The sequence below is a fragment of the Candoia aspera genome, chromosome 2, assembly GCF_035149785.1.
Source record: "Candoia aspera isolate rCanAsp1 chromosome 2, rCanAsp1.hap2, whole genome shotgun sequence".
Lineage (NCBI taxonomy): Eukaryota > Metazoa > Chordata > Lepidosauria > Squamata > Boidae > Candoia > Candoia aspera.
In genome coordinates, this window is record NC_086154.1 from 161,991,417 (window position 1) to 162,279,774 (window position 288,358).

At 40.6% G+C, this 288,358-nt stretch overlaps 3 protein-coding genes across 6 annotated transcripts; 1 reads left to right on the forward strand and 2 right to left on the reverse strand.

The window, feature by feature from the left end:
- Positions 1 to 10,568: 10,568 nt before the first annotated feature.
- Positions 10,569 to 34,288, reverse strand: GDAP2 (ganglioside induced differentiation associated protein 2). Of its 2 annotated transcripts, XM_063294641.1 has the most exons (14): positions 34,140 to 34,288; positions 33,755 to 33,996; positions 31,809 to 31,948; positions 30,462 to 30,615; positions 26,865 to 26,953; positions 24,008 to 24,084; positions 21,551 to 21,710; positions 19,135 to 19,285; positions 18,685 to 18,761; positions 16,402 to 16,478; positions 14,550 to 14,689; positions 13,853 to 13,907; positions 13,222 to 13,365; positions 10,569 to 11,377 (listed from the first exon to the last, which is right to left on the reverse strand). In XM_063294641.1, exons 2-14 carry the CDS (start codon positions 33,928 to 33,930, stop codon positions 11,333 to 11,335), a joined length of 1,485 nt encoding a protein of 494 aa, XP_063150711.1. In that variant the 5' UTR covers positions 33,931 to 33,996; positions 34,140 to 34,288; the 3' UTR covers positions 10,569 to 11,332. The 2 variants fall into 2 exon arrangements, with proteins under 2 accessions (XP_063150711.1, XP_063150712.1); XM_063294642.1 differs by lacking the exons at positions 33,755 to 33,996; positions 34,140 to 34,288 and adding an exon at positions 32,243 to 32,326.
- Positions 34,289 to 36,125: 1,837 nt separating this feature from the next.
- On the forward strand, positions 36,126 to 77,750 carry WDR3 (WD repeat domain 3). 3 transcript variants are annotated; one of them, XM_063294637.1, is made up of 27 exons: positions 36,126 to 36,449; positions 37,647 to 37,882; positions 39,658 to 39,867; positions 41,814 to 41,932; positions 42,557 to 42,635; positions 43,071 to 43,166; positions 43,849 to 43,959; positions 51,273 to 51,374; positions 51,484 to 51,581; positions 51,774 to 51,878; positions 55,743 to 55,973; positions 57,609 to 57,702; positions 58,514 to 58,615; positions 59,514 to 59,599; positions 60,917 to 61,052; positions 62,691 to 62,747; positions 63,186 to 63,286; positions 65,060 to 65,171; positions 65,788 to 65,922; positions 66,900 to 66,950; positions 68,067 to 68,132; positions 68,622 to 68,714; positions 70,296 to 70,343; positions 71,678 to 71,721; positions 74,165 to 74,293; positions 76,099 to 76,192; positions 76,737 to 77,750. In XM_063294637.1, the coding sequence occupies exons 2-27, from the start codon at positions 37,712 to 37,714 to the stop codon at positions 76,890 to 76,892; spliced, it is 2,826 nt and encodes a 941-aa protein (XP_063150707.1). In that variant the 5' UTR covers positions 36,126 to 36,449; positions 37,647 to 37,711; the 3' UTR covers positions 76,893 to 77,750. The 3 variants fall into 3 exon arrangements, with proteins under 3 accessions (XP_063150707.1, XP_063150710.1, XP_063150708.1); XM_063294640.1 differs by having other exon boundaries at positions 36,126 to 36,261; XM_063294638.1 differs by lacking the exon at positions 36,126 to 36,449 and having other exon boundaries at positions 37,296 to 37,882.
- Positions 77,751 to 78,059: 309 nt separating this feature from the next.
- Positions 78,060 to 210,663, reverse strand: SPAG17 (sperm associated antigen 17). Its single transcript, XM_063293042.1, has 49 exons — positions 210,559 to 210,663; positions 205,501 to 205,641; positions 202,910 to 202,975; positions 200,597 to 200,728; positions 197,619 to 197,862; positions 195,031 to 195,225; positions 194,346 to 194,527; positions 192,936 to 193,076; positions 187,906 to 187,987; positions 186,593 to 186,684; positions 181,039 to 181,176; positions 180,845 to 180,955; positions 179,593 to 179,743; positions 178,429 to 178,659; positions 165,532 to 165,581; positions 161,900 to 162,001; positions 160,198 to 160,352; positions 155,153 to 155,340; positions 153,512 to 153,597; positions 152,850 to 153,122; positions 149,827 to 149,938; positions 148,700 to 148,840; positions 147,795 to 147,797; positions 146,172 to 146,285; positions 144,965 to 145,191; positions 143,445 to 143,562; positions 141,225 to 141,652; positions 140,633 to 140,759; positions 138,007 to 138,221; positions 137,690 to 137,834; positions 127,779 to 127,933; positions 126,119 to 126,310; positions 123,660 to 123,772; positions 123,423 to 123,547; positions 114,152 to 114,279; positions 113,363 to 113,545; positions 110,862 to 110,975; positions 107,140 to 107,182; positions 104,681 to 104,777; positions 98,212 to 98,217; positions 93,667 to 93,720; positions 91,782 to 91,884; positions 90,492 to 90,612; positions 87,285 to 87,436; positions 84,795 to 84,964; positions 81,955 to 82,015; positions 79,854 to 79,998; positions 78,718 to 78,855; positions 78,060 to 78,283 (listed from the first exon to the last, which is right to left on the reverse strand). The coding sequence occupies exons 1-48, from the start codon at positions 210,661 to 210,663 to the stop codon at positions 78,719 to 78,721; spliced, it is 6,594 nt and encodes a 2,197-aa protein (XP_063149112.1). The 3' UTR covers positions 78,060 to 78,283; position 78,718.
- Between the last annotated feature and the right edge of the window lie 77,695 nt (positions 210,664 to 288,358).

Genomic DNA, 288,358 nt, shown 5'->3' on the forward strand with positions numbered 1-288,358 from the left:
AATCAATGTTTAAGAACTAGTATGAAGGAAATACTTCTCAAAGCTGTATGATCATAATACTGTTGCCTCTGACAGACTAGCTTCTTGTTCCAGCTGGAAATAGTCCAGAACAATCTGTTCATGGGAGCTGCTAAGGCTGGATATAGAATCTCTGTGGATATCTGATACTGAAGTGACGCCTTCATGGATGATGGAATCAAAGGTGTCTCACTGAGTGTAAAGACGCTTCTGCTCATGCAAGACAAGCCTCCCTTTCTCATTTTGCTTTTTTCTGTCGCTTTTCTTTTGTACTTTCCCATGCCTCATCCCATTTCAGAGGATAAAAACATATTGCAGAAGTTCACTTCTGTTTGAGCTTCTAAGGATCCCTCCAGCAGTATCCACAGGGTGGGGTGGGGGGTGTCACAGAAAGGGCAGAGTTTCAATCACATGACCGAAACTGCCATCTTGAGTTCTATGGCATGCGCCCCCCAAATGTTTCTGGATCCACCCCATAATCTACTTTTCTAAACAAAGCAAATGTTGTCCAAAATGCTGCAGAAGTATTCTTATCCTAGAAGAGGATACTGTTTTTAAAAAAGAATTAAAAAACGAATCTCTAGTAGATATACTATTGAGAAAGGAATGTACAATTGTTATGTTTAATATTTTCTTGCCTCATAGTGCTGAACGAGAGAGTTAATTCTGTCGTAGAAGTGAAATCTGGCAAAAAAATCTGCCTACTCATAATAATGGGTCTTAGGTTTCATTCTATGCAATTTTGTTACTCTTAAGAATAAGAGGAGGTATTGTTGCTTGAAGGACTTAAGAATATAAGAGCTTAATGCTATATCAGTCTCTCTTTACCTCAGGATGGCCAATCTTAAGGAAAATTAATATAACAGGAGTGCAATAAGATCCTGGCATTGGTATTTCCCAGCAACACATACTTTTAAAGATTCTGCCTCTATTATTGTATATATCAATTAATAAAATGTTATTACTATCTGAAACCAGGTGTGAACATGTATTACATAGCTTTAGTTTATAATAACAAAATAAGGGGCGTACAAGTTAATAAATTCAATGTAAAACGCAATAATAAAAGGGAAGACCTCTGAATTATATCTTTCTACATTTTCTACTTCTAATGGTCTTCTCAGAGCCTGAGAAAGAAGATAGTGGTTTGCAAAATATTAAATGTGTAGAATACATGCATGTAGTTCCTTTAACAGGAAGATGAGAACTAATCTAACTAACCAACTGCCTGGACTAATCTCTCTGCAGTTTTCTTGGCAAGATTTTCAGAAGTAGTTTGCCATTGCCTTCTTCCAAGGCCTGTGAGAGTGTGACTGGCCCAAGGCCACCCAGATGGCTTTGTGCCTAAGATGGGACTAGAACTCACAGTCACCTAGTTTCTAGTCTGGTGCTTTAACCGCTGCACCTAACTGGCTCTTCATCTTTCAATAAATCTGGTTAAAGTTGACTTTTTTTATTGTAAGTAGCTGCTAAAGGCTACCCTTCCATGCAGCGGCACCATACCCAGGCAGGCTGCCTAACAGTATTTTGCTACTTGTCACATGATTTTGGAGTCTTTGCCTGCAAAACTAAATAGTATACACCATCTGGACCACCTGGTCATGTTTGTATAAAGAGGGCTAACATGGCATTATGGAAGCTGGGACGGAAAGATGTGGTTCAGTATTTCTATCACATCTGTCATCGTGAGCTGTCTTTCTCTAAGTGGAATGAATTGCTGAAGGTAGGATATTAAAATGTGTAAGGATGAACACACTGATACTTTGTGAGATAATCTTGTTTAATTACATAATCCTAATCTAGTATAGTGCTTAAATTCCTGCTACTATCTTTGCAGAGATTCTAGCTGAATTTTCCTGCATATCCGTATTGGTAATTTTCTATTTCATTGTCTCTCTTACCTGAGCATAGCCCATTTTCACTAGCACATGGGGAGAAAGTCCACTCTGCAGCTCTTCTCCCTCCACCTTTATTTTCCAAGACACATGGAAAGGATCTACCAATGATGAAAAATTCAACTTCAGACATTTTCTCATTCCCGTAGATCCAATCTCTGTCAGGCTCACCAAATACCCTAGTATATAGTTTAGGATGATAGCCACTGTTAGCACTCCAAACCCCTCCAAATTTCTGTTTAAATCCCTTTTAAAGCCATCTAAATCAAGAGCTGCCATTAATTTTGTGTTTCCTTCCTTCCTTCCTTCCTCTATGCTATTCCATTCCCAAAGGCTCTGAATAGCTTATATTCAGCAATAACTTGAGATTAAAAATATACATCATAATATATCAGCAAATATCTACTAGTTCTGCTACTCAGTGGGGGTAAATTAATCCTCCTTGTCCCAAATGCTTTCCTGAAGAGCCATGTCTTCACAGATCTTTGGAAGACCAATCCAGGTATGTCTGTGTGTCCTTCCAGATATCTGTTAGAAACTTCCTTTAATCTCTTCTTAGTATTACTCTCCCTCCACTTCTGGAATGATCTTAAACTATTGTTATGAGAAAAAAGGTTGCCAGTCTACTTTCTGTACACTTTACTGTATATACATTTCTACAGTATAAGATTGCACCCCTCCACCTTCCCTATGTTTTTTCTAAGCTAACAAGCTGCAAAGATTGTAAACTTTCTTCACATGAAGCTGTTCTTGATCCTTTTCATTTCCCTTTCTTGTACCTTTTTTAGTTCCATAATATTCTTTGACATTGGTGACTGGAACATTATTCCTAATGTAATCACATGATAGGCTTGTAAGAGGTTATTGCCATATTGGTAGTCTTATTTTTGATTATTTTCAATGTGGCATTATTGTCTTTTCATCTGTGGCTCAATGAATGAGTTGTTGACAGGATAATATCAAGGATACCAAGATTCCTTCCCTGAGAAGTCAATGCCTGGTAAGACTCCATCAGTATGTGAAAGTGGGTTCTATTTATTTCTTCTGGTAAGCATCACTTTACAGTTTTTACATGAAACTGTAAATGCCAATCCAATGCACATTCCCTTAGTTTGGAAATATCTTTTCACTGTCTCTCTTTATTTTAATCACTTATTTGAAGTGGAGAGTCCAATTCTATTTTCAGAGTAAAATGTGAACCTGTGCTTTATATTATAATAAAAATAGTCTTTGCTTGCAGCAAGGTGAGACAGATTTGCAAAGGAATCCTGGTGGACCCACTGATACCTGGAGCACTAATAGCTGTGCAATCCTGAAAAATCCTGAAAACAGCCAATTGACCTGAGATGTAACCCCACCATTCATCAAGACAGCACTGCAAGCTACCTGGCATATGTCAGCAGGTTAATTGTACATAAAAGGAACAATTCTTGAATGGCAGTGCTAGAAGCTGTCTGTGTTGACAGCAGCCAAGATGACAACAGTCAAGTTACTGGATAAAAAGAGCCCAAGACACAATTTTTCCCCTCTCCTAGTTTATTTGTACTCTGCCTTTGCTTGGAGGGAAGATGAGAATGACATTATACAAAAATGAACAGAGATCAGCACAGGAGCATTCACTCTGATACAGCACGCTCCAGGGATCTTCATTTCCAGTGTTGAAGTAAGATTTATGGTCCAATTTGGTCATTGGATAGACATGGAATGGGAGAGGGCATCATTTTGTCCTTATGCCTCTCAGGCTGCACAGTGACTTGAACTAGCCCAGTACAGCTGAGTGAGTGCAATAAAAAAGCCATTCAGCTAATTGCCTGGATGTCACAAAACCTGCTCATGCTTTTTTAAACTTGATTTGCTGTGTCTACTGATGTTCACCCTAGCAGATGCATACTTTAATCTCATTAGCTGTAACCCGGGCAGTTGTGAGTTATGAACTATTTATCCTCTGCAGGAAGCTAGCCCCTGTGTGCTATAGAAGAGCCCCTGTAAAGAGCGCTGAATATAATTGCAACACTGAGATGCTACCCTAAAGTGAAATCTTTTCTCAGATTTGTCAGTAAAGGGATGGATTCTGAAAATAAGATGCTTTAAGAGTTGCCAGATTCCTTATTCTAGCAGAACAACTCTGTCTCAAAAGCTGAATAATACTGTAGGGATAGAAAACTTCTCCTTGCATCCCTTTGCAGAAGATTCAGAAGCAGGTTGCAGAGGTCCTGTTTCCTAGAAAAGGGATCCAGAAACAGCTGAAGGAATACTAACTGCAGCAACTGCACATATTTTATTTAATTTTTTTAATCCCGCCTTTATTATTTTTATAAATAACTCAAGGCAGAAAACATACCTAATACTTCCTCCTCCTCCTCTTTTCCCCACAACCACCACCCTGTGAGGTGAGTTGGGCTGAGAGAGAGGGACTGGCCCAAGGTCATCCAGCTGGCTTTCAGGCCTGAGGCGGGACTAGAACTCACAGACTCCTGGTTTCTAGCCCAGCACCTTAACCACGGGACCAAACTGGCTTTAGGTAAGTCTTAAATCTAGCTGTTAAACTGGATCAAAGGGTCATTTTTGTCAGAGAGGAGTGCTATCTGAACTGTAATCAGTGATGATCCACAATTGTTGTACCTTTCTGCAAGTTATTAAATCATCACCTTGGATTTTCTCCTCCCCACTGCAGTCCCTTACTGTATGACGCAGTTCTTAAAGTCACAGGGGAGAGGAATTTGCTCCCCATTCTGATCTTAGAATCATCTCCAACAATAGAATGTGGGTTCTAGACTAGGTAGGTGATTGAGAATAGGAAATATGATTAAATGGGTGTTACAGAAATTTGGAATGGCTGGAATATAGTAATTAAAGAATCAAAAGGAACAGAAGAAAGAGTGAAATTGCACTGTATGTTAAAGGCACCTGTTCCTGCCCAGAAATCCAAAGTAATGAACTTGGCAATGCTGTAGAGAGCAGCTGGGTTAAAGTAAGTGGAAGAACAAGTAAAAACAATATTGCCGTTGGTGTCTACTATCACCTTTCCAGCCAAGGAGAAGATGTGAGTCATGCAAATTACACTCTTTCAAAGAGGCATGAAGTCAGTTGATGAGAGACATAATTAACCTGACATCAGTTGGGAGACAAACTCTGCCAAGCGTAGTACTTCCAGCAAATTCCTGACTTGTCTTGCTGACAGCTTTATCCTTCAGAGGGTGAGAAAAGGCATGAGAAGTTCTCAACTTGATTCTAATCAATAGGGAAGGCTTAGCTGAGGAAGTGGAAAGAGCAGGGACTATATAATGCTGGAGGTGATTTTAAGGGGAACTAAAACTGAGTGTAATCAACCAGGTATCTTGGACTTCAAAAATGGATTTAGAACAATGGTAAGGAGAATTCTGTAGGCAGAAGAAGCTAATGGAAAAAGGAGCTCAAAAACAGTGGGAGTTTCTAAAAAAAAAAGTACTCACTGGGCAACTGCATACAATTCCAGTAAGGAGAAAAAAATGGAGACAGCAGAGATGTGACTACATAAAAAGCTTAGTGAAAATCTGAAAACAGCAACAGAAAAGGGTGTATGTGTGAAATGTAAAGAGTCAGGTCACAAAGGATAGTTCAGAGTGGTAGTCCTGAACAAGTATCAAGAAAACAAAAGCTCAGAATAAGTTAGAGAAAGGTGAAAAAACAACCAAAAAAGCTGCTTTGCATATGCTCCAAATAAGAGAATCAAAATACAGTCTGCTTAACCCATCTGCGCACTCCTTGCCTTCTCAGCAGCTTTTGATACTGTTGACCATCCTTCTGAGCCAGCTCCATAGATTGGGGACACTGTTTTACGATGGTTCTCTTCCTTTCTTTGGGACCAGTTTCAGCCAGGGTAGGTGGGAAGAGATCATTCCCCAGACCACTCCTTGGGATGCTGCAGGGCTCTACTCTCTCCCCTCCTTTTCAACATCTACAGGAAACTGCAGGGTGAGGTCATCCACCAGTTTGGGGTTCGGTATCAGTATGCTGATGACACCCTTTTACATCTTTTCACCCCAGGCCAGCCAAGTGATGCTGTCAAGTTTCTGTCCCAGGGTTTGGAGAGGGAGGAACTGTCTCTAACTCAATCCTACCAAGACTGAGTCAGTGTGGGTGTGTGGGCCTCCCAGATCTGGGGATATTCCATCTTTGACCATGGGTGGGGTGGCACTTCCCTATTCAAGGGTGGTACACAATTCATAGCTCCTGCTTGATGAGCAGGTGTCAGCTGTGGCTAGGAAGGCCTTTGCACAGCTTCATCTATGGTGCCAGCTGCCCTCTTTCCTAGATTGGGGTGGGGGGCCTTCAGACAGGCACGTATGCTGTGGTCATCTCACAGCTTGACTACTGCAACATGCTGTATATAGAACTGCCCTTGAAGACCACCTGGAAGCTTCAACTGGTCCAGAATGCAGCGGCGTGGGCAGCGATGGGAATGCCTCAGTATGACCATGTGACATCCCTGCTTTGCGAGCTGAACTGGTTGCTAGTTTGCTTCCAGGTGCGATTCAAGGTGCTGGTCATGCCTTTTCCATAGCAGCCCCTGCTTTCTGGAATGAGGTTTCCCCTGAGATTTGAGCGGCCCCCACCCCACTGGTGTTTTGAAGGGCCCTGAGAACCTGGCTCTTCACCCGGGCCTTTGGCAAGTGTGGTTGAAGCCCCCTTTTGTTCTTTTTCTTTGCTCCCATCTGGGTTTGTTATTTCTGCCATCTTTGCTCTTTTTTACTTTGTGTTGTTTTCTTGTTTTAAATGTTTTTAACAATTTGTAAACCACCCAGAGTCGCTGGGAGTCAGGCAGCATATATATTTAATAAATTGTTATTTTTACAATTATATTATTATATACAACAACATGAAATCACAGCAGCCAATTCTTTAGCTCGTGTTGGCCTTCATTCGCATCGAGTTTTTCCCAAGAACCTCGGATGTCGTAATGTATCAGCATAGTATACAGTATGTGTGGATCCAAACAACGTGGCCTTTTGTAACAGATGGAAATGTTGTCAATGCGCAGATTTTCTAAGTGCCATCCAATGCTTTTTGGAATGGCACCCAGTGTGCCAATAACCACTGGGACCACCACTGCTGATTTATGCCATAATCTTTCAGCTTTGATTTTCAGATCTTGATACTTTGTGATCTTCTCCAATTCTTTGTCTTCTAGTCTACTATTCTCTGGTATCGCCACATCAATTATCCACACTTTCTTCTTTTCAACTACAGTTAAATAAGGTGTGTTGCGTGCCATGCTTTTATCAGTTTGTATTCAGAAATCCCACAATATTTTTACCTGCTCATTTTCAACTACTTTTTCAACTATATGTTCCCACCAATTTTTCATTACTGGCACATGATAATTTTTACAGAGGTTCCAGTGAATCATTTTGGTGACGGTGTTAAAAGGTAAAGGTAAAGGTTTCCCTTGACGTAAAGTCCAGTCGAGTCCGACTCTAGGGGGCGGTGCTCATCTCCGTTTCTAAGCCTTGGAGCCGGCGTTGTCATAGACACTTCCGGGTCATGTGGCCAGCATGACGACTCGGAATGCCGTTACCTTCCCGCCGAAGCGGTACCTATTGATCTACTCACATTTGCATGTTTTCGAACTGCTAGGTGAGCAGGAGCTGGGACTAGCAACGGGAGCTCACCCCGCCGCGCGGTTTCGAACCGCCGACCTTCCGATCGACAGCTCAGCGGTTTAACCCGCAGCGCCACCGCGTCCCTTACATCATTGTTTATAATCAGTTTGTGCGATCTTCTTGCATGAGCTGAGTATATGATCTGTTTCTTCTGCTTCTTTGCATAAGCTGCACTTTGAATCATTAATCATCATTATTAATAATAAAGGCACCAAAATACAAACATAATTAAAGACAGAGCTACTCAAATCCTATTCTGGTTCAATCTTCTCCAGCAAAAAAGTATGAGTTCCACCTGGGAATTGTAAGGAACAGGATGAAAGGGCAAGATTAAATTTTAAGATTGATAGAAACAGTCGGGGAATATCTATTGACCTGGAATGGCAGGTTAAAGTCTTCAGGACCAGATGAGATACATCCCCAGATACCGATACAAGGAGTTTGACAGTGGAACCAATTACCCAGATAAATGGTTCAGCTCTCCTTCATTTGGTATATTCAGTCAGAGACTGGGTCACCATCTGTCTGGAATGCTCAAAGCTGGATTCCTGAACTGAGCACAGGTTTGGAATCAGTTGCCTCAATGGACCTCTCCAACTCTGATTCTAGGTTCTGACTTAACACTTTTCTTCAGTATGCAGGCCTCTACCTTCCCCCTCCATTGTTGTGACCTTGCCGGCAACTTTTCTGTATGCACTTTTTTCCTATCCTAGCAAAAGTATATTGTACTTGGAAACAATTTACAATAGGAATTTCCAGTAAGTATCGAGGAGGAGGAGGAGGGCAGAATAGTGATTGCCAGGGTAGGTTTAGCAGAAACATTCTAAATTGGAGAAGAAACTCTGCAAGCACTGTTGGAAGCAGGAGGTAACCAGAAAACCACGAAGTTCTGACTCATGATTAAAACAATGCTTTCCATGTGGTGTTTCAAAGAAGTGCACTATAGTTTTTTGCCAACTTAGCAAAGAGGTGAACCACAACTTGGTGGCAGAGCATATATTCCACATGCAGAAAGGACACAAGAGTTTTCAAGTCTGGCATCTCAAGTGAAAAGGATTTGAGTGGCAGAGCTGGCAAATGGATTGAAGAGATGCTCAGGTCTCTTTGGAGGCACATCTGGATTTTGAGAAAATGACATGGTCATTTATCACAAAGCCCCTATCATGGATACAGTGCCCATTCACAAGATGGCTGTTGCCATGCTGGTAGTTGTGGTCACTCATTAAGTGCTTATTTCACATCTGACAGAAGTGGTGAGATTGCGTGACAACTTATCCCATGATACTAAATACGCAAATCTATTCCTTTTGTTCCAAGGTGGTTTTTTTTCCATTCATGATCAACTCTACAAACTAGTTTATTAGAAAAGTAGCTTCTTTTAGCCCAAAGAGGGTGTTTGAATTCTCAGAGCATCAAAACTTGTTTTGGATCAGGTTTTCTAGATTTCACAGAAGCAGACTGATAAGTTTCAGGATCGAACAACTTGGTAGTGCAACTTGTGGCAAGGCCTGCTGGGAGCTTGAGCCAAGCCACACATTTGCCTACCCAGCACATGAAGCTGTATCATAGAAGGCAAACTAGTCATGCGCAGAGACATATGATCTAAACCAGGCACACACACGCATATCCTCACAACATACAAGTAGGCATAATGCCAAAATAAGTATCTCCTGAGTCTTACACACAAAATAGGCTGCTTATAGCCATACTTTTCCAGTCTGTGCACTGTACTTGCCTCAACCTAGCTCTCACATTACCTGGGATTAGTTCTAAACAAACTTGGCTGCAGGCAACTCAGCTGTTTGGTTTTTAAAGAATGCTTCTGAAGCCCATGTTAGCACCAAAGCATTTGGGAAAATAAGACGGAGTGTTCTTGGAGACTCTTTGCATTGCAGCATACCACCTTCCAGTTGTTTCAAAATGGATTTTTTAAAAAATGAGAAGGATGTGGGATCTGGTGGACACAACTGTTTAATTTCTTAATTCAGATACTATGCTGTTGGTTTAGTACTGCTCTTGACGCTGGAATGATGCACCAGCAGCCCTTTTCCCGATCCAGAAGATTCCTTAACCCTGTGCAAACACCCAGGGCACTCTTTGACTATCCCCCAACCGCTGTACTGAGTTTGCAGAAGAAAAGTTTCTACAGGCACAGCGGTGAGCTGGTTCCCATGTGAGGTCTCTGCATTATCATTCATGAACATGACAGCCACTCCAGTGCCACATTGCCCAACAGACACTGCCTCTCATAGAATACAAAAGAAAACCTTCCAGCTCTAGGGATGAATAGGGATGATAGCACTGCACAATTCTTCTTGGCCATTGTGCACTTCCACTATTTATCTTCAAATTCTAATAAAGTGGTTTCAAACACAATTACTACATATACTCAGTGTTTCCCATAATTAGAGACTTTTAGAGCTGTTTTTTAAACACTATTTGAATTGCATACATTTAACGGTAATAGCGTGCATCACTTTTTGTTTCTTCATCCAGTAGCATGGATCAGAATTGCAATTACTCTGAGCGAATCAACTCCATTTCCCTCTCCCAAATTCTGCCCCAATCTATGACATTCAACCATTATTATAAGAGGAGGTAGGGAAAATGTGGTTCTTCAGTAATACTGAACCACAGCTCTCAGCAACATGGCCAGTGATGAGCAGCTGGAATTGGATTTCAACATCTGGGGGGCCTGAAGTTCACCAATCCCATCATAATAATTGTAGACAACTTCCTCTGTATCTCAGTCAACTTGCAGAATAACTGCTCATGGTGACACTGAAGTCACACTTTCAGCTATTGGCCTCTGCTGAGAAGTGAATTTTACATCTATATAAAATAATCAATGGTCAACCATTCTACTCTATACTGACCCCATTATCTTGTTCCTGTAAGAATAGGTATGTGGTGAAAATGTTCTATTACCATCCTTGGATTTGCAGTCTGGAAAACGAGCAACGCAACTGTGAAAGCTAATCTGCATGAGACGTTATAGACTTATTTTCAAAGATGCATACAAATAAATTTATTTTCAAAACAAAAAAAATGAATTGCTGAATTTCTTCAGTGATACAATAGTCCAGCTTGCAATCAACACACTGTATTATTCCCAAAACGACTGCAAAAACACAACTACACCAGGCAGTACTGATATGCCCTTGAGTTTTACTGGAGGAGGGATGTGGCAGCAGCAGCACTTCCCTTACATCTCTCATCATTTGGCAAGAGAGAAACAGATGACAGATCCTTTAGCTAAATAGCATTTCTGATTATGTACTTCATGGTAGCTTTATGATTTACAGTAGTGCTTCTGCCCAATCAGATACTTCTAAAGGCAATTCTGTAAATATATCTGTCCTAATGGTAGATTCAGTAATATAAAGGCCATAGAACACTATTAAATAGATACTGCATCTTTTCTCCCCAAAACAGAATATCTGCAGATTATGCCAAAATGTGGCCACTTATATCTCAGGAAAATACAATGGAAGTAACAACAAAACATCTTGACATCTTGCAAAAAAAAAAAAAGAATGTTCCCACATGGAAAATCCATTTTCTCCTGGATACTTAGATCTGAAATACAGTTCATTACACTGTAGTTTTCTGATTGCTTATGTCCTTGCAACTATCTCATTGTAAAAAAATAACAGAGGTGGGGAAGAAAGCCCGATCTCTGAACTCTGTAAATAACTTAGATTGACTTGATATGGTATTGGCAAGTGGCGTGTGATAGATTGTTGAACAATCAGAAACTATGGCAGAGCTGGAGAGTCAAAGGTCTGGAGAAGAAGGGTAAGAATAGTATGATCCATTTTCCTGCAGAAGGGAAAAAAAGCATTAACACCAAGAATATATGTATAAAAAAAATAAACTCACATTCAAACCTTGTTAAATGAACAGCTGTGAAACCTCTACATGCTTAATTCCAACAATAGCAGTCTGGGTCAAGTCACTGACCATTTATTGTCGGGGGAAGAAACCCTATCATTTGAATTGCAGAGTTTTACTCCTAAACAGGCTGGAGAATTAAGAGCGCTTGAGTATTATGGATCAGACTGGATTCTCTTGCTTAACCCGCCACATGACAAATGGCATACTGTAAAAATATCACTTTGACTGCCATTTCTCTTCATCTGCATTCAGGTTTCCATCTTCAACTGCAGGGAGCCTCCTACTTTTTTCAGGTATTACCCTGGCTAGCCACAGGAGAATCAATGAGGAAAATGGATCAGGTAATGGTGTGTCCATGCTGGTTCATGAAAAGAACAGCTGCAAGGCCTTTCCAACAAAAATAAAGTGCCAAGGTGGAAACACGAAACGAAGCCACAATACACTGGAACGCATCAAGGGAAGGTGTGTCACAGGCAACAATTCCTCTCCTTTTGCTTTTTTTTAAAAGGGAAAACTAGTGAAGTGATCTCACTTGCATCTTGCCACACCACTAAGAAACTCTGTGCTTTTCAGAGTAACCTGTATCAAAAAACATGTGCTACAATGTACATAGTAAGATTACAAAAAATGATGAGACACCCAATAACGATGCTGTAATGAAGTCCAGGAACTTAACTTAGAAATGACTAAATAATAATAAAACACCAGATGATGTAGGAAGAAAAGGAGGCAAACTGTCCTTTAGGCATAAAGTACAGCTTGTAGAGATGCACTTTTTATTAGACAATAGAGTTATCTTCTCCATACCCATTGTACTGTATGCCTTCCTTTTCTCCCATGTACTTATTAGCTTCTGAAATAAAGTTCATTCAGGATGACAAGTGCTATGCACTTCACAATTTTCCAGGCTATAATACCAGCATCCTATGAAGTATAGCTTTGTGCTCTCTAAACACTAGTGATCATCTGTTCTCTAAGATAATGTGCTCTTGGAGCAATACAATGAGTATTTGTGGCGAAGTACAAACGTGTTCTGCAGCATATTCCTTTAGAGGCACAACCAGTCCAACATGGCTTTAAAGTCTTGGCTGTTTCTAAAACAAGACACCTGATACCTTTTTAAAACCAGGGAAAGAAACATTTTTCCCTCCCTGCTGCTTCATGAAATCTAACAGATGTGGAATAGAGTGTGAAGCTAATGCACATTTATTTACTTATTTTCTATCCTGCCTTTATTGTTTTTATAGTGGGCCGCGGTGGCTCAGTGGTTAAGATGCTGAGTCAGAGGACCATTAAGGTTGGCAACTCGGTAGTTCGAAACCCAAGAGCGCGAGCCACCTGATGGAGTGAGCCCCCGTCAACTTGTCCCAGCTCCTGCTAACCTAGCAGTTCGAAAGCATGCAAATGCAAGTAGATAAATAGGTACCACTTCGGTGGGGAAATAACAGGGACATGAAAGGAGCCCCCTCAGGCGTCCCCCGGGCAACGGTGACATCACCGGCAAATCTTTTCAATGCAGAAGTGCCTTGGTAGGTGCTTCTGACACACACACAAAAATTGTTTTTATAAATAACTCAAGGTGGCGAACATACAGAACCTAATACTCCTTCCTCCTCCTATTTTCCCCACAACCACCACCCTGTGAGGTGAGTTGGGCTGAGGGAGTGACTAGCCCAAGGTCACCCAACCAGCTTTCATGCCTGAGGCGGGACTAGAACTCTCCGTCTCGTTTCTAGCCCATTGCCTTATCCACTAGAAGAGTCACCTACCCTGATGTCATATTCAAGAACAAATGGAGGAAAGTCAATTTGTTCAGGGGGTATTGATGTAAACAACTGCTGAAGGCTTTCCACATGGTGAACTTTGTCCTTTAGACCTGAGACAGTAAAGGTTGTGAAGAACCAGGTTGAAACCTAATGGGAAGAAAAGGGAAATTAAGGCTGCTTCCATGGATTCTCTGACTGCAAATGATTCATATCATCCCAGAGCTTGAAGTTATGAGACATGCAACAGAAACATATTTAATAAAGTACACCCTGTACACCCTGCAACTTTAAAGTTTTTAAAGCAAAAATAGACAAGTTTTCCTCCCAAAGCAACTGCTGTCTAAGGCAGCCAATACAGAAAATATATGAAGGAAAAGGAGAGAAGAGTAGCATGGTATAAATATAAATAAATAGGTTTGAATGGGTAATTTGTTTTACAAAACCCTTTCAGCCAACTGATTATTTGCTGGGTAGACTTATATCCTGCATCTCCTCCAAGCGTTTGAGGTAGTGTACACAGTCCTCTATACCATGATGTATAACCTCAGCAATATTGTCCAATACTTCAGGTGCACACTTATTCATGATGGCATGCAAAAATGTATATTTTCCACCTGGAGATGACACACTTCACCTTCAAGCGAAATGTTGGATGGACGAAATACAAGGCCTTCAGATTTCTTTTGTACCTGGTTAATACAAAAGCAGTAAGTTTCTTATATCTTAAAACATTTACATAACAACAAAGGTTTCCTGCTATCCCCCAACCAGTTCACAGAACGAGGTGGCTTCTTCTTAGCAACCAAGATGAGATTAATATATTTGGATATCAGGGTATGAATGAAGCAAGACCTCCAATATTGCAAAGAAATCTACCTCAGTTTTCACAGTAAAGTACCACACTAGCCCTCATCCTGCTTTGGTATTTTATTTATTAAGCCTTATGTCTCCACCCCTTCCCCTTTACTGTATATACTCACGTCCATCCGTCCATCTGCGGATAAGCAGACCTTTGCATTTTTAACCAAAACACCTGCAGTTAAGTTGACCTACATTTTCCATGGTATTTTGGTTAAAAATGCAAGGGTCGACGTATCGGCTTATACGTACATATAGACAGGAAATATGGGTACTTTTAAAAAGTATTACTGTATCTACTCATGGATAAGCCCATCCCTGGATAAGCCAAACCTAATTTTTTGGGGTGCATTTTGGCACCTAAAATTCTCAGCTTATCCACGAGCATATATGGTACATTCTTTAAAGTAAATTTTCTTTGCAGTGCTTCTGAATCACAGATGAAAATAAGGAGAGATGGCTTTAAAACTTACTTCACATCAACAATGTCAGAGAGCTTCTTCAAGAAATCTGAGTCCAAGTGATTGTAGACATTAGTGAGTGTATGGAAATACACAATGATATATTCCTTCACTACAATATGGTCCATCACGTGTATAAAATACAAGAGAGCCTGAAATAAGAACATATTTATTTTATCAGAGAAAACTGTGGTATCTTTTTTTTTAAATAATTCTACAAAAAAAGTACTGGGGAGATTTCCTCAATAGGAAAAAAACAGTACATTTTTGTTCAGCTAAATGGCTTTGCTTCGTCACCAAGAGCAGCGATGAGTAAAGCACAGTACATTTAAAGCAAAAGATGTCAAATCCTCTTCTCAGCTATGAAACTGATCTGATAGCCTCAGATATGCTTCAGCCTGTTTTGCAGATTATTATTATTAGAATTAGAATTTTATCCCACCTTTTTTATATACAACTCAAGGTGGCAAACATACCTAATTCTCCTCCTCCTATTTTCCCCACAGCAACAACCCTGCAGGGTGGGTTGGGCTGAGAGAGAGTGACTGGCCCAAAGTCCCCCAGCTGGCTTTTGTGCCCAAGTCGGGCTTGGAACTCAGTCTCCTAGTTTTTGGACCAGCACTTTCACCACTGCACCAAACTGGCTCTCTTCTATGCTGATAAAATAACACCATATATGAATAGATCAACCAACATTCCAAAACTGCATTAGAAACTGCATTAGTATGTAATCAGGTTTTGTTGTTTATTCGTTCAGTTGCTTCCGACTCTTCGTGACTTCATGGACCAGCCCACGCCAGAGCTTCCTGTCGGTCGTCAACACCCCCAGCTCCCCCAGGGACGAGTCCGTAATCAGGTAATAATTTTAAATCAGTTATTACAATGATGCCACTTAAGACCATTGTCAGAATCATATCATTTCTTATAGCTTGGTTACTCCAGGATATTTATTAAAGTATCTGGTAGATTTATTCCACGTAGGAGCTCAAGGCAGCATATACAAGGGTTCCCGCCTCCCATTTTTCCCCACAATGGCAACCATATGAGATACGTTTGGCTGAGAAAGACAAACAGTAACTGGTCCAAAATCAGCCAGTAAGCTTTCAGGACTGAGGATGGACTTGAACCTGGGTCACCTTGTATCCCCATCTCAAACCCACTTGGGATGTCCAGATGATAGTTGTGTCATCTGCATGTTATATTACATGTTATAACTGCACTCCTCCTTACAGATTATTAAAGCACTGTTAATACATACAACAGCTATGATATGGAATACATGAAGTTCACACTAACTGCAATTTGTCCAGGGCAGAGACAAAGTGGTCACAGGCCCATATTCCTAACAAAATCTTGTATGATTGTTGTAATGGGTTACTTGCCCATTACAACAATCATTCAAGATTATTATTATTATACAAATTATTTCGAAAATTATTATTTTTGAAATAATTTGAAAAAACTGTTTTCACCTTCAATAGTCTGTGTGGCTAAGGATCAAAAGACCTCAAAGTACAATCAGCTCTGAGACAAAACTGCTTGTACCTTAAAATTGTCTTCTGAGGCTGTTCTGTAGGCACTCCAAACCTTGGAATGTTTACTTTCAGGTCTGTCCAGAGTGGGTTTATATTTTTGGTCTCAAATGAAAACCTTTAAAAATGTTCTTGATATGCATATTTAATATTCCAATGGAATTAAGTTTCTCTGCTGTAGTAGGTTGATCATAGTTTAAATTGACAATTTTAACTATTCTCCTCTGGAAGTTCTTTTAGTGGGGGAAGAACAAATCTGTACAGATGTAATTTTTTTTAGAATTCTAAAATAATAACTGTTATCACTGTTAAAATGTTTCTCAAGATCTTACCTTCTCCATGTCTATAAGCGTTACAGGAATATTCCTTCCAACAACTGCCATCACTGTACGACCATAGTTATCAATTCCTATGAATAGAATGAGCATCAGCACCTCATTTTAGACTCCAGAATTTAGACTAAGAATGAATTTCCAGCTATATATACACTGAATCAAATCCAGCTTAAAATTAATTGTTTTTAAATTGTAAGCATTGTCTGGGGTTGCACAAGAATCCAAGACTACCCACTATTTCTCATGTGTAATCACAGCATCCTATTATACCCCCTTTCAGGAGAATGGCTACCTTTTATCTATACCTATGAAATACGAATATAATGGTATTTCTTAACTGTTGAAATTCTTGAACTACATTATCAGCTTTCTTTCAATAAATAAGTTAACTTAATGTTCACATTCTCCCCTGAATATGTAAACAGTTAAAACTATTACAGTTTTGATTACTTAGCTACTGCAACTCTCAAGGAAAATCAACCATAAGAATACTCTTATAGGCTGAATTTCTTATTAGGTTAGCATTAAGATGTGAGATTCACTGCTGCTTCTTTGCTAAAACACAATCATCAACAAGGAAGAGTCACGGAACAGACTTCTAGGGAAGCAGCGGTGGACTGAACACAGTGGAGCTGATGATCGCAGTGGAACAAGGAGCCGGCAAATGGATTGGGTCCTCAGAATTCTTCTCTGGAGCAAGGACAGGACCAGGATTGCCCACAAATCCATACAGTGGCTCCCTGTGATCCACACAGCGATCTCCAGTGGGTTTTAGACCTCTGGGAGCTGAGGGAAAGTCATCTCTGCCCAAGCTGCGGTTCAGAGCCTTCAAAAGGACACTGGGTTCACATACTTCCTCTCTTAATCACTTTTGGGAATTGCTTGGTAATGATTTTTTGGATATTAAGAACCTTCAGAAAGGCAAGTTTCCTTCTATCCCTGATGAAATAAGTTTCATGCAAGTTTAAGGACTTTAAAAAATTATTATTTTTCAATAACAGGAAAAGGGTGATTAGAACACTGATTTTGGAAAGTTATAAATGGATTAAGGGGTCAGAGGAACTTGAAATAAGATTTTGAAATTAATTACAAGAATCCTTGTGTGTTGTTAAAATTTTATATATATAAACTAACTGTAAGAAACCTTTTTGTGGGAAAGTATTGTTGATTAGGAAAAAAAAATATGACAAGAGGGACTTTGAAGGTTGGACACTAGAGGGAACCAGAGAGAACTAAAGATTATAATTAAAGGTGAAGAGACCCATTAATACAGAATGGAGCAAAAATATCTGACTTTGAAAGAATTCAAGGATATTTGGGAACAATGCACTTAGAAATTACTCTTAAGATTGTCTGGTATTGTAAAAGTGGATTCAAAAGAGGTTTTAGAAGTTCTTTTATACAACAGAAACTGAGGCTGATTCAAATGTGGATCTGAAAGTGGATTTAAAAATGTCAGGCTACAAGAATGATACGGAAAAAGATGTTACACTGGATTTACACATGAAACTGGCTGATGTTTTAATAATTAAAGGGGACATACAAATCAGAAGAATGATGGATAACTTTCTTATCTTGGGTTTACAAAGAGACGTATTAAACTTATGAAGGAGTTTCTAAGAACAGACAAAGAGAAAATGATAAGAAATCAACTTTTGGGACACCATTTAAAGGGATTAAAGATCAAGATTCTTAAAAGTATACAAAGTTGGTTTGTTTGATCAAAGTTAAAATATATATATTGTTGTGTCTGGTAGCTCTTAATGGACTTTTCTTGACTAGGACCAAATGACAAGGCTTTAAAATTTGTTTAGAGATAAGAGATGGGAAGAAGAGATCTTTAGCTGTATTTTTAAAGAAAGTGATAAGTTACAGTGTTAAAAGTAAAGGAATATAAAACTGGTTTATTTGATTAAGGTTAAAATATACATGTTGTAATTCCTGGTAATTCCTAATGGACTTTTGCTGATTAGGACTGAATGACAAGGCTTTATAATTTGTTTACAGATAAGAGAGTTATGGGAAGAAGAGATCTTTTGTTGACATATCAGACAAAGTGATAAGTTACTGAAATTGTTTGTACTTTTCTTCATGAAGGGGGAAATCATTTCTTTATATATCTTTTTATTTTTTATTTTTTTCTACATTTTTTCTTTTTTTCAATATTTTTCTTAGTTTCTATTAGTTTTTTATCTTTGTATCTGTAAACTTCAATAAAAATTATTATTAAAAAAAAAGGAACAGTCATGGAACAACCAGGATTTGAGACTTTAAGCATACCTGTTTGGTACAATGCTTTAAGTGAAGCAATATCTGACAGGTCTTCAGCTCTTGCTCGACAAAGCCAGCGGTTGTAACTAGAAGGCAACCACAGAGAGTTGCAAAAAATTTAGTGTTTTCAAGTATCACAGAGTAAACATCAAACCTGATATTAAGTATACCCTGCCAAATACCATAATGCATTTCTTAGTTAACCTAAAAAGGAAACTAATTATGAAAGAATTGTACTGGAAGTAACCAAACAAAAATCAGAACCAAGCCGTCTTCTCCAGGCCAACCTTAAAAAGTCTGTCCCAGATCCCACTAGCAGCTCACTATTTCCCCTTTGAAAGAAAGAAAAAAACTGCTACAACAAAACACTGTCCTGTGCTCAGAATGTATAAGTACACTACTCTCTAGCATATGCAGTACCAGAGACCAAAAATAGATACTTTGATAAAAGTGCCTTACTTCCTCTGATGCTGTTTCTGTAGTGCTGCCTCAGACAGTTGTCCTTGAAGGATGAGACGCCTCTGTTTATCAACATCTCCCTCCATTCGAGCAAAAGCATGAGAACCAATAAATGAGAAGTCGGCTTCTAGCCCCTCTTCATCAGAATTATCTGCAGAAGATATTCCAGCATAATGAAGAAGCTGCCCCTGAGAGGGTATTACAGGAAAATGAGGGGTCTTACACATTGGAGTGGAAGAGAACTGCAGTTAGAAGAGATTCTGTGGCAAAACATCAGAGGTTAGTAGCACTTCCTTCTTTGATGCAATCTGAACTGATGAAATTTTACCACTTAAAGTTTACAATAATGCAAGCTTCAAATAGGTCAAGCAGATAACTGTGTAGAGCAATGAACAACAGCCATGCTGAACATTGGGATAGGAAGACAGCCTGTGAGGGGTGACTCCTCCCATCAAACCTCAGAAGTAGAGCTTGTCTAAGTTTCTCTTTTAGTCTGGTTGAAGTGAGAGATATCATCACTCTTTTATCTGAGATACGCTACAGGAAATCAGTCCAGGTGAAAACATGAAGATATGTATGCTATCCAGAAAAATGCACGAAGCTCACCATTCTAAGGACTTTGTCTGTTATGGTGATATTCTGAATTACAACTTCGGATCACTCCTGAGCTACTTGGTAATCTCATCTTTGACTAATTTATAGCTTGACTGATAAACAGAAAACTCTTCCTTTCTAAAGCATTGCTCAGCAGCCTCTCGCTTGATTTATTATGGGTTCTAAAATCAAAGAGAGAGAGAAAACAAAGGTCTCCCCACTGCCTGAAGGACAGCAGCTTGCTGAGCTGGCAGCAGATCAACTGAGGGCTTCAGCAGAATTTAGATTGACCCTCGCCAAAGAAGGCAAAGAAATCCAAGTGAAGTACAAGGCACAAGTTCTTGGACAGAAAACACTGAATAAAGACCATGACCGATCAATCAGTGCTTTCGGTGTAACGACCTCCTTCCACTAATTGCATTTCACAGAAGCCTCCCAGAGCATTTCGTATCTAACTGCAAAGCATCTAAAAGCATTCTTCAGTCTCTCTATGGCACACTACCCTGGAAAAGGATAGAGACCAAAGATAAGGCACCTGTGATCTAAAGAGACCACATTAATAGATCCTTAACTTTGAAAAATCAACAGATGGCAATGTCACACAGATCTATTTTAGCTGTTTCTGTCTGAGTTTAGACATTGATCTACATTTTGGGTTGGGAATTACATTAGGAGCCCTTTGCATTGGAGTGTTAGTTGCTTCCACAACTTTTACTTACTATTACTACTACTTATTGATATCTAGTAAAGGTAAAGGTTTCCCTTGACGTAAAGTCCAGTCGAGTCCGACTCTAGGGGGCGGTGCTCATCTCCGTTTCTAAGCCTTGGAGCCGGCGTTGTCATAGACACTTCCGGGTCATGTGGCCAGCATGACGACTCGGAACGCCGTTACCTTCCCGCCGAAGCGGTACCTATTAATCTACTCACATTTGCATGTTTTCGAACTGCTAGGTGAGCAGGAGCTGGGACGAGCAACGGGAGCTCACCCCGCTGCGCGGTTTCGAACCGCCGACCTTCCGATCAACAGCTCAGCGGTTTAACCCGCAGCACCACCGCGTCCCTGTTTATTAGTATCTAATTGAGTCTATATAACAACTATCAACAAAAATGCTCTGGCAGTCCAACAAAAATTAAAACTCTTTACCAGAATTACATATTTGGTTTTATGGACAAATAGGAAAAAATATGGGAAATTAATAGTGTACATGGTAACTGTGGCAAGATTATTCTATGCAAAAAGTTGGAAAAGCAATGAAATACCTACAGTGGAAGACAGGATTATGAATTTAACTGAATTTGCAGAAATGGCGAAGCTGACCAGATTGGTCAGAGAAAAAATAACAAAGACCTTTTTGAAAGACTGGAAACCTTATATGGACTTTTTGTTGAAAGAAGGAAAGATCAAATTGATTATTTCAGGATTTGGGGATTAAAAAGCAATGAAGAGGATGGGGAAAAGATTAAGATGATAATTACTCAATAGAAAAAAGGGCAGAAAGCATAATTGTATGTTTTCTTTTTTTTATTTCCTTTTTTCTCTTTTTTTTACTTTCTATCTTTTTTGTTTTGCATACTTTTATTATATTGAAAAATGCATATGCATTTTTCAGTGTGTATACAGTGTGTGTGTGTGTGTGCATAAAACTTTTAAGTATAAAAATCCAACAGACATAAACTAACTTTGGAAAATGTGTCAGAATTAAATTCATGTGGAAATACAATTTATATTAAAAATGTTTGGTTTTGAAAGCTTTCAGCACAGTAGAATTGGTTGCCTGTCTTAAGTCTTCTACAAGCTACTTTGGCACGAATGCAGACTTACCCTCCGAAGCACCTGGCTTCTTACTAATCCTAATCTGACGTTCTGGCACGACTGGCTCCCCTTCTGCATTGCCAATATCTTCAGGAAGTAAAGGCAGGGACTGTCTTTCCTCTGCTAGTGATCTTGGAAAATACAGAGGCAGCATCTTCTCATAAGTAGCCTATAGAAAAGAGAATCTGAAAAATGTCTTGCCTTGTATTTCACTTTTCAGGGCAAGACTGAAGTCAGGAAGACTATTAAATGGTGTTAAAATGAAATTACTGGTCATGCCAATATCATCCCAACTGATCAGCTAATAATTAGCTTTCCAGTATGGAGAGCAGCCCCTGGCATTTCTCTTTCAAACTCTGGTAGAAACAGAATGAGTAGCGCTCTTATGCTTTCAACTTACAAAATTAACTTCTGTAACTATCAGCTGACATATGGTAGGAGCCGCAGCGTGTTCACTGTGGCAAGACTTCTGTATTCTGACAAGTATAATAAAAGCAGTCAAGAGCTTGACATTTACTCTGGTGATGAACTTTTGAGGTGCGCCAATATAACACCAAGATGACAAGCTCCCATTTTTCAGTTTCAAGCTAGAAAGGAAGTGCACTGTGTTTGCCTAACACTTTCCAAATCACTTGGTGTGCCTCTGAAGACAACTAACCAAACCCCAAATTGTCATTTCGGTATTCACTACCTTTGAACTAAAGAGAGACAAGTGTCAGTATCAGCTGGTTTAGCCCTTCTGAAGTTATCAGCATGCCTTGAAATGTAGAACCAAAGCCAATACCAGCTGTCTTTTACAGCTCCAACTGGAGTTATGATGGGAATACAGGGACTGTACCAACTTTATAAAGCACAGTAGAAAGTTGGGGCCAACTTAATACTTTTTAGGGAGGGTACAGTGTGCTGACCTTGTTTTTTAAAAGCCAAGAATGATTTCATTTGTAGTTGAGGCTTTAAAGAAAGAGAAACAGCTTTACACAACAGCTTATCATAAGCCACTTCCATATTGTGCGCTAAATCTGCATGGTTATGCCTCCATTAACAGAGATGACTCAATGGGTAGCACTAGTTTGCGCTCCTCTTCCTGCAGAGAAGGTATGACCTGGCCCAGAAAACTACTAAATTTCCAAGCACCATCTACCTACAGGACCTAAATTGGATTAGGATTCAGCTTCAGCCTATTTGCTGAATCACAACTGCATCAAGGCACTGGTCTTGATTGTGTACAGTAACACTCGTCACTCTTTGAAATCAACCGTACAGAGCTAAGAAAGGAACCACTGCAAAACAATACCTCCAGCTCTGCTTAGAGGAGGACGCTATAGTTAATGGCACAAAAAACACTGAGAGATCAAGACAATCTCTCAAAGATACAGGCAAAAATTTGAAAAACAAAGTATATCTTAGGAATAGTACTGTCTCCCAAAACATGCACATATTGGCAATGACAATTTCCCAACTTTTCATATTACGGAAAGTTGCAACCAATAACATGTTGGGATTTGCAAACTTCTTCTTAAATCACAGAACATTTGATAGAATTGGCAACATGTAAAAGCTGCAACAGTGACATAAGCTTAATATTGACAACATTCATTTTATATCCACTTTTGAATTACAGGTAGTCCTCAAGTTACTACCATTCATTCAGCAACCGTTCGAAGTTATGACGGTGCTGAACAAAGGGACTTAGAACTGTACCTGAAGTTCCGGCCATTGCAGCACCCCCATGGTCACATGAATAAAATTTGGATGCCTGGCAACCAGCTTGCACTTACAACCAGTTGCAGCATCCCACAGTCATGTGATCGCCATTTGCGACCTTCCCTGCTGGCTTCCCCAAAACGAAGTCAATGGGAAGCCACCAAGGAAGGCTGCAAGTCGTTGGGGTAAGTTTCCCCCAACAGCCTCCCTGTGCTTGCACACACATACGCATCCCGCACCCTTTTCCCTTGGCCTTCCTGCAATTGCACCCATGCACCGCCATGCCCTCCTTCTCTGGCCTCCCTGCAATTGCATGCACACCGCATCCTCATTCCCCGGCCTTTCTGAGCTTGCACTGCATCAAGCCACCCCTCCCCTGACTCCCACATGGCCTACGCCGGGCCTCCCCCACCCCCATCCTCCTTACCTGGGACTCCCTCCCCTTCCTAGTTAATGACCACATGTTTGGGGTTGTAACCACTGGGACTGCCTGGATTGCTGTCGCTAAGCGATGCAGTTGTAAAGTGCAATGTCACATGACCGCATTGCTTAGCGACAGCAATCCTGGTCTCAATTGTAACTCAAAGATTACCTGCAGAATAAACCAGGTCTGAAGCAATAGGAGTATATGAATTTTAAAAAATGAGAGCTCTTAAAACTAAGCTTATTACATTTTTCAAAAGAAAGCTATAGGATCAAGATAGAGAAGTATCACAACTGCACAGCTAATGCTTGTAAACATGAACAAGATACTTTACATACCTCCTCAAGATCAGTAACGGCAAACACTACTTTTTCAAGGTTTTCCCCATGAATCTCTAAAAATCGTCGGACTGTACCTGTGGGTGGATGAAAAGTCAAGAAAAGCCAGTCAACAAAATGAGAGAGCACCAACATTTAAATGTATCATATAGGAGGAATAATTTAATTATTAAAGGCCTTCAGTCATCCACATAACAAATGAGGTAATATGGAATAGCTGAAATGTCCAAAGTGTTTGCAGGAATTACTGTCTAACTTTTCCACGTGATCCATGTAGCACTACAGGGTGAATGCAACTCCTTTCTTGCTGCATGGAGTTGGTAGTTCTCTAATAATCCTACTGATGCTGATGTCAACAGTGGACAGGATCAACATTCCCCCCTTTTCATGTTACCTTTTTGCATTTGGGGCTGATTTTCACAGATGAAATTGATTTTTGTGGTCTGATTTACAGAAGAGTCAGCATTTTAATGCATTTACAGTATATTCTACTTATCCTCCAAGAGCTCAAAGCAGCATACAGAGGCTGCCTAGTATGAATCCTACAGAACGCTTATTAAATAAGATGGGCTCAGAAAGAGACTGACCCAAAGTCATTCAGAGCACTCCATAGTTGAGGGCTGGGTCCCCCCTCCTCCAAGTTTAATACCTCAACTATACACTACACTGGCTCTCATCCACTTAGCACCTTAATTCCCCCAAATGAAACAACACCCACTCCTGGAACTATGAATGGGATGATAGGAGGACCACCTGTGGCCGAGTTTACCCATACCTCTATTATTTTATTGATGGATGAAAGGCAGCATAAATTTCAGGGATGGTTGTAATCTTATTCTCCTTTTAAGATAACTACTTCATATATTCTTTTTACTGAAACAGAAACCATGCAAAAGATATCTGTAGATAGCAGAACTATGGAACAAATAGGGAAACCAGTAATTATGGACAGAAGCATCTGCAGAATCCAGTTGTTTTCTCAGAATGCTGAAACAAGCATTGCAGAGCAAGCCCTGCCCCTTACATTCATACATGTAACATTGCAACATGTGTACAAAAGGGGTGGAACTCCTACTGTAATGCCCATTCATCATTTGACTCTCCTGCAGATACTCATTTTTATGGACCAACACCAAGAACAGCAGAAAAATGTCTGCCACTCTTAAAGCAATACCAATACCAATGGTATCACCAATACCTGCAATACCAAAGTTTTACCAATACCAAAACAACTTATTGGCTTAATTCAGACATCGCACAGGAAAATAAGAAAGACTGCAGTTTCCTGAACTGATAAACTAGTTTCATGTTCTGCCTCCATAAATTACTGCATTAAAGGATTTGTCTGCTGAGCACATGGAAGCAAGAGCCAGACAAATAACTCTAAATCATAGCTTGCCTGTATATTTGGAAGCTCATATTGTAGTTTGATAATATGTTAGTCTAGATCTTTGGAGTGATTTTCCCATCACCGCAGGCCTTTAGAAAAGTGGTTAATACCTGGTTCTTCCCCTGGGCGTTGGGGTCAGGATGAGAAGAGTTCCCAATCTGATGGGCTACAGAAAATTTCAGTTCGGATTCTCACTGTGTTGTTTTCATATGTTGTCAGGCTCTGCCTGCTACCCAGTAAAAACACAGACGCTAGTGTAGGCTTAGGTTCTGGTTTTATTTGAGTAACAGTATGCGTGCCCTTTAAGAAAGCTGAGAGTGAGTGGAGCATGCTGGAACGGGATTTAAATAGCCCGCGCCGGTCAGCGCTCCACCCCTTCTTACTCTGGGTGCGCCCCAAGCCCCATCGGTTCCGTTGCTGGTAGGTGAGGGGTTGTGGAGCCCCTCCTGTGCTCCGGGCGTTTCCTTAATTGCTTCCCTGGCTGGTGATGGTTCATTGCCGGGCGATCAGGTTCGTAATCTCATTGACAGCTCAGGCGCGCCTCGTGGTCTGGTCTTGTCAATTACCTTTGCAACATTGTATCTCTCTCGCCTCCAGCTAGAGTCAATACTTTGTTGCCAGCACCTGTTGCTCTCTTTTGTTAGCTAGTTGCCTTTTCCCTTAATCCGCCCGGTACCCATTTCCCTGCATTGTCATGCGAGCCATTGCGATGTCACAAGCATCGCAAGGGTGATCATGACATATGTTTTGTATTGGTTGATTATAGTTTTCCAGCCTCACTCACCAATTCCACAACAAAGCAATTGTTACTTGTGTATTTTGGTATTGTCTATACCGTTACAACCAAAATACAATATACAAAATTCTGCAAAACTTTGGCATATACCTCTAAACCGGATGCGCTAACTCATAACCTAAATATTCCCCTTGCCTATCATTTTGTGGGATCTGGGAAGGTTAAATGGGAAACATGGGAATTTTAAGGAGCAAAATCAATGCAAGGTTTAAGAATTTGGGAACTTTTAAAGAGGTAGAAAGATGCAAGCCTCAACAAAATCATTGACTCTTTACCTCCGTTAATCCCCCGGAGTGTGGTGATTATATGTGGGATAGAATATTAAATAAATGGCACAAAATAAGTAAAAATTCAGCCTCATTTATTCCAGTGACATAATTCAATCACTTGCTCCTGTGACCAGCCCCCAGGATAAAAGCCAAAATTCACCCCCTCTGGCCGTAAAAGATTGCCACCTGCCCTTAATCCACTGTTCTACAAGAGCTATTCTCTGATGCTATCATCAGTTCTTTCCGTGTCCACTCCTGTCTCCATTACTTTTCTCTCCTTCTGTGGTTTCTTTTCACTCTACTAATAGATTGTAAGGCCCTTCAGGCAGAGAGAGCTGTTCTCTGAAGTACTAGATATATAAATCAGATTGTGTCAACAACTACCCCTTCAAGGATACTTACGCAATGCTATGTGAGTAGCATCTGCTAAAGGATAACCTCGCTTCACAGTGTTTATCACGCAGAATCCCACTGAGGACATTGCTTGCTCCCTAAAATTACATTTGTAAAGAATGATTTCAGCAAGGCATAAGAACATTGATTCTACTAAGTCAAAGCATATTCATGCAAATTTTCCTGTATGTATTTATTTGGGATAGCACAACTATGGTGATTAAGATCAGCTGTCAAAGTTAACCATTTATTTCTAATTTTGGGGAGGAGACAGGTCCTCTGGTCTACTTGAAAGTGAAAGGTCCCCTGTGCAAGCACCGAGTCACGTCTGGCCCTTTGGGGGGATGCTGCTTTCATGATGTTTTCTTGGCAGACTATAGAGTGGGGTGGTTTGCCATTCCCTTCCCTAGGCGCCACCTTCCCCAGCAAGCTGGGTCCTCATTTTACCGACCTCGGAAGGATGGAAAGCTGAGTTGACCTGAGCCGGCTACCCGAGAGAGAATCCAGCTTCCGCTGGGATCGAACTCAGGTCGTGGGGAGAGTTTCGGTTGCAATGCTGCCGCCTACCGCTCTGCACCACACGAGGCTGAGTTAAAAATGGAACAAGATTCAGAGATGATTTAATAGACATGTATTGAAAATGACTGTTTTGAAAATTGTAGAGGAGTACAGAAATAATTTTGAGGAAGGAATGATGTTATATAAACACTTTAGCCCTTAAAGAGTAGAGTGAGAAAGAAATATAAGATTACCCCTTGATTCTCTTTGATATAACAGAGAGGAAGCAAAAACTCTGTCAAGCTTTCCAGATTCTATTATACCCTGCAACAATAGAGTTCCAGTAACCCTTGTGGAGTCTTTTTCCTGATCTGGCCTACCTTAAAGGGCTGACAAAAAGGGTCATTTGGAGTTCTACCTCCTTCATGTTGTTCTTAGATATGGGGAAAGGGAGAGATAGTATTACAATATGAAGGGGAAACCCATCCAAGTATGCATTATAACCATCCTCAGTTTATAAATAGGTTTAAGTATTACTAATATAGCAAAAGGTAGAATTTGGATCAAAGCCTAAAAAATGTGGCAAAACTGGAACAGATAAAAATAAGTTTATATGCAAATTCCTCATTATATGAAGAAACTGCAAGCAAAAACATTAAACATTACAGGATTAAAAAAAAGAAAGTAAAGTAAATGTTCAACTATTTTGGATGGATAAAATGGCTGTGATAAACATGATTATCTGGACTTGATTACTGATTTCATGGAGTAAACTAAATTCAAATAAACCTATAACAGATTAATTTCTGCTTAACATGAATTCTGTGAAGCTTTCTGTTTTAGACCCTTGGGCAATCTCACCCTGCCCCCTTCAAGTCAAGTTGAATGAATCAGTACCGGCCCCAAGGAATAGAATACTGTAAAACCAAACCAACTCTTTGAAAGGAATTAGACAAAATCATACATTAATAATATTCAGATGAGTCTAGTTAGTTTAGCAGTAGTCAGCATGGTGAGTGACTGTCATGACCCCGTTGCAAGGCACAAAGAGCCTCACAACGTGGATCATGATCATTAAGGAAAAGAGGAAGGAGATAATTAAATCGGAGCTGAAAGCAAGCACCCAAAGTAACCACACCCGTGGAAGCATATGCAGCTGAATAGAAGGACTTCGGATAAGCCGAGATAAACTGCACCTGGTGCCCGGAGGGCGCACCTGAACCCAGAGGACAGGAACAGCACCGGGAAAACACCCACACAGCCATCAAGGGACCCATCAAGGGAACTGGGGACAATGGTGGGGGAGCACGGGACCCCGCAAGAGGGTATAAACAGGGCACCTCACCAAGCAACCCCCGTTCCCGTTTTTTGTTCTGTCAGCCACCATTCCAATAAACCGGAAATCCTTAATACCTATTGAGTCCGTGCCTTATTGCGAAGCGAGACTGACCCTGACAGTGACTCATTAAACCTATTATTATTATTCATTCCTAGATCTAAGATTAGGAATATTACTGAAGTGTCTTATATTTAAAAAATGTGGAAGATCTTGTAAATCAGGAAGTTTCACAGTCCTAGTAGTGAAAATGTAACCTATCAAGACAAGAAAAACAGGCTTCACGCATCATGCTAAGCCACAATGTGGTTGTTTGATTTTGGCTTAAGATAATGTTTGAATCAAGCTGTGATTTATAAACCATGATTCATGGCTTAACATATACAAATAACTAAGAATAAGGAATGTGATCAATAACCTAGCAGTGAAGAAAATGTTATCAGCAGGGAGCAGAGAAGTTGACTGGAACCAGAATTCAATTCTCATCAGTCATCAGCCCTAAATTAAAACCTGATGGGCCCCAGGCTCCACACCAGTGGGGACATTTCTGGTGATTTCTCTTTATATCAGGAAATGAAGAAAGTATGCTGTTAACTAGGTGAAGTACCGAATACTCCAGTTATATGAACAGCCCCTGCTTTTCCTGTCCTCCACATCACACTTAATAAATACTTTTGTTTTATTCCTATCTTCGATTATATGCTGTTGCTCAGAGGAATACGCATACTTTTTAGTAGTCTACTCCTAATACTGGACAACTAATATTTGGAGCGCGGAGGAGAATCAAACTTATGAAAGTACATAAGAAGAGGAAGGTGGTGGCACGTGTCTGTAGGAGTAATTTTACAAGCCACTCTGCAGATACAGGATGTTACAGTTGTGGTTTCTGTGCTATTTGCAGGTGTTTATTAACCCATCTAGCTCACTCTGTTTTTTTCAAGAAACAACCATTTAACTGGCAGCTGGACCAAAAGTACAAATTAAAGTTAGCCAGATTCATGCAACTACCCCAGAGGCATTCTTCCCAGACATGGAAGGCAGCTATATCCTGATCAAGTAAAGTCAGGGGAAAAAATGACCTTGTTGTTGCCATCTTTCTTTTTCTTTCTTTCTTTCTTTCTTTTACTTTCTTTCTTTAATTTTCTATCCCACCTTTATTATTTTTATAAATAACTCAAGGTAGGGAACATACCTTCCTCCTCCTGTTTTCCCCACAACCACCACCCTGTGAGGTGACTTGGGCTGAGAGCGCACGATTGGCCCAAAGTCACCCAGCTGGCTTTCGTGCCTAAGGTAGGACTAGATCTCTCAGTACCCTGGTTTCTAGCCTGGTGCCTAAACCACTACAACAAACTGGCTCTCCACTAGATTAGTGGATCTCTCTCAGGAACCATTGTGTGGGAAAATGATTTAAGATTAATTTTGAATTAATGTGGAGTAAAAAATAACGGCATTTTGGGGCTTACATCCCTTTTCTTGAGTCCTCAGGTAATTTCTTTGTCCTTTATCCTCACCAATGCATCTTCCTCAATGTTTTGTTGCTTGCTGTATCCATCACCATTCTCTAAATGGGCAGATCCTTCATAGCAGCCATTTTGACAACACCCATGATGCTTTTCCAACATTTTAGATAGGCTGCCCTATTTTAAGGCACATTTCAAAACCTCTGTTTTCACACTCTATGGACTTCATAGTTTGCACTAGTTTACATGCAGTGTGTATATCTGGGTGCACACAGAGAAGGTACTTGCCTGTCAAAGAGACATGCTTACTTTGCAACTTGAAGGATGTTGCGATAGCAGCTGTACAAGGAGCTCTCTGCTGCTGTTCGGTATCGGCTTTTATATTTGGGTCCCACAGTGTGAATGATGAAGCGGGCAGCAAGGTTAAACCCCTTGGTCAGCTTTGCTTCCCCTGTCCGACAACCTAATAAGAAACCAGAACAAGACAAGCAATATCAAACCAATGGCCACCCAAGTATTTTATTTTCTATTTAGAACCCCCATTATAGTCCTGGATGGTCTTGGACACAGGGACTTTATATACTGTAGCCAGTTTTTTGTTAACCTCACTGTCAGCTGGATAGCTGGGTGGGGAAGAGCCCAACTGTTCAGTAAAGATAATGGTTTCATTCACCTTTATATTAAACTATGATTTAGCAGACCAACTGCATGCCTGCTAGTTATACAAATTCCATGCTGACTGGAATTTATGGAAATTACAGAGCAACACTGATAGAAGGCAGCTGTCTGGAAAATGCCAGTCCACCTTCTGATAAAATATCTTGGGTGAAAACACTGACCTGGCATTTTATTACAAGACCTGCCTGAGAAAAGAGAGAGTTATTCCTAGCACTGCCTGTCAGATACACCAAGATGCAGTCACCAAGGGTGGGGAGATGGCGTGGCTGTAGTTAGTCCGTAAGTCCATCTCAGTGACCAAAAGCTCCATCAAGTAGCCTGCTAAGTCTGAGTGCTTGCTGTTGCATTTGGATGGCTGAAAAGTATAGGGATACTGTTTGTCTACTTTCTACCGGCTGCACAAGAGTCTCTTTTCCTGACCTAGCAGGGTGATCGCTGGCCTTGCAGTGAACTACCCTAGACCTTTTGTTCCAAGAGACTTAAATGACCACTATGAGGTCACTCATTAGTGGTTCAGGGTTTTCTGTCCACCCAACAATCATGGACCTTTTCCAGTTGCAAATTTCACTTCTTGCTTCAGCGCCCATTCTTTTCTTTAAAACTTGAAACATTTCCCTGCAACCAGTTTCTGTTCTAGAAAATGAAGGAAACTAAACACCTCTTCCAATACTTAGTAATTTCATTCTCATCTCTTTCATATGTCACTGAGATGATTATATCTTTATTGCATAAAGCTGGCCAAATGGTAGTTTTTAAAAATGCAATTGTAGCTAAGTAATTTGTGAAGAATTTTGTGGCTCTTGGCATCCTGTGTAGCCGCTTCTGCTGAAGTATCTACAAGAGCAAAATAGAATCACTGAAGCGAAGCTCTGTGGCCTGGAGGGCCTAAACCTTTGGCTGTGCTGGCGTGTTTCTTTAAACAACATTGCCATTTTTTGATCCAGTCAAATATTTGGAAATTGACCGTGTTATTCTGACCTTTAAGTTTCTGTAGTTCAACCCTTAGGTCAGGTCCCGCATGCATGGAGATACTTTCGGACACTGGATTCTTATCTGTGAGGGACTCATTGCTGGTGTTTACTATGGCTGTGCAGTTCAGCAATGCTACGTCGCCTCTCCTTTGAAAAGAGTACAGTTCATTAACAATGCAGAAGAAATAAAAGCACAACCAAAGCTATTTGCACATGAAAAGGAAGTTCTTATCTAATTATATACTTCCCATAGCAGTATTGATTAACCAGGTAGAGTGATGGAACACAGCCAAGATCTGCACATTTAAACTTCTGAGTATTCTCAGAAAATATCACCAGTTTTAATTTCTTTCTCTTTCCAAACTTTTTATAGGACACAACACAACATGTTATGATTTTTAAAAAGCATGCATCATATCCTAAAGATGTACTTTCACTGACCTAAAATGTATTAAGACTGTGGATGACCTCAAGAGAGAGTACACTTCCAGAATGAAAACTGGATTAAAAGAGGCTAATCAGTATCTGCATGTTTATAAATAAGAAGGGTTAGGAAGGTACGCACAGCATGACTCCTGGAATTCTTTCCAACACCTTTACCTGCAGGGGCTACAGGAAGCTCTGTGTTTTCTTCTGGGTAACAAAGTCACTTGTTGCAACTCTGCACGTGGGTGCACACATCTTTGCTTCTCCCATATTTTGCATCTGCATTTGTGTGTGTGTCCTGGGAAGCCCACAGTGGGCTCCATATGCCCTGCTCTAGGTCATATGACCAGGAGGGAGAGTTCCAGAAGAGCAGTCAGTAGCATTCAGAACCAAGGTACAAGTGTTTCTCATGGGGATGCAGTGGGAGGTTTTTTGGGGGGTGGGGGGTTAATATTTTTCTCCACAGCCTCTGGCCTGATCTAGCTCACTTCCAAACCTGATCTTTATTTTTCTGGCTTCTCCCATCATACCAAATTTGGTCCTGTTTTGTTCAGTTTTTGAAGAGTTATCTTCATTGACCCAATGGTCAATCAGCCCTAAGCAATTTACCTTCGTTCTTTCCAATGTTCCCTTAGGTTGGAAAAAAAAAAAAAGGCTTTCCAGGATGTAACAGAGCTATCATGTTTATCGTTTCTCTATTGTTATCTGCTATGTCATTTTTTAAAAACTGAAATGGTGGTGGGCTGGTGATTTGTTTTGAAGACTTTTCACTATCCAGAAATAAATAAGGGAGGGAAAGCACACAAAGCATGGCTTCTGGCATTCTTTCCAACTCCTTAATACAGGTAGTCCTTGTTTAACATCTACTCGTTCAGCAACCATTCAAAGTTACGACGGTGCTGAACAAGGGTTACTTACACCAGGTCCTTGAGTTGTGGCTGTTGCAGCATCCCCGCATGATTGCGATTTGGGGCTTGGCAACTGGCTTGCAATTACAACATCGCAGAGTCCCACGTCACGTGACCACCATTTGTGACCTCCACTGCCAGTTTCCAAGAAGCAAAGTCAATGGGGAAGCCACGGGTGGTTGCAAATGGTGATCACATGACATGATGTGGCAACTGTGTGAGATTTGCCTAACCATGGTAACTGCGACTGCCGGAACTGCTGTTGTAAGTTGGCACGGTCATGTGATGTTATGCCTCATGACTGCATCACTTAAAGACAGAGTTCCTGGTCCCAATTACTGCTGGTAAGTGAGGACTACCTGTAGCTGTTTTACCCAGGATCACATGGTCAGGAGCGAGGAGAGAGGGGGGAAGTGAACAGCTTTCTAAGCAGCTGCCCAAATGCCTCTCCCATATTTTTTTCTGGATTTTTTTTCTCTACAACCCCCTGACTGGTCCAGCCCATTTTCAAACTTTATTTTTCTTTTTCCAGCTTCTCCTGTCATACCAAATTTGGTCCCATTCTGGACTATTTTGGAATCCTGGAAAACAGCAATGGGGTAATGAGATGCAAACTTACCATAATATTATCTTTGTATTGATGTCTTCCCTATATGGGAAGGGTGATTGAACATCAACTTTCCCCCCTTCAATTGGTAATGAAGAGCTGACTGATTGGTCTTCATCATGATGATCAGACCATCCTGGCAAAGTATTAACATCCACAAAATGGGAAGGAGCTCCCAAAGGATCCATGGAACGAAGAAGTCAATACTTATTTCAGTTCACTTGATAAGCACTTCACTGCTTATTGAGATATTGCTGTTATTTCACATTAAAATATATAAAATAAAAAATTCAATGTGTTTAATACAGCTGAACACTCTCATTAAAACATTCATCTTTAAATCAATAACTCCATTCATACACCATCTTAAATACAGTAATAATTTAGTACATCATACCTAAAATAAATTTATACAAGTTTTGAACTCATGTGCTTCTACTTTTTTAGGTAGACATTTTGGGTTAGCTGCATATTGTCATATCACCTGGAATATCAATCTGTGATTTTCATTACCTATAGTTTTAAAGAAGCCAACTTCAAATCATGGTTTCTATGACCTGGTTGAAATAAAACAAAATCTTGGTGAAAAACAACTCTAGGCCCTGATTATGTCAAAAGGGGGGGAAGACACACAAAAACTTCCATTTTTCCCCCCTATTATATGACAGGAAAGAAGCATGTGACTCCAAGGCTCATCTAGGCCTAGTCGAGCTTCTATCTGTTGTTTCATTAGATGGGCAGAAATTTGCCTTCAGGGTGGTCTGTATTTTTTTTAAATGACTGGAATTCTATCTATCAGCGTAACTGGTAAAAAATATTAACTCAGATAGGAGGTCACAGGATAAGAATTAATGAAGAAAGTGCTTATGAGTACACATTCAGCTCAAAAATTTGTTAACTGTATCAAAGTTAAGATCACCAGTCCTTTCACAGAACACATACTCCCTGTCTTTTTGGTTCTACCATAACAGAAATGCAGATCAGAGGTATGGATCGTCATGAGTTTTATCTGCCTGAAGTAATAAAAAATGTGACAATTTTTTGTACTCTTATGATGCCACAATGGAAATACTGAACAACATGTGGTCAGGGTTATTGTTTAAATACTAGTTGTTATGCATTTGGTCTCTTTTGTAATTTTTAAACAAATAAATCACAGTTCAATCTGCATTAATGTGAACAAAAGCAATTATGGATCTGGTGATTTTAAGTGCCACAACAAAGGCACTAAAACTCCTTCAGATCTGTAATTACTATGATTCATTCTGTGCAGGTGGAAGCAACCTATGATTTAACTGCGGCTTCAGGTGGATCACATGGTAAAAACCATGTCAATCCATGAAGATCTGTGCTATGGCTGCACCAAGTTTCGTATGGTTAATATGGCTCACTCCATGCAGGTGGATGTGACCTGTGATTTGACAGTGGTTTCAACGGTATCACATTTGAAGGACATGATCTGTCCCTCAAATCCATGTTTTGGCATCAAGGCAGGGCTAGAATTCGTTGGAGCTGTGAGAGTTATGGTTGAATATGCACATCCAGACTGGATTGAGCTTCAGATTCCACACCAAAATCATGAGGATTTTTTAAAAATTTCATGGGTCCAACTTTTATAGTTTATATGTATGTATTATATTTACATAATTGTATTTATATTATATTTATAAGCATATTGGTTATAATAAATGTTTATATTTATTTAAATTGATTAGCCGTCCAACACCAATGGACTCTTTTTCTTCAAATGCTGTCAGAGGAAGCCATCCCTGAGAACTTTAGCTTAGACCTGAGATTCGTCCAGGCAGTACTCATGATTCTAACCTCTTAACTACTAGCAAAACCCATGCATCCGAAATAATGGGTGCACGGAAACTAAATCCCCCGGACTGCAGAGGTAAGGACCCAGAGGCAAGGAAATTAGCCCGGCGAACGCGCCCTGCCTCTTCTTCTTCCCCTGGAGAGTTTCAGTTCCTCCCTTCTTCTACCTGAGAATAATTCTCTCCCATTACTGAACGAGCGAACGACTGTCGAGAATTCCGCAGCCCCCGCGACGAGAGGCCGCGAGCCAAAGGCAAGCCCGGGGATGGGCAGGCACGGGCCGCCCGAACTCCGCGCGCCAAGGCAGGCGCACGAGCCCCGGGGACGCCGAAGACACCCACCTCGGCGCAGGGCCCCGCGGCACTCACGGCTCCATGGCTGCTACCCCTGGCGGTCAGGGCTTGCTGTCTTGCAGGGGCTCCGCGAAACCATACCCCGGCGGGCTCGCCAAGCGCGGAGAAGCGACCGCTAACTCCCCGCGTCCCGCTCGCTGGTCCCTCTTCCGGTGAACGCCCCGATCCGCCAAGCACCGCCTTCTGCTTTCCGCCCCGCAGCAGCCGAGTCCCCAAACCGGGGTTACGCCGGAGATGTGAGAAAAGATCAAGAGAGGAAGAGGAACCTACCGAAGTGGCCGCGATCGATCAGCTCCAATCGCTGCCCAGCCTGGCAGATGCCCCCAAAGATGCCAGGGGAGCCGGGTTGGTTTTGCACGACCTGGGCGGCGGGTCACACTCTCTCCAGAGGAACACGTGGCTTTGCGACCTGCGCGTCTTGTGGGGTTTGAGGATGTGGCACATAGGAGGCTTAACAATTGCCTAGGCCGTTCCGGTCCCTATTGCAAACTGGGAAGGAGACTGGAAGTTGGAGCGCCCTACAAAGTTAGACGGTAGATCGCTTTCGGGTTTGATAATTGCAAAAGTGTCTATTTCACTGCGGCTATTTATCACGATGCGGCTGGCTGGGGAATTCTGGGAATTGAAGTCCACACATCTTAAAGTTGTCAAGTTTAAGAAACACTGATATGGATTACGTTAACTGCTGTTTAGTTTTTGGTTAATTTTTTTATTGTGGTTGGACTCGGTGGGAGGAGTGTGTTATAAATAACCACCTTATTTTTTGAGTGTTTGCTTACAGCAGTCTTGTCTACCAGTCATTTAAGTTTTGTAACTCGTTGGAATAGGAAAGGGGTGGGGGAGCGAAAGGCAACGTTGATATCGCTCTTGGCCCTAGGGGGACAGACTTGGCCGAATCTCAACTTCAGTCTTCTTAAAACTCCCCGCCCCAGCCCAATCCCAACGCCCAGCTTGCGTGCAACATCCTTGTTTGACCGAGGCGTTATGTTCGTTATGCTTAAAACTGGAAGTGGGCAGAGTTGTTCATGCATACTGCGTTAAAGCGAGTTACGACTGTTAATTGATACTCGAGAGTTCAATTCCGGTAGTCAGACGAGTCTCTCCCATTTTTCTATAGCTCTGTGTTCTGTTTGCCCTCGTCCCGCCTCTTCCGGTTCCGCTCCTAAGTCTGCTGGGACGGCAGGTTCCTAGTTCAGTGCCACTCACATGGGCAGCACATGCAAGCTTCTTGAGGGAGATGCTCCGCTGGGCGGCGGATGTTCGCTGCAGGAGGGGGGGCTGAGAAGCGGCTGCGTCTTAGGGGAAAACAGGAGAAATCTGTGGAACAGTACGTATCATTTTTCTGGCGCGATTGGGGATCCCTTTCTTCTATCGGGAACGAGAAAGAAAGGCGCCTTTTATTCCTCCCCTTTCTTAAGCAGAGGTATCGGTCGTCAGCCTTCCCATACAGTACATTTTATCTTCCGAGTTGGCTGACAGAGCAACTGAGCTGTGCTGCCCAGCCAAACTCAATGGCTGAGCCCAGTCTGGAATTCGGTCCTTCCTGATAAAAATCCAACAACTTGCAGAGTCATAAAGGCGGGATTAAAAACATTGAACCGTAGCAGAAGCGTACTCTGCAAAATACCAGAAATTGCAGTTTCTGAGTTAGGTTTTAGGGGTGGAAGAGCTGTAATGTCTGGCTAATGTAGTGGTTGTTTTTTGTTTTTGTTTTTGTTTTGCATGTCTAGCGTTGCTCCAGAAATAATGTTCTACTAGCCTAGGCTGGATTTTGCAAAAATCTGGAAGCCTTCCCATGGGTCTCACCAAGCAGTACTTGCGATACACGGGCACAGCCCTCTTTGGAGTGATTGCCAGCCAGAAAGGCAATATTGCCTATGTGACTCTGCGTGGTGAAAAAGGTCGCTTTGTTGCAGTGCCAGCCTGTGAACATGTTTTTCTCTGGGATACAAGGAAAGGAGAAAAGGTAAGCAATTCTTAGCACAAAGTCATGCTTGTTATGTATATAGTGGGGTTTTGTTCTTGATCTTTTTGTGTTTCTTGTTTTCATTGTCAGAAGAGATTAAATGAAGATGCTGTGATCTTAAGGAAGGTTTATTTAAAATTATTGCTGTGATCACACCGATTTGTGAGGGAGTCTCAGAAAAGCATTACAGGTAGTCCTCTTTTGACTGCCTTCTTTAGTAATGGTTCACAGTTAACGACAGAGGTGATGAAAAAGTAACTTTACGACCAATCTTGCATTTTACAACCTTCACAGGTCTGTAAAGCAAAGGAAAACTGAGGTAGGATCATACGCAAAGTCACAGTTTCACTTAGCAGCCACTTTGCTTCATGACCAAGTAGCCAGTCCCAATTGTGGTCGCTAAATGAGGACTACCTGTATTATTATTATTACTATTATTAGATTTGTATCCCACCTTTTTTATATCTATAACTCAAGGTGGCGAACATACCTAATACTCCTGCCTCCTATTTTCCCCACAACAACCACCCTGTGATGCGTTGGACTGAGAGGGACTGGCCCAAGGTCACCCAGCTGGCTTTCGTGCCTAAGGCGGACTAGAACTCACAGACTCCTGGTTTCTAGGCCAGCACTTTAATCATATTAACCATTAATAATATCCATTAATATAAAACCTAACCATTCCATATCTGTTGCTAAAACTGTTAGCATTTACTTCTGCTATCTTTATGTATAGTTGTTCTCCAAATATGCAACTATACTGTATAGCCAAAACTAGTCTGTTTATAAGAGGAAAATATTATCAGCTTAAGGGAACTTAAGATTTGCATAACTATAAAAATCTTTAGAAAAAACATTCCTTTTATTTTATTTTTTATTATATAAAAAAAGAAAAAAAAACAATCCATGCCTTCCCCCCTTCCCCACCCCAAACGTCAAACAATACATGTCTAATTGAATGTTCACTATTGTTGGCACATGATGGAAAAAATAAAAGGGAGAATGAAAAAGTGGAATTCTGGGAAACTCTGGCTGCTATAATCCAGGATCAGTCTGTACATGTCCTTTTCAAAATTCAAAATAGTTGTCCCTTGTTTTTCTATTAAAAGTGTCCAAAGTTTCAACTTTGGAATAATAGAGTAGTGAGTCTTGGTTCCATGTTCATTTGTCATTACTCTATGTTTTTTAAGTGGCTTGGTTATAGTGAATGGTAGGAGACAATAGAAATGTATCAAATAACTCATTTCCTGAGAACAACCATTTACCTGAAACGTTAACACCTAGAATACACGGTTACATAGAGGTACTGATGGTAAGTATTTTTTTTCTGTCCTCAGTATAGCCTTGACCACAGACAAACCATTGGAGCTTGGCTATCTCAGAGATATTCCACAATTTATATTAAGCATATATATGAGTTTTAACTTTGTGCCATCTTATAGAATTACATGAAATGGAAGCCAGATCTTCCTATAAAAAGTTAATTTCTATGTATTTTAAATGTTTTGTGGATGGGAATGCAATCTAATAAAGCATCTCTTAAGTATGATTAATAATTGCTTATTGTAAAATGTGAACTATTCTGTTTGGTTTATATGCTCTATATTATATATTTATTCTGTCTGGCTTTAAATTAGTGTGAGTGTAAGACTGATTGCAATATACTTAAAGTTGGTAAATCTGTGCTGCATTCTGAGGCATTATTGTACTAATTGCTGCTTTCTTCTGAACCTTCACCATCCCAAAGTACAAAGATCTCCTATTTTGCTTTGCAGATTCTCATTCTTCAGGGCCCCAAGCAGGAAGTTACTGCTCTCTGCCCATCCCCAGATGGCTTGCATTTGGTCATTGGATATGAGGATGGTTCAATCTGTTTGTTCAGTCTCTTAAATGGTGAAAGAAATGTCACATTCAATGGCCATAAAGCTGCTGTTACTGTCCTGAAATTTGATGAGCTGGGAGGACATTTGGCATCAGGATCAAAGGTAAGAATTTATTTTTTTGAGAGCTGATTGATAATAGATGTAAATGAAATATGTTATATGATTGAGGCTTAGAGCAAAATAATTGGAGATATATGGAATTAATTCCTGTGATTTTAGTTACACATTGCAGGGGGTTGTGGGAAAGAGGGAGAGAAATAAGGGGGATGGCGAAAACAGGTGGGTGTAACAGGAGGATGAAATATACCATCCTGGTTCCATCACTGACCAACTAAATGCTTTTTGGTAGTTCCCAAATAGGATATGGAGGCCAATGAACCTTTTTTCCCCCCTTCAAATTAATGTAGAGATTGAAGTTCTGTGAATGCAGTTCTACTTCACTGTACCTATTAGTTTTTAAAATATTTAGTATTTATATTGAGATCAGTATCATGCTAACACATGCCAAGGTGCCTGCCAATGTCCTCTGCTTGTCACCCATCTTTTTCTGTTTCATTCTGTTCATTTTGGGACCCATCACTTTCTGGATCTAGGCTATATATCTGCCAGGAGCATGCAGTAGAGGAAAGGAGAAGGGAAGCTAGATGTCTTTGCTTGCTTGCCAACTGATACTGAAATTAAACAAATATGCTTGGGATTGGAGAGGATAACAATTAAGGAGAAACGGCTGGATATTTGGGGAAAGTCAGTGAGGAATAGGGAAAAATGCAGAGAATGAAAGTGAATTGATACACATCACAAGACACAAAGAGAAAAATGGAGATACCATCCATATTTATTGATGAAGCATTCGTCTCAGGATAACAAATTGATAATGTGCAGGACACTTTCAGAATTCCAAATGTTCCCTCAAGTTTTGAGACCTGATTTAGGTATTTATATTCCACTTTATAAAGGAAAAAAAAAGCTTTCATAAGTTTTTTCACCATGCAGTTAAATAGCACCAAATGCAGTGGAAAATCATAAGAACTTGCATATCTTCCAGTCTTATAACTAGGTTTCCAGTGCATAAATTAGTCAGAGATTCTTATGAAATCATTGATGCATGTAGGTTAATCTACATTATGCAGTTAAACTTTATTTGATTTGGTAACAAGATTATTTTGTATGCCATCTTCAGATAAATCAGTCAGGATAAAGGTTTTTGGTTTTGTCTGGTTTTGTTTTTTGGGCTTTCAAGTCAGTGTTGACTCCTTGGACTAGTCCCTGCAGTTTTCTTGAAGGATTTTTGGAAGTGGTTTGCTACTGCCTTCTTCTAGGGCTGAGAGAGATTGACTGGCTTAAAGTCACCCAGCTGGCTCCATGCCTAAGATGGGATTAGAACTCACCGTCTCCCAGTTTCTACCCTGGGCCTTTAAGCATTACACCAAACTGCATATAAATGTTCTTAAACAATCAGGAAGGCAAAGCTTAGAGCAAATGCAGCCCTAAGGAAGTAGTAGCAAATCATGGGTACGAAGAAATATCAGTATACTGACTATCCTATGAATAACTTGGGTGACAGAAAGAAATGAATACGGAAACATTTTTTCTCTCTCTAAAACAGGTTTGGAAAACCTGTAACAGTCCAGGCTCTCTGTAAATGGAGCTTTCACACATCTCTCAATACTGGACACGCTGGCTGGGGCTGCTGAAAGTTGTAGTTCAGTGACAACTGGGAAACCACTGCTCTTAAGTCTTGTGAAGGAGATTTTGCTGTCAAAGTTTGTTATTTTTTATTGTTTTATAATTAAGTAGTTTAAGAAGGTGTTTCTAAAGGATAGGCAGGACATGTAGTGAAGTAAATAAACTACAGCAGTATTGAGCACATTGCCTTTTGCTGTTTTGATCTTTAAAAAAATGAGGAATGCCATTTTTAATTTTATATTTTTGAGGTCATATGGAAGCAGGAAACATATTGGACACTTGGGTAAAGGTGAATTTACAGTGTTCATGGCTATGAAAATAGCATACATTGAGCCACTGAATTTCCTTTCGTTTTTTTCTAGGACACAGATATCATCATTTGGGATGTGATCAGTGAGAGTGGTTTGTACCGGTTGAAAGGCCACAAGGATGCAATTACAGAGCTGCTGTTCTTGAAAGCAAAGAATATATTGATTTCTAGGTAATTGTTTTCTATATATTCTTGCACCTATAACTACCCCCCCATCTCATTCTAAGCACGCAATTTTACTTTAGTTTGAAAAAAATCCCAGGAATTAAGGAAAAAAGTTAACCCAGAAAATTAATGACAGTTATTTGCTGGGTCAGTTGTATTACTTGCATTGGGAACAGCTTAATGCTAATACCACAAATTACATGTTCTTATATTATTTCACCAAATCTGAATAAATTGAAGGAGACCTAAATTTTTTCCTCTTGTTCCATTGAGAAGATTAACCTGTAGTTTATCCTGCATGAAATATGCATAGGTATTTACTTTTTGAAAAATAAGGACATTATGAAAGAACAGTCTACAAATTCAAAAAGGTTGTGTTTGTTAGAGTTAGAATGAGAATTGGCTTCATGTGTTTCATGGATAAGCTAATTATGACTAATTTTTTAGCTTTGTCATTTCCCATTGACATGACGCAGGGTCTGCAGAATGTACAATCTATATGTTTTAATTCATTCTGTGCCTGATATTATATATATATATTACACTTGCTACACGATAATGAGGTCAACCCTCTGATAATTACGATGAAATTGTTTTCAGTACCATTTACGATGCAACCTTTTCTTGCAGTGGAAAAGATACTCTAGTAAAATGGTGGGACCTCGATACTCAGCACTGTTTTAAAACCTTGGTTGGGCATCGCTCTGAAGTAAGTAGAACACAGATTTGCAGGGGGGGATAATGGGAAGAAAAAGTAATGAATGCTAAAGGTCTCCTTTTTTTCTGAGTACAGGTAGTCTTCGCTTACTGATGCTCGTTCAGTGAGATTATCATGGGGATTTTCTTCCATTTTATGTGCACTGTTTGTAAAAGTACTATTTTTACAAACTAGGGAGAATTTGTAGAATGTCACTCTGAATTGCCTATTAGAATGGGTAAGAAGAGTATCCTATAAAAGAATAACTTTCATTGATAAAAAAGAAATAGCATATCATGGGAAGCCCAAATCTTCTCTTGGTATTGCCGGGCAGCAAAATGAGAAAATTAATCTTACAGAAATGAGGGAAGCGCATTAGTTTTCGGTATTACTCTGAAGAATGAACTACAGTATTAGAACAAATGCCTTTGGCATGCTTTTCCTTAGGTGTGGGGGTTAGCTTTGGTTTCTGAAGAAAGACTTCTTATCACTGGGTCTGCTGACAGTGAACTGAGAGCATGGAGCATCACATATTCACAGGAGGTAAATGCTACTGCTTAACCTGATTTGTATGATTATTCGCTTTAAAGCTATCATACGTTATTATTGGTATCTTCAATATTGAATGTGTAAGTTCAGAATATAAATGCAGATGGAAACAAGTAATACTCTTTTGCACTGGTATTGTGTCCTGTGTTTGGGGCAATTTATGTTATACTTTTGGCTAGTTTGGGCCCAGGGAAGGCTAATGTTGGTCCAGTGAGGAAAAAAGTCATTCACTTATCCTTGGTTAGCTACTGCTTTTGCAGTGTTAAAGAACTGAACTCACTTCTTTGAATCTGACTGTGTGCATTGCAAGGAATCAGTTGAGTTATGAAGCCATTTAGATTTCCAGGAAATACCTTAGCTGTTTTTTGCATATTATGTGGTTCCCTTAATTTAAAATAAATCTTCTGGTAGAAGCAGTGTATTAGTAGAAACCCACTTGCTGTTTTCACTGGATGTCACCTAATTTGCCTATTTTGTCCCTGGCTCCAATATAAAGCTTTAATGGATATGTTATTTTACTTAAAAAACAGTTGCTTTTACTTTGGCTTTATGTCTAAACACGTTATGTACTTGAGATAGTTAATAAATAAATGATTTGTCTACAGAAAGAAAAAGCGTAAAAAGTGAGCCTCTTCCTTTAGCCTAAGTCTCTTCCTGGTTTTGGTATACTACATAGGACCAAGACTCTAGTGAGCCTGAATACAAGAGAAGCAAAGGGCATGTACAGAGCTTGGAAGAATCTTCTGAAGATGGTAAAGTGGATGGTCAGGATGAGAGCCAAAATGAGGTATTTTTTAATGTGTAGTCACAGTAATATATGATTTAACATACTGTGTAGGTAAAGGTAAAGGTTTCCCTCGACGTAAAGTCCAGTCGTGTCCGACTCTAGGGAGCGGTGCTCATCTCCGTTTCTAAGCCTTGGAGCCGGCGTTGTCATAGACACTTCCGGGTCATGTGGCCAGCATGACGACTCGGAACACCGTTACCTTCCCGCCGAAGCGGTATCTATTGATCTACTCACATTTGCATGTTTTTGAACTGCTAGGTGAGCAGGAGCTGGGACGAGCAACGGGAGCTCACCCCGCCGCGCGGTTTCGAACCGCCAACCTTCCGATCGGCAGCTCAGCGGTTTAACCCGCAGCGCCACCTTAACATACTGTGTAGAAAGTTGTAAAATACTTCCATCTGAAGCAAATAGAGAGGATAGATACTTCCAATTTAAGTAGGTTTTCCATGTTAATGCTTTCCTAGTTTCATATATAATAAATAATATTTTCAAGGGCACGCAGTCAAGGTATCTTTTACAATCTTATTGGATGCATATAATCCATACATAATGCTGAGCCATAATGTGGCTTGGTGGTGGTGAAGAAATCACTCTGTGCCACTCATCTCTTGGTGGAAGGCTGGGGAACTGAATCTAGTGGAGCGGGGCCATTGAATATCCAACGTCTCTGGCCCACATATTTGGTCTTTGGGATATTCTGCCTGCATTCCCCATTAGATCTTTCCAGCATTGTGATTCTGCAGGATGGTTCACTGAATAGGAGGAGGAACTGTGTAATGATTGCCTATTCTGACATACTCAGTCTCACAAGGGGGTTCTTTATGAAAACTGATTTATTGAAAGAATAGTATGCAAATACGAAGAAAGCTGAGAATGAGCAAAAGCGCGCCAAATACAAACTAAAAACCCTCGCTTCAAAACCAGCCCCGCCCTTCCTCCCTCCTAGCAACCACCCCCTCCCAGGTGTTAGCAACATCGGCCTGAGAAAGTAACCTTGAACAGAGTCACTAACCCAAACATACATTCCACAGTTGCAGTAAGAAGATTACAGCCTGGCATGGCTGGAAATTTCCACCCCGCAAACACGGGGTAGAAAAGTGACATGCGAAACGTTACGATGTATACAGAACATTGAAACGATGAACATGACATATTGCCCCCCCTAAAAATGCAAAATTAAGGAGCAGGCTTATCAGGATAGGCAGTATGAAAATGGGTAACTAAAACAGGTGAGCGAACATGGTGGGCAGCAACCCACTCAGGATATGGGAAATGCTTCCACCGAACCAGGTATTGTAAGGTAGAACGAAGACGTCGAGAATCTAAAATTTCTTGCACTTCGAAATGTTGCTGTCCATCAATCATGATAGGAGCAGGCGGGGAGGGGTGTGGATGCCAGCGGTCCGACTGGTGGCAGGGTTTGAGCAAGCTGCAATGAAAAACAGGGTGCAAACGTTTCAGATTGTGAGGCAAATCCAACTTAAAAGTAACAGGATTGATTTGGGCAACAATAGGAAAAGGGCCCACGAACTTTGGTGCGAGTTTCTTAGAAGGTTGGGGTGACTTAATAAATTTTGTGGAGAGATAGACTTTATCTCCAAGTTGGAAAGGTGGTTGAGGTGCCCGTTTGGTGTCAGCATAGCGTTTATAAGTGGCTTGGGCATCAGCAAGAGCTTGCTTTATTTTTGGCCAGGAGTCTCCCAGGTGTGCTGCCCAGTCTGCAGGGGATGAAGGAGGAGAGGTTGGTTGAGGCAGCTCAGAAATGGGTACAAAGTCACGGCCAAAGACAGTGCGAAATGGCACCTGACCAGTACTCTGGTGCACTGCATTGTTATAAGCGACTTCAGCAAAGGGGAGAAGATCGACCCAATTATCCTGCTGATAATTAACAAAAGCACGTAAATATTGCTCCAATGTAGAATTAAGAGCCTCCGTGGCTCTGTCAGTCTCAGGATGCGACGCAGTGGCTAGGGCTTGTTTAGTGCCCACCAATTTCATAAAAGCCCGCCAAAAATGTGAAGTAAATTGTGTGCCTCTGTCGGTCACCAAACGGGAGGGGCATCCGTGGAGCCTGTACACGTGTACAAAGAAAAGCCGGGCAAGCTGCTGTGCTGAGGGAATGGAAGCACATGGAATGAAATGAGCTTGCTTTGAGAAAAAGCCCTTGACAACCCAAATCACAGTTTTCCTCTGACTTGGAGGCAGATCTACGATAAAATCCATAGAGATGTCCTCCCAGGGTTGAGAGGGACTGGCCACTGGTTGGAGCAAACCTTGAGGCTTACCCACCTTCCGTTTGGAAGCAGCGCAAACAGGGCAGGAGGCAACATAGTCCTTAACATCCCGCCTTATTGTGGGCCACCAAAATTGGCGTCTAACCAAATGAAGTGTTTTAACAAACCCAAAATGCCCCGCTAGTTTGTCATCATGGCAACGGAGCAAAATGTCTTTGCGCAAAATTTCAGGCACATAGAGGCGATCATTCTTCCAAGCAAAATCCTTGTCAAAAGTAACATTGTGTACATTTGCTTGTAACCAAATGTCAGATTTCAGCTGGGAAAGAAACTGTTGTTGTAAATCTGAGGGGACTGGCAACAGTCCCAGACGGGGTGCACCTGAAGCGTCTGGGCGCTGTGCATGAGTCTGGCTGCGAGTGACCGCTGCCAGACTCAATTGCGGTTCTGTCCAGAGAGTTCCTATTACATCTGGCACAGTGCTGGAGTCCTGGGGTCTGCGGGACAGCGCATCAGCCAGAAAGTTTTTCTTCCCTGGAATAAATTTCAACTTGAAATTAAAACGGCTGAAGAATTGCGCCCATCTGATTTGCTTTGGGTTGAGCTTGCGAGGAGCACTGAGTGCTTCGAGGTTTTTGTGATCAGTCCAAACCTCGAACGGATGGGTAGCTCCCTCCAACAGATGGCGCCAAGTGTCTAAAGCAGCCTTAACAGCAAAAGCTTCTTTTTCCCAAACGTGCCAGCGCCTTTCAGTCTCAGTGAATTTACGAGAGAGATAAGCACAAGGCTTCAGGCACCCGGATTCATCTGCTTGCAGCAGGAGAGCTCCAATGGAGAAATCAGAGGCATCCACTTGCACCACAAATGGTTTGTTTGGATCTGGATGCTGCAAAATGGGTTCTGCTGTGAACAGTTTTTTTAGCTTGTCAAAAGCCAGCTGGCATGCAGGCGTCCATTTCAATAACGCCCCCAGATTCTTTGATCTCCGGGTGTCCCCCTGCCCCTTAGTTTTAAGCAACTCAGTGAGGGGGAGGGCGGTGTCCGCGAACCCCTCAATGAAGGACCTATAGAAATTCGCGAAACCCAGAAAACTTTGGAGTTGTCTCCGTGTACGTGGTGCCTCCCATGCCAAAATGGCCTCAATCTTAGCTGGATCCATTTCAATACCTTTGTCTGAAATTCTATACCCCAAATAGTCAATTTGAGATTTATGAAAAGCACATTTAGGCAATTTTGCGTATAATTCAGCTTTTCTCAGTTTGCTGAGCACCTGTCTGACCAGCTTTACATGCTCTTCCATTGTTTCAGTATAGATTAATACTTCATCCAAATATACTAATACACCTTTGAACAAATGGTCATGCAAGACCTCATTAATCGCATAAAAACCCCTGGCGCTCCCGCCAACCCAAAAGGTAACACCTTATATTGAAAAGAGCCTAGGGGGCAATTGAAAGCAGTTTTCCATTCATCCCCCTCCCTAATGCGAATGCGGAAATATGCCTCCCTCAGATCCAACTTAGAGAATATTTTCCCCTTTGACAGGTGTGATAACATATCTTTGATTAATGGGACTGGATATTTATTTAATATTGATACTGCATTCAACCCACGGAAATCCGTACATGGTCTCAAAGTTCCATCCTTCTTTGGTCTGAATAGGACAGGTGCCCCCACTGGGGAATTTGCTGGTTCTATAAAACCTCTAGCCAGATTTTTATCCACAAACTCCCTTAGCGTTTCCAGCTCTTTCTGGGTCATAGCATAAATTTTTGGCTTAGGCAACTTTGCATTAGGGAGAAAGTCTATGGCACAGTCAGTCTTTCGGTGTGGCGGTAGCTGATCCGCTTCCTTTTCACCAAATACATCCGCAAAGTCCTGATATTGCTCCGGCAACCCTTCTAACAGAGCGGTAGGGCGGTGCGGAGCGGCTGCTGCCGCCCTCCCCACGTCCCCGCTGTCCAATTCATCCCCCTCCGGGGCTTTATAAAATCCATCTGCAAAAGTCACAGTCCTGTGCACCCAGTTTATATGCGGGTTCTGTTGCACAAACCAAGGCATCCCCAAAATAACAAACGGACCCCCCACAGGCGCCACCACAAAAGGCAGCTTTTCCCAGTGACTTCCCATTTGCAATGCCACCATCCCTGTGGAGTGAGTTGCCGGTTCTCCCCCCGCCGTAGACCCATCCAATTGGGTAAAGATCATGGGGCATTTCAACGGAAACGTGGGAAGCTCTAAGGCAGCCACCACGTCAGGGTGCATTAAACACCGCGAACACCCTGAATCCATCATCGCCCACAGTTCAACAGTTCGTGTGCGGGACCCCAATTTCACCTTCACTGTCAGCGTAGGGAAATTTCCACTCACCGAAGCGTGATCGCGCCCCTCCTCTACCACCTGCCCAGCGGCGCCTCTTAGGGCAGGTGGCTGGCGTTTCCCACCGGCTGAGACGGCTCAAGGTCCCCTTCGTCCTCATAGAAAGGAATGCTCTCCGGCTCCGTTTCAGCCATCGCTGCCTTCATCTTCCTGTGCACAGAGGGGGATTTTCCCGACGGCTTTGCCGGGTGCTCTTCAGTCTTCTTCTGCGGGCATGTCGCTGCTCGGTGTCCCTCTTTCCCACATCGCAGGCATTGCCCTTTTGCAAACCGGCTCTCTTTTTCCTCCTGCCAGGTCGTCCTTCCTGCTCTGCCAGTGGTCCCGGGTGCCTTGCCCATCCTTGTCATGGCCATCTGCTTAGGGCCCCTCCTGGTTTGCGCGAACTTAGCCTGGGCTTGCTTGACATTTGCCGCCAGTTGTATCCAGTCATATAGCGTGCCCGGGTCCGCCCTTCCTAACGCCCATCTCAGTAACTCCGGTCTCAGTCCATCTTTGAACATCTCTATTAGCGTAGTTGGCGACCAATCATCCACTTTTGCCGCTAGGGCTTGGAATTCGAGGGCATAATCAGCCACGGACTTCGACCCCTGGAATAGCTCCTGCAGGGCCACCTTTGCTTTCTCCTTTGCTAATGGATCAGCAAAGTGCATTTTTAGCGCCCATAAAAAGTCTCTGAAATCATCCAACTCCAGGGCATCCATCTCGGCTAATTGGACAAACCAATCAGCTGCCCTCCCCTCCAGTTGGGTAGCTACAGCGTTTATCTTCGCCCTCTCCGAAGGGAACAGCCTCCCAAATTCCTCCATATAGCTTTTTGCATTAGTCAGGAAGAAGGACAGTTTTGTGGGATCCCCATCAAACTTAACCTTGAAATCCCTATACCTGGCTCTTCGTGGGCTGCTCCTCCTCTCTCTCCTCCTGGGCTCTGGAGACCTCTTCTCTCGAGGGGGAGGGGGACTCGCAACTCCAACCTTAGGACTTTTCTTCCGATCCCTGCTTCGTCCCCTCCCTGCATTTTCCACCCGCCGCGGGGGCGATGGGAACGCCCGCCTGGGACTGCGCGGTGGCGATCCCCCCCAGTACCTCCTCCGGTCTTTCCTCCTCACGCTCGAGGAGGAGGGAGAGACAGATGGGGACGACCGTCTGTAGCGATGTTCCCTTCTTCCTCTGTCCTGACTGCCCCTCGCAAATGACATCCTTTCCATCATCTCTTCCAATGACTTTACTCTGGCTTCTAGCCTCTGGGATTTCCCACTGGCCTCGGAGCCGTCCGAATCACTCCTCCCCCTTATGGCCACGTCTGGGGACAGCGGATACTTTGCCTTCACAGGTGCCTGGGGCGCTCCGGACAGGGTTCCCTCATCCTTTCTGACCACCTTGGACTTTACCGCTTTCGCCGTGGCTGAGCTGGCGTCCGAGGCTTCCGACAGTTCCTCCGATTCAGGGGTGAGGGTCCTTTCCCTTCTTTGCCTCAGGGAATCCGTCTCCTCCATGCTGGAATCCTCACTCTCTCCCGAGCGGGAAGTAGGTTCAGTCATCACTAACTTTATTTCCTCACAGTAGCACTGGAAGGAGGTTAGTGGTAAGGGTTTTATGATTCTCAGCTTTATGTAATGATTGCCTATTCTGACATACTCAGTCTCACAAGGGGGTTCTTTATGAAAACTGATTTATTGAAAGAATAGTATGCAAATACGAAGAAAGCTGAGAATGAGCAAAAGCGCGCCAAATACAAACTAAAAACCCTCGCTTCAAAACCAGCCCCGCCCTTCCTCCCTCCTAGCAACCACCCCCTCCCAGGTGTTAGCAACCGTTACCCACATCGGCCTGAGAAAGTAACCTTGAACAGAGTCACTAACCCAAACATACATTCCACAGTTGCAGTAAGAAGATTACAGCCTGGCGCGGCTGGAAATTTCCACCCCGCAAACACGGGGTAGAAAAGTGACATGCGAAACGTTACGATGTATACAGAACATTGAAACGATGAACATGACAAACTGGAATAGAGGCAAATGAGTAGGAAGACAGGAAATCAAATGCCACAGACAGGTCCATTATCCTATTAGAATGAGCGCACTGCAGCATTGAAAGAAATTAAACTCACTGCCTGTACAGACACTTTTGACCATTTCAAACAAGCACAATCAAGTAATTTCTGCCTTAGATCAATCCCCCTTCCCTGCCGTTATAACCATTAAAAAGGGAAAAAGCTTTAGAGAGAACAAATATCCTCTCCTTTTCTTGATGAAAGAGAAAGGTGGGAAAGGATCCAGTTTAGCCTTTCAGACAATTCAGCTCTGGTAGCTAGCCAGCTCCCTCCCTCCCTCCCTCCCTCGTATTGTTATGCCATTGTGGCTGAACTAACCCTTTTTTCCACACTGTCCACACACTGTTAGTTCTCTTGGATGATAACCCATGATTTTTTTTCCTTCTAACCCATTCACTGCTTCATTTTCCTTCACCAGTTTTCTCCCTATTTGTCTATGTTTTTTTTCCAGGGAGGACACTGGGAGCTGTAAAGTACCTAGGCCATTGTTGCTCTAAACCCACAGATGAACTTTCAAAGCCATATCATATTTCTGAATTGCTTGGGTTTTAATTAATAATTGCTAGTAGTCTTTGTTGCATGCATTTCGTTGATTTCCTTGAAATTTTCAGACCATAATTGTTTAGTGCTCTTTTAATTTATTTTTTTAGGACATGGTGGGGTGTGAGAAAGCTGGTTCTGTCATGCGGGAAGGAAGGAATCGTGTTGTTCGTCTTGCTACTGATCGATCGGGGAGAATTCTCGCTTGCCATGTGAGTTGGTAGCTTTTGGGGTGCGTGGGAATACTGCCAGCCTCCTGCTATGGAAAGAGGTTACTGGCTCAGCAAGTTTCTAATTTATTTTGTTTTTTCTTTGTTCAAGGGAACAGACTCTGTCCTGGAAATATTCTATGTCCTCAGCAAAGAAGAAGTTCAGAAGAAATTAGAGAAGAAATTGAAGAAAGCAAGGAAAAAAGCCAAGTGAATGCTTATTAGCAATACGTTTCATTTTTATATCTTTCAGTTATATAAAAGAATAATATCTATTATATGCTATTTAAGATGAATATCAATAAAGCGGTCAAATTAAAATGGGAACACTTTAAGATTCAAAGTACAACCCATTTATGTTAATATTTCTGATTCAAACACAGACTGTATTTTTTGTCCTAGGCAAAAGTCAAATGTGGAAGAGGAAGAACTTGATATGAGTGTAGAGTGCAGTCTACAGGAAAAGATTCAACGTCTTATTAACATCAAAGCTTCTGCTAAAGTCAAGTGGGTTTCAAGTACCAAGGATGATAAATATAATTATTTATTGTTCATTTCTTTAAAAAGGAAACCAATGCAAGTGCTAGAAAAAACAAAAACAGTAATACTGTAGAATAACCCAACTATTGAAAGTGTACTTAAACTATACAAAAGTAGTACTGATTGCTACTAATATGGTCCTTTTTCATGACAGCCCCAACAAATTGATTCATAGGTCCCTGTATATTATAGGGAGCTGGATAGACTCTGCTTCTTTCTTAATATAAACCCAAACCTTGGACCAAGTTAAAGAAAAAATTGTAACTTAACTATTTTTGACAGTAAAGAGAGAACAAGAGAAAGAAAGCTTTTCAGTAATACAAAATGAACGTGATCAACTACAATTCTGTCTATTCTTTCTGCTCTGCCAAACTTTCTGGTGAAGTGGGATTTGATGCAGCTTAACAAAGAAATTCTAGAAGGTAACAGTGCATAAAGGGTGGAGCCACGTAATTAAATACTAACCCTTCTTGTGGCTCAAGGTACTCTCAAATATTTTCTCCAGCACCGCAATTCAAAATGTTTCTTCGTTCAGTCATACAAGATTTCAATAGGCATGTTTTGTTGTTTATTCGTTTAGTTGCTTCCGACTCTTCGTGACTTCATGGACCAGCCCACACCAGAGCTTCCTGTTGGTCGTCAACTCCCCCAGGGACAAATCCATCACCTCTAGAATATCATCTATCCATCTTGCCCTTGGTCGGCCCCTCTTCCTTTTGCCTTCCACTCTCCCTAGCATCAGCATCTTCTCCAGGGTGTCCTGTCTTCTCATGATGTGGCCAAAGTATTTCAGTTTTGCCTTTAATATCATTCCCTCAAGTGAGCAGTCTGGCTTTATTTCCTGGAGTATGGACTGGTTTGATCTTCTTGCAGTCCAAGGCACTCTCAGAATTTTCCTCCAACACCACAGTTCCAAAGCATCGATCTTCCTTCTCTCAGCCTTCCTTATGGTCCAGCTCTCGCAGCCATATGTTACTACGGGGAACACCATTGCTTTAACTATGCGGACCTTTGTTGTCAGCATGATGTCTCTGCTCTTAACTATTTTATTGAGATTGGTCATTGCTCTTCTCCCCAGGATTAAGCGTCTTCTGATTTCCTGACTGCAGTCAGCATCCGCAGTAATCTTCGCACCTAGGAATACAAAGTCTTTCACTGCTTCTACATTTTCTCCCTCTATTTGCCAGTTATCAATCAAGCTGGTTGCCATAATCTTGGTTTTTTTGAGGTTTAGCTGCAAGCCAGCTTTTGCACTTTCTTCTTTCACCTTCATCATAAGGCTCCTCAGTTCCTCTTTGCTTTCAGCCATCAAAGTGGTATCATCTGCATATCTGAGATTGTTAATGTTTCTTCCAGTGATTTTAACTCCAGCCTTGGATTCCTCAAGCCCAGCATGTCGCATGATGTGTTCTGTGTGCAAGTAGGGTGAGAGTATACAGCCCTGCCGTACTCCTTTCCCAATCTTAAATCAGTCCGTTGTTCCGTGGTCTGTTCTTACTGTTGCTACTTAGTCATTATACAGATTCTTCAGGAGGCATACAAGATGACTTGGTATCCCCATACCGCTAAGAACTTGCCACAATTTGTTATGGTCCACACAGTCAAAGGCTTTAGAATAGTCAATAAAACAGAAATAGATGTTTTTCTGAAACTCCCTGGCTTTTTCCATTATCCATCGGATATTGGCAATTTGGTCCCTAGTTCCTCTGCCTTTTCTAAACCCAGCTTGTACATCTGGCAATTCTCGCTCCATGAATTGCTGAAGTCTACCTTGCAGGATCTTGAGCATTACCTTACTGGCATGTGAAATGAGTGCCACTGTGCAATAGTTTGAACATTCTTTAGTGTTTCCCTTTTTTGGTATGGGGATATAAGTTGATTTTTTCCAATCTGATGGCCATCCTTGTGTTTTCCAACGCGGTGGCGCTGCGGGTTAAACCGCTGAGCTGCTGAGCTTGCCGATCGAAAGGTCAGCGGTTCGAATCCGCGCGGCGAGGTGAGCTCCCGTTGCTAGTCCCAGCTCCTGCACACAAAGCAGTTCGAAAACATGCCAATGTGAGTAGATTAATTGGTACCGCTTCGGCGGGAAGGTAACGGCGTTCCGTGCAGTCATGCTGGCCACATGACCACGGACGGGTCCTTACGGACAACGCCGGCTCCAAGGCTTAGAAACGGAGATGAGCACCGCCCCCTAGAGTCGGACTCGACTGGACTTTACGTCAAGGGAAACCTTTACCTTTACCTTAGCATGCATTACCTTGACAGCATCATCTTGCAAGATTTTGAACAGTTCAGCTGGGATGCCATCTCCTGCTGCCTTGTTATTAGCAATGCTTCTTAGGGCCCATTCAACCTCACTTTTCAGGATGTCTGGCTCTAGCTCACTGACCACACTGTCAAAGCTATCCCCAATATTGTTATCCTTCCTATACAGGTCTTCTGTATATTCTTGCCACCTTTTCTTGATCTCTTCTTCTTCTGTTAGGTCCTTGCCATCTTTGTTTTTGATCATACCCATTTTGGCCTGGAATTTACCTCCGATGTTTCTAATTTTCTGGAAGAGGTCTCTTGTCCTTCCTATTCTATTGTCTTCTTCCACTTCCGCGCATTGCTTGTTTAAAAATAATTCCTTATCTCTTCTGGCTAACCTCTGGAATTTTGCATTTAATTGGGCATATCTCCCCCTATCACTGTTGCCTTTTGCTTTCCTTCTTTCTTGGGCTACTTCTAGTTCTCAGCAGACAGCCATTTTGCCTTCTTGGTTTTCTCTTTCTTTGGGGTGTATTTTGTTGCCGCCTCCTGAACAATGTTGCAAACTTCTGTCCATAGTTCTTCCAGGACCCTATCTACTAAGTCCAGTCCCTTAAATCTATTCTTCACCTCCACTGCATATTCCTTAGGAATATTAGTGAGCTCATATCTAGCTGATCTGTGGGTCTTCCCTAATCTCTTTAGTCTGATCCTAAATCGTGCAAGAAGAAGTTCGTGATCTGAACTACAGTCAGCTCCAGGCCTTGGTTTTACCGACTGTATAGATGTCCGCCACCTTTGGCTGCAAAGGATATAGTCAATCTGATTTTGGTGTTGTCCATCTGGTGAAGTCCATGTATAAAGCCGTCTCTTAGGTTGTTGGAAGAGAGTGTTTGTTATGCAAAGTGAGTTGTCTTGGCAAAATTCTACCAGCCTAGTTGTAAGCCTTAGTATAATTAATAAAGCAAAAATAAATATCTTTTATTAATCCCCTTGTCATTTCCATTATCCATTAGATATTAGCAGTGTGACCTCTTCTGATTCCAGCTTGTATGTCTGATAGTTCTCATTTCATGTATTATTGAAATTTGGATTGCAAAATCTTCATCTCTGTCTTACTAGGATAAGTAATAAGTGTACGTCATTCAGTAGATTGAATGTTATTTAACACTAATTTTGAAACTGGAATATAAATTGATCTTTTCCAGTCCCTTGGGCAGTGATATGTTTTCCATATCTGCTTACAAAACACAAATAGCACTTTAATTACATTGTTTTATAAGATTTCAAAAATTTCAGTCAGATTTCATATAGAAGTATTTCTTAAAAGTTAGTCAAAATCTCCCTTTCTTCTTCCACTAGATTATGTTGTATCAGCCCAAAGTTTCAACAGGGTAACCAAATTTTAGGCACCGTTGTCTCTTGGGAGGTCATATAATTAGGGCAAATGAAGCTTATATCTATCCTCTGTTGGCCTCTTATATCTATCCTCTGTTGGCCTCATTACTGTTCTTAGCTCATTTGACACTTTCATGACAATTACTGCTTTTTTAAACAAAAATTACTGTTTTATTGAAACAGATCCTTTGATTTGATACTCAGTCCAAATGGAGAGCTGAAAGCCACCTTAATGCTCCAGAACAACGTAATTGAATGTTACAGCCTGAAGTCATCAGGGCAGTCTCCCCAGGTTGTGCAGTCATCAAAGATAAACATTGGAGGTCACCGCACTGATGTCAGGACAGTGCAATTTAGCTCCGATAACATTGCCATTCTCTCTGCTGCCGCAGAATCGATCAAGATTTGGAACAGGTATGAAATCTCTGAACGCTGAAGAAAAGCTTCAGTTGCGATACATGTTTATAACAAGGATTGCTAAATGTTTTGTCTTCAGGTGTGAATCCAGACTCTTAATATGGAATCTAGGAAAATGCATAATGATTCCTTCATTGATCTCTTAGCACCATTGTCAGTTAGGAAGCAGCTACAACTGGGGCCAAGAGCAGTTGTGCAGATTGCTAAACTAATTTGACATGTATTAACTTTTATATTTTGACTTCCTCATTTGCCACTGCAGGCTTGGGGGAAAAGCAGACAAGCACTCCTTCAAGGGAGAGGGAAAATGATGGAGAGAGAAAGCCTTAAAGCCCTCAATGAGGGAGTTCCAAACTTGTTTATATGTTACCTCTCCCCAAACACTAGAGTGTGTTGCCCAGTGAAGGTGAACAATGGTAATTCATTGTAGACAAAAGGGAGGGTTGCATTTACCACATAGGGCACTCTTGAAATAGGCAGGTCAGATTTACTGAGAATACAGCAGTGGAGGAAGATGTCTTTATGTTGTTGTTGGATCTTTCCTAGGGTGAGTTGTCTTACATTTGGTATAATCTTTCTGGGTCATTGCAACGCTTTGTACTATGTGTATTCAAACTGGGTATCACTATGCTCAAGATATTATGGTTGCCAGACTGGACAACTTTAAAAGGAGATTGTTCAGATTCTGGAATAAGATTTTCTGTGGCTTCTAGTCCTAGTTTACATTTTCTTCCTGAATCAGATTTCATGTTTTTCAAATCCAGTTCCTGGAGTGCCCTTGGAAATTATTAGATACTTTGTGAGGCATCTGGTTGTTCAGTGTGAAAAATTAAAACTACTCATCACCATCTCAGATCCACTTCATTGGGATTCTTTCTGAATGCTCAAAAATTGTTCCAAAGCACTAATCTAATTTATGTTGCCTTATACTACTGAGTTTTGGAGGTAATTCTAAAGCTGGGGAAAGCAGAAGTAGGTCAGTATCTATTGACAGATCTTGAAAAGAACAGATTTTCAGTGGCTGCTAATCCTAATGTAGTTGTTTCTCCACAAACAACAATGTGTGATTTCTCCATTAAATGAAGCTGGTAAAATTCAGGCAAAAAGTGGAGTGGATTTTTGTTTGAAAGGTTTATGAGCTCAGTTTAGTTTTATACCCAAAGCTAATTTCTAGCCTCTGGAAGTTCTAAGAAAAATCCAATTCTTTAATTGTAAACTTGCTGGTCATTGACCGAATACTTACTTACTTACTAAGATACACTCTTGCACATGGATGATCTTGAAACTCTACTAAAATTCCTAGGTAATTATGATACGCCCCAAACTGGTTCATTGCTGTTGTAGAGGGTACATCATGTATACCTGCAACTTCTGATTTTCATGTTACGTGCTGTAAACTACTTTCCACATTGGCAGCATATCATAGTTCAGTATATGGTTTTGTTTGATTTGGCTAGCTTTTATAAAATGGTATATATTTGAAGAGAAATTTGGGGTTAAATATGCTAATCTACAGATAGATTTTCCTGCCATTTTCACAATTGCAAGAAATTTTCTTTTCCAAAAGTATCTCCAGCAAACTCATTTCCTGCAAGTAAGATGAATCTCTTTGTACGCTGTTTCTTTTCCCAGGTCTACCCTACAGTGTATCCGGACCATGGAGTGTGATTATGCCCTTTGCTCCCTTTTTGTCCCAGGAGACCGGCAGGTCATGGTTGGAACAAAGGTAATTGCTCATCCTTCCTGAAGCATTAGGAGATCTTGGTAATAATGTCAGATTTTTCATATGAAAAATCATATGTAACCAATACAGAGTCATTACAACTTCTTTGCAGAAGTTTTGCTATTGCTGGAGACAGGTCTTTTACAAACATCCCATATTTTTCTGTCAAGTTTGCTTTATTTATGGTTTCCAGCGGTTCCATTCAGGCATTCCCTTGACCCATCTCAGTTGTCCTTGACTTTTGACAGAGAAGACAGACCTTCTTTTATTCTTCATATTGATTAATTATTATTTTCAAGGTAATTCACAGTCCTTCTCTCTAGTTCTTTTCCTTTTTCAAAAAAATATGCTTTTAGTTTCCTTCCAAGTTTATCCCTGTCCATTCTTCTCTCTTGTTCACTATAGGTCAAAAAGCAAATAATATATTATTGTTATTTGCTTTTTGAGCTGGGAGGGAAGAATATTTGTGTTGCTTGTTAAATTGATAAACTTCTTCCTCTCTGAGGACGAATCAGGGGAAGAGAAAGAATCTGATAACTAAATTCATACATATAAAACACCTTTCATCAAAAAACTCTCCAAGTCCTCCAGATCCCTAATGTTGAAGTAAATGTGTTTGAGCAAAAAATATGGAGAAACTTTCCTGGCTTTACTTTCTTCCATCACCATCTGGGGTAACACAATTTTGTGGCTATATAGTATTTTTTGTTTGTTTTTTTCATTGGCACTTCCTTCTGGTATAATCTTTGAAAAATTACTGGTATTGATAGCTGGTATAAATCTGTAACAACTGATAATTCATAATGTTTATTAGATTGGAAAACTGCAGCTATTTGATCTGGCTTCTGGGTGTTTATTGGAAACTGTTGATGCTCATGACGGGGCTTTGTGGTCCATATCCCTTTCTTCAGATCAGGTAGGTCAAGCTTAAGTTTGTTTCTTTTTATTTGATTGTCTTGATAGAGTTACATTCAGGGTGACATAATAGCTTGTAATAACATGTGCCCATGAAATCCAGTAGACTTTTTGGGTAAGGGGATGGAGGTGATAGTTGGCTTCTGTTACCTACTGTAGAGATTATCATTAACCAGTATTCCATGGAATACTGCCATGGGAATAGTACATTTTTCTATGCCAGATGGTAGCTCCTGGAATGCTTCTGACACTGTCTGATTCTTGTCTGCCTTTGCTATGCTTTGCAGATCTTGTGTTTAATGAGAGTGTATTACTTAAAAATAAGGTATGATGACTTTTCAAATACCATGTCAGAGCAAGTAGATTTTCACATTAACAGTGTTGACTATCCATGTGATAGTTATAATAGGTGATGCAGGAAATGGGAGGGTGTATATCTGTAGGTATATAGAGTGTATATGGGAGGGTGTATATCTGTAGGTATAGAGTCCAATATAGAATTTGGATTGCTGAGGATTTTAGCTTCATTGCAAACCTGTATTATTAGGGAAATAAGCTAGCAATTGATGTCCCACTCCAGGAAAACAAACTGGTTGGGATCCAAAGATTTTTTACTGCTGCTTCTCCTCTAAACCATCTCCAGTGCAATTACGGAAGGGGGAGTACTCTCATAGGAGATGGTTTAGAGGAGAAGCAGCAGTAAAAGAATCAGAAACACAAATTGGTGATGGTCTGCAAATGGTAGTGCTTTCACTTCAGCTCATTGGCTTCTCTGGATATAATATGCACTTGAGATAGAAGAGTGAATAAACCAATATTGAAATCTTCTGCCATGTAATCTTTTATATATGGCAAAGGTGACCTTGCTTAGTTTTAATTTAAACAATTTTCTCCTTCAGCGTGGTTTTGTAACAGGAGGTGCAGATAAATCTGTCAAGTTCTGGGAATTTCAGCTGGTAAAAGATGAGAACAGTATCCAAAAGAGGTGAGGGTATTTTTGTAGGAATTAATAATATTTCTGCTCTGAATTCCATTCTCACTTCTATGGCAGATGAGACTTACAGTTTAAGTCACAGTATTGTTAATACATAGAACTTTGTAGCATGATTTGGAGTGCTTGTCCCTTTTAAAACATTAGACAGAAATAATACTGTATATCTTCTAGACTGTAAAACATTTCTAACGTTTTAACTGTTGTCTCATATTATGCATATATCTTTATATTAATCTCTCTCCTTTTTATAATTTATACTTGCCTCCACTTTTTATTACTTCTTGCAATAAATTAATTCCTTTATTGGTAGGATGAATAAAAGTATATTTGAACACTTCAAAAAATGACATTTTTATTTAAGCCAGATTTTAAAAAAATATTTAAAATGATAAATATTAAGTGTCCTTTGTTTAAACATTTGGTTCCTATCAAATTATCCGGATACAGTCTGTTAGAACTTTAGTTTATCTCTGAATTAATTCCTTTACTAGATGCACTGTGTTAAAGGAGGCTTGTCAATATAAATGGAGAATGAATTTTATCATTTTGGGGAATGTGTAAATTGCTTACCAAAAACAGACCTTTCGTTGTCACTATTCTGGCCTATGCAGTAATTCTTTGGCCTTGTCTTAGAGTCATCTTATTTTATCTGCCACTTTGGTGGCAGTGGAAGGTGGAAGTGAGTTATGGCACAGAGAAGTAGGAAGTAGAAAGAAGCAAGACGGGCGGCAGAGAAATTTATTAAATAAATAATGTCCATTGTGCAAATTCTTTTCTGTGTTCCAGTAAGTAGTTTTGCAAACTGTTGTGGGTGCTAGTTGTAAAAACAGGTCCTATAGAAGGGTGGGATTAAGTCTGGTCCTGTAATGGTATGTGGGAATGACCTTGGGAAATGGGGCGGGGCGAAGAGATGCTGCCCAGGGAACGATCAGATGAGAGAGGGCATAACCCACAGCTGCATGACGAACAGAGAAGGAAACTCAGAAAGGAACCTCCCTAACTTAACAGGCTGTAAAAGAGACAGCGGGAGATCTGTACTTTCAGACTTGGAAGATTCTGTTAATGTAGCCTTACAATAAAGTAGGCTCAGCTCATCTGGTCGTGTTTCCTGTCTGATCTTCCTGGGAAGGCTGACAGGTCCTGCACCTGACCTGGAGAGCTGGATGAAATCAATGCAGGATGCTTAGTTGATGTCACTTGGTGATGTCATTTCCTCCATGCAAGCAAGCAGAGGAACCAGTTGCTTCCCCCTTGATTTCTGAATCTAACTGCAGTAAGACTGCATATATTGTACCCATCCCATCCTAGGCTCTCTGTGAAGCAGACACGTGTTTTGCAGCTGGATGAAGATGTTCTCTGTGTTCGGTACAGCCCCAATCAAAAACTTCTGGCTGTTGCCTTACTGGACTGCACTGTGAAAATATTCTATACTGATACACTCAAGGTAATCAATGCTACTTTTACTTCAGATAATAAAACTAAGGGAACAAGTGGGGATTCATTTTACATGTTGAGTCACCAGATTGCATGTATATAGTATAGAACAGTCTATTCCACCTGGGAGTCAAAGGGGTTACAGTGGTGCAGGATATGTACTTGCTCCCAGGCTGACATTAATATATATGGCTGACATTAATATATATGCACTAGTGTTGGCGCTAATAGGGGCGCGGTGGCACTGTGGGTTAAACCGCTGAGCTGCTGAGCTTGCTGATCGGAAGGTCGGCGGTTCGAATCTGCATGACGGGGTGAGCTCCCGTTGCTAGTCCCAGCTCCTGCCAACCTAGCAGTTCGAAAACATGCAAATGTGAGTAGATTAATAGGTACTGCTTCGGCAGGCAGGTAATGGCGTTCTGTTTAATCATGCCAGCCACATGACCACGGAAGTGTCTATGGACAAACGCCGGCTCTTCGGCTTTGAAATGGAGATGAGCACCGCCCCCTAGAGTCGGACACGACTGGACTTAATGTCAAGGGAAACCTTTACCTTTACCTTAGTGTTGGCACTAGTGATGTTCCAAAGTCTTAGTAGCAAGGATAATTATCAGAAATGCAGTGAAGAAACAATCAGTCTTCTGAAAAAGTCCATAAAGCAATTTCTTTGGAGTATGCTTTTCTCACATCAAGTATGGACTCTCTCATAAGAGCATTACTGTATTTACAATTTTCGCATGAAAGGAACTGGAAAACATTAGGAGCCAGAGGCAAATAGGATAAAAATCTGGGTCACATGTTCCCTGCCTTCCTGGGTAGTAGGGGAAAATGAATCCATGCATTCACAATGTGCTGGAAATTACTTCCATGTTGGGTATCCAACCTTTCTCTCCCTTTGTATGGAAACAAGTTGTACTGAAAGTGAAACCTCAGTAATGTGAGTTCTGGAGACCACCAGAATTAGGGCATCTATTAATTGTGAATGAACATAGAGATTAATTAATCATAATGCTTGGTTTGTAATTGGTAAAAGCAGGTTTTTTGTTTGAGAACAAAAATCTAAAGTATGGTTAAAACTCCAAGACCACAATGTGGTAAATAAAGATGCAAGATGATGACAAAGTACTTCTTGGGTAATGAAAACACAGAATATGAACTTGCTCTCATTCACTGCTGCCAACTTTTGTTTTCTAGTGGTGTGTTCAGACCCTTATTTTAATTTTGGTGTTCTGTGTAATGTTTTTGTATATCTTAAAAGAACGCTTTTGTCTGAGTAATAATGGAAATAATAATAGTATTTACTAATACTTATCCAGTTGCTAACTGCTTATCCAAAATTCAGTCCCTAACTTCACTGTCAGACCATGTAGTGGGTTGCAAAAGAGCGTAGCATGAAACCCAGGAAATTGCTGTTAGAGGTGATCATGCTGAACTTGATTGTCAGAGAAGCAGGCATGATATGGAGCAGCTTCCTCTTTTTCCTAACAGAGCAGGCTAAATCCTGCAGTGCCAAAGTGCCAATGGGTTGGATAGTTGGGCACCCTAAATAAAATGGTAACTTGAAGTGTGGGTGAAAGGTAGAAAGATCTACAGGTTTACCCACACTGTATTTTTTAAAATGTGTAACTGATGTCTTCTTGGTTTCCAGTTTTTTCTTTCTCTCTATGGTCATAAATTGCCAGTGCTGTGCATGGATATCTCTTATGTAAGTATGCCATGCTTTGGAGATTCTGGGATGGTTTTATGCTGTAGCGGTGCACATATGTGTGTGTAATACATAGAACTTGTGATTTACTTACTGTGCATTTGTGTAGCATCTGCCCATCAGTGCTGTTTGTGATATAGAAGACTGATGTAATGAAAAGCCAAACATTCTCATAGCTTTAGTGAACTTGATTGATCGATTGATTGATTTATGGTCTGTCATGAAACAGTGTTGCCTATTAATGTCTGTCTCAAGTGTACCAAAAATAAGACTTGTTCTGGCTGCCTGGTGACAGTTAATGGCAATTCTCTTTACCTGCTTTGGAACACAATGCAGGATTTTGTTCTGCTCCAGAAAAGGGCATGTGCTCATGTAAGTCCCCACTGAACTGCAGGAATACCTAATTGATAAGGTGCTTTTTTCTCCGTTCTGCTGAAGGATGGAGCATTAATTGCAACAGGCTCTGCTGACCGGAATGTGAAGATCTGGGGCTTGGACTTCGGGGATTGTCATAGGTCTCTTTTTGCCCATGAAGACAGGTAGGTCCACAGGAATCAGCATTGAGATTCGATTGGTGTGAGGTCTCTCTGTAGGTGAAATGTTTTACACCCTGAAAGAAGTCCATTAGATCGCAGTCTCTGTGGAACTACACGTGGCATATGTATTGCACTTTTCAGGACAGCGAATCTTCCAGGCTAGAGCTCCTTCGTATTGTCCTTCCTTCCTTTCCGCAACTAACAGCTTTTGGCATCAAGCCGTTTCAACTGAAAAACGTAACAAGCACCTTTTCCACACAATTTGCAGTTCTCCTTTGTGAAGTTGGAAGGATTTACAGCTCCCTAGGTAGATTCAGATATGAAACACTGTACACAATATTTTGTGGGCTTTCACTTACAGTAGTAGAAGGATTTCTTCAGAAATTTTAAACAGTAAAGGTGTGCACAGTGTTTTGAGCTCATAATGGGTGTTTGAAGCAAGTGAGAGAGTTTTGTTTTGGGCACTGTTTTTTTTTAATGAACTTGGAACAAGATGCAGCTTTTTCAAGTTGCAGATTGGAGTATTATTTTATATCTTGCCACTGGGATTTTTTTTTAAACCTTTCCTGGACCATTCCAGCAGCACAGTCTGGTAATGTCCCTATTGCCATTGGCTTAGGGTGTATGGGTGATGGGAGGGTGGGCAGAATGCTGGAGTAAGCAGCAGAAAGCCATTCTCAATCTGACTGTTGTTGGTGAGATATTAAAAAAGGAAGATCAGGACTATTGCAAGAAACGTGCAACTGGATCATGGCTCATGGCTCCTACTGGTGGGGCAACACCTATTCCACCCATCCCAGTTCAGTTCAGTGTGCTGCTTCAGGGTTTTAGTTTTCATTTTCAAATACTGTAATGGGATAGGTGGTTAGTGGAGAAAGACAGTGATTCGTCTTTCTATCCCCCTGCTTTTCAGTTCAGGCTTTAGTGTTTAAAAAGATATCCATTGAACAGAGGCTTCCCCACCCCACCCCTTTTATAGCTTGCTTTTAAGACTTACTCCTTTGCTACCCTCTGGTTTAGGGTTAGCTAGTATATCCAGGTGATCCCCACTCTCTGTGAATCCCTGGAGTAGAGACTTGTAGCTGAGACCATCTCTGCCCTTGAGCTGTTTCTGCTTCGTAACAAAGGGCAGAGAGAGCCAGGCTGGCCCACCCAGGTTCTTCTGATCAGTCTTTCCATACAAGAGAGTCTGTATGAACTCCAGGAAAATCAGTTCAAACTCTTTCCACTTGAGGATATATGGCTGTAAATGTAAAATTTCTGGAAATTTTAAAACCAGGATAAACCTTTAGAAAAAAACCAGGATAAACCTTTAGAAAAAAACCAGGATGAACATTTAGAAAAAAAAATTGAAATACAAACCTAAAGACACTACATGAGCAGAGAATACATTGCATATGACTCTTGCATGCTCATTAAATTATCTTGGTTTGTATGGTAAATTTTAAGAACATGACTGGGCAATTTATTTTATTTATTTAATTTATATACTGCCCATCTCACTATAAAAGTGACTCTGGGTGGCTAGAGTTTTCCCCCAAAGTACCAACTTCAATGAAAAATTGTATAGGATAAAATATATTAATGTAGCCAACATACTGTAATATACTGAATTCAGAAGTCTTTCAATAAATATACATGCATTTGTAGCTTTTCAGTATCTTCTTCCTGTTTTAAAATACCCTCCATGATGTGAATATGTGAATGATAATTTGGAAATGGTAATGATCTTCCCTATCTTCTCATAGTTAACCATCTTCTTCTTTCATTCTTTAGTGTAATGTATCTTCAGTTTGTTCCAAAGTCCCACCTCTTCTTTACAGCAGGAAAGGACCACAAGATTAAACAGTGGGATGCTGATAAATTCGAGCATATTCAAATTCTAGAGGTAAAATAAAAGAGCTCTGTGAATAGACTCCTGAAATCTGATATGTGTGTTTGTGTGCAGACCATTAGGAAGTTATAACTGGTCCAGAATATGGTGGTGTGGGCAGGGATAGATCAGCCTCATTAGGTCCATGTGACTCCACTGTTCTGCGAGGTGCACTGCTTACCACTTGGCTTCCAAGTGCAATTTCAGGTACCGGTTATCACCCATAAAATCCTTCATGACGTAGGGCTGGGCTGCTTGAGAACTGCATGTCTCCAAATGTTTCTGTCCATCCAGTGAGGTCAGGTAGAGTGGGTGCACTCTTCAGGTCCCATTGTTTGGCAACGTCATCTAGCAGGACCCAGGATGCATGCCTTCTCTGTCATGGCCCCTGCCCCCACCCTGATGATGTTCAGGAAGCTATTGAAGGCCTGGCTGTTCTCTCACGTGTTGGTAGGTTGAGCCCCAGTTGGATGGTTCTTTTGGTTTGTATGTCTGTGTTTGGGGTGCTTACGAATTTGTTACTTTTACAATTATGAGTTGCTCTGAGTTGGGTGGCCTCTAAATTGATAAAATAAATTTAAAAAATTGGCTTCTTCCTTTCCCTATAACCAACCATCTGTCTGATTCATAGGGACATCACCAGGAAGTGTGGTCACTGGCCATCAGTCCCAATGGAGATTACCTTGTCTCCTGCTCTCATGATAAATCATTGCGCCTCTGGGAAAGGACAAGGGAGCCCCTTATTCTGGAGGAGGAGAGGGAAATGGTAAGAATGAATCAGAACTTCCCTTTTGAATCTGTTCAGAGGAATTCCAATTCCAGCTCTTTTAATGTGTATGTTCATATATACGTGTATTATTAAGGCTTTTTCTTGAGTTCATTGGTGTTCCCCTACTTGTGAATGATTGATTATTATTGGCTGTTCAGTCAAAAATATTCAAGGGTAGACTCCAATTCTTTTGTTCTCTGATATACAGCTTGAAATTACCTTATTACAAAGGTCAGTGAGACAAAGCATATATGTATTTTAAAGTAAATAAATTTGGTTTACTCAGAAGATTTAATTTGAGAGAGCAGCAAGGCAAAAGTTAGCTGCTTCTTCCAAATGTGTATTATTTCACAAAATAGGACAATTCAGCTTTCCAAGTTGCAGGGGATAAATTCCAGTTGTATGTGTCAATTAACAGAATGGGAGGAAAGGCATCCTTGTTTTCTCCCCTTCCCCACCCCCTGCCTGTCTCTCTCCCCCTCAAAACCTTCCTCAGGGGATCCCCCAAGCTTTCAGAGCAATCTTGAAGACAAGCAGTGACCTGCCAGTGGGAAAGTGGCCTGAGCCCTATATAATAAAACACGTAACATCCCTTTCACTTGTGGCATCTTGTAACATTCATTTGTGGCATCTTGTAACATTGCCAGATGTACTTCAGATGTATCTGAAGTTGCTTTGTGGTAAATTAAGATATTATTTTATTGCTGTATTGTGTTTATATTCCTCCTTTTTCTGGGAGTCTCCCTAGTGTTTAACTTTCTTGACAGGGCAGCTATGAGGATAATAAAATTGGGGAGAAGCAAATAGTCCCCTTGAACTCTTTGGAAGAAGGGTAGAATAAAGATCTCAGAGCTGGTTGGAAGCAGATACATATGGAAAAAATAGGCTTCTTTGGGTACTCTGAATCTGGAAGAGTTGTTTTCCATTATACTTTCATTGGACCTGCTGACACACAAAATAATTTCCTTTTGCAGCAAAGAGAAATAGAATATGAAGAGAGTATCACTAAGGAAGATCAGCCAGTGGTAAGCAACATCTTTTTAGACAGCAGTTTTCTCTTGCTTCTCCAGCCTCCTGGTGAGAATGGCAGTTTCTTGGGGACCTCAAGGTGGAACTGAAAGGTTAGATTGGAACAGTGGGATGTTTTGTGGTGGATGTCAACTGGCTGACTAGTATTCCCTGGACTGTGTTCACCCTTCGTATTTGAACTGCTGATTTTAGGTCAAAGTTAAAAATTACCGAGACATGCACTACTAAATAAGCTAAATGCTAGTTCCAGAGTTTACCTGTATGTTTCCATGATTAGCTTTGTTGGACAATATTATTATATACATAGCAGGGCCTTTTTTGTGAAATTGTTTCAAATCCCACAAAAAAGAATTTCTGCTGAAAAGCTTACCTTGCATTTTCCATATTGACTTTCTTCTTCTTCAACCCCACAAACCCTAATATGAAATCAGTAGCCCTGTATATTCAGTTTTATCTAGCTTCATTATGCTCAGCAGAATTAAGCACACAAAGGTCCTTCAGTAATAGCCATAAGCTTCCAGTTCACACTTTCCTGTTTCTTTTTTCTTTTCCAAGATTTCCCTTGCTGTGTCGATGCAATATTTAGTCTGCTATTGCATGTTACTCTTTCCTAAGTTAATGAGGAATTATCTCATTTGTTCCTTGGTTTGGCCTTAGACGTTAGCAGTGTTGCCTCAGTTCTCTCCCTCCCATGCTAATAGTTAAAATAAATAAAAACAAGACTACAAGAAAACATGGAAAGACACAAACAGAAAACAAAGCAGAATGGGACTGTGCTTTCAAAAACAAAGCAGAAATTGATTAATTTCAGCTGGGAGGCAGCAGTGACTAATACTGCCATCCTTGTCAACCTTGTGGTATTTATACCACTCAGTTTATCATAATGTCCCTTTCCATAAAAAACAAAGTATTTGTCCTAGACTGTTACAGAACTTGTGTATATACAAAACATTTCATGGAAATCCATGTTGCGCTATTATTCCAATTCAAATACAGAATCATGGATGGTGAAATCAAAATGGAGCTAAAATTACAGCAGCCATAATTAAATTGCAGGACTTGTGGCCCTATTTTACAGGAGTTAATTTTAAAATGTTTTTGTTTCTTCTCAGGTTCCTGGGGAGACTCAAGGTGAGGTTGGATTAGCTGGGAAGAAGACCATTGAAACTATCAAGGCAGTAAGTTTGATTTTTCCTAGAATCCTCTGCTAGAAGGGAAGATTCCCTTTTTTGAAGAAATAATTGCAGAATATTCATATCTCTGTGTCAATTGCTGATCAGATAGTTGTCCAAAGTAACTGCAAACTTTCCAGTACATTGAATTAGGCTATCTATTTATTTGCCTGTCTGCTGTTTCAGCAAGAGGTAGACCTAAGAATCGTTATTGAGCTCAGCTTCTACATCATCTCATTCTTCTAGCAATTGAACCCTAAGGAAAAAATGGTAGTGTCTCCTTAGCCACACTTTCAGGACCTTTGTCAGTGCTACAGCAGGATTGGAAACTATCACAGTATGGCATACCGGCATTCCCTGCCCTAAAAAGTAAAATACATTTGATTTTTCCAGCACTGCATTTGTAATAACTTGACTGCAGTTATTTAGTCTAGCTTAATATGCTTTTCTATTTATTACCATGTCTTTTGGGGTGGGGTTTTTTTTTCTCTCTAGGCCGAACGGATCATGGAAGCCATTGAACTCTACCGAGAGGAGACTACCAAACTGGAAGAGCACAAGGCCATCTGCAGAGCGGCTAGAAAAGAGGTGAGGAAGGAACTACTTGTGTTTTGTTCAGTGCAGTGTGAGCAAACCTATTAATTACCAGAGAGAACGCTTACAGAGCTGAAAAAAGGAGATGACTAAGAAGGTTTGCTCCATCAATCTAATGCATAATATTCAGCTGATCATAGTGCCTTTGAGATCCATGCTCTAAAGTTAGTAACTTACGGTGAAAGTTTCTTCCTGTTTGATGTGACAGAACTATCCAAATAGGAGTTAAACCCACCTACTCCCTAGGAATGCAGAAAAATCCCATAACAAAGCCTGCTACTGTATGAGCTTGGTTAGGTTTCTCCTTTCATTTTTCATTCTTGGAGAAGTTAAAAGGAACTTTAGAAGAGTTCCCATTTTTAAAAAAGAAAAATATTCAGCCTATTTATATAGCTGTCCATCTCACAAACATGATTTTGGGTACATAGCAGCAGTTAAAAACTTCATAACAATATAAAAACATCAAAAATTAAACAGAGAAAACCCAAGAAAGCGGGAGAACAAACATCACATAATCTCATATGGCCACCTTGCAGGCTCTTCCTGTGATCCCTCCATCCCTCCCAGGGCTGCTGAAAAAAACATGTTTTATAAATACTCTTGAAAGGACCTCATATAAAAGAAGGTCAGTACCATTTTTCTCTCTCTTTCCAGAGAGAATAATGGGTTTAAGTTACAAGAAGGCAGATTCCAAATAAGTATTAGGAAAAATTTCCAAAGAGGAAGAGCAGGATCATACTGGAAACCATTACCCAAAGAGGTGGTTGGCCGCCTTTCACTGGCTGTTGTTCAGGAGGAAGCTTTAATTTGGGGGGTGGGGGGTAGGGTTTGACTCAGCCACCTAAATGGTCCCTTCAAATTCTTGTGATGGGACATAGAAGACTGTCCTATCCTAAGAGGATGTTGGCTAAAAACCAAAGGCTCACTTGAAACATGGTGTGGCCTTGGATGCCTTCTTCAGACAGGAAGAAATATTCATGGTGAGTGAGCTTTGCAAGGCTCTCAGTGCAACAGCTTCACTTTGGAATTAGAGACTGAGTATAGTAATCTGATTGCCAATAAATGTAGTACAGGTCTCTGTGGAAACAGCTTCAGCCATTTTTGTTTCTCTCTTAAGGTATTGCTTTGTTACAGGTATTCAACAATACTAAACAATACTGTTTAGTATTGTTGAATACCTGTAACAGAGTATTGACTCAGATGCTCAGTGTTCTATTCATATTTGATTCATCGCACATTATCTCCCTGTCTATGTATTTCCATGATTTTCTTCAGTTGTAACAGCTCAGACTTGAGCTTGCATGTATAAAATGGGTTACTTGGAGAGCCATGTTCCTTTCAAGAAAGGTTCTTGGCTGTTTAGTTACGTGTATATTTGGGCAGGGTAGATTAAATGTATATTTTACGAAATTGAGTGGATTTGAGCCTACATATTTTACAATTATGATAGAGCAGTTTCTTTTGTCAGTTGGTGGTGAAATGATGGATTTAATTTCTCAAAACAAGATATATTAGCAAATTATTTTTGAACTTTCAGATAAGTTGATTATTATTGTAACTCAGTTATTTCTGCAGGTTCCTGTTCCTGTAAACCCAATTCTCCAGGCATATGGCAATATTTCAGTAAGTCTGATTTTAGTCATTTTAAGGAATTTTCTTGGCATAAAAACAGATCCAAAATAGAAGTATATGTCATATAAGGGCTTGGGGCTGAGTTGGATTGGAAATAAATGGATTGGAAATCATGTTTGTGTGTTTCTATTTTTATCCTTTTCAAATTTATTTATTGTTTCTGTAATTTCATGTTTTAATAACCTAACATTTCTGTGAACACTATAACCTTAATGCAACTTACATTCATTCTCTTTGTCCGGTCACAGAATTATTTGAATTATCAACCTTTCTACTGAATCCAGCTGTTTTCTTTTAAAAAAAAAAAACTTTCTGTTCATTTTATTTCTCCTCTTTTTTCTTTTTTTTTAGTTTCTTTTTATGTATATGTGAGACAGGTTACACAAACTTTCACATGCAAAGTTTTTAAAAATTGGAGGTACATATTTGGAATCTTGAGGAAAGATGAAATTTTGTGTGTTCATATTTCTGCCTGAAACACTTTTTAATAGGTCTATCTCTTAGAAACTATTCAGTTAAGGTAACTTGGTGTAAGTAAGAAGGGAAACCAAATGCAATAAACCTTCCTTAGCTAAAGGATTCTTCAAGACACTTTGCCTTTTCTCACATTTCCATTTTGTTTTGCTATAGTAAATCTGGCAGCTAATAATAAAATGGAATTGATTTCTTACATCCACCTTAGGTAGTTCTTGGGAAAATAGACAATAAAGCCACATTAAAATTAATTTCCAAAAAGTTGTTGTATAATTTTCTGTTTTCCAATTCCTTACAATCTGTTTCCCAATTTCTTTACAAAATTGCTTCTTTGGACTTATAAAAGAAGTAATTAAACAGACATTGCTATCAACACATACCAATTTGATTACTAAACTTCCCAACGCAATTGAAATGCAATTTCAAGAAAATGTAGTGCTATTTATAAATTATTTTTATAGTCAGATCTTGATGACTTGCTGAAATAAATCAAAGAGAATAAAGAATTCTAAGTTGTCTCGTCAAGTTTGGATGCCAGGTCCCTTTCCCATATATTTAAAAATTCAAAAAGAGCTTGTGGCTTTTGATGTATGCATTTATTTCTGATACTTATATTTTTAATGTTAACCTTTTAAGCTTTTCCTTGGAAAACAGGCCCATATGGTAGTATTCTTATCTGAGCTCCATTTGGGGCAGATATGAAGTGAGATGGTCATTTCTCTGTGATAGTTGTTTGTGTAGTAAGGTACAGAGAAAATAGTATACATCCTAAAATGATGCTTGCTGAAAGTTAAGAATTTGAATTGACCCACTGTAGCCTATGATAGAATTATTTGTATTTTTCTTTGCAGCCTTCTGCATATGTATTGGATGTTCTCAAAAAGGTGAAGTCAAGGTGTGTTCCAGAAACTTCTTACCAACAGAATCATGTGACTTTGTTAATGTCTAATGGGAGCTGCTGAGGTAGAAGCTAGAATGGCTTCAGCAAATTAAATCTACTTTGTACAACTGCAGGTAGTCCTCGACTTATGACAGTAATTGGGATTGGAATTCCTGTCACTAAGTGATCCAATTGTAAAGCATGATGTCACATGACCACATTGCTTAGCGACAGCAATCCTGGCACTCCCCATTGTCGTTGTTAACTGAATTCCACGTCGTTAGCTGAGGGCCCACCCCAATCCAAGCCATTCTGGGCTTGGCCCCTCCCAGCCCCAAGCCTCAGTCAGGTAAGGGACTGCCACCTGCCTATTCCCACCCACCCCCATTTCTGCCCTTTTGGCTGCTCTGCACCCTGCCTTGCAGAGCAGCAAGCAACCCCAGAACTGCGCAGCTCTGGGGCTGCTTGCCACGCTGCGGCTCAGGGGCTTCTTGGTGCACCACGGCTCTGGGGCTGCAAGAAGCCCCTGAGTTGCAGTGCAAAGCCGCAGCCACCCCAGCCCAGTCCCAGCTGTAGTCGCCCTCACCACCCTGCACTCTGAGGTGCTGCCTCAGCTGACCTTCGCCATCTTCTTGCTCCCGCTGCTGTCAAGACCTGCTCAGCCTGGCTCTTTGCAAGGCAACTGCTGGCCATGTGAGGCCATCTTCCCAGGTCTCGCAAGGAAACCATGTGCAACCTTGGGAAGAAACCTCATGAGAAGAAAGAAGGCCCCAGCTAGAAGGGTTCCTTTTCGAGGCAGGCGTGTGAAAGAACAGCCCAGCTGTGACGGTGTGAAAGAAGGACCTGGCTAGAAGGGTCGTTCTTTCCCGCTGCCGCAGCTAGGGCCATCTTTCACATGCCTGCCTTGAAAAGGGAAAGTGCACAAAAAAAGGCCCCAGCTGTGCCGGTGTGAAAGAAAGCCCTGGCAAGAAGGCTCCTTCTTTTCGACTGGAGCAGCTAGGGCCTTCCTTCACATGCCTGCCTCGAAAAGGACCCCTTCTTGCTGGGGCCTTCTTTCGTGCACCTTCCTTTTTCATGGCAGGCATGTGAAGGAAGGCCCTAGCTGCGCCAGTCCAAAAGAGGGACCCTTCTTGCAGGGGCCGTCTTTCACACCGGCGCAGCTGGGGCCGTCTTTCACACGCCTGCCTTCCAAAACCTCACTGGAAGGCTGCATGCAATTTAGACAAGGCCCCACATGATTTGGACAAGGGTTGGGCCAGCCTCGGGAAGGCCTGCTACAGCCAGCAGCTGCTTTGCAAAGGGCCAGACTGGGCGTGCCTCGTCAGCAGTGGTAGGAAGAAGACATTGAAGGTCAGTTGGGAGTGGCAAGGCTGGCAGGGGCAGCAGAGCCAGGGAGCACAAGATGGCCAAAGGGGCATAGATGAGGGGTCGAAATGGGTGGGGGGAGTTGGAGCGCCCCTGCGGTCATAAGTGCGGGCGGGCTGCCAAGCGCCCAAGTTGTGTTCATGTGACCGTGGAGACACTGCAACAGCTATACTTCAGGGACCGGTCATAAGTCCCTTTGTTCAGTACCGCAGTTAACTTTGAATGGTCACTGAACAAATGGTTGTAAATCGAGGACTGCCTGTAGTTCCATGCTCCGTTTTCATAATCTATAGTTTTGTCAAGCTTCCAAGCATACTGCGTTAGGATGATTTGCTCTAATAAAGCATTGAGCACTGTTGAATATGTACCCTGTCTAAACATGCTAATAACCTTGGAATCCCATGGCACAATGTATGTTGTGGGTCTTAATTAGATTCAGAATATACAGTTTACCTCTCAGAAATTCTCCTTAGCCCTAATTAGCAGAGTAATATGCAGGCATATTGCTGGAAGCACTAGAAATTGCTGCAGAACATGGATGGGCAACTTGTAGTCTTCCATATGCTGTTGGATTGCAATGCCTATTATATTTCTCCATGATGGATGAGGCTGATAGGAACTGGAGCTTACTCATATGCTACCCAGTTTTGCTGTAGAATAAAATTAAGCCACATTTCACCCAGGACAGAGATTCTTAAACTTTCTGCGTCCAGAGCCCACTTGAGAGGCTGGCTGTTCAGAAGAAACTTCAGGCATTTGCCTGTAACTATTATCATCCAGCTGGTGGCAAGTAAGGAGAGCAAAGAGACCAAACTGGAGCAAGGCTGAGAACCAGAGATAGAACGAGACCCAGTTTGGAACCATTGATTCAGAGTGATCCCTGCTTTATTGATCAGGCAAATTCCCTTTCTTGGAAAGAAGGCAGTAATAGTGCCAAGACACTCTTTAAAGTATTCCTTCCCTTTGCCTTGAGCATCTGCTTTTCCACCCTAGTTAGAGAGAAATCTTACTGTCAGGGTGTGTGTGTGTGTGTGTGTGTAATTTCCTTGGTGCTTGATGTGGAAATGATCTTACTTCTCTCTCTGCCTCATAGTGAATTGGAAGAATCTCTTTTGGTTTTGCCTTTTTCCTATGTGCCTGACCTTCTAATGCTCTTCAATCAGTATCTCCAATTGGGTCTAGAGGTGGAGTTGCTCTGCCGGGTTCTCCTATTTCTGCTCAGGTACATTGAAGGAATTTTCATTATTTTTTTTCCCATCAGGTATATTACTATTTTCTTTCTGGCTGACTTACATTAGATTAGTATGGGGTAATCAAAGGTAATCAAAGTTCGGCTTGCTAAGAAGGCAGATTTGAAATTAATAAAATTAAATCAGTAGCTCAGATTTTGTGCATAGCTTAGCAGTTTAAGTTTAGTCACTAGAGCATAAACACACTGGTGAAAGTTGCAGGTTAACAGTATTGCCATTTTGTTGATTTGAAAACATACACCAATGGACTCAAACTCTAATCAATGAACATTTCATCCAAGTTAGACATCAGTTTTCCCAGTCCCTTTGAAATGTACTATAGTTCACTACTTCACTTTCTCTGATATCTTGTTATTGTCAAAAGCTGGCAAAACAAAAGCCTGGCAATAGCAAACAACTGTTCTGCAGTCAACCCTATTCAGCATGCACATTCAATTAAAAATGGAAAATGCCGTTTACCTTGTGAATTGCTTCAATATTGTTGGCAAGTGATATAATTGAGACTGAAAACCTTATGTATTTGTTTGCTCACTTGCATGTTTGATTTCTGTACCACCCACTCTGGGTGGTGTGCAAAAATCAAGTACAGTAAAATGCACCCCACAGTAAGATTAAATTATTAATGACTATATAAGATGTAAAAAAATAAACTTTTTTTTAACGTAACTACACTTTATTAAGTCTGGATGAAAAGATGTGTTTCTAAACCTTTCTTAAGGTCTGCGTGGATTGGCCTCTCCCTATCAGAGATGAGAGTGAGCTTCAGATATGCGACCCCATCAGGGAGAGAGCTAGGCCCCAAGTAGCAAGCAGGTGAACCAGCTGCCACTAAAAGCAGGCCTCCTTAGATTATCTCAATAGTTGGTGTAAATCTTTCTGGAGGTGGCCTTCTTGTAGATATTCCAGGGCTTTAAAACAACTAACAACACCTTGTATTGTACCTGGAAATGAGTCAACAGCTGGTGTAGAATTTTCAGAATAGGGATAATAGGGCCTCTGCAGGATAAATGGGAGACCAGCCTGGGTGCTTCATTTTGTACCAGTGGAAGTTCCAAGTGACACGTGGGTCAGTAGAGCTTATTACAAAGTTCAAGCCTAGAGGTTACCAGCAGGTGTGTTTTGGTTTTTAGGCTTAGACTAAAGATTTGTAAAAATGATCTATAACAGCAGGAAATCTTTGTTTTTGTCAAAGGCCACATTTTCCCCACTATGATGTCAGGGGCCTGAAGCAAGTGAGGAGTGAGAAGAAAATGGCAGGGGCTATTTTCTTTTCTCTGCCTCTTCCTCCTCGCTCAGTAAGCTGTCTGAGGAGCCATAATGCCAGAGACTTGCTATTATGACTATTATAATTATCTGTCTTTCTCTATCATCTATCTATCCATCCATCCATCCACCTATCTGATGACTCAGATAGATTGAATGCTTCCCCTCTTTTATTCGTGTCATTTCATTTTCAAGCCTAGTTTTTGCCCGTGGCCTGAATTAATCACTTGCAAAGGGATTCTCCCCCTTCCCCACCCTTCCACAATTTCAAGGTTTGTTATTTTTTTATTTCCATGCTGCAGTTTCCCCACTCTCCCTTCTGGCCCTGAGATTTCATCTTGAAACCACAGATACCTGTTTTGCTTCCATAGTTTAGACATAGTTCCTCCTGTATTATTTATTTTATTTATCAAATTTTGTCACCGCCCATCTCCTCCAAAAGAGTCAGGAACCCAGAACCAATATCTTGATAATCTGAAAAATTTAGGTTTTCTATGTTTGTTCCCCCCCCCAGGATACACTTTGGGCAGATCACAAGCAATCAGCTTCTCATTCAGGTGATGGAGAACCTGAAAAAAACCACCATCTCGAGAGTCAGTCAAGTGAGAGTAAGTGTGCAGCGGCACAATATTTCTGCCTGTTTTAGAATTCTAGTCTGGTCTTCCAAGCGCTGCACTTCCTTGTCCAGTGTTGTGGAAGGGGCAGCAACCGAATATCTCGATGAGTATCATCTGCCTCTCAGTCATCAGCATGTTCTCAGCCCAGCTTGTGTGCCAATTCCTTTTTTCCCCAATACTAGGAATATGGAGTGGGATGACAAGAACTCCCATGCTTTGCTTTGTCAGGTAGTGAGTGGCTAGGATTAAAGCTCACTGGTATTTGAAACATAGAGGAAGGTTTGCTGGGTAAGTGAATAATTAGATGCAAGCTGCAAGGGTTTCCTTTCCCCAGTTTTGAAATAAGAGGAGGATAACACTGGCATCTGGCACTTTTAAACTGGGTGTCAGGATTACTGAGAAAACTGAGCATTGAAATAGTAGCAAGTGGACCATGGAATTAAGTAGATGATGCCAAAGGGGGGAAAAAATCTTCAATAGTTTTCTGTCTTTTCTTAAACTTCACTATCTGTGGGTATTTGTGCTCTACCTCTAGGATGTTCTGGGATTTAATATGGCTGGTCTCCAGTTCCTAAAGAGAGAGATTGAAGCCAGGGATGAAGTGACTTTTTTTGCTGATGCTACTGACCGATTTGAGGATAAAAAGAGGAAGAGAAAGAAGAAACAGAAGATGATGCTTGCAGTGCTATGAGGCAGTTTGCTGAAGGATTTGTTGCTGCACAAGAACACTGTGATGCACACTTCCACATGCTAAGGGGTGTGATCCTCATGGGCTTGGGAGAGGGTGAGAGATCTGGGGAAAAGTCATGCTGAGTTTTTACCCACAGGTTTTGAGATGGATTGTAGGAGATAGGACTATCCCTTCTTACGTGTTCCCTGCTCTTAGCTGCTGCAACTTCTCCTGACTTGTTGCTTTTGCTCTTCTTTAAAAGGCCACCTCCTATCCCAGGACCCCCGATTGACTCTTGTCCCATTCCTCATAATGCCAAGTCATGAGGGTAGAGCTTCCTGCCCTCTTGCTGGACAGATGAATACTTTAGCCCTGTTTCACAACAACACTCTTCTCTCCACTCTCTGAAGAAAGAAAAAAAAAGTTGTTCAGATTTCATGTGGATATGAATGATGTGTTTCATACATTATAGCTCTTTGGCCTGATCTGACAATTGATCTGTCTTTGCAATTTGAGGTTTCATTTGTACTCACTTTTCATTCTCATTTTTGCTATTTAATGAATTTGTCATTTCAGTAATAGTTTGCATTTGACTCATTATTTTCTGACTTTAGCTTTGGGGTGGAAATGGGACCTAGTGTTTTAGTAATTTAAATGGAACAGTATATTCTTTCTCCATGGGCGACAAAATTCAGATTTTTAGGGTTGTATGACTTCAATTGCATATTAGTTGCCATTTGTAGTTCCATAAATCATTTGCTCCTCTATGGTACAAGACATCTTGAATCCCAAGAAGATTCTTCTAGCTGGCATTCTGAAGTTAAAAATTAGTTCTCCAGATATGTAGTAAGAGAATGAAGCTAACTTTTTCTAGCCTAATACGGAATTTGGTTTCTTCATGTAACCTAGAAGGTCTTTGAACACTAGCACCAGGAAATCCAGTAAGTCCCTACTTTTCTAAGTTAGGCATATTGGCAAAATTACAAAGAAGTATTAATGGGTTATCAATTCTATGCTAGTATCAATATTAGCTGATTTTGATGAATGCTGGTGATGTTTTCAAGACATTAGAGATGTCATACAAGCTCTTTGTGCTTTTTTCCTTCAGCAAATTGAGTAGCAATTTGTTTACACCCTTTTGCTGTTAAATCTTCATAAATCCAAACCAAGAGTTTTGCAGTAGTGCAGAATATTTTTTTTATTATTTATGGCTGTATGTTCATATTATTAAGATGATATCCTGACAACTGTTTACAATGCCGATTATTTATATACAATGAGTGAATATTAGTTTTTTAAAAAAAAGGAATTTCATTAAGCTTTGAAAACACCAATTTAACATTCCTGGCAGATTAAGAATGTTAGCACTGCAGGACTGTCATAATATTGGAAAAAATTACTCCAGGTCTGTTCTGCAAAACAAAGATAAAAAATGATCTAAGCATATGGACAATTTCATTATGGTTATAACAGTACCGCAGCTCCCATGGAGAATGGTACCAAAGTTCCGATGTGTACTACCAGAATTCTGCAAGCCACTTCCCCTTAGGAAAGCACATGTACATCCCAATAGGTTTTGTGCACGTTTTTAAACTCTGAGATTTAACACTTAAAACTGGTCCCTATTTGGCCACTTGTATATTCTGGCCTTGTAATTCTCTCATTTAGGATCTTACACACATATGTCCTTTTAGTTGCCCCCCTCCCACCCCCAAGGCTTTCCTAGCCCATCCCCACCAGCACTTCCCAGGCTCCCTGCTTCATACCAATAGTGGCATAATTGCTACTCTTCCCTACAAGCTCTCCTTGTGATGTGGCAAACCCAGATGTTAAATACAACTCTTACATTAATGAGGAAGCTTGCGAGGAAGTATTACTCTAAACTGAGAGACTGGACTTGCTGAAATCAACTGGATCCTGGAGGCTTTTCCCCCCTCGGGATAGTTCGGTGGTCTCTCATCATAGATGGTGTCTGTTAAGACTGGTGAAAAAGCAAGTTAAGGAGATACATTGTTTGGCTAAACCTCTTCCCAAGCCTTGAGTTTTAGGAATGAAGCATAAAGACAGGTTTAAAACAAGGGCTGCCTGGGCCACTAAACTCTACTTTCATTTTGGCAACATTAAAACGCATTGAAAAAAAGCAATGAAACATCAGAGTGCTTTCCTCCTTAGATACAGCTTAGCAGACAAGGTTTCAGTGATGTCCCTGTGGCAGCTATTTTCCATTTTTGTCTATGGGGTAGAGTGGCACAGGGTCATTGGAGCACATGATGTAACTGTATAGTTCCTGTTGTGTTAATATAGCAACTGATGTGGTCTGACAGTGGTGTAGGATCAATGTAATACTTAGCTCTGTGTAAACCTCTCTTTTTGATAATACGCCAGAGACTATAGTGAGCAATAAGGGATGCAGTGGCGCTGCGGGTTAAACCGCTGAGCTGCTGAGCTTGCCAATCGGAAGGTTGGTGGTTCGAATCCACGTGATGGGGTGAGCTCCTGTTGCTAGTCCCAGCTCCTGCCAACCTAGCAGTTCGAAAACATGCAAATGTGAGTAGATTAACAGGTACCGCTTCGGCGGGCAGGTAACGGCATTCCGTTTAGTCATGCCGGCCACATGACCACGGAAGTGTCTACGGACAAACGCCGGCTCTTCGGCTTTGAAACGGAGATGAGTGCTGCCCCTTAGAGTCGGACATGACTGGACTTAATGTCAAAGGAAACCTTTACCGTTACTATAGTGAGCAATAGAAGGTAGGCACAACTGCTCCTATACTAACTTCCAAATAAACATGCATGATATTTATGATGTATATTGCCTTGGGAAAGTTTTACTCTGAAAGGTAGCACTAGAAATAAACAAAAATAAATATGTGCTTTAAAGAAAGGTAGGATTACCACATGTCAGTGGAGTGAAGACCATTAGTTCATCCTGTATAAATTCAGTGTAGAACGACAACAACAAAAAACACAATTGAAAGATATTTGCTTCCACAGGAAGAAATAGTGTTTCAGTTTCTGCGTGAATTTCAATCTGATAGAACAGTTTGCCCAAACCCTTATCTCCTTCCACTCCAACAGCCATGGCGAAAATCTCTATTTCCAGTTCAGTTTGCAGTCCAGCAGCTACCTAGAAGAAAAAAAAAGATCATATAATCCACCATGAAGAAAATTAAATTCTTGCCTCCCCCCCACCCCCCACTATCTTGCCCTCTTTAAAATATTCCTAACTACCAGCCCTAAATAAATTTGCTGCTAAGTCTTGATTTCATTAATGACTTGAATTTTCACCATAACATTTCTACTATATTCTCCTCCATTTGATAAGACATGATCTGTCTGGAGCACAGTGAAAGAAAGCTAAATCCCATGTATTTCTTCCTAGGTTTGAATAGTACCAAACCATTTTTAATGGCAATACACCCTTCAAATGCTCAACACAGAATTTGTTTCAAGTGACTGTGCTGTATCATCCCTGAGGCTGATAACACAGCACTTGAACACAAAACTAAAGCATTGTGGATACATAGCATGTTAAGGTAGTTTAAAGGAATTCCCATATTTAGGAAAAGGAGTAAAGGTAAAGGTAAAGGTTTCCCTTGACGTAAAGTCCAGTCGTGTCCGACTCTAGGGGGCGGTGCTCATCTCCGTTTCAAAGCCTTGGAGCTGGCGTTGTCCATAGGACACTTCCGGGTCATGTGGCCAGCATGACTCACGGAACGCCGTTACCTTCCCGCCGAAGCGGTACCAATTAATCTACTCACATTTGCATGTTTTCGAACTGCTTGGTGTGCAGGAGCTGGGACGAGCAACGGGAGCTCACCCCGCCGCGCGGTTTCGAACCGCCGACCTTCCGATCGACAGCTCAGCGGTTTAACCCGCAGCGCCACCGCGTCCCTAGGAAAAGGAGTAAGTCCCCGTAAAAAAAAAGCTGCTAAAAGGTGTTCATTGGAAAGAAAAGTCTAACGAAGTTTTCTTAACACCTGTATCATAAAGCTGACTACATATAGGAGACTGGCATTAAGAAATGTCAAGAAAGGAGACACTACAACATTGGGTTAAGATACTTCAATCGGACGTTTGTCCCAGCCCCCCAGGTATATGCTGCTTGGGGCACATCTTTGGTGGAGTAGCAGCTGTTCTTGAGCAACTTATTGGCTAAATGAAGAGATGCCTCAAAGATGGCATCAGACAATCAGGAGGAACAGACATTTTCAGCTTGCTCCAACTGCTTCCATAGTCCTAATGGGATAAGGAGAAGGTTCTCCTGAATGTTGCGCACCTTTGCATAGGACCATTGTTTGGAAGAGCTTAAAAAAGAAAAAACAAAACCTCTGACTCAAAAATGTGATCACTGCTTTCCACTACTGCAGAATAAAAGGCAGCATTTCTGATATGCTTCACCTCTCTACCATAGATTATTGGAACTGTTATATTTTATTACCACTTGAAGGGACATCTCAATAAACCTGCAGTGTCAAATCAATCCCACAGGGAAGTGAGATAATCCATTTTATGCCTCTTTATTAATTTGTTGCTAGTAGGTTATACAGATGGTGCTTGGTCTCTTTAAAATCCCTAATCACTGCAGAAAACCCTTGTGATTGGCCATTACCCCAAGAAAATCTTTAGTACTGAAGATTAAGCTATGTTATATCCCTCTTAAGCTAAAAGCCTTCTAACTGTTGCTCATTATAGGGAGCAACCTTATTAAACTGATGGGTTAAGAGAGAAACCTCCTGGCCTTCTCCAAAGGTTGCACTTTCATTTTTTACTGTGGCTGGTGATGCTCAGAAGAGAAAAGGCAGCAATGCTAGGGGACTCATCCAATTGCTTAGTGTACGGCTTGCTGCTAATCACTAATTAGTACAGCAACATTTAGTGGCAAGTCAAAGGCAATAGAGGCTAGATGGCTGTCAGCTATGAGGCCAGCAAATTTCATACTGATTTAGTATTCTGCCAGTTCAGGATGGGTGGATAGCACCTGAACTCAGTTGTGAGGAAAGGCCCACAGGCAACATTTAAGAACAGTGACCTGCCTGCTGAACAAAAACAATCCAAGCCAATTAAACATCCTAGGACTTACAGGCCCTGGAGTGTAGCTCACTCGCAATCCTGTAGAAGGTGGGGGTTGTTTCACCCGAAACCTGCCAAGTAATAGAAAAGTTAGTTTCTTGTTTCGTACTACACCACAGAAATAAGAAGCAGACCATGGAAGATGGGTCCACACGGATGTTGGCTCTCAAAATTACTAAGATTTTTTCAATCTGTGATGAGAATAAGTTCAGTTTCGGAGGTGAAGTCTAAATTCACAGCTTAAGGAGCTCCAAAACAACCACTCAGAATGGGATAATAAACCTATGTTCAGCTTTCTCCCATTTCCCAACTATTATCCTTATCTGAAATATGTTTTGGGTCTGAAGAAAGAAATTACATAATGTGGCTTGGATATTTCTAGTGAGAGAGCAGCAGATTGCTTGCTTGTAATTTATATTTGAAAGATCATTTGTACTGGGCCTCATTTGAAACCGTCTAAAGCTAAGTATTTGGTTGGAAGTCTTCTCCCGCTGCAACATGTGTGGATCACGCATACTAAAATAGAAGCAGCCTCCCCTCCTAATCTCCTCAGTCTGATGACAGAGTAGTCTCAAACAGGATAGGTACCTAAAGCTCCAGAGTGGAGATGGGAGATAGGCTATGTAAATTTTCAAATGATCACTGCAACCTCCAGCTGTTCTCTGTAGTCTCTATTACTCATAGGAAAAGGCAAACTAGTTGCTTCACGATGGATCAACTGAGGACTACTTATGCCAGCTATACTAATGGGAAGATTTTTATGTGGTTGTACAGAAAACCTGGATCCAGACTGTCGACAAAACCTCTGAGAAAGCTTCTCAGTTGGGGTATGAAGAATCAGTCCAATGGTGACTTGGATATCCTCAGAAGGAGAGCTTTTGGAACCATTGTGGGGAAAATAGGAGGAGAAAGGAGTATTAGGTATGTTCGCCGCCTTGAATTATTCATAAAAACAATAAAGGCTGGATAGAAAATACCTTCAATCTTGATGGTTGTAATTCTACGTGATTAAGAGCCACGTGGGGCACAGTGGTTTTGCCTACTAAACATACTCTACTGTATATCATCAACTTAGAGATGAAATTGTCATGTAATCAGTATTTCTGGATGGAAGGACCGGTGAGAAATACAATGTCTGCTTCATTATCATGACATCTAGGCAATTCCTGAGTAACAGCTGTCCCAGGAGCACAAAGATTGAAAGTATCTCAGGCAATTGCACCCTTCATATTCCTGCTGGTGGCCTCATCCACAGTCCAGACTAGACTCTTGTGAATAATAAGGTTCTGATGAACACCGATAAAAGAGAAAAAACTCCCAGTTAGGACAACTTGCAGAATATCACCATGATAATTCTCTTCCAAAAGGGAGGGTTCATATCTCATCTCTCAGCACAGATCCAACTTTATGGATGTAATCCAAAAAAAGTATGCTTGAAATCCACTTTGTTTTCAGGACTGATCAGCTAAATTACGCGAAGGTAAGGGCACTGGAATATCCAGCAGGTATATACAGTACATATGGGCCCATAGGTGTGCCATGTAGTTGGAACCAATGGCCTTTGCCCTTCATAACTATCTTCCTCTTTATGAATGCCTGGGGAGATGATACCAGGCACTGTAGTATTACCTCCATTTTGAGTTCAGAATACTGTTCTGCTGTAAAAGGAACCACCAGAAATAGAATTCTGTCTCATGCCATTGTAGAGTGTAGTTTATCACTTGCTATAGTGACTTTCAGCTTTGCTCCATGTTATTCTATCTCAGAACCTTCAACATTAGAAGTTGGTGCATCCTTGCCAAGGAATAGAAGTGCCAAAAATACAGCCCATGGAGCTCATGCAACGAATCAGCTTCTTTTCTGGGGGGCCCAGAACCTACCCAAAATTGGTAGAAACAAATGTCAGTTTTTTTTCACTGGGGGGGCTAGGGGAGTCAAAGGGCTGCCTTTGAGCCACAAAAAGGGTCCCTGAGCCCATCTGCTTTTGCAGTGCGACAAAAGATTCAACCCCCAGGTTGCTAGACATACACTACTGCCCAAGATGGACATTGAGGGAGGTAGAGGGGTATCCACTAAAATTCTGTCCTGAAGGTGACTTGGAGGATCTGTAAGAGGACTCCTCCCATAACATCATACTTAAAGTGAAATGATTGATTCCTAAAGTGAAATGATTGATTCTATAAGCTGTCTCCATCCTAGCCAAACAACACCAAATCAATCATCATCACCAGGAAGCTTAAACTGAGAGCTGGTACATTTACAGAAACAGCCTTCAGGACAAACTCCAGAAGAATTAAAACATATATGGAAAGTCAGAATGATGATATGAAGGGAAAGAAGGGGAAAACATATAAACAAATACAGTAGAAAAAAAACTCCTGTTCAACTCAAAGTCACTAAATGCAAACACTGTAGCAATGGGGAAAGAAGGGAGATTAGGCAGGTATTTCACCTTTTGGACAAATATTTTAAGAAGGCAACAGGTTTACCACTGCAATGCTTTGCTCTAGAAGGTGCCATCTGAGTTATACAAACTACATGCATGAGTCATAGAAAAAGAACATGGTTACCACAAATGCTTCTATTTTGAAAATTATTATTATTGATGAAATTCAGAGTGAAGGGTGGATGCTATTCTCATATATTACATAGTCAAAAGACAGAAATTATCATCATCCTCCCTCCCTGAACAATTTACCATTCCTATGACTTACTGACATCATTCAAATAGAAGGGAATCTCAGTTATCTGCAAACAGTTCCGTGGCGTATCTCCAAAAAACCAAAAAGCAAAATATTTTGGCATGTTATCCTTTGGCAGATACAAAACTTGCTAGTAATATATACAAACCTGCAGAAGTCCATTCCAACATTCTTCAAAGCCACTGTGGTTGCATAAGTGCAGCCCTCCTTAAGAACTCCAAATGTCACCTTCGGTGGGATAAGAAGGAATCCTGACATTGTCTGGGAAGGTGCTGTGGCAGAGCATGTGCGAACTTTGCCAGAAACAAGATCTACAGTCTTCACAAACCAGAGGGATTATTTAGAAAGGGTAGACAGGTTAAAACTCTTAATCTACTGGCAAGAATAAAGTGCATTTATTGATAGATATTCTACTCATTAACAGCAGTTATTGATACTTCAATTCTGAAATGAACTTTCATATTCAGAATCCACAATAGGCTCCATCTAAAATAATCATTTTATCTATTGGGACATAATATACCTTGAATTATAAGTGGATTTGCCCATGTTAAATCAGTCCTGTGAATAATTCAACATGTACAAAAATGTACAATATGGATTTTTATTCTACTGATTTATATTCTGTAGTATGAATGAGATTCTAAAAATCTATGTATCAGAAAATTTACATGTATCCTTAATTTATTTGTGGTAGATTGTTTAGCTTAAAGTGAAATAGACATGGAAGTCTATTTAACCTTCAGTAAGCTCCTGGACCAAAGCATTGTTGGTAAGGGTTTTGTTTTTGTTTTGGTAAAATTATACTGTATAATTCCTTGGACACTCAATGCATATTGAGTATTATCCCATAACATCAGATTACACTTCTCTTACCTCTCAGCTGCCATCAAGACTATTGTAGTCTTACACAGACAGAGCCAAAGCTGGACAGGACTTACTAAATGATAAGCTATGGTTAGTTACAGTTGGGCCACATATCAGGAAAGTAGGCAGAAGCCATCCAATATTAGAAGACACGTTCACAGAGCAAGACAAAGATTTGAAACAAACTCCTTTGCCCCCAGCCCTAGCTTCTTCTGCCCTTGTGGATGAGAGGGGCAAAACCCTGTACTCACTATAAAAGCAGCTCAGAGGGAGGGAGGGAGGGAGGGAGGGAGGAAGGAAGGAAGGACAAGTCCACTCCTTCTGGCCCATCCAATGCAGCCTCAGAAACCAAGCTTACAAGCATCCCAGGGTGACAGCAAGGATTAGAACACACTGTTGTCCATTTGCTCCAAAGCCCTTTGGCTACTGCTTAATGGTAGCTGAAAAAAAAGGCAGCTAGCTATTTGTGATGGTGCTTTATGGCAGGAATCCAGTACTCTTAGGTGCTTGAGTTGCTGTTCTATTGTCAGCACCTGGTCATTCAGGCATTCACACACACAGTCAAGAAACCGGAGTTCTTTGAACTGGTTTATTGAAGTGTATTGAATGGTACAGAAGGCAAGCTGTAAATAAAGACTTCCCACCAAAAACCTACTTTAAACTACATTCCCTTAGCTAGTTCCCTTTCCCATGAAATGTGTCACTCCCCCTCCCAACCAGATGGCATTTCTACCGTATCTCAATCTCCCATCCTTGATGTGCTTATAGCCAAAACAATCCCTTACATTCCAACTTCGCAAACCCCCTTCCACCTCCTTCCCATCCAGCAACCTGTGAGAATGACACAATGGGAGATGTCCTGATAAGGGTTTCTGTGAAACCTTTGATCAGGGAATCTGACATCTATAACCCATAAGTCATGACTGGTTATGCCTGATATCCTGGCAGGAAAGGAAAGGGGTACACAATGGGTAGAGGGACCAGCCTATATGCTTTTCTGTGACATTACCAAACTCAGAGCAGCTTTTCTAGATTCCAAAGAAGACCTTAGATAATTCAGATCAGTTTAGGACCTTGCACACCTCACTAGCTCTTTGATTAACACTGCCATCCCTTAACCAAATGGTTGAACTAGTCAGGAATTGCAGGTGGGACACGTTCTTGGATCAAATACAACATCCAATCTCCTACCCATCTGTTGCCAAAATATCCCCATGAGTTCCATCCATTGGGTTTTAAATTCAACAGTGCTGATATTGAATAAGGTCATGCCAATAAGGTGCTTCACTGGAATGGGCTGTTTTTGGAGGAAGGCAATCATTATAAAGCATTTAATTCATTTCTTAGATACATATTCTACCTTTCCTCTAAAAAATGCAAAAGTGGTGTACATGGCTCAATTCTTACTTGATCCTCACAATAACATCACTTTGAGATAGGCTGAGCTGAGAAAAAGGAATGGTTCTAATTCTACTAGCAAACTCCATGGACAAATTGGGATTTGGAAATTGGTCCCAATCCAATACTCTAATCATTGCACTGCACTGGTAGGAAAGCTCAACAGACTGCTTTGAAAGCACTGCTGAAGCTTCTAAAACTTGAGAACCAGATAGAAGACATAGTGATGTATCTTTCACACATCTTTCAAGCATGACCATCTTAACTAGAACAAAAAAGTTTCAAGAGACAGAACAATTCTAAATATGATGAAGATAAACTCAAGGGAAATTCAAGTGAAAAGCAATATTACTGTGGGAATTATATTACATACCTTTTGCCTTGGCATTGATTTTGCTTTGTTTCTCTGTATGGATAAGGGCAATTTCACTTTCTCTTTCCTTGGGGATCCTGTAGCATCCACAAGAAGTGATTGAAGCTTTGGATGGAAGAGGATCTGGAGTTTATTTTCACTTCCTTCTGCATCTATTGAGAAGGAAAAGAGTTTCATGACAGACTACAGAATATGCTGTAGACTACTTCTACAACTCTCTAAGGATAGGGTGGGATAGGGTGGGATGAGAAGTGAATGTCCCACATCACAGTTCCTTGTCAAGTTTGTTTCTGGTGATGCTCTGAGATCCCCTAGGAGAAAAAGAACCTGACTGGTGGAAAAAAATTGTAATTTTATATTTTATAACCAACTGAAGGCCTGGAAACTTTGATACATTCAAGGAAAAGAGAATGGTACCTGTCTTTGTGGGGGGCAGGTAGGCCAATAGGCACCAACTGTACTAGACCTCTATTCTCAGATAGGTCAAAGGTAGCTTAGAAAATTCAGTCTGGTCATCTGAGATCAGACTCTAAAGAAAGCAAAATATCTACACACAAATAATAGATTTTAATTGTAGGATCCAGGTAAGATGCCAATGGAATAAAAAAGGAATTCTATCCCAGAATTCCATTTTTGCACAGATATGCAACTTTTCTAGGTTGAAGGCTTTTGAGTGGCATGCCAGGGGCTTAACTCCTAAAGCTAATGGCTCAGCTAAGTGTAAAAACTGAAGGTCATGAGTTGAAGTATTTTTTAAGTAACAAATTAAATAGAATTAATGCAAATACTCTTCAGTCTTGTATTTAATAATTTCCCTTTTCTGTTATATTAAAAATCACAATTTGGTCATCTTTTGTAGATGCATGAAGGCATTTTTAAGACTTTAGGAATCAAAGGAGGCTATGGGGCCATAGGTGAGATATCTCTGCATTTTAAAAGCTAGTTTTTGGATTTCAAAATACCAGCAAAAGGGTTTTCCCTTTCTGATTATAGTTAGTGGATGCTGTGATTTGCAGAATGTCTCATTTTCTCCACTTGTGTTATATAGTTACAGTATATTCATAAATAGAAATTTGTCTTCTATGACACTTTGACTCTCCAATCTTCCTTCTTCCAAAGGAAACTAAATCCCCTAGAACTAATTTTTTTCTGTGCTCATGTAAGTAGACACAAAATATTACGCGGTATGCAGAACACATAAGATGTATGCAACCTATCGGTATTACCGTACCAAGTGGAGATCATCAAATTTGCTATGAAGGTATAAGTATTTTTGATTTGTTATAAATCCCAATGAATAACTGCTTTCTTCAAAGAGCCCTTTGGAATGGTTTACCTTTTGTCAACTGAGCAGGATAGGTATTAGCATAGATTGAGGAAGAAACTGATGGGTTTAGGGGCAAATCTTCAGAATGCTTGTATCTGACCAATTCATCTCTGGCTCCTAAAATATAAATATATGATTTGTTCATTCATCTGAAGCATTTATATCCTGCTATTCCCTCTGAAAGGTTCATAAATTAGCTTATAGAAAAATAAAATACATAATACTTGAGTGTTTTTTTGATACATCAAATAATTAAAAAAAACAAGACAAAACTTGCTCCTAGGTGTACAGTTTGAAAAGACATGATGTGAGATCTTAATATTTTATACAGTTTTTATAAAGACTACCTATAATGAAAGCAAACTGTTTTAGGACCTCCAGAACGGATGGTCCTGTTGTCCTCTCTCATGGGGCAGTTAGTCACAAGGACTGGAATGGGAAGAAAGGCTTCAGCCCAGCACCTCGCTGTTCCTGAGAGCAGCAGCATGTATTCACTGTGATTGCTAAAAATGTCCTGTATCTCTTCAAAATTTCCTGTCCATTCAAAGGGATAACATGCAAGAGAAATCCTTTGGGAGTTTTGTGCCATTTTAACTGCAAGAAGGCTGGTGATTCCATAGCCGTGTAACATACTTTTCACGTTGATGGTCCCAGTACTCCAGGGAAAGGACTGAGCAAGACACTGATAAATGCTGCTTCTACTTGCAGCAGGTAATGATGGGTCGGGCAGATGAAAGATTTGAGTCTCGCAAGGGAGCTTCTTACAATCACAGCAACATGCCTTGGAGCATAATCAAGGAATATTGTTTGGTAGGCTTTAGGGAGAAAATTCCTCATCAATTTTCTTAGCATCCCATTAGTTAGAACAATGCGATTTTAAAGAGGAAAGCATCCAATTAGCCTTATTGCCCTTATCCTTGCAGAGGACTGCAGAATTTAAAATATGAGATAGAGGAGAGAAAAAAGTGAAAAAATAGAAAATATCGCAGATTTTTTTCTATTATGTAGGTTTTCATTTAAAAAAAAAATGTAATTATCAAAAAGGTGGTCAGATTTCCTAAACCAAGACTGGTAGCATGCAGCCACTTTGAATCAGATAGACACATGCCACGAGGTTTTCACCAGGCCTCTGCAGGTACCACTCTACACTGAGAAGCTTTGCATTCTGCACCCAAGTAACCCTGTTTCCAAGCTCAGGAAAAACTGAACAAATTATGAACTTTATGTTTTTAGGATCATCCAACTTTTTGTATTTATTCATTCTGCATTATTTACCGTGTATAAATAAATGAATAGTTAATTGTAAGTAGATGAAAAGCTATCAAGGACAAAGAAGTCTGACCACCTGGTCAGGAAATATAATACAACACATCCACCCAGCTTCCTTACCAAATGTCATGAAAAATAACATTCTAAGGAAACTGAATTCTGTGTTAATGGTGGCTGGCAACACTTAGGCCATCTTAAATGCCACCCATAATCTCTGTGGTTTTTTTCAAATGTAAATTAGAATGCTAATTTTTTTGTGAAACAACCAGATCTTTCAAGAGTTCTGTATTTTCTTATAGGATGTAACAAGGTTTTGGACACTGAAATAAAAAATAGTAATTTATATTTTGGTGCTGACAACATTGTGCAAAATCACATGATGACATGTCTTTCTGGGCCTCACCTTCTGTTTGTTATTTCAATCCCACAATATTGTAAAATATATCAGCAATAGCCTAAAACACATTTTCCCCCTCTCTTTCCTGTCAGTGTGAATTACTGGCCTCTTTCTCTATCACTTCTTAAGTACCGGGCTGTACATGAGCATTTGCTACATTGCCACCACATTCAAAGCATCCAGCAACCAACAAGTGCAGCAAATGCAGTATTACTTGCACTCTGTCCAGCAGTTTCGTTTTCAGAGGAATCTACACGTGTATCCAACAATGGTTCCTTTGTTTCTTTGTTTGGAAAAGGAGGGAGCATTCCTGAAAGGAGTTCAACATCTGGAAACTTTAAGGGGAGAGAAGAACAAAAGGAGGAAATGTACTTTCTGACAAAAACACTGCCAAAACAAAGAACACAAACAAAAATCTCTAAGATGGCTGATTAGTATGTGGTAGTTATCTTGATATTTGCAATGGAGTCATCCTATATATTTAGGAGGACAAAAACAAGAGAATAACAAAATGCCTAACTTAATCGGGTTTGCCTACTGTGATGTGATTTTCTTTTAATTTTTTTCATCTGCTGGTCATTGACCATATTTTATTCATATAAATTCTCTTTAAAAAACTGTGATGTGGTTGAAAAACTGCAAACGCATGGGTCAACACCATAAAATGTATTCTCACATCAGATATATACAAAAAGTCATAATCAAAGCCCTTTTAGTTCCTACCCCTAAATCTTCATTTAAACCATTGGGAAGAACATTTATAAATATCCACTAGGGCAGACTTCCTCAACCTTTTGACCCTGGAGGAATCCTTGAAATATTTTTCAGGCCTCGGGGAACCCCTGCACACTCAGGCTCAAATAGAGGCCAGAAGTGACAAAATTATTATATTCGTTTCATGTGTAGGCCTGTAGATATGCATTAACAGTGTTCTTAAACTGAAAATAAAGAATGAAACTTACCTTTTTAATGTGAAGTTGCCCAAATTTGAAACAATTTTTTAAATAAATTGTGATCTCCCAGGGAACCCTTAGTGACCTCTCACAGAACCCTAGGCTTCCATGGAATGCTGGTTGAGAAACCCTGTGCTAGGCCTCAAGCGGGGAGCGGCCAAACATAGGAAGGCATTAAAACTAGCTTAAGTATAAGCTAAAATATAGCTAAAATAAGTATCAACATCTAAAATGATCTGGTGCTATTTATAAGCAACAAATCTTTTAAAGATTTCAAGCTTTCACCTGAAATCAAAGCCTGGGGCCCAGGAGGCCAGGACTTATGGAAGTGTTGTACTCCTCTTCTTTTGTAGAGTCTTTTTGGACTCTATGATACTTGACAGTGGAGCCCTTCTGTGGGTACATGCTCATAGCTGACCTATAACTTCAACTCCTATGCTTCATTCAGTGTATTCTAGACCGTTTTGTAGGTCAAGGGCCAGACTTAACAGCTTTACAGAAAGATTTCCTTGAATGAATCCAACCTGACCCATTTTCCACAACCTCCTCACCTCTTTTTGCAGAAATTGCATTCCAAATTCAGACCTGAAATAGGGAGGGATCATTTTGTTCCTCATCCTCATAAGACAATTCTTTCCATCCTCAATATCCTGCCTGAAGAATTTTTAAAGGAGAGGAAAACAGAAAATCTATAATGGTTTCACATTATTTTTCTAATAATTTATTCAGGGATTATTTATGTATGCTATCAGTTTAAAAAACAGACAACTTAGACATCCTCACAATATTTATAGATCTTTATTATTTTCTCAGTTTTGCTAAAATAAGGAGAAAGAAATACTGAATAAGCCTTCTGCATGTATATGGATTTGTAATGTTTATCCTCTGTTTATATAATAGTTACTTTTTACCATCCTGGAAGTTACTTCTCCCATTCTGGAAGGCAGTAAGTTTTAAAACAAAATTGATTCATGAAGAACTGAGGGACTGGCAAACTCTGTTTTCAATTTTCATTTGTATTCATCTTTCTCTCTTACAGAAAATTAATTTTCAGTCACAGTGATATGCTTTTTTTTCCTGCTGAACATTACTGAAAATTAAATGAGTAGCAAATGTCCAAATTGAAATGCCCTCTTCCTAAAAGGTGTCTTTCTTTTATAGAACAGGGCAGGAGAAATGAGATACAGGGAGGGAGAAGGCTTCCAAGATGCAACTGGAGAATTGGAGCCTTTCTGTTCTCCCATTAATACTTATTCCTTTTCTTTTGCTATATCACTGATACTACCCAACCTTGCTAACAAGTCCTACCGCTTGAGTACGTATGTACTTAGAAGACTTGCAAGCATAGAAAGGAAAACACAGCCCTTATTTATTGGTTCTCTCCAACAGCATGCTAGTATAACAAAAATGTAAACTTCTAAGAAGTCTTGGAAATTCCATAAGGGCCTAGCTAAAGGAATATTAAGTTATATTAACCTTTTCACTGCAGTGGGAATACCCACATTGCTGGCTTTTCTTTTAATACATGTGTCTGAACCCTAAATAGAAACATGTTCTTGAATAAGGGTTCTTTCTCTGGGCCATCCCAAATGTCCTTTCAATGTCACTTTTCTGGCAACAGATGACAATTTTTTCCCATTTTTCATAAGGGAAATTGAGGTAGAGAGAATTTGCTGCTGACTGGAGTATTCTTAAGTGGCTAGTGGGTACTATTTCTCTTTTCCCAATGCCATCAGAAAATCTTACTCCCATGTAATGGTCAGTATCCAAGCAGCAGCAACCAGGTAGCCACCACCTCTACTTCAAATGCCAGAATGCTGTGATATCTGATCATACTCTTCCTTTAAAAAAGGAAAACAATGAATATAAAGGAAAGGAGGGAAAAATACTATGGAGAACAAAGGAAACAATATAAAAACCAGGTTACTTAGAAACTCTCCTATATTTATCCTGGAGAAGCTATTAAGGGGAACAGAACGGTTGGTCCAGAACATAAACCAATGGATGGAAATGACGAAGAAACAGATATCAGCTAACCATTTGGAGGAACTTCCTAAGAGTATCAGCTGAAAGACAGCTTCAGAAGGTAGTAGATTTTTATTTGTTAGAGATATTAGAGCAAAGCTTGGATAGTCTGCTTACAGGGAATCTAGCACAACATCCTGTACAAAACAGCATGAAGCAGGATATTGACTAGATTATTTTGAAGTTGTTTTCCAATTCTGATTCTCTCCCACCCTCTCTCAAGAGGAGGGTGAAACTGTGGAACTCTGCTGAGAGTTATTTTTATAGTACTGAAATTATAAGAAAGGTTCCAGAAATATTATACTAGAAATAGCTGTCTAATTCAAATTCTTCAGACCTTAGAAGACCTCCCCACACCCTAGTTTCTGTTTAAGGCTTCTAAATCATATCCTAAAGCGAATGCACTGTTACCTGGTCTGCGCTAACTTGATCTGCCAGCGAGAAACGTGCACTGGTTCATCTTGGCTGCATAAAGAAAAATGAAACATTTCATAAAATTCACAGAGTGTTATTTAGAAAGCATTGCATTTATTTTTAAATATGTCATGAACTTTCATATGGTAGAATCCAATCATGTGCTTCCATCAATGGAAGCAGATTCTCCTGATGGAATAGGAGAAGGGATTCTTATTTTCTCCTGCAGCACCCAAAATATTCTTCCGCCAAATCTCCCAATCCTTTAGAGTAACTTCTGAAAGCTGGGGATGGGGTGGAGTGGAAAAGAAAGTCTTGATACGCTAACAGAAATCCTGTAGCACAATATTGGATTCTACCAAATGTTGAAATGAAATGAAATAAACTATCAGTGAAAGAGCAAGCAATACATGAAATGACAATGTTACATTCAAGTCTAATGACTACTATAATGGGAATTCATTCAAATGAATGAATTCACTTCGCTAATATCTGGGAAATAATACAGTATATCATGATCAATGCATCCAGGAACACTTTTTTGTTGTTGTTTATTCGTTTAGTCGCTTCTGACTCTTCATGACTTCATGGACCAGCCCACGCCAGAGCTTCCTGTTGGTCGTCAACACCCCCAGCTCCCCCAGGGACGAGTCCGTCACCTCTAGAATATCATCAATCCACCTTGCCCTTGGTCGGCCCCTCTTCCTTTTGCCCTCCACTCTCCCTAGCATCAGCAGCTTCTCCAGGGTGTCCTGTCTTCTCATGATGTGGCCAAAGTACTTCAGTTTTGCCTTTAATATCATTCCCTCAAGTGAGCAGTCTGGCTTTATTTCCTGGAGGATGGACTGGTTTGATCTTCTTGCAGTCCAAGGCACTCTCAGAATTTTCCTCCAACACCACAGTTCCAAAGCATCGATCTTCCTTCTCTCAGCCTCCTTATGGTCCAGCTCTCGCAGCCATATGTTACTACAGGGAACACCATTGCTTTAACTATGCGGGCCTTTGTTGTCAGTGTGATGTCTCTGCTCTTAACTATTTTATCGAGATTGGTCATTGCTCTTCTCCCAAGGATTAAGTGTCTTCTGATTTCCTGACTGCAGTAATCTTTGCACCTAGAAATACAAAGTCTTTCACTGCTTCTACATTTTCTCCCTCCCATTTTCTCCATGATTTGCCAGTTATCAATCAAACTGGTCACCATAATCTTGGTTTTTTTTGAGGTTTAGCTTTTGCACTTTCTTCTTTCACCTTCATCATAAGGCTCCTCAGTCCCTCTTCGCTTTCAGCCATCAAAGTGGTATCATCTGCATATCTGAGATTGTTAATGTTTCTTCCAGCGATTTTAACTCCAGCCTTGGATTCCTCAACCCCAGCATGTCGCATGATGTGTTCTGCATACAAGTTGAATAGGTAGGGTGAGAGTATACAGCCCTGCCGTACTCCTTTCCCAATCTTAAACCAGTCTGTTGTTCCGTGGTCTGTTCTTACTGTTGCTACTTGGTTGTTATACAGATTCTTCAGGAGGCAGACAAGATGATTTGGTATCCCCATACCGCTAAGAACTTGCCACAGTTTGTTATGGTCCACACAGTCAAAGGCTTTAGAATAGTCAATAAAACAGAAATAGATGTTTTTCTGAAACTCCCTGGCTTCTTCCATTATCCATCGGATATTGGCAATTTGGTCCCTAGTTCCTCTGCCTGTCATGAGTAAGGATGGCGAGCAGGGGGCTCCCATCCAGACTATCAAGTGCATGCGTAGCACTGATGAATTGTTCAGCCATTCAAAGAGACACAGATCGGGACCGCCTTAACCCTTGGGGGTTATATGTCTGGGTTTTTCCCACGCTTCTTCAGTTTGTTAGGATTCCTGTTAAGTACTAGCAATAAATATTAGAGACCAGTTCATTGTCTCAGTGTGTTTCCTGGTTGTTAGGACACTGCCTTTTCTAAACCCAGCTTGTACATCTGGCAATTCTTGCTCCATTAATTGCTGAAGTCTACCTTGAAGGATCTTGAGCATTACCTTACTGGCATGTGAAATGAGTGCCACTGTTCGATAGTTTGAACATTCTTTAGTGTTTCCCTTCTTTGGTATGGGGATATAAGTTGATTTTTTCCAGTCTGATGGCCATTCTTGTATTTTCCAAATTTGCTGGCATATAGCATGCATTACCTTGACAGCATCATCTTGCAAGATTTTGAACAGTTCAGCTGGGATGCCGTTGTCTCCTGCTGCCTTGTTATTAGCAATGCTTCTTAAGGCCCATTCAACCTCACTCTTCAGGATGTCTGGCTCTAGCTCACTGACCACACCGTCAAAGCTATCCCCGATATTGTTATCCTTCCTATACAGGTCTTGTGTATATTCTTGCCACCTTTTCTTGATCTCTTCTGCTTCTGTTAGGTCCTTGCCATCTTTGTTTTTGATCATACCCATTTTTGCCTGGAATTTACCTCCAATGTTCCTAATTTTCTGGAAGAGGTCTCTTGTCCTTCCTATTCTATTGTCTTCTTCCACTTCCACGCATTGCTTGTTTAAAAATAATTCCTTATCTCTTCTGGCTAACCTCTGGAATTTTGCATTTAATTGGGCATATCTTCCCCTATCACTGTTGCCTTTTGCTTTCCTTCTTTCTTGGGCTACTTCTAGTGTCTCAGCAGACAGCCATTTTGTCTTCTTGGTTTTCTCTTTCTTTGGGATGTATTTTGTTGCCGCCTCCTGAACAATGTTGCGAACCTCTGTCCATAGTTCTTCCAGGACCCTATGTCAGGCTCTGCCTGCTAACCAGTAAAGACACAGACGCTAGTGTAGGCTTAGGTTCTGGCTTTATTGAGAAAACAGAGTGCATGCCTTTAAAAAGCTGAGAGTAAGGGGAGCGCACCGGAACAGGATTTAAATAGCCCGCGCCGATCAGCGCTCCAGCCCACCTTATTCCAGGTGCGTCCCACGAGTCCCACCGGTTTCGTCCTTGTCAGGTGAGAGGTCGTTCAGCCCCCCTGAGCCCCGGGCGTCGCCTCGATCGCCTTCCTGAATGGTAATGATTCATTGCCAGGCGATTAGGCTCTTAATCCCTTTTGACAGCTCGGGCGCGCCTCTCCTGTTGTCTTGTCAACTACCTTTTGGCAACTTTGTATCTTTGTCTTCTGCGCCGCTGGCTTTGGTTGTTAGTTTCCAGCACCTGTTGCTTTCTTTTTGTTTCATGGTTGCCTTTTGCCTTAATCTGCCAGGGACCCATTTCCCTGTATTGTCATGCGAGCCGTTGCAATGTCACAAGCATCGCGACGGTGATCATGACACCCTATCTACTAAGTCCAGTCCCTTAAATCTATTCTTCACCTCCACTGCATATTCCTTAGGAATATTAGTGGGCTCATATCTAGCTGATCTGTGGGTCTTCCCTAATCTCTTTAGTCTGATCCTAAATTGTGCAAGAAGAAGTTTGTGATCTGAACTACAGTCAGCTCCAGGTCTTGTTTTTACCAACTGTATAGATGTGCGCCACCTTTGGCTGCAAAGGATGTAGTCAATCTGATTTCGGCGTTGTCCATCTGGTGAAGTCCATGTATAAAGCCGTCTCTTAGGTTGTTGGAAGAGAGTGTTATGCAGAGTGAGTTGTCTTGGCAAAATTCTATCAGCCTATGTCCTGCTTCGTTTTGTTCTCCCATGCCATGCTTACCTGTAATTCCAGGTGTCATTTGACTGCCCACCTTAGCATTCCAGTCTCCCGTGATGAAAATGACATCTCTTTTAGGCGTGTTGTCCAGTAGGTGCTGCAGACCCTCATAGAACTGCTCTACTTCAGCTTCTTCAGCATCTGTGGTTGGGGCGTATATTTGGATCACTGTGATGTTAGATGGCTTGCCGTGAATTCGAATTGAGATCATTCTATCATTTTTTGGATTGTATCCAAGCACTGCTTTAGCCACTTTACGATTAATTATGAAGGCTACTCCATTTCTTCTGTGGTCCTCTTGTCCACAGTAGTAGTTCTGGTGGTCATTTGATGTGAAGTGGCCCATTCCAGTCCATTTCAGTTCACTGACACCCAAAATGTCTATCTTTAATCTTGACATCTCACCAATAACCACATCCAATTTGCCCTGGCTCGTAGATCTTACATTCCAGGTTCCGATGGTGTGTTGATCCTTAGAACATCGGATTCGTCGTTCACCACCAGCACCGTTGGCTGCTAGCCGTCCTTTCAGCTTTGAGCTAGCTGCATCATCACGTCTGGGGCTAGTTGAACTCATCCTCTGTTCCTCCCCGGTAGCATTTTGACCATCTTCCGACCAGGGGGTCTCATCTTCCGATGGTATACCGACATATCTCTGGTTGTACTGATCCATTTAGTTTTCATGGCAAGAATACTGGGGTGGGTTGCCATTACCTTCCCCAGGGATTGCATTTAGTCCGACCTCTCTGTCATGACCTTCCCGTCTTGGGTGGCCCTTCACGGTTCAGCTCATGGCATCATTGAGGTGCTCAAGCTCCAGCACCACGACAAGGTAACAATCCTTTGCTGAAAAGGAACACTTTTACTCTAACCTATTTTTTAAAACCTAAGTTTGTCGTATTTTTGCAACACCTCATCCATGTAAGAACTTGTATTTTAGGATCAAACTAGATGAGATTATGAATTCCTGGTCTCTTTCTGCTTTTGCGCAAGAGAAATAGTAGATCTGGACTACGACAACAGCACTGGAGTCAATGGTAAACTCATACTCAGGATGTTCCCAATGAAAATTGCTCCGAAAGCTACACATGGTTAATCTGCCATCTCCCCAATCTACTAATTGCCAAAAGAAAAAAAGAATGGAAAGCAAACAATGAATCTCCATCAACTTAGACAAACTGTGTCATACTGTTATACTGATGAATCACACCAACCACTGTTTCAAGTTATTTATTCAGGCATATAGACCAAAATACTGTATAAATAATTAAACAACAGCACGTGAACTAAATTGTTAAAAAAGAGTAACTGACATGGGACAATTAACACAGCTTAATTATACTCGAAGTTTCCTTACAGCAATCCTGATTGACCAATGTTTTGCCACTTTTAAAAAAAAATAATCTGAGGATTAATTGGCTAATTCTAAAAAACATTATTCTCTTCCATGGTACAGTTGGAGCAATTTACAGAAGGGGCAATATTAGTTCAGAGTACCATGTATTGTTTGATGGGCATCTCAACAGAATCAATCATGAGATGTTGATTCAAAGCACCTCCACACAAGGACAGATTCGGTTTTATTTATTTATTTTTATTTATTTATTTTGTTTATTTACTATCCCTTTATTATTTTTATAAATAACTCAAGGTGGTGAACATACCTAATACTCCTTCCTCCTCCTCTTTTCCCCATAACAACAACCCTGTGAAGTGGGTTGGGTTGAGAGAGAAGGACTGGCCGAAGGTCACCCAGCCGGCTTTCATGCCTCAGGTGGGACTAGAACTCTCCATCTCCTGGTTTCTAGGCCGTTGCCTTAACCACTAGACCAAACTGGCTCTCTCTTCATTCTTTTATAAGGGAAGATTGCTATAGCTCCCTTCCAGAATCCCTGATGGCAAGGCACTGAGCCTAGTGAGAGTAAAAACCCTTCTATAAGGTAAACAGTGAATATTGCATAAATACCTAGGACAGTTAAAGGCCTGTTCCAAAGATCGATGTTACACTAGGAAGAAATTCTATTCCTGTCCTTCTATAAGTCTAGATCTAGGATATAATGCTTGAACCACTGTAATTTGCACACTATATGCAGTAGCTTACAGTGCACTATTAGAGTGAACAGGGTTTTGTAATACCCTATTAACTATTAATAATAATAAAAATTCCCTTCTCTTCTATGGGTGGTATGTGTCTTCCTCAATCTCAGGTCATCTACCAGAGGCCAGGGAGTTTGAGGGTTCTGCACAGTATCTTTGCTGTTCCTTGTACAGCACTTTTCTGGACAGAGAGCTAGGATGTTGTTCCTGGGGTCTGTGGGAGCCACTCTCCCAACTTAGGAGTCACAGTCCTGAGTGTTCCTACCACCACTGGGATCATTTTGGCTTTTACTTTTCACATCCTCTCTAGTTCCTCCTTCAGACCCTGGTACTGCTCCAGCTTCTCATATTCCTTCCTGATGTTGCTGTTACTTGGCACCGCTACATCTATCACCACTGCTGTCTTCTGGTCCTTGTCTACTACCATGATGTCTAGTTGGTTGGCCAGTACCTGCCTGTCTGTATGGATCTGGAAGTCCCACAGGATCATAGCCCTGTTATTCTCCACAACCTTCTGTGGAATCTCCCACCTGGACTTGGGAGGGTCCAGCCCATACACTGAGCAAATGTTCCTGTACATGCCAGCTACTTGGTCATGCCATTCAGTGTATGCTGTTCCTCCTGCATCTTACACCCTGGCACTATGTGTTGGACTGTCTCTGAGGCCTCTGCACCTCAGGTCCTGTCTACTGTGGTAGACCCCTGCTTCTATGGATCTGGTTCTTGTGCTGCTATGATCAGTGCCTCAGTGTTGTCTTTTAGTCCAGCCCTTTCCAGCCACTGGTAGGATTTCCCAAGGTCAGCCACCTCAGCTATCTGTCAATGGTACATCCCATGCAGGGTCTTGTCTTGCCATGGCACTTCCTCTGCTTGTTAATCTGGGTGACATCTGAGCTGGCATGACTCTCTTAGTTTGTGTCACTGTCATATTTGAGGTAAGCAGGTGAAGCATTAGGGGGTGTTTGACCAAGGACCCCTACTGGTAAGGTAGGTACCACCCAGGATTTGAACCCTGGTCTCCCACATCAAAGGCAGCACTCTAACCACTACACTATCCAGCTGTTTTTAATATAAGATTAATCAATTATAAAATTGATAAAATTAATTATAAAATTGATAAAAATATAAAATTAATATTAGCCAGTAAACAATATTATCTTCAGCAAAGGATCGTTACCTTGTCGTGGTGCTGGAGCTTGAGCACCTCAATGATGCCATGAGCTAAACCGTGAAGGGCCACCCAAGACGGGAAGGTCATGACAGAGAGGTCAGACTAAATGCGATCCCTGGGGAAGGTAATGGCAACCCACCTCAGTATTCTTGCCGTGAAAACTAAATGGATCAGTACAACCAGAGATATGTCGGTATACCATCGGAAGATGAGACCCCCAGGTCGGAAGATGGTCAAAATGCTACTGGGGAGGAACAGAGGATGAGCTCAACTAGCCCCAGACGTGATGACGCAGTTAGCTCAAAGCCGAAAGGACGGCTAGCGGCCAACGGTGCTGGTGGTGAACGGCGAATCCGATGTTCTAAGGATCAACACACCATCGGAACCTGGAATGTAAGATCTATGAGCCAGGGCAAATTGGATGTGGTTATTGGTGAGATGTCAAGATTAAAGATAGAAATTCTGGGCGTCAGTGAACTGAAATGGAATGGAATGGGCCACTTCACATCAAATGACCACCAGATCTACTACTGCGGACAAGAGGACCACAGAAGAAATGGAGTAGCCTTCATAATTAATAGTAAAGTGGCTAAAGCAGTGCTTGGATACAACCCAAAAAATGACAGAATGATCTCAATTCGAATTCAGGGCAAGCCATCTAACATCACAGTGATCCAAATATACGCCCCAACCACAAATGCTGAAGAAGCTGAAGTAGAGCAGTTCTATGAGGATCTGCAGCACCTACTGGACAACACACCTAAAAGAGATGTTATTTTCATCACAGGAGACTGGAATGCTAAGGTGGGCAGTCAAATGACACCTCGAATTACAGGTAAGTATGGCCTGGGAGAACAAAACGAAGCAGGACACAGGCTGATAGAATTTTGCCAAGACAATTCACTCTGCATAACAAACACTCTCTTCCAACAACCTAAGAGACGGCTTTATACATGGACTTCACCAGATGGACAACACCAAAATCAGATTGATTACATCCTTTGCAGCCAAAGGTGGCGGACATCTGTACAGTCGGTAAAAACAAGGCCTGGAGCTGACTGTAGTTCAGATCACGAACTTCTTCTTGCACGATTTAGGATCAGACTAAAGAGATTAGGGAAGACCCACAGATCAGCTAGATATGAGCTCACTAATATTCCTAAGGAATATGCAGTGGAGGTGAAGAATAGATTTAAGGGACTGGACTTAGTAGATAGGGTCCCGGAAGAACTCTGGACAGAAGTTGGCAGCATTGTTCAGGAGGCGGCAACAAAATACATCCCAAAGAAAGAGAAAACCAAGAAGGCAAAATGGCTGTCTGCTGAGACACTAGAAGTAGCCCAAGAAAGAAGGAAAGCAAAAGGCAACAGTGATAGGGGGAGATATGCCCAATTAAATGCAAAATTCCACAGGTTAGCCAGAAGAGATAAGGAATTATTTTTAAACAAGCAATGCGTGGAAGTGGAAGAAGACAATAGAATAGGAAGGACAAGAGACCTCTTCCAGAAAATTAGAAACATTGGAGGTAAATTCCAGGTAAAAATGGGTATGATCAAAAACAAAGATGGCAAGGACCTAACAGAAGAAGAAGAGATCAAGAAAAGGTGGCAAGAATATACAGAAAACCTGTATAGGAAGGATAACAATATCGGGGATAGCTTTGACGGTGTGGTCGGTGAGCTAGAGCCAGACATCCTGAAGAGTGAGGTTGAGTGGGCCTTAAGAAGCATTGCTAATAACAAGGCAACAGGAGACGACGGCATCCCAGCTGAACTGTTCAAAATCTTGCAAGATGATGCTGTCAAGGTAATGCATGCTATATGCCAGCAAATTTGGAAAACACAAGAATGGCCATCAGACTGGAAAAAATCAACTTATATCCCCATACCAAAAAAGGGAAACACTAAAGAATGTTCAAACTATCGAACAGTGGCACTCATTTCACATGCCAGTAAGGTAATGCTCAAGATCCTGCAAGGTAGACTTCAGCAGTTCATGGAGCGAGAATTGCCAGATGTACAAGCTGGGTTTAGAAAAGGCAGAGGAACTAGAGACCAAATTGCCAATATCCGCTGGATAATGGAAAAAGCCAGGGAGTTTCAGAAAAACATCTATTTCTGTTTTATTGACTATTCTAAAGCCTTTGACTGTGTGGACCATAACAAATTGTGGCAAGTTCTTAGTGGTATGGGGATACCAAGTCATCTTGTATGCCTCCTGAAGAATCTGTATAACGACCAAGTAGCAACAGTAAGAACAGACCACGGAACAACAGACTGGTTTAAGATTGGGAAAGGAGTACGGCAGGGCTGTATACTCTCACCCTACCTATTCAACTTGTATGCAGAACACATCATGCGACAAGCTGGCCTTGAGGAATCCAAGGCTGGAGTTAAAATCTCTGGAAGAAACATTAACAATCTCAGATATGCAGATGATACCACTTTGATGGCTGAAAGTGAAGAGGAACTGAGGAGCCTTATGATGAAGGTGAAAGAAGAAAGTGCAAAAGCTGGTTTGCAGCTAAACCTCAAAAAAACCAAGATTATGGCAACCAGCTTGATTGATAACTGGCAAATAGAGGGAGAAAATGTAGAAGCAGTGAAAGACTTTGTATTCCTAGGTGCAAAGATTACTGCAGATGCTGACTGCAGTCAGGAAATCAGAAGACGCTTAATCCTTGGAAGAAGAGCAATGACCAATCTCGATAAAATAGTTAAGAGCAGAGACATCACACTGACAACAAAGGCCCGCATAGTTAAAGCAATGGTGTTCCCTGTAGTAACATATGGCTGCGAGAGCTGAACCATAAGGAAGGCTGAGCGAAGGAAGATTGATGCTTTTGAACTGTGGTGTTGGAGGAAAATTCTGAGAGTGCCTTGGACTGCAAGAAGATCCAACCAGTCCATCCTCCAGGAAATAAAGCCAGACTGCTCACTTGAGGGAATGATATTAAAGGCAAAACTGAAATACTTTGGCCACATAATGAGAAGACAGGACACCCTGGAGAAGATGCTGATGCTAGGGAGAGTGGAAGGCAAAAGGAAGAGGGGCCGACCAAGGGCAAGATGGATGGATGATATTCTAGAGGTGACGGACTCGTCCCTGGGGGAGCTGGGGGTGTTGACGACCGACAGGAAGCTCTGGCGTGGGCTGGTCCATGAAGTCACGAAGAGTCGGAAGCGACTAAACGAATAAACAACAACAACAAAAACAATATTATAGCACATTTCTGATTTTCTCACTCTGTCGCCATCATCATATATATGCCAGAAAAAGCTGGGGGTTTTTTATCCCACTTTTTATGTATGTATGTATGTGTCAATTCAAGGCAGAGTGTATTCCTAATACTCCTCCCTCTTATTTTCCCCACATCGACAACCCTGTCAGGTGGGCTGGGCTGAGAGAGAGTGACTGACCCAAAATCATCCGTCCGGCTTTCATGCCCAAGGGAGGACTAGAGCTCAGTCTCCTGGTTTATAGCCCAGCACCTTAACCATTACACCAAAATGGCTCTTTTTTAAACTTTTAACTAAAAATAATAATTTTAATTAATAAATCATTATTAATACATTAAAGGTTTTAATTTTCAAATTTTCTTGGAGAGACAAAGTTTTCCAACAGATTGAGCAACTTTTTTTTGCCAACAATGATGAGATGTATTTAGGGTAGCTCTATAATCTGATAAAAGGGAAACTGGATCATCACCACCACCACCACCACCACCACCACCACCACCATCATCATCATCATCATCATCATCATCAAAGCAATAGGGGCTATGGAAAGAAAGAGAAATTGTAGTTACTTAGTCCTTTCTTCCTCTTACAATGGATTGTTTCAGCTGCCAATACCTCCAAGAGAAGAGAGCCTCAGATCAACAGCAACAACAGCAAAAAAACCTTTGGAGAGTTCCTTTACTACCCTCATGTTTTGTAAAATAGTACAATATTAATTGTATATTTTTGCCAAATTAATTTCTGCTCTACATGACATATCCAGATATACAATGATAACAAACCATTGTTATGATTCTTTGAAATGTTTCTTGCACCAAATTCTCTTACCTCTTCCAATATTCTTCTGTTTGCTTTGGGAATGCCTCCCGTGGTAAACTTGGTGCCTGTGAAATCATTGCCTGCTCATACAGTGCAGAAATTGGTGCTGCAAATCCAAGGGGAAAAACATGACAAAAACTAATCTTAAATTAGTTGCCATTTTTCACTTCAAGTCTGCATTCATTGTTCTTAGTGAGTAGGGCCTGATTTACCCATCCATTTCCCAAAGCAGAAATAAATAGAAAAAGATACAAAAGGAATGACTTCTGACACTTTACAAGAAAGATATACCTAGAAAATACATCAATCTCTTACTCCAATTTTAACTATACTAACCATTATTTCTACAATCCATTTCTACTTAATAACGAAATTCAAAACTTTTAATACAACCTAATTAGTATTTCAATTATCAATATTGGTATTATCTAAAATAAAAAGCACATCCTGGGTATTCATTTTAATCACCAAAATCCATATCAACCATAATAAAAATTTATCCCACCTCAAAAAAAGGAAAAAAGAAAAAAAAGCCCCAAAACTTCTCTCATATTCTTATCTTATTCAATTAAAAATTCTCAACATTAAAAGTACATATCTAATCCCAGTATTTCCTAACATTCTTATATATCCACTATATATGACAAAAAATATCTTCACCTCAGTATAAAAATACCTTATTAGTAATATTTTAAAAATACGACCATTATTAATGACAATATAACCTAAAGTTAGAGTAACATCCTGGGCAAAGCATTCATCTTAACCACCAAAAATCCATCCAGACAAACATATTTAGAATTTATCCCACCTCAAAATAAGCCAAAATATCTTTTACTCTCTTATTCATCATTACATATCTTAACTTTGTACAAAGAACTTTCTCCATCTCCTCCTCCATCTCTTCTTCTTCCCATCCTAAGAACCCCAAAGTCTCTTCTGGGACCTTCCACAGTTTTAAACAACGTTCCTTTTCTTCAAGCTCCAACAGTACAATCTTACGCATTTCTCTTTCTAGCTCCAAATCTCTCTTTTCTTCAAACACCAACAGAGCAATCTTATCCAATTCTCTTTCTGGCTCCAAGTCTCTAATTTCCATTTTATTCTTAGAAAATTCCACTTTGTCCTTTAAATGTCACTGTCAATTTTTTCCAACTGCTGATCCACTTTTTTCTCCAAATCTTCTGGGTTATTTTTATTCTTAAGGTATTGAATAACTTTAAAAATAAACTCCTCAAAAATCAGTTTAAAATCTGTGACTCTCTACAATAATCTATGGTGCCCTCCAGTGTCCCAGACTATCACACATGAAAGTGGACTCAGTTCTGAAAACAAAAGTTATTTCAGAGAAAACAAGAGAAAGTTCTCCAATTTCTATTGTTTACACAGCCAAGTCAATCAACACAGCAGGAAATAATAACAAAAAAACCTTTCCCATAGGAACACAAAAACAAAAAAGACAGATTCCAGCACCACTAACACAGATTTGCCAAAAAAACAAACAAACCAGGAAATCTTCAGTAATCCATAAAACTTAACTTCCTTCTTAATTTTGCAATACATACAAAGCACAAATTTCCAAACCATTCACTGAAAGAAGAAATCCCCCAAAATAATGAAAATCTCCAAGAAAGTCAGCTTTTCTTCACTGTAAAAAGCCTCAAACAACAAATAAGCAGAGAAGTGCCTTAGAAATGGGGTGGTTGGCTTCAGAGTCTGTTTTTGGCTTTGACGCAGTCTCAAACAAGATGACAGCCCCTCCTGCCAGCTGCTCCACTCACGGTTCAATTGCTGAAACTCCAATTCCCCCCCCCCCCCAATTAGGAACAGCCATCCAGAGGATGTGGGGTAATTTCCAGGATTCTCCTTGGATTCGGAGAATTCTTTGGGCTCCAGGAGCCGGCCCTAGCCGAGAAAAAAATCTGTGTCATTGGCTTCCCTTTAAAAGGAGCCGGTAAAGCCACCATAAGGGACGCGGTGGCGCTGCAGGTTAAACCGCTGAGCTGCTGAGCTTGCCGATCGGAAGGCCAGCGGTTCGAATCCATGTGACGGGGTGAGCTCCCATTGCTAGTCCCAGCTCCTGCCAACCTAGCAGTTCAAAAACATGCAAATGTGAGTAGATTAATAGGTACCGCTTCGGCGGGCAGGTAATGGCATTCCATTTAGTCATGCCGGCCACATGACCACAGAAGTGTCTACGGACAAACGCCGGCTCTTCGGCTTTGAAACGGAGATGAGCGCCGCCCCCTAGAGTCAGACACGACTGGACTTAAAGTCAAGGGAAACCTTTACCTTTACTAAAGCCGCCATAATCCCCGCCGTAAGTCCAATAATTCTACATATTCTTTGAAAGACACAGAATGTTAGAATTTGAAGACTAACAAAATGGAGGAAAATATTATACAAAATATGAATAATCATTAAATCCACAAGGTAAGATTTAAACACTTAGATAATTAATCTCTTACCTCTACTGCAAATATCTGAGGATTCCTCAATACTGGGAAAAGACTGCAATAAACATAAATAGAAGAACTCTTGACTCAGTTCATACAGAATGATTGTGGGACAAATTGGAGATCTCATTTATTGCTAGACACCTGCTGGCACTTATTAAAATGGTACATGATATATCCAAGTTAGGCTTGACAACCAAGGTCAGTTTTCTGCTGTGATCCTACTTCCCAGGCTGTTAAACAAGGGTTTATTTTAGTTTTGTTGCTATTTAATTTTTATGTCAATGGTACCGTATGGTGGAAAAACTCACAAAACCTGCCATCACCAGGTCTGGCTGGTGAATTAGTTTTATATGCAGACAAGCCATTATCTAAACTTCATTTACTGGACTGAGGTGAACATGAAAACTGATTGCCTCCTATTGCACAGATAATGACCTGGTTATTAACTATCAAAAACAAGAATTATGGCCTTTTCAAAGAGACTCCCCCAGATATAGACCTAGATGGCAAATTAATGGGACTGTTACTGAACAGATAAAGACCTTTAAATATCTTAGAATTGTTTTCCATGCTATAGGCACTTGTAGGGCTCAATTACAATAATTATAAGATAAGGTCATAAGAAGGTAGCTGCCATCCTAAGACTTTTTCTGTAAAAAAAAAAGAGGTAATTATCTATCAGGTAGACTAAACATGTTTGAGGTCAAAGTAATAACAAAATTATCTTACAGTTTTCAAACACATGCATATAAGGATATAGAGCCATCAGGAGCTGTTCAGTTAGGATTTCTAAGGGGTTTCTAAGCCTTCAGGCTAAGGCTGAAATGGCATTAATAAAAATTTGAATGCAAATAGGATGTATTAACTATTGGCTTAAACTGATTTTTAACCCAAGCCATTTGGTTGTTGTGATTCTCCTCCAACATAAATTCCAGTCTTCTTGATGGAAATTGCTTAGTTGCATCCCAAGATATTGTGGACAAACACAGAATGCACTTAACTCAGTCAATCAATCAATCAATCAATGTCTGCTCCCACCCCTCAAAATTCTGTAAATGGAGCTGGATGAAGCACAGTAAAAGGATCATCTGGAAGCAGCTTATGATGTATGACAAATAGAAACAATTCTGAGACACCCAGATAGAAATATGGGAAGCACTCTAGTTAATCACTGCAATATAAAGATAGGTAAAAGTGAACTCAAAAATAATATGATCGATAAATCAATGTTCAATACTGTGCTTCTCTTCCTTCTGTAGAAGTGAAGCAGGATAATAAATGAAATCTTCAGTTTAAAAAAGCATTTCACAAATAATTCCCTTGGCCTTTAATTTTTAAAAGACTTTCTAATCTTTCTTTCTCCAGGCGTAGGATACAGCATCAATGAAATGTGAACTGAATAAAAAATAATGTAATCTCCTGAGGTGTTGGAGGCAAGTGATTATTTCTGTCCTCCTTATTTTGCATAGGAACAACAGTGGAACAACTGAAGCAGATATTTAACAGAACAAGCAAAACAGTTTTGCATGAGCAACATAAAAATGAGAAAACAATAATACTTTTTAAAAGTTACCCTTTTTCCTGAAAAAGGGAGTATTGTAGTGTTATTTTTTATCAGTGCCCTTTTATAGTACTAATCTCCCAAAATCTCCCCAAAGTAACAAGACATTAAGTCTTTAACAAGTAACAGATTTTTCTATTAAAAAGGTAATTTCAAAAAGCTGCCTAGGATTATTGTGCATAAGATAGACAGCCATATAAATTCTATCATTAGAATTATATTAGATTAGGTAATTTAAAAATCATTGCAGCTGATTTGACATATTTGAGGAATGTTTGAATTGAAATGAAGTTCCTGGAAAAAAGACTGAATCCTCCCAAAACTCTGAAGATTCATAGGACAATAAAGACATAGTACTGCATATCTGCAAAAAGTCATACATGTCTCCCTGAAATTTTCATAGATGAAAAGCCCCAGTTTGGGAGACTTGGGAAAAATGAGGAGGATGTAATTTATCGTAGCAAATGATTTTATGAAGGTCTCAAATCTTGCTCAGGAGAAAAATGCTGAAGCAATATGTAATAAACTGTTCAGGGCTTTGTGCTATTCCAAGGAACAAGAACATGAAGAGGTTTCTTGCAATCTATGGAACATATATTTGCTTAGAAGATTAAATTACTGTTTAATCTTTAAATGTCACTATTGAATTAACTGCCCTATTGCACTTTTTGTGACTTCATTGCTAACTGAACAACAAATTGATTTTCATTTCATTTCATCATAATTCCTTGTCTCTTGCAACTTTTCCTCTGAAATTTTGCCAGAGACATGTCTGTAATTTACATCTCCATGTAACTTGCTTTTAAAAAAGCACACAGAAAGCTTTAAAAAGGAATCATTCTCCTTCCATAAAAAGTTATATTTTCCTTTTGAATTCTGTTCTAATTTCATAACTAGGTCCATTTTACAGATGTGTATCAGTTTGATAAAAGCATCCCAACCTCCTCAAGCATAAGAACATTTATTTGTTCATTATTGTTTCTTTGGGTATACCTTTCTTTCTATCTATGAGACATTCAAGGCAGTTGAATATTTCTGCAACCTTCTCCATATACAACTACTATTTCTATAAGAACAGCTACTATTATTATTGATGATGATGATGCTATTATTATCTCAAAATGAAATTGGAAAGATAGATACCCAGAAATATTAGCTTTGTCTGCAATTTCAGAATGTTGTCAAGAAATAAAGTAGTTATTTGCAATTCCCTTACAAAGATACTCACAATTTAAAGATGCCTATAAAAAAGCCTGCATCAACATGTGTATAACTTGTGTATAAATTTTTAAGAGTAGTAATCCATGATTAGGTGATGAAGAAAAATCTACTTCTTGTACTATGTTTGGAACAGAATCAGAATCAAGTGCAAACCATAATTCAGTGGTTGGGGTGTAATTATAAACTATGACTTGCTGCAAAAAAGGAGTTAGAGAATGGAAGGCAAAAGAAAACTTCAGAATGAGCTAACCACTACCGTAGCAATAATATGATTGTTATGACTGTTCTTTTTCTTGTATAAATGCATAAACCTAGATAATTTAAACCATTTAAAGATCAGTAAGGAGCCAAAATTCACCAGCAGAAGCCTTCCATCTCACTAGAAGAGGTGGGCTGATTTTTTTTTTATGGTGGGTGGGCTCTGGAGGATTTTAAGAGTTGAAAGTCAGATTGTGCAAAAGGTCTTCTGTTAAAAAAAATCCTGAGCTCGAAATGCCATGCTTCAAACTCTAAAGCATTGTTTGAAAAAGATAGAAACCTGACTGAAAGTCCAGTGATGATGAGTTTCTAGGTTAATAGGCCATGGTCTAATTATTTGGTCTCCTGACATTTCACCAGCAACTCTCGCTGGCATCTCGAGAGGTGAAAGGGCTCATCACCATTGGATTGACACTGGCCATGAAAGCCTGCATCCACTTATTGTAAGTGTTGCAAAACTTTCCAACAATCCAACGAAGAGTCTGCTTCGAATCTGAAACAGAAATTTCTGATTCAAGTTTGAAATATTCCACTCAAATCATGCCATTCACATTTGTCCATCAAATTTCAACCTTGGGGGCTGCAAACAGAATGTTGGGTGGAAGCTACATGTTGCCTGCCTGCTGTGGTTTCCACCTCTACCCCAACTGGAACTGTGAAAAAGACACAAGGAAAGATGGGTATTGCTCACCATAACTAGCTTGAGAAGGTCTGCAGCATTTTTCTTTTCCTGTTCCGTTCTTGGATCTTTAATCATCCTTTCTTGCCTCTCATCTTCTTGCTTAATGATTTTGTCAATGTATGCCTAACAAGGCAACAACTAATTTTAACAACCTTAACAAATACAGTTCCTATTTAATAAAACATACAATGTCTACCTTAAACATTTCTTGTGGTATCTCTTTTTTTGTATGATTAGGAAAATATCCAAGCAAAACCCAAATGTTAAGAAATAGAAGAAACCATGAACACTGAAGTATAACAAAAGAAGTTCTGGATGCAGGTTTTTCTCCTGTACTGCATCCAATCATAGAAAGCACCAATTTTCAGGAAAATAAAATGGGGAGTGGATGAAATGTCAGCATACATTTTGCAGCATGAAACATTATTTAACTAGTCTAATTATATGAATCTGAAGTAGTATCACTATCAGCAGCTTACTGGGATCATTTATAATTGCATTATTTTTCATGGATTTCTAAAATTAAAGATCTGTTTTTTAGCGAGACCTGCTTCTTGATGAATTCCTGTTAATTCAATTTTTTTCTGGAGTGCATTTATAAGCACAGACCAAATTTTCACATCTAAATTATTATATAAATAATTTAAAAGTATATTTCACACACACCAATTGGGGAGAAAGAAAAAACATTTTTTCCAAGCCTTGAAATCTCTAATGTGATTCGTTATACAGTTGCCTAGGGAGCAATTTTCACTGAACCCAGTGGGAGTTACCTTTGAGTAAGCATATTTCATCAGGGTAAGTTATAGTAGATATGAAAAGTAATATTAGGTAAATGAATATTCTTTTCAACAACCTTGCCAAATTTGATTGAATTTCATAATATCAGTGAGGAAACTAGCACAAGGTTTCTAAAGCTGTATCAAATTGATAGTTTTATGAAGAGAAATGGAAGTAAAGAGACTTGAGATTTTAATTCTCTCATATATTTTAATATCTAAATAAAATTTTCATATTTGAGAAGATGTATATGGTCTCTTTGCATTTACACTGGAAAATTTCAATACCCACCTCTTAGGGGATGGACTCAGGAAAAGGGCAATGGAAGGGTTCTATTATGCAAGATAAACTGGAAGCAAGAAGCACTTTTGATTCTCATATACTCCAAATTTGTTTGTTTATTTAGATTTATATGGCTGGTCCTCTCACCAAAGCAACTCTAGGTGGCAAACAGACTTTAGGATTAAAATGGTGATATAAATAATTGTAAAAAGCTCACAACATATAATCCAAAGAAAAAGAAATGGTGGCCAAAAATTAAAAAACTAAAAGTACTGACAAACCACCCAGGCTTCACTAACTTCCTAACCCTTATTCCGAGGCAAAGAGCCAGCGCTTTTTGGAAGGCCAGCAGAATTGGGGCCAATTCAATCTAATCTTAGATGGTAACATGTTCCATAGAGTAGGCACTGACCAAAAAGGCATGCTTCCTGTGTCCCACAAGATGGTTTTTTTTAATTCATGGGACCTGAAGCATGTTCCTTTTGCCAGATCTATTTGGGTGGGCAGAGACAATCAGTATAATCTGTTATATATCAATCCTCTCTCTTTTTCAACCTTCCATTCTTCTTATTTTTCTTAATATTTTATGTCTTAACTGCTGTCAACTACAGTAAAACTGCCTGTTATCAAAATTCTTTATGTGTAGAAATTCACAGGTCATTTTAGAGTTTTTGAGCCTTTCAATTACAAATATATGTATTTCTGCATACTTATAGAATCATTTTAGTATTCAAAAATGATTCATTTGATTTTTATAGTGGACTAATACGTCCAAATTCATAAGCACAAATTCTATTTTGCTAATAGAGGAAATAAACAGAAGAAAACAACAAGTTGCTGTTGGGTGTTTGGAGTACCTACACACACTTTTATTCATGTCTAAATCTTACCATCTGTCCCAAATATATGCCCATCTCCATTCTCGCACTTCAGCAAATCCTGCCTCCTCTCCCATTTGCCCTCCTGTCACACAGCAAAGCTGTTTGTGCCTCCCTTTGGTTCTGTTCGCCTGACTCCAGCTCCTTAGATGGATTTAACTGGCTGTCTCCTTTCAGCCCTCTCACATACATTATTGTGTGAATCTCCTTTCAGTAGTTTCCTCCTTTACTCACAGAAACAAAACATTGCAAGTGGATTGGGTCTTGGCAAAGTTGCCATGTGCTGAGGAACAGTGGAGGAATGAAGGATAGCACATTGTGAATGATCCAGAAATATTTTTGTGAATACGTTTAGTAACTTTTAATTCAAAAATATTTTTTAAAAATACATATATTTCTGGTGAGACTTGAGTAGTGTATAAAAAAAAGGATGCATCCTATGTATCCTGCAACTAAAGTTATTTAGAACTTGTGTGTAATTATAGATCAGTTTTTGTTCAACTGCACTTATTATTTTAGTTTATTGTTTACATGAGTTACCTATTTGTATATTTGCAGGCTTCATCTTACCTTGACAGAAGACTGCAACTTGTATCTTAATTCATCACTGAGTGGCTCATATTGCATTAATCGACGAATTTGGAGCACATTTGGACTTTTTTTTATCGGTTCAGGAGAACTGGCTAATTCCTTGAACTCAATGTCCAGGCCTTTCCAAGCACGCATTCCAAATGGAGGACCAGGAGTCTTCCTCTTAATCCAGATGACAAAGGAAAAAGGAGAGTATTGCTTATTATGTAATCCTATTGGACTTCCTTCTACATAAAATGTTCAGTAGCAGCCTATGATCAAATCAAATTTTGGCAGAGATAGGGATGCTTGCTATTTACAGAACAGGAATTATATCTTGATGTAAGTAAATTTAGTAAACTGAAATAATTACAGGTAGTCCTCACCGACCGCAGTACATTAAAATGTGTTTTATATCTAGCTCAACTAAATATAAACAAAGGTTCTTAGAAGTAAAATAAAGAATCAGACACCTCTAGTAAGGAGATGTGCAGGGGCATGCATGCAGGTGGTCACCATCTACAAGATGACAGACTGAGATGTCATAGTCCAAGCCACATCCTTTGTGTACATGCATATGACATCAACATATCCACAAAAGGTGAAGGGCTCAGATCAAAATCTCATACTTGCCATCTTGCAGATTTTGACACATACATATCCCTGCAGATGCAGCTGGAATCAGGGCTTAAAGAGAAGGAGTGAACAGATAATGTAGTGTCACTTAAAAGATCAAAAGTGTCATATCATAGTCAAGCATTGAAGGAAACAGATGTGAAAGCTACATACCTCAAAAGGAGGAAAGTTTTGCCAATCCCTGGACTGGAGATTATAAGGAATGATAGTGGCAGAGTCTCTTTTCATTACCCACTTAGAGGTTTCAGTCAAAGGGCAGAGAATAATAATGCTTAGGACTCCTGTTTTGAAAGATAGAGAGAAAATTAGGAAATGCTTGCTGAAAGAATATATGGGTAGCTCTTTATACTGTGGAATCCATAGTATGGAAATGAATAGTTGCAAACTAGATTTTAATGGTATCTGGCAGGGTGCACTATAGAATGCATATCATACAAAAAATATGTATTTTTTATTTTTTAAACATTCTCTAAAACAAAAATAAAGTCTATAGAAAAGTGTCAAGAGTCCATAAATATTTTCTTTCTTTCTTTCTTTCTATCTAATTTATCCCCGCCCATCTCCTCCTGTCAGAGGCCTCTAGTCTCAGGAAATTCTCAAAACACTCACGCAATCATGTAACCACAGCAGTTATTTCTGGGATATTTATATATATATATATATATATATATATATATATATATATATATATATAGTTATTACTTATTATATATATATATATATATATATATATATATATAATAAGTAATAACTACTTTCTGTCCCAAAGATTCAACCTACACATGGAAAAGTTACTACTGTGGACAAGAGGACCACAGAAGAAATGGAGTAGCCTTCATAATTAATAGTAAAGTGGCTAAAGCAGTGCTTGGATACAACCCAAAAAACGACAGAATCATCTCAATTCGAATTCAGGGCAAGCCATCTAACATCACAGTGATCCAAATATATGCCCCAACCACAAATGCTGAAGAAGCTGAAGTAGAGCAGTTCTATGAGGATCTGCAGCACCTACTGGACAACACGCCTAAAAGAGATGTTATTTTCATCACAGGAGACTGGAATGCTAAGGTGGGCAGTCACATGACACCTCGAATTACAGGTAAGTATGGCCTGGGAGAAAAAAATGAAGCAGGACATAGGCTGATAGAATTTTGCCAAGACAATTCACTCTGCATAACAAACACTCTCTTCCAACAACCTAAGAGACGGCTTTATACATGTACTTCACCAGATGGACAACACCAAAATCAGATTGATTACATCCTTTGCAGCCAAAGGTGGAGGACATCTGTACAGTCGGTAAAAACAAGGCCTGGAGCTGACTGTAGTTCAGATCACGAACTTCTTCTTGCACAATTTAGGATCAGACTAAAGAGATTAGGGAAGACCCACAGATCAGCTAGATATGAGCTCACTAATATTCCTACGGAATATGCAGTGGAGGTGAAGAATAGATTTAAGGGACTGGATTTAGTAGATAGGGTCCCGGAAGAACTATGGACAGAAGTTGGCAGCATTGTTCAGGAGGCGGCAACAAAATACACCCCAAAGAAAGAGAAAACCAAGAAGGCAAAATGGCTGTCTGCTGAGACACTAGAAGTAGCCCAAGAAAGAAGGAAAGCAAAAGGCAACAGTGATAGGGGGAGATATGCCCTATTAAATGCAAAATTCCAGAGGTTAGCCAGAAGAGGAAGGAATTATTTTTAAACAAGCAATGCGTGGAAGTGGAAGAAGACAATAGAATAGGAAGGACAAGAGACCTCTTCCAGAAAATTAGAAACATTGGAGGTAAATTCCAGGCAAAAATGGGTATGATCAAAAACAAAGATGGCAAGGACCTAACAGAAGAAGAAGAGATCAAGAAAAGGTGGCAAGAATATACACAAGACCTGTATAGGAAGGATAACAATATCGGGGATAGCTTTGACGATGTGGTCAGTGAGCTAGAGCCAGACATCCTGAAGAGTGAGGTTGAATGGGCCTTAAGAAGCATTGCTAATAACAAGGCAGCAGGAGACGACGGCATCCCAGCTGAACTGTTCAAAATCTTGCAAGATGATGCTGTCAAGGTAATGCATGCTATATGCCAGCAAATTTGGAAAACACAAGAATGGCCATCAGATTGGAAAAAATCAACTTATATCCCCATACCAAAGAAGGGAAACACCAAAGAATGTTCAAACTATCGAACAGTGGCACTCATTTCACATGCCAGTAAGGTAATGCTCAAGATCCTGCAAGGTAGACTTCAGCAATTCATGGAGCGAGAATTGCCAGATGTACAAGCTGGGTTTAGAAAAGGCAGAGGAACTAGGGACCAAATTGTCAATATCCGATGGATAATGGAAGAAGCCAGGGAGTTTCAGAAAAACATCTATTTCTGTTTTATTGACTATTCTAAAGCCTTTGTGTCATGTTCGCCGTTTCAATGTCTTTGATACATCGTAACGTTTCGCATGTCATTAGCAGGATGCGTGTTTCATCTTTCTCGGGAGGATGGGAGTACTTATCTTTTGGCTTTGCTCTGGAATGTATTTGCATTATCTACTGCGCTCAAGGTTACTTTCCCAGGCTAGCAACTCTGACGATTGCTTGCACCTGTGCCGGGCGGGGCTGTTACGAGGGAGGCGGGATACGTTTGTACCAAGGGTTTAAGTTTGTATTTGGCGCGCTTTTGCTCATTCTCAGCTTTCTCTGTATTTGCCTTTAGTTCTTTAATAAATCAGATTTCATATAGCAGCCTCTTGTGAGTCTGAGTATTTGGGCTAGGGCAATCATTACATAAAGCTGAGAATCTAAGATCCCAACTCCGCTGGCCCCTGTCCAGGAAAAGACAAGTCTCCCTGTGAGGGAGAGCGCCAGCGATGACCGAACCCGACATCGTGATGATGGAAGAAGGGGAACCGGACTCGACCGTGAGGCGGCCCGACCGACCGTCCCAGGGGGGGGAGCTGTCAGCCATCCTAGAAGAGGCGAGCTCCGAGTCAGAGGGTGAAGCCGAGGGTCTGAAAACCGCCCCGGAGACTACCGTAAATTCTCCGGGTGAGCTGGTCACCTGGGAAGAGACCCAAGGGGATGTCACAGTGGCAGGGGGCCCATCCTGGAGGCAGAGATACCCATTATCCCCCACCGTGGTGCAGGTGCAGCCAACGGAGGGCTCCCCCACCCCGGATCGTATCCGAGTACTGGAGTCAAAAATGGACTCGTTAGAAACTATACTGAAGCAGCTGAGCCTAGATGTGACCTCGTTGAGAGAAACCCGGGAAGGATCAAGCCAGCGGCATTCAACCCCTTCGTCCCATGGGCGGTCCCCGGAGCAACGGCGGCCGGCGCGGAGGCGCGAGGGGGACCAGTCGGTCCAGATGGAAATCGCAGCATCACCGGCGCGGCCGCCCCCGGGCCCCGCGCCGCCGCGAGCCCGGGAGGTACCAACCCCTGCAGCCCCGGTGGCGGGGCGCAGCCCGGTGGGGGGCGGGATGAGAGACTTCCCTGTCAAGTTTGATGGGGACCCAACCAAACTCTCATTTTTCCTGATGAATGCTAAAGCCTACATGGAGGAATGGGGGTCGCTTTTTCAATCGGAAAAGGCAAAGATCATCACCATTGCCACCAAGCTGAAAGGGAGGGCGGCAGACTGGTATGTCCAGATGTGCCAGTCGGAAGCGCCTGAACTGGAGAAATTCGATGAGTTCCTCTGGGCATTGAGACAACACTTCGAGGATCCCTTGGCGAAAGAGAGGGCAAAGCGAGCTCTGAAGGAACTTAAGCAGGGGTCAAGATCCGTGGCTGATTATGCACTGGAGTTTAAAGCGCTTGCTGGGAAGGTGGATGACTGGTCCCAAGCCACCATTATCGAGCTATTCAAGGATGGCCTGAATACAGAGGTGCTGCGCTGGTCCTTGGGGAGGGACGACCCATATACGCTTTACGAATGGATCCAACTGGCGGGGAGGGCTGAGCATGCCCATGAGATCTTCGCCCATCGAAAGACCGCCAAATCGGGGCGGGAGGTGAAGCCCATCCGCCCATCGAGCACCGGGGGGAGACCAGGACAACGACCCTGGGATGAGGAGCGAGAGAAGCGGTATGCAAAAGGCCTGTGTCTGAGATGTGGTAAAGAGGGGCATCGAGTGGCGGCGTGCCCGAAGGCAAAGGGAGAGGAACGGCTCGGCAAGCCGCCGACGAAGTCCCCTGCCCTGCCGAGGAAGCAGAAAGCTGCGGTGGCTGAAACCGTGGGAGACGATGCGATGTTCTACGAGGAGGAGGGTGAGCCCGAAATCCTGCAGCCGGCGGGAAACGCCAGCCACCTGCTTTAAAGGGCGCCGCAGGGCAGGTGGTGGAAGAAGGGCACGAGCCTTCATCGGTGAGTGGCAGTTACCGCATTCTCACGGTGAAGTTGAAGTTGGGCTCCCAATCCAAGACTGTAGAAGTATGGGCCATGATTGATTCGGGGTGTTCCCGGTGTCTAATGCACCCTGATGTGGTAGCGACTCTGGAGCTACCCACTTTCCCTTTACAGCGACCCATCGCCTTTACACAGCTGGATGGGTCCATGGCAGGGGGCAAACCGGTCACCCATTTCACAGGGCGGGTATCCTTGCAGCTGGGCAGCCATCAGGAAGGTTTGTCTTTTGTCGTGGCTCCAGTAGGGGGTCCCTTGGTGGTGTTGGGGGTGCCTTGGTTCAGCAAAATCCCCAAATAAACTGGGTTTACCGGACTATCACGTTTAGGGATGGGTTCTACCAAGCGACTGAGGGGAAGGGTGCCCCAGAGGAGATGGTGGGGGTTGCGGCAGCTGCGACTCCGCATGTCTCGGCCCCTCCTCTGGAAGGCTTGCCGGCAGAGTACAAGACGTTTGCTGATGTGTTTGGCGAAAAGGAAGCCGACCAATTACCCCCCCATAGAAAGACGGACTGTGCCATTGAACTGGTGCCCAACACCCAATTGCCCAAGCCAAAGATTTATTCCATGACACAAAAGGAACTGACTCTGTTACGAGACTTTGTGGACAAAAATTTGGCGCGCGGATTCATCGAGCCGGTGAATTCACCGGTGGGGGCGCCGGTTCTCTTTCGCCCAAAAAAGGATGGGACATTGAGACTCTGTACCGATTTCCGCGGATTAAATGCCGTCTCAATTTCCAATAAATATCCCTTGCCATTGATCAAGGACATGTTGTCACATCTGGCTAAGGGAAAGATCTTCTCTAAACTTGATTTAAGAGAAGCCTACTATCGTGTACGCATCAAGGAGGGCGATGAGTGGAAAACTGCCTTCAATTGCCCGTTGGGAGCTTTCCAGTATAAGGTGTTACCTTTTGGTTTGGCTGGGGCCCCTGGGGTATTTATGCAACTGATCAATGAAGTACTGCATGAACATCTGTTTAAAGGGGTATTGGTGTATTTGGATGATGTATTGATTTATACTGAAACCATGGAAGAGCATGTGTCTCTGGTAAAAAAAGTGCTGAGTAAACTCAGATCAGCAGAATTGTATGCCAAACTGTCTAAATGTGCATTTCACCAGACACAAATTGACTATTTGGGGTATAGAATTTCAGATAAAGGCATAGAAATGGACCCTGCCAAGGTGCAGGCTATCATGGACTGGGAAAGCCCCCGCACCCGCAGACAACTTCAAAGTTTCCTGGGGTTCAGCAACTACTACAGATTATTCATAAGGGGATTTGCTGAACTTGCCTTGCCACTAACAGAACTGCTCCGAACCAAGGGTGTGGGAGATACTCGGAGAGTAAAGAATCCAGGGGCGCTGTTGCGCTGGACGCCTGCTTGTCAAACGGCGTTTGAGCGGCTGAAAGCAGCTTTTATCAAAGAGCCCATTTTGCAACATCCTGATCCCTCCAAACCGTTTGTGGTGCAGGCGGATGCCTCCGATTATTCCATTGGGGCATTGTTGATGCAACAAGATGGGACAGGATGCCTCAAGCCATGTGCCTACTTGTCCCGCAAGTTCTCAGAGACTGAGCGACGTTGGCATGTATGGGAAAAGGAGGCATTCGCAGTAAAAGCCGCGTTGGAAGCTTGGCGGCATCTGTTAGAAGGGGCGAATCACCCCTTTGAGGTGTGGACTGACCATAAAAATTTGGAGGCTCTTAGCACCCCTCGAAAACTGAGCCTGAAACAAGTCCGTTGGGCTCAATTTTTTAATCGGTTCAATTTTCATTTGAAGTTTATTCCGGGGAAAAAGAATTTCCTGGCTGATGCGTTGTCAAGGCAACCTCAGGACTTGGGGGCAGAGCCAGAAGTGGTTAGCACCCTGTGGACAGCGCCCCAATTGGGTATGCAGGCTGTGACGCGTAGCCAAACGCACGCGCAGCAGCAACCCGCTGCGGACGCCGCCCAGCCGAGCGCTTTGTCAATTCCTTCCCAGTTGCAACAAAAGTTTCTAAAAGAACTGAAAACAGATACTTGGTTGCTGGCAAATAAAAACAATGTTACTTTTGACCGAGGCTTCGCTTGGAAATCCGACCGCCTCTACGTCCCTGAAAACCTCAGAAAAGAGGTATTACTACGTTCACACGATGACAAACTGGCAGGTCACTTCGGTTTTGTAAAAACCTTGCACCTTGTTAGGAGGCAGTTCTGGTGGCCCACATTACGTAAGGATGTCAAAGACTATATTGCCTCCTGCACTGTTTGTGCGATGTCTAAGCGCAAGGTGGGGAAGCCCCAAGGACTGCTGCAGCTGGTGGCTGCCCCTTCTTGCCCCTGGGATGAAATCTCCATGGACTTTATTGTTGAATTACCACCCAGTCAACGCAAAACTGTCATTTGGGTGGTCAAAGACTATTTCTCAAAACAAGCCCACTTCATCCCTTGCGTGTCCATTCCGTCGGCACGTCAATTGGCCCGCCTGTTTCTAGTACACGTGTACAGGCTACACGGATGTCCTTCCCGCTTAATTTCGGACAGGGGCACACAATTTACCTCACAATTTTGGCGGGCGTTCCTCAAATTGTTGGGAACGAAGCAAGCCCTGTCCACGGCTTGGCACCCCCAGACGGATGGGGCCACAGAGGCTTTAAATTCTACTCTGGAGCAGTACCTTCGAGCTTTTGTGAATTACCAGCAGGACAATTGGGTAGACCTCCTCCCTTTTGCCGAAGTGGCTTACAACAATGCAGTGCATCAAAGCACCGGCCAAACCCCATTTCGGGTGGCCCAAGGCAAAGACTTTGTACCTATCCCTGATCTACCGCAGCCTTCGGGCGGATCGGCCACTCCGGGTGATTGGGCGTCGCAACTGGCAGACTCCTGGCCAATGATTCAAAAGGCACTAGCTGAGGCACAATTGGATTACAAACAGTATGCTGACCGGAAGCGTGCTCCTCAGCCGGCGTTTCAAGTAGGGGACTCGGTTTACCTTTCCACCAAGTTCATAAAGTCCTCACAACCTTCCAAGAAGCTGGCTCCTAAATTTGTGGGTCCTTTCCCAATTACCGCTCAAATTAACCCTGTGACTTTTAAACTTGACTTGCCTCATAACCTCAAACGCTTACACCCTGTTTTTCATTGCAGTTTGCTCAAACCGACTATTCCTTCTGACCGCTGGCATCGCCAACCTCCACCTCCAACCCCCATCATGATTGACGGTCAGCAACACTATGAAGTTAAAGAAATTTTGGACTCTAGACGCCTTCGCAATACTCTGCAATACCTAGTTCGTTGGAAACATTTCCCTCATCCAGAGTGGGTCGCTGCACCAGATGTGGCTTCCCCTGTCCTAGTTGCCCGTTTCCACTCTGCTTATCCCACTAAGCCGGGTCCCTAGGGGTATTTTTAGGGGGGCGGTATGTCATGTTCGCCGTTTCAATGTCTTTGATACATCGTAACGTTTCGCATGTCATTAGCAGGATGCGTGTTTCATCTTTCTCGGGAGGATGGGAGTACTTATCTTTTGGCTTTGCTCTGGAATGTATTTGCATTATCTACTGCGCTCAAGGTTACTTTCCCAGGCTAGCAACTCTGACGATTGCTTGCACCTGTGCCGGGCGGGGCTGTTACGAGGGAGGCGGGATACGTTTGTACCAAGGGTTTAAGTTTGTATTTGGCGCGCTTTTGCTCATTCTCAGCTTTCTCTGTATTTGCCTTTAGTTCTTTAATAAATCAGATTTCATATAGCAGCCTCTTGTGAGTCTGAGTATTTGGGCTAGGGCAATCATTACACTTTGACTGTGTGGACCATAACAAATTGTGGCAAGTTCTTAGCGGTATGGGGATAGCAAGTCATCTTGTATGCCTCCTGAAGAATCTGTATAATGACTAAGTAGCAACAGTAAGAACAGACCACGGAACAACGGACTGATTTAAGATTGGGAAAGGAGTACGGCAGGGCTGTATACTCTCACCCTACTTGCACACAGAACACATCATGCGACATGCTGGGCTTGAGGAATCCAAGGCTGGAGTTAAAATCGCTGGAAGAAACATTAACAATCTCAGATATGCAGATGATACCACTTTGATGGCTGAAAGCAAAGAGGGACTGAGGAGCCTTATGATGAAGGTGAAAGAAGAAAGTGCAAAAGCTGGCTTGCAGCTAAACCTCAAAAAAACCAAGATTATGGCAACCAGCTTGATTGATAACTGGCAAATAGAGGGAGAAAATGTAGAAGCAGTGAAAGACTTTGTATTCCTAGGTGCAAAGATTACTGCAGATGCTGACTGCAGTCAGAAAATCAGAAGACGCTTAATCCTGGGGAGAAGAGCAATGACCAATCTCGATAAAATAGTTAAGAGCAGAGACATCACACTGACAACAAAGGCCCGCATAGTTAAAGCAATGGTGTTCCTTGTAGTAACATATGGCTGCGAGAGCTGGACCATAAGGAAGGCTGAGCGAAGGAAGATCGATGCTTTTGAATTGTGGTGTTGGAGGAAAATTCTGAGAGTGCCTTGGACTGCCAGAAGATCAAACCAGTCCATCCTCCAGGAAATTAAGCCAGACTGCTCGCTTGAGGGAATGATATTAAAGGCAAAACTGAAATACTTTGGCCACCTAATGAGAAGACAGGACACCCTGGAGAAGCTGCTGATGCTAGGGAGAGTGGAAGGCAAAAGGAAGGGGGGCCGACCAAGGGCAAGATGGATAGATGATATTCTAGAGGTGACGGACCCGTCCCTGGGGGAGCTGGGGGTGTTGACGACCGACAGGAAGCTCTGGCGTGGGCTGGTCCATGAAGTCACGAAGAGTCAGAAGCGACTAAACGAATAAACAACAACAAACAACTTTGAAACTGACATTTTTTTAAAAATGCATATATACATTTACAGCAAAACTGTATAGGTATCTGTTCAGAAGAAATCCTGCTTTCGGGCTTGCTTATTAAAATGCAAAAATCTAATTCTGGAATAAGGCTCAGAGAAACAAGAGACATCTCAGTGAAATGAGGCATTCCTACCTGGGCGTATTGGCTCCTTAAGAACAGCTATATTGGGATCACTGTATGCCATTGCCAGATATTCTTCTACATCTTTGGTGCGGAGGAGTTCAGTTCCTGACCCATCAGCATGGACAATGAAGAATCTAGATCAGTTCCACAAATGCGATCAGTTCAATTATGCAAAGCAAATTATGAGTAAGAAAAAATTTACCTGAAGAGTTACAATTAAGCCCACAACATTTACGCACAACATACCTGGGTGTATGTTCCCCATATATCACAGGAGTCTGAATTTCTGTGGGTTCAGATTCTTTGCTATCAGTATCAATGGTAGGAATGAATACAGATGTGCTACCATCTGCCATTACCTGCAATAGAAAAAAAAATACTTTTTCTTAACGATTCTTCCCTAAGTTCCTTTTGAACACTGCGATCTTTGGTAGTGTGCATGCCGAAGCACCGTCCCTATAAACATGTAAAAAGTCCCACTGAAGTCCTCTGTGGAGTCCTTGATGCTCTCTGAGCCTTGTTGTTTTCTTGGAGATGTTTCATTGCCAGACTAGGCAACATTTTCAGCCATCTCTCTATCGCAGGAACTTTCTCCTGCAACACTCCCAGAGCAAAGAGACTGATTATCTTTCAAAATCGGCCCCCTCTCCCTTATTACATGGAACATAGCTGGATGGACAGCTATTACCAAAGATTGTGATTTCTACACTTAGTTGTCAAGATACTCTTGCAAGAAACTTGGGCTCTAAATAAGCCCAACCTGGATAGCTTCCACAGCAATTGGATTAAACCAACCCCAAGTAAGGAGAGGAGGAGGCCAAAAGGTGGTATAGCTACCCTTATTAATGTCAATCTCCAGTCTAGCTTCTCTATACTCCCAGAAACCATAACGAAAAATTGAGGAAGTATTAAATTTCCTATAGGCAAAGCTCTGCATAAAGGGGAAACTCCATGGAGGACAGAATATGCAGTTATAGCTAGTACTTAATTTCCCCCTTATAGTCAAGGAAGAGACATCCAAACCTTCAAAAAATAACCCCCAATGAAATTCTGCTTCAGATCTTGAACTGAGTCATAATAAAGCAATCCACTATAACAGGTAGGCAATCCTTTATGCCTTCCAGTAATCCTGTAAAATCATAGGAAGAGTCAGGAGTGAATTTACAGTCCTTTTTTGGTTTTTAACCCCACCAATAGGCCAAATTTATGCCAGTAATGAAATGGCTCCTAGCCAATTTGTGATTTCAGGCTGTTGGGGGTAGGAATGAGGGTAAGAGAATTAATTATGATCTAAATGGAGCAATGGAAAGAAGCAGGACAGAAATATGTAACCCTTAATTACAGATAGTCGTCGACAATTGGGAGCGGAATTTCTGTTGCTTGCAATGTGGTTGTAAAGCGCAACCACATCGCTTAGCAATGGCAATCCTTGCAGTCCTGGTTGCTGTTGTTAACTGAATCCTGTGGTCATTAGGCGAGGCAACTTCCTGCTGGCTTCCCACAACCAAGTCAGTGGGGAAGCCAGCAGGAAGTTGCAAGTTCCGGATGGCTTGCAAGCATTGCACTTAACCCAGTTAAGTGGCTGCTGCTGGGTGGAGGAAGGTGCGAGGGAGATGTGGCAAGGCTCAGGAAGGGTGAGCAAGGACGCATGGGAATGTGCAAGAGTTAGGGAGGGTGTGCAGGGTGTGAGTGAGGTGCAGCGAGGGTTGGGCAGGGTCCATGGGGATACGAGGGAGGCATGGCAAGGGTTGGGACAGTGCGTGAGGGTGCGAGGTGGTGTGCAAAGGTGTGAGGGAGGAGCAGTGAGGCTTGGGGAGGGTGCACAGAGGGGCGAGGTGGTGTGCGAGGGTGCAAGGGAGGCGTGGCAAGGGTCAGTGGGGTGCATGGGGATGTGCGAGTGGCCAGCATGGTGCAAGTGCAGAGGGTCTGGGGATGGGTATGCAGGTGGAGGAGACTTACCCCAGTGACTTGCAACCTTCCTTGTTGGCTTCCCCACTGACTTTCTGGGGAAGCCAGCAGGGAAGGTCACACGTGGCAATCACGTGATCAAGGGGTGCTACAACCGGTTGTAAGTGCAAGGCGGTTGCCAAGTGCCCAGATTGCAATCACATGACTGCACATTAGGGGGTGCTGGGACATCCCGAACTCTGAGGACTGGTTGTAACCACCATTCTCTCAGCACTGTTGTAACTTTGAACAGTCACTGAATGAATGGTCGTAAATTGAGGATTGCCTGTAGATAATGAGCGGTTTTCCACTCTGTACAGAAAAATTATACAAAGTCATAAAAATGGTTTCTTTCCAATGTTCCTCCAGTGCTAATAGATAATACTGAAACTACTCTATTTTTTTAAAGCAGTCCATGCTACAGGCAAGTAAAGCTGCCAGTGCAGAGTACAATATATCAGTACTGAAATTTCTGGAATGGGATTATCTGAAGTCATTTTGGCTTGAGTACATTATTATAATTGTCTATATTCCAGATTCATAAATTGATGAAATATCAATTAGGGTCTGGAGAGGAATGAACTTTTGATTACCAAGCAGCAAAATATAGAAAAAAACCTCATTTATGCGATATTCTGGTTAAGCATTTTTAAATGCATCACAGTTAAAAGCCAAATAGTTAATCCATTAAGAAACTTTAAAATCAGTTACATAGAACAAAGCATTAAATAATTTGAAAAATAACCTTTCCATTTTACCTTGAAAATATTTCCTGCCAGGTCTGCCATCTCACAGGCAACCCTGGAATTGTGTTTCATAATGTATTTCCCTACATGCTGGTTCTCATCACTGGATGTTGGTTCACTATCATTTTTTTCAAATGCCTCTGAAGAGTAAACTGCAGAGTAATTTTCATCAATGAAGAGGGAGCCTTTGTTTATGGGCAAAATCTATCACAATAATAAAGGAAGAAATTCAGCTATCAGAAAACATGCCTGGGTCTTCAGTACTTCAGAGGTCTTCAGCATTTGGGACTAGTGATCAGGTTTGCAATTTCAAAAGAATATTATGAAGCTCTGACAGAAGTTACCACGATGTGCACCCTTAGCCACAAAATATCAGGTTTTTTTAAAAAGGCAAACTAGTAAGCCTAAAAGAAATGTAATTTGTTTGTGAGTTTAAGGATAAAGGGATTGTGGAATCTGAGTTTTACAATGCAAAACTACTATTTTGCACTTAGTTTTAGGCTCCAACACCTACTTCAAACTGATGAGGCTCAGAAACAAGAAATGTTACCAAGATACTGAGTCCCAAATAATAAAATATCAACTTCACAGCAGGCAACTGATGAAGCTCAGAGTAAGATTCAACTATATCACACATGAACAAAAAGGCAAAACATAACACTACACCAAAAGCAAGCAAGTCAGCTAAAATGAAAATCAGGCAAAAGTTATACATAAACATGGATTAATTTATTGTAAACAGCTCAGAGTCCCTCTGTGGAGGGAGATGGGCGGTAGTACAAATTTAAAAAATAAATAAATAAACAAACAAACAAACACAGGGAATATCCAGATGGTATCTCCTCTAGCTCTCTTAAGTCTATGGAGGCTCAGGAGTATTCTTGCAAATAAAGACTGTGCTGTACCTCTTCCTAGCATGGCACTAAAAAAAAAAATCTAAAATTACAGGAGTAGCAGCGTATCTAGCAGGCACTCTGGGAAGCCCAACTGTAATCAGGATGAGTTTGCATGAAAAACAAGTAGTTCAACCTTTTATATCTGACCCACTTGGTATAATTGCTTACTTGGTGTTCCTCTCACTCTTTGTTGCCTGTTGCGCTTTTCCCTTTCTAGAATAATCATTTCTTCAGTGTTAGTTTCAGGAGCTGCATGTAAATTGCTTTTCATAGCAATGGTTAGACTATTTATTTACTTAAAGGTAAAGGTAAAGGTTTCCCTTGACGTAAAGTCCAGTTGTGTCCGACTCTAGGGGGCGGTGCTCATCTCCGTTTCTAAGCCTTAGAGCCGGCATTGTCCGGAGACACTTCCGGGTCATGTGGCCAGCATGACGACACGGAACGCCGTTACCTTCCTGCCGAAGCGGTACCTATTGATCTACTCACATTTGCATGTTTTCGAACTGCTGGGTGAGCAGGAGCTGGGACGAGCAACGGGAGCTCACCCCACCACGCGGTTTCGAACCGCCGACCTTCCGATCGGCAGCTCAGCGGTTTAACCCGCAGCGCCACCGCGTCCCTCATTTATTTACTTACTCACTTTATTTGCATGCCATCCATTCCTGAAGGCTAGGATTGAACTGAAATGCTAGGGAATGGAAAGCACTGAGACAAACAGAATACTGAGATAAAAGGAGTCTGAAGCTCTCAACGGACCTTCTTAATTTCTGACTCACCTGGTATGTTCCTTGTGGTTTGGATATAATTGAAGTGCCGTCAGCAAAAATAGCACAACAAGCGCTGTCCTCACAGTTTGTTATGACTGTGGCAAAGTCTGGATTTTCTATGTGCATGCATTTCACCTTCCTTGTGATGGTTTGAGGGCAACCCTCTATGAAGGAAAAACCAAGGTATCTTAAAAAAGCATTCACACTGAACAGAGTATGTTTGTGGAAGTTCTCTCTCAGAAGCAGACTAATCTAACCTTATCACCTCTTTGTACTATAATCCAAATGATCAGGAATTACTGGAGTTATAGCTGATCATTTGGACAGCAGTATTATGATTAAATAATGCTTTTGGAGAACTTGTCATTTCCCTGGAAAATGAGAAAGAATACTTCTGTATAACCAAAATGTCTGTATCCTGGTAACCTACAAGCAGAAAACAAATTATCTATGATAAAAGCTAACAGAAAAAAGTAGAGTAAAAGATAATGTGAAGTAAAAAGGAGGACTAGATTAACATTAGAGGAGCAAATGTACTAAAAGAATCATCAAAAAACATCCCCCTCTCAGCAAGACCATTGCTGGTCAGCTTCCCACAGCAAAATATTCTATACTGGGGTGCTATCACACAGGGGACCTAATCACATGCCCCCATCTAGAAGGGTGGTGACAAATTTGATAAATAAATAAATAAATGCCTTCACATTAGCTGCCACAGTAATACACTTTAATTTTTGATAAGTATGGATAGTATTTGTTAATGTTTTCTACTACAGATTAAGGTTACTATGGTAACTAATCATTTTGGCCAGGTGAAGAGGTTGAATTCAACTGTCCCCTTTTCAAATGTTAATTTTTGCACCTGGGGGGAAGAACTCGCCTGGACTTGTTTTAGTTTCTGTTTCCTTTCTGTGTAGGCATGTAGAGAGTCAAGCAGCTCTCACTGAGAGCCTGTGTTTTGTTTTCCATAAATAAAATTATTTTTATAGAAATGCCTGGTGTGTGACTTTTCTGATCTCTCCTGGGCCAAAGGCTTTCCAAGAAATCTGCCAATAGGTTATGGGCCCAGTAAACAGCCCGGTAAGCCCAGTAAACCCCAGAGAGAATAGAGAGATCAGCTCCACACCTCATGCACAATTTAAAGGCAGGTAGCAAAGACCTGTGAAGATTTTCTTTGGAGCCACCTGGAGATTTTCCAGCAACTGCCAGTCTACAGGACAAAGAAGCCAGCGGAGGTGACTTGCAAAAGAAGGAAGAAGCCATGGCTACCTCCCAGCCATCAGCGATGCCTCTGGAGCGCCTATCAGAGACCAACTATTTGAATTGGGCCCTGAAGATGGAGATGTATCTTCGCAGAGAGAATCTTTGGCTGCCAATTGGTGAGCAAACCCCCCAAAATCCCAGTGCTGAATGGCTGAGACAGGATGAGCGGGCTAGAGCCACCATTATCTTGGGAGTTGAGGACAATCAGCGAGTCCACATGTGAGGTATGCAGTCTGCAAAGCAACTTTGGGACGCTTTAAGAGACTTGTATATAAAGGCAACAGCAGGGAGTAAAGTTACTCTGACGAAAAAGCTGTACAAAGCCTACCTTGCAGAAGGAGATAGCCTTCCTGAGCACCTGCATTATATTCAGCAGCTGTTTGTTGAGTTGCAGGAGAGAGGAATGGAATTTACACCTCTCACAAAATCCTACATCCTCCTGTCCTCACTGAATGAAACGTGGGACACACTGATTTGTACCCTGGAGGCTATGCCTGAAGCAGACCTCACCCCGTCGTATGTTACACAGCGCTTACTCGCTGAATGGGAGAAGAGAGAGAAAAGATCCCCCCCATCTCTTCTGGAAAGCTGCAATACCAGAAAACAAGGGAAAGGAAGGGAAAGGAAGCTGAGGCCACAGCGCTAGCCAGCCAGCGATGCTTCACCTGTGGTTCAGCTGGACATTTGCAGAAAGACTGTGCCTTGAGACCCAAGACTAGAAAGACAGAGAAGAAGAATGCAAGGGCAACACAGAAGAAGGCTCTTCAGACAAGCCAAATTGCACAGGTTGCTGAGAAGGGTAATTCTGATGTATGGGTGTTAGATTCTGGGGCCAGTTGTCATTTATGTACTTGTAACAGCTCTTTTGTGTCACTGTCTAAAACTGAAAGACAAAGTGTATCTTTGGCTGATGGGTCTGTGACCAAAATTATGGGACAAGGTGACTTGTATTTATCCTGCTTGGGAGAAACTGTAAAAGGTATGTGCCAAATTTGTATGTGCCAAATTTACAATCAAACCTTTTATCTGTGGCACAATTGGCTGCAAGAGGGTATGTCATAACATTTAAGAAAAATGGTTGTGAGATACGTAAACATGGACAATTGTGTGCTCCTGGTATATTAAAGGACTCCTTGTACATTGTGCAAAATGCAAGGAAGCCAAGCTGCAAGGCTGCAGTTGGCAACATGCCATATCATGACCAATGTGTACACCTGATGCACAGGAGATTTGGTCATGCTAATTTCAAGTATATAGCACAAATGCCACAGCTGTGTGCTGACCTAAAGATAAAACCCTGTGACAAATACTTAGATTGTGTAGTTTGCAAAGAATGCCAAACACTCAAAGCTCCTGTGAGTAAGCACAGTGACAGAGTTACAACTAGACCTTTGGAAATTGTACACTCTGACATTATTGGTCCTTTTGCTCCAAGTCTTGGACAAGCAAGGTATGCAATGACCATCATTGATGATTTCTCAAGATACACATTTATCTACATCTTAAAACACAAAGATGAGGCATTTGAGAAATTTGAAGGTTTTGTGACATGGGCAAATGGAAAATTCCCTAGGCCCGTATCTGCACTCCAATGTGATAGAGGAGGAGAGTACCTTTCTCACAAATTCAAAAGGTTCCTAGTGGAAAAGGGGATAGAACAAATTCTTTCTAACCCTTACACCCCTCAGCAAAATGGTGTTGCTGAAAGAAAGGGCAGAACCTTGCAAAATGCGATGGAATGCATGCGAAAAGATTCACATTTATCTTTTAAGTATTGGGGAGAGGCAATATCTACTGCCTGTTATGTACAAAACAGATCGTATAACTCTGTGATTCAGGACACTCCATTCCATTTGTTTTATGGTGTGAAACCAAAGGTAAACCATCTTAGAGTGTTTGGTAGCACTGCTTGGGTTCATATTCCAAAACAACAGAGAAGGAAAGGAGGCCCCACAACAAAGAAAGCCATCTTTGTTGGCTATGAACTAAGCCAAAGGAGCTACAGGTTCATAATGGGAGAGAAATTGATAATTAGCAAAAGCGCTTCTTTTGCTGAACAAAACTGGGGGAGATTAAACTCTAGCTCTCCAGTTGATCTGACCACCACAAGAGAACAGCAAGGACTTGCTGATGGTGATCTTTTGCCTGATGAGGACATTAAACCAGAAAAGCAAACTGAAGGTCTGTCTGATGAGACAGATGCTTCTCAGGAAAGTGATAGGAGTCAAAATTTAAGCCCTGTATTACCTCGCAGATCTCAGAGGAGTAATAAAGGCGTTCCTCCATCATGTTGTCAGGCTGAAACAGTAAAGGCTTTTCACATATTCACAGAACCTGAGTCTTTAGAACAAGTGAATGCTTTACCACCTGAGATTGCACAAAATTGGCATTCTGCCATGCAACAGGAGTTAGCATCCTTGAAAGAAAATAAAACATGGAAACTGGTAAATCTACCTCCCAATGAACGCTGTCTAGGTTGCAGGTGGGTTTTCAAACTGAAAAGGGAGGCTGATGGCAAAATCCAAAAATATAAAGCAAGGTTGGTTGCAAAAGGGTTCACTCAAAGGAAAGATTTAGACTTTGACAAGACTTTTGCACCAGTTACTAAACGTGAATCAATTAGATTATTGTTAAAAATTGCTGCACTCAAAGGAATGTCAGTTCACCACTATGACGTTCAAACCGCATTCCTCTATGGTGATTTAGACCACAAATTATACATGCAGCAACCCCCTGGCTATGAAAAAGGGGAGAATCTAGTCTGTGAACTGCAGAAGTCAATCTATGGGTTAAAACAAGCTGCTAGATCCTGGAACCAAAAATTAGATGAAAAACTGCAGAATTTTGGTTTTGAAAAAGGAAAAGCAGATCCATGTGTATATATGAAGAAAGACAAACAAGGCTGTATGTATCTGTACATTTATGTTGATGATTTGCTGCTGTTCACACCAACAGAAAAACAAAGGCTTGATTTTGAAGCCTGCATGAAAAGCCATTTCACATTAAAAAGCCTTGGAATTATAACAACCTAGGTTTAGAAATACACAGGAAGAAGAACGGTAGCTTTCTGTTAAACCAAAGGGGAGATAATGTTAAAATAAGGTGAATGGAAAGACAGAGTTGTCAAAGAAAATTGGTTTCCATCTTATTCTGTAGTATAAAAAGGGGAGTGTTAATGTTTTCTACTACAGATTAAGGTTACTATGGTAACTAATCATTTTGGCTGGGTGAAGAGGTTGAATTCAACTGTCCCCTTTTCGAATGTTAATTTTTGCACCTGGGGGGAAGAACTCGCCTGGACTTGTTTTAGTTTCTGTTTCCTTTCTGTGTAGGCATGTAGCTGCTCTCAAGCTGCTCTCACTGAGAGCCTGTATGAATGCAGAAGCTTTTAAATATGTTTTGCTTTCTGTAAATAAAATTATTTTTATAGAAATGCCTGGTGTGTGACTTTTCTGATCTCTCCTGGGCCAAAGGCTTTCCAAGAAATCTGCCAATAGTATTAACAGCTGTATTTTATTTTTTTACATGCTGTTTTATTAATTGTTGTTTTTATTGCAAGTTTTTTTCCCCTGTGCACCCCTCTGGGATTTGCTGGAAGAGTAGAATAAACCAATATAGAGTAATATAAACTCCTTGGGGGACCACCTCATTCTACCTAGTGACAGGACTAGAATCAGTTGTCTGGATTATATCTGTGTTTGTTTGTCTGTGATGGCAGTTCAGGATCTCCACTGCATTGGAAGAAATGATAAAAAAAGAAACAAAACAGGGCGGTATCCATACCTGATAATATCCAGCATTTGGAAAACCTCTAACAGCCAGGTATAATATGAGATGAAATGGAAGGCAGGGGAAGACCATCCCAGAAGCTAACTCCCTGATGCCTCCCCCTCCTGCTCCACAGGGATCACAAAAACTATCCTGCAAGCAGCTCCCTTGAGATGAAGAAACCAAACTTGGACCTAATTAGACAAATGAACTCCCTTCAGGGTCACTTCTTATCAAGTTGCATACAGAATCAATCACCAATCATCAAACAGCTCCACAGAGTTAGAGAAAATTCATTTTTTTTCCGGTAGCTATAGATATGCTTACAACTGTGTTGGGAAAGTCTAGTGCCAAAGAGCTTTCAAGTATCCCTTTGTCTAATAACAGGGTTTTCTACCAGATCACAAATATAACAGAGGATCTAAATGATCCATTGAAAAGCTGAGTAACAAACATTTTGCTAAGTTAATAGCCTATGCTAAATATGTTGAGAAGGGTAAAATTAGTGAGGATTTATTCTTCTGTAAAGAAATTACAGAGGTGAGGAATGCTGAGGACCTTTTTGATATTACTGATAGCTAGTTATATGAATGCAATTCTTTTACATTGATCAAATTGTTTGGGAATTTGCACTGACTGGGTATGGTCTATGTCAGGATGGCACAGAGGACTTCAACCTTTAATGTGTTGAAAATCTGCAGATGTTGTTCAGACATGTTGTATGATTCATAGTTAAGGTTTTCCTTTAAAAGATTTGAGCCAGGACTGAAAAAAATTCTACAAAAAATCACAGTGTTCTAAACTATACAAGGAGACCTGTAAAGGCAAAGAAGATTACAACATTTTGTGAACAGGTAGTGCTGAACACACTTCTTTATTATTTTATCACAAGTCATCAAGCTGCCTAGAATTGCCACCATAAGAAACAGATTTACCAACTTTGATTTGGCACCAAGAACAACAAACCCCAAGGCATTGGGAGCAAAAAAATTTTTTCCTGTGCAGTGACATCTACCACAGCTGGCTCATACAAGCATCTTTTTCATCCAAATACAGTAGAAAAAGTTGCGTTCCACTGATGCATATGAATGGATATGGGAATTGCTAGGGAAAAGTGACAGAGTACTTATTGACATACAGGCCAAATAACATGTAAGTTTTGGAAAAGGGGTGATTTGTGTCTCCGCTCAAATATATTTGAGTGCATAGACAGAAGGGAAGACTCCTTGGGAGACACAAGACAGAAACTTCTGCATGAGATTAGTATTCTTGTGTTTATCCACTGTGATTTCAATATGCATTTAGCATTTTTAAGTGACATTTTCAATCAGCTGATCATTCTTAATACCTCCCAGCAAGCTGGTAATAATATTCTTCAGTCAGTGACTTCCTCCTCCTCCTCCTCCTCCTCCTCTTATTATTATTATTATTATTATTATTATTATTATTATTATTATTATTATTATTATTATTATTTTATCCCACCCTTTTTATATAAAACTCAAGGAGGCAAACATACCTAATTCTCCTGCCTTCTATTTTCTCCACTACAACAACCCTGTCAGGTGGGTTGAGCTGAGAGAGAGTGACTGGCCCAAAGTCACCCAGCCGGCTTTCATGCCTAAGGCAGGCGTGGAACTCATAGTCTCCTGGTTTCTAGGCCAGCACCTACTACCCCAAACTGGCTCTCTTATTTTCATATGAAAATAATTTATTAGGAAAGTTGAACTGTGGAAGAGTAAAATGGAAAATTCAATTTTGGACATATTTCCTACTTTAAAATAATTTATTGAGAGCAAAAAAATACAGATTAGTGAAGATATGAAGATTTGCATTTTAAGTCATTTTTCTTCACTGAAATTACTCCTTCAAATCTATATCTCAAATGAGGAAACAGAAACATTTGACTGGATATGGAATGTATTCAATACTAAGGTAACAGCAGGTACACTCATCACTACAGTAGAATAGTAATTTATTTAATTATATAAGAAGGCTATGAGCATACTGATTCCATTTGCAGCATTCTATTTGTGTTAAGTCCAGATTTTATGCATTTGCTGCTGTAAAGAGCAAATATCAAACCAAAATAAATATGGTATAAGAAAAGAGAATCGCTGTGGCAAAAATAAAACCCAGATTTTTGGAATTATGCAAAATTAGGCAATCTCCATTAAAAACTTTAAAATTTATTGGTATTTCCAATGAAAATATTTTATTTTATAAAGTTGCAAAGTTCTGTCCTTGGTTTATTGATTATATAGATTAAAATTTAATCATTAAAAGTAAATAGTATATTTCTTGCCAACTCTTATCCTAATATAATCACTGGTTGGGAGAGATGTGTGTTAGGAATCACACAAATTCCTTCATCATTTGAGAATTCCTAAAATTATTATTATCTTTATTAATTTAATTTTTATCCTACCTTTATTATTTTTATAAATAACTCAAGACAGCAAACATACCTAATACTCCTTCCTCCTCCTATTTTCCCCACAACAACAACCCTGTGAGGTGAGTTGGGCTGAGAGAGAGGGACTGGCCCAAGGTCACCCAGCCAGCTTTCATGCCTAAGGCGGGACTAGAACTCACAGTCTCCTGGTTACTAGCCCAGCACCTTAACCACTAGACCAAACTGGCTCAAAATAAAAATTAATTCTTAAGACTTTTGACCTAGGTTGTTGGAGAGATTTGATTGCAATTAGAATTAATGATGTTAGTAATTTTTTTAAAAAAAATCAATATGATTTTATTGGTTTTACATTTTACGTACAGTTAGTCCTCGCTTAACAACAGTAATTGGGACAGGAATTTCTATCACTAAGTAATGCAGTCATAAAGTGTGACTTCACATGACCACTTTGCTTAGCAACAGCAATCCTTGCACTCCCCGTTGCCGTCATTAAGCAAGGATCGTGGGTTGTTAAGCAAGTCCCAGGTGGCTTGCAAGCAGGCCAGCAGGCAGATAAGTGGCTGCTGCCAGGCAAGGGAGGGTGCGTAGGTGGCCGGGGAGGTGTGGAGCTAGCGTGGGGCCAGGGGTGGCTGCTGCTGGGTGTGTGGGTGGCCAGGGAGGTGCAGTGTGAGCATAGCTGGCCCAGGTGTGGCTGCTGCTTTGCGGGGGAGAGTGCAAGCGACTTACCAGAGCAACTTTTGATCTTCCCTGCTGGGTTCCCCACTGTCTTTGCCTGTAGAAAACTGGCAGGGAAGGTTGCAAATGGTGATCACGTGACCACTGGACATTGCAACCATCTTAAGTGCGAGCTGGTTGCCAAGTGCCCAGGTCTCAGTCACACGACTGCAGGGGTGCTGGGATGGCTGGAACTTCAAGGACTGGTCATAAATATTACTCGTTCAGCACCATTGTAACTTTGAATGGTCACTGAATGAGTGATCATTAAACAAGGACTACCTGTACTATTAACAATAATGATATTTGCTAGATATCATCTTTTTGCACATTTGTAGAACAATATAAATAAAGACTCAGTTTGGTATAGTGGTTAAGGCCTGGACTAGAACACAGGGGACTGTAAGTTCTAGTCCTGCCTTAGGCACAAAGCTAGCTGGGTGACCTTGGGCCACGCACTCTTTCTCAGCCCTAGGATGCAGGCAAGGGCAAACCCCTTCCGAAAAACCTTGCCAAGAAAATTGCAGGGGTAGTCTAGGCAGTTGCCAGGAGCCAACCCTGACTTGAAGGCACGCATACATACAAAAGGGTATATGAATAATATAAACAAGCAACAAAGTGATTTCTGGGTTCAAGATAGCATCTTGAGATAGCATTACTAAAATATTTAAATTATCAATCAGTTAAAAATTATGAAATTTTTAATAGAAATAGGCAATCAGCAAATTTTATGACTCCTTGGGATAGTTTAAAAAGTATGTATTTAGGATTGTATTATTGGATATGCATTGTGAGAAAAGATTCATCAGAATTCCCTGAACTTTAATATACATTATTTGGATCTTTGCTCTTTGGTTGCCCCCTCTTGTTTAATATTTGTATTTTTATTCACAAAGTATTGAGAAGAGAATTAAGATTTAAAGATATGAATCTCATATGAAATTATGTACTGAAAATTTGGAATTTGTCAGTTTATGAGGAACTTTGGCTTGAATTTTAATCTTACCCAAATACTTCTTTTTTTGCCTCTCAGCCACATACTTGGCAGGTGCCATGGGGGAAGACATTTAACAATATTTTTTTTAAAAATCAGGAAAAAAGAGTTCCCAGCATCTTTGATAATTGCCAGCCTTAATTTTAAATGAAACTGAAGTTTTTTGCCATCATTAGGTTCTGCATGTTGCAAATGAATTGGACAATCTAATTATCATAAATATTTGGCAAAAGCATAGTAGAAAGAAAATTGCTATGAAGAACCGTAATAGTTGTAGCTCCAATGTGATTTTGTATATGCACCAAATCTAGAAAAATAAGTGATACCAATAGAAGAGAATATATGTAGCTCAGGGTCGAACTGCGGAGTCCTTGGTGTTCTCTGAGCTTGCTTGCTTGCTTGCAGACATTTCATTCCCTGACTAGGTGACATCATCAGCCCTAGTCCTAGTACTAACACTGATGATGTCACCTAGTTGGGTAATGAAATGTCTGCAAGGAAACAACCAAGCTTAGAGAGCACCAAGGACTCCACAAGAATGTGAAAAACCAGGAATTTTTCTTGTTGACTTATCTTCGATGTAGCCTCAATTTTAGGAATGAGGAATCTATATAAAAAAATGAACTAGCTGCAGTTAATCACTGAAAAGTGATTAAACTTATATTTTTAGAAAATATAATAAAGTAATGAACAATTAAAAACACAAGTAATTGAAATTATCAACCACCTCTCTTACGTTAACATATTATTATATAGCAACTATACCTGCTTCTTCAATGTCATTAGGAGAGACAATTTCAACACACTCCTGGAAGAAGGTGGTTATTCTGGTGCCATCAGCATGATCTACTATTCGGGATCCATCTTTTTCCTCCACCATTACTACTTTATCTTCTCTCATTATCATTACCTGGATATCAAATTATTAATGAAGTGTCATGAATGGATTAAATGCTCAACAGACATGTCATATATTGGAAGTGCATATTTGATCCTTTAAAAAAAATGTATATTCAACTGTGAAAAAATGATCATGTCGCTTACAAAGACATTAGGATACCTAATATATAAATAAACAGTACCGTTCCATTAACTGGATCAGTGGCCTGGTAAGCCAAGAGTGGTTTCAGATCAAGCCTCTCTGATCCTTTGGTGCCTATCTGAATGCCTAATGGGGCAGTTGTTATCCAAGTGCCAGCCGAAACATCAGTGGATTGTTCAGGTTCAGGCAGATGTTCTTGAGCAACTGCTTCAACAGTTTCATTTTTTCCTGCAAGTGGACCTTTAGTATTTTTTCCTATAAAATCAGGATAAAAGAAGAATTATTCATGCACTGTGATAACATTCTAAGTACTTCATTATTTGAAGGACAACTAAAGTGCCAAAATATCTTTTTCCAATTAACTATCTAACCCCAAGAACCTTGAAACTGGAAGACTTATTCCTTCACTGCTACTCTTTGATTGGTCTTGTCAAAAGACAGAACTGTTTTTCATTAAAGCCCAACAACTAAGGACAAGGATATGGATATAGAAATTGTTCCTAAGAAAATCACAACTTAGACAGGGATTTTCAACTGTGCTCCATGGAATTCTAGGGCTCCATGACAGATTAAGAGCAAAAAAAAATTACAACCTCTTCCAGACTATTAATATTCTGATCTGGAAGTCTTTGACTTACAGACTCGACAGACATTTAAAAAGAGATTTGTTTCCAAGGATTCTTGAGGAGCCTGTTTTTTTAGCCCTTCAGTTGTCAAGGAGTGAAATCTCAGCCTATTTCTTTGAGCATGCATAGTATTGGACAAATGCATTTTAGTGCTCTTTGAGAATATGGAACATTATTTTTATAGAGGCATGTTTGTTTGCATTATGGATGCACAGACTGCATTACAGAACAATATGCATTATATTATATAATGTACTAATTATAAAACATTATATTATTTTACCTGATAGCAAATATATAAGATATTTTATATATTATATACAACATACGACATTATGTATTATATATCTTATTACATATAACACATAAAATTATTTTTTCATTTTGCTACCTAAATTTAGGGTTATTTGATTAGTTCAATCCAGAGCATTTTCATAGATACTAAAATATGACTAAAATATTTGAATTTGTCATGGTTCAAATTCATGACAATTTTGATTTCCACTTTCTGCTACAGTATATGACCATATATTATTCTCATTAAAGGTATCTTTCACATAATTCAAGCCACTTTTTAAAAAAGTGTTCTCTGCTATTTGTTGTTGTTTATTCATTTAGTCGCTTCCGACTCTTCGTGACTTCATGGACCAGCCCACGCCAGAGCTTCCTGTCGGTCGTCAACACCCCCAGCTCCCCCAGGGACGAGTCCGTCACCTCTAGAATATCATCTATCCACCTTGCCCTTGGTCGGCCCCTCTTCCTTTTGCCCTCCACTCTCCCTAGCATCAGCAGCTTCTCCAGGGTGTCCTGTCTTCTCATTAGGTGGCCAAAGTATTTCAGTTTTGCCTTTAATATCATTCCCTCAAGTGAGCAGTCTGGCTTTATTTCCTGGAGTATGGACTGGTTTGATCTTCTGGCAGTCCAAGGCACTCTCAGAATTTTCCTCCAACACCACAGTTGAAAAGCATCTATCTTCCTTCTCTCAGCCTTCCTTACGGTCCAGCTCTAGCAGCCATATCTTACTACGGGGAACACCATTGCTTAACTATGCGGACCTTTGTTGTCAGTGTGATGTCTCTGCTCTTAACTATTTTATTGAGATTGGTCATTGCTCTTCTCCCAAGGATTAAGCGTCTTCTGATTTCCTGAGTGCAGTCAGCATCTGCAGTAATCTTTGCACCTAGAAATACAAAGTCTTTCACTGCTTCTACATTTTCTCCCTCTATTTGCCAGTTATCAATCAAACTGGTCACCATAATCTTGGTTTTTTTGAGGTTTAGCTGCAAGCCAGCTTTTGCACTTTCTTCTTTCACCTTCATCATAAGGCTCCTCAGTTCCTCTTTGCTTTCAGCCATCAAAGTGGTATCATCTGCATATCTGAGATTGTTAATGTTTCTTCCAGCGATTTTAACTCCAGCCTTGGATTCCTCAAGCCCAGCATGTCGCATGATGTGTTCTGTGTACAAGTTGAATAGGTATTTGTACTGATCCATTTAGTTTTCACGGCAAGAATACTGGGGTGGGTTGCCATTACCTTCGCCAGGGATCGCATTTAGTCTGACCTTCCCGTCTTGGGTGGCCCTTCACGGTTAAGCTCATGGCATCATTGAGGTGCTCAAGCTCCAGCACCATGACAAGGTAACAATCCTTTGCTGAAGTATTACATTTGTCTTTATAATTCACTTCTGAAAGAAGACAGAAGAAGATGGCTTCCTCTGTGACAATCTATGTATCCTTTGTCAAAAAGAGTTCAGAAGTTTACAGAATGGAAAAAGGGGCAAGATAAGTGTTGAAAACCATAAAACATGTTTCAATTGCTCAAATTATTTACTAAAAGAATATTTTGGTAAATTAAAAGTCCTTCCATTTGACAGACCTACGCCAGTGCCATCCAAAGACTCCCCACCCCAGGCTCCATCATCTTTTTCTGAGATATTACTAACCTTGAGTAACATTTAAATGGGATTCATAAAACATTAATGGGGGTGGGATTTTAAATTTTTTAGAACTTCTTTGTCAGCCCTGGACTATATGACTTACTGCTTTTCTTGATGCTTGTCTCCGGAGATGGTGTGACCTCTGTATGAGGTGTGCTGGGTGCAGGTGGAGGTGGCATCACAGGGCCAGAATCTGGACTTTTAATCACTGTGCCATCAGCAAACAGTATCTTAAAAAGAGCAAAGCAAAACGTCATGTCAATCAGCCACTCCAGATACAGTTATACATTCAGATAAGAAATAACAAAAACACATAAAGAACTTGTGAAGATTTTATATTTGGATTAAACATTTCTACAGACTTATATTTATATTTGGATGAATCAGTTCTATGGATTTCATTTCTACTCAATAATTAAGCTTTCACAGTGGCCACATTTCACACTGAAAATTAGTGAAATTGTTTGGAAACATTAGCAAAGCACAGTGGCTTCTTCACGTACAAATAAGCCAACAGAGAAAAAAAATATTAACACAGAAAAAGCATACCATGCAGGGACATAAATTCACACACAGGTAATAGTTTGTCATTATCTGAGGTGAAGTCTACTTAATCAGGGTTTTATGATTCAGTCAGGATTACATTCAGTAACAAAAAGTGAATTTACAATGTTAAATGAACTCTGTGAATATACCTGAGTGGATCCATCTAACATGTACTTTAAAACAGTCCCTTGTCGGGTTATCACTCTGGACACTTCCTGCTCTATTGGTTTCTTCACAGTTTTTTGTAGCTGTGCATGTTTTACTCTTTGTGGATAGCTCTGCCTAATAAGTATTTCAAAAGGAGATTCCTTATCCATATTGTTATCCTCTGTTTCCATCTCAGCCTTGCTGTCACTGGCAGTTTCATTCCCGACAGTAGGATCTGTTCCAGATTCATCACTGTCTTTGTCATTCATTGCCTTGTCTCCATTCTCTTTAGCTATGGACTCTTGAGGATGAATTTGCTTTTCTCTGGTATCTTCAGTCTTGATTTCATCCAACTTGACTTCAACTGATTTAGTCTCATCTGTTTTGCTTTCTTCATCATCACTCTTGGCTTTCTCTCCTTTTTCCTCACCTTTTACATATCAAATTACATTAATTTTGTTAGTAGGTTAAAATTATTACAGTAACAGTTGTATACAGAATCTTGTGGACCTCACCAATGTTATAAAATGTTAAGACTAGAAACATTAAAGGTCAATACAGATACTCTCCCAAATGTATGCTTACATCTCATTGTATGGGAGCTCAATCAGAGAGGAATGGCAGCAGTTTAACTGCTTTAAAGATAAAACTACAGAAATCACAGAGAAACAAATGTATAATTTTAAAAGTGTCACAAAAGTGGCTTCACACTTTCAGCTTACCTCCAACAGCAAATGCTTTTTCATATCTATTTTAATCCTGAAAACCAATACCTTTACCATTTAGTTTCATTAGATCTACATGTCACCAGAAATGTAAGAGAATGCCACTATAGATTTTATTACTAACAAACTCAAGTCTTTTCAGCAACAGAAATGCTAGCATCAAATGAGGTCCAACTACTATTCATCATTTTCCAGTCAAAAATCTGCAAAATAAAAAAGTATTTGAGGAGTAGGTATCCTACTGAAAGTCTTAATTATATTTTGAAGTGAGCTTACATTGATGAAATCTTCATTTAAAAGCCAGCATCAGAGAAATTGATGCATCAAAGAATGAAAACAGGCTGCTTCTCATTTTAAAAAAAGTTCCCTGGGCAGTTAAACAGTTATGTAAACTATGGGAAGATGCATACAGAGCTTCCACATGCTGTAAAAATAAAATGGATAATGACTTTTTTTTTAATCCACAGGGAAAACCCATCCCAGACCAGAATTCTGTCTTCCTAATTTAGAAGGTAAAAAACGGATTTATCCACGGTTTTATACCTAATCCTGATGAAACAGGAAGAAGTGGCACTATTGAGTGCCATGTCGATGGGATAACACTATTGGTTACTTTACGATATCCATTACAATAGCAAGGAGTCTGAACTGTGCTTGGTGACTCTAGGAATCATAACTGATTAATTATATGGGTCATTCTGATTGATCTGGCATGCATGAACATTCAAAATTTTTGAGAAAAAACTAAATATGCCAGGTAATTGTGATGTTTGGTAGGACCGGCATGCCTCAAAAATGATTCAGAAGAGATGCTTCAGGGAAGCAACAATACAGTATTTCTGTAAACAGGCAGGCATTTTTTTCAGACTTCCACATAAGTCTGAAGGAAGATGCAGTTGCTTTCTATGAATCACATTAACAATGCATCTATTTTAGTAAATATATTCATTACAGTAGCTAATCCTTTTTTCAGGCTCACATAGAGGCCTGTTTTAAAGAATTCCTGTGTTTGTGTTCCTAGGTATCTTTTCCAAATAATTTTCAAAGCATATACAGCTATATGAATATCTCAGGAGCACAGGTTGCCACTGAAACATCCTGGAGTCCCACCATTCTCAAAACTTAACAGGCCCACTTGACTTCTCTGACAGGTGAAAGTAAAAATTTTCCCTATAGCATGAAGACCACAGCCATAGTATCTCAGGTCTGAAGAAATCAGCAGTAGTACATTGACTACGCAATTGTCTGCAAAAATTAGTATTGAAGAATGCACTCAGCACCAAAAAATATCTGTATATGATGTCATCCTATGTCCAAAAAATTCCCTTTCCTTTGGCCCAAGCATCAGTCTTCAAGACTCCCTATTTATCACATTATTTGCTAAGCAAATTTTTAACTGATACATTTTGTAATTGTCTAGTTCCATAATTATTGACAGCACAATTGCTTTTGACAAAGAATATTTATTCACTTAATAATACTGTATATACAACCAACCTGTGAACTTCTGACCAAGAAAGGTAAGTACCAATCCATTGGGACAAGACACATTCAAAGTATTGAAAACACGGGTTTCAGGAACAGCTTGCATTTGTATAGGCTCACTTCTTTCTATCTATAGTATGCAAAAGAAGGAGAAAATGCATTTAAAACCATTTATAAACATTTCAGCATTCCACAATGCCTAATAGCTTTAAGGATTGATAGAACAGCACACTAGTACAGAAATTTTTCTCTTTGAAAAGTTTTTGCTTATGTTAATTTAGTTTTAGGGTTAGCAGAGGCACTTAACTATTCTGAGAACAGTTTTCTATTGGTTTTAGATTCTGTTGTCAAATTATTTGCCATATTTGCTTAGTATCTATTTTTGTTTATAATACCATTCAAAAAAATTATTTACTGTAACTTGGTATGATTGCTTGGCTGTGAAGTAAAGACCATTCCTAGTTCAACTATGTTCCCTAAAAACTCCTGCTTCGTCAGTCATTGGGAATTCTGCATAGGTGAATCTGACTTTTGTCTAAACTACTCATTCTATAGTTGGTAGGGGGGCCCAAAATGCTAATCTGCACTTGCAGTTAGCAATCTTATTTACTTATTTATGAAATCTGTATTTTTCTCTTGGCTAATGGAAGGAACTCAAGGCCAGTTTTCTTCATCAATGCTGAAGATCACCCCAGATCCCCATCCTCCAAATGTAGTTGCAGAACTTTGATTGGAGGGATTCCTCAACAAAGGTAAAGACTGGAACTAATTTTCCCCAGATTGAAAGTTATAATCATTTACCAGAGACTAGTAATCTATAATCAGCACAATCTTGTGATCTGGAACACATTTAAAGGGCCAATATCCTCTGTGGGTTCTGATGTTAAGCTGAAACTGAAGAAGCTCTTCTTGAATTTCTACAGCTATTTCATCTCTGTCTCTGCCACCATCTGGGAGCTTCTACACTCTATGTGACCTTCCACGGTTCCCAAGACTTAGTTCACAGCAAATTACAAAAAGCTGTTGTTTCCACACAGGAGAAATAATCATCAACTAGCTTAGATGAAACTAAAGACATGAAGGAATGTCTACTCATGGCTTTTACTCTACTTCAGCTCTTTCAGTAGCTGAATCTGAAAGGAAAATATTGATTTTGAAAACTGTTTAAGACTGCCAAAAGAGGTCTAGAAGAAGCTGACTTTTCTAGGTCTAGACATGACTTCTGTTTACTAAGGCTTTTGCTTATGCTTAACTAAGGAGCTAAATATGAGAACAGATAACAAATCCAGAGTAACATTCCTCTTTCAAATGGTTCTCCAAGCTGAATGAAAGTAGGAGTGAAACTGCTTGGCAAATATACACAAGAGTTAGAAAAAGATGAAAGGAACTGTAACTATATAATCTGAAGGAGGCCAAAGTTATATTGTTTGCTGAGCACATCTAATTAGTGATTATCAGTCATAATACTATGGCAATGGCAGTAGATCTTGCTTACAGCAAGATGCCATGTCTACTCAGAAATAAGACCATACCTTTTTATCTTCTTGTGTTGGAGTTTCTTCTGGTGAGGCAGACATTGTTAGACGGGAACTCACTTTGGCAGATGGTAAGGATTTGGCTGATTTTTCTTTACCTGGTTTTGCTTTTCCTGTAGTAGGAACAGCAGCAGCAGCAGAAACAGCCGAGGGAAGAAAAGCCAAAGTGGGGATGTTCATTGAAGGGATAGACAGAACAGTTGCTAAATTAGGGTCCGTTTCCTCTGTAAGGGAAAAAGGGTTATATTGATGAAACAGAAGAAACATACATCAAAGATGTGTAGCTGTTTCTAGATCAAGGGCCACACTTGTCCTTTGAGTGATATGCCATAAGCTGTACTCCAAAACAGCAGTAGATGAGGCCAGGACAAAATCTACATTCGATTTAATTTCATTTATGCTTCAATAAAATGAAATGCAGTTAATATAATGGCTCTGTAGCCAAGTATTCAATAATTCACCCTCCTCTCATGTTAAACATTTCAATTTGGTGACATTTGTACTTTGGCAAACATGTTGGAAAAAAATATTTTTAATCTGTTGAAAGGCAAAAGACATTACCTAAAGCCTTATAGTGATTCTGTGTCTGTGTTCTTCTTGCCAGTTATAATGTGGATGTATCAATCTAACCCTGGCCAGATACCAGGATTGGATACTCCTAGGGATTATTTCTGGTGTGGGTTGTTTAAAGGGTTTGAGGCCAAGAGCAGAGTTCTCAGTGGAACTAACTCAGGAATTAAGAGTAATTCAGAGCCAGCCAGATTATTCTTCATTTTTCAGACTACTTGTGTAGGCTAGGCTGGGCTGCAAAGGAACAGTACTCTTTTGAGAATTTTAGGTAGGCAGTCTGGCTCAATCAAATACAGAAAGGACTTTGTTTCATTTGTAGCAGACATCTGAGATTAGCCACCAAACATTTTCTCACAAAAAACAGGACAGAAATACAAAAATGACTTGCATTTGAATTCATCTTTTGATTCTCATTTTTTGCTTTGCCACAAATTTATTAATGAGAACAAATATTGAATGGTATTTTTAAAAATTCCCAGGAAGACCTGTATGAATTCTAAATAACACCTTTGAGAAGTTGCTAAAAATCCATTGTGAGGTAATGCCTACTGTAAAAATTCTGTTTCAATATAGCATAGTATAGAACAGGCGTGTTAAAGATTATACAAGCTTTTTTCCTTTTTGCATGTTTTACCTGCTGCTTTTCCTGAAGCGCCATAACAACTAAAGGAAAGATGGATTTCATTTTCTAAGCTTGCAGAAAATGACCCGAATTTGCTCAGAGCTTTTCCTTGATTAATTGGTTTTTCTAAAATAAAGAAAAATGAATGAATATCTATGCCTGAATATTTAAGAAGTATTTGTTACCTATAGCTTTTCTTGATGAATTTCTTGATGAATTTGGCTCTGATTTTGGATTCGAAAGAAATTTAAATTAGGTAAATAAAAGAAGCCCAACTGATAGAACCCTGAACTGCTGTAAGAAGCTAAATTAACAATATTGAGGTTCTACATGAGGAGAACACCAGGAATGTGATTTGGAATGGACCCACTCTTGGAGAGAAACAGTTTCAGGAAGCAGTTTTGGTTTGCAGGGAACCACTTCTTACTTGGATACGAAGTATTACAGGCAGTACACAGTCCAGTTGCAATGTGATTCTGGAAAAAACGCCAGGATTCCTTCAGTCTCCACTCAAGTTGAAATTAATTGGTCCCGATTACAAGGGTCAGAGTTTGCAAAGCCTTAGCGTGGCCTCAGTGCTTTCCCAAACATTTGAGAGCTTCTCTGCCTTGTCTCCCTCTGGCTTTTTATTCTCATGCATCAGCATTCTCATGGACTTGGCTGCCCTGACTCAGATGCAGAGTTCAGATCTGTGTCAGTTTGGCCAAATAATAATAATAATAATAATAATGATGCCTTTTAACAAGGCATATAACAGCTAGTTCAAGAATAATTAAAACAACCATTAATTATTCACCCTTTTTTCCACAATAAAACTAATTATGGAAATAGGCAACATCAAGGACAGCTAAATCCAAGAGTCCTTTGCTCCCTAATGTAGGCAGTAAGGGAATTAAAACTGGGGACACTCCCAAACCTTGAACTAGCTGAAAGATTGCATCTTCTACCATCTGAGTTGACTGCTTCTAAAGGCATCCACAAGGTACCATCAAAGCTTTCATCAAAATCATCATGATGCATGCACAAGAGTTGGAGCTTGTGGTATGATGCTGTTTTCATCATTTGCCCTCATCTTGCCCCAGGTGCCCCTGGGTGCTGCACCACCAGATCAGCTCTCAATTCTGGGTTCTGAAGGTAAACTTGATGCCACTTGTACATAAGGAGAAAAATATATCTGGCATCAAGGACAAAGAAAGAAGTTTTGGAAGCATTATTTTTGGTGTTTATTGCACAAGCCTGTGTTTAATTAGCCAAAAGAAATCCTTCTCTCTCTTGTACCAGGAAAACTGCAAATCTCTAGTATTCTGCATTGAGAAAATTCTGTACCAGAAGTCTCTGCTAGGGTGGAGTTCTTGATTTGGACAAAGGAGCTGAGCTCTGGATAAATCTCCAGCCTGAGTACTTTGGCTCTGCTGGTTGACAGAGTCAAGATTCCTGAATGATCAAAAGTGTGATAGCACGCAGTCTAGTACCCAAAATGGAGCCACTGCAGGCAGCTCATGGTCTCTAGGCTACTCTGAATATTGAAAACCGTAATTGGGGTAGAGTTCGGTTTAAGGTGCAGAAGGTTGAAAGTGTGGTGATGTAAAAAAGGCTGTACATTTGTGGAGCGATCAAGGATTCTCCCTGAACAACTCACTCAATTATTGCTCCTCTATGGACACTGGAAAGGCCTGGATTCACACATTGATTAGAGACGATATAAAACTAGCAAGCCATGAATTGAAGACTGCATTGCAGTGGGAGGAACTCCAACTTAAAGCAATAGAGCCAAAAAACTTGGGTCTAAACTTATTTTTAACACAAGTGACAATGGACAGTACTGCCTTTTTAGAGGATTGTGGTTTTCAAAAATTTTTCCAGCATTGGGGTAATGGAACTGGCCAAGCAAACTGTGCGTGACCACACATTGGTCTTTATCAACACTGAAGAATATTCTAATATCTGCAGTCTTCCACAACATCAAGGGCACCTGATATTGACAATTGGGAACTAAATAAGTTAGGTGTTCTCACAACCTTGGAATCAGTGGCCTTTAATGCCTGACTCCAAAGACTTGCTTTTAAGAGAAGAGAGTGGCTTTGAGTGACTTGTCTTGTAAAGGCCTGACATATTTACAAGAGATGGTCATTTGCTTCCCTGAGCCTAACATTCAAATGTGATGCTTGCTAGAAAGGGGCTATTTCTTCCCAAAATATTGAATGAATAGAGAACAAAGTAATTACCATGACAAATACAAAGACAATAAATGTTTTGGAGAGGCTGAATTAGTGTGCCACCGCTGCTCATTTAAGAAAAATTGAGAGTATCAGTAAAACTGCACCTATGAGCATGCACTGTACATGCTATGATTTGGATGGTTCCAAATGGAATTTGGTGTAAATGCAAAACCTTTATAAATGAATCAAATTAACTGCAATGAATTGTGGATATTGCAAACCAAGGGAATGATGGCACACAAATTGAGAATCATGCATTTCTGAAGCATGTTTATGAATACCCAAATGAATTTTTTTAATAGTTGATTTTCACTCAATGACCTGGCTTTGTATCTTGTTCTTCTAGGGAACCAAAACTTTCTTGTTCACTTTTACATTCTTTTAGGCTTATCTGGGGATCTACAATATGAATGAAGAAACTATGGTTGTCTTTTATCACCTTCACTTTAACTAAGGTTGACCCTGGAAAAAGAAAACAAACAAATAACTATCAGTCATGATTCTAATGTTAAAGAATCCATATAATAACAATTACTTAATAGAGATTGCTGGAACATTTCCTGAAAGTTTAAGTATCCATTTTTTCTGAAGTTAGATATAGCTACCTAGTTCCTTTCCATATTAACTTATCTAGTTTAATCTTTAAAATAAGGTTCATATATAAGTATAATTTGCAAAACCAAAGTGCAAAACAGAATTTTCTTAAAATAATATTTTAATTAAATGTATTTGTTGATGCATAAATATCCCCTTAGAATTCTTATATCAATAATTATTAACCACATCTTTCTAGCATATTAATTTTGCTTAGTAATACGAAATAATTTTTTTTATATTAGCACTTTCTGTCAGAATTTAACATTTTTAAAATGTCAAAATTCAAAATACACACATAAAGGTGCCACATCTATTGAGCTATCACTTAGTGAACTTCCTCAAATATATACTTCCTTGCATATAATCTCATCTAATGTACACTTTTTGTGTCCTTAATTATTGAGTTGAGAATTATTCCTGAGATGGACTCAGTTAATTAATATGCCAGTTTGCAACGTGATGGATTCACAGCTTAGATTGCAATGCTATACATTTTTATGTCAAAGCATGTCCTATTGAACTTAGCTGGACTTAAGACCCTGTGTTATCCCACCATCAGTCCCCACCATTTTATTCCCACAACAGCTGGCCAAATGCTTATGAGAAGCCAACAAGCAGCATCTAGGTGGAATTTCACCTTTCAGCATGTTCTCCAGCAACTACTTTTGAGAAGCATTTTGCCTCCAATCTGGAAATATTGTAATAACTAGCCAGCATGGCTATTAGCCATAGAGAGCCTTATCCTCCAATTAATTATTAAAGCCTCAGGGGAACGTTTGTACTGTGGGACAAGTATATAAACATGCATTTTAATGTACAATAGGAAACCTTAAAGATTTTTAAAAAATTACCTTTTTCAAACATTATTTTTTCTGCCTGAATTTGCCCTCCATCAGTAGGGAAAAGATATTGGGTAGTCCCTGAAACTTGAATGAGATTCTCACCCATATTGTATCCAAGAAACTAGAACAGAACAGTTATAGAACAATATATTATCAAGCTGAAAGGAAGTAGTGGGGAAAATTGGGAAGCTCTAACAAATCAAATCAGGAAATATAGTTTCTCTTCCTAAATCAAGCTTTGGGGGCCCAAATCCTGGGAATTAAAAAACGAAAACAAAATTAGAAATTTGAATGGTTGCCTAATTTATTTTTGTTCTTTTTGCAGATCTGATAGAATTCCACATTGGTTTAGGCCAGGTATGGGCAATCCTTGTGGTCCTCAAGCAAGAGAGAAAAACAGAAGTGACACTTCTCAGGTTGAAAAGGTTTGTCCACTAGGTCAAGAACTAGGTCTTGCTTCAGGGGATCCTAAGGAAAGGGCCTTACCTGGGAGGACGCTCCTTCTTGTAGATGTAAGTTTGGCAACAAAGCCTTTACTACCTTCTTGGCTACTATAATGTGCTCAAGCTAGGCTTCTAACTGATGCTAGGTAGAGGAGTCATATGATGTCTGTGGTGAAAGATCTGCAACAGTTGCCAATTATACCATGCATGATTTCAGGTGCTGGTATTCACTTTAAAAGCCCTGAATGCCTCAGGGCCTATCTAAGAACCAGTTCTCCTGTTACGAACCTATCCAATTGTCAAGATCAACAGGAAAGGCACTCTTGAAGATACTCAACTGTCAGAGGTTAATCTTTTGGGCATAAGGAGAAAACCTGCTCTTGGCTTGCTCCCAGCTGATAGAAGACATTTCTTTACAAGTTGTATTTAGTTCCACTTTCTCAGTGTTTAGGAAACCCTAAACACCAATCAAAGAGTCCTAGAAGAATTTAAGAATAAGAACATGGCAGAAGAGGCAGCTGCCCTCTTTGATCTTGAATGTTCTTATTACTGAAGCTTTTTCTCTCTCTTACCCAGAAAGTACTAGAAGAGAATGTAGAAAAGCATTTTTTGGCTGGTTATGGGTTGATCCTCTCTCTGTCTCTGTCTCTTGATCTGCCTGAGTGACATCCTAATGCCAGCATAAGATACTGAACACTGCCTCTAGATGAAACTGAATAGTCCATATGCACTAAGCAGGAAGGCTGACGTAAAAGTTTCTCTGCCTGAGCCAGATGTGCCTTGGCAGATTTGCTGCACTATCAGGTCTCTTTTGTTTACCCCAGAAAGTAGATGGTGATAGAGGAATCTGGGAAGAAACCTCTAAAACATCTCTGCAATGCAGTAGTGCCATGAAAGTTTGACCTGCACCATGTAACAGCAGCTAAGGTGAAGAAAACGCATGTCTGAATTGTTCTTTTTGTTGGATATATCATCCCCATCCACCAAACTGTTTCCTTTGTGGTGCAGAATAAAAGAGATCGCCTGGTGTCCTACTTTCCATCTGCATCCTGCTACTGTTTTGTACGTAAAAGGTTAAAGCCAAAACAACGAAAGGTGTCAGTCTGTCGGTCTCTCTACCTCCCTCCAGGAATGTACAAGCTAATTATTGTTTCCAATGACTTTGGAAAGTTCTGTGCCTTTTGATACATATAAACATAGTTAACATAGTCTGTTGATATTAACTCCTCTGCCCTTTTTAAAAAATAACTTGCCTGTTACTCATGTCTCTCCCTCTATCTGCTTTTTTGCCTGACTTTTGTCTCATTTTTCCCAGCCGTTTTTGATATTTGCTGGTGTTTACTAATTATACATTAAGTTATATTTTTGCTAGCTGAATTGAATAGTGTGTGTGCTTGCTCTGATCTGGATATGCGGATATCCCCAGGGCAACCCTGCTGACTGTTCCATCGTCCGACCTGTGGTCACACGACCCAGCTCAGAGCAGATGCAGCATCATTTGTGATACCAAATGCACAAATATATGCAAACGCTTACAGATGCAACACAAGGGAAAACAGAAACACACAGACAAAGTATGTACTATTTGTATAGTGTGTGTGTGTGTGTGTATAGTATGTATTTTAGTTTTAATTAATCTCTATTTTATTGTTGATTTGTTATATTTTTAAATGCCTGTTTTTATATATGTACTGTTTTTTTATTGATTATTGTACGCTGCCCAAGGTCACTTTTTGTAAGATGGGCAGCTATATAAATCTGATTACTAAATTAGTAAGTAAGTAAGTAAGTAAATAAATAAATAAATAAATAAATGCAAGATGTGATTCTGTCACACAGAAGAAAATGCAGACACCCCCCCTATGGCCATTGCTGATAAAGGAGTTGGAAAAAATTCCAGAAGCCATGCTGTGCATGCTTTCCCAAATTTGTTTAAATATAACGTCTAAATAAGTACATTAAACATCTGCTTACCTATTTTTCCTTCAAACCCTCCCAGCCTCCCAAACCAAACAAATCTTCAGCCTCCTCCCTCCTATGATGCCACCATATCAACATACTCCTGCAGCTTTAGATGGATGACTTTCTCTTTAGAAAGCTTTAATTAAAATTTCCTTCCAGGAAATATACAACAGCTAAGGACTGAATGAACAATTAAATATTATTGTAAACTGCCTAGAGTCCCTCCTCTGGGGGAGATGGGCGGTGGCGAAATTTGATAAATAAATAAAACAATTAAATAACAATAGTACAAAACGAGTAATAAAATGTCCCAATTTGCTGCTGTTCTGACATCTGAAACTCCTAAATACTGCTGGCAATTAACTAAAGTCAACGTAGCCCTAAAAAAAAATCTAAATAAAGTCTGTGCAGGCACAGAATCTATTATGAGAATTTATAGGGGCGACAAAGAACACCATAGCAGAGCATTGCTGGGGCACAACTATATTGACTGTGTAAGAAAATCCAGACTTCAGACAAAATGTGGAAGCACTGAGGACCATTGAACCTTGGCAAGGGTAATTGGCAAGGGTGGAGCCAATTACCAGAAATATTTCCAACAATTTATGCAATCATTAACTGATTCACCTCATAGCCTTTCTCTGCAGACAAAGGAGGGATATTTTGTTTACTTTGTTTCTGCAACTTGGTCTGATCTTCAACTTCTGCTGATTTGGATGATTCTGGTGATTTTGCTTTATCCTTGGAACTCTTCTTCTTTGATGTTTTTCCTTCTTCAGGAATGGGTGGCTCTTTACCCTGGCCTTTCTTTTTCCCATCAGATTTTTCCTTCTTCTCTGCTTTTTTTAGTTCTTTTAAGCGTTCTTCCTCCAACAACCTCTCTTGCTCTTCCTTCCAAGCCTACAGAAAAAGGAAAGCTCAGAGTCAGACCTAACATGAAATGCAGCTTTTATCTTAAGAAAACACAGGCAAGCCATTTGGGTCTTGGCCCCAACAATTTCATCCATCATTGAATTGCTTTGTTTAATTTTCTTTATTTTTCTCTTTAGAAAAATCACTATTTTAGGCAATTGTAGCAAGCAACATGATTATTTGCTTGTAAAACATTTCAATTGCCAGTAAGTGGTGGACAGGTGATTTAGACATTAATATTATATGCATTATTTAATATTACATTACAGTAATATCACTATGAACAGCCAACTGCTGTTGTTAGTTTAATATATTAATTTGGACACATTCTTATATCTCAGCTACATAAAAATAGAGGAATCAGTAGTATTTGTTACCTTGAGAGAATCATCTCTGACAAGTATATTTTTTTCCTTCTCAACTACAAGTTCTGACGGAATGTCTACTTTACTTTTAGAAGCACCTTTGAGAATTGAGAGAGCATAAAGACTGTAACTCTACCATACAGATATAAGGAGTATATATAAATTGCTTCTTGTATAAGATAACCCCAAGTATTAAATATTTTAAGTAAGTAAAAATCTGACTTTGTGCAGGAAGACATTTTCAATGAAATCCAATAGTATGTTTCTCCTCACAGAAGCACTTTCCACTGATGGAAACAGAAATTTCCACTTTTCCATGCTGGCCTAAAAATTGGCTTCAGAAGATCCACTCTGTCATAGTAAATGGGAGAGTTAAACAGATCTGTGCAAGGTATGAAAAAGCAAAGCCAAGTTAAGTAGCAGTATCTAGCTGACCTTGGCTAATCTCAAAAAGCAGGGCCAAACCTGTTTAGCACTTGGATGGGAGACCACCAAGAAATACCACGATAGTAGACCAGGTTAGGAAAAACATCTCAGAAGTTAGCAATAACAAACCAGTTCCATATTCATGTAAACAAAAAAGCAAGCTAACAAAAAACCCTTATGTCAAGCTTTTATACTGCATCTAAAAAGGCAAAAAAATCCCCTGTGTTGGCTGGTTTGCTTGCTGAAGTTTTGTCTATATGTACTTTGCATATTCTTGAGGGTTGATGTTGAGCTCAGTGATGCATTTCAGAAACTGGAAAGATGAATCTGTGTTGCTTTGGTTGCTGGTTATGCAGCACTGCTGTTTTTGTTTGGCTAATGAACTATAAACTAGACTGGAAAATTAAAAAAAAAACCACTGGGAAGAAGGCAATGGCAAACTACCCTGAGAGGAATATTACAGGTCCAAGTCCATTAAGTTACCATGAGCTGAGCAAAGTCTGAAGTTGCTGAAGATGCCAGTACATTCCGTTGGCAGTTCCTGGCCAAATAACAGTTATAATAAAAGTGGATGGTGTTGGGTTTTGTGCTGTTGTACTATTAATGAGTGCTACTCATACAAGTAAGAAGAGTAGCTCCTTTTGGTGGGGGGGCGCTAGTACAGTGACCTGATCCCATGCAGTGTTCAGGAACATTTAAAGAAACTCCACAGCACAGAAATGCTGGGACTGCCCAAACAAGGAGGTACTGAAGCTATTCACACAATTTAAGAGGATTAGCTCTTTTTTGACCTATGTACTGGGTACAGAGCTTCACAGTAAGACCAGAGACTTCAGACACAGCTACCTGGAATGGTGTGTGCGTTCGTGTTTTCATTTTTTAAAAAAGAAAATTGTTCCTTTTGCCAATATTTCTGCAAAATTAGTTGGCCCGTAACCCATCCACATGGACTGTCATGCTCCTTATTCTGATGACCCTGGGGTAAAAATATAAAGGAGTAATGGCTCATACTGAGTACCCATTGTTTCCTATTGCCAGAATACTCAAAACATTTCTAGTTTTGTTTCCACAGAACAATGAAGCTGTTTGGAGTTTTCCTCCATTACATTGTAGCCCATTTGGGACATTCAAATGGAGAGTTCTCAGTGGGGTGCTTGGTTCCAAATTGAAGCAGAACAGGTTGGCTGCATCATAGATACCACTAGATTACACCATAAAAATACTTACTTTTCAATTTCTTTGCAGTAGCCCCTTTTTTGCCAGCAGGTGGAAACTTGACCTCAACAGGTTTCTCTGTTGCCTCTTTAGCTAATCTAAGTGCTTCCAGTTCCTTAGCCATTTTTTCTTCCTGGTATTTGGTTTCTTCTTTCAGTATCCATTCATCAATGGAGCCAGCCACCAATTCCAGATAATTCCTGAGAAAATTTGTACTGCTGTCAATCACAACACTAACAAATTAAAATATTAAAATTTTTGCATTATTAAATATTTCTGGTTTAGTAATAGTGTAATAAAAATATTACAAATGCATATTAAATTGCAAATAGCTATCAATGGCTGTCAAAATGTTTTACCTTTAGGATAGGTTGGCAGCTGTTATAGGGTAATAAAAGCAAAAGAGAAATTTTCATTCTTAACTGACTGAAACAGTAGTAGGACAAGGGTGTTTTAATTAGATGTATATAAGGGACAATGAGTTGCTGGCAAGAGGGCAGCCTGAGTCATTGAAATTATACATAAATAAATGGATGCTTTCTGAGTAGTACATTCAAATCATCAGGGCCCACACAGATTCAAAGAAAAATTGCAAATGAACATCAAATAAAGCCTCCACTTCCAAAGTAAGCCTTTGAATTTACAAGTATAGGATAAAATACAGGTAGACCTCGCTTACCAACTGCCTCATTCAGTGACCATTTGATGTCACAATGGTGCAGAAAACATCACTTTATGACCAATACCTGCATTTATGACCTTTGCAGTGTCCCTCAGTCACGTGATCGCCATTACAGTTAGTAAGTGTTACCCTGTGCTGGGCCTGTTGTTTTCCTTTTTTCCCTTCCTCACAGGGTGGAGAGATTGGAGAGGAAGGGATTATAAGAGAGTAAGCAGGCACACTGGGTTGTTTGTGTAGCACACTCTCAGCTCCCAGCTAGTACATTCCTTTTGATAAGTATTCCCTATTGTGTGCTTGCTTACTCTCTTGTAACCCCTTCTTCTCCAAAGAATGTAAATACAAACATTAATTCCCTTCTTGCTAATTATGCCAGCACTGGGGTGAACATTCAAAAGGGTAAAGGAGTGGAGAAAAAAGGAAGCTAAAGTAAAATTATTAGGAGGCAAACAAGCAGGTGTGAAACTGATTACTGTAGTCTTGTCAGTTTCAAGCAGGAGCTCCCAGCCAGCTATCCCAGTGCCAGGGTAAGCATTCCAAAGGCCAAGAGAGTGGGAAAAAGGAAAGCACTTAATGACCACTGCACTTAATGACATAGCTGCTGGTCCCAACTGTGGTCACTAAACAAGGACTACCTGTAAAACAGTACTGCTATCTTCAGAATATGCAGGTCACTTGAGTCACAAATATTGGATTTATAAAGCGTGGATATATCTATGGTCTAGGGACGCGGTGGCGCTACGGGTTAAACCGCTGAGCTGTCGATCGGAAGGTCGGCGGTTCGAAACCGCGCGGCGGGGTGAGCTCCCGTTGTTAATCCCAGCTCCTGCTCACCTAGCAGTTCGAAAACATGCAAATGTGAGTAGATCAATAGGTACCGCTTCGGCGGGAAGGTAACGGTGTTCCGAGTCGTCATGCTGGCCACATGACCCGGAAGTGTCTATGACAACGCCGGCTCCAAGGCTTAGAAACGGAGATGAGCACCGCCCCCTAGATTCGGATTCGACTGGACTTTACGTCAAGGGAAACCTTTACCTTTATATCTATGGTCTAGATTTTAAAAATAGAATGAAACATCCATGCGTTCGTAGCACTACTTCGTCATATATGGTTTGTGCTTAGAATGGCATGAATTGAGCCTAAAGACTATTACAGGTAGTCCTGGCTTAATGACCATTCGTTCAGCGACCGTTTGAAGTTACAACGGTGCTGAATGAATGGTACTCATGCCTGGTCCTCAAAGTTCTTAACATTGAGAACACCCATGGTCACAGGGTTCAGGCACTTGGCCGCCCACATTTACGACCAATGGGTACATTTCAACTTCCCCCAACCTGCCTATCTTTCCCCCATCTCTGCCCTTTTGGCTGCCCTGCACTCCACTGCCCTTGACACCCTGTACTCCACCACCCCGCTGCCCCCAGCTGACCTTTGCCATCTCCTTCCTCCGATGCTGACAAGGAGCGCCTGGCCTGCCCCTTCCTGTGGCCTTGTGAGAAGGCTGCGCATGGCCTTCTTGCAAAGCTTTAGAAGGCCCTCTGAAAGGCCAGGCCAGGCGTGCCTTGTCAGCAGCAGGAGCAAGAAGATGGTGGTCAGTTGGGGGAGGCAGGGGCAGCAGATCCTCCCGCTCCCTGCAGGAGCCACCCCCGGCCCGGCTGCACTCATGCTGCTAGCCTGCTTGTGAGCCATCCAGTCCCTATTGACTTTGCTTGTTGGAAGCCAGCAGGAAGTTGCAAGGAGGTACTCTCTCAACAACCCATGGTAACTGCTTAACAATGGCAGTGGGGAATGTGCTTTACAACCCACTATGTGTTTTATGACCACATCACATAGTGATGAAAATTCTGGTCCCAATTACCTTTGTTAACCAAGGACTACCTGTATTAGCCCAATGAATTTAACTGAGCAGTACAATTTCACCTCATCCCAGGAGCACTACTGTTCTAGCTATACCTCAGGTGAGAGAGCAACCAGCAATTCTACAGGTGCATTTAGCCTTCAGCTGAATGCCTAAAGTTAAAACACTCATCACTGGTATCACCTGTATATCCACATCTGTTTATACCAAATGGGGCCTGCTACTTCAGTCATATGTAAATGATTATATTGTATATTTTCCAAAAGAGATTGTGAATCTATTGCCATTTCCACTACTGCCACTTTAATTTCTTCTGTTCCACATATGACCAGAAACCATATGGGGGTCAGAGGGGTACTGGCAATGGATGCTCAATGTCCATTTATTGTGCAGGGGGCTTCCAGAGGAAAAAATGGCAGACTAAAGACAGCTCCATGAAAAGCAGAGCCAGTGAAGAACGAAGAGCTGGTAAGTAGACGACTCTTCAAACTCTCCAGACAAAGAGAGGATGGGAGATGCTCCAGACAGTTGCTCCTCACGAGGAGACTGCAAGATAGCTATGGGTTAATAGCTATGGCAGACAAGGGAATAGCCATCATGGTCAAACTGCAGTTCGTGCCTTTGAAAGGACATTAAGCGTGCAGACTTCCTTTGCTAATCACTTTCAGAAATTGCTTGTAACTGTTTTTCAGCTATTAGGAACCTTTTGGATTGACAGGTTTTACAGCATTGGTGAGTTTCCTTCAATCCTTAGTGAAAGAAGTTTTAACTACAAATTTAAGAACTTAAAAAAATGTTTTTGGAATGAACAGGAAAAGGGTGATTAAAACTTTAATTTTAGAAAGTTACAAATGGATTAAGGGTCCAGATAAATTTGAAATAGATTTTGGAATTAATTACAAAGAATCCTTCCTGTTGGAAAATGCTTTTGTTTTGAATTAAAAAAAACATAGTAAAAATTGGATACTAGAGGGAAGTTACAAGTCTTACAATTACAGAATGAAGCAAAGTATTTTAACATTGGACATATTGAAGGATATTTATGAACAATGGACCCAGAAGTTAATTTTAACAGTGTCTGCCTCTATAGATCGACTGTGTCTAAAAGATGTTATGGAAGAGGAAAATGTTCTACCCAACAAGATCTAGTCTAATTTGAAAGTGGATTTAAAAATGACAGGCTTCAAGAATGACATGGTAAAAGATGTTACATTGGACATACAAAAGAAACCAGCTGATGTTTTAATAATTAAAAGGGATATACAAACAACAAACCAAGAGAGTGGCCTGGATAATTTTTCTATATTGGATTTACAAAGTTTTGAAGAATTTTGTGAGAAGGGACAAAGAAAAAATGAAAAAAAAAATCAAGTTCTAGGACATTATTTGAAGGGATCAAGATTGTTAGAAGTAAAAGGAAGGAATATAAAGTTGGTTTATTTGATCAAGGTTAAAACAGGTATGTTGTTATCTCTGGTAACCCTTAATGGACATTTGCTGACACCAGGACTGAAATGATGATATGCTTTATGGATTTGTTTATAGATAAAAGATGGGATATGGGAAGAAGAGATCATTTGTGGTATTTTAAAAGAAGGTGATAAGTTACTAAAATTGTTTATACTTGTTGTGATGGTGGGAAGTCACTTCTTTATATGTTTCTTTTCTTTTTCTTTACTATATTCTTATTTTTTCTTTCCTATTTCTCTTTCTATTCCCCCCCCTTTTCTGCACCTTCTACTTTTTCTATTTTTCTTTTTTTTAGTTTGTATTAGTTTTTACTGTTATAATTATAATCGTCAATAAAATTACTATTAAAAAACATTTGGTAATTTCCCTTGTGTTGTTTTATTATCTTTCTCAGAGGTTCTGTCCTTTTGTGGACAAATTACTCCTTTCCAGGTCCCCATTAAACACCAATTTTCATATGGTAAGTCCATTAATTTATCCATAAGTCTTTTGTAAAAAGTAACTTTGCCTTAATTTGGAGCATAAATTCCCATTATCAAAGTCTTGGCCCCATGCAAAGTAGCTTCCACCCCCCAACATCCACCTTCTGAAAATGGCAAAATACACTTTGAACCAATAGTATATTCTTCTCATATTCACACTCTTATCAGTATGTAGAAATGCATGTTGTTTTAATATTCACAAACTTAGAATAGTCTATTATACAGTTATTACACAAAGACGGACACACGTCACTGACATCAATAGTCCTATATGAAAGTTGGTATTTAAAATTTCCAGCACACTAGGAGTGTGAAATTGTTAGAATATATTATTACCTGTTTTTTGAAATTCAAAAATATGATGGTTGAATCTCATTGGATGTTGCCTATTGTGCAGCGATTATTGTTACATAAAAGCCGTTTTCTATTGCTAACTATTAAATTCTACAAATATGTTACTAATAATGATTGTAAAGGAGCACCAGACATTCATCATCAATTCATTGCCATAACTCATTCCATCTCCCTTTCCATGTGGTAATAGGATAGTGCTTGAAGACCATTTTACCTGAACCCAACATCAGAATGCAGTGAAACTTTCCAAGACTCCTGGAATTGATTATGTTGGTTCATGGGATTATGAAGAACTACCAGCAAAGAGTTATCTTGAGTGTGATAATAGGAATCAATGCACCTATAATGCTGAGTTGCATTGTGAAGGATCTGTTAACAAAAGAAGAATTAATACAACTCCGTTCTTGTTAAGAGTCTGTCTGTAAAGGTGATGGAAAAAAAGGACAGTGTGTACCATTTATTTGTTTGTTTGTTTGTTTGTACCAGCTGGTTTATAGAGAACTTGTATCTGTAGACTTATATCTGTCTAATAGTACGAACTATGAGTGCTTAACAATGCATAATATAAATAAATAAAATGTAAATTATTGTATAAAATAATAGAGAATAATATAAAAATAACATTCAATTTGAAAGAGTGGGAAAGAGAAACAAAACGCTTGAGTGAAGGTTTGAGTGAAGACATATAGTCATGTGAAAAAGTAAGTACATCCCATGTAAAGCTTTTTCTTTTTTAGCATATGTCGATATACAGTATTATCTTTATTCAAACAGTATATAAAGGTGATGTAATTGAACAAAAAAACTGTGAGAAATTGACTCTGCAATCCATCTGGAGACCTCTGTACAGACTGCAACAGGAGCAGCATTCAGGTCAGCGTCATTAGTTGTTTTATCCTCAGTGTGCCTTAGGAGCTTCATGAGAAGGTTTCTACAATGTCCACTTAGCCTCTATAAAGAGACTTTTAGAGGATGTCTACGTACAATTCTGTACTGGCATTCTGTTAGCACTCTCTTTGTGTGTGGGCTTCAGCTGATGGCATAGCTACTGCTATTCCACACATCTGGTAGACACCAAGATTGGAAAAGACAGATCTATGTCCTCAGTACTGTGCACAAGCCGTGTTCACACACTGTACAAAGCCATGGTTTGTTTTAAACATATAGGTAGTCCTCATTTAATGACAGTAATTGAGCCTGGAATTTCCATCACTAAGCAATGTGGTTGTAAAGTGAGATGGCATCGCTTAGCAACAGTAATCCTGGCAATTCCACTTGCTGTCGTTAAGTGAATTTTACAGGTCGTTAGCCCGAGTACCCACCGCAATCCAAGCCATTCCGGGCTTGGTCCTTCCCAGCCCCAAACAATGCCTTCAACTCCCCCCACCCACCTATCCCCCCCACCATCTCTGCCCTTTCGGAAGCCCTGCACCCTGCCTTGCAGAGCTGCAAGCAGACCTGGAACTGCACGGCTCTGGGGCTGCAAGAAGCCCCTGAGCCACAGCACAGCAATAAACTGCAATCATCCCATCCCAGCCACACGAAGCCACACCAGCCTCCCACCCCAGAGTGAAGTGATTTCCTAGGCTCCTTTTCACCTAAAACACTACTGTAATAGCGTCTACGACCCCCATCAACCATCAGTCAATTGGAAAGAGAGGATGGCAATATGCAAGTTGTGAGCCAGTTAAAACTTGCAGGTTATTATAGTTACCTCAGAATGTTAATAAACATTTCAAGGATTGATAGGGCATCACTGAACATTACAGGATATTGCCAGAAAAGGAATTTAAAAGCCTGCTTTCTGCTTGTACAGTAATATTGAAAATAGAAACACAGACTAATTTTTTAGAAATCTATGTTAAGTGTGCCCTGTGCAAGAGTGTTATCTAAATGAGGCAACAATTTAAAGTTACCTGGAAGAGAAGCTGTGGTTGAAAATCTTCAGCAACACTCCAGTCTTTCAAACACCGCTGCTGGGTCTTCTGGATGGCTGAAAATTCTGTCTCCACATTTACCTTATGAAAGGATAGATAACATTTGGCTCATTTAATAAATGTTGGGAAGGAGAGGAGAAAAAAAATCCACAGAGGCTTTAAAACTTTAAAACTTGAGAATCATATTCATTTTAAATTGATCAGCTTAAAACCTAGGCAATTCTACACTACCATATACATCCAGCATTTGCATATTCAACACATTCTTATTTTCTATAAAATACCCTTTTCTTCATTAAAACATGCAAAGTCTTCTGGGTATGAAGCTTTCATTAAAAACAGAAGAAGAAATAGAATGTATCACTGCCTTTCCTACAAATGTTAGCACTCAACCAATACTGTCTAGAAAGTACAATAGTGCTCTCTTTGCTTCCAGTATTTTGGATTTATTAGGGATCTGTGGACAGTTCTAAAAGTAATTTTTAAAAACTATCTCAATAGAAGGACACATATATTCAAAAGTTTATATGGCTGTACAGGAAGCAGAAAGAAGCCCTGCAGGTGAATTCCTTAAATTCAGTTTTAGAAAATAGTCTAATCTCAAAGGGTCAATTAGATGTTGCTTGTTCTGGTATTAGTCGGGTAGTATACCATGCTTCTATAAATGAATTAAAACATTTACATGTTTTAGACAGTATTCATATGACATCTATTCTGCTTTTATTTATTAAAGCAATCTCAAAGTGTGGTTATATTAAATATTTTTAGGGCTACCTATATTTTTCCTCCTCTCACTGTACATATAGAAGCTAAATGATTTTTATCAGATGTTCATTATTTTTTTAAAAATTGTTAACACCTTTGTATACGCTCTGGATAGAAAGCAATTTATAATACAATCATATGACCAACTTGATGTGCTGAGAGGTTGGAAGGCTCTTTGTTGCAACTGAAGCTCTCTCTCAATTAATTAGATAATTAGGTAATTAATGCCTAATTTGAAATTCAGCCCATATTTTTTTCTTTTTTTTAAAGAAACTTTATTATATTTTCAGAATAAAGATAAAACACAAAAAGATAGAAACTGAAAGAAAACTAAAGAAAAAAGAGAGAAACTAAAAAGTGCATAAACAAATAGAAAAAGATACAAAAAGAATGACTTCTGGCTCTTTACAGCAAAGATATGTGTAAGAAATTCATCAATCTCTTACTCCAATTTTAACTAATAAACTATAATAAACATATCTATAATCCATCTCAAAACTATAATCAAAATTCAGAACTATGACTTCATTTTTTAGTTACAAACAAAAAACCCCAAAAGCAATTCTCTACCAGTAGCACATTTTTTACTAAATATTATCACACATATCTATAATCAGTTTATCCTTCTCTGTCAAATCTATTTAATTTATCTTATTGTTCCCTTAATATTACCTTCCACCACTGTACATAAAATATCTTAATATATAAAAAAATACAAATCAAACTATCATTTCAAACTAAATATTCAACAAACCTACAGGGGATAAATTCTGTTATACATTCAGTTTAAAAACCTTTAGGATCACAATACTTACCTTTTCCCAGTAATTCTTAACATTCTTAAAAAACCAAATACCTCACTTTATAAATCTTAAGAAAAAGAAAAAATAATTTTCTTTTTTAATACAACCCAAATAGTATTTCCATTGTCAATATTAATATTATCTCAAATAGAAAGAGCATCCTGGGTATTCATCTTAATCACCAAAATCCATACCAACCATAATCATAAATATTTATTCCACCTAAAAAAAAAAACCCTAAAACATCTCTTGTTCTCTTATTTATAAAGTACATTATCTAATCCCAGTAGTTCCTAACGTTCTTATATATTCACTCTAAATAACAAAGAATATCTTCATCTCATTGATATATACATAACATAAAATATCTTTAATATTATTAACATAAAAATATTTGTAATTTTAAAAACTATTACCATTATTGATATTAATATAACCTAAAGAGAGAATAACATCCTGGGCAAAGCAATCATCTTGACCACCAAAAATCCATCCAAACAAGCTTGGTTAGAATTTACTCCACCTCAAAGTAAACCAACACATCATTTACTCTCTTACTCATTATTATATATCTTAATTTTATACAGAAAACTTTCTCCATCTCCTCTTCCATCTTCTCCCCATCCTAAGAGCCTCAAGTTCTCTTCTGGGACCTTCCAAATTTTTGAGCTGAATTTCTTTTCTTCAAACACCAACAGTATAGTCTCATTCATTTCTTTTTCTAACTCCAAATCTCTCTTTTCTTCATACTCCAGTAGCAGTGTTATCCATGTCTCTTTCTAGTTCCAAATCACTAATTTCCATCTTATTCTTTGAAAATTCCACTTTGTCCTTTAAATATTTGGTATCACTGTCACTTTTTCCAGCTGTTGATCCTCTTCCTCCTCCAAATCTTCTAAGTTATTTTCCTATATTGAATAACTTTGGAAATAACTTTGGAAATAACTTCCTCAAAAATCAGTTTAAAATCTTCCACGACTCTTTACAATAATCTATAGCGCCCTCTAGTGTCCCAGAATAACTCCCATAAAAATAAAATCAGATCCAGAAGGGAAAATTATTTCCAAGAAAGTAAAAGTTTTCCAGTTACCATTATTTACATGGCTAAACCAACCAACGCAGCAGGAAATAAAAACAAAGAAACTTTCCCACATGAACCCAAAAACAAAAAAAGGCAGATTTCAGCTCCACCTAGACAGATTTGCCAAAAAAAGAGAAAAAAACTTATAAATGAATGTGAAGGCAGGTATCCAGCAGATCCATAGGCATGAACCAAATCCCTTACTGCAGGAAAGAAAGAATGGTAGCAATTGAGATAATCCTGAAGTGAGACATCTTCAAGATGTGGTAAAAAAAAAACAAAGATCCAATATAGCTCTGTTTACCAGCCTCTTTGGGAATGGTTTAATACCTTGAAAAGAGGCAGAGCATTGTCCCCAGAAGCAGTATGCTTAACTGCCCTTTTCTGCAAGAGAAAGACGTTCTGGCATAAAGATCTTCTGACATACATCTTCTTTTTCTTTGTAGGTTCTCTTGTTTCATCCTTTTTTATCTTGAAAAAAATTAATAAAACTTTCAAAACAGAAAGAATCTCTACTTCGTGAAAACCAGCAAATGAGATGACATGAGATGAGATGACAGCTGAAACAAGGATTATGGACAGGTTCTGTGTAACCCATATGTGTGAATCTCAGACATTGCAATAAGTGTATGAAAACACATTTTCACTTTCATTTCATTGCAAATAATAATACTTTAAATATAAAAACAATGCAGAATTATAGATGGCAATATGGAAAAATTTGACAACTGTCAACAATGGTATCATTTTTTTCAGAACAGAACAGTTTGAAATGAGGAGCTTTAATTCTACTTCTGATAGATTACAGCACACATATCTTTACAAGATCAGGTGGTTTTGAGCTTCTTAATGGATTCAACCTATTGTGTATCTTTAAAATTAAAAACAAATGCTCGGCTACTAGAATTCATTTATACAATCGGGTATAAATTTACATTTATTTACATTTCAGCACTTCTTACCTTATCTAGAGAGCTGATCAGACCATTTCCACGAACATCAGATATCAAATCTGGGGAATATATTTGCAGATATATACAAAATGTTTAGAAATGTTAAATTCTGTTATCTGGTTCCCATTACTTAAATGCTGAATTAATAGAATGGGTACTATGCAATCTTCAGAAAATTCTGTTCATATATTCAAAGCATTGTCTTTTCTTCTTCTCTTGGTGCTGGTTTTTTTTAACACGTATTTATGCATGAAGACCTTAGGCCATAGGAACTATATTAACACTCATAGCTTCCACAGCAGAATCACCTTCCTCACTAAGCCTGTTCAGGCTTTTGAATGTATGAAGATGGGAACGGAGTATCTCTGTACCTCTATTCTCAGATCTGTGAAGGCAACTTCAGACATGAACAGCCTATAGCTCCCCTCATTGAGGCACTTATTCATGCATCCATTTCCTTTCATCACATGCTCATTTTGGAAGTTTGAACAGGGCTAGTTCAAGAGTCAGATTCCATTAACCCAGCAATATTCTTCTCCAGATCTAAGCTATCCTGTATAATGGACACTAAGAGATTCTTCCTCTGCTAACTGCACAGTCCAACAGAGAGATGGTAGAAAACCAATTGATCTCTAAAAGAACTCTCAAAGCAGCATTTTTGCCAGTCTCAGTGCTTTGGAAAAGACAGGGTTTCCTTCCATTCAAGAGGACAAGAGGAATGCTAATCTGAGTGGTCATGATTTTTGAAGGAGAGGGGTCACCTACCAGTGAATACAGTAGAGAATGGGCAATACTGAAAAGGGGAAGCCAGGAAAGAGTGGCTTTAATCTGAATTCCCAGCTCTCCCAGACACACACACTATTTACACTGGAAACCGAACTCATACAATGAATAAAAAGTAGAGCCAAAACACACTAAATCCCACCTGTTTCTATTCAACCCATATCATGCCAGGCTATCCCCATACCTAATCATAGCATATGTATACCAAAAGTATAAACTTAAGAGAGAAAATCCATAATGCATGGCAGAGATTTTGTTTTTGGCCTCAGGGTATGCTTTGAATTAAGAAAAGCGGAAGAGGTTAGTGACAAATGCTAGGGTGTCATGTTAAGTAATGTAAAAAATGGTGTATAAACAGCTACAGGTAGTCCTCAAGTTTCAACTGCAATTGGGACTGGAATTGCCATCGCTAAGCGATGCAGTCGTAAAACACGATGTCACATGAGCACATAGCTTAGCAATAGAAATCCAGCCAGTCCCAGTTGCGGTAACCAAAGACGTGCAGTTTGTTAAGCAGGAAGCAGAGGGAGTCCCAGGTAAGGAGTTTGAGGGTGCTGCAAGGGGTGGGGGAGGCCCTGGGATGCCTGGCACAAGCCACGTGCAAGTTGGGACAGGGGGTGCTTGGTGCGATGTATGCTCAGAAAGGCTGGAGAATGAGGGTGTGGGGTGCACAGGATCACAGGGAGGCCAGGGAGAGAGGGCACAGGGTGCATGTGTGCAATTGCAGGGAGGCTGTGGAAAGAGGGCACGGGATGCGTGCGTGTGTGTGATCGCAGGGAGGCCATGGAAAGAAAGCGTGGGGTGGGTGTGATCGCAGGTTGGCCAGGGAAAGAGGGTGCGTGGGTGCATGCATGTGTGCAAGTAAGGGAAACCAGGAAAAGAGGGCACAGGGTGGGTGTGAGCAAAGAAGGGAAGGAGGGCGCAATGTGTATGAGTGAAGAAAGGCGGGGGGAGACTTATCCAAGTGACTTGCAACCTTCCTTGCTGGCTTCCCCATTATCTTTGCTTGTGGGAAGTGGGCAGGGAATGTTGCAAATTGTAATGAATGCCTATTCTAAAACACTCTCAGACTCATGAGCAGGAATGCAAAGATATCTGATTTATTAAAGAATAGTATGCAGGATCACAAAGAAAGCTGAGAATGATAAAAGCACGCCAAATGCAAACTAAAAACCCTCGGTACAAATGAGATCCCTCCCCCCGTAGAATCTTCCCAAGCTCACAATCCCAGGTACTCCTAACGGCTTCTGATGGTCTGCGGGAAAAGTCCTTGAACAGAGCACATAACCCAAACACATTCCATTGAAATGAACATAGATACAGAGGTACAAGGTTTCACAGCAGCTCCTTCCCAAACAGAAACACATGTCAGCGCCATGGCATGTGAAACATTACGATGTACAGTGCACACTGAAACAGTGAACATGACACAAATGGTGATCACATGACCGTGGGGGTAATGCAACAGCCAAAACTGCAAGTACTGGTCATAAGTCCCCTCGTTCAGCACCTTTGTAACTTTGAACGGTTGCTGAATGAATGGTTGTATCTCGAGGGCTATATAGCTAAAAGCAGTCAGCACGTTGCTCATCCCTTCCAAACAAAGCTCCAGCCACTTAATGCCATACAGATATCATGGCACTTCCAACCAGTGATGCAATTTGCTCTAAACACCTAAGTTGTCATGAGTGCCGTTGAGCTAAAGTCATCAGCGCAATGGCACTCATGACAATGACAAGGAAATAAGTGAAGGGGCACAAGTTAAGTAGCCATCAACCCACAACGACTAACGGCTAACAAACAATAGCTAAACGAATCACGGAGCCACCCAAGCCATCAGCGACAATACAACGGGGATCGCCCAGCTGAAAGCAATCAGCAGAAGAATGGAAACCTGAGGATGGGCGATCCTGGAAACCCTCAACCAATGGCAGGGCAACGCATGGGACAAAGGGGGGTGACGTGACTGTGAGCGAGGGGGCGCTGACCGGCGCGGGGTATTTAAACCCCGCACCGGCGCGCTCCTGTCACTCTCAGCTTTTTTCTACTAACGTTGTACCTAACCTGAAATAAACCAGAACCTGCTTTGCAAACCAGCGTCTGAATGTTATTCAGAGGTAGGCAGCGCATGACATAAAGCTGAGAGTCATAAACTCAGCCTCGCCGAGCCCCACCGGACGACAACGAGCCGCGGGAGGAGTAGACGGCGAGAAGACCAGCAAGATGAGGCCGGAACGGCGCGGGCAAGGAGGGCGAGCCGCGCGGCAAGAGACAGAGGAGGACCGACCGAGGCCAGAGGCACCGCGGACTCCCGGAGCCATGGACGCCCACCCCACCCGACCCGAGCCTCAGCTCCAACCCCAAGGGGAGATGGCGACGGAGGCAACCCGACCGCGGGAGGGAGCAGCACGACTTCCGAAACCAGCGGAGGACCCCGCGCCCCACATCGCACCCCAGCAACGGGCGTGGAGCGACAGCCCCACGGTGCTCAACACGGAGGAGGACGACGGAGACACCCATCAGACGGAGGAGGAAGCGGACCCGCGGCGGAGGGACGATGAACCCCACCGGCAACCCACCCCCGAGGACGCGCCAACGGAACCGGCCCCAGCGGCGGCGCGGGCTGTGGACGAGGAGGCACGAACTGAACTCGCGGCCATGCGGGCTCAGCTGACGGAACTCCGGACCATGCTCCAGGCGCTTATGCCCCCCACGCCACCCAACGACGTCCCCGCACAAGCCCACACCCCGAGCGAAGCACCGAACCCACACGGGCCAGCGGAGAGCCAGCAGACGGCACAGGCGGCCGACACCACACCCCAGGAAGCGAGGCGCGGGGCCGCACAAGACGCCCGGGCCCCAAAGGACTTCCCCATCTTCTTCGATGGGACCCCCTCAAAGCTCTCGTTTTTCATCACCAACGCTAGGGAGTTCATGGGGAGGCACGGACACTCCTATGACTCCGAGGCCGACAAGATCGCCGCCGTGGCGATCAAACTCCAAGACAGGGCGGCGGACTGGTACGTCCAACTGTACGAGTCCAGCTCCCCCGCCCTCGCCACCTTCCCTGCTTTCATCAAAGAGATGAAAAACTACTTCGAAGACCCCCTAGCTAAAGTACGGGCGAAAAGCGCACTCCAGAGACTTAAACAGGGCACACGCACGGTCCCTGACTACGCCCTGGAGTTCAAAGCCCTCGCGGGAAAGGTCTGCGACTGGTCTGAGACCACCCTGCTGGAAATCTTCAAAAGGGGGCTCAACCGCGACGTTCTCCAATGGGCCCTCTACCGCGACGACCCAGAAACGTTACACGGGTGGATCCACCTCGCGGGGAGAGCCGAACACGCGCACCGCACCTTCCTTATGACAACCACGGAAGACACAAACTATGTCGGGAAAAAGGTACCCGCACCACACGGGGGGATGGCCGGCCCCATATACTCAAAAAAGAGGTTCAACCGGGAGCCCTGCGGGAGGTGTGGCAAATTAGGGCACAAGACGGCGGATTGCTTCGCCAACCGACCGCCGACCAGCGCGCCCAAGCCCGCCCCGAAAATTAGCCCCAAACCACCCAACCCGGGGCCGCCCCCTCACCGCCGAATGACCGTGGCCACAGCGACACCGGAAGAGGGCTGGGACGCGCACTGGGGGGAAGAGGACAATACCGACCCCGACCAGCCGGCGGGAAATGCTCCCCGCCTGCTCTGAGACGCGTGGCAAGGCAGGCGGTGGGACAGCAACGCGGACCACCTCAACGAAACGACAAAAGCTCCGTAATATTGGCAGCAATCCAACTCTCTGCCGGCAACGGAGCCACCACGGCCGCGGCACTAGTGGACTCGGGGTGCTCAAAAAACCTCATCCACCCCGACCTAGTTGCCAAACTCGACCTCCGCTGCTTCCCCCTCCCCACGCCGCTGGCATTCCACCAGCTGGACGGCTCTACTGCGGGAGGGAAACCAGCCACGCTACAAACCGAGCCGGTCACCCTGCAAATGGGCACTCACACCGAGCGCACATCGTTCGTAGTCACGCCCATCGGACGGCCCATTGCAGTCCTGGGGATGCCATGGCTCGCGAAAAACAACCCGCGGATCAACTGGGCGACCCGCACCTTCACATTCGGCGACGGCGAGTATCGAGCACCAGCACCAGCTGGCAAAAGCAACCCCACGGTAGGACGAGCGGAGGCGACCACACAAGACAACGCCGCCACCACAGCAGACCTACCAGAACAATACGCCGACTTCTCCGAGGTCTTCGGAGAGGCAGAGGCAGACCAACTACCCCCCCACCGCAAGACGGATTGCCGGATCGACCTACTGCCCGACGTCCCCCTACCTAGACCAAAGATCTATTCGATGACCCCGAAGGAGATGGCAACCCTCCGGGAGTTCATCGATAAAAACCTAGACAGGGGATTCATAGAGCCAGCATGCTCACCGGTCGGAGCCCCCGTCTTATTCCGGGAGAAGAAAGACGGGACCCTACGGCTCTGCACCGACTACCGGGGCCTAAACGCGGCTTCCCTGTCCAACAAATACCCCTTACCCCTGGTAAAGGACATGCTCGCCCACCTCTCCACGGGCAAAATCTTTTCCAAATTGGACCTTCGCGAGGCGTACTATCGCATCCGAATCAGGGAGGGGGACGAATGGAAGACGGCGTTTAACTGCCCCCTAGGCGCCTTCCAGTACAAGGTACTGCCCTTCGGACTCGCGGGGGCCCCTGGGGTGTTCATGCAGCTCATCAATGAGGTACTGCATGAACATCTGTTTAAAGGGGTCCTGGTCTACATCGACGACGTCCTCATTTACACAAAAACACACGAGGAACACGTAACCTTAGTCAGGCAAGTCCTCGACAAGCTCAGAAGGGCGCAGCTCTACGCAAAGCCTACAAAGTGTGAGTTTCACAAAGAGCGCCTAGACTATTTGGGGTATCGAATCTCCGGGGACGGCATCGAAATGGACCCCGCAAAAGTCGAAGCGGTGCTAAACTGGGAGCGGCCCCGCAACAGACGGCAACTACAGAGCTTCCTGGGATTCGCGAATTTCTACAGGTCCTTCGCCCGGGGGTTCGCTGAGATAGCCCTCCCCTTAACGGACCTCCTCAAAACCAAAGGGGTGGGGGACACCCGACGCGCCAAGAACCCAGGCACAGTGCTGAATTGGACTCCCGCGTGCCAGACCGCATTCGACAAGCTGAAAGCGCTGTTCACGACGGAGCCAATCCTCGCACACCCGGACCCAGAACGGCCGTTCGTGGTCCAAGCCGACGCCTCAGACTTCTCCCTGGGAGCCATCCTGCTACAAAAAGACTCCACGGGGCTCCTGAAACCATGCGCCTACCTGTCAAGGAAGTTCTCCGAGACAGAGAGGCGATGGCACGTCTGGGAGAAAGAAGCCTTCGCGGTGAAATCGGCACTAGAGACATGGCGTCACCTACTCGAGGGAGCCACCCAACCATTCGAGGTCTGGACGGACCACCGGAACCTCGAGGCCCTACGAACGCCTAGACGCCTTAGCCCAAAACAGGTCCGATGGGCCCAATTCTTCAGCCGCTTTGATTTCCAGCTGAAGTTCATGCCGGGCAAGAAGAACTTCCTGGCCGACGCCCTCTCCCGGCTGCCCCAAGACGAAGAGCCCGCCCCAGACACCATTGGGACGGTCCTATCCGCCTCGCAACTGGGAATGGCCGTGACCACCCGAAGCGGCGCACGGAGGCAGCTCGACGCTACGGCGCAGCCGACGGCGGGGCAACCGGCGACGGAAAGAAGCCAACCGCAACTACCAGGGGGAATGCGCACGGACCTCGCCGCCGCCCTCAAAACCGACCCCTGGTTCCTGGCAAACCCCGACAAGGTAACGATGGCGCAAGACCTGGCATGGGGGGAAGGCAGAATCTACGTCCCGGACTCGCAACGCCAGGCGATCTTGCATAGGTCACACGACGCCAAGCAAGCGGGACACTTTGGGTTCCTCAAGACCCTACACCTAACACGGCGCCAATTCTGGTGGCCCGCGCTCAGGCGAGACGTAAAAACCTACGTGGCGTCCTGCCCAACGTGCGCTAGGGCCAAACGGGCACCAGGCAAACCCGCGGGGCTATTGCAACGGGTGGCAGAACCCTCCCGCCCATGGGAGGAAATCTCTATGGATTTTATAGTGGACCTCCCACCCAGCCAGAAGAAAACGGCCATTTGGGTGGTGAAGGACTACTTCTCAAAGCAGGCCCACTTCATCCCCTGCACGTCGGTCCCATCCTCACAACAACTAGCCAAACTCTTCCTCATCCACGTGTACAGGCTACACGGATGTCCCGCACGTGTGGTGACCGACAGGGGCACACAGTTCACCTCCAAATTCTGGCGGGCCTTCCTGAAGCTGACGGGGACCCAACAGGCCCTATCTACGGCTTGGCATCCGCAGACGGACGGAGCCACTGAGGTTCTTAATGCCACCTTAGAGCAATTTATACGATCATATACGAACTACCACCAAGACGACTGGGCTGAACTGCTCCCGTTCGCCGAAGTCGCATACAACAACGCCGTCCACACGAGCACGGGGAAAACCCCGTTCGAAGTGGTCTCGGGGCGCGACTTTGTCCCCATACCGGAGCTACCTCAACCCCCGGAACCCCAGGTGGACGCCAGCGACTGGGGACGGAAGATCGCGGAAGCATGGCCAGTAATCACGGCGGCGCTAAAGGAGGCACAGGCTGCTTACAAAGAGCAGGCCGACAAGCACCGGCGCCAACAACCGCCGTTCCAGGCGGGAGATATGGCCTATCTCTCCACCAAGTTCCTAAAGTCAACCCAACCCTCGAAAAAACTGGGGCCTAAGTACATCGGGCCGTTCCGAGTCACGCAAATAGTGAACCCGGTAGCAATACGCCTGGACCTGCCACACAACCTCCGGAGACTCCACCCGGTGTTCCATACCAGCCTCCTAAAACCGGCAACCACCTCCCGATGGCACCCAAGCACGCCACAGCCCGCACCGCTAATGATCGACGGGCAACACCACTTCGAGGTCAGGGACATCCTCGACTCCCGCAAGCAACGAGGAACTCTACACTATCTGGTCAGGTGGAAACACTTCCCCCACCCGGAATGGGTGGCGGCGCACAACGTTAACGCGCCTGACCTGACCAGAGCATTTCACCGGGCATACCCCGACAAACCGCAACCAAGGTCAGCAAACCCAACCCCCCCCCGCAGGCCCCCCCCCGCCTCCCGTGCCCCAAGGGAAAGGGCCCCCCCCAAGCCCGCGACTTGGGTGGACCTTCCCCCCCCCGGGACTCACTCCCCCCGCCCCGGGCCCACGGGGTGGTGACAAACGATCGCCAGCACCCTCCCCCCGCCCCCCGGCCGCGGGGGAGTGGCAAGCAAGTCAACAGGGCAACCTGGGGGCAACGCCCAGGAGACACAACAAAGGCGACGCACTCAAAATAAGAAAAGAAGGGCCCTACCTGGAGCTGAGCAGCACCCGACCAGCCACGCCTCTCGCCTCGCCGAACTGAGCCAAACAAACAGGGTGTGGTTGGAGCATGCGCACGCCAGGTCAGAACCCGAGCATGCGCACCATGGACACACCCTGGGAAGGCACGTGGTAGAGGGAGGAGCAAAGGGAGGGGCGACAACTACTCCGGCGGGAACTTTGAAAAAGAAAAAAAAAAAAAAAAAATGTGGCGTTTTGACAGCTCCACGGGGAAAACCAAGAAAACCGGGGGAGAACACTATTCGAAAAGGGGGCAGTATGTCATGAGTGCCGTTGAGCTAAAGTCATCAGCGCAATGGCACTCATGACAATGACAAGGAAATAAGTGAAGGGGCACAAGTTAAGTAGCCATCAACCCACAACGACTAACGGCTAACAAACAATAGCTAAACGAATCACGGAGCCACCCAAGCCATCAGCGACAATACAACGGGGATCGCCCAGCTGAAAGCAATCAGCAGAAGAATGGAAACCTGAGGATGGGCGATCCTGGAAACCCTCAACCAATGGCAGGGCAACGCATGGGACAAAGGGGGGTGACGTGACTGTGAGCGAGGGGGCGCTGACCGGCGCGGGGTATTTAAACCCCGCACCGGCGCGCTCCTGTCACTCTCAGCTTTTTTCTACTAACGTTGTACCTAACCTGAAATAAACCAGAACCTGCTTTGCAAACCAGCGTCTGAATGTTATTCAGAGGTAGGCAGCGCATGACATAAGTACAGTTAACTGTTGATCTTCTCCCCATCTCCACAGCAATGTCATCAATAATGGCTGGATCATTTTGAACAAGCAATATTTTTTCTATAAGCAGATAATCCAGTGGTCCCAAACTTTTTTGTGTTGATGAGCACATATGGGATACTAAGGACATACTATAGAATCTAGTTAATTCACAAAATGGCTGCCATGGGGATGTAACAAATCACCAATTTACAAGAATGCTACTATTATCCCTACTTAATTTTGTCCATTTCGTAAAACTAGGCATGTTTACAAAGAACTGAGCTAGAGCTACCTATCAATCTGGGAAAGCTTGTGAGCCTTGTAGAGTCCAGAGCCATTTTTGTAAATAAAGACAAGGCTGGACACTGGCATTTTGTTTTGCAGCATGATAGTTTCCTGTTTTTTAATTAATGTAAAAAATCAGGGACAGTAGGAACCCTGGCATTTGCTAAGAGATGCGCCCATGAAGTACACTGGCATCCCCAGATACCATGCTGGGGACTTTGTCTCACTCACACACACACACCCTCCTCCAAGTCTAGGTATACAGTGTGTAGTAAAAGAGAACCTATGGCCAGAAATTCATGCAGCAGTAAAAGTCTTGGGAACAATATTCCATGAATCAACAGACACTTCTCTTACTAGTGTTGCAAGATTCCAATTGCCCAACATAGTGAACAAGGACTCCAGAGCGAAAATGGAGAGGGAAAAGGAAAAGACATTTCCAAGCAACATATACCTGAATTGAAAGATGTGGATTGTTTCCTGACATTTTCCTCCAGTGAAAAATGGAAATATCGTTGACTATGAAATTCTTTATGCTCAGAGTCTAGCTCTATGAAAAAGAAATGCAAAAAAGACAGTTTAGATAAATTCTAAACGCACATTCATATAGGAGCTCCCCTGCACTCCCAATTCAGCTTTCAGCACTGACAGTAGCAGTAGAGAAAAGGTTCCCCTTAAAAACAGGAAACAACTTTGGAGGGGAAAAGTAGGGCCTCCTTCATATGTGGATATTGTAGAGTTCAGAATGGATGACCCCAAAAAATATAAATATGAACATGATCTCATAGTTCATGTAAATTAATATTTATTCAATGTAAATTCTATTTAGATTTTTGATACACTACTTAAGAACTACAGGTAGTCCTAGACTTACGACCATTCATTTAGTGACTGTTCAAGTTATGACAGTGCTGAAAAAAGTGACTTACAACTGGTCCTCGCACTTATGGCTGTGACAGCATCCCTGTGGTCACATGATCAAAATTCAGGCACTTGGCAGCTGGTATGTATTTACAACGGCTGCAGAGTTCTGTGATCACATGATCACCTTCCCAGCCAGCTTCTGACAAGCAAAGTCAATGGGGGAAGCCAGATTCACTTAACGATCACATGATTCCCTTAAGAACTGTGGTGATTCACTTAATGACCATGGCAAAAAAAGGTCGTAAAATTGGGCATGACTTACAATGACTGCCTTGCTTAGCAACAAAAGTTCTGGTCCCAATTGTGGTTGTAAGTCAAAGACTCCCTGTAATACCACCAAGCTCAGATGTTTTATAATATGAACACATTTCTAATCCTATCCTGTGTGTATCTACTCAGAAAATTTCCACTCTTTTCAATGTGGCTTACTGAGCCATCTCCAAATAATAATCTGTTTGATAATAATAACAAAAAACAACAATAGTAATTGATTAGTTTTATTCTGCATTTCATTCAAGAAGCTTAGAGAAACATACACAATCCATTGTTTTTCTCACAATTCTCGTGCTGCTGGTTAATAACATCCAAAGGAGCTTCATAGCTGACTGGATATTTCAGTCTAAGTTTTCTGAATTGTCCTAGCCATTGTAAGAGTAGAGCCATGTTAGTCTATGGTGCCAAAAAATCAGGAGGAGTCTGGTAGCATCTTTTCTGACTAACACATTTCACTGAAAGGCATAAATTTTTGTGAGCTATAGGTCACTTCCTCAGAACTGCAGCTCACTTCTTTTTGCGTAGCTCTTCTTTTTCATGCAGCTCACAAAAGCTTATGCCTTTTAATAAAATGTGCTACTTGGAAAAGGAGCCACCAGGTTCCTTCTGATCTGGCTTGGTGTGACATCTTCTACAATGAATAATTAACAAATGATTATAGAGCTGAATTGGGAATTTACACAATCTACTCACAGTCTAAAATTAGAGCATACAATTATTGGTGTAAATTCAATGAAATGGAGTCTGATAGACTTCCAAGACTGTGTTTATTAGAACAGACAAAATCCCAACTACAGACCTCCTGGATTACACAACTGACAAGTTATATAAAGAGCTGTGGTCTCCCTGTCTCCTGCGCTTCCAGAGATCAAGTCAAAAAGAGTGCTGCATAAAGAATCTTGGATGTAGAAGTGCAAAACAATATAGCCACCCTTAGCAAGGTTGGCAATTTGAAATGGCTGAGCTGATATAAATGCACTTTTCAAATTGCCAACTATTTAAAAATACAAATGCCAAAACATCTCAGGGAGGTATTCACCTGAGCTAGATTTGATCAGCTTGATAGAATGGTCAGATATGGGAGATTTAACAGCATCCCCTATAATGAACGCATTTGTATATGCGGACCGCCTGAAATTGAGGATATAGCACATATATTATTTGATTGTAATTTGTACAAGGAGAGAGATCTGCAACTTGGCCCATATATTTAATGAATGACCCACTGGGAATCACACATTAGAACAACATATTTTATGTGTGGCCAAGACCCAAAAATAACATATAATACAGTTCTGTATTTACAGTAAGTAAATCAATATGCCTGAGATCTACATACGTGGGGTTGATCAGGGTAAACTGTAGGGGTGACACGGAAATATCTGTATTTTCACTTATATGTATACTTACCTACTGTATTTTTATTTACTACTTACTTGTCTTCTTATATTAATTTTATATAGAGTTTTATTAACATGCAGTGTTTAATCTTGTATTCTGATATGGCCTGATCAATAAAGTTTGATTGATTGATTGATTATTTATTTATTTTATTTATTAATCAAATTTATCACCGCCCATCTCCCAAAAGGGACTCATCTTTTTTGTTCCGTTTTTTATTCCTACAGATAAATGCCTTCACTCAATAAAAATTCGTTCAACTGCACCATCCCACGTTTTAGTATGATTATAGTACCCATGTGTAAGTGAATTTCACAAGCCACAAATGTTTCATGAGCAATTTACTATTCCAAGAGGAAGTGGGAATTCTGAGAGAGTAGTTCCCTTCCCTGCTTTCATACCTTTTGTCAAGGTTTCCTCAGCTTTCTGCACAATGAAGTACAAAATCTTCCTACCCCGAAATCTTTGTTAAGCTGAATTATAGCTTAAAATTTTTATTACAGAGGAACAATTAAAATGTGATTTCTCCACCTGCAAAGTAGTGTAATCTGCTCTATCATCTCTGTCTTCTGACTATGTCAAACTCAGATACTCCAAAATCTGTCCTCATCCTGCCTTTCAATCCTTCCAGCTTAGCTTCCCAATCCTAATGGTGCCTGTTTAGCCAGCAAATATCGTTCTGCACCATTGTTTTGCAAGGCGCTCATTCCATGTTTTTGGTGAGATTTTTCATCAGCTCCATGTTCTCTGTAGTCAATGCAGCCATTCTGAAAGCTCTCCCCTAGCAGCCATTTTGCTTGAGTTAGGAAAAAAAGAGGGCCAAGGATGGTTGTGTCTGGAATTTTGGAAGTTGTATCATTTCATTAAGATGTAGCCAACAGATTTGTTAAAATCCCATTTTGATTTCTGATTTTGTTACTTGATATAATAATTTTTCAGTAACACAGTAATTCAAGAAATTATAAGCATTGTGATTTAATGCATTCACAATATAAACATAAAATTTCTTTACCTGAATTACTCATATTATGTTCTTTAGAAAGCTTTTTGCCAATTAATTCTTGTCTCAGTTGTCTAGCAAACCTAGCAGGATTATCCCATGGGATATAAGACACCTCATCATCTCCACCAAGCATCCTGCCAGAGCCTTCTAGTTGCCCAGAATTATTGACCTTTGTCAGCCTCAAACTTTCAAAAGTAAACACTTTAAAAGCTCGTTCTACTTCAGCCCAGTTCATATGTTCTGCAAGAAAATTAAGGCACAGAAAGAAAAATGTCCATTTAAATTGCCTGAATCCATTTTTCTTGCCAGAAATCTGTTTATCATTGATAGCTGATTCAAAGTTATTCCAACCAACGCATTCCCAGAAGAAAAAAATAAATGAGGAAATGATTCTACCTCTTCCCAGATCATGTAGCAGTAGTAGCAGTAATAGTAGTAGTGGTAGTTTATTAATTGATTAGTCCTGTGACCTTATCAATAAAATAAAATTGAATTAAATAAAATACATTGTCTAATTCCAAAAAGAAAATAGATAAAAGAATATACAGTAATACAATACATATGCGATAATACAGGGAGTCAGTAATCAGATGTATGAATCTCCCTTACAGGATACCCCAATTTGTTCAGTGTATTGAGTTCTTATGACCACTGCCTTAGTTATAAACTTAGCAGTTCTGCATACAATATGCACATTAGAACCCAGAAGGAAGTAAGACAGTCTTTGGTTTGGATCCCAGTGTACTGTTCTTTCTAATAGGGATGATAAATATTTAAGCCTAATGGGTACATATAATTGGCAATTGAACAAAATATGAAAAATATTTTCATATGCAGGTTCTCTCAAGATATGGCAAGTGGTGGAAGTGCCAGAGCCTTCTAGTTGCCCAGAATTATCGACCTTTGTCAGCCTCAAACTTTCAAAAGTAAACACTTTAAAAGCTCGTTCTACATCAGCCCAATTCATATGTTCTGCAAGAAAATTAAGGCACAGAAAGAAAAATGTCAATTTAAATTGCCTGAATCCATTTTTCTTGCCAGAAATCTGTTTATCATTGATAGCTGATTCAAATTTATTCCAACCAATGCATTCCCAGAAGCAAAAAAAAAAAAAAAAATTTGTACTACTTTGGAAACAATCTACAAAGTAAGCCAATAAAAGAATAATATTACCATTAGTACAATAGTGCATGAGTTCATGAAGCATGGCAAGGCGTTTGGTGTTGTTCGCAGGTGATGGAAGAGGGAATTTAAGAAGTTCCATCAAAGGCAGCTTTTCCATCATTTCTTCTTCGATCTTTATTGGGTCTAAGCCATCTTTTACCTTAAGTGAAGAGAAACATTTAACTTCACTGATTGTGTTACTGAAAGGAGGGATGAGCAACTTTTCATAGTTGGGGAACATAAAAAGTAGTTTTTGTTTTTTTGTTTTACCTCTCAGAACACGGGAATGACTCCACAGGTAGTCCTCAAGTTACGACTGTAATTGGGACCAGAATTGCTGTTGCTAAGTGATGCGGTCGGAAAGCACGATGTCATGTGACTGCATTGCTTAGCAATGGCAATGCAGGCAGTCCTGGTTGTTGTTTAACCCCAGAAGTGCAGGTTGTTAAGCGAGAAGCAGAGAGAGTCCCAGGTAAAGAGTGTGGGGGTGCCAATTACACAATTGATAATTTTGAAAGTCTAAAAAAATATTCAGGAAGGATACACTGAATCTCACTGAGAAACTCTGTGGCATAGAATTCCTTTTCAGCAAAACATTAAGAGCTGACCTTGTCAATAATCCCTAGATGGCATTACATTCTATTAAAATTACACTAAATAAACGGTAACTTCCCTAGACTGCATTGGCAAAGTTATAAGCAAATTTATACTCATTGGTTTCTTCGTTTTTGCCAGTTGTCAGCTCCGCTTTCATGGAAACGTCTTCAGCTCGCCATACCTCCTCCAGAAGTCCCATGCATACATTTATTCAAACCAGGTCATCATTTACTATTATTACCATTTTTCCTAAAATATTGCCTTTAAAAAGTATGCTTAAGGTTTATCCTTAAAAGCAATACATATCCATATACTAAGAGATACCTTTTTTCTTTTTCTTTTTTTCCTGGTTTACCTTAACGATTATTTTTAGCTTTTGTCTAGATGTTCAATAAAGTAGCAAAACAAAGTAAAATATCGCTCTCAAAAAGCAGCTTATGAGACACTTCAGCATTTAACATGGGGAATCTAACCACATTGTATAATTTTACTATTAGATTTACTGTATATGAGCACAGATTTTGCCTTTGTAGAGAACTGAAGCTACTTACAGTCGATGCAATCCTTTGGAATTTGGCAAATTTATAATGAAGTATTATCTCATTCCTGACTCTATTTTTGCATTAATGATGGAAAGAAAGGCTAAACAAATGTTATATTATACCTTTAGGCAGTGCAGCTTCCGAGACAAACTATCATGATAGTTTAGTATTAGAGGCCATCTGGGAGCCTGAACTTTTTCATCATTTTCAGGATAAAAGGAATTATACAGCTTCTGTCAAAGGAAAGGGAGCATGCATTTAAAAACATGTTTCTAATTTTGATAAAAGAAATAAATCATCATCAGACAATACAAACCATTTTTTCATTCTCAGGAAGGGCAAGAGAAGGTAGGGTCGAAACAATATGACTGGCAATAGAATGATCCAGCCCATCTTCACGTGGCTGTGGAATCACTAGGCTTGGTGGTATAAGATTTTCTTCTGTTGCAACAACCTAGCACAAATAAATATTTTGTTTCATTATTCCATTGCTCAGGAATAAAAACATGTTGAAGGAGTGATTAAAGATATTACAGTTACAGAACCTGTAGCATCAATGTACTATTGGTTAGATTATTTGCTTCTCTGAATCCATACTGGAAGAGGTGAAGATATCTAGGGCAATCCATAGGTTTAACAAAAGAAAACACTAAGATGTCTACAAGCTAACTTTCCTTCAATACTGCATTCACCCTGATACAATTAAGAGTGGGCAAGTAATCTGTGAAGGATAAAAAAAACTTACACTTTATAACCCAGGAAAGGACATGTTTTAGTCTACCTACCTATTGCATTATTATTATTGTTATTATTATTTATAAATATGTATTATTATTATTATTAATAATAATAATAATAATAATAATTATACTCATGGAATCAGGCCTATGAAATCTATTTTGTGTTTAATGTTCATTATTAGTTTTTTTATGAAGGTTAAGCTTATGCCCTTCGCTTTTCTTTGGATTTTACAGCATGAGAAGGAAGGGTGGCAATACCATTTCTTCATCTTACAGATTCAGCAAAGATCTAACCCTGAAGCTAAGTATGAAACATGTGAAATAAGTAATAGAAAAAGGTTATTCGTAGATATCATGCTGACCAGAAAAGCAACACTGAAGAAAAGATATCCCATATATTGGAGGGACATAAACCTTGAACAGCAACAAAATAATCAACAACAACACATCGTGCTTAAGTCCTATATGAAATTGGTGGACTATGAAGGATTCAAACAAGGGAATCTCTCTCAAAATATTCCACAAAGCCAGTTCTTTCAGATGGAGGCTAAACGAAACATTCATTCATTCATTCATGGCAGCGTACTATAAAAAAGACCATCATAAAAACTAACAATCAAAAATTCAACAAAACACAGTCAAAGTTACTAATGACAGAGTAGCAGAGAAAGTTATTGTTATGGGCAATAAAGCCATCTCACTAAGTCACCACTGCCTTGAGTCCCCCGAGCCTATTGGCACAACCATGTTTTAGAGGACCTCCTGAAGCATATCAGGGTTGAGGTCAGTCTCATCTTGGGGGAAATGATGTTCCACAGGAGGGATGCCATGGCAGAAAAGGCCCGTCTCCTGGGTCCTGCCAGAAGAAACTCCTTAGCGGATGGGACCCATAGCATACCTCTTCTGCTGGACCACTGTGTGCGACCATGGAAGAAAGCCTCATGCAGCCAGTAGCTGCCTTGCAAAGGACCAGGCTGGACATACTTGGTCAGCAGCGGGAGCAAGAAGGCAGTGAAGGTCAGCTAGGGTGACAGGGGCCGCGGAGTGCAGATGGGGGGAAATAGGTGGGTGGGGGGAGTTGAAGTGCCACTGTGGTTGTAAGTGTGGGCAGGCTGCCAAGTGTCCGAATTTTGATCATGTTACCATGAGGGGGCAGCAATGGCTGTAACTTAAGGGACCGGTCATAAGTCCCTTTGTTCAGTGCCTCCATAACTTTGAACGGTCGCTGAACGAATGGTCGTAAGTCAAGGACTCCCTGTAGGTACAAATGATGAACATGTAATTGCTAAAACTTTTATTGAAATTTGAAATGGAAGAAGAACAAGTGAAAGACTGTATGATAAAATGGGCTAAGAACTTTGGACACAATATACTGATGGAACAGAGGGAAAACATGTGGTTAAAAGAATTGAAATTGTCATGAGTAATGACGGTGAGCAGGAGGGGGCCTCTATCCAGGGGGGAAAACGCATGCGTAGTACTGAGGAATTAAGCAGCCATTCAAAGAGACACAGATCAGGCCCGCCTTAGCTTTTGGGGTTTATATGTCTGGGTTTTTCCCACGCTTATTCAGTTTGTTAGGATTCTGTTTGTGTAGCAGTAATAAACACTAGAGAACTACTCCTCGTCTCAGTGTGTGTCTCACTGTTAGGACAGAAATTTACATTATGTTATAACCTAAAAGAGAATTTTTATAAAATGATGTACTGTAGGCTCTAGAAATATTGTCTGGAATGTATAAAGGTACTTCAGATTTATGTTGGAAATGTGGACAAGAAGGGTCATTTTATCATGCCTGGTGGACTTGTAAAAAAGCCAGAAATTTCTGGGTTCAAATACATATAATGATACAAAGAATTTTAAAGATCAACATTCAAATAAAAACATATTTTTTTTGCTGGGTTTAATAGACAGTCAATTAGAAAAGAGCCATGGAAGATTATTTTTATATATGACTACTGCTGCAAGACTATTACATGTGCAAGCATAGAAAGACTCTGAACTACCCACAATGGAGGAATGGTTGGTGAAAATGACAGAACTTGCAGAGATGGCAAAATTAACTTGTTATTAACTTGTATTAGTGACTGGAAACCCCTTATGGACTTTTGCTGAAAAAAGAGAAAAATGAACTTGTGATTTATGGGTTTGAAAATTAGAAAGAGTACCTTATGGAAAGAATGAAACTATGATGTAACCTTAGAGAGAGAGAGTAAAATATAAATGCATTTATTACTGCTGTCAAAAAGATTGGAAGCCGCTTCTTTATAATGTTTCCTTTTTTCTTCTTCTTTTCCTTTTTTCTATCTTCTTTCTTACTTATTCACTATTTTTCCTTCTTTCTTTTCTAATATTTGTATTGCTTTTATCTTGTTGAAAACTTTTTCAATAAAAATTATATTTATATTATATTATATTATATTATATTATATTATATTATATTATATTATATTATAATTATATATATTTTCTCTCCACAAAGGCAAAAGAGCTGGTCTACTTTCTTAATACTAATGAAAAGACAGTGGTTTGTTGTTTAGGACAGTGTTTATAGCAATGCAAAATACTTCCTCTGGAGTCCTAGACACAGTACGAGGCATCCCTTTTGGAAGCTTATGATATATCTACTTCAAATACCCATTTGAACTACCCATTTGTTTTTTGAGAATAATTCACAGTAATGCAGGAACAAGTAGAACCTTCTTTTACAGGAAGGCCTTGCTCTACATCAGAAGTGGCCAACACTTTTGTAGCAATGAGTACATTTATCCTGTTCTATGAATTCTGTCACTGGCCAAGGGTACAGGAAATGTGGTGGAAATATAATGACAAGATGTTTTATCCTTTTCCTCCCACTGGGGATAGGTGCACTTTTAAAGCAGCAGGGATTTTGTCTGTGTTTATAATTTTTTTTCTGCACATTTACAGGAAAGAAAGCATTTCAGTTGGTTATTTATTTATTTATTTATATCCCACCTTGAGTCAGGAGTTAAAGCAGGCAAACATAGCTCTCCCTCCTCCTATTTTCTTTTCATAGGAAAAAACATACCAAGAATAACTGAAAGATGGTTGCTTTCAAATCTAAATTCCCCATTGATAAGAGTAAAATCCACATTGAATACAATACATATACATATAATCCACATATAATCAGTTGTGCTGCTTCTTCAACTAGAAAAATTACACTTATATTTTCCATAATTTCTAATAAGATGACTCCCCTCTTAGTCTAAACAGAAACAGAAGGCCAATTTTTCCATTGACCTTACTGATTTAGCATCCATTTAGTTCTATCTCTTCAATACTCCATGTTTCTTGAAACTAATTTATATAGTGCCTATTTATCCAGTCAGTTAAAACCTTAACTTACTACATCCTTTGATAGAAATTTAATCTAGTAGTTATTAGGAGAAAGTCTTCTGAATATTTCCTGGGTGGTGGTGGGGCTTAGCAAAAAGATTACTGTATGTAACTGAGGAGTGCTTAATGTTGATTAAAACAGATTTATGGTCCTATTTACTTACTGGACTGAAAATTCAGTTATTCGAACAGATTGCCTCTAAATGTTAATATGCATGGACAATTACAATAAAGTATGGTTATTTTTTTATTTAGACTGTTATATAATAAAATATTATAAGACTGAGAAGCCCTTATATATACAGTTTATTTAGTTTTTATTGGCTTGTTTTTTCTCTCTATTTCTTTTGTTTTGTTTGTTGTCACTGTTGTTTTTCCTCTCTCTCTCTCTTTTTCCTCTCTGTTCAGCAAATGAAGCAATATTGTTGGCAGGCCAAGCTGTAGAAAGCTTGAACTGTTTGGAAGTTCCTTCACACAGCACTGTGCACATACACAAGAAGTAGAATAATTTTGTATCTTTGTCATCATCAACACCAGACTGCAAGCTCGGAATGCACTCTGGCCTATGTTTGATCAGATTTTTAAAATGTTCCACAATTTAAGGCTTTTTCTATTCAGGCTTTGGAAACACTAATTCTCTAATAAATCAGTGGGACAGATATGGAATCTTCACATAAATAGGGCAATTATATTTCTCAAAGCAAATATGTGGATTGGGAAATCTCCAAGGATCTTAAGGAATCTATCAGACTTTTCAGTAATACTGTAGATTCAAGTAAGTCCAGAGCCCCTTCAAAAAGGAAACCTCACTCTCACTAGGAAGTTATTTAATGGCTAGGAAGCTATCCTTATTACAACTTTCCTGCCCAGTCAAAAATACAAGTCAAGGGCGTGATATAACACAAGTTGCTCATGTATGGGGATGGATTCATGATTACTGTGGTGACCTTAAAATCAAAAACTTCCCTAGACCAGCAGTTCAGAAAAAGATTCTTCAGAACAAAACAAAACAAAACAAAACAAAACAAAACAAAACAAAACAAAACAAAACAAAACAAAACAAAACAAAACAAAACAAAACAAAACAAAACAAAAGCTCAGGGATCTTTAACATCAAACCCAAGTTCAGGAACAGAGAATACTAGGTGTCACAGTAAACAGTACACCAAGTATAGACAACTTGCAGTCCATAGGCTGCATGTAAACCAACAGCCCCCATTTTTCAGCTCCCAGAGCATACCCCTAGATTTCATGGTCAATATTCAACACCTTGTCTGTCAGTTTTTGACAGCACTTTTTCTTGTCCACCATCCCCCCCACCCACTAAAAATGCATCCTTTCCCAAAAGGGCCAGAAAATTTGATTGCAATCCCTGATGATTTCTCCAAGACTTTTGAACACGCATCCTGTCCCATCAGAGGCCAAAAAAGATAATGTGCAGTTCCTAACAGAAAAAAAATTGCCCGGCCCTGCAGTACACCAATAAAATATCTTAATATGGCCTGAAAGCTCAACATTTGGCACAACCATATAAAACTGGACAAGGGAGTCACCAGATCGAGCAATCTTGCTTCCTAAATCAGGTAAAATGAGAAACATCCATTCTCCTTAGCTATTTAGCTCATCTACCCACACTTCAATAATGCAAAATTATTCTTCCTTCTACTAGCAGAGACCTTTAATTAAAGATCCTGTAGGTACTTTAGTTGCAAGGACTTTTTATAGAAATCTTAATTATTCTTCAATAAATTGTAGAGTATGTTTGCTTACCTGCTGCAGCATACAGTGCAGTATTAAGGCAACAGAAACCACCTCATCAGGGATACAGCTTAGGAGATCATTGTAATATCTCATGTCTACATCTGTAATAATAAAATTTTCTTTAATAAAAATAAAATTTAAAAATAATGCATTTAAAACATTTAGGTAAATAGAGCTACAGATAATTGCAATTTGAGTACAGTATACACTTGTGAATATTCATGCTTCTCAAAGGAAGGAGGTAGTTCCCTTTGCAATAGGCCCCTCTTCTATGGATAAAGTGAGGCAAATTCTTTTTCAGTAACTGAAAGATTTTTCTCTCAATCCACAGACAGTACATCCTTTAAATGACTGTATTGACTTAAACAACCTGAAAAAAAGGCAGAAAACCTTGCTGAAGCTGCACAGTCCATCAGATCAAGAGTTTGATTTACAATGGTGAGCCTTATGATGGAAAGCCAACAGTACAGACTCTTGAAAGATTATGATTATACTTGATCTATGATTTCCTTCTTTGGGGATGAAGTTTTTGGTTTAAATGGTTTGAGGATCTTCCAGCTCATATGGCTGGCAACCCTACTCATACTCCATTTAAAGAGATCTTTATAATTTTTATTGGAATCTTAAGTAATTTTGAGGCATTTGCAGAATTTTCCTGGCGAAAGGAAGTTATTGCGTTTAAGAGACCCTTTTTAGCTTTAACGCAGTCATTATCATACCAAGATTTAGGTCTTTTATGTGCATAAAAACAATTAGCTGTTGTAAATCTTGTCAGGGGGCTTGAAGATTAACAATAATTGATTGATACACTGATATTACTTGTTCATATGAACAAGGATTTTGGTAAACTAGTTTGCAAGCTGCACCATTCTAGTCACCTGCAGAAGGAGTTGGTAGCCATTCACAGAGCTCTAGGAGTATGGGATTGCTACTTAACCATTCTGTGGTTAAGTATGAAATATGAACAGTCAGTGCCCATTGAAAAATGGGGATTACATTCTTTGAGGGACTCTGATTTGTTTTATCTACCTTCTGGAGTATGTCAGTAATTTTCATAAAGTCTACATGCTTATAAAGCTGGAGAAAATACATTCAGCAGTTAATGATCAATGGCAACAAGAACAGAAAATTCTGAGATTATCTGCCATGTTAATATAACTTCCCCAACTATGTAGGGAATCCAGGAGTGAAAAGACCATCAGAAATGCTCCCATTGCTATCACCAAAGGTTGCACAATGTTATATTGCATACTTCCATAAAACAGTGGAAAGGAACTGACCTGATATTTTTTGGACAATAACTAAAGTTACTTTACACATACCTGTAGTTAAAACTGGGAGTGCAACAGACTCGTCTACAGCCTGTTTCTTTCTTGAGGGAGTAACTGGAGCAGTCACATGTATCTAGTGAAATAAAATATTAATTAAAACAAAATAACTTATGTTTATGTTTTAATCTTGTTACAGCTGAAAAAAATTGAATAAGATTTATAAGGGCTAGACCCCTAATGTTCCTTTGGGCAGACTGAGGGATGTGACTGGATTTAAGATGTGATTCATGTTTCTTTGAAAGAATGAATAAGCAATAGAGCATATGCTCCTGAAGAGGCCAACTCTTGATTCAGCTACAATGAACCCTCTTCATGGTTCAAACCTGGGCAAGGGACAAACAGGATTGGTTGCTCTAGTAGATGACTTTTATCTGGACTAGGAGGGAAGGAATATGCCCCTTTTAGTCCTATTAGACCTCTTAATATTATATGACAACTTTTAGCAAGGTTTTCTCCTGGATTACCAGTGACAGTTGAAAGTGGGATTACTGTTTTATGACATTCAACTTCTTTAAGGGAGCAGCTCCAGTCAGTAACTACTGGCAGGGGAAGTGGTTCTGTCCATGGCCATGCCATGGCTACTCCTATGGCCACGAAGTTTACCTTTTTCCGTCATGTTATTCAACATCTATATGACACTGCTGGTTGAGGTAATCTGTCAGTTCGGGATGATGTATCATCAGTATGCTTATGATACGCAATTACAAGACCCCACCGCAATCCAAACCAGAGATGCTGTGGAGATTCTAACCCCGTGGTTGGAGGCTATGAGGGACTAAAAGAGATTTAACAAGCCAAAGATTAATCCCAGTAAGTCAGGGACAGTATTTGGAAGGAAACAGTATGGCTCCATTTCAGTTCCAAGTATGGAGTTGCACTTTCCCTGGATTTACATGTGGAGGTTGTGGTAAGAAAACACTTGCCCAGCTGGTATGCCAGTGATTCATGCCTTTGTGACTTTTAGATAAGATCGCTATAAAGCACTATACTTGGAGCTGCCTTCAAAAAATACCCAGAAACTGCAGTTAGAACAAGATGTAACTCCTCATTTGCTAGCAGGTGAGAGGCAATTCAGGAGCATAACATCTCTTCTGCAGAGGCTGCACTGGCTGTCAGTAGGTTTCCAACTAAAATGTACAGTGCTGGTGTTAACCCATAATGCTTTACATGGCTTGGCTTCCCTTTGGACCTTTGGACGCACCTTCCCCAAACAGAAATTGCTCACTGTGAGTGTTCCAGCCCAAGAAGTAAGAGAGGCAGGAGCCCAAAGCAGGCCTTCTTGATGGTGGTCCTATTACAATGGAAAAGCCTGTGCAGATCGCCCTCACACTGCTGAGCTTCAGAAATGTGTTAAAAACTGCTGGGGGGTGGGTTTCCCAGATATTTGGGGTCTAGTGGTTGAACTTAGGCTGACTTTTTGTTGATTTTAATAATCTATTTAATTCTTTTATTTAATATGAATTATTTTTAAAGTAATTTTACTTGGATTTTTGTTATGCAGATTACGGCATTGCTTTTATTTATCTGTTGTTTGTAAAATACCTATCATTTTGGGATATGGTGCTATATTAATTTTGTAATAATAAAATAGATAAATATCCTTCCAGTCTAGCAAGATGTTTAGAAATACCCAGTAAATTGGAGGAGCAATGATTTATTCAACAGTAATTACTCCATTCTTCAGCAAAGGATCATTACCTTGTCATGGTGCTGGAGCTCCAGCACCTCAATGACGCCATGAGCTAAACCGTGAAGGGCCACCCAAGACGGGAAGGTCATGACAGAGAGGTCAGACTAAATGCGATCCCTGGGGAAGGTAATGGCAACCCACCCCACTATTCTTGCCGTGAAAACTAAATGGATCAGTACAACCAGAGATATGTCGGTATACCATCAGAAGATGAGACCCCCAGGTCAGGATATGGTCAAAATGCTACTGGGGAGGAACAAAGGATGAGTTCAACTAGCCCCAGACGTGATGACGCAGCTAGCTCAAAGCCGAAAGGACGGCTAGCAGCCGACGGTGCTGGTGGTGAACGGCGAATTCAATGTTCTAAGGATCAACACACCACTGGAACCTGGAATGTAAGATCTACAGCCAGGGCAAATTGCATGTGGTTATTGGTGAGATGTCAAGATTAAAGATAGATATTTTGAGCGTCAGTGAACTGAAATGGACTGGAATGGGCCACTTCACATCAAATGACCACCAGATCTACTACTGTGGACAAGAGGACCACAGAAGAAATGGAGTAGCCTTCATAATTAATCGTAAAGTGGCTAAAGCAGTGCTTGGATACAATCCAAAAAATGATAGAATGATGTCAATTCGAATTCAGGGCAAGCCGTCTAACATCACAGTGATCCAAATATACACCCCGACCACAGATGCTGAAGAAGCTGAAGTAGAGCAGTTCTATGAGGATCTGCAGCACCTACTAGACAACACGCCTAAAAGAGATGTTATTTTCATCACAGGAGACTGGAATGCTAAGGTGGGCAGTCAAATGACACCTCGAATTACAGGTAAGTATGGCCTGGGAGAACAAAACGAAGCAGGATACAGGCTGATAGAATTTTGCCAAGACAATTCACTCTGCATAACAAACACTCTCTTCCAGCAACCTAAGAGACGGCTTTATACATGGACTTCACCAGATGGACAACACCGAAATCAGATTGACTACATCCTTTGCAGCCAAAGGTGGCAGACATCTATACAGTCGGTAAAAACAAGACCTGGAGCTGACTGTAGTTCAGATCACGAACTTCTTCTTGCACAATTTAGGATCAGACTAAAGAGATTAGGGAAGACCCACAGATCAGCTAGATAGGAGCTCACTAATATTCCTAAGGAATATGCAGTGGAGGTGAAGAATCGATTTAAGGGACTGGATTTAGTAGATAGGGTCCTGGAAGAACTATGGACAGAAGTTCGCAACATTGTTCAGGAGGCGGCAACAAAATACATCCCAAAGAAAGAGAAAACAAAGAAGGCAAAATGGCTGTCTGCTGAGACACTAGAAGTAGCCCAAGAAAGAAGGAAAGCAAAAGGCAACAGTGATAGGGGGAGATATGCCCAATTAAATGCAAAATTCCAGAGGTTAGCCAGAAGAGATAAGGAATTATTTTTAAACAAGCAATGCGTGGAAGTGGAAGAAGACAATAGAATAGGAAGGACAAGAGACCTCTTCCAGAAAATTAGAAACATTGGAGGTAAATTCCAGGCCAAAATGGGTATGATCAAAAACAAAGATGGCAAGGACCTAACAGAAGAAGAAGAGATCAAGAAAAGGGGGCAAGAATATACACAAGACCTGTATAGGAAGGATAACAATATCGGGGATAGCTTTGACGGTGTGGTCAGTGAGCTAGAGCCAGACATCCTGAAGAGTGAGGTTGAATGGGCCTTAAGAAGCATTGCTAATAACAAGGCAGCAGGAGAAAATGGCATCCCAGCTGAACTGTTCAAAATCTTGCAAGATGATGCTGTCAAGGTAATGCATGCTATATGCCAGCAAATTTGGAAAACACAAGAATGGCCATCAGACTGGAAAAAATCAACTTATATCCCCATACCAAAAAAGGGAAACACTAAAGAATGTTCAACAGTGGCACTCATTTCACATGCCAGTAAGGTAATGCTGAAGATCCTGCAAGGTAGACTTCAGCAATTCATGGAGCGAGAATTGCCAGATGTACAAGCTGGGTTTAGAAAAGGCAGAGGAACTAGGGACCAAATTGCCAATATCCGATGGATAATGGAAAAAGCCAGGGAGTTTCAGAAAAACATCTATTTCTGTTTTATTGACTATTCTAAAGCCTTTGACTGTGTGGACCATAACAAACTGTGGCAAGTTCTTAGCGGTATGGGGATACCAAGTCATCTTGTATGCCTCCTGAAAAATCTGTATAACGACCAAGTAGCAACAGTAAGAACAGACCACGGAACAACGGACTGGTTTAAGATTGGGAAAGGAGTACGGCAGGGCTGTATACTCTCACCCTACCTATTCAACTTTTACGCAGAACACATCATGCGACATGCTGGGGTTGAGGAATCCAAGGCTGGAGTTAAAATCGCTGGAAGAAACATTAACAATCTCAGATATGCAGATGATACCACTTTGATGGCTGAAAGCGAAGAGGGACTGAGGAGCCTTATGATGAAGGTGAAAGAAGAAAGTGCAAAAGCTGGCTTGCAGCTAAACCTCAAAAAAACCAAAATTATGGCAACCAGCTTGATTGATAACTGGCTAATAGAGGGAGAAAATGTAGAAGCAGTGAAAGACTTTGTATTTCTAGGTGCAAAGATTACTGCAGATGCTGACTGCACTCAGGAAATCAGAAGACGCTTAATCCTTGGGAGAAGAGCAATGACCAATCTCGATAAAATAGTTAAGAGCAGAGACATCACACTGACAACAAAGGTCCGCACAGTTAAAGCAATGGTGTTCCCCGTAGTAACATATGGCTGCGAGAGCTGGACCATAAGGAAGGCTGAGAGAAGGAAGATCGATGCTTTGGAACTGTGGTGTTGGAGGAAAATTCTGAGAGTGCCTTGGACTGCAAGAAGATCAAACCAGTCCATCCTCCAGGAAGTTAAGCCAGACTGCTCACTTGAGGGAATGATATTAAAGGCAAAACTGAAGTACTTTGGCCACATCATGAGAAGACAGGACAACCTGGAGAAGATGCTGATGCTAGGGAGAGTGGAGGGCAAAAGGAAGAGGGGACGACCAAGGGCAAGGTGGATGGATGATATTCTAGAGGTGACGGACTCGTCCCTGGGGGAGCTGGGGGTGTTGACGACCAACAGGAAGCTCTGGCGTGGGCTGGTCCATGAAGTCACGAAGAGTCGGAAGCGACTAAATAAATAAACAACAACAATTACTCCATTATCAGATTCAGTTCTGAACCATGATATCAGTCTTAACAGTATCCAAATGATAGGATTTTAAGCAAAATGTATTTCCATACCAAGTTTTATATAATAATACTTTTGGTTATTTGCCACAAACCTCTAATTTACTCTTCTTTTCTACCACAGGTACAGTAATAAATCTAGCCGATTCCAAGTAGTGCTGGTGCTGTCTTTTCCAATCCAGGCAGTCATACATTAAACATGCAACATTTTCAAAGATTTCTGTTCCAATTTCAAGCTACATAATGGAAGATAAAGAAAAGTAAAGACTGAGTTTACAATATTTATTTGCTTATTCATTTTATATCCCAACTTTCTATTGTTCTACTTAAGTGACTACTCAAAGACAACAGGCAAATGCAGTAACATTTTTAGCAATGAAATACATTTAATTTATCAACACAGTGAACATGATTTTGTGCTGTACAGGTTGAATGGTTTAAATTATTAATACTCCCTTTATCTTGGAAGAATCACAATAAAAATAAGTTATTCTATCCATTAGCACAGTACACAGCTGTCCATTTAATATATTATAATTCAAGAATCCAATTTCTCAGATCACTGTTAAAAATTCTTCTTCTTTCCATCATCCATTATGGAGAATTTTGTCATGGGATATTCCTTTGATTTGTAAAGGAAATATGCACATGGATTTATAGAACAAATGGATATTACAGATATTTTTAGGCAATTAGTTTCTTCCTTCTGGATTACTGATCTGTACCATTTCCACTTCTAAATCCACTTCAGCTGTATCCAGACAAACTTTGAAACACTTTCAAACATTTATTTCACTTTGATGAATTAAATACTGTAATACATTTTCTTTATCCTAATTTGCATCAATGTCTCCTATTAACTATCTCCTGAAGTCACACTCAGATAATGAGGCTGGTTGCTATTACTGCATGATCTCCAAAACTACTGTATGATCTCCAAACTTAATTATATTCAGAGAAATTGCAGTCCATATTATAGAAGAGCTATTCTGAGTCAAATCTCCTTCTCTCCATTCAAATGTCTTCCCTTCCCCTATCAAACAACACTTACTTTACAGGGATTCATTCCTTGGGATGAATAAGCAATTTTTCTAAGAATGAACTTTGTCAGTATGTATGAGTATACAGGAAAAATAATAGTATCAATAGTCAGGACCAGAAAGTATTCAGTGATGTGACTGAACATCAGTGGAGTATGCATAGTCTGAGAACTCACATAGTAACACCCCTCTCCCATATACTGTGGTCCATTAGAGAAAACAAACCAGAAGCAGCAAAATTCCAAAAATCTATTTCGCCTAGCCTATCATCTGCCACAGTGGCAGGCACATTTCCCCTTAAAATGCTTAATCACCAGGAAATACAGCCATTGCCAGTAAGCAGAGAAAGTTTACGTGTTAGGGTGATGGATCTGAATTAGAGACAAATGTTGAACTACTTTATTGCCCCTAAACCCAACAAAGATGCCTTTTTGTAAAAAAACAAAAACAAAACAGCCTACTAACCATCAAGTCATTGTTGCTCCAGTCAGCAGGAAAGGAAGACTCATGGACTTTGTGATAGAGTCTAGCTATCTGAAAAATACTTGATCCTGGTTTTCCATTGTTTAGGATTGGTTCCAAATATTTCCAGAATGTTTCCAGGTCTTTAGCTGCTTTTTCCTTCTTTTTGTTTTCAGCTTCTACAACTTGAATTGCATCAGAAGCAGATTAATATTTGTATGTCCATGGCTAAAATGAAATATACTCTTGGACTACCTTGGCAAAAAGGAAAACTAAGATTTGCCTACTCCTGCCACTTAATTTAAGATTCATCTGCCATTAACATAAAACATACTTTTTGAAAATGTTCTTAAACCCATTTAATGAAGAAACAGATACAATATAAAGAAATATGAACCATAGAACATATTCACATTATGTAGTGTTATTTCACTCCTCACTAATGACTCCTCACTAATTTTTAGGACATACCCTCATCTATGCCAGTTTTTATTCTTTGTCATTCCCAAGGAAACAGACCTCAAAAATAAGATAGAGACTTAATTCCACAGAAATATCAATAATAAGTAGATACCTTTTTAATGTTAATAAATATTCTACTTATTTTGTAAGAGTAAAAGCCTATTTAAAACAAAGCAGCAGCAGCACTAATGAAAAATATAAATGTTTTTATTAAGTAGTAGCTTACCTTCTGGTGCAAGAAGTGGTTCTTCCTGCAAAGCCATCATTTCTAAGTAGGTCTGGAGCGGCTCATAATTGTTAGAAGAAATCTGAATGACGCTTCCAATATTGATGCCAAGATCAGACAGTATAGGTAAAAGTTGAGGATTGTGAAAACCACTAATTATGAAATAAAACTGAGCACCATCATCTGGTTCATCATCTGTTTAAAACATCACATAAAACCCACTGCTTTAATTAAAATATATGGTTGGGATGGTATCTGAACTGGCATCTTCAGTTGATGGACATGTACCTATATATACCTGAAATACATGTGTTGCATACATTTATTTATTTATATGGCCACCTACCTCATATGCATGACTCTGGGTGGCTAACAATTAAAAACAGTATAAAAACAGAATAAAAGTAATAGCTAACTGTATCCTTCATCCTGGATATATGCTATTTGGAAATTCTGATGAAAGCAGAGATTTCAGCTTCCCCAGGATACTATGCCACAAAGCAATGGCTAGATTTCTATTACAAATCATATGAAGGTTAGAAAGTAGCATTTATATTTCATTGCTGTACAATTGTTTCATTTGCACCCATTAACAAACACACATTTTCCTTCATTTTTAATAAATGCCAGATACCACCTGTTAAGATACCCAAGTGAAATGATTGATATTATTGTTCAATATTCATAGAGAAATTTTAATCTCTCCAGTTGCTGTATGGATACTTAGAACACTCGTCACCAACTCCTCAGAAAACAAAAGCAGCTGTGGTTAAAACCTGAAAAGAAGGTTGCTAAAGTAGGTGGGCTGGAATGGAAAACTAAGTAAGACCAATTTAAGAATTCAGGCCCCATAAACTCAGATTACTAAAAGAGTACAACAACCGGTAGCAATGCTGAGAAGTTGCAAAAAGATGGTGCAAAAAGTTATGGTGCTATCTTTATCTTTGTTAGTTTATAAACATGCCCATATTATACCAGTGGAAGGTAATATAAATAAGTTTTATTTGGATATGGATGTGAGAGCTCAGTAAAGATATGAAATCACTTTTGCTGCTAGGCATATTTACTCAAAAGCACTGACTTCAGTGGGACTAACTCCAATCTAACTGTGAATAAAATCACAAACTTAAACTACTTTTCAATTCACTGAACACCCTTCTGGTTCATACATTCAGATATTTCATGATCAAGAGCTGTATCCACCATGAACTTCCTGCTTGGACTTTATGGAACAATCTTGTGGGCTTTTTTCTCTCCCACAGAAATATTAGGGCTCCAAGTAGTGAAATGCTTCTTTCTGTAGTTCTATCATAACTGAATCATTTCATAGGGCTCTTTTTTCTGGAATACTAGTTCTTTCAGCCTGAAAATGTTCTGTGAAAAAGTATGCTGCCATAACAGTAGAGAAATGGAAGCAATCCTTACATGACTTTTGTGGCTTTCTCCAGGAAGTCTTGCAGAATTTATAACTGATGCATCAACTGAAAATGATTGTGCCATACTAAAGTTAACTAAGCAAGCAATAAAGACAATGAAATGGACAACTGTGTGGTGTAAGTATTTTTTCATGTCAGCTTCAAATTGGGTACTATTGTCCAAGAACCAACTTATTTTTAATTGCCTATTTCTACAGCATGTACTGAAACATCAACAGCACCATCAACTATTTATGAGAGAAAAATACCTTTTCTTTGCATGTATGCACAGAGAGTAAGTTTTCCCTTATATCTAGAAGCAAAATTAACTTTAGTTATGTTCACTCAAATGTCAAGTCTTATTGAAATCTCTGTGATGTACTTTTAAAATATATTATGAGAATACAAGAAGGGGGCAGCCATAACAAATCTAATACATTAAATTAAATTTAAATTAAATTAAATTAATCCTTTGCAATAGATATGCAGAAATAAAATACTGTGGTTTAATAAATATTTATTCTTATAACATATTTAAAGTTAATAATGTTTGATGCATTTTAATTTAAAACACATATTATATATAAAATATGTTTCTACACCCTGGAGGATCAGGACATGCTGAAAAAAGCAGCATTAGCTGTGTTTGCCATGAGAAAAAAAATCCACAGAGGCAATATTTATATTAGACCAGCAAAAGTTGCATAATATTTGCAAGTTTTGCTGGGATCTTTATATCTTGTGTAGAATGGAAACAATTTTGATTTTAACAACTGGAGTTCAGTTGTTCTACTTGATAATGTCCAATTTGCATTTCTGGAGACTCTCTCACTCCATGTAAAAATGTAAACTAGTATAAACACAGTTACGTGCTGGTCACATTTCCTTCCATACACACAGACCATTTTTCTCTTGGCTTTTAACCATCTTGCCTAATTGACGTTCAAAGCAACTTAAAAACTTTCAACTATTATAAGACTCCTGGTGAATCTTACAATAGCACATTTTTGTAATAAAATAAATAAAAATAAACATACATATGATTCACTGGGGCTTCTTATTCATATGCATTCAGCTTTGCCTGTATAATATATGAGGCAATCTGAAAGATGCCTAGAATGGGAAGATTCATTTTAGTGGGGGATATAATAATGTACTGTACCTTGCACCTACCAATGAATTTATCAAGACCATCATCTTCCCCACGTCTTTTAAGCTTGGTATCTTTTTTAATGGTAGTCGCTGATAAATTTGGTGACTCAGCTGACCGTTTCCCTTTTCCTCCTTTTCCACCAGCCTTGGCACTGGGAGGCTTCTCCTTCTCCTTCTCCTTCTCCTTCTCTTTCTCCTTCTCCTTCTTAGGCTTTCCTTTCCCCTTCCCCTTCTCTTCTTTCTCCTTGTCTCGCTCATCTGTTGCCTGCAAAATTAGAGAAATTACATGAGTATACTCTTGTAAATGTCAAGGAAAAGTTATAATAAAGGTCTAATCCATGTACTGGCATTTTTTTAAAAAAAAATCAAAGCCACCTTTGGATTACAGCATCTTTTTGAGCCCTTTCTAAGTCAAGAGAGAGACAAATTACTATACTGAATCACAGGGAATGCTTATTTCCAGGAAAAAAAGTGATTTTGCTATCTGTATCAGAAAGGAAGGAAGGAAGGAAGGAAGGAAGGAAGGAAGGAAGGAAGGAAGGAAGGAAGGAAGGAAGGAAGGAAGGAAGGAACCTTGATTAAAAAAAAGGTAAAGAAAAGGTTTGAGATCTTCCTCGCTGTCAATGAGAATATTCTTGCTAAGGTAGACTGAAATATACTTCCTTGCTGGCTTGTTATGGAAAATGTTTAATATTGAGAATATGGAACAGATATAAATCCAGACTGTCTGAAAATGCCTTTATGGGCCTCAGCACAAAAAGCATTTCACAGGAAAGAAACAGTAGGTAAAGAAAAATAGTTAACTTACTGAGAGTTGTGAGAACAGGAACATGGAGATTATAAGATGAAATCAAGAGAGCAACTGGCGGCAGAGGGATTTATTTATCAATGGTTTTCGTATGCACAGTAAAGAGAAAGATTTGAAGTAGAAAATAGGACATTTGGAATTGAGCAGCAGAAGACAGAATTTGAAGCTATATTATGTACAAATCATGAACAGGTAATTGCTAACATGTATTAACTTTTGCTGAAATTTGAAACAGCGGAAGAACAAATGAAACAGTGTATGATAAAATGGCCTAAACATTGGTTATAACATATCATTGGAGCAATATGTTATATTGTTGGAGCAGTGGGAAAACGTCAGGTTGAAAAGATTAAAATTCACACTATGTTATAATTTAAGAGAGGTTTTTTATAAAATGATGTACTGGTATAAGACTCCAGAAAAATCGTCTAGAATGTATTAAGTTACTTCAAATTTATCTGGAAATGTGGACAAAAAGAAGGGTTATTTTATCATGCCTGGTGGACTTGTAAAAAAAGCCAGAAATTTCTGGGTTCAAATATTTAAATTTTAAAGATCAACATTCAACTGAATTTTCTTGCTGGGATTAATGAACATCAACTAGAAAAGAGCCACGGACAATTATTTTTATATATGATTACTGCTGCAAGACCATTACTGCATATGCGCAGAAACGGAAAGACTCTGAAATACCTACAACGGAGGAATGGTTGGTGAAGATGACAGAACTAGCAGAGATGGCAAGATTGACTTGTTTGATTAGAGAAAGATCAGCAACTACATTTATCAGTAACTGGAAACCCCTTGCGGACTTTTTGCTGAAAAAAGCGAAAAAGGAATTTGTGATTTATGGGTTTGAAGATTAGACAGGGTAACTTATGAAAAGAGGGAAATTATGATGTAACCTTAGAGAGAGAGGGCAAAATAAAAATGTATCTATAACCACTCTCAAGAAGATCGGAAACTGCTTCTTTATAACCTCTCCTCTCCTTTCCTTTCTCTTTTCTTTCTTCAGTATTTACTAATTTTCTTTATTATCTTTAATATGTTTTATATTGCAATTGGCCAGCACATGCTACACAAGACCTAGAGAAGAATAAGGCTGTTGAGAAGAGCCCAGAAAAGCGGGGGTCCATTATGGCAATACTAGACAGTAATCGGAGTTAAGTAAGTAACCAACTGAGAATGGCATTTTAAAAATGGTACCAGTATAGTTGACAAAGCACTATGTATTCATTTTTCTCTTAATGTTCATTTCACAAGTTTTAACAGTTCCCCATATGCTCTGACAATTTTTAGATCTTTTTTCCTCTCATTCCCTCTCATATAAAACACCTTTGTTTTATATTAACTCAAATATTAAATATTATTTGTACATAACTCCAACAAGTATTAGATACTGATTTTACTATTAAAATGCCTATGTCAACTTCACTTTTAGCAAATTTTATTGCAAAATTGAAGAAAGGACCAATTGCTCCAGAAGGCACTTTTAAAGACTCTATTTATTCAGATGAGAAGTTACCATGGCACTGGAAGGTTGTTACAGGTCCATTTAGCTCAGTATTCCTTGCTCTGATTTGTTCAGATGTTTTCGCTACCAGAAATGTTTTACCCTAACTATTGATTCATTTTATTATACATCCCTGCACTGTATTTTATCCTATACTATTTTATCTATTTTATCCTTACCTTATCTTACCTTACTATATTTTATCTATCTTATCTCACTGTAGCCTATTTTATCTCATTTTATCTCATTGTATCTTACTTTATTTCATTTTACTGTATTTTACTGTGGCTGATGCCTATGCTTTGATAGGTCAAGTGACTAATCAGTAAAGTATACTACTACTACTACCCTCACTACTGCTGCCAAATCCTGCACTTTATTGACACTGGCTATTTATTTTAGTATTTTAAAAGGCTCTGTGACACTTCTAATCAATTCAGAGTATTAATGTATACACATTAAATTCCCAGCAATGCAGGGATACACTCAGCCTGAAGATGGATATATGAGGAATAAAAAAAAGCATTGCAAAAAAAGATGCTTTTGATGCAAAAACTGTTTTTTCTTCTGACCCATTAATAGTGCAATCAGATATATGTCTATTCAGAAGTAAGTGATTTCAGAACCCAGTGAGATTTATCCCCAGGTAAGTGTTTATACAATTGGAACCTAAGATACCTTCTTCTCAGCATTCCTTCTCTGAAGATCTTTCTCTCTGATGCAAAGCATTTGATATTTAATTAATTTTCCAATCAAAGTTACAGGAAGTGTTTCTCCAGAATCCAGAATACTTTTTGCCATTTCTATCACCTACAGAGAGAAACAAAATAGCAGCAGCTTAAAAATGTGTTACAATACAAGCAGGGACTTAATAGAATGGATTATAGCATGTTCCCAGCTTCTAAAAGCTTGTGGTCAGGGCCCCAGCAGCAGTTAACCAAACATGAGACCCCATTTGTGAAACTGAGCTCTAAGAATCAGTTGGTACTGTACCAACCTCCCTGTTGCATAGTAGCTTCCCTGCTGGAGCTGCTCAACTCCACAGCAAGGCTGGTAGAGTTTCTTTGATTATGATATTGGGAGAGTTTAGCCTGTCTTCTCTGGATGCAGAGTTAAAGGTGATTTGGGCATTCATGGCCACTGTGGCAACTAAGGATCTGATCCAAATGATCAAGGGCCCAATGCACAGTGGAGGTGGTTTTTGTCCTGGGGCAGTGGTGATACGATCTGGATATGGAGGAAATTAACATCAGTCCCTTGTCACAGTCAAATCTCTGAGTGCTTTGGAGTTCTCCATGGCCACACACACTGCACCGCAGGGAAGAAGGACTATTCAGTCAGTCCACTCCAGGCACCTATTGGGTTCTAGAAAGAGCTTGGGGTTTTTCCTGAGGCTTGTGACAAAGTACGACTGCTTGGGATGAAAGAGCAATGACTGCCTTAGATCAGATCATAGCTGGGTAGCCTCTCCTGTTGGTCAATATTGGGAGATCCTCCTGGTTTTTAGAAGAATTCCAGGAGCTGAAGTGGCAGAAAAGATGCCTAGAGAACTGCTGAAGGAAGATGAAGAGCAAGCATAACTGAACACAGGTAAGAGCCTTTAAGAACTGCCTATAAGAGTGATAAAATGTATTTCTCTACTCTTATTGTGTCTCAAGATTGCTGGCCAGTGGCTCTGTTTAAGATATTCTAGTTCCTCTTGGGGAAAAGGAGGGCATAAAAGCACCTGCAGTAATCTTGAGACACAGAGACAGCCAAAAGTATTGGTGCCCCTCAACTTTTTCCCAAAGAATCCCACTTTGCCATGAGATAAATTGAAACTGACAGAGGTAAACGACATCCACCATTCATTATTCCATAGTCCATAGAGCAGACACTTTATTTTTGATATATGACTTAACATAATCTTGTAAATAATAATAAAACCACCCAGAGTCCCTCTCTTGGGGGAGATGGGCAGTAATTAAATTTGAATAATAAAACAAAGGAAAATTGCATGGAGGGGAGAGCATTGAGCCCTGAAGCCCTGAAGCACCCCACAAATGAGGGGCTGCAGGCATGACCTCTTTCCACCCCTCATCAACACCATACAGTACAGGGGAACCAGCTACCCAGCTTCCTAGGAAAACTGGTTTATCTGGATCCTTAACAGTCAGGATTCAGGTCTGGTCATGGGAAGAAAATGGCATTGGTCATTCCAGTCAAAGACCTTTGATGAGAAATAGATGTGGGGAGTATTCCCTTCTTGGTTCTATTCAGTCTGTCACAGGCATTCAATAATATTGATCATACAGTAGTAATTGCTGGACTGTCTATATGGACTAGGAATTAGGTGCACTAACACTTTGATGTTTTTCTATGCTCAAATGTTTAGTAACTTAATATTTTGTAATCAGCCTAGAAAGCTGGGCAGATAAGACATATAATACATACATAAACAAATAAAATGTTAATTGTCAAGAAACTGGTTTTCAGCAACCACTTTAAAAGCAAAAGTCCCAATTAAGATCTCAGATATGAGATAATTAATTTCTGAAGTAAATCAGAATAATTAATCCAAGTAATAGTAATAATAATTTAATTAATTAATTAATTAATTTTATCCTGCCTTTATTATTTTTATAAATAACTCAAGGCAGAGAATTGTTGGCAGAATGCTGGGAAAGCCTTTAGCCCAGGAGAGATCAGAAAAGTCACACACACCAGGCATATCTATAAAAATAATTTATTTACAGAAAGCAAAACAAAAGCAAAACATATTTAAAGGACTCAGCTCTCATTGAGAGCAAGCCTGGCTTGCTACATATCGGCAGAGAGAAAAAAGAGGAAGTAAGAAACAAGTCTGGGCAGGATCCTCCCCCCAGGCGATTTTCATGAAGCACTGAAAGGAGACAATCAAATACAACCTCTTCACCCGGCCAAAATGATTAGGTACAATAGCAGTCTTAATCGTCAGTAGGAAAACCTCAACAAGAATATGTTTTACCTTACCTCATAATATAAAGGTGTTTCTCTTTCTTTGACCTTCTTTGCTTTTACATCTCCAGCTTCCATGATCTAGAAGTAAAAAAAAAAAAGTAAACAAATATAACATAATTAACATTCTGGATTCACAGTCTCATATTCGTTGTTGTTAGTTTTTTGTTTTTTGTGTGTTTTTTTGCAGATTTATGTAATTGATTCAGAAGCTATTCCCAGATATCTCCACATACATAATGATTTGAAAAAATGGTATTTTGTACATGGTCCTGCACATTCTGAAGCACCACTTTCAAAGGACCTACACAGTACTAATGTTGGGTCTCCAAGGTTTAGGAAACTCCTAATACATTTTTTTACTTCATTTCTGAAAAGGAAACTTTCATGCCATATCACAAGCTATCTGAAATTCCACTTTTTCTTTTTTTTAATGTTTCACAATAGTAAAAGATAATACAAATTGAAAGAAAAAAGAAAGAAAATAAATGAAAAGTGCAGAAAGAAAAAGAGAAAAAGAGAATAAACAAAAAAGAGTATTTAAAGAAGTGACTTCCAATATTCTTCACAAGTACAAGCAAACTTAGTATTTCTCTACCCCCTTACATAACCACTTCTTCCTGTATGCCAACCCTTATCCATCCACAAATCCAAAATTCATTAAACATTTCTGTCCAGGATCAGCAAAATGTCCATAAAGGGTACCTGGAACTACCTGGAACTTTATAAAAGTATTTATTTTAACCCTGATCAAAGAGGCTAACTTTATATTCCTTTCTTTTGCTCCTAACAAACTTTACTTCATTAAAATTCTCTTGTAGGATTTGATCTCCATCCAAATTTTCTTTCTCCCATCTTGGGAGTTTTTTCACAGCTTTAACAAATCTCTTATAAATCGAGTAATGAGTCATTACCCAAGTCACTTTTCATCTCTTGGCTTATCATTTGTATTTCCACTTTAATTTTCATCTCTGTTTTATAGTCCACGACTTATTTTATTTTCTGATATTTCTGCACTGGTTAGGACCTGTTAGTCTGTAAATTCTTCCAAATCATTTTCCTTCGCATCTTTCATTTCTTCTTTAAAATCTTTTTTGAATAATGCATTTGTATAGACAGATGTTGTTGCTGTCATTGTAGCTGCAAGCTCCTTTCCCATTTCTTCAAAAATCCTTTCAAGTGTCTCCAATGTAATATCTTTATCTGTCATTTTTACAAGTGTCACTGCTAATCATCAACTTCAGAAGTAAAATGCAGTTTTTTTTTTCTTTTTTTCCCTCTGCGTGGGTCTTTAGCCCTTTCTAGTGTCTCATTTCTGTATCACAGTCTTTTTTTTTTTTTTTGGCTTGTTTAAAAAAAAAGCCTGTCTCTTTCCTGAAAGACTAAACAATTCCTGTTCCCACAAAGATACTGTTTTGTTTTTAAATTCAAAAATCTTATAGCAAACATCATAATATTTCAAATATTAAGTAAAAGATTTCAAAGTTGTCTGATCCCTTAGTTCATTGCTTGGATTAAATTCTTATCTAGTGTTTTGCCATTTACTTTGTATCTTTAAATCTTTACATTGTTAATTAATTTTCCTTTCTTTCTGGAATGATCACTTACCAGGTAGTATTTCAAACTTGTTGCTCATAAGACCTCCTTTAACTTTAAAATAGTTACTGTATATTCCAAAAGAAAATTTTCCAAAAGAAAATTGCACTTTTCAAAGTGTTTTACCATATGTAGTGGGGACTGTTCAAGAAAGACCAGTCTATCAAAGAGTGGGCACACAAAAATAGTTGTTCCCTGATTCCTAGTCATAGTCTTTTATGAAGAATGCTGAAGTTTGCAATGTTCCTTTCACATATATACACAGAATACTACATGTTTGATGTTTAAAATTTCTCTGAACACTCTATCACTGATAATAATACATCATCTAATTGAAGTTGTTGACTAGATCTTTAGTTCCTATCAATATAAGAGAAAATTGATAGTAAAGGCAATAAAAAGACAGTAAGAAACTACTAAAAGAAACTATACTGTATTCTGGAAAAATATAACTTTTTTGATTGTGCTGATAAGAATAACCAGGTCTTTCAAGACTTATTTATAAGAAAACAAACAACACAGGGACTATACTCATGTAATAGACTGAGTTCAGGCTTGCAATAATGCATGTAAACTTTGTGAAAATAGATAGAAATATATTTATGTGCAGATATCAGGAAGGATATCTGCACTGCAGGTTTATGTTGCTATGATATAGGCATGCACATGCAAGACAATGGATCTGTACAACAAAAGCTAAATCAAACTTTAAAATGGTTATTGCAAGATACCATGAGATGGTTCAATAGTGATGACAGAGAATGTTCTTTTACATCTCAAATTATGAGACAAGCGCTTATCCCACCTCCCAATTCTGAACTTTTTTTCTCCTGTTAACTGCAAGCATATAGAAGAGCCTCCCAGACCAATTCTTTTTGTTATGTTCAGACCAGTAATATCTAGCAAAAAGCAGCATTTCTCAGATATCACTCCCAGTTATAGGTAAAGCCGCACCCTGGCTTCAGGCTCATCTCTAACACAATTGCTCCACGATTATAAATACAATATACCTGTGCTAATAATTCTTCCCAAGAAACCATACTGAAGAGCCTCCGCTGTGGGACTTGCACAGCAACAGATAGAGCCTTTATGTGAAGTTCATCCTCAGGTTTGCTCCCAACAACAAATGCAGCACTGGGAATCCAATTTTCCTGATCCAAAACAAATAGAATCATTAAATCATTCAGGGTGGTGATAATGACCTATAAAGCCCTATATCACATGGATTATTTCCCTTCCCAATCACATCTACCCATTCCATCAGGTCCAGCAAAAAGGGCATGTTGCAGGTCTGGTCCACTAAGGAATGTCATCTGATGGGACCCAGGAGGAGAGCCTTTTCTGCCATGGTACCTGCCTTCTGGAATATCATTCCCCCTGAAGTCAGACTGCCCTTGACCTTACTGGCCTTCTGCAAGGGACTGAAGACATGGCTTCGACATCTGGCCTGGGGATCTGGTAGTGATGGTGTGGAGCCTGCAAAATGGTTGTACTGTTAGTGAGATTGATTGCACCCTCCTGCAGATGGTTTTTTTTTGTGGGTTTAATAGTTTTTATTGTTTTATTGTTTTAGTTTCTTTTGGTTATTTTGTATTGCTTTTTGTGTTTTTAACTCTGTAAGCTGCCATAGTCATGTATGTGAGATGGCAGCTACATAAACTGAACAAATAAATAAAATAAAATAAAATAAAGAAGTGCAGTATAACTGTATCTTCTCCTTTATTTTAATAGAAGCTTCTATGCTCAGAATTCAGATTTCTTTATATGCAACTGCCCTCTACCACCAGGTGGCAATATTATACTACTAAATCTACTAGATCTTGCTACTATTTATGCTAACCAAATACTGTTCTATGTTGTTATTTGGGTAAGATACAGATATACTTACACGAACTAAGAAATAAAACAGTTTTAGATCAATGTGCTTGTAAATGTAAGAAGCATTAATAATGTATATAACCGAGATCACAAGAGACTAAAGAACAAATGGAGTATCAGCTACGCAATGATAAATTATTAAAAAATGATTAATAGTTCGTTTCTTTTGTTTGATCTATCTTCTTTGTTTAAAAGTATCTTCACTTTTGCTACATCAGACATAGTAAACTTTGAATCAGAAACTATCAGCCATTCTATATATTAATAGCTGTTATTTTAATTATGTAAAGTATCATGCAAATATATTTTATTATTGTTAATTTGGCTTATTTCTTATTTTCCATAAGGAAAATAATAAGGCTTACCTGGTTAGATGTACAATGCATTAAAATTGATCGGATAAGTCTGAGTGACCTATATATCTGATGATAAGACTGAACCACACTGGACTAGGTACCAGAGTTTTTCAGCCAGGGTTTTGTGGAACCCTAGGGTTCCGTGAGAGGTCACTAGGGTTCCCTGGGAGATCATAATTTATTTTAAAAATTATTTAAAATTTCGACTTCACATTAAAGAGGTAACTTTCATTCTTTATTTTTAGTTTAAGAACACTGTTCATGCATATATACAGACCTACCCATGAAACAAATATAATTTTGTAACTCCTGGCTTTGTTTGAGCCTGAATGTACAGGGTTCCCTGAGGCCTGAAAAATATTTCAAGGGTTCCTCCAGGGTCAAATGGTTGAGAATGGCTGGAATAGACAGTCAAAGAATAGTTGCCCATGTCCAGTGTTTCCTCTACATCATCTAAAAGTTGTATCTGTGGAAGAACATCCCTGGACTGGAGAGAGGACAGAAAATTTATTCTGGCCTCATCAATTGGATACAAGGGCGAAGAATAAATGTATTAGCACAACAAGATCAGTTCAGTCTGAAGAGGATATAAATCTTAGCTCATGGTTTTGTGTTGGCCTTGAAGAAATGCTCTATCTCCATCCCATTTTTTCTCCCCCTCTTTTTGCATTCCTGATTTTTTTTAGTTTGTAAGTCTAAGAGGTGGTCCTATGAAGAAATTAATATATATTAATCAGTTTAGTATAAATATAAGTGCAGTTATTTATAAAAACATGCTTAAAATTAAGATCCATTTTTTACTTTTGAAATTAGCCTTACTTGAATATCACATAACTCCAAAATTCTTCACTATCTGAACTAATTATGAAATTCAAATTTTTTTAGAATTTGGTCTTGCTGCCAAATTTGGTTCTTCCTGCCAAAGGAAATAACCCAACAAGTTAGAGTCATAGGTCAATTCTGTTCATATGTTCATATGTAATGCTAATTAAACAACAGCCACAGCCTTCTGTGAACAATTGCTGTATATTTGAAAATGTTTTGATGCGATTCAGCTTTAGTTAAGATGATAGTTTATCCGTCAGCAGGTGCTTTTAGAATTTTTGAAGAACATCATCAAACTTTCCTTGACATTTGTCTCTTGGGGTCTTAAATATAAAGAAAGAAAGGACAAGGAAATATATAATATAAATAAATATATAAATATAAATAAATAAAATATAGATTATTAACATCCCTTTGTCTATTTTTTTTTGTTTTTAGTTTGGTTTTTATAGTTTTTAATGTTTTAATAATGATGATAATGGTTTTAGCTTTGTTATACACCGCCCAGAGTTGTTTTAAATTGTTTTAGCTTTGTTTTAAATGAGTTTGTTTTAAATTGTTTTAGCTTTGTTATACGCCGCCCAGAGTTGCTTACTTTGTGAGATGGGCAGCTATATAAATTAGATGGATGGATGGATAGATAGATAGATAAATAAGGAAAGATATCTCAATCATGGGTGTTAAATAACAAGAAAAGAAAAATTTGAACTTTTGCAAATCAGAGAAATTATGCAAAAATGCATAGCAAATGTAGCAATACTCAAGAGTGATCATGAAAGAGATCCAATAGAAGGAAAGTAGGTTAAAGGAAGATGGAAATATTGTATTTCCATTTACCTTTTACAAATGGGACTGTAGAATGACAGAAACCTTTGCAGAGGCCTTTGATTGTATAGATTATACCAGATGAAATATACTAACTTGATATAACACCATCTTCTCTCCCAAACATGAAATGCTTTTATTAATAGACACATTTTGGGGGGTGGGGGGACATGGCTAGCCACTGATGAATATGGCATGCTGAGCTATCTGCTCTTCCCTCAACCCAGCTACTTTCTCTAATTTAGCCAGTTTACCTTACTAGATACTTTATTAAATGGCAAGATAAATTAGACATGATGTTAAGACACTGTATAAGGGAAAGGGGATCAAACTAGGCTGACCATAGTTCCTTGAGACAAAAACAGGACATTGGGATGGCAAAATGGAGCGGGGCTGGGTGATGGGCTGGATCGGCAGGCAGGAACTTCTCCAGTTTTCTCGGGCTGGGAATCTTCAGATTCCTTCATTTGAGAGAGGCAAGGCTGGGCCGGACAGTCTAGTGAACGGTTGTCCCCAACAAGCTGTTCCTCCTCTGCTTTTATGTTCTTTCCTTTCTGCCTTTTCAATCAATTCAATTCGATCCCTTTGATCACCACCTATCAGCTGATCCTGTTTCTTTCTTTTTAGGTTTCTGGACGGGTTGAGCTCTGCGGCTTTTTTCCCACCATTTCTGCTGAGCTCCCCCTCCTTCCACTCAAAGTCAGACTGCATTCTGACAGGTTCATGGGAACTTTCAAATTTTTAAGTAAGATTTTTAAGAAAACGGGACAAAATGGAGACATCCCTTCTCAGTAACGAACAAGAAGCAATGAAGAAAGTGCTGTCCACAGACATGGACAAATACCTGATATGGACTTAATTGGACAAGTAATAAAACAATTTTAAAAAGAACTGAAGGCAGAATGGGATAAACATGCTGTGGGAATAGCTAAAGACTTGGCAGGTATGTCTCAGCAAATGAATAAACAATTTAAGGCAATGTCACACGATATGGCTAGAATCTCCCCATTTTTCCACCAACCAGCAAGTTGTTAAGAAATCAATATAAATTTTATCGATGATGATATGAATTTTAATATATAAATTATATATATATATATATATATATATATATATATATATATATATATAAATAAAACATATAAACATTTTAATTGGACTCTTTGCTCTTCTTTCATCTTCTCATGTGCAGAACTTGATGACAAAATGAATGAAATGCTTCATCCTATCACTCTCTATTTTAGTATGTATAACTGGTTCCGAACAGTTAACTTCATCTGAACAAACCGCATCGGACACTTAGGGCAAATATTGTGTGTTGCCCTGTTAACTAAAGTTTTTATGTCCTCTCTTGTTTTATTTTTTCTTAATTTATTAAAGTTTCTTCTTCTGACTCTGGTATTGTATTGTGGCTTTTAAAAAAGGTAATCTGGATGCATTTATTTATTATTTTTAATATACCTACAGTTATTGGCTGCTCAGCAAAGGAAAAAGACCCTACACAGCTGCTTCCAATGTTCATGTTTATAACCTCTCACATTGCTTTCAACCCTCCTAACCTACTACTGTACACTTAATATAGTGCACTAATGTTCTTTGATTTTGAGAACTGTCAACCTACAACAAAGGCTGAAGTACAACCCATATATTACAAAAAGGGAGCTCCATGGAAATTCTGATTAGCTATTTAGGCCTGGAAGCGAAGTATGCCTGGTTCGGGTTAGTATTTGGACGGGAGACCAGTAGGAAATCCCAGGTTAGTCTCCGAAGTGGGAAAAATGTCCCCGAACAAGACAATGGCAAATTACTTCTGCCAAGAAAAGTGCACAGATGAGTCCACCAGGACTTGGGTTTGACTTGAAGGAGATTTTCTCTTAAGATACACCAGGTTCAAGGTGGCTTCTTCTGGTATGGAGGGTTGCCTTGAATTGCAATTATATGCATGAGCCCCTGATGGCAAACTCACAAGCCACGTTAGGAACCATACTTCTAGGCAGAAAGAGACCGGAATCCTTAGCCCTCAAAGTAATTCTGTCCCCATCTGAGTTGGATACAGGGCTTCGTCCCCCCTGCAAACATTGAGATCAGAGTTTCGACCACACACCCTCGCCTTTCCTGACAAGCAGGTCCACCTCTTTTCCTGCGACAAGGACCAACATGTGCCCCCCTCCACCGCCAACGCACCTCTTCCAAGCGGGCCGCCACCAGCCCCGCTTCCCAGTTCTTGGAGCCTGTCCCTGTGCCCGCAGCCCCGCCGCCAGCCCCGCTCTTGGGTCGCTTGGGAGCCATTGGAAAGAGTGGGATAAGAGCGGTTGCCTTGGCAATCACTGCGAGGCCGCCCTCCTGCGCATGCGTGAGAAGAGCGCGCGTCTCCGCGCGGCTTCAGTCGCCGTGGCAACCGAGAAGCCTGGCGTCCGGCATCGGTTCCCGGCTTGACCCGCCGCTTCTGCCGGGGAGGGTCTCCTGTCCTTTCAGCAGCCCGCGAGGTGATGGGAGGGATAGGAGGAGAGCTGGGGAAAAAAATTGCTTGTCTTTCTTGGCCATGCGCGAGGCCGCAAGGCATGGAAAGCAGGGATCCTAAGAGAGGTACTGTACTCAAAATGAGCACCCGAAGTCATGCAATATGAATATTTATTCACTTTTTTAATGAAATATGTTCAAAATGGGAGACACAAAAGTCTGCATCTCCTGCCAGCTTGCACTTTTCTCTGGAACGGGCATGATTGTGTCAATCAGTGGGTTCAGGAAACAGTAAATTTCCCAATTTTCCCTTATTTTGTTTTAGGTCCGATATATCTTGAGGGGGAGATGGGCGGTGAATCAATGTATAAATAAAATAAATAAATAAATATCTTGATTTTTAATTCCTTTAGCAAAACAGTTGTGGACTGAAAGTACTATTGATGCATCTATCACAAACAATATCCCCAAATTCTGTTGCCTGTATCTGCAGTGACCATACATCTTTTATTATAGTCCTTTATTTCAGAAAGCTGTCCTTTAGATTTATTTCTTTATTTTGCTCTTGAGTTTTCCTTTGTAAAGCAGAGTTATAAACATTTTTTTATCCTTATGAACCTCATTCAGATTTGCCCCTTTTTCAGGTCTGTCCTTTATTTTTTCCAAGAAAATATGGTCACTGTACCCACAAGGCCTCCCCAGCTTGTCTGGACCTTACTACATAATATCTGAGCCTCATCGAAGCGCCTCCTGCTTCTTGATGCTCCTCCCATTAGGAAAAATAAAGCATTACTATCAGTGACTGGAAACCTCTTATGGACTTTTTGCTGAAATTGAATAAAATGAACTGGTGATTTATGGATTTGATGCTTAGAAAGGGTAGATTATGGAAGGAAGGAAATTATGATGTAACCTTAGAGAGAGAGGACAAAATACAAATGTACTGATAACTGCTGTTAAGAAGATGCTGCTTCTTTATTCCTTTTCTTTTACCTAGGGCAGCAGATGCTGTGGATGGCCGGGAGGAACAACAAATTTGGGAATGTCTTGTCTGAGCCTTTCAAACTATCAAACAGTGGCATGCATTTCACATTCCAGTAAGGTAATGCTCAAGATCCTGCAAGGTAGACTTCAGCAACTCATGGAGCGAGAATTGCCAGATGTACAAGCTGGGTTTAGAAAAGGCAGAGGAACTAGGGACCAAATTGCCAATATCTGCTGGATAATGGAAAAAGCCAGGGAGTTTCAGAAAAACATCTATTTCTGTTTTATTGACTATTCTAAAGCCTTTACTGTGTGGACCATAACAAATTGTGGCAAGTTCTTAGCGGTATGGGGATACCAAGTCATCTTGTCTGCCTCCTGAAGAATCTGTATAACAACCAAGTAGCAACAGTAAGAACAGACCACGGAACAACGGACTGGTTTAAGATTGGGAAAGGAGTACGGCAGGGCTGTATATCTCACCCTACCTATTCAACTTGTACGCAGAAAACATCATGCAACGTGCTGGGCTTGAGGAATCCAAGGCTGGAGTTAAAATCGCTGGAAGAAACATTAACAATCTCAGATATGCAGATGATACCACTTTGATAGCTGAAAGTGAAGAGGAACTGAGGAGCTTTATGATGAAGGTGAAAGAAGAAAGTGCAAAAGCTGGCTTGCAGCTAAACCTCAAAAAAACCAAGATTATGGCAACCAGCTTGATTGATAACTGGCAAATAGAGGGAGAAAATGTAGAAGCAGTGAAAGACTTTGTATTCCTAGGTGCGAAGATTACTGCAGATGCTGACTGCAGTCAGGAAATCAGAAGACGCTTAATCCTTGGGAGAAGAACAATGACCAATCTCGATAAAATAGTTAAGAGCAGAGACATCACACTGACAACAAAGGTCCACATAGTTAAAGCAATGGTGTTCCCCGTAGTAACATATGGCTGCGAGAGCTGGACCATAAGGAAGGCTGAGAGAAGGAAGATCGATGCTTTGGAACTGTGGTGTTGGAGGAAAATTCTGAGAGTGCCTTGGACTGCAAGAAGATCAAACCAGTCCATCCTCCAGGAAATTAAGCCAGACTGCTCACTTGAGGGAATGATATTAAAGGCAAAACTGAAATACTTTGGCCACATCATGAGAAGACAGGACACCCTGGAGAAGATGCTGATGCTAGGGAGAGTGGAGGGCAAAAGGAAGAGGGGCCGACCAAGGGCAAGGTGGATGGATGATATTCTAGAGGTGACGGACTCGTCCCTGGGGGAGCTGGGGGTGTTGACGACCAACAGGAAGCTCTGGCGTGGGCTGGTCCATGAAGTCACGAAGAGTCGGAAGCGACTAAACGAATAAACAACAAAAAATCTTTCAATTTCCTCTATTTGTCTTTTTGTTTGTTTTTAGATTTTCAGTACGCTTTTCATATAGAGAAATTGGCTGCTTCTGTTATTCTCTACCTATCTAGCTATCATCTATATTTTACTCACTGAATTTTTTTGCAGTTGTATTTTAGTCCTTCTTCAGTCCTTTTACAGTTTCTGCATTTTCAGTAGAAAGCAGTCACTTACAATAAACAATCAGTAGCTTTCATTACCCACCCTCATTATAATAATAATACCTTTTTCATAAAATAATAATAGTACCAGAATACATTTATTTACAGAAGTGGAAACTCATTTCCTTTTTAGCAGATAATTAAGTCCCCTTCCATTTAAAGTTATATTCAAATCACTTCCTAAGTCAAGCACCTAACAGATCCAGACTAACCAATATATAACCATATATCAACAAAAGAGCCAACCATTGGAAATTCCCATCAGCAGTGTCAACAGAAAATTGTAGTGATGTTAAAATAGCAACACATGGTGATGTCATCATGCAAATACTTCAGTTATCTACTTGTGTCCTGATATCCAACATAAGCATGTACTTGTAAGTCATGACAGTTACACGATAAAGTCATCACACATGTCCCAACCATTGCCTCCTCTTACCACCCCTGTGGGTACTCATGACTCCATTTGTACATCTGAAAACCTTTTGCTGTCATTTGACAAAGTCTTGATTGTGCTGCTTTTCCCTTTTTATACCACATTTTATAATTATTTGTGAAAGATTTATTGCCCACATTTACTTACATAATACATTTGTAAGCTATATTTTTTATTTTTCTGTTATATTAGGCCACCATCTAGTGGCCTTATGTAGCATTTCCTTTTCTTTTCTTTTTGTATCTGATCTATCTTGTTATTCTTAGCATAGAACTATAAATTTTTTAAAAAATGTTTTCCGTTATCAGAATTCAAATATTATTTTAATATGTTACATGGTCTAATTCTATGTTTTCCTTCACCATAATGATGGATATCATTCTTGTTGATGACTACATTACTTCTTGTTCTTGAATATTATAGAGTAACTCCATCCTAACTTCAGTTAAATAGAATAGTAAACTCTACTGGGTGCTTTGCAAAAATGTGCATCAGGTGATGAAGAGTCAAAAGTGACTCAGCCACTAAAAACACTATTAATAATAAGTTCAGGCAGACATCAAATTGTGCATAAGAATTTATCTTATGTACAAGTTGATGCTTGCCTAAGCTTATTATTGTTAACTATTGATTTTAATGATAAATTATTTTATTAAATTATTTTCTAACTCAAACCTGGCAAGCTAAGGTAGCACTGATGTTTGGGCCAATACTACGAAATTTGAATGTGTGAATTTGTAGCTGCCAATGATTTTTGGTGCACAAATGAACTTGGTAGAGTCTTAATTTTTCCTTTAAAATTTCCAGAATTGGTAGTGATTATGGTATTTTAACATATATTTACTAACATCCCATAGTCACAGAAGCCATCTGGGTGATTTTGGGCCAACACCTTCCTCAACACAAAACAGGGAAGTAAAAACCAACTCTACCAACCTGCATTGCATCAGGGGATTACAGTCTGTAACCATAAATGAAGAGGCCTCCATCCTGCAGTAGATAGATTAGGGCTGATGGTGTGGGGGGTGTAAGAACCCTTTCTTTGGCCTCTCTGCTTCCTGCATTATATTCACTGTCTATGCTGAAAATACTTTTTTGCTAGGGGTTTTCCATCTCCTATTGCATCCTGTTCATATTTTCAGTCCATTGAGTTTAATAGGCCAGTAAACTCATAATGCAATAACTCTTAAATTATACTTTGCTATTTTAAACCTGGACCTCTCTGTGTTGGAGAAGGGGCTTATAATCACCTAAGGAGATTGTGGGAGAAGTATCAGATTCTGAATTTCAACAACAAACCCCCTAGATTTTCTGAGAATTATTTTATGGTTCTTTTAAACTCCCCAAATCTGTTACTAATGCGGACCTCCACCTGAGAGCTGTTCCCATAACTAGTTGATCCAATTTGGGAATGAATTCTTCACATAGTGGGGAGCCGATGCAGAAAGAACATTGCTCATGAATTCTTCATGACTAAGAAACGGGAGAAAACAGATGGTCTGGCATTACTAGGATTTCTAACTGCCATTGGAGAAGGATTTAGGATACAAATCCAAAGGTTTAATGGTGGTGAAGGCAGATAAACAGTATGATGAAAGAGGAAGAAACAAAGTTATTAATAATCACAGTTGACCATTGGGATTATGAATTGTAGTGAACAAGGAAGCTGAAAATATTGATGTATATACCTTTTGTGAATCTATCTGCCATTCAGACTTCTACTGCAGTTATAAGGTAGTAACAGTGCAGTAAAATTAAACGCCGTCTTTGTAGTTTCAGCGTGAATAGAGACTGAAAGAAATTGTGTCACTGCAGAAGGACAGCTCAGAGACAGTTATATAAAGCTTTCCTAAGCCAATCATTCTGGACTTCAATTTGACAAGTAAACTATTATGGAGAAGATAATGCATCTCTAGTAAAAGGTTTAAAGCAGAAGCTGCAGTCTCATGCAATTCTTAGAGAATTTAGCCCACTGAATTCAGTGGGATTAGTTTCTGAGCAGTCATGGAAAATATTAGAAACAAAAGGTACCTTAGAGAAGGCTGTATGAAGCTGCTAGCCCTTGTACTTTCAGATCTGCAAGGTTGATGTCAACCATCCCAGGCAAACCAGACAGGAAACATGACAAGATGAGCTAATTCTACTCTATTGTAAGGCTACGTTAACCAAATCTTGCAAGTATGAAAGTACAAATCTCCTGCCCTCCCTATTTACCACCTGAGTAATTAGGGCAGGCCCTTCCTAAATTTCTTTCTGTGGCCATTACTCTGTTGTGGGCTCCTTTCTCTTTTATCTGATTGTTCCCTAGGCGGCATCTCTTGCCCCCGTCTTCCAAGGACACCCTCACATTCCATCACACGGCCACATCTTTTTTTGCCAGATCCCCATAACATTACCTGTATTCCCAGCCCACAAATTTTCCTCTGCTATACCAGTATTCCAAGATCTCTGGACAAGGCTCTAATGCTGGGAAGGGTGGAAGGAAAGAGAAAAGGATGAACAGCAGCAAGTGGGATGGACTCAGTGGCAATGAGTGCACCATTGGGAGACCTGAAAGACCAGGTTAGGGATGGATCATCATGGAGAAAATCTATGTGGTTGTTAGGAATCAAAAACGACTTGATGGCACATAATCAATCAATTGTAGTAGTATTAAATTAGTATTCACTCAAGAGCAGCATCAAGATATGAAAAAGCTTTGTCATCTTTTAAACTCAGAGGGAAATCCAGTGACCAGCTTGACTGGGAACAGAGACAATAAACGTCATGCTGGTTGTTTTCTATTGTGGAAGATGGATATATGGGGTTGCACCTGGGACTGAATTCTACACAGCCATTTTCTATTGAAACGAGGAAGTCACTGTTGGCAGAATGCTGGGAAAGCCTTTAGCCCAGGAGAGATCAGAAAAGTCGCACACCAAGCATTTCTATAAAAATAATTTATTTACAGAAAGCATAAACAAAAGCAAAACATATTTAAAGGACTTAGCTCTCATTGAGAGGAAGCCTGGCTTGCTACATATTGGCAGAGAGAAAAAGAGGAAGTAAGAACAAGTCCGGGCAGGTTTCCTCCCCCCAGGCAATTTGTGTGACGTATCTGACTCCATTACTGCACAGCTAGATTGCATGTCTCTCACGTAGCCTCAGGGCATGACTTGTATTTCCCTATTCTCTTTGTACTCACTCCCCCGCCCTGATAGAACTGCTGAATAAAAGGAGGTGGGGGCGTGGCACCAGGAGGCAGTACCAGCAACCTCCTGAGATGTAGCGTCGCTCACCACAAAAGAATCCTGTGCCTACCGTTGTTTTTTCGACCTCACCCTTGCGAGGGAATCGTTGGCTCATTCCCCCCCAGGGAATCCCATAGACCGAAGGGCGAAGGACTGGTCGCGTGACGCGACAACTGGGGGCTCGTCCGGGATCCCTTCGGTCTCACGGTGTGATCTCTGTCTAGAGGTGCACTGCCTTCACTCTCGTTACTACGCACCTGGAAAAGGCTCTGCAATCGTAAGTAATGGGCTCCCCACTCTCCAAAGTTTCGTCAGTTCATAGGGACGAACTTTATGATTTAGTGAAGAAGGCTAACTCTTGTCAAAAGGCTAACGGTACGACCATCTTTCCCATTTCAAAAAAATCGGTGACTCAACTCCTACTGTACATGGACAGACACTGCCCTGTCTATCCTTCAGAGGGGTCGCTCAAAGCATCCACTTGGGAAAGGATAGGAAAATATTTTCATGATACCCCACGAGCACCCGTGCCTATTCTGACTGCCTGGAAGGCTGTTATGGCGGCCATCAACACTCTTTACCCTCCCCCGTCTTCCCCGGAAACTTGCCCTTCTCCTCCCGGCCCAAAAACCCCACCCCCTCTTGCCGCCCATCTCGATGCTGCCTCACCACCACCCCCTCCATACCCAGCCGTTCCTCCTCCCCCTTCAGCTCCAACCCCCGACTCCCCTCAACACCACCCCCTAGGAGGCGCCATCACTGAACTCCTCTCCTCCCCCCTCTCATTGGAAATGGAGAGTCCCTCTGCCTTTCCCATGACCATCGGCCTAGGGGCGGCGGGAGGAAATTTGTATAACAATATTGAACTTAAGGTTTTGAAACAAATCAAAGATGCTGTAACCACCTACGGCTTGCACTCTCCTTTTACTAGGGGAGTTTTAGACTCTTTAGTTACTGCTAACACTGTTATGTTATTGTATGATTGGAAAATGCTTTTTTCTATGCTTATGACCCCGGCGCAATACGTTGTGTGGCAATCTGAATACGACAAAGGGGTGGAAGTAGAAATTAGAAGAGGTCTTCCCGCAGGGGTGACCGCAAATCAATTATTAGGAAAGGGACAATTCGCAACCTTAGTCCAGCAACAGAACTCCCCCCGTCGTTGTTTTGCTATTATTCACATGTGCGCCATGAATGCTCTCAAAAGAGTGGATGATTCCGACTCTCAATCCACCCAAACGTTTTTGAAAATAATGCAAGAACCAAATGAACCATATGCTTCCTTCATAAGTCGCCTTCAGATTGCTTTAGACCGACAAATTGATAATGCCACGGCTAAACATGAGCTGCTAATGAAACTTGCTTTCTCTAACGCTAATCATGACTGCCAGACCATTCTGCAACCCGCAGTCAATCAACCGGGTGTAAAGCTTGCAGACTTCCTGCAACTCTGCAGAATCGTTGGTACCACCTCTCACAAAGTGAGCGCTCTCGCTGCCGCCATTACCACCTCGCTGCCTTCTACTAACCCCTCCCCTCAGCTCCATTCCCCGGAAGCCCTCGCAATCACTCGTCATGGAAATTGCTTCAATTGTGGGAAGCCGGGCCACTTTAAGAATCAATGCCGTGCACCCGGGGGAGGTGGGGCGCCCCCTTCCACTCAAAGGGGGCCGCCCCCCCCCTCCAAACCTAAAACTCCTTGTCCCAAGTGCCGCAAAGGCTATCATTGGGCCTCGCAATGTCGCAATAACTCCTCCCCTCACCAGCCTTCGGAAAACTAGATCGGGGGTTGTCAGCTAACCCCGCCCCAAAGGCTGAATTACCCATCACCAGCTTCCCTGTGGAGTTGGCAGAGGATCTTTTGTATGACGATCCGGGGGCTGTCCTTTCCCTTCCTCTTGTTGTCACGCTGCATAAACCCCTTCCTCCTCTTACCCCTGCTTTGCTTATTCCCAACTCCTCGCTTACGCTTGAGGGAATGGTTGCTGCTCCCTATTTGTATGATTCATCAGATTTGACACAAATTGCTCTGGCAGGAGTGGGAGATAGGTGCTTTTCCTTAAATAAAGGAACAATTGTCGCCACGCTCATACTTCTCCCTTCTCCTGATATGCCATCATTGTTTGCCTTGCAGCAACCAGTCCAAACCTCTAAACCCACCCTCCTTGTCACACTAAATGGTCGCTCTTTCGAAGGCTTGATTGACACCGGCGCCGACGTCTCTGTCATTCGTTCCGCTGAATGGCCCTCCTCCTGGCCTATCGCTGAAGCCTCCTCGGTGCAAGGAGTAGGCGGAGCACAGGCCGCTAAGGTCAGCTCTCATTGGCTTTCTGCTGTGACTGCTCATTCTCATATTACAGCTTATCTAAAGCCTTATATCTTGCCTTTGCACTGTAACCTATGGGGCCGTGACTTGCTTTCACAGTTCCACGCTTTTATTCAACTTCCCTAATGGCTTTACAGGACCCTTCAGGGTCTCTCTCTCTCTCTCTCAAAACCTCTGTGCCGGTATGGGTTGATCAATGGCCACTCACCAAAGAGAAACTGGACGCCTTACATATCTTGGTCCAACAGCAGTTAATTGAAGGCCATATCGAAACCTCCACCAGCCCATACAATACTCCGGTATTTGTCATCAAAAAGAAGTCTGGCAAATGGCGCCTCCTACAGGATCTTAGGGCTATCAACACCATCCTTCAGCCCATGGGACCTTTGCAGTGTGGACTTCCCAACCCCAACTTGATTCCGGAAGGACACGACCTTATTGTAATAGACCTCAAGGATTGTTTTTTTTCCATACCTTTGGCACAAAAGGACAGAATTATTTTCGCATTTACGGTACCGGAACTTAACAATTCAAAGCCTACTGCTCGGTACCAGTGGAAGGTCCTCCCACAAGGCATGTTGAACTCACCCACAATGTGCCAATTTTTTGTCGATAAAGCATTGCAACCCTATAGATCCCAATTTCCGCATTTTCTTGTGTATCATTATATGGATGACATTTTAGTCGCTGCTGAGGGCCCGAAAGGGACAGTTCAAAAAACTTTTCCTATTCTTTTAGCCACCCTAGCAACGGCAGGGTTGCACGTTGCACCAGAAAAGGTCCAGTCTCGTTATCCAATGCAATATCTAGGCCACAAAGTTTTAGCCTCCACTGCTGCCCCACTTCTACCTATGCTCACGCTTCCCCAGCCGACCACCTTGGTCCAATTACAACAATGTCTGGGGGTCATTAACTGGGCCCGCGCATACCTTGCTTTAACTACACCCATGTTATCACCTTTATTCCAAGCGTTAGTGGGTTTGACAAACCCAGCTGACAAGGTATACCTTACAGAACAACAATTGCACGCCCTACAACAGGTCAATGCCGTCCTTACGACCCAATGGGTGGACCGTGCGCTCACTGACAAACCACCCTCTCTTGCCATTCTTTCGACACATCAATTATTAACTGCCATCATCGTCCAAACGTCTGATAACAAACATCTACATATTTTAGAATGGCTACACTTGCCACACACACCTAAGACATCCATCATCACCAGAGCAGCACAAATGGCCTCTCTTGTTGAGAAAGGCCGGAAGAGGATTAGAGCCCTAATGGGACTGGATGTTTCCACCCTGTACATTCCCCTTAAGGTTACTCAATGGGAACCCCTCCTACAAAACTCCACTGCACTGCAGGATGCCTTGGAGGACTGGTGTGGCCAGGTGTCATGCCATCTTCCCCCTGATCCTCGATTGCAACTGTTGCGAACAGTACCCTTCACACTAACCTCGCCGTTCGTTCAGCAGCCACTCAAGGAAGCCCTCACTGTTTTTACAGACGGCTCCAAAACCATAGGGGCTTGTACATGGCAAAATAATTGCAAATGGCATAAACGCCTAACAGGCCCACAAGCATCTGCCCAACAGGCTGAGTTAGCCGCCTTTTTGCTAGCCTTGTCTCTTTTCCCAGAACAGCCTTTGAATGTTATATTAGATAGTATGTATGTCACTCAAATGGCTGTGGCCATGTTTGATGCATATATTTCCCCTGTTACCCCCCCCTCTCTCATGACGCTTTTTTTGCAGCTTCAAACTCTCCTGAAGGACAGAACATCCCCTTTGTTTGTAGCGCATATTAGAAGCCACCAACAGCTACCCGGTTTCCTGTCCGAAGGCAACCACATGGCAGATGAGGCTTGCAAAATTATGGCCTCTTCCCCTCTTCCTCCGCCGCTTTCAGCAGGGGACAGCCATGCTTATTTCCATCAAAATAAAAAAGCCTTGGTGCGCCAATTTGGCATTACATATCAAGAAGCTACCGCCATTCTTCAACAATGTCCAACCTGCAGTTTGCAGGCAAAGTGCATCCCTGAGGGAGTTAATCCCAGGGGTGTCCATGCTTGTGACACATGGCAGATGGATGTCACTCATTATCCCTCTTTTGCACCTTGGAAGTATATCCATGTATCTGTGGATACCTATTCGGGATTCATCCTGGCAACTTTGCAAAGAGGAGAAGCCACGAAAAACGTAATCAATCATTGTATTCGCACTTTCGTCACATCGGGATGTCCCAAAACTTTGAAAACTGACAATGGCCCCGCTTACGTCAGCACTCCCTTTGCTGAGTTTTGCCGTAAGTGGTCCATTACTCACAGATTCGGTATACCATTCAACAGCCAAGGTCAGGCTATTGTGGAAAGGGCTAACCAGACCCTAAAGAATGCCCTTGATCGGCAAACGGGGAAAAAGGCCTTAGGCCCCCCAAGCCTCCCGATGTTACAAAATATCCTTAATCTCACCTTGTTTACCTTGAATTTCCTTAATCTTACCGGTACCCCCCCTGCTACGGCTGCATCTCGACACTTTTCCAAGCCAGTAGTTCCCTCTTCCCGTCCCCTTGTTTATTTTAGGCAACTGCCCAGCCCTGAGTGGAAAGGCCCTGCGCAACTCGTCACCTGGGGAAAAGGCTACGCTGCTGTGCAACTTCCTGATCGAGTGCTCTGGGTTCCTGCTCGCTGCATCCGGCCATATCATGGGCAGCCTCCTGACAAGCACCTTCTTGACCCTCCTTCTCTGTCATCTCTCTTCCATCTCTGCTCCCCTCACTACGAACCCTAAAACAACCTCTCTCATTCGAACCCATCGTTTACGCTACCCTGCCACCATTGGCCGCAGCTCAGCATCCAACGCCATGGAATGTCTTCAACGCTCTCCCATCAAAAGAAAAGGCACCTTCTGGCGCTGGTTCCGCAACAACACTCTTCTCCAAGATGGCGATTCCTACTCCATCACTTATCACTTTCGCCAAACTACCCTTGCTATCACCAACGTACAGTTGACCGATCTAGGACAATATCACTGTGAAATAACAAAATTAATTAAGGGGTTCGCCACCTCATCTCGCCTTACGCTCACCTTATTTTTACTCTCCCTTCCTGAGCCCGCCCGTTGGCAGGGACGACGCCTACTGGCATTTGACGCCCAGGGATCGCATCGCCCTTACAATATCACCTGGACAATCCGCGATGCCTTGGGACAGATCCTGAATACCTCCTTTTGTTATAGCCCAATTATATCTTGTTTCCCTAACCTGTATTTTGACTTTTCAGAAATGCTTTTAGGAGTGACAGCCTACAGGAGGCTGGACGGCTTCCCAGAGCCCAGCCACTCCACCGTTAAAAGATATCCCCTGTATGTGTGCCCAGGACATGACACCAGCCCTGATCACGTGCACGACTGCGGAGGCATAGCAGATTACTTTTGCAAATCTTGGTCCTGCGTTTCCACTGGCTACATCTACTGGACCCCTCCATATAAGACTGATTACATCACCCTCACTCGGTTGAGAAAGGACATTAGATGCACCGCAACCAAAAAGAATGCGGCAGGACAGGGGGGTTGGAATAGATGTAATCCGGTTATTGTACAATTCACTGCTGCAGGAAAAGCTCAGGGGAATGCCTGGGACTCAGGTGTAAAATGGGGAGGTCGTATGTATGCCAGATGGCCCGGGTTTCATTATGGCAACATGTTCTACATTCAACGACAGGTCACTCTCCCTCAGTCCCCACCTGTTGGGCCCAATGCCGACGACATTCACTCCACCTTTCTTAAACCCCTCACCAAACAAAAAAACCCCCTTGTCTCTCTTCTTAACTCCTCCTTTTCCCTTGTTCACACCGCTTCTAACACATCTCGATGTTGGCTTTGTTTGTCTTCCTCTCCACCATTCTATGAAGCAGTCGGTTCTCCTGACCCTATCCGAAACTCTACCTCAGCCTCCTCCTGCCGCTGGCAAAACACCACGTTGACTATCACCTCTATAATAGGGCAGGGCTGCTGCCTTGGCCGTGTTCCTGCTAACTATATTCAATATTGCCTTAATTCTTCTCATGATCACTGTGCCCTCTATCTTCCAAAAAATCGCTTGAACATCAACGGTCACACCGGCCATGGTGGCTACGGTGTACTCTACACTACCTCTGGTAATATCTCTGCCCGATTGACAGGGCAATACTTTATCCCTGGGAACAACTCTGTTTGGGCATGTTCTTCTGGCCTCACCGCATGTGTATATGGTGATACCTTGTTACAAACTAACGCCTTTTGTATTCAGGTGCTCCTACTCCCCAAGATTTCTATCTATTCCCCCGACGAACTTCTCTCCATTTTAGAGCCCCCTCATTATCCCCTCAAGGCTAAGCGCGAAGTAGTGACTGCTGTAACTTTATCAGTCCTACTGGGCTTAGGTGCGGCTGGAGCCGCCACTGGTGTGTCAGCCCTTGTTGTCAATGATCAGAACCTGCGTCACCTTAGCGTTATCATTGACACTGACCTTCGCGCCATCGAACAATCTATTGTGGCGCTACAAGATTCCCTTACCTCTCTATCCGAAGTGGTTTTGCAAAATCGTAGGGGTCTCGACCTTCTGTTCCTCAAACAAGGGGGTCTGTGTGTTGCTCTAAAGGAAGACTGCTGTTTTTATGCCGACAACTCAGGAGTAGTATTGGACTCTATGAAAGAGCTCAATTCCCGTTTAAAAACAAGGGAATTGGAGCGCCAACAATCCATGTCATGGTATCAAAATATGTTTAGCATTTCTCCATGGCTAACCACACTGTTGTCCGCTCTGTTGGGGCCCCTCCTGTTATTGATTCTCGTATGCACCATAGGCCCCTGTGTGCTGGGTCGCGTTCTCCGCTTCTTAAAGCAGAGACTTCATACATTGGACTCAGAGGTATCCGAGACAAAGCTTGCTGTTCAACACCTGGTCACTGCTGTAGGTATGGAGAAAACACCACTCTTGGAATGGTCCTCCGATAGTGAATCGGAAGTGGAAAAGGACCCCCGGTCACACTACCCCCCGAGAGAGGACGCTGGGATGGGTCTCCTTGGACTGAAGAGTCCCTGGCTCCCCGACTCAGACCCTCTGGGGGAGGAACAAAATTAAATAAAAAAGGTGGAATTGTGACGTATCTGACTCCATTACTGCACAGCTAGATTGCATGTCTCTCACGTAGCCTCAGGGCATGACTTGTATTTCCCTATTCTCTTTGTACTCACTCCCCCGCCCTGATAGAACTGCTGAATAAAAGGAGGTGGGGGCGTGGCACCAGGAGGCAGTACCAGCAACCTCCTGAGATGTAGCGTCGCTCACCACAAAAGAATCCTGTGCCTACCGTTGTTTTTTCGACCTCACCCTTGCGAGGGAATCGTTGGCTCATTCCCCCCCAGGGAATCCCATAGACCGAAGGGCGAAGGACTGGTCGCGTGACGCGACAATTTGCATGAAGCACGTGAGAGGAGACAATCAAATACAACCTCTTCACCTGGCCAAAATGATTAGGTACAATAGGTACTTAATCGTTAGTAGGAAAACCTCAACAGTCACTTACTCTCAGGCAGATGGCTAGAGTGCCCCGGCAGGTGGCCAAGCACTAGTCATTGCTACTGTGAGTGAAAGCTAAGTGTTAACTGCTGCATCTGAAGATAGGAGGCCTGATCTCTTTAAGGCACAGGAAAGAATGAAACTGACTAGATGTTCGTGAAAGCCAATTTATTTTGGCACTAAGAGAAGGAGCAGGGAAATTCAGTGCTGTGGAAAGAGACAAGCAAAGAGAAGTAGTAGCTTTGCTCCACTGTATGTTCACCTGGGACTTCTTGCTTTCTCTCCCTGAGGGACTCTTCCAACTTATATTTGGCTACTTTAAATTAAGATACAGCTAGGATCTAAATTAAAAGAACTGCACAGTTCCAAATAGCCTTGCTTCTTAATGGTGGACACTTGGTGAAATTCTCACATTGGCCAAATTTTGAGGATTAAATTATCACTGGAAAAACCCTGCCTTCAGTTATAGTCTCTAAAGTTTTGTTTCCTAGCAATTACATTTCTAGACCAAAGGACCGAACAACCATTCTTCTTTCAAATATTCAGAATTAACTTGTTCTGTCCCCAGCCTGAAGATTACAACATGTGGCAGAGGGACTTCTGGAATTGAATTTCTGTTATAGAAAGTAAATATGGGATAACAGCAGTCTTTAAGATATAAGATTATTTGTTGCTGTAGTGAAATGAGGACTTTCACCTCTGTCAGCTGAAGGATGTAGCCCTAGGAGCTAAGGAAAAGTTTGACCAAGGAATGGCTGGAAAAGGGTCAGTGTGGGAAGTAAAAGCTGACTGGGGAACAGGTGGGCTTAGTCTGAGGATGGCTTAATCCGGTTAGTAACAGCACAGATTTGCATGACTTGTGCTGTAGAGAGAGGATGTAAATGAGTTAGAATAACTTAAGTAGAAAGTTGATTTATCTGAGAGCCAGTTTGGGGTAGTGGTTAAGGCATCAGGCTAGAAGCCAGGAGACTGTGAGTTCTAGTCCTGCTTTAGGCACAAAGCCAGCTGGGTGACCTTGTGCCAGTCACTCCTTCTTAGCCCTGGGAAGGAGGCAATGGCAAACCACTTCTGAAAAACCTTGCCAAGAAAACTGCAGGGACTTGTCCAGGCACATTCCAAGAATCGGCCACAATTGAACCGATTAGAAAAAAAATTATTTAGCAACCTATCTCAAGGTCATTGCTGTTCCCTTTCTCTTTGCTGTATGTTACCTGGATTTTAAGGACTGACACTATGCAACTGTGTTTATTCTTTCCACCCCAAAGAAACGTTGGGAAAAAAATGTAAAGTGTGTCACGACTCTGTTAGCAGGATACCTCTCTGAACAGGAAGGAATAGTACGTGATGACAGGAAAAGAAAGATTGAGTTGGGCTGGATTAGACTGGGGGCTGTAGGGGGAAAAAATCCAGAACCCCCCCCCCCAGTGCATTCCTATGAAAGAGGCAGTTGCACAGCAGCTCTGACTGACACCAGCTGCTCTGTCTCAAGCCTTCCCCATCGTTCAAGGTGAGACCATTATTAAGGAGTTGGAAAGAATTCTAGAAGCCATACCCTACATACTTAATCTACATTGGTTTGTTCTGTTTCTCTTCCAATCATGGATTGTGTAAAATAAGCAGACTTTTAAATGTTATGCTGGTAGGAGTCGGCAGGTTCATGTTTTGGGGCTTTTTATAAGTTTGGATAAATTTGTTTATATTATTCTTGTGTTGGTTCAGGTTGGTTTTGGTCACTTGCCTATTGGAGGGAGCAATGTAATAATGGTTGGCCTAAGAAGAGGAAAAGGAGGGAATGGGTCCTTTAGTCCCTTCCCTCAGGCATCAAGGGGATGGGAACACAGTTTGTTTTCTGTTCTCACCTGAAAAGGCTTCAGATGTTAGGAGCACTCTCTTAAATTAGATTATCTGCTAGTGGAAAAATAGTAGAAGAAATCTGTGGGGTTCATAACAGTTTTTCTATAAAGGTAAAGACATTATTGAGTCAACTGTGACTTTTGGAGACTATATGGACATAACCATAAACAGCACCACAATTATTTCCTTCTTTCCCATGCAATTTTAGACACTGAAGAACCTGGTAGAAAAACAGAATGGTTTAAAATAGGAATTCATGCATATCTGTTTTGGTCGCATCCCAGATTCCAAGCTGACCCTGTTGTCTTGGAGACTGAATTGAAACAGATTCCCACTAAAGTGATCAGAAACAAACCTGGACCTTTATGAGTAATTTGATGCTGAATGCAATAGCAATTTGAGGCTGAATAGCAGACACTGTGTCTGCCAAAATTTGCAATTTTGCTTTTGTTTTCAAACCATAAATACCAGGGTATGGAGTTGTGGAGAGATGTTGAGTGTACTGGTGGAAGTTTGGGCAAAATAGCAGAAGTCCCAGAGAGTATCAAGAAATAAATATGGAAGATGGATAACTAGATTAGCTTCAGTCCACCTCACCCCTCTCTGATGGGAGGACAAATATTTGGACTGTATCAACGTGAATCAGGATTTGTGAACATTAGCGGTATCATTAATAGATTCCACCAAGCTAGGAAAGAGGCTTTAGATCGGTAGGAGAGGTTCCAGTCTGTTCTACTGATGCCCACAATCTGATTGAAACATGCTGGAAGGTTGCGGAGCTATTGCCATCCAGTGTTGAAGATATTCAGCTGCTTTAGGAAATTTCCTTTCATGAAGTTAGTGGAGCTTCATGAAAAAAAAAAAACCTCCTGCTTCTTAGCTTCTCCATTCTCTTCTACTTGTTTTTCAGTTATTTTAGTTTGAAATCTGTTTTTCTAGCGCAGTACTCAACTCTGGTTTTAAAAACATGCAATACAATGCCTTGAGTCCGGACCTGAAATGATTCTTTCCTGCTCATACATACTGTTCCTGTGCCTCCTCCTTTACATGCCTGCTTCAGTCTATCGCCCTGCTCTTTCACTACAACAATTTAGCTCTGAGTGTAGAGAATTTTTCTTATTGTCCATATGTGGTACTTGATATTAACGCTGGATTTATGCCTGTTTAGCAAAGCCCGCTGAGTACATATAACACTCGATACGTATCAGCTTTTCAGTCTGTGAGATATTCACATCTGCAATCATTTCTGCTTCATTGTGTCGTCTTCTACCATAACTATTTCCTGCCTCCTTTATCCACTTTGCTGCTCTGTCATGTAGCAGATCTTTCAAGATGTTAGTATGGTGCCTCACAGCTAATAGAGAATCAATCTGAACCTATCTGGAAACCCTCTTTCTCCAGTGAGCTGCCTCTTCCTCTGGATGCTAGAAAGAGAACATGTGGCCTTCCAGATGTTGTAACGCAATACTCACCAGCATCCCCCAGTGCTGGCCAGGCTTTCTGGACCTTGCTAGGAATTGTATTTAAATATTGTGTAACCAGTGTAAATTCCTAAAATACAATATATGTTTTTACTTTTAGGAATATTAGATGTTTTTATCCCACCTTTATTATTTTTTATAAATGACTTAAGGCAGCGAACATACCTAATACTCCTTCCCCCTCCTATTTTCCCCCCAACAACAACCCTGTGAGGTGTTGTATGTATGTATGTATGTATGTTTGTAGCATAGTATGAGTACAAAATATCCTCATTCAATCTTTAAATGGTTCAGAGTGTACTGTCATTCCAATTAAAAGTCTTTAATGAATAATCCCAGACTGTATTGTTATTTTTCTTCAGCAATAAATGTCATGCCAAGTAGTTCTCTGCGATCACTGCCTTCCAGTACTGCCATCTACTTAGCAGTATTCCATTTGTCTATCCCAAATAGTTAGCCTTCAGTGTCTTCTCCCTAGCCATCAACGTCCAATTTCTGTGAATTTATTATATTGCTCATTTCAGAACTCAGCATTCCTGGAATATGTGAGCATCTTTCATGCCAGAATTGGTTTTATGAATAAAGGGTCCATTATCCAAGAGAAGTATGCTAGCAGACATCGCCAAAATTATTAAGAAACAGTTTTATGATGGTAATTGCCACCATTTTGTCTTTCTGGATACAAATCTGGATTCCCACCAAATGGCAACCAAACACTAGCATTGACATTTATGTATGAGGTATGTTTTTTCTTCCCTGTCTTTGGACTTTTGTAGATTAGGTCAGCCTTCCCCAACTCAATGCCTTTCAGATGTGTTAGGTTCAGCATCCAGAATGCTCAGTAATGACCATAATGGTTGGGGAATCCTGATGTCCAAAGAGCACCCATCTTAGATTAGGTTTTAATCTAATCAATTAATTTCAATCTAATCAATTAATAGCTAATTTCACTGATTGTCAGGTATTCAGAGATTTGGGATTTCTGCCTTTATTTTGTAGCAAAAAAGTTCACAAAGCTACAGTTTGAAAAAAGTTGTTGCACATGTTCAGAATTATGCATATTTGGAATTCTACCATCACCACTGCTCATTCCAAAAAATTACTGGCTACAGTCTGAACATTTTCTTTGCTTATCTAAATTGGCATTTTTTCTCCTATCTTCATCACTCACAAAACATAACACCACTCTTCAAAACTTCGTTCAATGTGTTATTTTCAAATTTTATCTACATGGAAAGTACAACTTTGCCTGTAAATCTTGTCTAATTCTGACATCCCCCTCCATCTAGTTATATGTGCATTCCTTTTTTAAAATCTCAAAACCAAAAGGAGACAAGCATCTAAAACTGCACTTACTTATCAGGAAGTTAGTAAGCATCAGCCCCTCAGAAAGAAATGTCAACCAATTTAGTCCAGGGTTGTTGTTTTAATTTACAAAACAAAGGTAGTAGCTTATGAATGTCTTATGATAATCAGAGGTAAGAAACTGAGATTTAGTCCCACCTTGAGTTGGGCAGCTTCCATACTGGAATTCAATTACATTGGGTGGTTTTCAGAACTGCTCAGTCAGGGTCAAAATAGAATCTGGTGGTCAGTGAATAACCCCCTGAAAGGAAGATGAGACTATGATTGGCAGATTCTATGGAGAACAACCCCTGGTTCTAGCTTAAGTACAGTTTTATTTCCCTTAAATATCATAAACACGAAGCTCAGACTTTGAAATTTCAGCTTAAATTTGGGCCTTGCAATTCAGCCTCTAATAGAGTATACTTAATACCTTCCCAAAAATTCCACTACTTTTAAGATATTATTGGGAGTTAACTTGGTAATAAAAAGCAATTAAGTTCATTGATTAAGTACCATCAGATTAGTGTTGGCTCTTAGTGACTATATACAGTAGATTGTTTCCAGATGATCTTTCTTCAGCTTGGCCCTTTAGGTCTCTAACTGGTACATTCTTTGCTGCTGTAATTGAGTCTATCCACCTTGCTGCTGGTTATCCTCTTCTTCTCTTCAACTTTTTCCAACATTAGGGACTTCTTTGAGTCTTCGCATAATGAATATGTCTAAAATATCCTTGAAGCCTTGTCACTCATGCCTTGAAAAAAGCCTCTAATTTGTGCTATGATGCATTTGCTTTCCTGGCTAATGGTATCCTTAACAGTCTTCCCCAGCACCAGAGTTCAAAAGCATCAATCCTCTCTCTGTCCTATTTCTTCAATGTCCTATTTTCACATCCCTAGAATGCCACAAGAAAAATCATTGTCTGAATAATTCTAATCTTTTCTTGTATAATTTTTATTGAAGATATTTTTTTACAATTTTTTTACAAATTCAAAAGCTACAGAATAATTAAAAAATGGAAGAGATATAAAAAGAAAAGTAGAAAAGATAGAAAGATAGAGGAGAAAGTGAATGAATGTATAGATCAAGAAAAGAAAAAAATATTTAAAGAAGCGACTTCCAATCTTCTTTGCAGCAGTTACAAACATAGTTAATACTGTTTCCATCCTGCCAAATTACATGACATAGTTCCTTCTTCCTGTATACAGCCCTTTTAAATTAGTAAATCCAGAGATTACCAGTTCATTTTTATCCATTTTCAGCAAAAAGTCCATAAAGATTTTCTAGTCTTTTATAAAAGTAGTTATTGCTCCTTCCCTAAACAAACAAATCGATCTAGCCATTTCTGCAAGTTCTGCCATCTTCACGATCTATTCTTCCATTGTATTTTTCCATCCTTGCTGCAGTAACCGTACATAAAACCAATCTTCTGTGAGTCTTTTCTAGTTGGCCTAGAAAGTCCTAGTAAGAAAAGTTCTGATTTCAACTGAATATTTTTTTAAAATTCTCTTCATCATCATATGTATTTGTATTCAGTATTTTTTTTACTTTTTCACAAGTCCACCATACATAGTAAAATGTCCCTTCATGCTTTTCACATTTCCAAAAACAATTAGAGGTGCCTTTATACATCTTAGATAATCTCTCTAGTGACCAATGGTACATCATTTTATAAATGAATGATTCTAATCTCTGAAGACACAGACACATCATGGCATTTGGTTTATTATGTTTCTACAGTATAAAATTACAGAAATATCCTAGAGTATGTCCAGGTCTCAGAGTTATTTCTGTTCTTCCATTCTGATTGTGGGGCAAAGTTGGCACGATGCTTTCAAGGAAAGGCCAATCTTTTCTCTCCAAAAGAACCCTATGTTTAGAGCAAACATCTGCCCTGGTCTTGATGGAGAGGCAGAGGAAATGGAGCAGACACCCTCTGCTGGGAAGTAAGAAAGAGTTTTCTTCATTCGTTATGATACTGTGGCTGAATAGAAGAAAAATATTTATGTTTTATTAAATTACTCTGCTAGTTCAGATCATGTAACATGCATAAGATCTAAACGATCCTGTTCTGGAGGAATGCAAGACTGAGACTGATGAGATAAACTTTTAGTGGGAAGATCTCTAACTTACTTTCCTTATTTAATTAGAAATTAATTGAAAACACTCCTGTTTCAATAGCTCTATCCCCAAAACCTGATTTGTTGATAGTAGGTTATTTTCTTAAAATATCCCCACTAGTTTGACTATACTTATGTCGCTGATACTACACTTCAGGTCCTCTTGAAAGAAAATCAGCCATGAAGATCAGGGATTAATAGGAATAGAAAGCAATGTGTGAAACCACAGCACATGGAAACCTTCTCTTTATTTCTTTATTTCTTTCTTTCTTCCTGGAAAGAAATGAAACGCAAATTGTATAGATAAAATATGAGCTGAATGGAATACAAGATGGATATTTTGTTAGCTGAATTATGGCTGGAAAGGAAGCAAATTAATGCAGAACGAGAATATTAGAGTCAGGAAATATAGGAAGAAGGCTATATTAAAATTACCCTGTTATATTGAACATAATGAAATGATCATACCCAATTTCCTCAATATTACCACCAAATATGGTACACCTGATGTCGCACATTTTTTTAGAAGTACAATATTTTTATGAAAAGAGAGTCGCAAGCCTGTAAACTAAGCCCATGTCAGGCTGGCAGTTCTCTTTTTCAGTCTTCCTTTATGGATTTCCACAGGTTGAAGTGGTTATATGTCAGGCCACCATATATATCAACTTTTAGCATTGGAATTTGCTCCCTTTAACTGTTTTGCAGAAGCATTTAGCTGATCACTCTTGGAAACAGAGGACCAAATTATATCCATGTTTAAACTGGCTCTGAGTTGGAGCATTTGGCTTAGCTTTGGAGACCTTTTTTCTAGCAATTATTTGAAAATGCAAGCAAAGATCTAATCAGTTTTAGACAGGCAGGCAAACAACTTTTTAGACTTCACATAGCAGCTCAGCAGCCTTCCTGAGAACAACATAATACTGGGAAAACTGACAGGGAATTACCTAAAATTACTTCTAAAAATTGTCAGTTTCTTCTCCGTCCCTCCCTCTGTCTCCTTTCTAGCAGGACTAAAAAAAGAGGGAGGTTCTTAGCGTTTGTTTTCTGAAAATCCTATTTTTCATAAAATTACATTTATTTTAGCTTTGTGAAATCTTATGCTGTTGTTGTTGTTTATTCGTTTAGTCGCTTCCGACTCTTCGTGACTTCATGGACCAGCCCACGCCAGAGCTTCCTGTCGGTCGTCAACACCCCCAGCTCCCCCAGGGACGAGTCCGTCACCTCTAGAATATCATCCATCCATCTTGCCCTTGGTCGGCCCCTCTTCCTTTTGCCTTCCACTCTCCCTAGCATCAGCATCTTCTCCAGGCTGTCCTGTCCTCTCATTATGTGGCCAAAGTATTTCAGTTTTGCCTTTAATATCATTCCCTCAAGTGAGCAGTCTGGCTTTATTTCCTGGAGGATGGACTGGTTGGATCTTCTTGCAGTCCAAGGCACTCTCAGAATTTTCCTCCAACACCACAGTTCAAAAGCATCGATCTTCCTTCGCTCAGCCTTCCTTATGGTCCAGCTCTCGCAGCCATATGTTACTACAGGGAACACCATTGCTTTAACTATGCGGGCCTTTGTTGTCAGTGTGATGTCTCTGCTCTTAACTATTTTATCGAGATTTGTCATTGCTCTTCTTCCAAGGATTAAGCATCTTCTGATTTCCTGACTGCAGTCAGCATCTGCAGTAATCTTTGCACCTAGGAATACAAAGTCTTTCACTGCTTCTACATTTTCTCCCTCTATTTGCCAGTTATCAATCAAGCTGGTTGCCATAATCTTGGTTTTTTTGAGGTTTAGCTGCAAACCAGCTTTTGCACTTTCTTCTTTCACCTTCATCATAAGGCTCCTCAGTTCCTCTTCACTTTCAGCCATCAAAGTGGTATCATCTGCATATCTGAGATTGTTAATGTTTCTTCCAGAGATTTTAACTCCAGCCTTGGATTCCTCAAGGCCAGCTTGTCGCATGATGTGTTCTGCATACAAGTTGAATAGGTAGGGTGAGAGTATACAGCCCTGCCGTACTCCTTTCCCAATCTTAAACCAGTCTGTTGTTCCATGGTCTGTTCTTACTGTTGCTACTTGGTCGTTATACAGATTCTTCAGGAGGCATACAAGATGACTTGGTATCCCCATACCACTAAGAACTTGCCACAATTTGTTATGGTCCACACAGTCAAAGGCTTTAGAATAGTCAATAAAACAGAAATAGATGTTTTTCTGAAACTCCCTGGCTTTTTCCATTATCCAGCGGATATTGGCAATTTGGTCTCTAGTTCCTCTGCCTTTTCTAAACCCAGCTTGTACGTCTGGCAATTCTCGCTCCATGAACTGCTGAAGTCTACCTTGCAGGATCTTGAGCATTACCTTACTGGCATGTGAAATGAGTGCCACTGTTCGATAGTCTGAACATTCTTTAGTGTTTCCCTTTTTTGGTATGGGGATATAAGTTGATTTTTTCCAGTCTGATGGCCATTCTTGTGTTTTCCAAATTTGCTGGCATATAGCATGCATTACCTTGACAGCATCATCTTGCAAGATTTTGAACAGTTCAGCTGGGATGCTGTCGTCTCCTGTTGCCTTGTTATTAGCAATGCTTCTTAAGGCCCACTCAACCTCACTCTTCAGGATGTCTGGCTCTAGCTCACCGACCACACTGTCAAAGCTATCCCCGATATTGTTATCCTTCCTATACAGGTTTTCTGTATATTCTTGCCCCCTTTTCTTGATCTCTTCTTCTTCTGTTAGGTCCTTGCCATCTTTGTTTTTGATCATACCCATTTTTGCCTGGAATTTACCTCCAATGTTTCTAATTTTCTGGAAGAGGTCTCTTGTCCTTCCTATTCTATTGTCTTCTTCCACTTCCACGCATTGCTTGTTTAAAAATAATTCCTTATCTCTTCTGGCTAACCTCTGGAATTTTGCATTTAATTGGGCATATCTCCCCCTATCACTGTTGCCTTTTGCTTTCCTTCTTTCTTGGGCTACTTCTAGTGTCTCAGCAGACAGCCATTTTGCCTTCTTGGTTTTCTCTTTCTTTGGGATGTATTTTGTTGCCGCCTCCTGAACAATGCTGCCAACTTCTGTCCAGAGTTCTTCCGGGACCCTATCTACTAAGTCCAATCCCTTAAATCGATTCTTCACCTCCACTGCATATTCCTTAGGAATATTAGTGAGCTCATATCTAGCTGATCTGTGGGTCTTCCCTAATCTCTTTAGTCTGATCCTAAATTGTGCAAGAAGAAGTTCGTGATCTGAACTACAGTCAGCTCCAGGTCTTGTTTTTACCGACTGTACAGATGTCCGCCACCTTTGGCTGCAAAGGATGTAATCAATCTGATTTCGGTGTTGTCCATCTGGTGAAGTCCATGTATAAAGCCGTCTCTTAGGTTGCTGGAAGAGAGTGTTTGTTATGCAGAGTGAATTGTCTTGGCAAAATTCTATCAGCCTGTATCCTGCTTCGTTTTGTTCTCCCAGGCCATACTTACCTGTAATTCGAGGTGTCATTTGACTGCCCACCTTAGCATTCCAGTCTCCTGTGATGAAAATAACATCTCTTTTAGTCGTGTTGTCCAGTAGGTGCTGCAGTTCCTCATAGAACTGCTCTACTTCAGCTTCTTCAGCATTTGTGGTTGGGGCGTATATTTGGATCACTGTGATGTTAGATGGCTTGCCCTGAATTCGAATTGAGATCATTCTGTCGTTTTTTGGGTTGTATCCAAGCACTGCTTTAGCCACTTTACTATTAATTATGAAGGCTACTCCATTTCTTCTGTGGTCCTCTTGTCCGCAGTAGTAGATCTGGTGGTCATTTGATGTGAAGTGGCCCATTCCAGTCCATTTCAGTTCACTGACGCCCAGAATGTCTATCTTTAATCTTGACATCTCACCAATAACCACATCCAATTTGCCCTGGCTCATAGATCTTACATTCCAGGTTCCGATGGTGTGTTGATCCTTAGAACATCGGATTCGCCGTTCACCACCAGCACCGTCGGCCGCTAGCCGTCCTTTCGGCTTTGAGCTAGCTGCGTCATCACGTCTGGGGCTAGTTGAGCTCATCCTCTGTTCCTCCCCAGTAGCATTTTGACCATCTTCCGACCTGGGGGTCTCATCTTCCGATGGTATACCGACATATCTCTGGTTGTACTGATCCATTTAGTTTTCACGGCAAGAATAGTGGGGTGGGTTGCCATTACCTTCCCCAGGGATCGCATTTAGTCTGACCTCTCTGTCATGACCTTCCCGTCTTGGGTGGCCCTTCACGGTTTAGCTCATGGCATCATTGAGGTGCTCAAGCTCCAGCACCACGACAAGGTAACGATCCTTTGCTGAAGTTGATCCTTATGCTGTTAAATTGGGGATTATCACTAGCAGCCAAATCTGGTGCAAATTGCTGAAATGTGGGCATTGAGAAACAGGCTGCTTTTGAAATATTGGTGATCATTTTTTTATTCTCTCAGGAAAATAATCCTTTTAGAGAGCTCCAAGGCACTTTCCTCAATAAGAATAAAAGAGCATAATTGCAGTTAAAGCCAAAAAAGCACATTAAATAATTGGCATAATACGGTTCCTCATGTTCAAAATATATCTGTGAAGAAATTTTCAATTCAGTTTTATTATGATCACTAATAGTGCTCAAGTTCATACACTCATTATGCACTAAACAACAATATAAAATCTGATTAAAATTATGTAATATAACTCTAAATAAACATATGAAGTTATTCTATTTGACTATACTTGACTATACTATTCTTCCCTAAACAGTGATATCCGACAGGAAGCCAGATAGGGTTTTGTAACTTGCCACATAATTTTAGAATCTTCTTCTGCAAATAAGTACCTAACATAAAATACATCTCTGGCACCAGGAATTTTGCAAATTATAGGATATGAAAAATATTGTGAAGATTTTTATAAAAGGAGCAGAATTGAGGATATGAATCAGAATTACTGTTGCACCATCTCCACAAGGCAAAAATCTTTCAAAATAATTTATGCTTTTTATACCCGCTTTCTACAATTACTGAAAGAAGGATATTGAAGTGTTCAAATGTAATACTTCAAATGAAGTATTCTGCAATACTTCACAATAAAAACATGTTCCAAATATTGTGGTTCCTATTTCCAATTAATAAATGTGTAGACATTCTGTTATGATCTGACAGTATTACCATATGAATTATCTTTTGGATGAAAGCTAACTCCATTAGCTCCATAGCCCATCCTCAGGAGCCTCTAGGGGTAAATCCGATATGAATTATTATTTTTTCTTTCCTCTTCTGGATCTCTTTGCAAAAATTTATAATAATAGTATCATTCATTAAATGTTTCTGACTCATTAGTTTCTGACTCATTAGTTTAATTGGGTTGTCTTTATCTAGTTTTAGGACTTGTGTGGAGAATGGATCACGTTTTAGGTCATATTTATGCAGAAATATTGATAATTCAAAAGGGTTCACAAACTTTTAACCACCACTGTATTTGTAGTGGAGTGGGGGAAAGAAATTTGGCTAACAACAAATTCTCCAATTCCAACCAGTTTGTTAGCTTTGTATGTAGGGCTTTCTAATAGTTTTTAGGTAACTGAATGATTCTCTGGTAATGTTTATGATAGTGTTATATCTCCCTTAGCACAGTATGAATTATGGAGAGGAGATATTCTCATCAGATTGTGTTATTAACTGTGTTAATTCTTTTTCTTTGCCTAGGTACTTGTATTGATGCAGGTGTACCAACAGAAACTTGCCCTATTTCTGCAAATGAGATTTGAATCCTTGTTCATGTACAGTAATTGATTTTACTGGGACAGAATGAGGAGGACTCCTGTATGTTAGCTGCAAAAATTGAGACAAACCCCTAGATGGCAGCAAAGAGATACAATCTCCTCCCTTTCCAACCTTCTAGTGGTTATCTGGATTTTTGCTGTCAAGATATTGTAGCCCTAGCAGTAAGAGAGGGCCTAAAGATCAAGGGCAGAACACAGAGGTTCACATAGGGGCAGTTCCAGTTTCAAAAGAAATTGATAGATAACAGTTCTAGGAAAGACTTCTACATAGGGCCCTGGATAGCCTGTGCCAGCTGAAGTCCACAGGACTGATAATTGGCACCTCCCAGATACTAGGAACTACAGTATGTGCAATGATAAAATATGGTAGTTGTAGTCCTAAATCCCCTGGAGGATGCCAGTTTTCATACAGTAAAGACCATTAGCTAGCTGGACTAATCATTGGATTCAGTATAGCATTCATAAGTTCCTATGCCAAATGACTCTTTTCTCCTATCTTGGTGTTAGATGGCATATATGTAGAGCCCACATGCACAAGTGATGGTGTTGCAGTGGTTGAATCCCTAAATATTACCCAACAGAGAAGGAAAACTATGCCATTTTATTTTCTTATTGTACATATATGCAAATTTAATGAATTTGTAAGTTCTTGCATATCAACACAGGAGCAACCCTGAAATTGCTGATTATTTTATTCCCAAAGATCCTTTGTTCCAGAAGGAAAAAAAAACCTTGGAACCATTCAGCAGAGAGAAGTGTCAATATTACTTTGACCATGTTCCAAAGAAGTCAAATAGAATCACTTTGAATATATAATATATTTATATTTGGATATAATTATTTTCTTAAAACATTGGTTTCTTCCCATCAGTTTTTTTTGGGGGGGGGTTCCCTCGAGTCTCAAAGTGAGATGGCAATAGATAACAAAACCTGTACATTAGCCAGAGCATCGCAGGAGGAAAATTAAGTTCCACATACTGCTGACAAGATTAATATGCAGTTGATGGGAAGCACTTTCACACCAGGGTGCCAACAGATAAACACAATTCAAAAATACCATCCCTGCTGAAGGGGAGGATTTCCTGAGACAGAGAGCTCCTGGCCCTTTACACCATAAAGGTCTCATAGCCTGAATTCCTGAAGTGGAACTTGATAGGGAAGATGGTGGTGGGGACAGGAAAATAGGAGGTCACATTTCAAGGCTAACATTTTCAGCATAAAAAACTGAATGGGGAGAAATGTGGGAAAGTTGTGTGGGCTGCACATCGAAACCAGAAGGTCAGGAGGGTCTAGAATTGTGATAGACGATTTGCCTGCTTGACATGCTAAGTTAGTGACTGTGCCCCGATGCAAAGAAGAGGGCGCCATTTCCCTTTGGCCAAGTATGTGCATGCCATGCTTAAGGAGAGCTTCTAAATGTAATTACCAGGCTAGAAAAGAGAATTAATGTTGTTAGGTAAAAAAAAGTAACCTGCTTAAAGATGTGATCACATATTCTTCTCTAAATTTTGGGTAATTTTCTCTCAAGCACATATCCTTTCATCATCTGTGGAGTCTTTAATATGATTTGGAACTTACTGACAATAATGAAGAAGCTGACAATAGCTACCCATTTGGGCAAGTTTCTCTCCATCTCACTTTTTATGATGCCTTGTAGAGCATGACGCTAAAAATCATCGTTCAAAGCTGAGTTCACCAAGAGTTTTATTTAATAAAACACAACTGAATGCAGAAACAGATTTTGTTTTTATTGTTGTATAATCTTCATCAGATTGAGGAAACTTTTTCCAAGAGATGTTTACCTTAACCCCCCCCCTGATAGTTTTTTACAGATGTGTGAAAACAAGCCTACAAGACTTCAATTTTAAGCCAGTGCATTGTTGTCTTGTAACATCCCCTTTGTTATGTTTAAATATACAGTGGTGCAGTTACAACACATCTGCCACCTAGTTTCCTAAATGGTATAGCTTGTACTCAAGTGCAGTGCAGTGCAACAGGATTAGTAGCAATAGACACAGACATTAGTGGCCCATAATTGCCACCAGATTTCAGGACACAATAAAAGATGTGATAAACTTATTACTGGGTGATTTTTTTTTAGTGAAGTGAATTCAGAATTGATGAGTTGGACTGAATGCAGTATTTCCTTTTTCTTAGTGTGGCTAGTCTGCTTCAATGGATCTGATTATATGAATCTGACTTGCTGTTACCTTTTTTCCTTTTATGTCATTGTCTATATCTTATAAAATGAAGACTTTCAAACATAATTATCTACATATTTCAGTAAAATGCTAATAAAAATGCATTTGTTGGCAAGTAATCGCTACAAATACAATGAGATTTACTTGAAAAAAGACAAACATTAAAAAGATTAGTTATAATCAGAGAATTTTGCAACAAACTGTATATTTTCCAAAAGAAATGTTAAAGCCTAAGTATGATAATTGTTTACTTTGCATTTGTTATTTCAGGTGTTTCTTAGAAATGTTAAAATTACAACGTGTACATCATTCTGGCATAGAAGGGTTTTATGAAGGGATTTGCAACTTTTGAGAAATCTTGGATCACTGACACTCTTAGATGGTAAGAAGAACTTCCTGGTGTGTTACTGCTGAAGGAAAGGATTAGAATATTTAGCAAAATCAGAAGGTAAAGTGCAACATTGTTTTTATTTACTATCATCCTTAGAAATGGCTTTGGAATATTTTTAAAGTCTGTTCAGTGCACTGTTCAGTCAGAGATTAATGTGATAAAAATACTTTTAAAAATGCAATCTATCTTTGGGTTACATACATGGAGGATTACAAAGAATTTTTAACAGTATGCTGAGTTCCTTTGTTGGGGTAGGTAAGAATTTCTCCCCACAGGTGGTTCTCTGGATGTGAAGGTACCAAAAAAGGATTTGTGGATGTTTAAAAACCTGGCTCCTTCTACTGCTGCTTTGACAGGACAGTTTTTGGGCCCAGTATTTTGCTTCACTGGATGGGGACAAGGATTACAACTTATTGCTGTACAGTGTACAAAGTAGCTTTTGAAAAGTCTAGCATGCTAAAAATGCCTTTTTATTTTGATGCTTTTAGAATGAACATGTGGCAAACAGATCAGATCAGAAGCAGCAGAGAAAAATGAAGGAGGGGGAAATATAAATGGTAGCCATACTTGGCTTGTGGCTTGTGCTTCTTTGTCCAGATGTTCATCTGGAACAAACCCTAAATCTGTGCAGAGTTCTTTTACATCATTCTGTATCACCATCCTTCAGTATCATACTAGGAGGCTGAGGAAACAAAATTATTGGCTAGGGACCTTGATGGAGTCTCACTTCTTTTGAAGTTGCTGACCATTATTTAGAACTCTCCAAACACTCCATTTAAAGACCTGCCATTATGAAGAAGACCAAGTTATAGCTGGTATTAACAAAAAGCAAAAACATTGCTTATTCTGTTCTTGTAAACCAGCACATTCCTTCCTTTGTGGTGTCTAATTTCTATTGAGTTCTGACTTTCTAAGCAGATATTTTAAGATTTGATCTTTTGCATTTTCTTTCTGTACAAAGAAAATTAGCATGGTGAAAGTGACCTTCAGGGTCAAGGGTACTGCACTGCTCATGGGCTGACACAGTAATATTTGTGTTGACAGATCTATTTCACCAGCTGTTCAGCAAGCTATGTGCAAATAGGCTTACAGCTAACTCTTCTTTGGCTAGCTGATTACCTTGCTAAATTTTTATTTGTCCATGTAATCAGTTATTTCCTTTTTTATTTCAGAAAGCAGCAGATAGTCCAGAGTAAGTTATCATATGTAAAGTTAAAGAAATATGTAAGTTACTCCTTCTATCCCTTTCTTCTTGTATTGATTTTTTCTTTCGTCTACAAAATTTCTACTTCTCTGCAACAGTTCTTGAAACAATGCTTCATGTCCTTCTGATTCTTAAACGATGTGACTTTATCCTTAGCAAATTCTTTCTTACTTTCCAATCAATTTGGTTGGATTCTTCTCTTTGTTCTTTTTTTCTCTTCCTTTTTTGTTAACTGATTTTGAGCTCATAATGAGAGCTAAACATTTTGCCAGTTGCTACCAGCTACCTCTGTTTTGGTTCCATTTCTGATTTGTGTCCCTGCACTACATCAGCATACTCATACACGAGAGGGGAACATTTTTTGTTAAAGCAATGTAGGCAACCCTGTTTCATAGTCCAACGCTGACCTGTCAGACTTCCTTAAGGACATTTAAGGACTGGAAGGAAAGGGTACTTCCATTCCTAATAGCCAGTAAAAAAATTTAATTGCTATTTAAAGTAAGAGGGAAAGGGCAATACTTATCCAGCTTCAGAGGCTATTATAGGGGCGCAGATGAAACCCAAGTACAGCCTTCTCATTGGTAAATATGTTATAAGAATTGATACCCTAAATATGACTCATGCTGGCAAAGAGTTCTCTCTCTCATACAGAGAAGGGATATACAATTCTGCTGACAAACTCTGCGGCTTCATGATGGGAAAAACCCTTCAAGTCAAGGGCTAAACTACTACCTTTTCTGGCCATGTGCACAATCAGTCCTTTCGTTTAGACTGTCACCACGATGCTTTCACTAGCACGAAACCTTGAATGTGAACCAGAGTGTAACACAGGAGTCACTCTTAGTATTCTATAATTTTTTATGACAGCTAATTGTATAAGGTAGGTTGCTACCACACAGATAAATATAATGAGGTCAAAGCATTTATCTTAAATGTGATAGAGGAACCAGCAAAGGAGGTTCAGTGATTTTGGAAGATTTGTTTGAGTGGGGTGAATGTGGGGAGATGGCAATTCCAACTCTACATTTTAAGAGAAAAGGGGAAATCACAGCATGATGGATCAGGTAAAATCTGTGGAAACATTCTTGAAATATTATCTGAAATATTTGCTTGCATTTTTCAAGATATGTATCTTCCTAATAATTGCTTATAGCAAGCCTAGCTAATTTGTTTGAGAGTATCACCATCTAAAGAATTTTATTTATCAGTCTTTTAAACATGTAACTGTTTGATCGGATGAATGGAATGATATCTGCTTAACAAAACCTGAGTAATACATATCCCTCAGATAAACAAGAAACCTCAAGCATTGTTAGAAGGAAAGAACTAACTAGTTTTAAAATGTTTGTTTCTTGTGTAAGGCTGTTCTAGAGCCAAAATAACCTTTAAAATTATACATTGATTAACACTGCTTTAATTAATTGGTCTTCCTGCAACTGACAAAACCTTTAATCTCTAATCTCTGAACCTTTAATCCTGCAACTGACAAAACCTTTAATTCATAAATCTAGCAAGTATATTTAAAAGTATGGATCCATGTATATATTTGTACACATGTTTTATATATCCATCCAGTTGTCTTCTGAAATGGTTATTCTGGAATAGTTGTAATGTACCCACCATACAGCATAGTATCGCGTCAAGGATTAATTTCTCCAGAGGAATCACTGTAATGGTATCGATCTGAGATTCTGTTTCTCCTCTGGCCCTTTCTCTTTTGCTTTTCCAATAAAGGGAAACTTGATTATCACCCCAGGACCCTGGAGGTAATCTGAGCTTCAGATGACTACAAAAAGTTGTAAGCAAGCAAACTCTCACTCAGATGGATAGCCATGCAGGCACTTGGCTCTGTTTTAGCCATGGATTGCTTTCCACTGCTTGCCTTGCCTAACACAGGAGTTCCCATAAACTGGTCTAAAAGCTGAGAAGAATAGTGTGTTTTAATAACAAAACAACATTCTATGACCAGAACTGATCCTGAGTTTGTAACATTAAGAGGTTATGCACAATGTCTGTCCGTTTCCAATAGGATAATTTAATACGTTGGTCTTTACCCTATCAGTTTGAACATTGGTGCTACTATAGACACATACCTCATTGTTTGTGTGATATAACCTGGCATTTTTTTCATAAGTCTGATGTATTAATATAGCCTTCCACAGCCCAGGGCCCTTTAGATTCAACTCCCATCAGTCACAGATTGCTTGAGTAATCCTCTGTTTGTTAAACCACTAGCATTGCAATGAAGGGTGTGGGAGGCTCTCGCTCGGTACCCAGGCTACCTCACTGCACCACCTCCCCTTATTTTGACCTTTCAAACTATCAAATCAAATCAAATCTTTATTATGGTCATAGATCAGCATAAGGAATGTGAGGGTAGAGTCACTAAAAAAGCATAAAGGATATAGCAAGAGTAAAAATAAAAATCTAAAAAAAAAATGAAAAGCTAGAAGATATGAAAGATATATGAATTAAAAACTAAATGGATATATAAAAGTGAGAATCTAAAAGAAGGGGTAGGAGCATTAGATGGGTGTAGAGGAACATAAAGGTTAGTATGTGGAAGAGTATATCAAGTTACAGAGCACTCTAATATGGCAAACTAGGTGCTCATTAAATCTAGTTTCTAGCATCATCCAGACTGTCATGTTTGCTGCATAATCTCAACAATCCACCAAGGTACAAGCATGAGGAAGAGGGGAGCAGCTGTAGGCACCTTGCAGAAGGACTACTGCAATGTGTTGGTCATGTGGCTGCTGTTGAAGATCCTCAGAAATTTCAACCCACCCGGAATGCAGTGGCATGAGCAGGTACCTAGCATAGACCCTAGTTATTTGAGGGTCTCTGTCTCACCCATTGTTTCTGCCTATCGGACAGTGTCCATGCTCCTGGTCCTATCCATTAAACCATGCCATCTGAAGGCTTAGGCTTAGTCTTCTCTGTTGCAGCACTTGCCCTTGGAAAAACATGTCCCTAGAAATTCAAATGGTCCAGCCCCTGCTCAGCTTTTAAATGTGCCTCAAAGACCTGGCTCCTTCCACAGGCTTTTGGCTAGGATGTGATATGGGCTCCCTCTGGGAGGGGTTTTACAGTTTTGTTAGTGAATGTTTGTTCCACCAGGAAAGACATCTTATTCCTCTGTTCTGTCTGGTTTATACCTTTGTTTTTAATTCTGTATGTTGCCCAGAGTCACTGAGGAGTTGGCCACCTTAGTGTGAATTATAGACAAAACAAACAAATGTGAGTTGGTTCCTGCTCTCATATAGGCAATTATTTCTGTAGTTCTGGTATCTAGTGTAAACCCAACCACATCTAGAACTGGATCCAGCTTTCTGAGACATTGGAGACATTGCTCAGAATTCTTTTTAAGGAATTAGACAAGGGGCATTCCAAAGTTCATTCCATTTGTTGAATGAAATGTATTGAAATTACTTGTTTATGATAGTGTGTTTTGAAGCTAAACTTTCTGGCTTTTAGTGATAGCTAAATATCATTTAATTATAATTTTCTTTGTTCTCTAGTAAACCCCAGTTTTCTAGAAATGGAAGAAACTGCCAAAAATCAAAGGTCCAACTCCTTTTTTTATGAAAGGAGGCTGTGAAGTGTCAGAAATCACTAGTATTTGCAGAGCAAAAAATATCTAATCAAAGAGTGAGAAATTGGGTTGCACAATTTAAGGAAAGGAGGGACTTATTGGAAGATGCCCCCAGCAGTGGGGCACCTCACATATCTGCTAAGCCAGAAAATGTTGTCTGGATCAAGGAGAATGTCATGGAGGACCACCATGTGACTATCCAAGAAATCAGCGTTCAGTCAGATATCAGCATCACCAGAGTGCACAGAATTTGATACAAAATTTACAATTGAGGAAGGTCAGTGCCTGATGGATGTTCAAGCTGATGGGGCCAGAAATGAAAAGGAATGGGTACTATAACCTATTACAATCCCGAAACAAAAACTCAATCCATACAGTAGTGCCATGATTGGAAGGAGCCCCTGAAAAGGCCAGAAGTGTCCCTTCGGTTGGCAAGGTCATGGTCACTGCTTACTGGGATTGTGAAGGAATGATTTTGATCAACTGTTTGGAACAAGGAGCCACTATCAATGCCCAGTATTCCAGCAGTTTGCTTCAAGAGCAGGGAAAGGCTTTGGCTGAAAAGAGACCTGGGACTGCCACCAACTCTTGCTTCATGACAGTGCCAGGCCCCACACAGCTCCTCTTATACAAGCCACCATTGCTAACCTCTAAAGGGAGCTGCTTCCACATCCAGCCTGCTCACCACATCTGGCACCTAGTAATTATCATCTGTTTGGGGGAGTGAAAAAGCCCTTATGTGGAGGGCATTTTGCCACTTCAAAAGATCTGAAGAAGGCTGTCAGTGGATGGACCAATATAATTCCTAAAGAATTCTACAACTCTCGTCTTAGAAAGCTGCCACAATGCTGGGAAAAATGCATTTTGCAGATGGGTATATATTTTTAAAAAATCATGTAAGAAATTATGAAATGGTTGGGGTTTTTTTTTTTGGTCAGGATTCTTCTAGTCAAACAAATATCCAACAGTGTACTAGAAAATTATACAATTTAGGGCCCTGTTGCCAAAGTCCTGCAAGCTAAAACTGCTACAGCAACAACAGAGCTGTTTGTCCTTCAATCCAGTTAGTCCCCATTCATCCCCTCTGTGCATTTTCCTCCGCCATATCTCTGTTGCTTCTGCTGTTCTCACCTCAGAAAATCTGCTCAGTGTTGTAAGTCTTACTAAAACTGTCTCCACCTCAGTTTGCTTGAGGCATCATTTTACCAGTTTTAATAGCTGGAGAAGGAGTCTACTTTTAACCCACCAATGCCATCACTTTTCTATTTCAAATAGCAATGCCATTGGATTTATCCCTCTGCCCACTGCCCAATATAGATCAGCACAGCTCATGACAGCTTAACTGCAGTAAACTTTTTCCAACCTTCAGGCCACCTTCCAAGGCAGGGTGACAAGTCTGGCTCTGAGGATCAACGGCTCTTGCTTTGACCTACCCCTTGTGCTGGAGAGATGCAGGGGGGAGATCCAATTATTGGCCAATCAGAAACATCATGATTGAAAAAAGGAATATACTGCAACTTAATTATGAGCAAAATGAATTAATTACTGAAACATTCAAAGATTTTCTCAGGGTACACCCTTCAGAAAAGTTTTAGTTTCTGCCACCTCTGCACTACCACTTAAATTGTGCATATCTAGTTGAATGGCCAATCACTAAGATTACCAGTGCTATCTTACTAATGTGGAAATTTCTTTTTTATATAAATTTCAATAAGAATTACCCGGGGAAAAAGGGGAAAATACATAGGTGCAACAATCACCAATGAGCAGTTATCTACAAGCCATCCATTTTGAAAGGTCTTAGTCTTCAAAAGATATCTATCCACATTCCTAATGCTGAACTTTCTGCAATTCTGAAATCAGGTGATTGGCCTGATACGTAGCCTTGGAGTAGATGGAGAAACAGCAGAAAGGGGTTCCCCCCAAAAAAAGAAACGTTTTTGCAGCTATTTCAGTAGAAGTAAATCTGTGCCCATGCTCTCAAATGCTACTTTAGTGGTAGCTCCTTGTCCCAAAATATCACAACTTCGCAGAACACAATGGGCAGCTCATAATTCATGCTATTGCTGTTCCTAGAAATAATTGCTCCAGTGAGATTTATTTATAGATGCATACATGGCACATGTACTTTTAAACCAGCTATTACTTTTGAGGTCTCTTTCATTTCGTGTTTTAACCATCTTCTCAACTGCAAAACTTGGGAAGTTCATTTTCACAAACAATCAAGGATTCTCAGACATCTACAGTGAAGTCCTAGGAGACTGTTTCATGCCAATTTCATCAGCATTTAGTGCCAAGCAAAACCATTTTTGCTTTCCCAGGTTTTATACCTTTCAAATAATTTTTTAAATAATGGCTTGCTTCTGGTATTTCAAAATCCCCAATCAAATTAGAAATTTGAAATATAAAATCCTTAATTAGCCAATTATGTTGTACATAACCTACTTGCTAATCTCCAGCATTTGATTTCAAATAAAATCAAGTCAAACAAATTTAGTCCAAAACCAATTAATAAAAGCCCCTTGAAACTCGTGATTTATATATTCAGATTCTTTCTTAAATTCATGTTTTTAATAATATATGGAGAGGCAAAGTGATATTCAAGAAATTTGAGAAAGATCTTTGGGTCTTTGAACTTTCTTGGGTGGTTTTTACAAGGCATGTATTACTTAAAAATTCTCTTGAAGAACATATGTTTAAAAATCCATCTTCCCCCTCCTTGTCAATGTTAGTTACCCAAATACACATGCAAAGTGGCTTCCAGTTCCTTGCTTGCCTTCCTTTACTTTTGCTATTTTACATTTTTTACTTTAATTCTTCAAAATGTTATTTACAGCTACCCATAACTTGTGATATACATTAGGAAAAATGTGATGTAGAACTGCTGTTCATTCTGAATAATGCAAAAAAGAGGTCTGTTTTTTCATCTAATACAAAGGATACCATCTTGATTGTCATGTCTGTAAAATCTCAAGGGTAAAAAGTAGATTTAGCTGGTATGACTGGATGGAATTTCACTGTAAACAGAACTCTTCTTTTGTGTCTTACAAGTTAATGGAATATATTTAATCATCTTATCAGAGAGGAAGATAGAAAATATTCCCTGTTGATCCCTTGGACACTGATGATTTGGAGAATTAATCTGCCACCAAAGTCCTTCTCCCTTGCCACTGGTCCCATAAGTAGAGTTGGACAGGCAGGTAAAGATCTTCAGCTGCTTTTTTCTTCCTTATAGAGATAGCAAATAGTTCCTCAATTCCTATTGAATATTGTAGGGGAGGGGGCAGTGCAAGAGCCATTGTATGTGCTGTGACATCATTGCAGCTTTACCCAGATGGCTGTGAAGCTACTAAGACAAGAAACTGGGGCCTTGTTGCCATGACAATATTGCTGGAATTGCTGGTTCCTATAATTGATGTGCCATCAAGTCATTTTCAACTCCTAGTGACCACATAGATAGATTTTCTCCATGATGATCTATCCCTAATCTGGCCTTTCAGGTCGTCCAACAGTGCACTCATTGCCATTGTAACTGAGTCCATCCACCTTGCTGCTGGTCATCCTCTTCTCTTTCCTTCCACCTTTCCCAGCATTAGAGCCTTCTCCAGAGATTATCTGAAGTAGGATAATTTAAGCCTGGTCATTTATGCCTTGAGTGAGAACTCTTTGCTGATTCGTTGGATGAGCCATTGGTTTGTTTTCATGGCTGTCTTGGTATTCTCAGGAGTCTTCTCCAAGGTTCCTATAATGACCTTGTCCATTTGCCTCAGAAAGACCATCAAGTGTTGGGATGGAATTGCTGTAATGTTCTTGGTTCTCACTTTCCATGAGCTCTATGCAGAAATGCATTTATCTTACTTTGCCTTGTTTTCTTATATAAACCAACAGGAAACTGCCAAGTATCCAGATTTAATTCACAGAAGCTGTTTTGGACCCTGCCTCAGAATGGCAGCAAAATGAAAGATAAAGTGATGCCATTTATTTAGGGTTATAGTACTATCCAACTGTACCCTCAGCAGAATACATAAGACAATACAGTATATTATTTATATATTTAATTTTCTATCCTGCCTTTATTATTTTTATAAATAACTCAAGGCAGCAAACATACCTAATACTCCTTCCTCCTCCTATTTTCCCCACAACAACAACCCTGTGAGGTGAGTTGGGCTGAGAGAGAGTGACTGGCCCAAAGTCACCCAGCCGGCTTTCATGCCTAACGCGGGACTAGAACTCTCAGTCTCCTGGTTTCTAGCCCAGCACCTTAACCACTAGACCAAACTAGAACAGACTGGCCATGTGTGTCATAATATTATTACAGAAATGATTTAATTTGCATTATTTGTTCAGTGATGTGACATATGACATCACTTGCTCCTCTGCCCCATCAAGGATGATCATGCTCAGCAATTTCCCAGCCATGCTACAAGCACCAGAGGAAGTATTTACACATTTCACCATGTTGTTGTTTATTTAATTATTGTTTATTGGATAAAATTGGCTGGGTTCCCCTAATGCTTAACAGACTCAGCCACGAATCATAGGTTACAAACCATGTTCTAAACCCAACTAAGCAAGCCACACTTTTTCTAGGTGCAGGCCACAATGAATGTAATCCATGTATTGTATGGATAGTCCTGTTTAGATGTTTGACTGTGAAGAGACATGACAACTGAGGCCATACCATATTCTCCTCTTATCTCTACCAATCTTACCTAAAGCACATCAATCCTAGGGCACCAGGGAGATGGTGTGGAGAAGTTTTAAAGAATGTAATACAGAAGAAAGAAGGTGTAAGAAAGAAAGAGAGACAAGAGATTCAGGACACTGGGTAGTGACAGCTGTTTTGGGGACATGAGCAGGAAGGGAACGTGAGGCAAGAGGTTTCTCAGTGGGAGAATGTAACATGCACAGGATCTTCATAGGTACTGTAATTCAGAGAAAGGTGCCAGCTTTGCTGTGGCTTCCAATAAACTGGATCAGCCATCAGGAATAAATTGCCTCAGACCATACTGATGCACCAGATCCGGTATGGAACCTCTAGTAGTACAAAACAGATGTGGAAAAGCTCTGAAACTAGGATTTTTTAAAAAAACACTTCCACTTCTCTTTTAAAATCTTGCTATTTTCATGCTTTTTAATTGTTTGCTAATAAAGTAATAATTTGATTAATATATAAATGATTTAGAGACTATTTCATCATGTTTGTGTAGATAGACATAGATATATTGTAGATATATAGATATAGGTATAGATATACGTAGGTATTAGGGGACGCGGTGGCACTGCGGGTTAAACCGCTGAGCTGCTGAATCCGCGTGACAGGGTGAGCTCCCATTGCTAGTCCCAGCTCCTGCCAAACCTAGCAGTTCGAAAACATGCAAATGTGAGTAGATTAATAGGTACCGCTTCAGCGGGCAGGTAACAGCGTTCCGTTTAGACATGCCGGCCACATGACCACGGAAGCGTCTACGGACAAACACCGGCTCTTGGCTTTGAAATGGAGATGAGCACCACCCCCTAGAGTCGGACACGACTGGACTTAATGTCAAGGGAAACCTTTACCTTTACTATACGTAGATATAGATATATTTACATTTACATTTACCTGACCAGTTAAAATATTGCTGTTCTTAATTAACACATAGTGCCACCAGAGGGCGCTTTTACCTATACATACTTTATTGGCTTTACTTTATGCTGCAATCTGATACCTAGGAAAAAAAACTCATTCCATTATTTAGGATTTACTCTTGGGGAACTAGCTGTAGATTGGACTGTGCTATGAGGAAATTGGTAGAAAGCTTAAAGCTAAATGCCAGATAGAAGCTTTTGCTTAAAATGTAACCAACCTCATTAATCCCACAATTTTGACAATTCTTACAATCTTTGTAAGAATGTCATTAAAGCCAGAGAAAATTCTCTCCAATTTCTCTCTCTCCATCTGCATCTGCATCATCAAAAGGGTTAGGAACACACACATCCAAATGTTAGTTTCATCTAAATTTATGAACATCAAGTTCTAAGGTCAAGAGATGAAGCTCAAGAGATGAAAGTGAGAATAAAAATAGGGAGAGTAATACCTTTCTGTGTGTGGAAAAAATGAGCTGAAAGTGGGATCCTTACTTTAATCAACTATAAAGTAATGACACCTTTAGAACTTTTGAGATTTTGTAAGAGGAATACAATTTACCAAAAAAGGCTGAATGGCAGTATCTACAGATAAAACACTTCCTATGTTCATCGTTTGGTCCAGATGCCTCGCAGCTTCTGAAACTACGGAGGCACTGAAGGTCATGCAGAAAGCCTGTACAGAGGCTGCAAAAATAAATTTGGACTGTTTACAAAAACTTGGAATAGAGAACTGGAATATCCTATATTGCCAGTCAATAGCTTCAGGTTTTTCCAACAACCTAAGAGACGGCTTTATACATGGACTTCACCAGATGGACAACACCGAAATCAGATTGACTACATCCTTTGCAGCCAAAGGTGGCGGACATCTATGCAGTCGGTAAAAACAAGACCTGGAGCTGACTGTAGTTCAGATCACGAACTTCTTCTTGCACAATTTAGGATCAGACTAAAGAGATTAGGGAAGACCCACAGATCAGCTAGATATGAGCTCACTAATATTCCTAAGGAATATGCAGTGGAGGTGTCATGTTCCCGTTCCGATGTTTATGGTTCCTCGTAACGTTTCACATGTCATATCTGCAGTTGCATGCCTGCCTGGCCACGCTGGTAAATTTCCTTTGTACTGACTTGTGATCTTCTGGAATGTATGTTTGGGTTATCTCTGCTGTTCAAGGCTGATTCTAACGGTTGCTAGCATCTGGGGTGGGTGGTTGCTATGCTAGCCTGAGGGGAGGGTTCGCAATGGGAGCAAGGCTTTTTAAGTTTGTATTTGGCGCGCTTTTGCTCATTCTCAGCTTTCTTTGTACTTTGCATACTATTCATTCAATAAATTAGTTTTCTCTAGTAACTACTGATGAGACTCCTTTTATTGGAATAGGCAATCATTACATAAAGCTGAGAATCTTTAATATCAGTCCGCTAGCATCCATCCAGTTTCCTGTGAGGAGTTTAATTAGCGATGACTGAAACTGCCCCAACCTCAACCACCGGCTCGGGGGAAAGTCAGCTCTCCAGAGGTGGGGAAAAAGAGCCCATGGGACCGCGGAGAGGGGGGACTCTCACGCCAGGGTCGGATGACCTCTCCGAGGCAACGGATTCCAGTTGCGATACGGAGAAGGCAGTGAAGTCAGTGGTAGTCAAGAAGACGGAGGGACCCTTGTATGGGTCGCCACCAGCCCCAGCCAAGCCGGTGTATTCCTCGCTGTTTCCGACCGTGCAGATCACCAAAAGGACGAGAGCAGTGACACCAACGGACATGGAGACGGAGAAATCCCAGCAGCTGGAGGCAAGGATGAAATCCATAGAGGATTTGTTGGCAAAGTTAACCTTTACCAGGGACACTCAGAAAAAGGAAAAGATGGGAGGTAAAGAAGGTAGTGACTCTCCTGACACCTCCGCATCCCCACCCCCCCTCCCCCAGTAGACAAACAGGGAAAGCCACGGAAATATTGGGGGGGAGGGCCCCCACCGAGCAAGCCTCCAAAGAAAGCCTCCTTACCTTCCCCAAGTAGGGAGCAGAAGGAGAGAGGACGGAGCCGGGAGGGGGGGAGACGTGTGAAAGTTCGACTGGCAGAGGCTCAAGAAATAGTGCCAGAGGTGCAGGAGGAAGAGCCACCACAGCCACGAAAGGCTAAGCAAAAAAAGAGACACGATAGCCCAACCCGGGTCCGATATCGAGATTTTAATGTGAAGTTTAATGGGGATCCTACAAAGCTGTCATTTTTTTTGACTAATGCACACAGCTATATGGAAGAGTTTGGGAGCGTGTTTCGTTCTGAGTGGGCTAAGATTAATGCTGTCGCGACCCAACTAGAGGAGAGGGCAGCAGACTGGTTCGTGCGACTGGTTGACATGGACGCTTTGGAGTTGGATTGCTTTGATGATTTCATGTGGGCAATGAAAATGCATTTTGGTGATCCTCTAGCTGAGGAAAAAGCAAAGGTAGCCCTAAGGGAGTTGGTTCAAGGCTCCAGATCAGTGTCGGATTATGCGCTGAAGTTTCAAGCACTCTCCGGCAAAGTAGAGGATTGGTCTGCCACCACCCTTGTAGAGATGTTCAAAGATGGACTAAGACCAGATATACTACGATGGGCAGTTGTACGGGGTGACCCAGCAACGCTGTATGAGTGGATACAATTGGCTGCGAAGGTTGAGCAAGCCCAAGCTAAGTATACTCAAACTAAAAGAGGTCCCAAACAACAAGCGATGGAGAAACCTACAAGGCCAGCAGCTACTGCTAGCAAACCAGTGAGACGGTCATGGCAAGAAGAAAAAGAAAGCCGTTTTGCCAAAGGATTGTGCCTGCGGTGTGGAAAGGAGGGGCACCTGGCAGCTGCATGTCCCCGCAGGAAACCAGAGGAACGGAGAGACAGATCAGCGGGGAAATCACCAGTGGCACTGAGGAAGCTGAAAGCGACAGTAGCAGAGCTGGTGGAGGATGTGGACTTGTTTTATGGTGGGCAAGACAAAAAAGAAGCCTCCCAACCAGCGGAAAACTCCAGCCACCTGCTCTAAAAAGCGCCAAGGAGCAGGTGGAAGAAGAGGGGCGCGATCATGTCTCGGTGAGTGGAAATTTCCCAACGTTGACCGTGAGACTTAAGCTCGGTTCCCGTACAAAAACTGTGGAACTATGGGCTATGATTGATTCGGGATGCTCATGTTCCTTAATGCATCCTGATGTAGTAGCTGCTTTGGAGTTACCCACCTTCCCGTTGAAACGTCCCATGATTTTCACCCAATTGGATGGATCTATATCGGGGGGAAAACTGGTCACCCAGTCTACAGCGTTAGTGGCTTTGCAACTGGGTAGCCACTGGGAAAAGTTGCCCTTTGTGGTGGCACCGGTGGGTGGTCCCTTGGTCATTCTGGGGATGCCTTGGTTTGTTCAACAGAACCCTAGTATAAACTGGGTACACCGAACTGTTACTTTTGCAGATGGGTTCTATAAAGCCCCTCCTGGGGATGATGAGGAGGAGGATAGCAATGTGGGGAGGGCAGCAGTGTCAACGCTGCATACCCTCGCTGTACCGTTGGAAGGGCTACCGGACCAATACCAGGACTTTGCCGATGTGTTTGGGGAGAAGGAGGCGGATCGGCTGCCACCTCATTGGAAAACTGACTGTGCCATTGAAATTCTTCCCAATGCAAAGTTGCCCAGACCAAAGGTATATGCAATGACCCCAAAGGAATTGGCTACTCTTCGTGAATTCATAGACAAAAACTTACAACGGGGCTTCATAGAACCAGCCAATTCACCAGTGGGTGCTCCAGTACTCTTTAGATCAAAGAAAGACGGAACTTTAAGACTATGCACGGATTTCCGTGAGTTAAATGCAGTCTCCCTATTAAACAAATCTCCCCTCCCGGTCATCAAGGAAATGTTAGCCCACTTGGCAGGGGGGAAAATCTTCTCTAAATTGGACTTAAGGGAGGCGTATTATCGCATTCGCATTTGGGAGGGGGATGAATGGAAAACAGCTTTTAATTGTGCATTTGGGGCTTTTCAGTATAAAGTGTTACCGTTTGGATTGGCTGGGGCACCTGGGGTTTTTATGCAATTGATAAATGAGGTCTTGCACGACCACTTGTTCAATGGGGTTTTGGTCTATTTAGATGATGTGTTAATATATTCAAAAACCATGACAGAACATGTGCAATTGGTTAGGCAAGTGCTAACCAAATTGAGAAATGCTGAATTATATGCCAAGCTATCCAAATGTGCATTTCATAAAACACAAATTGATTATTTGGGGTATAGGATTTCAGATAAAGGCATTGAAATGGATCCTGCCAAAATTGAGGCTATTTTGGTATGGGAACCCCCACGCACACGCAAACAACTACAATCTTTTCTCAGATTTGTGAATTTCTATCGTCCATTTTTAAAATTTTTTGCTGAGATTGCCTTACCCCTGACTGAATTACTCAAAACAAAGGGTGTAGGAGACATCCGCAAATCAAAGAATCCAGGGACACGCCTAAAATGGACACCTGCTTGTCAACAGGCGTTTGACCAACTCAAGCGACTGTTTACCTCTGAACCAATCTTGCAACACCCTGATCCTGACAGACCATTTGTGGTGCAAGTCGATGCCTCAGACTTTTCTATTGGTGCCCTCTTATTGCAAGCCGATGAGCAAGGACAATTAAAGCCTTGTGCTTATCTGTCACGTAAATTCTCTGAGACAGAGAGATGCTGGCATGTTTGGGAGAAGGAGGCTTTTGCGGTTAAAGCCACTTTGGAGAATTGGAGGCAACTATTGGAGGGGGCGGCACACCCTTTTGAAGTGTGGACTGATCATAAAAACTTGGAGTCCCTTACTGCCTCTCGCAAGCTCAGCCCTAAGCAAGTGCGATGGGCTCAGTACTTTAGTCGCTTTGATTTTAAACTCAGATTCATTCCGGGAAAGAAAAACTTTTTAGCTGACGCACTGTCGCGGCAACCCCAAGATTCGGGAACAGCCCCAGATGTGGTGGGCACCCTCTGGACAGATTCCTAAATGGCACTAGCAGCAGTCACTCGCAGTCAGACGCAAGCGCAGCAACCTGACACTTCTGCCGGTCCTAGCGCGATACATGTATCCGTTCCTGCAGATTTGCAACAAAAGTTTCTGGCAGAGTTGAAATCGGATACTTGGTTGCAAAACAATCAGAGCGAGGTTACTTTGAAGCAAGGTTTGGCATGGAAAGATGATCGCCTCTATGTGCCTGTAACCTTGCGCAAAACCGTGCTGTTCAGGTCTCATGACGATAAAACAGCTGGGCATTTTGGCTTTACAAAAACTATTCATCTAGTGCGCCGACAGTTCTGGTGGCCAACCCTGCGGCGAGATGTAAAAGCCTATGTCAAGTCTTGCCCTGTCTGTGCTACTGCAAAACGAAAAGGGGGGAAACCTCAGGGCTTTGTGCAGCCAGTGGCCAATCCCTCCCACCCCTGGGAGGAAATCTCTATGGACTTTATTGTGGAACTACCTCCTAGCCAGAGAAAGACTGTCATTTGGGTTGTTAAGGATTTTTTCTCGAAGCAAGCTCATTTCGTCCCTTGTGCATCTCTACCATCTGCACAACAGCTGGCATGCCTCTTTCTAGTTCACGTGTACAGATTACATGGTAGCCCCGCCCGCTTGGTGACTGACAGAGGAACACAATTCACGCTTTTGGCGGGAATTTATGAAGCTATTGGGCACTAAACAGGCGTTATCCACGGCTTCCCATCCTCAGACAGATGGAAATACTGAGGCTGTCAATGCCACGTTGGAGCAATATTTACGTGCTTTTGTTAATTATCAACAAGACAACTGGGTAGACCTCCTGCCGTTTGCTGAAGTTGCTTACAATAATGCTGTGCATCAAAGTACTGGGGAGGTGCCCTTCCGTACTGTATTCGGGCATGACTTTGCCCCTATTCCTGAATTGCCTCCACCGTCTACCTCACCCACCTCCCTGACCGATTGGGCCTCACAATTGGCAGATTCCTGGCCAAAAATACAGCAAGCTTTAGCCGATGCTCAAGCCACTTATCAACGACATGCCAACGAAAAAAGGGCACCACAACCTGTTTTTCAAATAGGGGTTAGAGTATACCTTTCCACCAAATATATCAAATTCCCTCAACCATCCAAAAAACTGGCGCCCAAGTTCATAGGTCCATTTCCTATTGTTGCTCAGATTAATCCTGTTACCTTTAAGTTGGACTTACCTCACAATCTCAAGCGCTTACACCCTGTTTTTCATTGCAGTTTGCTTAAACCATTCGTGGAGTCTACCTATTGGCATCCTGAGCCGGCCGCACCTCCCCCCATAATGATTGATGGTCAACAACATTTCGAAGTCAAGGAAATATTAGACTCTGCAATATCTGATTCGCTGGAAGCATTTCCCTCATCCGGAGTGGGTCGCTGCACGGCATGTGCGCTTTCCCCACTTGGTTGCTCAGTTTCACGCTGCTTACCCTGATAAACCCGCGCCTTAACAATTAAGTTTTTTTTCTTTGTGGGGGGGCAGTATGTCATGTTCCCGTTCCGATGTTTATGGTTCCTCGTAACGTTTCACATGTCATATCTGCAGTTGCGTGCCTGCCTGGCCACGCTGGTAAATTTCCTTTGTGCTGACTTGTGATCTTCTGGAATGTATGTTTGGGTTATCTCTGCTGTTCAAGGTTACTTTCTCAGGCTGATTCTAACGGTTGCTAGCATCTGGGGTGGGTGGTTGCTATGCTAGCCTGAGGGGAGGGTTCGCAACGGGAGCAAGGCTTTTTAAGTTTGTATTTGGTGCACTTTTGCTCATTCTCAGCTTTCTTCGTACTTTGCATACTATTCATTCAATAAATTAGTTTTCTCTAGTAACTACTGATGAGACTCCTTTTATTGGAATAGGCAATCATTACAGGAGGTGAAGAATCGATTTAAGGGACTGGACTTAGTAGATAGGGTCCCGGAAGAACTATGGACAGAAGTTTGCAATATTGTTCAGGAGGCAGCAACAAAATACATTCCAAAGAAAGAGAAAACCAAGAAGGCAAAATGGCTGTCTGCTGAGACACTAGAAGTAGCCCAAGAAAGAAGGAAAGCAAAAGGCAACAGTGATAGGGGGAGATATGCCCAATTAAATGCAAAATTCCAGAGGTTAGCCAGAAGAGATAAGGAATTATTTTTAAACAAGCAATGCGTGGAAGTGGAAGAAGACAATAGAATAGGAAGGACAAGAGACCTCTTCCAGAAAGTTAGAAACATTGGAGGTAAATTCCAGGCCAAAATGGGTATGATCAAAAAACAAAGATGGCAAGGACCTAACAGAAGAAGAAGAGATCAAGAAAAGGTGGCAAGAATATACGGAAGACCTGTATAGGAAGGATAACAATATCAGGGATAGCTTTGACGGTGTGGTCAGGGAGCTAGAGCCAGACATCCTGACGAGTGAGGTTGAATGGGCCTTAAGAAGCATTGCTAATAACAAGGCAGCAGGAGACAACGGCATCCCAGCGGAACTGTTCAAAATCTTGCAAGATGATGCTGTCAAGGTAATGCATGCTACATGCCAGCAAATTTGGAAAACACAAGAATGGCCATCAGACTGGAAAAAATCAACTTATATCCCCATACCAAAAAAGGGAAACACTAAAGAATGTTCAGACTATCGAACAGTGGCACTCATTTCACATGCCAGTATGCTCAAGATCCTGCAAGGTAGACTTCAGCAATTCATGGAGCGAGAATTGCCAGATGTACAAGCTGGGTTTAGAAAAGGCAGAGGAACTAGAGACCAAATTGCCAATATCCACTGGATAATGGAAAAAGCCGGGGAGTTTCAGAAAAACATCTATTTCTGTTTTATTGACTATTCTAAAGCCTTTGACTGTGTGGACCATAACAAATTGTGGCAAGTTCTTAGCGGTATGGGGATACCAAGTCATCTTGTATGCCTCCTGAAGAATCTGTATAACGACCAAGTAGCAACAGTAAGAACAGACTACGGAACAACGGACTGGTTTAAGATTGGGAAAGGAGTACGGCAGGGCTGTATACTCTCACCCTACCTATTCAACTTGTATGCAGAACACATCATGCGACGTGCTGGGCTTGAGGAATCCAAGGCTGGGGTTAAAATCTCTGGAAGAAACATTAACAATCTCAGATATGCAGATGATACCACTTTGATGGCTGAAAGTGAAGAGGAACTGAGGAGCCTTATGATGAAGGTGAAAGAAGAAAGTGCAAAAGCTGGCTTGCAGCTAAACCTCAAAAAAACCAAGATTATGGCAACCAGCTTGATTGATAACTGGCAAATAGAGGGAGAAAATGTAGAAGCAGTGAAAGACTTTGTATTCCTAGGTGCAAAGATTACTGCAGATGCTGACTGCAGTCAGGAAATCAGAAGACGCTTAATCCTTGGAAGAAGAGCAATGACCAATCTCGATAAAATAGTTAACAGCAGAGACATCACACTGACAACAAAGGCCCGCATAGTTAAAGCAATGGTGTTCCCCGTAGTAACATATGGCTGCGAGAGCTGGACCATAAGGAAGACTGAGAGAAGGAAGATCGATGCTTTTGAACTGTGGTGTTGGAGGAAAATTCTGAGAGTGCCTTGGACTGCAAGAAGATCAAACCAGTCCATCCTCCAGGAAATAAAGCCAGACTGCTCACTTGAGGGAATGATATTAAAGGCAAAACTGAAATACTTTGGCCACATAATGAGGACACCCTGGAGAAGATGCTGATGCTAGGGAGAGTGGAAGGCAAAAGGAAGAGGGGCCGACCAAGGGCAAGGTGGATGGATGATATTCTAGAGGTGATGGATTTGTCCCTGGGGGAGCTGGGGGTGTTGACGACTGACAGGAAGCTCTGGCGTGGGCTGGTCCATGAAGTCACAAAGAGTCGGAAGCGACTAAACGAATAAACAACAAGCTTCAGGTTTTAACCCTAATGCTAAATCTCTACCAAACAGTTCAGCCACAAATTATTTTCCAGTCTCATGGACTCTTTAAAAAAAAATCATTGGCTTTCATCCATACTATGCTGAATATACAATAAATCTGTACATACAGTATGTTAAGCCCACTTGTACTTCCTAATTGGCTAGATATTATTACCATGCATCAGCTAAATTATCCATGCATTGTATTAGGAACACCAGTCACTGTAAGAAGAACATTAACATGCCAAGAATCTTCTTCAAGAGTGTGTCACTAAGGAATGGGAGGATTTGCATATTGTGCGTCAATCAAAATCTTCCTCCTTCCTCCCCTCTCCCATAAACGAGATACCTTCAGGTCTTACTGAACTCAGATGAGCGCCATCCTGGGATGCAAAGCTTTGCTTTCACAGTCTCAGATTCTGCACCTCAGAAGGTCCCAAAAACATGTAGCACGCGTATTTATTGTCCCCGTGTTGCAGAAAGGTTCTCTGCATAGTGTAGTGCCTAAGGACAATGCTGCTTCCATTCTCAGGCCATTACAGTTCTTGGTTCTAGACCCACCATGTAGGATGCAACTTTTTTTTAAGGGTGAGATCTACTATTGTTGGTGGATTCCTTTGACTTATGAAAAAAGAGTGCAACTTCTGTTTTAAGTCATAAGTCCCAAACTGGGCTCCTCAGTATTTGGTGCAGTAAGGATGAGATGGGAACTTGTTGTCTTCTCCTTTTAATAAGGCATCCATCTCCCCTTATCAGGAAAGATACATTCTGGATAAACCATCAAGAGCAGGAAATATCCTGTCCTTAATGCACAGGATGAGTTCCTGAAGTGGTTTTGGCTAGGATGTGCTTTCCTGCATTAGGAAAGATGGATGCTGCTGAATTAGCAGGGGCCATTCCATATTTTCTGAATCTGGGATGGGGCAGAGGAAGAGTGTGAGAGGCAGATGAAACTGAGCTGATCCTGATTGTGTTTCCATTTTAATCCATTCTCTCTGCTCCCTGCATCATTTTCACAAATCTCTATCATTACAGAGAATGAAAGAAGCTTTGAAGCCTGTGAAAATCAAATCAAATCAAATCAAATAAGTCAATCTTTCTTATGTCCATTGATCAGCATAAGCCTTTGATAAATTTGTTTGCTCTTTTCTGCACCTTCTTCAACTTGACAGTTTTCTTTTTGGAGATCCAAACCTAGAACAGTTTGTCTTGTGGCAGCTCTGCTGCATGCCACATGCTGAGTTTGTGTGGTTATGCAATATAAGAGTGCTGTTCTTTTTGCTCTTTGTGATCTTAGATCCTAATGCCTAGAATCTGGCTTTTTCACAACTACCAGAATTACTCTCCTCCCCCTGCACACACAACCCTTCCAATGAATGCTTATGGAAAGGAGGCAGTGTAGTCGCAGTTCCTTGAGCCTCAAGTGAATACAGGTAGTGCTCAGGTTATGACCATTTATTCAGTGACTGTTCAAAATTACAACAGCACTATGCTAATGGTACTTACGACAGGTCCTTGTAGTTCTGGCCGTTGCAGCATCCCCATAGTCACATAATCATGATCCGGGTGCTCAGTGCCCGGCTTGCGATTACGACATCGCAGAGAGCCATGGTCACATGATCATGATTTCCAATGTTCCCTGCTGGCTTCCCACAAGCAAAGTCAATAGGGAAGCCTGCAGGAAGTTGGAAGTCGCAGTCACGTGAGGTCCTTGCTTAATGACCAGTGCGGTCCTCACTTAACCATGGCAACTGGGACTGCCAGAGTTTCCGTTGCTAAGTGACACGGTCATATGATGGCGTGCTTTATGCTCATTTTGCTTAGTGATGGAAATTCCAGTCCGAATTGCCATTGTAACCCAAGGACTATCTATATCTGAATCATATGCTTTTTCATGGCATTCTTAAAGCAATCTGCTGGCCTATGTGTATACATTTTGAATGATACAGAGTGGCCTTGCATTAAAATACAAAACACTTCACAGTACATTCTTACCAATTACCTCTTGGGTTTTCTAGCCTGTCTTAGGGCCATCATTTTTGAGTATAGAAAAAGGAATGTTCTTTCTCTCCTATAACAGGTTTTTCCCCCTCTTGCATTTCACCCTCTGCAGCAACTCTTCTATTAGGATTGCAAACCATCTGGACCAAAAGACGTTTTTCTATCAGATCAGATTTTGCTGGATGTCCCAAGAGAGCAAAGTAACCTTTGCCCAAGTTTGATAGATTAAATAAAGCCACTAATCATTAAGTGAAAGTTATAGCAGGCTTCGCTCAATGGTGTTTATGTGCAGGGTTTGCGTGTGCAACATCATCCAGAGGCCCCATATTACCAATACCTATATGGCCTTTTCCAGTGAATGAAGAAGTCAACTTTTAGAACTCAAGTTTCCTGCTCAGTCAAAGACTATAGTTGAAAAGCAACTGGTGATTCACCGTCTATGTGGCAAGGGGTAACTAGAAAACCATGTGTTCCCATGAATCTCTCTCTGTCTTAAGAGAAATCGAAAGAAGAAATACGAAAAACCGCTATTTTCCCACATTGCCAAGAATGGGGAGCAGAGCAATAGTAGAAACAAGAGCAATGTTAACTACAGCGTTCTTTTAGCAGTCCCATGAGAGTTCAGAATTGACATCGAAATGCAGTCTACGTCACACATCTCGTTTTGTGCAACATCATACAGAGGCCCCATATTACCTTTTCGAGTGAAGGTAGAAGTCAATTTTTAGAACACAAGTTTCCTGCTCAGTCAAAGACTATAGTTGAAAAGCAACTGGTGATTCACCTTCTACGTGGCAAGGGGTAACTAGAAAACCATGTGTTTTCATGAATCTCTCTCTGTCTTAAGAGAAATCGAAAGAAGAAATACGAAAAAACGCTATGTTTCCCACATTGCCAAGAATGGGGAGCAGAGCAATAGTGGAAACAAGAGCAATGTTAACTACAGCGTTCTTTTAGCAGTCCCATGAGAGTTCAGAATTGACATCGAAATGCAGTCTACGTCACACATCTCGTTTTGTGCAACATCATACAGAGGCCCCATATTACCTTTTCGAGTGAATGTAGAAGTCAACTTTTACAACACAAGTTTCCTGCTCAGTCAAAGACTATAGTTGAAAAGCAACTGGTGATTCACCTTCTACGTGGCAAGGGGTAACTAGAAAACCATGTGTTTTCATGAATCTCTCTCTGTCTCAAGAGAAATCGAAAGAAGAAATACGAAAAAACGCTATGTTTCCCACATTGCCAAGAATGGGGAGCAGAGCAATAGTGGAAACAAGAGCAATGTTAACTACAGCGTTCTTTTAGCAGTCCCATGAGAGTTCAGAATTGACATCGAAATGCAGTCTACGTCACACATCTCGTTTTGTGCAACATCATACAGAGGCCCCATATTACCTTTTCGAGTGAATGTAGAAGTCAACTTTTACAACACAAGTTTCCTGCTCAGTCAAAGACTATAGTTGAAAAGCAACTGGTGATTCACCTTCTACGTGGCAAGGGGTAACTAGAAAACCATGTGTTTTCATGAATCTCTCTCTGTCTTAAGAGAAATCGAAAGAAGAAATACGAAAAAACGCTATGTTTCCCACATTGCCAAGAATGGGGAGCAGAGCAATAGTGGAAACAAGAGCAATGTTAACTACAGCGTTCTTTTAGCAGTCCCATGAGAGTTCAGAATTGACATCGAAATGCAGTCTACGTCACACATCTCGTTTTGTGCAACATCATACAGAGGCCCCATATTACCTTTTCGAGTGAATGTAGAAGTCAACTTTTACAACACAAGTTTCCTGCTCAGTCAAAGACTATAGTTGAAAAGCAACTGGTGATTCACCTTCTACGTGGCAAGGGGTAACTAGAAAACCATGTGTTTTCATGAATCTCTCTCTGTCTCAAGAGAAATCGAAAGAAGAAATACGAAAAAACGCTATGTTTCCCACATTGCCAAGAATGGGGAGCAGAGCAATAGTGGAAACAAGAGCAATGTTAACTACAGCGTTCTTTTAGCAGTCCCATGAGAGTTCAGAATTGACATCGAAATGCAGTCTACGTCACACATCTCGTTTTGTGCAACATCATACAGAGGCCCCATATTACCTTTTCGAGTGAATGTAGAAGTCAACTTTTACAACACAAGTTTCCTGCTCAGTCAAAGACTATAGTTGAAAAGCAACTGGTGATTCACCTTCTACGTGGCAAGGGGTAACTAGAAAACCATGTGTTTTCATGAATCTCTCTCTGTCTTAAGAGAAATCGAAAGAAGAAATACGAAAAAACGCTATGTTTCCCACATTGCCAAGAATGGGGAGCAGAGCAATAGTGGAAACAAGAGCAATGTTAACTACAGCGTTCTTTTAGCAGTCCCATGAGAGTTCAGAATTGACATCGAAATGCAGTCTACGTCACACATCTCGTTTTGTGCAACATCATACAGAGGCCCCATATTACCTTTTCGAGTGAATGTAGAAGTCAACTTTTACAACACAAGTTTCCTGCTCAGTCAAAGACTATAGTTGAAAAGCAACTGGTGATTCACCTTCTACGTGGCAAGGGGTAACTAGAAAACCATGTGTTTTCATGAATCTCTCTCTGTCTTAAGAGAAATCGAAAGAAGAAATACGAAAAAACGCTATGTTTCCCACATTGCCAAGAATGGGGAGCAGAGCAATAGTGGAAACAAGAGCAATGTTAACTACAGCGTTCTTTTAGCAGTCCCATGAGAGTTCAGAATTGACATCGAAATGCAGTCTACGTCACACATCTCGTTTTGTGCAACATCATACAGAGGCCCCATATTACCTTTTCGAGTGAATGTAGAAGTCAACTTTTACAACACAAGTTTCCTGCTCAGTCAAAGACTATAGTTGAAAAGCAACTGGTGATTCACCTTCTACGTGGCAAGGGGTAACTAGAAAACCATGTGTTTTCATGAATCTCTCTCTGTCTTAAGAGAAATCGAAAGAAGAAATACGAAAAAACGCTATGTTTCCCACATTGCCAAGAATGGGGAGCAGAGCAATAGTGGAAACAAGAGCAATGTTAACTACAGCGTTCTTTTAGCAGTCCCATGAGAGTTCAGAATTGACATCGAAATGCAGTCTACGTCACACATCTCGTTTTGTGCAACATCATACAGAGGCCCCATATTACCTTTTCGAGTGAATGTAGAAGTCAACTTTTACAACACAAGTTTCCTGCTCAGTCAAAGACTATAGTTGAAAAGCAACTGGTGATTCACCTTCTACGTGGCAAGGGGTAACTAGAAAACCATGTGTTTTCATGAATCTCTCTCTGTCTTAAGAGAAATCGAAAGAAGAAATACGAAAAAACGCTATGTTTCCCACATTGCCAAGAATGGGGAGCAGAGCAATAGTGGAAACAAGAGCAATGTTAACTACAGCGTTCTTTTAGCAGTCCCATGAGAGTTCAGAATTGACATCGAAATGCAGTCTACGTCACACATCTCGTTTTGTGCAACATCATACAGAGGCCCCATATTACCTTTTCGAGTGAATGTAGAAGTCAACTTTTACAACACAAGTTTCCTGCTCAGTCAAAGACTATAGTTGAAAAGCAACTGGTGATTCACCTTCTACGTGGCAAGGGGTAACTAGAAAACCATGTGTTTTCATGAATCTCTCTCTGTCTTAAGAGAAATCGAAAGAAGAAATACGAAAAAACGCTATGTTTCCCACATTGCCAAGAATGGGGAGCAGAGCAATAGTGGAAACAAGAGCAATGTTAACTACAGCGTTCTTTTAGCAGTCCCATGAGAGTTCAGAATTGACATCGAAATGCAGTCTACGTCACACATCTCGTTTTGTGCAACATCATACAGAGGCCCCATATTACCTTTTCGAGTGAATGTAGAAGTCAACTTTTACAACACAAGTTTCCTGCTCAGTCAAAGACTATAGTTGAAAAGCAACTGGTGATTCACCTTCTACGTGGCAAGGGGTAACTAGAAAACCATGTGTTTTCATGAATCTCTCTCTGTCTTAAGAGAAATCGAAAGAAGAAATACGAAAAAACGCTATGTTTCCCACATTGCCAAGAATGGGGAGCAGAGCAATAGTAGAAAGAAGAGCAATGTTAACTACAGCGTTCTTTTAGCAGTCCCATGAGAGTTCAGAATTGACATCGAAATGCAGTCTACGTCACACATCTCGTTTTGTGCAACATCATACAGAGGCCCCATATTACCTTTTCGAGTGAATGTAGAAGTCAACTTTTACAACACAAGTTTCCTGCTCAGTCAAAGACTATAGTTGAAAAGCAACTGGTGATTCACCTTCTACGTGGCAAGGGGTAACTAGAAAACCATGTGTTTTCATGAATCTCTCTCTGTCTTAAGAGAAATCGAAAGAAGAAATACGAAAAAACGCTATGTTTCCCACATTGCCAAGAATGGGGAGCAGAGCAATAGTAGAAAGAAGAGCAATGTTAACTACAGCGTTCTTTTAGCAGTCCCATGAGAGTTCAGAATTGACATCGAAATGCAGTCTACGTCACACATCTCGTTTTGTGCAACATCATACAGAGGCCCCATATTACCTTTTCGAGTGAATGTAGAAGTCAACTTTTACAACACAAGTTTCCTGCTCAGTCAAAGACTATAGTTGAAAAGCAACTGGTGATTCACCTTCTACGTGGCAAGGGGTAACTAGAAAACCATGTGTTTTCATGAATCTCTCTCTGTCTCAAGAGAAATCGAAAGAAGAAATACGAAAAAACGCTATGTTTCCCACATTGCCAAGAATGGGGAGCAGAGCAATAGTGGAAACAAGAGCAATGTTAACTACAGCGTTCTTTTAGCAGTCCCATGAGAGTTCAGAATTGACATCGAAATGCAGTCTACGTCACACATCTCGTTTTGTGCAACATCATACAGAGGCCCCATATTACCTTTTCGAGTGAATGTAGAAGTCAACTTTTACAACACAAGTTTCCTGCTCAGTCAAAGACTATAGTTGAAAAGCAACTGGTGATTCACCTTCTACGTGGCAAGGGGTAACTAGAAAACCATGTGTTTTCATGAATCTCTCTCTGTCTTAAGAGAAATCGAAAGAAGAAATACGAAAAAACGCGATGTTTCCCACATTGCCAAGAATGGGGAGCAGAGCAATAGTGGAAACAAGAGCAATGTTAACTACAGCGTTCTTTTAGCAGTCCCATGAGAGTTCAGAATTGACATCGAAATGCAGTCTACGTCACACATCTCGTTTTGTGCAACATCATACAGAGGCCCCATATTACCTTTTCGAGTGAATGTAGAAGTCAACTTTTACAACACAAGTTTCCTGCTCAGTCAAAGACTATAGTTGAAAAGCAACTGGTGATTCACCTTCTACGTGGCAAGGGGTAACTAGAAAACCATGTGTTTTCATGAATCTCTCTCTGTCTCAAGAGAAATCGAAAGAAGAAATACGAAAAAACGCTATGTTTCCCACATTGCCAAGAATGGGGAGCAGAGCAATAGTGGAAACAAGAGCAATGTTAACTACAGCGTTCTTTTAGCAGTCCCATGAGAGTTCAGAATTGACATCGAAATGCAGTCTACGTCACACATCTCGTTTTGTGCAACATCATACAGAGGCCCCATATTACCTTTTCGAGTGAATGTAGAAGTCAACTTTTACAACACAAGTTTCCTGCTCAGTCAAAGACTATAGTTGAAAAGCAACTGGTGATTCACCTTCTACGTGGCAAGGGGTAACTAGAAAACCATGTGTTTTCATGAATCTCTCTCTGTCTTAAGAGAAATCGAAAGAAGAAATACGAAAAAACGCTATGTTTCCCACATTGCCAAGAATGGGGAGCAGAGCAATAGTGGAAACAAGAGCAATGTTAACTACAGCGTTCTTTTAGCAGTCCCATGAGAGTTCAGAATTGACATCGAAATGCAGTCTACGTCACACATCTCGTTTTGTGCAACATCATACAGAGGCCCCATATTACCTTTTCGAGTGAATGTAGAAGTCAACTTTTACAACACAAGTTTCCTGCTCAGTCAAAGACTATAGTTGAAAAGCAACTGGTGATTCACCTTCTACGTGGCAAGGGGTAACTAGAAAACCATGTGTTTTCATGAATCTCTCTCTGTCTTAAGAGAAATCGAAAGAAGAAATACGAAAAAACGCTATGTTTCCCACATTGCCAAGAATGGGGAGCAGAGCAATAGTGGAAACAAGAGCAATGTTAACTACAGCGTTCTTTTAGCAGTCCCATGAGAGTTCAGAATTGACATCGAAATGCAGTCTACGTCACACATCTCGTTTTGTGCAACATCATACAGAGGCCCCATATTACCTTTTCGAGTGAATGTAGAAGTCAACTTTTACAACACAAGTTTCCTGCTCAGTCAAAGACTATAGTTGAAAAGCAACTGGTGATTCACCTTCTACGTGGCAAGGGGTAACTAGAAAACCATGTGTTTTCATGAATCTCTCTCTGTCTTAAGAGAAATCGAAAGAAGAAATACGAAAAAACGCTATGTTTCCCACATTGCCAAGAATGGGGAGCAGAGCAATAGTGGAAACAAGAGCAATGTTAACTACAGCGTTCTTTTAGCAGTCCCATGAGAGTTCAGAATTGACATCGAAATGCAGTCTACGTCACACATCTCGTTTTGTGCAACATCATACAGAGGCCCCATATTACCTTTTCGAGTGAATGTAGAAGTCAACTTTTACAACACAAGTTTCCTGCTCAGTCAAAGACTATAGTTGAAAAGCAACTGGTGATTCACCTTCTACGTGGCAAGGGGTAACTAGAAAACCATGTGTTTTCATGAATCTCTCTCTGTCTTAAGAGAAATCGAAAGAAGAAATACGAAAAAACGCTATGTTTCCCACATTGCCAAGAATGGGGAGCAGAGCAATAGTGGAAACAAGAGCAATGTTAACTACAGCGTTCTTTTAGCAGTCCCATGAGAGTTCAGAATTGACATCGAAATGCAGTCTACGTCACACATCTCGTTTTGTGCAACATCATACAGAGGCCCCATATTACCTTTTCGAGTGAATGTAGAAGTCAACTTTTACAACACAAGTTTCCTGCTCAGTCAAAGACTATAGTTGAAAAGCAACTGGTGATTCACCTTCTACGTGGCAAGGGGTAACTAGAAAACCATGTGTTTTCATGAATCTCTCTCTGTCTTAAGAGAAATCGAAAGAAGAAATACGAAAAAACGCTATGTTTCCCACATTGCCAAGAATGGGGAGCAGAGCAATAGTGGAAACAAGAGCAATGTTAACTACAGCGTTCTTTTAGCAGTCCCATGAGAGTTCAGAATTGACATCGAAATGCAGTCTACGTCACACATCTCGTTTTGTGCAACATCATACAGAGGCCCCATATTACCTTTTCGAGTGAATGTAGAAGTCAACTTTTACAACACAAGTTTCCTGCTCAGTCAAAGACTATAGTTGAAAAGCAACTGGTGATTCACCTTCTACGTGGCAAGGGGTAACTAGAAAACCATGTGTTTTCATGAATCTCTCTCTGTCTTAAGAGAAATCGAAAGAAGAAATACGAAAAAACGCTATGTTTCCCACATTGCCAAGAATGGGGAGCAGAGCAATAGTAGAAAGAAGAGCAATGTTAACTACAGCGTTCTTTTAGCAGTCCCATGAGAGTTCAGAATTGACATCGAAATGCAGTCTACGTCACACATCTCGTTTTGTGCAACATCATACAGAGGCCCCATATTACCTTTTCGAGTGAATGTAGAAGTCAACTTTTACAACACAAGTTTCCTGCTCAGTCAAAGACTATAGTTGAAAAGCAACTGGTGATTCACCTTCTACGTGGCAAGGGGTAACTAGAAAACCATGTGTTTTCATGAATCTCTCTCTGTCTTAAGAGAAATCGAAAGAAGAAATACGAAAAAACGCTATGTTTCCCACATTGCCAAGAATGGGGAGCAGAGCAATAGTAGAAAGAAGAGCAATGTTAACTACAGCGTTCTTTTAGCAGTCCCATGAGAGTTCAGAATTGACATCGAAATGCAGTCTACGTCACACATCTCGTTTTGTGCAACATCATACAGAGGCCCCATATTACCTTTTCGAGTGAATGTAGAAGTCAACTTTTACAACACAAGTTTCCTGCTCAGTCAAAGACTATAGTTGAAAAGCAACTGGTGATTCACCTTCTACGTGGCAAGGGGTAACTAGAAAACCATGTGTTTTCATGAATCTCTCTCTGTCTTAAGAGAAATCGAAAGAAGAAATACGAAAAAACGCTATGTTTCCCACATTGCCAAGAATGGGGAGCAGAGCAATAGTGGAAACAAGAGCAATGTTAACTACAGCGTTCTTTTAGCAGTCCCATGAGAGTTCAGAATTGACATCGAAATGCAGTCTACGTCACACATCTCGTTTTGTGCAACATCATACAGAGGCCCCATATTACCTTTTCGAGTGAATGTAGAAGTCAACTTTTACAACACAAGTTTCCTGCTCAGTCAAAGACTATAGTTGAAAAGCAACTGGTGATTCACCTTCTACGTGGCAAGGGGTAACTAGAAAACCATGTGTTTTCATGAATCTCTCTCTGTCTTAAGAGAAATCGAAAGAAGAAATACGAAAAAACGCTATGTTTCCCACATTGCCAAGAATGGGGAGCAGAGCAATAGTGGAAACAAGAGCAATGTTAACTACAGCGTTCTTTTAGCAGTCCCATGAGAGTTCAGAATTGACATCGAAATGCAGTCTACGTCACACATCTCGTTTTGTGCAACATCATACAGAGGCCCCATATTACCTTTTCGAGTGAATGTAGAAGTCAACTTTTACAACACAAGTTTCCTGCTCAGTCAAAGACTATAGTTGAAAAGCAACTGGTGATTCACCTTCTACGTGGCAAGGGGTAACTAGAAAACCATGTGTTTTCATGAATCTCTCTCTGTCTTAAGAGAAATCGAAAGAAGAAATACGAAAAAACGCTATGTTTCCCACATTGCCAAGAATGGGGAGCAGAGCAATAGTAGAAAGAAGAGCAATGTTAACTACAGCGTTCTTTTAGCAGTCCCATGAGAGTTCAGAATTGACATCGAAATGCAGTCTACGTCACACATCTCGTTTTGTGCAACATCATACAGAGGCCCCATATTACCTTTTCGAGTGAATGTAGAAGTCAACTTTTACAACACAAGTTTCCTGCTCAGTCAAAGACTATAGTTGAAAAGCAACTGGTGATTCACCTTCTACGTGGCAAGGGGTAACTAGAAAACCATGTGTTTTCATGAATCTCTCTCTGTCTTAAGAGAAATCGAAAGAAGAAATACGAAAAAACGCTATGTTTCCCACATTGCCAAGAATGGGGAGCAGAGCAATAGTGGAAACAAGAGCAATGTTAACTACAGCGTTCTTTTAGCAGTCCCATGAGAGTTCAGAATTGACATCGAAATGCAGTCTACGTCACACATCTCGTTTTGTGCAACATCATACAGAGGCCCCATATTACCTTTTCGAGTGAATGTAGAAGTCAACTTTTACAACACAAGTTTCCTGCTCAGTCAAAGACTATAGTTGAAAAGCAACTGGTGATTCACCTTCTACGTGGCAAGGGGTAACTAGAAAACCATGTGTTTTCATGAATCTCTCTCTGTCTTAAGAGAAATCGAAAGAAGAAATACGAAAAAACGCTATGTTTCCCACATTGCCAAGAATGGGGAGCAGAGCAATAGTGGAAACAAGAGCAATGTTAACTACAGCGTTCTTTTAGCAGTCCCATGAGAGTTCAGAATTGACATCGAAATGCAGTCTACGTCACACATCTCGTTTTGTGCAACATCATACAGAGGCCCCATATTACCTTTTCGAGTGAATGTAGAAGTCAACTTTTACAACACAAGTTTCCTGCTCAGTCAAAGACTAAAGTTGAAAAGCAACTGGTGATTCACCTTCTACGTGGCAAGGGGTAACTAGAAAACCATGTGTTTTCATGAATCTCTCTCTGTCTTAAGAGAAATCGAAAGAAGAAATACGAAAAAACGCTATGTTTCCCACATTGCCAAGAATGGGGAGCAGAGCAATAGTAGAAAGAAGAGCAATGTTAACTACAGCGTTCTTTTAGCAGTCCCATGAGAGTTCAGAATTGACATCGAAATGCAGTCTACGTCACACATCTCGTTTTGTGCAACATCATACAGAGGCCCCATATTACCTTTTCGAGTGAATGTAGAAGTCAACTTTTACAACACAAGTTTCCTGCTCAGTCAAAGACTATAGTTGAAAAGCAACTGGTGATTCACCTTCTACGTGGCAAGGGGTAACTAGAAAACCATGTGTTTTCATGAATCTCTCTCTGTCTTAAGAGAAATCGAAAGAAGAAATACGAAAAAACGCTATGTTTCCCACATTGCCAAGAATGGGGAGCAGAGCAATAGTGGAAACAAGAGCAATGTTAACTACAGCGTTCTTTTAGCAGTCCCATGAGAGTTCAGAATTGACATCGAAATGCAGTCTACGTCACACATCTCGTTTTGTGCAACATCATACAGAGGCCCCATATTACCTTTTCGAGTGAATGTAGAAGTCAACTTTTACAACACAAGTTTCCTGCTCAGTCAAAGACTATAGTTGAAAAGCAACTGGTGATTCACCTTCTACGTGGCAAGGGGTAACTAGAAAACCATGTGTTTTCATGAATCTCTCTCTGTCTTAAGAGAAATCGAAAGAAGAAATACGAAAAAACGCTATGTTTCCCACATTGCCAAGAATGGGGAGCAGAGCAATAGTAGAAAGAAGAGCAATGTTAACTACAGCGTTCTTTTAGCAGTCCCATGAGAGTTCAGAATTGACATCGAAATGCAGTCTACGTCACACATCTCGTTTTGTGCAACATCATACAGAGGCCCCATATTACCTTTTCGAGTGAATGTAGAAGTCAACTTTTACAACACAAGTTTCCTGCTCAGTCAAAGACTATAGTTGAAAAGCAACTGGTGATTCACCTTCTACGTGGCAAGGGGTAACTAGAAAACCATGTGTTTTCATGAATCTCTCTCTGTCTTAAGAGAAATCGAAAGAAGAAATACGAAAAAACGCTATGTTTCCCACATTGCCAAGAATGGGGAGCAGAGCAATAGTAGAAAAAAGAGCAATGTTAACTACAGCGTTCTTTTAGCAGTCCCATGAGAGTTCAGAATTGACATCGAAATGCAGTCTACGTCACACATCTCGTTTTGTGCAACATCATACAGAGGCCCCATATTACCTTTTCGAGTGAATGTAGAAGTCAACTTTTACAACACAAGTTTCCTGCTCAGTCAAAGACTATAGTTGAAAAGCAACTGGTGATTCACCTTCTACGTGGCAAGGGGTAACTAGAAAACCATGTGTTTTCATGAATCTCTCTCTGTCTTAAGAGAAATCGAAAGAAGAAATACGAAAAAACGCTATGTTTCCCACATTGCCAAGAATGGGGAGCAGAGCAATAGTAGAAAGAAGAGCAATGTTAACTACAGCGTTCTTTTAGCAGTCCCATGAGAGTTCAGAATTGACATCGAAATGCAGTCTACGTCACACATCTCGTTTTGTGCAACATCATACAGAGGCCCCATATTACCTTTTCGAGTGAATGTAGAAGTCAACTTTTACAACACAAGTTTCCTGCTCAGTCAAAGACTATAGTTGAAAAGCAACTGGTGATTCACCTTCTACGTGGCAAGGGGTAACTAGAAAACCATGTGTTTTCATGAATCTCTCTCTGTCTTAAGAGAAATCGAAAGAAGAAATACGAAAAAACGCTATGTTTCCCACATTGCCAAGAATGGGGAGCAGAGCAATAGTAGAAAGAAGAGCAATGTTAACTACAGCGTTCTTTTAGCAGTCCCATGAGAGTTCAGAATTGACATCGAAATGCAGTCTACGTCACACATCTCGTTTTGTGCAACATCATACAGAGGCCCCATATTACCTTTTCGAGTGAATGTAGAAGTCAACTTTTACAACACAAGTTTCCTGCTCAGTCAAAGACTATAGTTGAAAAGCAACTGGTGATTCACCTTCTACGTGGCAAGGGGTAACTAGAAAACCATGTGTTTTCATGAATCTCTCTCTGTCTTAAGAGAAATCGAAAGAAGAAATACGAAAAAACGCTATGTTTCCCACATTGCCAAGAATGGGGAGCAGAGCAATAGTAGAAAGAAGAGCAATGTTAACTACAGCGTTCTTTTAGCAGTCCCATGAGAGTTCAGAATTGACATCGAAATGCAGTCTACGTCACACATCTCGTTTTGTGCAACATCATACAGAGGCCCCATATTACCTTTTCGAGTGAATGTAGAAGTCAACTTTTACAACACAAGTTTCCTGCTCAGTCAAAGACTATAGTTGAAAAGCAACTGGTGATTCACCTTCTACGTGGCAAGGGGTAACTAGAAAACCATGTGTTTTCATGAATCTCTCTCTGTCTTAAGAGAAATCGAAAGAAGAAATACGAAAAAACGCTATGTTTCCCACATTGCCAAGAATGGGGAGCAGAGCAATAGTAGAAAGAAGAGCAATGTTAACTACAGCGTTCTTTTAGCAGTCCCATGAGAGTTCAGAATTGACATCGAAATGCAGTCTACGTCACACATCTCGTTTTGTGCAACATCATACAGAGGCCCCATATTACCTTTTCGAGTGAATGTAGAAGTCAACTTTTACAACACAAGTTTCCTGCTCAGTCAAAGACTATAGTTGAAAAGCAACTGGTGATTCACCTTCTACGTGGCAAGGGGTAACTAGAAAACCATGTGTTTTCATGAATCTCTCTCTGTCTTAAGAGAAATCGAAAGAAGAAATACGAAAAAACGCTATGTTTCCCACATTGCCAAGAATGGGGAGCAGAGCAATAGTGGAAAGAAGAGCAATGTTAACTACAGCGTTCTTTTAGCAGTCCCATGAGAGTTCAGAATTGACATCGAAATGCAGTCTACGTCACACATCTCGTTTTGTGCAACATCATACAGAGGCCCCATATTACCTTTTCGAGTGAATGTAGAAGTCAACTTTTACAACACAAGTTTCCTGCTCAGTCAAAGACTATAGTTGAAAAGCAACTGGTGATTCACCTTCTACGTGGCAAGGGGTAACTAGAAAACCATGTGTTTTCATGAATCTCTCTCTGTCTTAAGAGAAATCGAAAGAAGAAATACGAAAAAACGCTATGTTTCCCACATTGCCAAGAATGGGGAGCAGAGCAATAGTAGAAAGAAGAGCAATGTTAACTACAGCGTTCTTTTAGCAGTCCCATGAGAGTTCAGAATTGACATCGAAATGCAGTCTACGTCACACATCTCGTTTTGTGCAACATCATACAGAGGCCCCATATTACCTTTTCGAGTGAATGTAGAAGTCAACTTTTACAACACAAGTTTCCTGCTCAGTCAAAGACTATAGTTGAAAAGCAACTGGTGATTCACCTTCTACGTGGCAAGGGGTAACTAGAAAACCATGTGTTTTCATGAATCTCTCTCTGTCTTAAGAGAAATCGAAAGAAGAAATACGAAAAAACGCTATGTTTCCCACATTGCCAAGAATGGGGAGCAGAGCAATAGTGGAAACAAGAGCAATGTTAACTACAGCGTTCTTTTAGCAGTCCCATGAGAGTTCAGAATTGACATCGAAATGCAGTCTACGTCACACATCTCGTTTTGTGCAACATCATACAGAGGCCCCATATTACCTTTTCGAGTGAATGTAGAAGTCAACTTTTACAACACAAGTTTCCTGCTCAGTCAAAGACTAAAGTTGAAAAGCAACTGGTGATTCACCTTCTACGTGGCAAGGGGTAACTAGAAAACCATGTGTTTTCATGAATCTCTCTCTGTCTTAAGAGAAATCGAAAGAAGAAATACGAAAAAACGCTATGTTTCCCACATTGCCAAGAATGGGGAGCAGAGCAATAGTAGAAAGAAGAGCAATGTTAACTACAGCGTTCTTTTAGCAGTCCCATGAGAGTTCAGAATTGACATCGAAATGCAGTCTACGTCACACATCTCGTTTTGTGCAACATCATACAGAGGCCCCATATTACCTTTTCGAGTGAATGTAGAAGTCAACTTTTACAACACAAGTTTCCTGCTCAGTCAAAGACTATAGTTGAAAAGCAACTGGTGATTCACCTTCTACGTGGCAAGGGGTAACTAGAAAACCATGTGTTTTCATGAATCTCTCTCTGTCTTAAGAGAAATCGAAAGAAGAAATACGAAAAAACGCTATGTTTCCCACATTGCCAAGAATGGGGAGCAGAGCAATAGTGGAAACAAGAGCAATGTTAACTACAGCGTTCTTTTAGCAGTCCCATGAGAGTTCAGAATTGACATCGAAATGCAGTCTACGTCACACATCTCGTTTTGTGCAACATCATACAGAGGCCCCATATTACCTTTTCGAGTGAATGTAGAAGTCAACTTTTACAACACAAGTTTCCTGCTCAGTCAAAGACTATAGTTGAAAAGCAACTGGTGATTCACCTTCTACGTGGCAAGGGGTAACTAGAAAACCATGTGTTTTCATGAATCTCTCTCTGTCTTAAGAGAAATCGAAAGAAGAAATACGAAAAAACGCTATGTTTCCCACATTGCCAAGAATGGGGAGCAGAGCAATAGTGGAAACAAGAGCAATGTTAACTACAGCGTTCTTTTAGCAGTCCCATGAGAGTTCAGAATTGACATCGAAATGCAGTCTACGTCACACATCTCGTTTTGTGCAACATCATACAGAGGCCCCATATTACCTTTTCGAGTGAATGTAGAAGTCAACTTTTACAACACAAGTTTCCTGCTCAGTCAAAGACTATAGTTGAAAAGCAACTGGTGATTCACCTTCTACGTGGCAAGGGGTAACTAGAAAACCATGTGTTTTCATGAATCTCTCTCTGTCTTAAGAGAAATCGAAAGAAGAAATACGAAAAAACGCTATGTTTCCCACATTGCCAAGAATGGGGAGCAGAGCAATAGTGGAAACAAGAGCAATGTTAACTACAGCGTTCTTTTAGCAGTCCCATGAGAGTTCAGAATTGACATCGAAATGCAGTCTACGTCACACATCTCGTTTTGTGCAACATCATACAGAGGCCCCATATTACCTTTTCGAGTGAATGTAGAAGTCAACTTTTACAACACAAGTTTCCTGCTCAGTCAAAGACTATAGTTGAAAAGCAACTGGTGATTCACCTTCTACGTGGCAAGGGGTAACTAGAAAACCATGTGTTTTCATGAATCTCTCTCTGTCTTAAGAGAAATCGAAAGAAGAAATACGAAAAAACGCTATGTTTCCCACATTGCCAAGAATGGGGAGCAGAGCAATAGTAGAAAGAAGAGCAATGTTAACTACAGCGTTCTTTTAGCAGTCCCATGAGAGTTCAGAATTGACATCGAAATGCAGTCTACGTCACACATCTCGTTTTGTGCAACATCATACAGAGGCCCCATATTACCTTTTCGAGTGAATGTAGAAGTCAACTTTTACAACACAAGTTTCCTGCTCAGTCAAAGACTATAGTTGAAAAGCAACTGGTGATTCACCTTCTACGTGGCAAGGGGTAACTAGAAAACCATGTGTTTTCATGAATCTCTCTCTGTCTTAAGAGAAATCGAAAGAAGAAATACGAAAAAACGCTATGTTTCCCACATTGCCAAGAATGGGGAGCAGAGCAATAGTGGAAACAAGAGCAATGTTAACTACAGCGTTCTTTTAGCAGTCCCATGAGAGTTCAGAATTGACATCGAAATGCAGTCTACGTCACACATCTCGTTTTGTGCAACATCATACAGAGGCCCCATATTACCTTTTCGAGTGAATGTAGAAGTCAACTTTTACAACACAAGTTTCCTGCTCAGTCAAAGACTATAGTTGAAAAGCAACTGGTGATTCACCTTCTACGTGGCAAGGGGTAACTAGAAAACCATGTGTTTTCATGAATCTCTCTCTGTCTTAAGAGAAATCGAAAGAAGAAATACGAAAAAACGCTATGTTTCCCACATTGCCAAGAATGGGGAGCAGAGCAATAGTAGAAAGAAGAGCAATGTTAACTACAGCGTTCTTTTAGCAGTCCCATGAGAGTTCAGAATTGACATCGAAATGCAGTCTACGTCACACATCTCGTTTTGTGCAACATCATACAGAGGCCCCATATTACCTTTTCGAGTGAATGTAGAAGTCAACTTTTACAACACAAGTTTCCTGCTCAGTCAAAGACTATAGTTGAAAAGCAACTGGTGATTCACCTTCTACGTGGCAAGGGGTAACTAGAAAACCATGTGTTTTCATGAATCTCTCTCTGTCTTAAGAGAAATCGAAAGAAGAAATACGAAAAAACGCTATGTTTCCCACATTGCCAAGAATGGGGAGCAGAGCAATAGTAGAAAGAAGAGCAATGTTAACTACAGCGTTCTTTTAGCAGTCCCATGAGAGTTCAGAATTGACATCGAAATGCAGTCTACGTCACACATCTCGTTTTGTGCAACATCATACAGAGGCCCCATATTACCTTTTCGAGTGAATGTAGAAGTCAACTTTTACAACACAAGTTTCCTGCTCAGTCAAAGACTATAGTTGAAAAGCAACTGGTGATTCACCTTCTACGTGGCAAGGGGTAACTAGAAAACCATGTGTTTTCATGAATCTCTCTCTGTCTTAAGAGAAATCGAAAGAAGAAATACGAAAAAACGCTATGTTTCCCACATTGCCAAGAATGGGGAGCAGAGCAATAGTAGAAAGAAGAGCAATGTTAACTACAGCGTTCTTTTAGCAGTCCCATGAGAGTTCAGAATTGACATCGAAATGCAGTCTACGTCACACATCTCGTTTTGTGCAACATCATACAGAGGCCCCATATTACCTTTTCGAGTGAATGTAGAAGTCAACTTTTACAACACAAGTTTCCTGCTCAGTCAAAGACTATAGTTGAAAAGCAACTGGTGATTCACCTTCTACGTGGCAAGGGGTAACTAGAAAACCATGTGTTTTCATGAATCTCTCTCTGTCTTAAGAGAAATCGAAAGAAGAAATACGAAAAAACGCTATGTTTCCCACATTGCCAAGAATGGGGAGCAGAGCAATAGTAGAAAGAAGAGCAATGTTAACTACAGCGTTCTTTTAGCAGTCCCATGAGAGTTCAGAATTGACATCGAAATGCAGTCTACGTCACACATCTCGTTTTGTGCAACATCATACAGAGGCCCCATATTACCTTTTCGAGTGAATGTAGAAGTCAACTTTTACAACACAAGTTTCCTGCTCAGTCAAAGACTATAGTTGAAAAGCAACTGGTGATTCACCTTCTACGTGGCAAGGGGTAACTAGAAAACCATGTGTTTTCATGAATCTCTCTCTGTCTTAAGAGAAATCGAAAGAAGAAATACGAAAAAACGCTATGTTTCCCACATTGCCAAGAATGGGGAGCAGAGCAATAGTGGAAAGAAGAGCAATGTTAACTACAGCGTTCTTTTAGCAGTCCCATGAGAGTTCAGAATTGACATCGAAATGCAGTCTACGTCACACATCTCGTTTTGTGCAACATCATACAGAGGCCCCATATTACCTTTTCGAGTGAATGTAGAAGTCAACTTTTACAACACAAGTTTCCTGCTCAGTCAAAGACTATAGTTGAAAAGCAACTGGTGATTCACCTTCTACGTGGCAAGGGGTAACTAGAAAACCATGTGTTTTCATGAATCTCTCTCTGTCTTAAGAGAAATCGAAAGAAGAAATACGAAAAAACGCTATGTTTCCCACATTGCCAAGAATGGGGAGCAGAGCAATAGTAGAAAGAAGAGCAATGTTAACTACAGCGTTCTTTTAGCAGTCCCATGAGAGTTCAGAATTGACATCGAAATGCAGTCTACGTCACACATCTCGTTTTGTGCAACATCATACAGAGGCCCCATATTACCTTTTCGAGTGAATGTAGAAGTCAACTTTTACAACACAAGTTTCCTGCTCAGTCAAAGACTATAGTTGAAAAGCAACTGGTGATTCACCTTCTACGTGGCAAGGGGTAACTAGAAAACCATGTGTTTTCATGAATCTCTCTCTGTCTTAAGAGAAATCGAAAGAAGAAATACGAAAAAACGCTATGTTTCCCACATTGCCAAGAATGGGGAGCAGAGCAATAGTGGAAAGAAGAGCAATGTTAACTACAGCGTTCTTTTAGCAGTCCCATGAGAGTTCAGAATTGACATCGAAATGCTGTCTACGTCACACATCTCGTTTTGTGCAACATCATACAGAGGCCCCATATTACCTTTTCGAGTGAATGTAGAAGTCAACTTTTACAACACAAGTTTCCTGCTCAGTCAAAGACTATAGTTGAAAAGCAACTGGTGATTCACCTTCTACGTGGCAAGGGGTAACTAGAAAACCATGTGTTTTCATGAATCTCTCTCTGTCTTAAGAGAAATCGAAAGAAGAAATACGAAAAAACGCTATGTTTCCCACATTGCCAAGAATGGGGAGCAGAGCAATAGTAGAAAGAAGAGCAATGTTAACTACAGCGTTCTTTTAGCAGTCCCATGAGAGTTCAGAATTGACATCGAAATGCAGTCTACGTCACACATCTCGTTTTGTGCAACATCATACAGAGGCCCCATATTACCTTTTCGAGTGAATGTAGAAGTCAACTTTTACAACACAAGTTTCCTGCTCAGTCAAAGACTATAGTTGAAAAGCAACTGGTGATTCACCTTCTACGTGGCAAGGGGTAACTAGAAAACCATGTGTTTTCATGAATCTCTCTCTGTCTTAAGAGAAATCGAAAGAAGAAATACGAAAAAACGCTATGTTTCCCACATTGCCAAGAATGGGGAGCAGAGCAATAGTAGAAAGAAGAGCAATGTTAACTACAGCGTTCTTTTAGCAGTCCCATGAGAGTTCAGAATTGACATCGAAATGCAGTCTACGTCACACATCTCGTTTTGTGCAACATCATACAGAGGCCCCATATTACCTTTTCGAGTGAATGTAGAAGTCAACTTTTACAACACAAGTTTCCTGCTCAGTCAAAGACTATAGTTGAAAAGCAACTGGTGATTCACCTTCTACGTGGCAAGGGGTAACTAGAAAACCATGTGTTTTCATGAATCTCTCTCTGTCTTAAGAGAAATCGAAAGAAGAAATACGAAAAAACGCTATGTTTCCCACATTGCCAAGAATGGGGAGCAGAGCAATAGTGGAAACAAGAGCAATGTTAACTACAGCGTTCTTTTAGCAGTCCCATGAGAGTTCAGAATTGACATCGAAATGCAGTCTACGTCACACATCTCGTTTTGTGCAACATCATACAGAGGCCCCATATTACCTTTTCGAGTGAATGTAGAAGTCAACTTTTACAACACAAGTTTCCTGCTCAGTCAAAGACTATAGTTGAAAAGCAACTGGTGATTCACCTTCTACGTGGCAAGGGGTAACTAGAAAACCATGTGTTTTCATGAATCTCTCTCTGTCTTAAGAGAATCGAAAGAAGAAATACGAAAAAACGCTATGTTTCCCACATTGCCAAGAATGGGGAGCAGAGCAATAGTAGAAAGAAGAGCAATGTTAACTACAGCGTTCTTTTAGCAGTCCCATGAGAGTTCAGAATTGACATCGAAATGCAGTCTACGTCACACATCTCGTTTTGTGCAACATCATACAGAGGCCCCATATTACCTTTTCGAGTGAATGTAGAAGTCAACTTTTACAACACAAGTTTCCTGCTCAGTCAAAGACTATAGTTGAAAAGCAACTGGTGATTCACCTTCTACGTGGCAAGGGGTAACTAGAAAACCATGTGTTTTCATGAATCTCTCTCTGTCTTAAGAGAAATCGAAAGAAGAAATACGAAAAAACGCTATGTTTCCCACATTGCCAAGAATGGGGAGCAGAGCAATAGTGGAAACAAGAGCAATGTTAACTACAGCGTTCTTTTAGCAGTCCCATGAGAGTTCAGAATTGACATCGAAATGCAGTCTACGTCACACATCTCGTTTTGTGCAACATCATACAGAGGCCCCATATTACCTTTTCGAGTGAATGTAGAAGTCAACTTTTACAACACAAGTTTCCTGCTCAGTCAAAGACTATAGTTGAAAAGCAACTGGTGATTCACCTTCTACGTGGCAAGGGGTAACTAGAAAACCATGTGTTTTCATGAATCTCTCTCTGTCTTAAGAGAAATCGAAAGAAGAAATACGAAAAAACGCTATGTTTCCCACATTGCCAAGAATGGGGAGCAGAGCAATAGTAGAAAGAAGAGCAATGTTAACTACAGCGTTCTTTTAGCAGTCCCATGAGAGTTCAGAATTGACATCGAAATGCAGTCTACGTCACACATCTCGTTTTGTGCAACATCATACAGAGGCCCCATATTACCTTTTCGAGTGAATGTAGAAGTCAACTTTTACAACACAAGTTTCCTGCTCAGTCAAAGACTATAGTTGAAAAGCAACTGGTGATTCACCTTCTACGTGGCAAGGGGTAACTAGAAAACCATGTGTTTTCATGAATCTCTCTCTGTCTTAAGAGAAATCGAAAGAAGAAATACGAAAAAACGCTATGTTTCCCACATTGCCAAGAATGGGGAGCAGAGCAATAGTAGAAAGAAGAGCAATGTTAACTACAGCGTTCTTTTAGCAGTCCATGAGAGTTCAGAATTGACATCGAAATGCAGTCTACGTCACACATCTCGTTTTGTGCAACATCATACAGAGGCCCCATATTACCTTTTCGAGTGAATGTAGAAGTCAACTTTTACAACACAAGTTTCCTGCTCAGTCAAAGACTATAGTTGAAAAGCAACTGGTGATTCACCTTCTACGTGGCAAGGGGTAACTAGAAAACCATGTGTTTTCATGAATCTCTCTCTGTCTTAAGAGAAATCGAAAGAAGAAATACGAAAAAACGCTATGTTTCCCACATTGCCAAGAATGGGGAGCAGAGCAATAGTGGAAACAAGAGCAATGTTAACTACAGCGTTCTTTTAGCAGTCCCATGAGAGTTCAGAATTGACATCGAAATGCAGTCTACGTCACACATCTCGTTTTGTGCAACATCATACAGAGGCCCCATATTACCTTTTCGAGTGAATGTAGAAGTCAACTTTTACAACACAAGTTTCCTGCTCAGTCAAAGACTATAGTTGAAAAGCAACTGGTGATTCACCTTCTACGTGGCAAGGGGTAACTAGAAAACCATGTGTTTTCATGAATCTCTCTCTGTCTTAAGAGAAATCGAAAGAAGAAATACGAAAAAACGCTATGTTTCCCACATTGCCAAGAATGGGGAGCAGAGCAATAGTAGAAAGAAGAGCAATGTTAACTACAGCGTTCTTTTAGCAGTCCCATGAGAGTTCAGAATTGACATCGAAATGCAGTCTACGTCACACATCTCGTTTTGTGCAACATCATACAGAGGCCCCATATTACCTTTTCGAGTGAATGTAGAAGTCAACTTTTACAACACAAGTTTCCTGCTCAGTCAAAGACTATAGTTGAAAAGCAACTGGTGATTCACCTTCTACGTGGCAAGGGGTAACTAGAAAACCATGTGTTTTCATGAATCTCTCTCTGTCTTAAGAGAAATCGAAAGAAGAAATACGAAAAAACGCTATGTTTCCCACATTGCCAAGAATGGGGAGCAGAGCAATAGTGGAAACAAGAGCAATGTTAACTACAGCGTTCTTTTAGCAGTCCCATGAGAGTTCAGAATTGACATCGAAATGCAGTCTACGTCACACATCTCGTTTTGTGCAACATCATACAGAGGCCCCATATTACCTTTTCGAGTGAATGTAGAAGTCAACTTTTACAACACAAGTTTCCTGCTCAGTCAAAGACTATAGTTGAAAAGCAACTGGTGATTCACCTTCTACGTGGCAAGGGGTAACTAGAAAACCATGTGTTTTCATGAATCTCTCTCTGTCTTAAGAGAAATCGAAAGAAGAAATACGAAAAAACGCTATGTTTCCCACATTGCCAAGAATGGGGAGCAGAGCAATAGTAGAAAGAAGAGCAATGTTAACTACAGCGTTCTTTTAGCAGTCCCATGAGAGTTCAGAATTGACATCGAAATGCAGTCTACGTCACACATCTCGTTTTGTGCAACATCATACAGAGGCCCCATATTACCTTTTCGAGTGAATGTAGAAGTCAACTTTTACAACACAAGTTTCCTGCTCAGTCAAAGACTATAGTTGAAAAGCAACTGGTGATTCACCTTCTACGTGGCAAGGGGTAACTAGAAAACCATGTGTTTTCATGAATCTCTCTCTGTCTTAAGAGAAATCGAAAGAAGAAATACGAAAAAACGCTATGTTTCCCACATTGCCAAGAATGGGGAGCAGAGCAATAGTAGAAAGAAGAGCAATGTTAACTACAGCGTTCTTTTAGCAGTCCCATGAGAGTTCAGAATTGACATCGAAATGCAGTCTACGTCACACATCTCGTTTTGTGCAACATCATACAGAGGCCCCATATTACCTTTTCGAGTGAATGTAGAAGTCAACTTTTACAACAAAAGTTTCCTGCTCAGTCAAAGACTATAGTTGAAAAGCAACTGGTGATTCACCTTCTACGTGGCAAGGGGTAACTAGAAAACCATGTGTTTTCATGAATCTCTCTCTGTCTTAAGAGAAATCGAAAGAAGAAATACGAAAAAACGCTATGTTTCCCACATTGCCAAGAATGGGGAGCAGAGCAATAGTAGAAAGAAGAGCAATGTTAACTACAGCGTTCTTTTAGCAGTCCCATGAGAGTTCAGAATTGACATCGAAATGCAGTCTACGTCACACATCTCGTTTTGTGCAACATCATACAGAGGCCCCATATTACCTTTTCGAGTGAATGTAGAAGTCAACTTTTACAACACAAGTTTCCTGCTCAGTCAAAGACTATAGTTGAAAAGCAACTGGTGATTCACCTTCTACGTGGCAAGGGGTAACTAGAAAACCATGTGTTTTCATGAATCTCTCTCTGTCTTAAGAGAAATCGAAAGAAGAAATACGAAAAAACGCTATGTTTCCCACATTGCCAAGAATGGGGAGCAGAGCAATAGTGGAAAGAAGAGCAATGTTAACTACAGCGTTCTTTTAGCAGTCCCATGAGAGTTCAGAATTGACATCGAAATGCAGTCTACGTCACACATCTCGTTTTGTGCAACATCATACAGAGGCCCCATATTACCTTTTCGAGTGAATGTAGAAGTCAACTTTTACAACAAAAGTTTCCTGCTCAGTCAAAGACTATAGTTGAAAAGCAACTGGTGATTCACCTTCTACGTGGCAAGGGGTAACTAGAAAACCATGTGTTTTCATGAATCTCTCTCTGTCTTAAGAGAAATCGAAAGAAGAAATACGAAAAAACGCTATGTTTCCCACATTGCCAAGAATGGGGAGCAGAGCAATAGTAGAAAGAAGAGCAATGTTAACTACAGCGTTCTTTTAGCAGTCCCATGAGAGTTCAGAATTGACATCGAAATGCAGTCTACGTCACACATCTCGTTTTGTGCAACATCATACAGAGGCCCCATATTACCTTTTCGAGTGAATGTAGAAGTCAACTTTTACAACACAAGTTTCCTGCTCAGTCAAAGACTATAGTTGAAAAGCAACTGGTGATTCACCTTCTACGTGGCAAGGGGTAACTAGAAAACCATGTGTTTTCATGAATCTCTCTCTGTCTTAAGAGAAATCGAAAGAAGAAATACGAAAAAACGCTATGTTTCCCACATTGCCAAGAATGGGGAGCAGAGCAATAGTAGAAAGAAGAGCAATGTTAACTACAGCGTTCTTTTAGCAGTCCCATGAGAGTTCAGAATTGACATCGAAATGCAGTCTACGTCACACATCTCGTTTTGTGCAACATCATACAGAGGCCCCATATTACCTTTTCGAGTGAATGTAGAAGTCAACTTTTACAACACAAGTTTCCTGCTCAGTCAGAGACTATAGTTGAAAAGCAACTGGTGATTCACCTTCTACGTGGCAAGGGGTAACTAGAAAACCATGTGTTTTCATGAATCTCTCTCTGTCTTAAGAGAAATCGAAAGAAGAAATACGAAAAAACGCTATGTTTCCCACATTGCCAAGAATGGGGAGCAGAGCAATAGTGGAAACAAGAGCAATGTTAACTACAGCGTTCTTTTAGCAGTCCCATGAGAGTTCAGAATTGACATCGAAATGCAGTCTACGTCACACATCCCGTTTTGTGCAACATCATACAGAGGCCCCATATTACCTTTTCGAGTGAATGTAGAAGTCAACTTTTACAACACAAGTTTCCTGCTCAGTCAAAGACTATAGTTGAAAAGCAACTGGTGATTCACCTTCTACGTGGCAAGGGGTAACTAGAAAACCATGTGTTTTCATGAATCTCTCTCTGTCTTAAGAGAAATCGAAAGAAGAAATACGAAAAAACGCTATGTTTCCCACATTGCCAAGAATGGGGAGCAGAGCAATAGTAGAAAGAAGAGCAATGTTAACTACAGCGTTCTTTTAGCAGTCCCATGAGAGTTCAGAATTGACATCGAAATGCAGTCTACGTCACACATCTCGTTTTGTGCAACATCATACAGAGGCCCCATATTACCTTTTCGAGTGAATGTAGAAGTCAACTTTTACAACACAAGTTTCCTGCTCAGTCAAAGACTATAGTTGAAAAGCAACTGGTGATTCACCTTCTACGTGGCAAGGGGTAACTAGAAAACCATGTGTTTTCATGAATCTCTCTCTGTCTTAAGAGAAATCGAAAGAAGAAATACGAAAAAACGCTATGTTTCCCACATTGCCAAGAATGGGGAGCAGAGCAATAGTAGAAAGAAGAGCAATGTTAACTACAGCGTTCTTTTAGCAGTCCCATGAGAGTTCAGAATTGACATCGAAATGCAGTCTACGTCACACATCTCGTTTTGTGCAACATCATACAGAGGCCCCATATTACCTTTTCGAGTGAATGTAGAAGTCAACTTTTACAACACAAGTTTCCTGCTCAGTCAAAGACTATAGTTGAAAAGCAACTGGTGATTCACCTTCTACGTGGCAAGGGGTAACTAGAAAACCATGTGTTTTCATGAATCTCTCTCTGTCTTAAGAGAAATCGAAAGAAGAAATACGAAAAAACGCTATGTTTCCCACATTGCCAAGAATGGGGAGCAGAGCAATAGTAGAAAGAAGAGCAATGTTAACTACAGCGTTCTTTTAGCAGTCCCATGAGAGTTCAGAATTGACATCGAAATGCAGTCTACGTCACACATCTCGTTTTGTGCAACATCATACAGAGGCCCCATATTACCTTTTCGAGTGAATGTAGAAGTCAACTTTTACAACACAAGTTTCCTGCTCAGTCAAAGACTATAGTTGAAAAGCAACTGGTGATTCACCTTCTACGTGGCAAGGGGTAACTAGAAAACCATGTGTTTTCATGAATCTCTCTCTGTCTTAAGAGAAATCGAAAGAAGAAATACGAAAAAACGCTATGTTTCCCACATTGCCAAGAATGGGGAGCAGAGCAATAGTAGAAAGAAGAGCAATGTTAACTACAGCGTTCTTTTAGCAGTCCCATGAGAGTTCAGAATTGACATCGAAATGCAGTCTACGTCACACATCTCGTTTTGTGCAACATCATACAGAGGCCCCATATTACCTTTTCGAGTGAATGTAGAAGTCAACTTTTACAACACAAGTTTCCTGCTCAGTCAAAGACTATAGTTGAAAAGCAACTGGTGATTCACCTTCTACGTGGCAAGGGGTAACTAGAAAACCATGTGTTTTCATGAATCTCTCTCTGTCTTAAGAGAAATCGAAAGAAGAAATACGAAAAAACGCTATGTTTCCCACATTGCCAAGAATGGGGAGCAGAGCAATAGTGGAAACAAGAGCAATGTTAACTACAGCGTTCTTTTAGCAGTCCCATGAGAGTTCAGAATTGACATCGAAATGCAGTCTACGTCACACATCTCGTTTTGTGCAACATCATACAGAGGCCCCATATTACCTTTTCGAGTGAATGTAGAAGTCAACTTTTACAACAAAAGTTTCCTGCTCAGTCAAAGACTATAGTTGAAAAGCAACTGGTGATTCACCTTCTACGTGGCAAGGGGTAACTAGAAAACCATGTGTTTTCATGAATCTCTCTCTGTCTTAAGAGAAATCGAAAGAAGAAATACGAAAAAACGCTATGTTTCCCACATTGCCAAGAATGGGGAGCAGAGCAATAGTAGAAAGAAGAGCAATGTTAACTACAGCATTCTTTTAGCAGTCCCATGAGAGTTCAGAATTGACATCGAAATGCAGTCTACGTCACACATCTCGTTTTGTGCAACATCATACAGAGGCCCCATATTACCTTTTCGAGTGAATGTAGAAGTCAACTTTTACAACACAAGTTTCCTGCTCAGTCAAAGACTATAGTTGAAAAGCAACTGGTGATTCACCTTCTACGTGGCAAGGGGTAACTAGAAAACCATGTGTTTTCATGAATCTCTCTCTGTCTTAAGAGAAATCGAAAGAAGAAATACGAAAAAACGCTATGTTTCCCACATTGCCAAGAATGGGGAGCAGAGCAATAGTAGAAAGAAGAGCAATGTTAACTACAGCGTTCTTTTAGCAGTCCCATGAGAGTTCAGAATTGACATCGAAATGCAGTCTACGTCACACATCTCGTTTTGTGCAACATCATACAGAGGCCCCATATTACCTTTTCGAGTGAATGTAGAAGTCAACTTTTACAACACAAGTTTCCTGCTCAGTCAAAGACTATAGTTGAAAAGCAACTGGTGATTCACCTTCTACGTGGCAAGGGGTAACTAGAAAACCATGTGTTTTCATGAATCTCTCTCTGTCTTAAGAGAAATCGAAAGAAGAAATACGAAAAAACGCTATGTTTCCCACATTGCCAAGAATGGGGAGCAGAGCAATAGTAGAAAGAAGAGCAA

Bases quoted from the DNA above. Each gene is read 5' to 3' on its own strand.
- GDAP2 (XM_063294641.1), bottom strand. From the start codon at position 33,930: ATGGATCCTTTGGGAGCTCCTTCCCATTTTGTGGATGTTAATACTTTG. The intron at 21,711-24,007 runs GTATGTAAAGTA...TCTTTTCTATAG, and splicing joins CCGTTACTGATCTTGAGGAG to GCTACTTATGAGAAGATGCT. The intron at 11,378-13,221 runs GTAGGTGACTCT...TCCCTTCTGCAG, and splicing joins TTCTTGAATATGACATCAGG to GAAAATGGATCATACTATTC.
- WDR3 (XM_063294637.1), top strand. From the start codon at position 37,712: ATGGGTCTCACCAAGCAGTACTTGCGATACACGGGCACAGCCCTCTTT. The intron at 51,375-51,483 runs GTGAGTTGGTAG...TCTTTGTTCAAG, and splicing joins GGAGAATTCTCGCTTGCCAT to GGAACAGACTCTGTCCTGGA. The intron at 66,951-68,066 runs GTAAGCAACATC...GTTTCTTCTCAG, and splicing joins CTAAGGAAGATCAGCCAGTG to GTTCCTGGGGAGACTCAAGG.
- SPAG17 (XM_063293042.1), bottom strand. From the start codon at position 210,663: ATGGCTCCCAAGCGACCCAAGAGCGGGGCTGGCGGCGGGGCTGCGGGC. The intron at 153,598-155,152 runs GTAAGTATTTTT...CAATTCTCAAAG, and splicing joins TACTGCAAAGAAATTGAAAA to GTGCTTCTAAAAGTAAAGTA. The intron at 137,835-138,006 runs GTACTGTTTATT...TTTGATATCCAG, and splicing joins CTGATCCAGTTAATGGAACG to GTAATGATAATGAGAGAAGA.